The following is a 288,358-nucleotide window of genomic DNA, read 5'->3' as shown; positions in this document are numbered from 1 at the left end:
GAGAACAGATTTTCTCAGCACATTTCTAAACATAATAGTTTTAATAACTCATCTCTAATAACTGATTTATTTTATCTTTGTCATGATGACTGTAAATAATATTTTACTAGATATTCTTCAAGACACTTCTATACAGCTTAAAGTGACATTTAAAGGCTTAACTAGGGTAATTAGGTTAACTAGACAGGTTAGGGTAATTAGGCTAGTTATTGTATAATGATGGTTTGTTCTGTAGACAGTCTGAAAAACAATTAGCTTAAGAGGCTAATAAATTTTACCTTAAAATGGTTAAAAAAATGTTTTTATTCTAGCCAAAATAAAACAAATAAGATTTTGTTCAGAGGAAAAAATATTATCAGACAAAATATCAACATTTCTTTGCTTTGTTAAACATTATTTAGGAAATATTTTAAAAAGAAAAAACAAAAAACAAAAGGGGGCTAATAAATCTGTATATATATTTACGGTAATTTTTAAAATGTTTAAGGAAAACTATTCAGTTCATCAAGGCTATATTTATAAATGTAAAAAAGGTGTAATTGTTAAATATTTATTAAAATTTTAAATAACTGCTTTGTTATTGTATTTAGTTTCAAATAAAATAATTACTCCAGACATTATTGATTTTATAACTATTACCATTAATAAATATAATAATAATTAATATTAGTGATTTCTGAAGGATCATGTGACTGGAGTAATGAAGCTGAAATCTCATCTTTAAAATCACTGGAATAAATGAATAAATTAAATGATAAACTACTTTTGAACAGTTATTTTATAGTGCAACATTTCACAATTTGTATTTATGATGAAATAATTGCAGCCCTGGTGAGCAGAAGAAGCTTGTTTTAACATATTTAATCACACTGACCCCAAACTTTTGTGCATTGTGTATAGAATATTTTTTAAGTGAAAATGTGCACTTTAATTTTAACAACCCACATACATCGTCACCGAATACAAATCGAGGTCAGACTTTCTCATATATACAGAGCCTCGTTTCAATTGTCAGGTTTTGTAGAAATCGATCAATTGAATTAATCAATCTATTAAAGAAACGTTGACTATAATTCTGTATTTTAGGCTTAAATTATAGAGAGACATAGCAGATGAACCGAGACTGCATCAGATCAATGTAAATCTTTCTTTCGAGCTGTCAGTGCGGAAATGAACAAAACAACAGGCCTAATACAACATAGGCCTATTATACGATTAAAATATGGAAAAATTAACAGATAGTAATTTCGGTCAATTTTCCTGACGGATAAACCGAGATCAGGCTGGATAAACAGCTCTCGGTAATATTTCAGCATGCTTTCACTTTCGCATTGACCGGTAAGAATGACATCTCGCCCTGCTCAGCATTCTCTCTTCATATAGCCGTATATATGGCTATTACACGATCATGATACACTGTGATATAGCCTGGGTCGTTAGTTCGTTGCATTGGTTTGTTTTCTCGCTACAATCGATACGCTCAATAGGACAGAGACCGCGTCTCATTCAGGCGATCTTGGACTGATTGATTTGTCGCGGAAGCGAGCGCAACTGCTGGATATATGCTAAAAAAAAACTCGCTAACGGGTGAAACGAGACAGATTCCAAAACAAACGTCTATGTGTGAAAGCACCGTAAGATTGTATTTGCACACAATTGACAGACAGTCGCAGCACGCAGCTCTGGCTCGATCTGTCAGGCAAAAAGGCAGCAGCTGGCCCGATCGAGCCAGAAACATTTTGTACACTGGCCCGAGTGTCTCGCACGCTGGCCCCGGGCCATCGGGCAGTCCTTATTGTCGAGCCCTGGCTCATAATATCGAGTGGAAAAAAAGAAAAAGACCGCTGGGAAGCATAACCTGCTTTGTTTTTTTATTTTTTTTTATAAGAAACACAGTTTAGATCTGTTTAGGATAAGAGGAGTGTGAGTTATTGCCACCTATCATTGAATGTGAATATAGAAAACAAAACCAACTTAGCTTAACTCCTTTACCGCCCCTCACACAGCTTGATCCCCGCTGGCATTTCTCCTCTTGGGCTTTGGTTTTGAAAAGGGAAAAAATCCCACCACCCAGTCCAAACTTTTAGGATAGCGGGTGTCAGATTTTCAGAATCCAATTGCGCAACGATTTGGCTTGTTTCCCTCGCTCGAAAGCTTGACAGAGCCTCTGCCCGTAGCTACGATTGGTAAGCCGCGATTGGTGGGTGGAGGTTTTTGGGCGTGGCTTAGCGAAGGGTCAGTTTAACAGGAGGATCCCGTGAGAGCAAAAGCACTAAAGGTATGAGACGCCATCGTAAACAAAAGTCAAGCGAACGCAAAGAGACTGAATGCACGAGAGAGAGAGAGAGAGAGAGAGAGAGAGAGAGAGAGCGAGTATTGGCACGCGAGTATTGGCTCGATCTCAAGTTCAAATTCAAATTCTCTCTGCGTTCGCTTGACTTTTGTCCACTCCGGCGCCTCATAGTAGTCACGTTGGATACTGTCGAATCAAAACAACCTACCGTGCTTCGATTGGACGTCATGCCGAAAGCGCGCATGCTCACACACACGTGCGCGCATGCTGTCACGCGCGCATGCTGTCACACACACGCACACATAAACGGGGAGAGAGAGAGAGCGGTCCATGTCAACATACTTTTTTATCGTTGGGCTTTCCATGGGAAGCAGCAAGTCTTTACAAGTCAATAGGGGCAAGTCCTAGTCAAAGTCCAAGTCATTTATGTTCAAGTCCAAGTCGAGTTGCAAGTCTTTTTATATTTTGTCAAGTCGAGTCTAAAGTCATTAAATTCATGACTCGAGTCTGACTCGAGTCCAAGTCACATGACTCGAGTCCACACCTCTGCTCTTGACACATGAAAGTGTAAAGCCTGCACCTTACAACAAATGTGGAAAGTTATTGTGTATCATATTTAACAAACAATTAACTACTAATTTGATGTAATTTTGCTCACATGAATAATTGAATATTAATCAGATGATGTCAAAACGCTGCTGTGCCGTTAGCCAATTGTTGCATTGCTTATCATGATTTTGAGGATCGATAGATCTGTCCTTCACAACACACACAGCAATCTCAGATCAGTTTAGCCAGACCTTTTAATCTGATTCACGAACTTGTTTAAAGAATCAAATTAGCCAGAAATCGGTTATCAAGATTAAAAGATACAGGATTTGCCAAATCATCTTAGATCATTTAAGCAAGGTATGAAGAACAGACCCCTGGTGTGTCCTCTTCATTTTGTCTCTTCTGTCTGATTCAAGAGGCTCAAACTGCTATGGTTATGGTGACTGACAGTTTTTACACAGCAGAGCCAAAGATAGTAGAAGAGTTTCACTTCCTGGTGATTTATAGCTAATCCAAGAATCACAGCACATTATGTTAGCTGACCAATCAGAGCGGACTTTCAGAGCACCTAGTAAATATGATAGTTTTCATGTTAGCTTAGTAGCATTATATAATTAAAGTAAGATATTCACCTTATTCTTTGCCGACAAGCGAGCGCAGCCATTTAATTCTTTTTGTCTCGAGACTTCCGGTCTCATTCACTTCCATTCATTTTTAGACATTAAAAACTGCTCGTTACGCTGCTTGATGTTGCACACTGATATTTTCCTATAATATTTATCTATTTGGTCTGTATAGTAATGCAAATATTTGTTTGTAGAGCAAATAGTATGACCGTTTTCTGTCGTTTATTATTTCTAGTCATTTCTCCCATAGGCGACTGAATCGGAAGTTCTAAAACAATCGCGAAAACAAGTCAATATGAAAAAAATGAAGCAATTTGTACAAAGCATGAGCACACATTGCCACATACACCATAAACACCATAAACACAGCCAACCCTTAAACCTTTACACTCTGGACCACACCTTTAATGATATTAGATGTAAATACTTGTACAATAATGTTTTGTGCTCTAGAATGATGATTCATTTGAACAATCTGTGTCTTTGCAATATAATGCATAGGCGATGATAAAAGCATTAGGTGAAATATGCCTCATGAAACACTGTCAAGCCTCTGAGACCCTTATTTGTTCAGACATGGATTTCCTACAGGGATAAAAAAATCCCTGCAATCACAGATCTTAGGTCTAAAATTGCGGTTTAGCCATCATGACTTTTTGAATTGTCTGCCTTCCACCTCATCAACGCCAGTCAAGAGTTTAAAATGGAGTCTGACTATTCCTGGCATCCACCCAGTGTTTATCACTGTCCATCTTCCCAGCTAAGAGAGCGTTTAGCAAAAAAGAATAGGGGAAAAAAGAAAGAGACCAGATGGGGTCCTATCACGCTCTTGTGTGTCCGTAAGTGGACACTGCAAAAATAGATTCTGGATAAAAATTGCAGTCCTTTCTGAGGTATGTCCATTTCACACAATTTCAAAGTGAATGAAATAAAAGGCATCTATTTGAAATAGGTCTCTGTGCTTCTGAAGAGATGATCTTACCCCCTTCTGGTGGTGCATTAAATTCAGGCTCTGCATGTCCTGAAATGTGATTGCTTCAGGATAGATGTCTTTATACAGCACCACTCTCAGCTGCACTGGAGTAGAAGCGTAGCTGTCAATCAAACCATCCTGTCCACGATGACGGATGGGAGAGGCAGGAAGTACTAATGATGCTCCCCTAAGCACAGCAGAGCAGAGCACACAAAACTATACATCACCAGCCTCCATCTGCTTCTGTACACGACATATGAGACCCGCATTTCAACTCTCACAATGGGAGGAAGATTTCCACAGTGACTGGTGGACACTAAACTGTTTATTTTTGTTATATGTGTAAAACATTTTTTATTGTCCATCCACATATCTGGATTTTTCTTCATTCGAGTTTGTAACTCAAAATATAATTTAAATGGAGGTGTGTGGTTTGTTTGCACAAATAGGAAGAGTTGTGCATGTGGCATGCCACATTTGCATTTTTTAACTGAAAACATTGCAACTTTTAAAGATAATAATAATAACTTGTGATCATAATTTTTAATTTTTATGTGTTTTTAGATTTGCACTACATATGTATTCACAAATAATGTCGATAGCATGTTCCCCCAGTGTTGTTGGTGTGTGCTTTCTGTTTTTATTTTATATATAATTACTTTTACTCCTCTTGTTTTTTTTTTTTTTGTTTTTTTTTGTTTTTTATCTGAATCATAGCACATATAAACTTGTTTTATACATATGGTTCACATTATCTTTCCAATAAGATTCAATTTTTTTTTTTCTGACATTAGGGCATACCGTTTGATAAATGTAATACCATCTGCTTTGGTTCTGTTGTTCCAACAGTTATGATTGCTACTATGGCTTTACTGGAGTACTAAGGGTCTACAAACAGTATGTACAATTGCCTTGATCTAGGCCAAAGCACGCTTGTCCCCCCTCCTGTCTCCTCCGACGGCTCGCACTCACATTACATTCGGGCCTGGGCACGCTAACGTTATCGATGATGTGCTGTTCAGTAAGCACTTTCGCTCAGCACAATGGAGATTTCTTTAGTTCTATCGGTTTAGATATCGTTTGATATGACAAGCAGTCAAATATTTGGTCGAACATATCAGCCACTTTTGACACTCATAAACAATCATAAAGTCCTGGTGCTGCAGGAATTAGGAGGTTTGTTGAAGGTGCAGCTGTCGTGCAGTGAGGGGTTTGCATGTTTAATAATCTATGACAGCTTGTGTTCATTGAACAGTAAGAATTATTAATAAATCCATATGAAACGGTTCTGTAAAATTCAGGTCTCGTCTTCAGTTTCGGGCTCATGCACGCTTTGCACTCACACTACAAGTGTACCGCGCCAAAGCCCAAGTTAATCGAGCTCTGGCACACCTCTTCCAACCAGGCCAGAGCCGGCCAAGTGAACCGTGCCTGAGCCTGATTCAGAGCACTCACATTTCTCAAACAATCCGGGAAACGGGCCTGGGCACGGTTCGGATAGCATTGTGTGAGCAGGCCTTAATACAACAATATTACTATAGTAAAACCATAGAACAAAAAACATGGCTTGCAAAAAAATTGTTACCACATAGTATTAGTACAACATTACTATAGTAAACCATAAGGTTCTATTTTAACAATCTAGGCGCAACATTTAAAATACATGGCGGAAAAGCACAAAGGGTGTGCCTGAATCTACTTTTACTATTTTAAGGACAGAAAAATACACTCTGCACCCCAGCTCATGGTCTAACAGGGTTGTGCTTATTCTTTTAATGAGTTATGGGTGTGTTTTGAGCATAATGTGGCTCAAATATTTGCTATTTACATGGTGGACTTTGTAAGAGGAAAAACTGAATGCTTCACTAGCAAAAAAAAAACAGTTAAACTGACTATATGCAGCACGAAGATAAAAGAACAAGCCTCCTCCATTCGGCCTCTTTTTCTTTATTTTACTTCTTTTTACATTTACTTTCATGGATAAGGAAATAGTGTTGTAAGCTGCACTCCAGCTCCACTGAAGACATTATTTAGCCTACAAATGTAATTTTGTTTGTTAAGCGCAAATATTTGTTTCGAAACTATTTCTAAATTTAGTTCTAATTTCCAGCAAACTAATAAATTAACAATAATAATGAAGTGTAGTCAAAAAAACGTATGTCTAAACACATCTTCAAAACCCGACAGGTGTTTAAACTTGTTTTTATAAAAAATTATAAATATGCATATAATAAATAATACTGCTAATATTAGGAACATTATACAAATGCAAATTGTCATAAATTAACTGAAAAAACCCCTCAACATGAAGAAGGCATAGTGGTTTTTATAATTATTTATTAATTCAATCATTTTCTTTTTGGCTTAGTTCCTTTATTAATCTGGGATCAACACAGGGGAATGAACCGCCAACTTATCCAGCATATGTTTTACGCAGCGGATCCCCTTCCAGCTGCAACACATCACTGGAAAACACATATACACTCATTTACACACATACGGTCAATTTTAGCATACCATATTCACTTGTACCACATGTCTTTGGACTATAATCATTTTATAATTATTTAATAAAATAGTTATTTAACTTAATTTGCTAAGAAAGCTTTATATGTGTGTCAGGATCAATGATGATAATTATTTCAAGTCTGTAAGACTTATTTGAGTTAATATTAAGGTTATTAATTTAAATATATCATTTAAATCTTCCATGAAGCTGAATGTCGTAAATAGTCTGTATAAAATAAAAAAGGTTGAAGATAAACTTGTACAAACAATCTAGCTTTTATAACCAGATTATAAAAAAATATATATCATTGCAATAAAATATTTGTAGTTTTTTTCTTTTTTTTTAATAAGCGTGATATGTACAGGATAAAGAGGGTATGAAAGTTAATTGTTTGTTTTGAAATTTGTGAATCCGAATTTGTTCATTAATAAACCCAAAAACCTCGCGGATGTTGTCATGCGGTGAACTCGGCCAATTGTGTAATATCTGTGTCGTCATCGCAGCTCCAGCAGTTGCTCTTCAGATGCTGCACCGGCTGAATCAATCGTCTGATCTCTGAGAGCACTGTCGCGGTACTTTGATGCCACATGTGACAGTCATCTGGCATCGATGCAGCATCAATCCGGACAAAATTTCGAACCATGAAGGCCAACGCACCTATTAACAAATGATAAAGTTTCACACTGTTATGATTATACTTTGCAACAACTTCACAAATATCATGTAATCCAATTGTTGATCAACTATAGTCCCAACTCAGCATTGCATATTCTGAGATGTGACAATTGTTTGCGTACACGCACATTGCAATATCAATGCTGAAACAATATATTCTTTCTGCAGCCCCAGAATGAACTCATGATTTTTTAGCAGAAACCTTTTCAAATAAAATTAAACAATAATAATAATAATAATAATAATAATAATAATAATGTTGGAATATTAAAAAAAGTCATTAAAAATAATATAACAAAAATGAAAATGAACAAATAAATAAAAAACTTATATGAAGATCAAGCACAAAGCCAACCAGAACTTACTTACTTCCATTGCTGTTTACATGTATCACATTTAGAAAATGTTAATATTTTTGGTAATTCATCTTGTATTACTGTAATAATTTGTTTCATTATAACCTTGCTACCTCTTTCAACAGCTTCCTTGAAGGCAAATGTTTATTAAATTTGCACTTAAGAGGGCCCTGTATCCCCTGCCAATATTTTAAAGTTAGATCGACTAGATTTGACAAGTGCATATGACAGCTACAAGTTTGGAGGCATTACAGAGAGAGAGGAGAGACAGACCTGCAGAATGAGAAAAGGGATGTTTTAGCTATGAACTGAGTCCCCAGTGTGGTATTTTGATCAGTCTCTGCCTCATCTGCCCTCCATCTCATCTCGCTCCTCATCTTAGCGCTGTATTTGCTCAGCCTGATGAGGAATGAAGCTTTTGAGAGCCTCGAGCCTATGAGCCACAGGAAAGACAGGCAGCTGATTTCAGATTTTGAAGAAAAAAAAAAAAAAATGGTTTGCAAGCAATAGAATCAAGAGAAGGCTATATTAAGATGTTTTGAATATTTAAATTTTGTTGCACCACGCAGGACCAAACTTCTGAAAATATATTTAAAATTAATTATTTTCTCTGAGTCGTACGGTATGGTATGGTACAGTTCAGTACGCTTTTATGGTCATTTCCACGGTCAAAAGGTACAAAAAAGCGAACCATACAAAACCACCTTTTGGGTACCCTTTCTAGAGAGCTCGCGTGCACTCGCTGCACTTCTGTATTTGAAATGTCACTTGAGCTTATGATAATAACGTGCGTGTGAAGGAAAGCGACAGAAACTAGGCGTGAGGAGGAACAAGTCTATCAAATGCCTGCAAGTTCCATCATCATGGACACAGAGCAACATTCAATATTCCTTTTATGTCACGAAGTACAGCGAAAAGCAGCCTATACAGTCACATCTGCTATACATTTTATGGAGGAGTGTAAATACTGCAGTTAAATGTGTTCAGATGAAGAAAAATCGACGAGAAATCACTTGATCAAGTTAAAATGACAGTTAATATGCATGTATTTTTACACATTTATTCACACGTTTGCATTACTGAGAGCAGGAAAGAAACAGGCTGCACTGGTAAGCAGTTTCTTCATAATATATCGTTTAATTAAAATAATGATCAACAAATTATAGTCTGTCTCGACAGCCTTTTCATGTGAAGGAATTATCTGCACACAATCTGAATTCTCAATTAGAATAATACAAAAAAACTATAAAATACTATTCATGAAAATACTTAAATCACAGACAAATCCAAACGCCCAACACAAGCGAGCTGCGCTCCAGACCAGATCAGCTCGATGACGTATATTGTCCCCGATGCCGCCTGTAGTCTCATTTAGCAACTATAACTATAATCGATTGAAAAGTTGAAGAGTGTGCTGTAACTGATGTGTTTTATGTCGTAGAACAAAACGTGAAAGTATATTGAGTTGGTGTTTGCCACGGACCTTATTTAAGCGATTTTACTGAAACCCCATTCAAAAAACCCATTGACTTTGGGACGAGGGAACCGGAAGTGCTAAACTGCTAACCCGCTTCCGGGTTTTTGCATACAAATTGACGTCATAGTTCCTCCACTCTATTAGACAGTTTGACTTATTTACACTGGGCTTTTGTCACAAGACCATGATGATGTGTTTATGGTCATAAACATCGTAATTTCTTGAAGATTTATATATTTTTAAAGACTTTTATTTATAAAGTTATGGTTTGTATTATATCATCTTTGCATTATACTATACAACACACTAATTACTGCTTATGCAAGGTGTTTCTTTTTTTAATATTTTATTTAAAGTTTTTCACATTTTAAAGAACAAACCCCAAATCCCTCCCATGCCAGCAAATAATAATAAAGAAACATATTTAAAATGAAGATACATATGCACATGTACATCCACAACTGTACAGATACCTAATCATATTCCTCCATGAGAAATCTATACCTGCACATATCTACAAGTCCTGTCAAATATCTGCATATGTACATGACATATAGAGCATATATACATACAAGTACAAATCAATACAGATAACAAGAGGAGAGAAAAGACAAAATTATAAAATAAGAAAAAGAGATAAATTAAAAAAAAATTATAAATAAATAATAATAAAGTTGGATAATTGAAAACCTATACATACCTAGTTATTCAGAATTAGTATTTTGTTCACATTGCTATGATTTAGAATCTTCCATATCAATCAGTTTTCATTGGTCAGTCTAATTGTAGACATTCAAAAAAGGGCTTCCAAATTTTTTAAAATTTCTTTGGTTTGCCTGCAATCTCATATCTAATCTTTTCCATGTGTAGGACATTACAAAACTCTGTGAGCCATGTCTCAAATTTAGGTGTACACTCTTTGTTCCACGACAATAATGTTACCTTTTTTGCCATTGTCATTCCATATTGAACTGTCTGGATTTGATCCAAGCTACAGTTTTCAAAGGGAGGAGCCCAGCCTAATATTGCAATAAGAGGGTCAGGAGGAAAATCAATCCTTAGTACTTCAGAGTAAAAAGAGAACACCTCTGTCCAAAATTTTGATATTTCTGGGCAGAACCAAAATATGTGTGTCAGTGTACCTTCATTGGACTTGCACCTAATACAAAGAGACGATACAGAGGGGTATATTGAGTGTTATTTAGTGCGGGAATAGTGTAGTCTATAGACTAATGCAAGGTGTTCCTAATGCAGTATCTATGGACAAGAAAGAAAATTTGACATTTTTCTCTTTTCTGGCTGCCGTGATCAGTCTTTTTTTTTTTTTTGAAAGGCATGAAAAAAGTGATTTTTATTTTATTATTTGAGCAAATAAGAAAACAAAGGGGCCTATCATACTCGGTGCAATAGGGCACAAGATGTGTTTGGTGTGATTTGGTCCTATTTTCAGACCAGCGCAACTCTAATTATCACGTTTTACGCCATGTTATTTAAATAGCAAATCCATCTGCGCCACTTTGTGGACTCATGGGTGTTTCGGTCTAAAAAGGAAGTGTGTTAAGGTGAATTGTTGACGTGTTTCTATTTTAAGGAACTGAAACAGATCACGCTATTGACCAACAGAAAGGAGGCTCACTCTTTATTTTTGCCCTGCAGATGGTCTGTTTAACTGTTTTCTCGCTAGTGAAGCATTCAGTTTTTCCACTTAAAAAGTCAACCATGTAAATAGTAAATGCACCATGGTGCAACGCAACTGACTCTTTAAGGGAATGAGAGAGAAGACTTAAAACATTATGCTCGAAAAACAAAGCATAATTTTTTATCCTTCAAATGGCAAAAGTAGATTTGGACACGTCCTTAATGCTTTTGTTCCCTGAGCTTTAGACTTTGCTCCTAGATCGTTAAAATACAGCCTAAAGAGATTTGCTGCTGTGAAACCCAGAAATGTGAAAGGATCCATTAGACAGGAAGGCCCAATCTCAATTCTACCCCTTATCCCTTCCCCTTACCCAATTCTCTTTAGCTTGGAGGTGTATAAGGGCAAGGGGTATACACCCCTTTAAACTAAGATTTTTTAGGACCACACTCAAAACCAAGGGGTAAAGAAAAATTCCCAGGATACACTAGCCAGAGCTGCACCCGGAAGTTAGGAGATCCACAAATTAGTATTTTTTGTCATTATTACGAGTTTTTACAACAAGAAAATGTTTTAATATATTCATAACCCCTTTTGTGTATTAACGTCATGCTTAAAAAAAAAAAAAAAAAAAAGCTAAATTTTGTGATCTATAATCCCTAATAATAACTCCTGTACAGCAGTTCCACAACATTCTGACACTTGATGACACTCAAATACCCTGTCAGAAAAGTCTAGTGGCTGGGAATGACCTTTTTAAAGTGTCTGCTATAATGTTATTGTTTTTGTGTATATACATGATAAATATGGCCACTGTGTAAATGCACAGTATATTTATGGTCTTATTGTCACATTAGATCATTATGATAACATAATATGTGCCTTAAATGATTTCATGAAGATGAATACCAAAAACATAACACAACTGGAATAACTACAGCAGTCATGATTGTCTGATCTCTTATAAAGCATGAGATCGCGATAACAGGATGACGTGTGCAGGTGCTGTAGTGCTGTTCCAATTCTAAGGGGTAAATTTTGAAGTCCTTACCCTTAACATTCGGTTTTAAGGGCCAAGGGGAAAGGGAAGGGGTAGGGGTACAAAAATATAATTGGTATTGGGCCTAAGACGTCTTTCATATGTAACTTAACAATCAAATTAATTTGTATTATTATTTTTGTTGTTGTCGTTGTTGTTTATGCATGATTGCTCTTGGTATGATTTCCCTTCATTAACATGCTCTTCTGTTATTCTACATATGTGTACATTCATAACCATTCGGTTCCAAAACAAGAATATAATTTATAAAGTCTTCTAATTATGAAAAAAAAAAAACATACATGTATCTCCAAAACCTTACTCTTTTCAAGGGTGAGAGTTTACACCCTTTTTTATGTTTGATGTAATTGATCTCAAGTCAGCATTTGTAAGATGTCTTATTTTAGGTCTGCAAGAATGGTGTTAATTAATGCTAACAGCCCAGTCTGACATATGGTTTTGAAAAGGTCAGTTACTAATAAAAAATACCCACTTTTTGAAAAAAACTTAAGATTATTCATGAGGTATGTGTCATTTGCAGTTCTTCATGGGAGCAGGTTTTTTTCTGGCATGATTTGCTTGACACTTTTATTAGTGCAGTTTGTGTAATGTAATGACTCAAGACCTTGTAGCTCACGTCAGTTTCCATATAGGAAACCCCCACCAACAACCATAAAAGTTCTATAATGTGTTGAAAATGTAAAAAACAAAGACACTAAATGAAGCAAAACAGTGCAGGTAACAATCAGTTTTATTTGTGATGAAAATGAATTTGAATCGTTGATAACTAAACACTGTCAAATCATGTTATTTCATCTTCAAAAGGGTTCATTACAATTATTTCATCAAAGGAGCTTCATCTTCTTAAGGCTGAGATTATACTGAACTGCAAAAGACAATTAACACAGACAGATGAATAATTTGCACATTTTTAAAGTAATTAGTCAAATAAATGTGTGTTTTATTAATTTATTTTTACTTCAGTGCATTCCAAAACATATATTTTTAGTCCACTACAAATTGTCTTGTTATTTATTGTTTGAACTGGGGACATTGTCACCTTCTCTGAGACTAGGAGCATTTATCTTTGTAAAAGATACATCTCTTTGCACTAGCATACACATTATTTCTCCAAAAAAGTACAGGTCATCCTGGCTGAGTTTGTTTCTCTCATCCTTCAACAGCTACACTTGTATTAAACTAAACTGAATTCTAAAAGTGACTTAAATAATTAACTTGAACTGCTTAATTTAATTGAAATAACTTTAAAGATCCCAACAAATAAAAACTAACAATAGGATTTTTTTTTAGCTCACATTAGTTTTGTGGTAAAAAATTTGCATAATGTGCATATCAATAAGAAAAAAATGTCCTTTTAATCTTTTATTGAAATCTGAAAATGCACTTCCTGTTTTTTATTTTATTTTTTCAGTTAAAATGTCAGATAATGTATATCTTACAAACCCTTTTCGCAATCTTTTGAACGAAATCCCTTCTTTACTATATCCATTCAACTCGCAGTCAAAAAACAAGCCACACCCACTGTTTTGTCTTTTAATATTCCATTTCTCTAGGAACAATACAAAAATAAATAAATAAATAAAGTAAGGGTCACCGCTTCCAGTTCATGGGGAGTGTAAATGTAACTTGAACTACACCAGTAATTTACTACAACTCTCCTGCCTGGTTGATATGCTTGCATGCTTAACCTCCAGGGGTCTAAGGGTGTTTTGGAGCCCTGGAGAAGTTTTTACATGCACTGGCATTTGTGTTATTTATAGTATCTTAAAAACATATTAATGGCTAAAGTGTAATAACATTGCAAACAGCACAAGCTGGTCTTCAATAAGCAGCATGTATGTATGTGTTTGTGTTTTTGAGAAAGAAACGTTTATGTGTGGTTAGTGAAAAACTACAATTTTGAAGTCACTAAAACAAGGCCGTGAAACACATAGAGAACATTTGTTCACAGGACTTTTGAGAACTGGATCTTGTAGCCTAGTGTTTTTGCTTCAAGATGATGTGGAAACCCTCTTGTTTACTTGCTCACAGAAAATAATTTATTGAATTAAAGTTGTTTCTAAGTCACTTTCTGAGTGAAAATGGTCTATGCGAGAAGGTGTGAACTGTCATTACTATCAGACAGGTGTGTGACTAAGAGGGAAGAATCTGAGGAAAAAAAAAAGTTTATAGATAGTTTATTTAAAATATATTTAACTATCACACAAAATATCTCGAAATACACACACTGTCAGCACACTGTATAAAACTCTGTAAACTATGTAATCTTACATATAATATAATATAATATAATATAATATAATATAATATAATATAATATAATATAATATAATATAATAATATTTCCTTAAATTTATATAGCGCTTTTCTGAGCACTTAAAGTGCTTTCCACATAGGGGGAATCTCCTCATCCACCACCAGTTTGCAGCTTCCACCTGGATGACGTGATGGCAGCCATATTGCGCCAGACCGTACACGACACACCATCTGATTGGTGGAGAGGAGACAGGGTGATGAAGACAATTATGTTAGGGGGAGGATTAGGAGGCCATGATGGACAGAAGCCAGTGGGCAAATTTAACCAGGATGCTGGGGTAAAACACACTCTTTTTCTAAGGACATCCTGAGATTTTTAACGACCACAGAGAGTCGGGACCTCGGATTAACGTCTCATCTTAAAGACGCCACTCACTGAGCATTATAGAGTCCCCATCACTATACTGGGGCTTCAGGACAAACACAGAATGCAGGTTGGGCGCCCCCTGCTGGCCTCACTAACACCACTTCCGACAGTAACCTAGCTTTTTTTTTCGAGGGATCAAAATGGCCTATTTTTGTAACCAGGGGAGTGACACTGACAACAGAGGTGCGGATCCACATGCAGGTTTATTATCGAGGTCAGACTAGCAATGATCAACAAAGGAGCAAACAGATGTATACAGGCAATCCAGAATCGTGGTTAGATTGCTGGTGATCGAGACAGCTGTAGGCTATTTATGTTTATTTCATATAACAGAACATTTCATTATATAGGCCTATGTTTTTCATTATAGGCTATATGCGCAATAGGATACACTTTGTACAGCAATAAAACTATAAGGACATATTTCATATAAATCATGTGAGTAAAAATAAAAGACTTAATCAACGGGAATTCTATCCTCCACTGGGTCTAGACATTTTTTTTTTATTTTATTTCTTTTTAATTGTATGCAATCATCATCAGAGCCATGCTCTTTCTCTGAGTGAAGTTTATTCATAAACAAATTTCGAGAGGATCACGTGCTTATGATTGTTCACAGCTGTTCCAACTTTAGCTAATGACTGATTATCCTATCAGACGATCCTTAACTCACTATAAATAACCAGACTTTTCTCATCTCAATATCTTCGTCTTGAAGAAACGAACCCTGCAAACTAGCAGCATACCAACTTCACTAAAATGGAAAACAACAACAACAACGGCAATAATCCTATCGACAATCCAGCCAATAACTACAACCCCTCAGATGAAATCGCTATCTCTGGATCACCAACAGCGGCAGCTCAACAAACCCCAGCTCCTCATGGGCCTCAAGCCGTGCCCGCGGCTCAGACAAGAGGCCGCCGCCTGACTCGCTCAACAGTTAGAAGACGCCTCCAAGGATCACCAACTCCATCTACAGCTAGAATCCAAAACATCTCACCCACCTCTTCATACGTCTCAGCCTCTTCATCCGTCCGACCAGCCAAAACAATCACCGTTACCGAACTCCGAAAGCTACTGTCCGATCTTGGCATCCACGCTCCACGTCATCTGAACAAACCGGAACTCCTCAAACTTTACTCCAACGCCACCTCGGACTCGCATCACTCTCTCACTCCACCAGCAAGTCAAACCACCCAGAAAACCAGCTCCCGTTTCACTCCGTATCCTCACGCCTCTCAACCTGGAAAGAAGAAAAACAAACAGAAACACACAGCAAGCCACACGCCTCCAAGACAACACCCCCAGGACACGTCTCCACAAGCCACGCCTCTCACCGTCTATCACCAGGAAAACCAGCCAGAACATTAACTTTTCCCTTCCTTTCTACCCTGCTATTTCTTGGCTTTCAGCTCTGTTTTCTAACTCTCTGCCTAGCCCTCATATCCCTTCTACCTCTGTATCCCATTTCCCCCCTAATATTCCTACTACTCCAGCTCCTCCTCAAACCCTATCCTTTTCCCTCCCTCCTCAACCCTCAGCTTCTCGCTCTATGCCTCAAAACCAACCCCCCTCCTTTCAAGTCCCACCCTCTTCTTTGCCTCCGTCACTCCCCCCCGCACACTCTAGCACCATTCCCATTCATAATTCCACCTTTCCTACACAAGCTTCCGCACCACGCCCCCCATTCACTCTTTCCACAGCCACGCTCCTTCACATGCCTTCTAACGCTCTAGCAATGGAATCTCCGCCCATCTCTACTTCAGCAAGAAACCAGATTCTCTCAGAAGTTCTGGCGATTGGCTCCAGAGGCGGATCCCCATCCAACACCATTCCCTCACTATTCAGAAAGGATATTGCAATAAATCCCGCTTAATCACCTGCATGCAACCTCCATATCCCTTATTCTCCAGGCGATAGCGTCTAGAACCATCCAGTCTTATCTTACTGCATGGAGTTCATTTAAGCACTTCCATTCACTTTACAAATGATCTTTTCCAGATTTGTCCCTTATCTCCATCACCTCATTTATCTCCTACCTACACATAGCAAAAAACATTCAAGCCAGCTCAATTCGAAGCTACCTCAGCGGGATCCAGGTTTTTCACAAACTGATCCATGGCTCCCCCTCAGACACTATCACTAATTCCCAAACCACCCTCCTTATTAAAGGTATCCAGAAAAACCACCCCTCCCCCTCGACCCCAGACAGCCCATTACCCTCCACATACTGTCCAAATGCATACAAACACTACGCAAATGATACCTTTCCACACACACAGCCCGCACACTCGATGCCATGTTCACCCTGGCTTTCTTCGGCTTCCTAAGATGTTCCGAATTAACAATAACATCTAACTTTGACCCCTCCATTCACCCCACTGTGTCCGATCTGACTTTGCAGAATAAAGAAACTCTTTCCTTTTTTATTAAGCAAAGTAAAACAGACCAGACCCAGAGGGGGCACTACATTTAAATTTTTGACATCCCCTCGCCCACTCTCCCTTTCCAAACACTCTTAGCTTTTTTACACTTTAGAAAAGCACAAGAACCCAACCCTCTCGCCCCCCTGTTTACTGATGACGCTAACCGTCCAGTAACACGTTTTTGGTTCCAAAAACACCTAAAAGAAATACTCCGCCTCTCAGGCTTCCCGCCGGAACCTTTCTTCAGCCACTCATTCAGAATAGTGGCAGCCACCACAGCAGCTCACCATGGGCTCTCCCAACAACAGATCCAGACCCTCGGACGATGGTCATCAGATGCCTTCAAATCATACATCTGCCTCAGCCACTACCATCTCAAGAAAGCCCAGCTGATCCTCTCCAGCCGACACCCAACCACCGGAGTTCAAGGGCACGAGCACGACTCTGCCATTTCCTCCTATTTTACCTCTAAGTAGCCTCTTAGCTACATTTCTTACTATCTTCTCTCAAGCGCGAGCTATACTCTGCTTCCCCCTCATTCCCTGCCCTCCACCGCTCCAACTCTCTGGGGTTACTCTTAACCTCTACCCCCGCAGGGGTCCTGCCAAGCCCATCCCCAGCCCAACCCTTAGCAGCCACCCGCTACCAAGAGCCCTCACAGCCCCCTCCTTCCTCTCATCTCTTGCTAGACCCTGCCCCCCCCACGGCTCTGATCCCCGCAGGGATCACCCCGAGCTTCGACCCCCGCAGGGGTCTCACTGCCCCCCCCAGCCACTAGTCCCCCCCCCCTTTACCCTTTTTTTCCGGCTTCAAGATCATCAGCCCCTCTTTCTATCTCACTTTCGGCATTTTATAGCCACTTCTTTTCTACTTTCAGCGTTGAGTAATTCCGCTCTCCGTCCCCCCTTTTTCTGATCCCCTTTTCCGTCTCCCATCTCTCCCCCTCCCCCCCGCTTATCTTTTCAGCGTGAGTTACTCCGCTTCCTTTCTCTTTAGCGACCAGTTCAGTCGCAATACTATCTTTCTTCTAGCGTTGAGTTCCTCGGCTACTCTCTCTTTTCCTTAGGCCATAATTCCCCAGCTCTAACTCCCGCGGGAGTGACTAAAACGAGCTTCGATTCCCGCAGGAATCACGGCCACCTCTCGCTAGAGTCTTCACCAGCCCCCCCCCTTCTCCCAGACTCCAGCAAGAGTATCGCCCCCGCAGCTCTAACTCCCGCAGGAGTTGCCCTGAGCTTCCACTCCCGCAGGGGTCAATCACTTCCCCTCCCCGGCCACTAAAGGAAAAAAAAAATAATAAAATCTCTCCTAACTTTTCTTCTTTCTGACGTTGAGTTCCTCCGTCCCTCTTTCTATCTCCCTTCCTGCATCTATGCGCCCCTTCTTTTCTTTATTAAAGCGCAGAGCGCTTCTGCTACCCCCCCAAACCTTTACTCCCACTTCTCCCCCCTCTCCCCCTCCTTTCACAACGTTGAGTTCCTCCGCTAATTTTCTTCCTTCAGCATAAGTTTAATGCTATCTTTCTTTCTTCTAGTGTTGAGTCATCCACTATTCTTTTCTTCTTTCCGCATAGGCCATCACTCCCTTAGTTCAGACTCCCACGGAGTCCCCCTAGCTTCTACTCCACAGGAGTTCCTACCCCCTCCCCTCTAACTCACACCCCTTTTCCGCCGGTGTCAACACTACCCAAAAACCCTTCCTGACTCCCATGGAATCCCCGCCCACCCCGGCTCTGGCTCCCGCAGGAGCCCCCCAGAGTCTCGACTCCCGCAGGAGTCACTCCCAGCCCCGCCCACGCCACTGCCTAGACTCCCCGGAGTCGCTTTCTAAACTCTGCTCTAGCAGACCATCTCTCCTCTATCTCCTTCCACAAAGTTATATCCAGCAGCCAGATATAGCATTGTCTTATGCCTCTTGGGGGTTTTCTTCGATACGCGGCTGCTGTCCCGTGCGTAAAAGGCTTCTTTTGGGAGTCATCGAGATCTACCTGAGCTCAAACTCTCCTCTCGCCTTGCAACGGGAGGGAGCCCAGGGCTGTCTCCCGGGACAGCACGCCAAACTAGCTTTACTATCAATCATCAGCTAAGTGTGAACTCTTGAAGTGAAGTTTATTCATAAACAAATTTCGAGAGGATCACGTGCTTATGATTGTTCACAGCTGTTCCAACTTTAGCTAATGACTGATTATCCTATCAGACGATCCTTAACTCACTATAAATAACCAGACTTTTCTCATCTCAATATCTTCGTCTCGAAGAAACCCCCCCCCCCCCCCCCCCCCAACCCTATTTTCCCTCCTTTCAAACGGGCGTCACGGTGGCCAGTGATTAGCGATGTTGCCTCACAGCAAGATTGCCCCTGGTTTAATTCATTTCCAAACCAGACGCCATTTCTGTGCGGAGTTTGCTCGTTCTCCCCGTGGTCGCGTGGGTTTTCTCCTGGTCCTCCGGTTTCCTCTCACAGTTCAAAAACAAGCCCTCTAAACAATTAATCAAAATACATTAGCAAACCTCTGAGTACACCTTTCAGTTTACATATCTGACACTTAGCTACAACAAGCAAGAAGGGGAGTCATCGAGATTTACCTGAGCTCAAACTGCTCTCTCGCCTTGCAACGGGAGGGATTCCAGGGCTCTCTCCTGGGACAGCACGCCAAACTAGCTTTACTATCAATCATCAGCTAAGTGTGAATTCTTGAAGGAGAAAGTAAATTCTTTGTCGCTGTTCAGTACTATCCGAAGTGCTTCACTCATGTAGCATGCCATCATTCAGTGAGCAGATAAATTAGGTTTCTATGATAAAGCTTGTCATTTTATGCCATGTCTCGGGCGTGTACATTATTACCTGGCTTACCTCAGTTAATTTCCATATGAACAGCGCGCTCACTGACAACAGTCTACATGTTGCACCCGTCTTATGCAGACGATTGTAATAACAAAGCTTTGTGGTAGCATTAACACTAATGAGTTCAAACTGAGAAACTAGACATAGTGTTGGTTTCATACTGATTACTTTATCAAACAATATATGTTTTTTAAAAATGCACTCACACATTTAAAAGTAGACACTTTAAGCTTTCTATAGATACATATTTCATGACTGTGTGTTTTGTTTTCGCTAAGATTTATGGCATTTAACTGTCGTGTTTCTAAAAACAGTTTGCAGAGAATGAAAAGGAAAAGTGCCTACTGTTTCCTTTTTTTGCAAAAGCACATGTTTGCTGTCATTGTGAGTGTACACAACAAAAAATAGAAACCTAACAGATTTGATTTATGTATTGTTTTTTCTGTACAATCTAAACTAAAAGTGTATTTTAAGTTATTTTCGGCGTTATCAGGAGAAGATGCCTCAAAAGATGCCTCAAATTGCGTATACGCGGTCTTCGATCCCTGGGGGTAACAATGAAAAATGTGCCCATTCTGAAGGGTAACGATGTTGAGGAGGGCACCTGCTACACAAATGTAGGGGACATTGGAACAATATGTAATATGTACAAGGGGCTTACCATTTTCAGAAGAAGCACTACATATGATAAAGATGGTGAGTTGTTAGGGAGGACACAGGTGACCACTTGAGAAAAGGAAACTTCACTGTGGCTGACTGACACATATGGAATCACCAGGCGGGGATCATGCGAAGCTACCTGATCTTCAAAATGTGAATTGACCAAGCAGACATACCAGACAACTTAATGGGCTTATAGGATATCAAGGAGGGACCATCGTGAAAAGGGTTGGGATATGGAGGCGCATCATGCAAGACCTGCTCCTTGTTTTCCCTGACCTTGCACAAGGTCTGTGGAAACAGGCTTACTGGGCAAAATGCACATTGCATATTGCAAGTCCTCGGGACAACTGAGAGCCAGCGCATCCCTGGAGAAGGGGCCTCAGGCAGTGATAAAACAACAATGTCAATGGGTGGTTTTGAGAGAAGCCAACAGGATGACCTGGGTTTCTCTGAATCGTTCCCATATGAGCTGGACTGCACCAGGGTGGAGTCTCAGTTCTCCTGGAAATATAAGCTGCCATGAGAGCACCAGGTTCCTGTGCATAATCAACTAATCCTGATATCGTGCTAAAATAAACCAATCACCAAAATAGCCGAGAATGCAAAGAGTGCCAACGAATAGGTCCACCTGGCATATGGGTGCACTAGGAAAGTGAGCTTTTTAGGTTTAGTGTGTATCCACCAGGATAAGCCAGCGATTGCACTTAGTACTGGCTTGCGGCTTGGTATCATTATGCAGCTTGGCCCGCCGTGATGTTGTGGGCTCCGGCTTTGAGAAATGCAGATAACCACACCTTGAATGGGGGTCTTGGCTTACCCCTTCATGTGGCTGCGCCCAGTACCTGGGCAATATTGAGGGAGGTGAGGGCAGAAGTGCACACAGATCAGGCTGAAAAAAGCACCCTCAATGCCCCGTGAACCCACTGTACAGACAGCGGACTTGAATCTGAGTGGAGTTCAGTATTGGCAATTGTTAAGTCAGAAGAACAATAGAAAAGTGTTCAATCTACATCAAAATTAACAGCTTAAACATCGAGTTCTCACCTTGTGGTATGTGTGCCTCATTACACACGAGACACACTAGTGTTTAGTTTACATTTAATTGACAGAATTTGGCTGAGAACATGTTTTTTTTTAATAAATTTTAACAAAGAACAAAGTTCAATATAATAGGAGGTGTACTACAATTAAGTACTACATTTACAAAAAAGTTAGCTAATTTCTGAAAACAGCCAAGATTGTTGTGATTTCAGAATCAACAGTACTCAAAATGAAAATTGATTACAACGAGGAAATTCAACACAGCAGCATTCAATTTTCCTTGGCAAAGCACGTGACTTGATGTGTTATTAATAACAAGAACTGATAGCACAGAATGTATCAAGGTCTACGGGGTTTAACTTCTTAGTAAACACATCTAATTAAATTAACAACAGCTAAAGTGTAATTGGAATCAGAAAAGCTATTAGATCAAAAGAAGAAAGTAACTAAAGTGGGGCAATCAGATTGTTCTGCTGCTATTGTTCTATTGCAAGTAAATCCATTTAAGCCACTTAAGAAATTAGACAAGCTCTTGAGCCCTCTAATGTTGTTTTCCTGACACTGTTGACACTTGGATGCAGTTGGACATTCGTGATGAATTGGCATAGTGTTTGAGAAAAGTTGTCTTTGTATTAGCCTCCTACAAATGGATTTGAAAGTTTAAAAATGCATTTATTTAAAATTTTTCCTATGAAATTAAACTAAGTTTAAATGAAAACATAATAGAAAAAAGAATGAAAATAATACATAAAAAAGCTATTTACCTGAGCTTATGTGCTGTGACCTCTAATGTTGACAAATTATTTAATTTAATGTGGGACACAAAAATAATATCCTCTCTGGTTAATTCAAAAATGGCTGATTCAATTTCAAGATGGAGGATATTGGTTCTCGTTTTCTCTGCTACATATTGTGACTTGCTCTGTGCGTACGTGTGTACATGTACGAATGTGTGTGAGAGTGAATGAGAAAGGCACAACATCATGGGGTGGATTGAGGTTACAGTTACAATAACAATATCACTTCTCTTTTATATTCTGTCCTACACATAGTCATTTGGACTACATTTTTGGCCATAATTATGAGGTAAAAGGGATCTAAATGGTTGATTGGTTAATGCATTTATAGCACATAAAACGCTTCATGATAAGTGGTTTAGGTAAGAAAAAAAATTTCAAATAGGAAAGATGTTCAAGGATCAACAGATGTTAATCGCAAGACTGATGTGGCTCACGTGACAATCGTTAAAGGGCCATGAAACCCTCATTTTCAGCAGGGTGTTTTCACACCTATAGTTTGGAAAAAGTGAGGAAAGTGGGTGTGTCTCGCTCTGTTTGGGTGGGAGTGTCGGTGGTGGGAAAATGGGCAGGGTTTGAATAAAAATGGGAGTTGCCATTTGTGCATGCACTTCTTTTTTTTTTTTTTTTTTTTTTTTTTTTTTTATTAATGTTTTATTTATACATTATGAAACATTACAAAAATTTACAAAGACATAATCATGTAACAATATGCAAATATACTGAAGAGTATTTTGAGCAAATAGTAATAATAAAAATAAATAAACAGTAATAAATAAAAATATGATAATAAAAATAAATAGATAAATAAAATAAAAAACAACAACACTAGTGCAATCTTATATACATAAAAAACAAGTCTACAATGTGTTGACCAGAAGTAGTTTCCCATAAAAGCTGGGCATTAGGGGGTGGGGACTCAATCAGAAGGAGCAGGGTCAAGCTGAAGAGTTTGGACATATTTGCGAAGGGGTTCCCATAAATTAATAAAAATAGTGCTAGTTCGGTGAAGAGAGTACCTAATTTTTTCTAATTTCATAAAATAAAGAACATTTCTTATCCAACAAGAGTGAGAAGGAGGGTGTGGGCTCTTCCAGTTCAGAAGAATTAATCGCCTAGCCAGAAGAGTTAAGAAAGCTACAAAGTCTACAAAATGAGAGGGTAAAGTGTGGTCGGGCGGAAGAACCCCAAATAAACCAATAATTGGACATGGTGGGATATCAACAGTGGTAATAGCTGATAGCGAGATAAATATTTGTCTCCAAAAGGAAAGCAGGGAAGGACAGGACCAAAACATATGAAATAAAGTAGCTGTACCAGAATGACACCTGTCGCACTCAGGGTCTATAGACGGATTGATGCGAGCTAGCCTGCTTTTGGACCAATGAGCTCTATGCACTACCTTGCATTGTATAAGCCTGTGACGTGCACAGATTGAGGAGGAGTTAACCCTGTTCAAGACCGCTTTCCATGTCTCCTCTGTAATCTCAATTCCCATGTCTTGAGACCAGGTGGTCCGTAAGTTATCAGAAGAAAATTGAAGATTAACAATTATATTAAATAATTTAGAAATTGAACCTTTAGCACAGGGATCTATGCCCAGTATTGTGTCTAGATCTGAAGTTGGCGGTGCATTTGGAAAGTTAACAAATTTTTTGCGCACAAAATCTCGAGTTTGTAAGTATCTGAAAAAATTGGATTTAGGGACATTAAATTGAGAGGCCAACTGACCAAAAGAGGCAAAAACACCGTCAATGTAAAGATCACCAAAAGAAGCCAATCCAAGATCTCTCCATGAGGCATAAGCACTGTCCAAGATAGAAGGGTAAAACAGAGGATTGGAGTGTATTGGGGATAATAAAGAGATATTATGAAAACCAAAATGGCGCAAAAATTGGGTCCAAATTTTGAGACTGTTTTTTACAATTATATTATTTGAATATTTAATTGGGGTCATTGTATGTGGGAGGCATAAAAGAGCAGCCAAAGAGGACGACTTATTGCACGAGACAGACTCAATGTGCAGCCAAGAGGGGGGATTCGCTAATTTGCCTGAATGTAGCCAATATAGAGTAGAGCGTATATTTGCTGCCCAGTAATATATTTGGAAATTTGGAAGAGCTAGACCACCCAATTGTTTTGTTCTTTGAAGAATACTTTTACGAATCTTTGGGGTTTTTCTGTTCCAAAGAAAACTAGAAATAGAGCAATCAAGTGAAACAAAAAAAGATTTTGGAATAAAAATAGGAATACATTGAAATAAGTAAAGAAATCTAGGAAGTACATTCATCTTAATACAGTTAACCCTACCGATCAAAGATAAGGGGAGGAGAGACCATCGATTAAAATCCTGTGTAAGATTATTCACTAATGGGACAAAGTTGAGGTCAAATAAGTCCGAAAAGCTCTTTGTGACATTTATGCCCAAATATTTGAAACTTTGTAAGGAGGATTGTGCATGCACTTCTGACCGAGGAAAAAACAAAGCAGCATTTACAGCGGATCTTTCAATATTGTAGTGATATCAACGTACTGTAAACTAAGTAACTTAGAAATCATTTTGACTAAAGTTTGTCTTTAAACACTGAAAGAGTACTGCTGACCATACAAACTATAACTTTGCCATCTGAATGAACAAAGAAAGGGATACTGATTGCACAAACTTACCGAATCTGTAGACAGGATAATCAACACACACTGGAGCTGCGTCTTTTTTTTAAAGGAGACGAGCAGCAAATCCGGATCTCACCATTGATGAGAAATGCTCTCGAGTAATAAATGTTCTAAACAAACGCATTTCAGCTGCGCGTGAGTCCAGCAGCACTCTCATAGAGAGAAAATGAAACAAAATCTTCATATTATAAAGCAACACTGACGACCCGTATCGCCAAACAATTTTTATTCTTTTCCCACAACTTTTGTTGTCTCTCTCCCGTCTGAGCTCTGTTTCAGGTACAGCCTAAGAAAGCTAGCATGCATATTAATGAAGTTGCAGCACATACATAAGGGCGTGCGCTGATTGGTTTAAACCAATCCTTACTCATGAATGAATGCAACACACCCAGAGATGTAATACAGGGTGCCCCTGTACAGACGTCCAGTCTACACGCTAGAGTACACGCTAAGATCTCATGGTCGTGACGCAGCTTAAAAAAATAATTTCAAACCGGAAGTACGAATTTGCTCAAAATAATGCAAAAACAACCAATTTTCACTTTTTAGTGTAATATATGTGTCCTATTAGTGTTTATAGCAGTGTGGGACACATGTACGACTGTCAACAGCTCAAAAAATGTGTTTTGGTGTTTCGTGACCCTTTAACAGTCATGCCACCAGCCTAATGCCGTGGTTACACTGGAGTTTGATGCAAAATTCTGTCTTAGGTGCTACGTAAAGGGGCAGGAATAAAAAAAAAGATTATACATTTTTAAAAGTGACCAAATGGTCAACATTTTAAATTTCTGTACACTGAGATGTTTTGATCTAATGTGATGAGATTTCCCAGGTCAGAAGGGTCACCAAGCTTGATATTTACAACTTGAGTTTACCAAGCTTAAACTGCTAAACTTGTCATTCAAGCTTGTGTTTCCAGTCACTGGTATTTGTTTGCATATGAATAGAAGTCTATGGGGTAAAAAGTGCAGTGTGACTTCCACTCTCAGTGATGGCCACTCTTGTAAAAGTGAGATTGTTTCTCAATTCCAACAATGCAAGGAACAGGCTTGCATTCTTTTGGAGCCTAGTCTTACCAACGGACCTTGAAAGAACAAACTTAAAAACTCTTGATATAAATAAGTTAAATCTCTGAACTTTCCACCTCCTTTATTTAGCTGCATTGACTTCTGGGATTCTAGAGTGAGTACAGTACTCAAGTCTGCATTTGATGCATCCTTGATATCGAGAACACATCTGGGTTGTTTTATGCATCCTCATTTCTTACGGCCTTGAGTTTTGGAACTAACCCTTAGCGGCTAATGATGAAGTTACACTGAGATTATACGTTGTTCAAACTATATTTAAAATTAAATTAAAGTTTTTTGGGACAACTTATTTGTTTTTTTGTTCAATCAACTTAAATTTGTAAAAAACTAATAAGTTAACATAATTTCTTTATGTTGTCTCAACACAAAACAATTGTGTGGAACCCAGCATAAGCCCCTATATTATGAGTTTTTAAAAAATACCTTTCAGCGAAGGTAAGCGAATGAAAACATTCTGCTGAGGTTTAAATCTGAAAGTGCACCATTTTAAAACTATTGACTCTTAAACAAAATAGTCTACTCAGACTTGAATGAATGAATCAAGTTGGGTTGGAATATTTTAACTGAATGCATCAACGTCGATACGCTACATCACCAAATATAAAGTGCTGGTTCTGGTGAAACTTGAACACGTCTTTCCCTTTAGACACTAGCGGTGCACAGGGAATGACAGGACTGATCATGACACAAAGATGATGATCACTTACAGATAGAGATTCGGTTGTGGGGAATAAACGGTTAAAGTTAATTTTCACAACAATACCACAGTATAGCCAACCTAGTGCTGTGTTTGTTCCTGTCATTTTTCTGATGATTGATACAATAACCTATGCTGGAACGCAGGACTCGTCAGCTGTTTACTATTAAAGAAAGGAGCAGCAGAGACTATTATGTATAGGACTTATTAAGACTTTGACAAATGACTTTGTCAGTAACTGTTACAGTTCATATGTACCAGCTTCTTCTTCCTCCAGATCATGTAAGTATGATTAAAATGTTTGCCTTGTTTTCTGTAATTTGCAAAATATTTAATTGTGTTTTGTAATTTGTAATCGCTCCGTGCGGCTTGTAATCACATATCTTTTAAATATAAGTGCTTTCACTGTATTTCCTAGGTGAATCTTTATGGGTCTATTCACGCATTGCATCAAAAACCACATTGAAAACGCATACGTCTTCCTTTACCAATTTAAATGCATTTCTGAACTTGCGATCCTCTGCCATTTGTCTTTGCTACAGCCACCATCAGCTGTTCATACTCATGCACAGCATGGTCAATTTTCTAAATCGTTTTACTTTTACCACTGTGTGCATTAATACTAAATTTCTGTCGTTGTTATTACACTGTAGTCGGCGTTTCTCTCTGTCCCGCGCTGAACACAATTGACCAATCACAATAGACTGGGTCATTGAGCCAATCAGTGCAGATTAGCCTCACGCAAAGAAGGGGCTTGGGAACTAATGAATCGCTGAACAAATCATGTGGGAGTCATTGGAATAATTAGTAAAAATAAATGCATATTATAAGACAATTAAAAAGTGTTTTTTGACCTTGCATGAATATCAGCCTGTTAGAGACTCCTAATACCAAAGTTTGACCTTTTATGATGCCTAATAGGGGCTCTTTAAGAACGCTTATTGAGAAAAAGCCTATGTTTCTATCTCATGCAACGTATGTATTGTAGCTATAATTATTATGTAGCCTACTAATATGCAATTAACCAATGTATAAATGAAGAGACAAGGCTGGTAAAACATAAATCCTGTTGAAGGTTTGTTTAGGACAAATTCAAAGACATAATGTCCTACCTAAAGATATAGCTGTTTGTGCAGACAATGACAAATCTTCCTGATATGATTGTACACGGAATTGCGTAGTTTGATTTTTTTATTTATTTATTTATTTATTTATTTATTTATTTATTTATATATTTTTCAATTGATTAGCAAACAAAATGGTGAGTTCCTTTTGATATAACTATGCTTGTGGCTCATATACTGCACTCTGATGCTTTAACAGAACTTTAGATTAACAAACACTTATTTTATGTCAACTAATGTAGTGATTAACCTGATTGTAAAGTGTTTATAATGTTCTTCACTAAATTAGCATTGAATGGGATAAAAGAGGGAGAATATATATATATATATATATATATATATATATATATATATATATATATATATATATATATATATATATATATATATTTTTTTTTTTTTTATTTTTTTTTTTTATTGTATTTATTTTTTTTTTTATTTATTACTTCAAACTGTTCAAAATTCATTGTACTGGATATAAATTTGTGAAATTATTTTAAATTAAAAGCTGTTTTAAAAGCAGGTTTGATAAATAGTAATTAAAAAAACTGTACTTTTATTTTCATGATTGATCATTGTTGTCATGTCTAAGAACTGTACCTGTGTCCAGTATGTATGTATGTATATATTTATGTGTGTGTGTGTGTGTGTGTGTGTGTGTGTGTGTGTGTGTGTGTGTGTGATTTGTTCAGGGATAAAGGAAAATGACAAGCTGCTTATCTGAAAAGTGACTAACATTTAGGCCATGCTTGCTTTTAATGAATATTAATTTGAAATATAAAATGCTCCAGTTTTATGATAAAGTGTGAAAACCCTTGAAAAAAAAAAAGCTGTTGCACCTATTTTAGGCTTTTGGAGCAAATGGTGTGAGTTTGCAATAAAGGAGAGGGAGAACTCTCATTAAACAAACACGCAGAATTAAAGATTAAACTCAGTTGCGTGTATCTCTCCTCAAAGTGTTATTCCCCTGTTTCTCTATCGCTCTTTAATTACTGAGAAGAAGCGATTACAAACCTCCCCTTCCTCTCTGCTGCAGAACACCACAGGGCATCTACGGACATGCCTGATTTCCCAGCGTGCTTCACTTTCTTCTCCCACATCACCTCACCTCATGTACGGTCCAGTCTGATGAGATATACAGCAGTGAACCACAGCAACCTTATTCCTCAAAGTGCTGCATTAAGACCCATCAATCAAAGCCTTGGAGGAGGTCAGCGACCTCATTATTTGGTCCAAGGGGAATATAGAAATTATGTTTTAAATCAAATGATCAGGTCTCGTTCCTTAAGGCACCATTTTGAATATATATATATATATATATATATATATATATATATATATATATATATATATATATATATATATATATATATATATATAGTTGAGGTCAGAATTATTAGTCCTCCTGAATCATTAGCCAGTTAAATAACACAGCTTTAGACATAATAGTTTTAATAACTAATTTATAAGTTATTTCTGTTAACTTGGTTTATTAGCTAATTAAGCAAGTTAGGGTTATTAGGCAAGTCATTGTATAATGATGGTTTGTTCTATAGACAATCAAAAATAAATATTGGTTAAAGAGCCCCTTATATGAATTTCAAAAAAGAAGAGGTTATATTTTGGTTTTGGGGGTCTCCAACAACAGGCTGATATGCATGTCAAAAGCTTATAATATGCTTTTATTTTTACCTATATAATTAGAATTATCCCAACGACTTCCACATCATTTGTTCCCGAACCCATTCTTTGCGTGGGGCTAATCTGATGTCAATGGTCCGATGACACAGTCTATAGTGATTGGTTGACTGAATTCAGCTTGAGACAGAGAGAAACGCCCAGCCTGGTTATGAAGTACATGAGTTTATGTGTGAACCCAGTGCAGAAATGCATTAAAGCAATGATGTTAAACACTAGCATTCTGCTCTACTCTTAAACCTGACCCCAAGTATTAACAATGACACACATTCAGTATTAATCCACACAGTGGCAAAACTTGAACTACTTACAAAATTGACGGTGTGCTTTAAAAAGTGCTACACTCACAAAGTTGGTTTTATATACTTTAAATTATTGCAATCTAGTTTATTTTATTTGTTTTATACCAAAAAAAAAAAAATTAATTTGCTTTCTCTTTACTTAAAATATATCAGTTTTTATGTAACAGTTTGTTTTGAATAAAACTAATGCAACTTATTTGAGTGGTTTTTTGTATGTGGTTATTGTGTAGAATAAATGTTATAAAAGTGAGTTGACACAGACAATTCATTTGAGTTGATTTTTGGTTGTGGTTATTGTACACAAGAAATGTTATGAAAGTGAGTTGACACTGACAATTTATTAGAGCAGCTGTCGATATACGGCAGGTCTGTTCATCAAACGTGATTTTAATAATTCGACGTGACCCCTCTTTCACTGCCCGGGACTGCAGGCAGACGCAGCCAGCATCTTCAATGGTCGAAATTAACTGCTCGCAGCAGCGGATCTGATTAATACAGTAATTTGCAAATTTAGCCGAATGATAATGGTAAAGTCATGCTAAACTGCTGACTTCGCTAGGTTTTAACTTTGAGAATTGTACTGAAGCGTCTGTAGACTGCTCTCACATGGAAAGCTAAGTTGGCTAACGCTAACCAACGCTAGTTTATGCTAAAGATTAAAAGTGATAGTATTGGGACAAATAGTGAAAGTAGTTTTAAAACACTTATGTAATAATGTTCGTTTCGTGGGAAGAAGAAGGCAGGGTCGGCGATATCAGGTAAGCACAATTTTTATTTATAATTTTCTGTGTGTGTGTGTGCGTGTCGAGTCTGAAGGTCGACAGGCTCTCCTCTCTCTCGGCTTCTCCTTCTCCTCCCCTTATGAAGGTGTCTCTCCGGCCCAATCACTAGAAAACACAGGTGTTAATAATTATTTATGATTAGACCACTGACCAGCCGCCGGTGTCTCCGCCTGCTCTCCCCCCTTTCTGGGTGTTCGATCACGCCTTCCCCACCACATACCCCCACCGCCCGTCTCAGGCCGGGCAGCCGTCCGCTACAACCATCTGCGCGCCCGGCCTGTGGATCACTTTGAATTTGAAAGGCTGTAAAGCGAGATACCAACGGGTGATCCGTGCGTTGGTATCCTTCATGCGGTGGAGCCACTGGAGGGGGGCATGATCCGAACAGAGGACGAACTCCTTGCCCAAGAGATAATAGCGGAGAGTGAGGACGGCCCACCTGATCGCCAAACACTCTTTTTCTATGGTGCTGTACTTCGCCTCCCTGTTAGATAATTTGCGGCTAATGTACAGCACCGGCCGTTCCTCACCCTCCACCTCCTGGGCGAGCACCGCCCCCAAACCCCGATCGGACGCATCCGTCTGTAAAATAAAGGGGAGAGCAAAATTAGGAGCATGTAATAGCGGCCCCCCGCAAAGTGCAGCTTTAACTTTGGTGAAGGCCTGTTGACACTGCTCCGTCCACTGGACGGTATCTGGTTCCCCCTTTTTAGTGAGATCGGTTAAGGGACTGACGAGGGCCGAATATTCAGGGACAAACCGTCTATAATATCCCGCCAGCCCCAAAAACTGTCTCACCTCCTTTTTGGTCTTGGGCCTCGGGCAGGTTGCAATAGCTGCGGTTTTATCAATTTGTGGCCGCACCTGCCCATGACCCAAATGGACGTCCAGATACCTTACCTCCACTCGCCCAATTGCACACTTCCTCGGGTTGGCCGTGAGTCCTGCCCGTCTCAGCTCTGATAATACTGCCCGCAGGTGCTGCATATGCCGCTGCCAGTCATTACTGAAGATAATGATATCATCCAAATACGCAGCGGCATATGCTGAGTGGCGGGCAAGTATTTTGTCCATCAGGCGCTGAAACGTTGCCGGAGCCCCGAACAGCCCGAATGGAAGTGTCACGAATTGGTGTAATCCAAACGGCGTTGTGAAGGCAGTTTTTTCTCGGGATATTGGAGAAAGGGGAATTTGCCAATACCCTTTCGTTAAATCCAATGTCGAATAAAAGCGAGCAGCGCCTAACCGGTCGAGCAACTCGTCAATCCGCGGCATTGGATACGCATCAAATTTTGATACGGCATTTAATTTACGATGATCTACACAGAACCGGACCGTGCCGTCTGTCTTAGGAACTAAGACGATCGGGCTCGCCCAGTCACTGTGTGATTCTTCTACTACCCCCATCTCTAGCATTTTTCCCAATTCTTCCTGAACCACTTTTTTTTTGTGTTCAGGCAGACGGTACGGGCGGGTTCTAACGACCACGCCTGGCTCGGTCTCGATGTGGTGCTGAATCATATTAGTGCGACCGGGCAGGGGTGAGAACACGTCTTTAAATTCATTTTGTAGGAGCTGGACGTCAGCGAGCTGGGCGAGCGAGAGATGATCACCCCCGGCGACCAGAGCACTCGACCGATTACAGTCTACGCACTCCGGTCCGTAAATTAATATGATAAATTTGACGTGCCCCACTCCTGTCTGTTCGTACCACCTCATAATCGAGAACGTTCACTCGCTGTGTGACCTCAAATGGCCCTTGCCACTTGGCGAGTAATTTAGAGCTAGAAGAAGGCAGCAGTACAAGCACTTTATCTCCCAGTGAAAATGTTCGTAGTTTAGTGCCCTTATCATAACGCCGGCGTTGTTCATTCTGAGCCTTGAGCAAATTCTCCATGGATAGCCGCCCCAGTGCATGGAGTTTTGCTCACAGGTCCAGAATGTACTGAATTTCATTTTTGCTGTTAGAAGGCTCGTCCTCCCAAGCCTCTCTGACGACATCCAACACCCCTCGGGGCTGTCTGCCGTAGAGGAGCTCGAATGGGGAAAACCCAGTAGAGGCTTGGGGAACCTCCCGCACAGCGAACAACAAGGGCTCTAACCATTTATCCCAATTTTTCGCGTCTTCGTGAACGAATTTACGAATCATTGCTTTAAGTGTGCGATTAAACCGTTCCACCAGTCCGTCTGTTTGTGGGTGATAGACGCTAGTCCGAATCGATTTAATGCCCAATAATTCATATAATTCGCGCAAAGTGCGTGACATAAACGCGGTGCCTTGGTCGGTGAGGATCTCCTTGGGAATCCCCACCCGGGAGATGAAGCGGAAGAGAGCCTCCGCAACACTCTTAGCGGAGATGTTGCGGAGAGCTACAGCTTCCGGATACCGGGTTGCATAATCCACTAGGACTAATGCAAAACGGTGTCCGCGTGCGGATCGCTCTAATGGCCCGATGAGATCCATACCAATTCTTTCGAAGGGGATCTCCATTAATGGTAACGGGCGCAATGGCGCTTTTGGGGTGGCCGGCGGATTTACCAGCTGACATTCAGGACACGCAGCGCACCATCTGCTGACGTCTCCGTGAATGCCCGGCCAAAAGAAACGGGCCATGAGGCGATTTAGTGTGGCCGCTTGACCTAAATGTCCGGCCATAGGGTTAGCATGAGCCGCCTGGAAAAGCATTTCCCGATGGCTTTTAGGAACCAATAATTGGGTGGTATCTTCTTTTGATTGAGTGTCTTGGGTCACTCGATACACCCTGTCTTTAATGATCGCAAAATAGGGATAGTTGAGTGGTAGCTCAGGCTGGAGGACATGCCCATCGATCACTTTTACCTGCTCGATGGCATTTCTCAGCGTGTCATCACGCGACTGTTTTTTTGGGATTCCCCCAGCTGAGCGATCCGCCCCCTAGCCGTCGATCCTTTCCTCCAAGAGGCACCCGCTGTCAAAACCCCCAATAGTTTATTAAAATCAGGCCAATTTGTTCCCAAAATCAGCGGATGCTTGAGGTGCGGGTTAACCGCTACCTCTACGCTATGTTTTTGACCCCGAAATTGGATCTCTACGGCCACTAACGGGTAGTGAATTTCATCACCGTGCACACACCTCACCCTAACCGTGCGGCTTTTATCCAATGCCGTGTCTTGCATCAGGCATGGGTGGATAGAGGTTTGGTTACACCCTGAATCCACCAAGGCCTGATATTTATCCCCCTTTATACTCACCGGTATCTGATATAGCCCATTGCGACCGGGGGCGACAGCCGGGGCGTCGGGTACGCGGATCAAAGCCCCCACCTCCATCGCGGAGCAATTCTCGGGGCTATGATCCACGCCCCCGCACCGCCAACACGTCGGCCCAGACCTCACCACTCACCCCCGGGGCCAGTTGGTCCAACCGATTGAGCCGGAGAGAAACCTGTTGTGGCTGGAGAAACCACTAGAGGGCGTGCTTCCCCACCCCTTTCCGGATATCCCCCCCACCGAGGCGTCGAGCGAGAGGTATCCGCCCCAGAGCCCCGGTTCCTCGGCGCTGGCACAGGAGGTCCCTGCTGTCCGGGTCTGGGAGAGGGGAGAGAAAGAGAAGAAGAAAGAGAGAGAGAGGAGAGAGAGGTTGTATCGCCGACCCTGGACCTCGCTACCAGGTGGTCCTCCGCCAACTGGATGGTCGTCTCAAGATCGGTGGGTCGGTGGCACTGGACCCACTCCGATGTTCGGGAGGAGAGGCGGGCGATGAATTGCTCCAGCACCACTGAGTCCACCACCTGGTCGATGTTCTGGCCATCCGGGATCAGCCATCTGCGGCAGGCGTCGCGGAGCTGCTGGGCGAACACGAAGGGCCGGCCGCTCTCACTCAGCTCCAGGGACCGGAACCGCTGCCGTTGTTCTTCCGGGTTGCGACCGGCCCGTTGGAGAATGGCTCGCTTCAGGTGAGCATAGTCCAGGAGATTCTGGGCCGGTAGCTGCTGCGCCGCGATCTGGGCTTCGCCTGACAGCAGCGGGATGACTCTCACCGGCCACTCGGCCCGTGGCCAGCCACACGCCTCCGCCATTTTCTCAAAGAGGTCCAGAAATACCTCCGGGTCGTCCTGAGGCCCCATTTTCTGAAGGGAGATGGGAGGGTGGGCGGCAGATGTCGACGCGGGCCGGATCCCCTGGTCCAGCAGTCTCCGGACGAGCTCGCGGTCCTCGCGCTGGGCCTCCACCAAAGCACGGAACCGCTGGTCCTGGTCCGCCCGGATCTCCACCAGCGCCTCATGTTGTTCGCGATGGAGGACCGCGAGCGCCTGGATCACTTCCGCGAATGGAGTAGCTGACGGAGTGGTCATCTTGGCAGCGAAGTCTCCTCTTCTTCCCGGGTTTCGGCACCACTGTAATAATGTTCGTTTCGTGGGAAGAAGAAGGCAGGGTCGGCGATATCAGGTAAGCACAATTTTTATTTATAATTTACTGTGTGTGTGTGTGCGTGTCGAGTCTGAAGGTCGACAGGCTCTCCTCTCTCTTGGCTTCTTCTTCTCCTCCCCTTATGAAGGTATCTCTCCGGCCCAATCACTAGAAAACACAGGTGTTAATAATTATTTATGATTAGACCACTGACCAGCCGCCGGTGTCTCCGCCTGCTCTCCCCCCTTTCTGGGTGTTCGATCACGCCTTCCCCACCACAACTTAGTAGGCATAACTAACGTTACAGAACTTATTAACAGGGTCTCTGGTGGGCAGTCGGGGTGTGGGTGCAGTTTGCTAACGCTAACTTAGCAAGTTCACCTAAGTTATAGTAGCACATTAAGGATGGATATTAAATTCAGACAGGACAATCAACACAAACTGGAACTGTGTCTTTTTTGAAAGAAGAAGATTTGAAAAGCTCTCAGGTAAAAAATGTTTCTTACAATCATATTTTTTGCCGCACGTTAGCAAACCACTGTAATCCACACATTTGGATCCACACACAACCTGAGCTCTCATTGCAAGGAAATGGAAACAAAACCTTGATGACCCATGTCTCCAAACAATTCTTCTTCTACGTGTTTGAATTATGGTTGGCGAGACAACATGGTGTTTCTATAAACACTGTAATGCTGCATTCACACAATACGTGGATGAAGCTTCGAGCGCAAGTGATTTACATGAAAGTCCATGCAAAGACACGAATAGAGATCTTGCGGCGTGAGTTGAGCATTTGAATGAAGTGCGAATAAAGCAGATGAAGTGAGCAACCTCAAAATGTTCACTGGTCTATTTCTGCGCAATTTATTAGTGTGTTTGGTTTGAACACAGCATAACAGGTAAAAGAAGTCTTCAAAGCTATTTCATTCATGTAGTTGCATGTCATTCACAATAGAGCGCATTGATCGGTTTGAACCATGTCTTTCTTATAAATTAATCAACAGATGTGCTGAAAACTCAATGACTTCACTTTACACTGGCCAATACAGACAGCCAATCACACTGGAATTTAGATCAATTATTTTATCGCATTGACGTTGCTTCAAAATTTATTTTTATTTTGCTCTAAACAATGCAAAAACAACCAATTTTTACTTTTTAGTAATAGTGTCTTTTAGCAACGTGGGACATGTTTAATGGTTATTATTTGAATTCTCCTTAAAATAGCATTAACCAATTAAATGTATCTCATTTCACGTTAATAAACAAAATAATAGTAATAACAATGCATAACATGGTACCACAGAGGGATATAACATTCACACCTTTCAACATACACAAGCATAAATGCTATCCTATATGCACATCTCTCCCTTTGTCTCTAGTGAATGATTTGACCATTCTCACAATTTCATTTCATTGTTTTAGAACCCTAAAGCAGCTTTGAAGAAATCCTCACACTAATTACCCTAACTGAATCCTATTACTGCAAACCTTGGAACTGAGTTATTCTCAACCACAAAAATCACTGCAATCTCAATAAACTGCAAACTAGACAACAGCATACACGCACACACATACCCATACATACACTGTTATGAATATCATTTACAATCATTCATGCACAGTCCAGACAGCACTCTCTTTTAGGCATACTCTTCTCTGCACACAGTTCAATTGCTAATTGAAAAGCTGATAAGTAGCAATGAGGAAGCTGATAAATAGCACTGGGAGTCTGCTTTCAGCCATACGATAATAGGTCATGAACCACAGCACTTCAGCAGCCTCCCTGTACTTTAGCCTATATCAGATTACTTAAGAAGGTAAATGACTTGTGATATGTTATCTGTGAAACGCAGTAAGATAACTCTAATGCCTGTTTGATTACTGAAGCATTAGTTTTAGTTTGATTAAAGTGAAGATTATGAACTTTGTTTTATGAAGCAGATCCATTTGCATTAAAGTGATGGTCATTTATACAGTACAGCGTAAAGAAGATTGCATATTTTGTCATTAAAAATAAGTGGTGTATCTCTAAAAAGCCTATGTGTTACGGATGTAAACAGAGCTGTTTGTTTAATTTTAGGTATTGAATTCATTGATTTATATTAGTTGTGTATAATGTGAAATGATTTTGGGAAGTAAAAAAAGTCCTGACATTTCTGACACAAACTGACTGTAGGCTAATGAGAGAGTTTGATTAGTTTGTTTGACATTTTAATGGTTTCGATTGAAAATTTAATATTAAAAATAATAATAATAATAAATATATTCTAGAAGGCATTCAATATTTCAGAGTTAGAATTTTGAACTGGTCATAAGACTGGTACTGTAAAAATGGCTGCATGGTTTTATATATCAGGATATAAAAGAAGATATTATGATGGAAAAAAAATATACATATATAATATAATAGCCTTAGGCTAACTGTATGAAACATATTAATAAATCAAACTTAATTTAGTTGCAGCTGAGAAGAACATTTGGTACAAATCCATGTCATGGCTATTTCTTTATTAGAAAACAAAATGTGAAAGAACATGGATGACATCTACTGGCAATTGAAGCAAATGTATGAGAAGGAGAGAGAGAGAGAGAGAGAGAGAGAGAGAGAGAGAGAGAGAGAGAGAGAGAGAGAATCATTGTGAATATACTGATCATTATTATTAATAGTTACTGTTTTATACCAAATGTTGTTTTTTAAATGTTAAACGAGAGAGAGAGAGAGAATCATTGTGAATATACTGATTATTATTTTTAATAGTTACTGTTTTATACCAAATGTTGTTTTTTTAAATGTTTAACGAGAGAGAGAGAGAGAGAGAGAGAGAGAGAGAGAGAGAGAGAGAGCACTCCTTATAGTAATTTAATTATCATTTAGTTGTTGGGTAATTGAAATAAACTTCTTTCTTCAGGTTAAAATGTACACTATCTTACAAAAGTCTTGACGTCAACCCCAGTTGTAAGAGTAACAAATAATAGCTTGACTTCTATTTGATCATTTGGAAAATTGGAAGAAGGCAGATTTTTCTGATGAATCATCTGTTGAACTGCATCCCAAGCATCACAAATACTGCAGAAGACCTATTAGAACCTGCATGGACCCAGGATTCTCATAGAAATCAGTCAAGTTTGGTGAAGTAAAATTCATGATTTGGGGTTACATTCAGTATAAGGGGGTATGAGAGAGGCAGATTGGATGGCAACATTAACAGCTTGAGGTATCAAGACATTTGTTCTGCCAATTACATTGCAAATCACAGGAGAGGGCAAATTCTTTAGCATGATAGCACTCCTTCTCATACCCCAGCCTCCACATCAAAGTTCCTGAAAGTAAAGAAAGTCAAGGTGCTTAAGGGGATATTTCTCACAGGATAATTCTTACCATGTGTAGCATTGTAATGGTTCAAACCACAATAGTTAATAGAGTTTTGTAGTCATAAAATATTTCACACAAGAAAGAGTGTAGATAGAAAAAGTCACAATTTTAAGTAAATTAATATGAGATATAGTACAGAAAGATAGAAGGCTTGGGCTGAAATTTAATTTAAGTAAAAAAAAAGTTTTTAAAAATTCATACACAAAGCATTTAGATTTATGTAAGTTAATATTATGCTTGCATTTGATTGTGGTCTATCTTGGCACTTGTTGCATCACAGAGACAAAGATGGAAACAAAAACAAAGTTTATCAAATGTGTCAGTTTATTGGTTGCATTAGGTATACTTTTACAACCCCAAATCAGTAAATGTTGGAACAATATGGCAAACACAAATAAAAATAAAAAAATAGTCATTTCCAAATTTACTTTTGCTTGTTCGGTCAGCAGCACCGAAGTGCCGTATCGAAATTAAGTTTTCCCACTGGATTGTGGATGCCATTCTCTCGTTTATTAGAGCCGAGGTAAGCCGCGTCCCCTGAGAGTGCGTGCGCACTCCACTCTGAGTTTCGCATCTTCTCGGGCGCGCGTACGCGGCGCCTCTCTAACAGACATCTGTAGAGTTCTGGGCTGGGCGACACTCAACACAATTGCAAGGTTTTACAATCTGCGAGTGGAGCCGGTTTCCTCAAGGGTATTAGGTAACCCTTTGGTGATTGAGGAAACAACTTGGTAGGGTGTTGAAACACGCTTGCTGCGCCATTCTCCCTAACATGGAGATAAGTGCACCTGTTTATCTGTCAGTAAAGTTCCTCTTCAGGTGAGCCCTGCAGATTCCTCCGTGGCCCCCAGCACTGACTCAGCGGAGGAGTCACCTGCTGGCCCACTACGTTGTAGGTCTGCCTGCTGGTCAGCCCGCGTTTTGGGTATAGGTGCCCGCTATGCGTGATCCCCACTAGGCGATCCCATATGCTTATTCTGCCACGGCTCAGTCCCCCCTCTCAGGCGGACCCGTGTCTTCCCTCTTTGCTAAACACTTTTTTTCTATGCGTACTCCCCCTTCTTAGGGCTAGTTCATATGTAAATTCTGCCATCTATTCCCCTCTTGGGTAACGGATGGCCTCCGCAGCGTCCTCCCTATTGGGATTACACGCTTCCCAACGTACTGTCGTATTTTCCTAGAATTATCTAGACGCTCACGACTTCCCAAAAAATATATCTAAGTCCGTTAAACTTCTGTTGTAGTAGGATAAATTAGGGCCAGGGACTTGTTGGAGGACCGCGCCTCCCATGATGTGGGTGCGTCACGCTTGCTTGACTATCCCCTCATCGTGGGCGTTGGTAAGGTGCAGTCATTATGGCGCTTTTCATAGTTCTCCCATATGTGAATGTTCAAAATCAAATCCACTGTATAGCACTGAAGTTCCCCAACCGAAGGGGAACGTTCGAGGTTACAGAAGTAACCCTTCGTTCCCCGAGGAGGGGAACGGAAGTTCCATACTCCGTCGCCATAATGACTGTCCCTTAGCTGTTTGAAAGTCTCTTCAGCTTAAAAGGATGGCGTTTGCTCGCTCCAGGTGTGCTTATTTGCTGGGATAATTGACAATGAAGCACACCTGTGCAAGCTTACGCTGCCAATTCATTGCATTTATTGGCCCGTTTACTCTTTCAGACAAGCGGCTTCTAAACCGAAACCGCCCATACGTGGATTTTCAAAATCAAATCCACTGTATAGCACTTCCGTTCCCCTCCTCGGGAAACGAACGGTTACTTCTGTAACCTCGAACGTTACTTTAGTAACCAGAGCGGTGTATGAAGTGTCCATCATTCCACACTTATTTTAACAGTTAAATAGGTGGATCATTCGGGTATTTAAAATGCACTTATATTTATTTTTTTTTAATTTCAGTATGCATGCACTTCTTACATTATTTATACTACAAAAGGACGTAGAATAATGCATTAGTATGCAATTTCGGATGCACATTTGGAGTGGATGAAATCCATAATATGATGCAGAGCTATAGAACTATTCAAAATGTTCATTACTATTATAACTCTAAAAGGTTTAAAGCTGCACAAAACAAAATCTAAAAAAGAAAATACAAATCATGTACAGTACATTCAGTTCTTTTATTGCAAAATCTCTCAAACACACTTTGATAGTGCTTTACTAGACGTGGTACCAAATCAGAATTACATTGGGATATTTGTAACAGAATAATTAAATAAATGTTAAACATGATTTATCCACCAGCTGTCTCTTTGACTGCAATGCTTTTAGTTTAAAGAATGTTTGCATGTTCAAGAAAATAAGTAAACTGTATGTTAAGAGACTTGTTCAAGCTGCCTCCGAGCAAATATTTACTTAAACCTTAAAATAACCTTAAAACATTCAAATTGATATTTTAAAAGTACCCCCATTTTTGTCATGACATTACAGTGTGTTTAAATTGTCGTACATAACAAAAAAGGACCACATTTTATACAATTAATCTTGCATGAGAAGATTAGTGTTGGAGAGAATTTCAGGATTATAGGTTAACAAACATAGTTATTAGGATGTAAGTAATGCAAGTATAATGCATGGTCAGGGCAAACTCTTTATACACACTATAAAAATCAATTTACATACAATGAAAGCACAAAAACAGTCAACACTCTTGTTTTCATTAGCCACTTCAGGGTACACACAGCATGCTCAAGCTAATCAATAGGTAATTGCTTATAGTTTCATTTGGGAAGATACATGGTCTAATTTAGACCCATATTGGCAACAGAAATACTGGACCATTCTTGAGACGTACAGTGTTAATGATCAAACCTTGAGTTATTTTTTTTAAGATGTATGTGGGTAAATTGTGTTTAAAGTGCATGGTCAGAGTTGTGTATGTGGCATTCAGATCTATGCACATTTGCATAACCGATAAAAATGCTATTGACCATATGAATGGAAGGTTCTTAAGCCAGTCATTTGTATTGGCATAAAAGACAGATGTGCATACTTTAATGTAGTGAATGTTACAATAAAGAAAGCCCTTATGTTAAAAAAGACAATGAGTTTTTTAAGGTCCTCATGTGATTATTAAAAAGCTCATATTGTATTTTACTCCAACGAAATGATGCTGCACACCTAAATTAGCACCTTCTACAGGGTACAGGGTATTTTCTTTTTTTCAGGTGATTTAGGTATAACATTTTTCATTTGATGAGGAAGAATATCCAGAAAATATTGCTGTCATAAGCATTTTTTAAGGGTAGATGACATTAAAGGCATGTTTCACCCAGAAATGAACATATGGTCACTTATTTTTCATTTTTCAGAATTATTGTTTATTTTTCATGAATTTCTTTTTAACGGAAAGAAGATTTTTTTCAACATATTTGTAAAACATAATAGTTTTAAAATCTCATTTCTAATAACTGATGTATTTTCTCTTTGTCATGATGACAATAAATAATATTTTACTAGATATTTTTTCAAGACACTTCTATACAGCTTAAAGTAACATTTAAAGGTTTAACTAGGTTAATTAGGTTAACTAGGCAGGTTAGGGTAATTAGGCAAGTTATCATATAATAATGTTTTTTTCTGTAGACTATCGAGAAAATATAGCTTAAAGGATAATATAACTTAAAGAAAAAAAAAATCAAGGGGGGGCTAATAATCCTGTCAACCACTGACATTTGTAGTGGAAAAAAGATAGGAGATACAGATACTCATTTCCAGCATGTGGCCAAAATATGTGTTGAACATTGGAGAGAAACTCAAACAGCTTTGTGGCAAGTGAAAGGGTAATAAATGAATACAAAATTTTTAGTTTTGGGTGGCCTATCTCTTTAATTTGATAACTAAAAATAATTATATGATGTCAGGGGTTTCCATGTGTGTTTCTGGGGCCTCAATTATAAAATACTCTGCATAAACTGATATATAAATGTACATATAAATTAATGTAGGCCTACAGCCAAACAACAACAACAAAAAGATCTTCCAGGTTTGAAATCTATCAATAGCAAAAGATTTTGAAATTATGCACGGTTTCAGATTTCTGCTTCTTAATTAATCTCTTTGCATATAAAACTACACAAGTCAACACGTAAACCACTTGATAATGGGGAGCAGCAAGATTTGCTTTAAAAATGCACAGACTCTCTGCACACCACAGACTGTTATATGATTTGTAGCAAGCTGACTAATAAATCTGTATGCACTTTTTTAAATGAAGCCCCTGACCAGACACTCTGTTAGATCAGACATACAAACCGGTATGTGCATAGAATTTTATATAGACTGTGTATTTTTGTCTCATGTTTACCTCATAGTAATAGGTCACCCAAAATGAAAATTCTGTCATTATTTACTCACCCTTAACTTTTTTTTCCAAACCAGTTTGAACACAAACGCAAAAGAAGATATACTGAAAACTGTTGGAAACCTGTAACTACTGACTTTTATTTTGAAATGGAAAGGAAAGAACTGATTCACTTTTCCTATTATGAATGCCATGGTTTATATGTTTCCAACATTCCTCAAAATATATATATATATTTTTTAAATAAAGATAAACTAAACAAATTCTGTCATAAAGAAATAATGACAGATTTTAAATTTTTGGTTTCCCTTTAAGCATGGGCTCTATTTTGAATACAGTCCCCACATGGGCTCCATCCAGAATTCAGTCCCCTCAATACTGTCTACATTAAAAATGTGTCCAATGCAATTTTTGATGGCACATTGTTGGATTCTGTCTCTTTCTGGAATTTATTATCAGTATACTCTCAGAAATAAAGTTACAAAAGCTGTGACTGTGGTTGTATTTTACAAAAGCATCAAATTTGCACCTAAATAGTCTATATTAGTTCTGTAAAGAGATAACCCAAAACTGAAAATTATGTTATCATTTTCTCACCCTGTACTTGTCACAAACCTGTTTGATTTATTTATTTATTTATTTGTTTGTTCATTTATTTTTTATTTTTTGTTAAAATAGGAGTTATTTTAAAAAATGTTAGACTTCCATTTATTCATTTTCCTTTAGCTTAGTCCTTTGTTTATCAGGGGTTGAACAGCCAACTCCGGCAGATGTTTTATGCAGCGGATGCCCTTCCAGCCACAACCCAGTACTGGGAAACAACTATACACTCTCATATTCACACACACACACACACACACACACGCACGCACGCACGCACACACACACACACACACACACACACACACACACACTCATACACTACTGCCAATTTAGTTCATCCAATTCACCTGTAGTGCATATCTTTTGACTGTGGGGTAAATGGAAGCACTTGAGGGTGGAATATAGTAAATAGTGAGTAAAATTAAATTTTTTGGTTAACTATCTCTTTTAAGGTAGTCATTATTACCTAAAGTTTTTTATAAGAGTACTTTAAAGTACATATTAGTACTTAAAGTTTAAAAATTGGCTAAACAGGCACAAATTTGTTCATTTGAAAATTTTGAAAATTAACACTTCCACGTGATAGCTTTTGTTTCTTTATTTTTGAAAGTGCACTATTATTTTAGTTTTTCAAATATCTGATGTAAAACTTTAAGTTGGAATCACAATTTATTTAAATCACATTAAATTTTTGTTGTTGTTATTATTATTATTATTACTTAGAAATCATAATGTTTGTATATATATATATATATATACATGACATGCAGATTCAACACTTGAGTGTAAACAAACTCAAGACATTAATCTGCCCATTGCACACCATTAGTGTAAAAAAGTGGAGTTTAGGTCTTGACCCATGAAAATAATTGTTATTTTAATATGTATTTTGTTTTTCATACATACTGTGCTATAAAATTGATATAGTCCATCCAAAAATGAAAATTCTGTCATAATTTACCTCACTTTGTTCCAAACCGATAAGATTTCTGTTATTGATTGTAATATGTCAGCATATTGATAATATCTCATTTATATTTCAGCTATACATGCTTAATGCATGAGAAACTGTGCTCTCAAATGTGACCAATAATCTTAATGTGTGCAACAAAGAACAAAACTTGGTGTTTTACTGCCTCCAAATGGTCATTTTACCGCAGTGAACTAAATTTTTTTTACAGAAACACAGAGAAGACAACACCTCAAAATTATTTTTGCTGTTTGTTCAAATTACTGACTTAAAATTAGCTTAACACATTTCTTGATTTTTTTTAGTACAACCTAATTTATGATTTATGTTCAATTCACTTTGCTGAATCAAATAAGTTAACAACAAAGTATTTTGAAGTTGGACAGTTTTGACACACACACACATATATATATATATATATATATATATATATATATATATATATATATATATATATATATATATATATATATATATATATATATATATAAACAACATTCAATGTATTGTTACACTTTATCTTGATAAACTACTTTAGAAAGTTGCTTTGCAATTAAATAGCAATCACTAAAATATTAGCAAAGTATTAGTAGTTTTAATATGCTAACACTTTCTGAACATATATTTATTTTACTGATCTCAAGGTAACACCTAGCAGAATATTACTAGAATATTGACTGTTTATTAGTTCATTATTATTGGCTTATTTTTCATGACCATATTTCATAGTAGACCAAGTATACCAATTTGATTCAGCAAATGTTTTAGATAATAGTTAGTTTATAGGTCCCCAAACTAAAGAGTGACCATCTATACGTAACTACATACCAGCTCTGTCTATAAACCTACAGTAATATTTAGTTAGTTGATACATCATAGTCAAAAACATCAACAAATACAGTGTTCATCCTGTCCTGAAACAGTGGTGCCAGCCTACTCCAAATGAAACAAACTTTAATTATGCAAAACATTGGCAAATCAAAACTCTTAAAAAGTTTTGGTGCACTAGTTTGTGCTTTGGACAGTTTTTGTTTACAATTTTTATTTATTGCAGTTTTTACGTGTTAAGCAAAGAGGCCAATCCTATCATTTCCTGAGTACAATGGACACTTTTTTGTCTGGTATCTGAATTCTGTAGTATATAATTACATGAAACAGAGGCAGACTGGCCATAGGGAGCACCGGTGGCCAGACGGTCAGTCTAGTCTTCGACCATGCTCGTCCTGCTGTCCCATGAGTCACCGCATGTTTCAGTGATGTGAAAACATAATGGTAATTTTAACATTGGATAAGACAAAAATAATTCCAGAAGCACCGTCAGTAGGTATAGTATGTTCCCATCAAGTTTACCCTAAACAAAGCTAAAAGGAAATGACAAGATGAGCATTATTTTTAAAAGTAGCATTTTGACAGCTGAGTAAGATACAATAATTAGCATAAACTACAATGGAAACACATTTACCAAATAATTTCCAGAATGCACATAAAAAAAGTTATGTGATTTTATTTTAAGGGATTACGTGGCAACAACATTTGTTTTGATGGGATGTCATTAATGGACAAACCAGCAGACCGACTACATTGTAAAACATCTGAAATGTTGTTTTGGGTGTTCTAAAATGCTTCATCTACCACAGCAAATTTTGTTTTTCCTTTTGATATTTCCTTGCAGTGACAATTTGTTCTCTTTGATTCATTGAATGGAAACGGTGCTTTATTCACAAAAGTTTTATGCAATATTCCAATTTTGTACATAAGCTTAAATTACATCTTTGTAAGGAAACATAGCTAGTGACTGATTTTGTAACCAGGCCTGGGATCATCAAAGTGCAAACACAATATTCTAATTCATACTCTGAAAATCAGCAGAACTTTTATTGGTTTGGAACATCATGAGGGTCAGTAAATAATAATTTAGATGACCTATACTTTTAATCACCACACTAAGTTTCATTTTTAAAATACAATAGTGATGATGGGGAGATGGTGTGGATTTTCATATCGTAGACTGAAATTGAAACTCTATATACTATATTAAGTCTATACTACAACAAATAAAATGCTAAACTACATGTTAATGTTACTCTACAATGCCAAAGAGAACCACACAAACCTGTATTAAAAGCAGACAGACATTTCAATGAAAAAAAATAAAGAAAGTATCCAGTAAAATCAGAAGTCTGATAAACGGATCAGACTGTGAGTTCAGTTTCAGTGCAGCTGGTCCGGGATTGCACTAGAAACTTCTACACCTGGAACTCAAACATGTCTGCTTGCTTCTTGGCCAGTTTGGCCACCTCGTCGCGGATGGCTTTGACAAGAGCTGAAGTGGAAAGGCTGCTGAGGGGGATTTCAGGGCTAATAGGATCTCCAGACTCTGTTAAACTCTGCTGAGATGCTGCAGTGGAGGAAAAGGGCAGCTGGTCTGGACCACCTTGGGTGATCTGGCGGTGGTGCCACAGGAGGGGGCTACCCTGAGGATAGTGAGGGTGAGGAAAGGCCTCTGCGTAGCCTGGCAAGGGCATCTGAAACACAAAGTGGTTGACATTCAACTATGACCTGGGCTAAAACCAGTCAGCTAGGGTTTATTAATATTTTTATTGAGTCTTGATCTGTGCTGCATTTGACCATTCTCTACTTTTATAAAAAGGGAAACAATAGACAAATGCACAAGGACGACACTCACGATAAGGAAAACCAAAAGGATCTACTTTAAAGGAATATTAGTGACACTCCATTCAAAGAAGTTTGAATTGTGTGATTTGGTAATTTTTATAAAACGAATTATGAGTTATAAAATCATAATAACTCTAAACAAGGGTCACTTTGTCACCAGGGTTGGGCATAATTCAGAATTGACTATTTTTCAAATCAAGTGTAAATTTAAATTAAAATGGGATACTTAAAAATATATATGAAAATGTTTTTTTTTTTATTTATTTGAAAAGAAAACTTTATGAATTATGATAAATTATACAATTTAGGAATACATACTGTTTTCACAATAATCTGTTTTATCACAATAATTATTGAATCCAAAAAACATACAAATTTGACATTTAACAAATATGGAAATTTAATTTCTAACAAAATCAATTTATTAAATATTACATTCATTTAACAGTTAGTTTCTTTTGTCTGGTAAGCATTCATATATCTTGTTGTTTTATGTACAACAGTTTACTGTAAAATTTCTGTCAACCTTGTATACATATATTTATAATTATTATTTGGTAGTTAATAAAGTACACTTTTGTAATGATATTAGTATTATTATTGTATGTAGCTTACAATTTGTAGTTTGTTTTAATGTAGATTTTGTTTTTAAAAGAAATCTATTTTTTAGTTTTAAAAGTTATTTACTCTTAGTTATTCAAGGTATTGATGTATAAAATGCACACAGTTATTGTTACACTTCTTTTACGGCAGTGTATTAATGTAATTGTACCTTTAAAACAACTGATGCAATTATACAACCTATAGTTATAGATAAAGAATTGTTAAGGTTTACAGTTTGACATTCTTTTTAATACTTTAAATTAATGTTACAATGTAAGGAAGGTTGCCCTACAGAAAAAATAATAATAAGGAAATTACAGCTATTAACTATTATCATACTATGATTTTTTTACTTTTTATTTTGAAGAATGTTATATGAATCAAGACCCTGCTGTAAAAAAGCTCTAATTAGGATATATATATATATATATATATTAGTGGTGGGCCGTTATCTGCGTTAAACAAATAAATAAAAATATCGCCGTTAATCTATTTTCACAGTTAGATTGGGAGCTGGGTCTATTCTGTGCAAGCTATGATGACTTTCACCTTGATATTTTAGTGCAGATGTATTCCATGACTGGTGCGCCGTCTGACAAAAAAAGTGCCCTTCTAAATCAAATCAATTGCAGTTCAACAGTTTCACTTTAACTCATAAACACTTCATTCATGCCCTCGTGACAAACTGGGGTATTAGATGCAAGTAAGGAGTAAGGACTGGTGAGAGTGTTATGGAATTTAATAACGCACACCAAATGGAAAGAAAAAAAGTTCAGCATTTCACGGTGTGTGTGTGTGTGTGTGTGTGTGTGTGTGTGTGTGTGTGTGTGTGTGTGTGTGTGTGTGTGTGTGGTGCTGTACTGACAGCCGTGTGTGTGGATCTTGTCGAAAAATATTGCGTCCTACATGATGGTAATAGATTGATCATGGTGTTCTTTAATAATGCCACTAATATATGCATACTCCGCGTCTTAATTCCATTTCTGTTTAGTTCAGTTATGACTTTAGTCGGATTTAGCCCCCCTGTTTATTTTTTCCCCAATGTCTGTTTAACTGAGAGCAGATTTTTTTACAGCACATTTCTGAACATAATAGTTTTAATATCTCATTTCTAATAACTGATTTATTTCATCTTTGCCATGATGACAGTAAATAATATTTTACTAGACATTTTTCAAGCCACTTTTATATAGCATAGAGTGACATTTAAAGGCTTAACTTAACAAGTTATTGTATAACAATAGTTTGTTCTGTAGACTATAGGAAAAATATATGTATAGCTTTAAGGGGCTAATAATTTTTCAACTATGCAGTTTATTTATAAGGATAGTGCCTATTTAAAAAATATTTATAATTTCAAAGATTCAGCACATCGGCTGTCATCAGCTTGTCATACCGAGCAGGGCAAAGATGGTGACAGAGACTGCATATTACAGTAAGTTCTTATAGAAGGAGAAAAACTCAGTGTTTTCTCAATGTATGTTTCAAACTACAGCTGAACAAATCATTATAAAACAGGTAAGTGACATTCTAATTCGATCTCTCTCTCTTCTGTAGTGCTGTAATTATACCATAGAAAATGGTGTTTGCTTTGCTTCGGCTTTTTCGGCTTAATTATTAGTGTTGGGGTACTCGACCTTGGACTCGGACTCGAGTCCGGACTCGAGTCCAGTTATGATTGGACTCGGACTTGTCACGGACTTGGGGAAACTGTTACTCGGACTTGACTCGGACTTGAACATTTTGAACTCGGAAAATATCACGAGTCCAGTCGAGTCCACATCATTTCCAACACAAATAAAGATATTAAAAATTAATAAATAACAGCATGAAACTATAACAAGAATTAAGCAATCTCTTTGGCTGCATGCCAGCTTTTATTCATGCCACCGCACCGTACCAGCAGGCAGCAGCAGCACGTCATCACCTTAAACGTGTAAACAGAAATATCCATATCACACAATGCGTGGCAGGTCTAGGACAATAATGTCTTCAAAATCAGCAATAATTTGTCTTCTACCGACATGTTGAAAGAAAACAAAAAAAGATAGGAGCTTATTTACTTGAATTGTATATTCATATCGTAGGGATGATGTTAAAACATACTGGCGATATTGTTTTGTTGTTTATATTGGTGTCAATATATCCACAAATAACTGCCAGATTCAAAGTTTTGTGCTTTTGGCTCGGAGCCAGAGAAAGATGCGTTCAGCGCTTGATTTAGGGCTTCTCAAATACGGACTCTGTAATATTCAAAGTTTTCCTGTCTGACTCTTGTAAAGACATCCCGCTATCATCCCGATTGATTTTCCAATATTTCCACCTTATGTTTAATCTTTCTATGAAAAGTGAAAGCACCGTCAACACAGCTGATCTCAAATGCGATAGAACTGGAAGAGCTGTTCAAGAGAATTGTGCTTTTGCTTTATTTTGGCTTGAAAGCACGTTAAAATGAATATAAAAATGTCTGCATTCACTTTCTTTATATTAAAGATGTGCGTCGACCATCACATTTCTGAATCAGTGTAGCTTATGCATGCTGACTGACGAACGCGTTCCGTATAATAAACTCATCCCAGATCCCAGATCAGCTTCTGCTTTTGAGGGTAGGGTTAGGAGAGTATAAAGAGTGTGTAAAATTACAGTAATTAAATTATGGAATAGCAAAAATGTTGTAATAATTTTGCTTGGAGTTGCATATATTAAGTCAATATAAGCACAAATGGATTTAATGTAGAGTTATATTCAAATCCAGTCAACATTCAGAATGGATAGTCACTGGACTAAGTCCACAAATTCAAGCAATAATTTAATCTTTTTAAAGATAGAATGACTTTGTGTAAAAATTAATATTCAGGTAATATTTTGATGAGAGACATTGTAGAGATTAGGAGTGCCTGTGTCCACAATGTGAGTCTTCTGTGTGAGAATAAACATTACTGATTGTGAGCAGCAGTATATATCTGCCCTAAATGTTGAATATGCAAGAGAGAATCTGATAATGACAAATTTCTGAATCTATTTATATGTAGTCAATGACAGAGTGCAAGAATATGTGTATTGCACAATTAATCATCTCAAATGTTTCATTTTAAAATGATTCTCAGAATTATGCATAGTTGTATGCTGATGTCATCATCACTGTCTTTTGAACTGAGGACCAGGACCTATCCTCAAAAGCCCCCCCACCCTGCATTCATATATATATATGAAAATTATTTTTATTATTATTATACAATCAATATTCTAAATAAATAACAGAAATTTGTCCTTAATGTAACTGGAACACAAAGACAACTGGAGTGATGTATTAAGATCATTTAAGAAGTCTTTTGCAAGAATATTAATTTAATTTGACAATTCCATAAGATACAAAAAGATATGTTTTACAGAATTATCTGTGGGCTGCACGGTAGCGCAGTGGGTAGCACTGTCGCCTTACAGCAAGAAGGTCGCTGGTTCGAGCTACGGCTGGGTCAGTTGATGTTTCTGTGTGGAGTTTGCATGTTCTCACCGTGTTGGCGTGGGTTTCCTCCGGGAGCTCTGGTTTCCCCCACAGTCCAAAAACTATAGGTGAATTGATTACTTAAATTGGCCATAGCATATGAAGGGAAGGGCATCCGCTGTGTAAAACATGCTTGTTGGCGGTTCATTCCGCTGTGGCGACCCCTGAATAATAAAGGGACTAAGTCAAAAATAAATGAATGAATGAATGAATGAGAATTATCTTTTGTCATTTTAGACCTGAATTGTGAACTATTTTAGGCCTAATCTTACCTGCCTGACTCTTCATCCTTCTTTTCTGCTTCATAGCATGTTTAGATAAAATAAGATCATCATCATGTTGTTTTAATTTTGGTTTTGTCCACTTGCAAAACTTACACAGGTTTCACAATGCATAATTGCTGCGTATTTTTTCGAGGTATCCCAGAGTTGCAAAAATTTCTAAGTATTTAGAATATATACTTGCTTTATTAAAATGAAAGAATGTCCAAGACAAAGCTAATAAGTGTCTTTTGAGTATATGTACACTAGCAGTGGAATTTACTGGAATTGACCTGAAATCTTGCTTAGGGCTCCAAATTGGTTAGGGCCGGGCCTAATCATGATCATGCTGGATAATCGTGCGCGCACGCCTGTTTTAACACACTGCAGCAAAGAGATCATTTGAATGGAAGAAGATGTCGGCCTCACTGAAAAGAATTAATGAAGAGAATTGACAGTTCAAAGTTGAATGAACATGTGTTTATTTTGCCCTAAGCCAGCTCGAATCTTGCTGTGAGGCCATTGTGCTACCCACTGTGCCACCGTGCTGCATCTTATGGATGTTTATTAAAAACAAGTTATGTAATATCAATTGTTTCATACCTTTAACCTTAATAAAAAAATCAGATTTGGAACTTTTAATGTAGACATTGAGAACCCTTGTTTCAGGCTATCATTAACAGATAGACCCAGATCATGAGCTTAGAAATCTGCACTGGACCATTTTTTCAGTGTGATTCCCACTGGGTTTTATTTTGCACCCAATTGCCCCCACTATTTATTCACTCTTTGTTTATTTAAAACAAAATTTTTCTGACTGTTAATTCCCTGTTAAGACAGTGGTGAAGCCGAATGCTCTCCCTTTGCTGAACCTTTATGTTCTGTGCAGATCTGGGTCAGTCGGCATGAATATGGTTTCATTTTCCACACTGGGGCTGATAACAGAGTTCTCTGGAATTAATGTAAAAAAAAATGCATTGTTGCCTTGGTAATGTAAGTGTAATTTAAACAAGAAATGTGAAAAAGTGGGATGAGAATAATGTCAAACGTGTGAGTCTTGTAAAATAATAAAAATTCTACATATATCCTCCAATTTTCATTTTAATTTGAAATATTAATATTAATTTAACAGTTTAATTTTTAATAGAAAAATATATTTGATTTATTATTATTTTACATTATTTTTACATAGGTGGCACCATGGCTCAATGCTTAGCACTGTTGCCGCACAACAAGAAGGTCACTGATTCGAGTCTCGACTGGGCCAGGAGTGTTTCTGTGTGGAGTTTGCATGTTCTCCGTGTGTTGGTGTGGGTTTTCTCCGTATGCTCCGGTTTCCCTCACAGTCCAAACACATGCACTATAGGGGAATTTAATTTACTAAAATGGCTGTGTTGTGTGAGTGTGAATGAGAGTGAATGGGTTGCGGCTGGAAGGGCATCCGCTGCGTAAAACATATGCTGGACTAGTTGGCAGTTCGTTCCGCTGTGGCGACCCCTGATAAATAAGGGACTAAGCCAAAAGAAAAATTAATAAATGAGTTTTAAGACTGTCTGGACTCAGCCGGACTCGACTCGGACTCGGATGTTAAGGACTCGGACTTAAGTCCGACTCGACCCCTTTTGGACTCGGACTTGTACTCGACTGGTTAAGGACTTGGACTCGACTTGGACTCGACAAAGGTGGACTCGACCCCAACTCTATTAATTAATGTAATCTCCCAATTGCAACAGAGAAATACAGAAAAATCTCTGACTGATAGCATGGTATGTCGTTCAGCCTTATAATCTTAAAATGTCAGCAAAATCCCCTGTTTTGTCATCACTTAAAGGGGTGGTCCAGAATGTTATTTTTAAGGCTTGGTTGTGTTAATAAGATGCAAAGCAATGTGTGCTCATGTTTAACTTGAAGGAAATCGTGTTATTTTTTCATAAATCTCACTTTGATTATACACAGCTACTCAGCTAACATGAAAACGACTGTCATATTTCCTAGTTCCTCTAAAAGGCCCGCCCTCAAGTGACTCTGATTGGTCATCATCATAATATGCTGTGATACGCCGATCGGCTTCACATCACGCCCTGACAAGCACGCGCGTTTTGTGTAAACAGTCAGTCAGTCAGTCAACACGTGTCTGTAACGAGTGAAAATGGGATGCGGCTCCTTTAACTGTTTCTGTGCCTTTTAGTGTGTTTATGCGTGTATACGATGAAGTATTTGTAACACGAGAAGCGCATGTGCGCGGGAGAGATTTTTATTGTTCTTTTTCTCTCATGCTCGGATTAAGTTATTTTCTGTGGTGACAGAATAAAGCACAAGATGTGAGATGAGACCTTTGTGAGCCTGGATTGATTTGTTTTTGATGTTACACTCCAGTTGGGAAATCATTGCTGTATTTTTTTTAAATCAATGCGTTACAGGACGTCTTTCATGCATATGCGGAATATGCCTGTGTAAGTAACATGAATCGTTCACATATCTTTTGCGACTTTATTGTCCGAGTTGTAAAACGCATAGCATAGCTGCCTATAGAGAGACATTCTGCCGTCTCACACAGAGAGACGCAGGTGCTGGCCAAGAGTGCGTGTATGTGTATGTGTGTGTGTGCGTTTACAGCCGTTTGATAAATATGGATTTGTAACGTTAGCTAAGTCGTTAGCGGTTACCATAATTTCCCGTTGTTTACATCTTTGCTACAACACACCGTTAAAGTTAGACACTGTACATGTCATGATCAATTTTAACAAATAAAAACACTTACAGGTCATGACTCAGAGTTCACAGCGTCTCCTTGCTCCATCTTTGAGGAGATTTTAACTGAATCCAGCACTGAACTGGGAGAGATTCTGGAAGCTGTGTTTTGTCAAATCATGCTTGCTATGTATTTTATAGTTCTCTGGAACATAATTAATATTGAACTGTAAGCACTTCTGTGTTTGGGTCGTGTCATTTGGAAGCCCAACAACAGAAACAGAACAGCTCTGTGGAAACAGCAGGATGGCATTTCTCTCTCTGCAGTAACGTTACAGCGCCTCTGGCCACGGCCTTTACCTGCGCAGTGTGGGATGCGCAATAACGAACTTTTGTGATCTCACAGGGGGCGGAAGTATTTTTTGTAGTCCCCAAAATTCGTTAATTGTAGGCGTTGCTAAGCTAACTCTGTACAAATCAAGGTCTCCCTTTGCATTAAACTTTGAATATTTTACATTCAGAGATGCTGTTTATGTTCACACAGCTACATTACACATCAACTGAAGTTTAAAATATAATATCGTAGTGGACCACCCCTTTAAACTAGAGAATCATTTAAATGTGGCAATGGTTTCTGCTGTTCTGACATCAGCTGCAGATGTGAATGAGTGGTGGATGAAAGTAGTTCCTTGTACAAAAGGGTTTTTTGAGACTCTGTGTTTGATTTATTATATATATATATATATATATATATATATATATATATATATATATATATATATATATATATATATATATATATAATTTTTTAAATTATATTTTAGTTTAAAATCAGGAATGTTAAAGGTATTGACAGCTCGATTCTGAATGGCACACAACCCTGCTTGTGACAGAGGAAAGAAAGAAAGAAAAGAAGAGAAGTGTTCATTTGAAGAAATGTGGTCAACTACCCCATGAATTTGTTGTTTCCACTCAACGTCAGCGATAAATTCAGTTCAGCAAATGGTTTCTAAATGACTCTGGTTCTGCAAAAAGACACTGTGTGAATGCAGGCACACAAACAGGGATAAAAAGGACAATCCAAAAAGACGAGTCTTACGCCCAAGGGCAGGTCACATGATCTGACAGTACATCGCACAAAATCAGAACAAGGTATCCACCTTTTTCCTAAATCTCATGATGCTTTGTGTGACTTATGGGTTGTAACTTCCATTCAACTGTTTTAAAAACTAAGAACCATGAGGTGTCATTCTTTACCTGACAGTTCATCTGTCCAAAATTAATAGGTAACCTATTAGGATGAACAAATTACTTTCAACAGACCATGAATAACCCTCAAAAAGTTTCTATTGATTAAATTCTATTGGTTGTAATCTTCTTTTTTTGAACCATTTTACAAACTGTTTTAACTCAGTGTTGTTCATTTACTTCATTTGGCTTAGACTATTTTAAATGGGAGTAAGCTTACATGTCCATTACATGGAGCAACATAGGGGCATGGGACATAAAAGATGCCCTATATGTTGCCCATTCAGTAAGATGTATAGCAACACAGTTCACGAAGAAGGGACACAAATAGCTATCGAATCGCAAATGATTATTCGATTTCAGGTTCAGAATTATTACTATTATTATTATTATAAATATTATTATTATTATTATTATTATTATTATTATTATTATTGTTATTGTTATTATTCACATAGCTTGTCTGTAAACTATGGCTGTGTGTAATGCTGCTCTATCTGAAAGCTGGTGCTGGGTATTTACTGTTGAATATAGAGCCTATTTACTGCCAAAATGCACATGAAAATCACCTTTAATTAATCGTACAGCCCTACTACAGTGCTCAGCATAAATGAATACACCTCTTATCAATCTCTCTTTTAAATTATCATGTTTTATATTATGTGATTCTATACAATACAATATGATACAATAATATATTTCTGTATATAAGGGGTGCCTGAAATCCTGCACCTGGAGATCTACCTTCCTGCATAGTTCAGCTCCAACCCTTATCAAACACAACTAAACAAACTAGCTCAGGCCTGAAGGTGCACATGCTAATTAAATATAGGTGTGTTTTATCAAGGTTGCAGCTGAACTCTGCAGGAAGGTAGATGATTGTACACCCCTGCTGAATATACAGGTCTTAATTTGTGCCGGAACACACACCTCTCCATCCTCGGGTAACATGCTTGTAATGTAATGTAATGTAATGTAATGTAATGCAATGAAATGTAATGTGTATTTATATAGCGCAGGGGTGGCCAACCCTGTTCCTGGAGAGCCAATTTCCTGCAGATTTTACTTGCAACCCATATCAAACACACCTGCCTGTAATTATCACGGGGTGTTCAGGTCCTAATTAATTTGTTTCAGGTGTGTTTGATATGGGTCGCAACTAAAATCTGCAGGAAGGTGGCTCTCCAGGAACAGGGTTGGCCACCCCTGATATAGCGCATTTATTGTGTATGGCCATACACCCAAAGCTCTTTACAATCATGAGGGGGGTCTCTCCACAACATGCCGGTGTTACGGTGTAACTGGTGACAGTGGTAACTGGTGTCCCTTTCCAGATGTAAGGTATTTACGTTTCCAGATTGGCAGATTCATCACTTTTTCACAGCAACAAAACATGCCCATATCAAATAAAGATTCTTATTACTTGGTGTCAGTCTCATTGTGAGCATTATTGATTTAATATCTGTGTAGAAAAACAGTATATAAACAAAATTCATCTAAAAAAATAATTATAATTTACATGTCATCAACGTGATTCAAACTTGTGTAGTCAAAATGTTCAGCACACGCAGCAATCAACTTATCTAACTGAGCTATTCAGAACTATATAGAACAAATATATAGCAGAGCTATTCTATCAGCGGGAGAGTTTGTAGAAATTTGTTAACGCGAGTACATGTAATTAACATGTAAACATGTTAACATGAGTCGATGGAAACAGGTTAACACGAGTCCACAACCACAGCAAAGCATATTTGACTCATAAAGATATTAAAACAGATGATTTCACATGTAGTCCTGAACAGCTCAGTTAGATAGCTCAACTGATACATGTGCTGAACTTTTTAACTACACGAGTTTGAATCCCGTTGATGACATGTAAATTATAATTATTATTTTTTTATTAATTTTGTTTATATACTGTTCTGCTACACAGATATTAAAATCAATAATATGTACAATGACACTGACACCAAGTAATAAGAATCTTGACTTGGTATGGGCATGTTTTGTTGCTGTGAAAAAGTGTTGAATCTGCCAATCTGCAAAGGTAAATAGCTTAAATCTGGAAAGGGACACCAGTTAACACGGTCACCAGTTAAACCGTAACACCGGATCTGTAACCCTGATCTGTTCCAGGACCTCGCAATTCTCAAATTATAAAAATTAAGCACTGTATATATATATATATATATATTAGGGATGTAACGGTATTGTAAATACCGTCATACCGCAATATTAATTTTTTTCGATATTACCGAAGTCGCATGACTCGGTAAAACTATAGGTCTTCTGAGAAAATTTGCTCAGGCGAATGGAGCGAACGGGACGTAGCTGAAACTACATTTCCCATCAGCCCAGGCGTGGCCATAATCCTTTGCGGTCTGTTGTCGCTACAGATCCAGTAATGCGGAAATGGAGTGTGCTGCTAGTAGCGGAGATGAAAAAAAGATGGAAATGATCGAACCTAAAGCGGGTGTTGTCGCCGCGCGCGTTCTGATCAGCTGTGTTGTGGCGCGCGTATTGTAAAGCGCCGAGGGGGGGTTGAGCGCGCATATTCAAGAGAGGTGTTGTCGCGCGCCTACTGAAGGGCTGGATTGGACGGAGGTTGTGTCGCGTCGCGGGGGCACTTTTGATCGTTTTGGAAGGGCATTTTCTATCCAAGACTAAAAAGGGCATGCGCACTGCACAGGTTGAGCCCTATGTGTGCACGTGCCTGCAAGTTGGGGAATACGACTAATAACAGTCATGGGGACTGCAGAAACACAGCACACTGTTCAGATTGATGCAGACATTGACTTGTACCGCAAAGAGACCTCTATCTCACTCATGGTTTGTCTTCTCAAGTGGGGGAAAGACAATGCACAACGTTACCCCACTGCTGTCAACCTGGGCCAAGTCATATCTCTCTTGTCCCAGAAACCTCAGTCCCAAATGAGAGGGTTTTTTTCTGTTGCAGGGGACATTGTAAATACCCAGAGATACCAGCTTTTACCAGATTATAATTATATGATAATTTTCCTTTAAACCCATCTCTATCTAAGTGAGTGAGTGATTAAATGTTGAATGTGGTGAGTTTTCAACAATACTACATTGAAACTTTATTTTTTTACATGGTTTAATAATTTTTTGTTATTAAAATTGAAGTTAGTGTTTCAAAGCTTACAGATAGATGGTTAATTTGTATGTCATTGACACTTTTGGCACTTTTTTGGAGTATTTTCAAAAGTTTTTTTTTCCTGTAAATGATTCAATAAATACCGTACCGTGACATTCATACCGAGGTATTACCGAACCGTGAAATTCTGATACCGTTACATCCCTAAATATATATATATATATATATATATATATATATATATATATATATATATATATATATATATATATATTAGATTAGTCAAAACCAAAGCCAAAATAGGGACCAAACCTAAAATAAAAAAAATAAACTTAAGATCACAGTTCAAAAATAAATACACCCAAATGAATATGATGGGGGATACTTAAAACAGCATTTTAATAAACAGGAAAAATAAAGGGAAACGTGCAATTATATATATATATTTTTTTCCAATAACTCATTCGAATTTCAATGTATTATGTATCTGTTCATAAAGATGTCAATTAATCAAACTCTATTTAATTATATTTCCCAGAGATGGGTTGCGGCTGGAAGGGCATCTGCCGCGTAAAAACTTGCTGGATAAGTTGTCGGTTCATTCCATTGTGGCACGCCAGATTAATAAAGGGACTAAGCCAACAAGAAAATGAATGAATGATTGTACTTAATTATAATAAAGATTATTAAATAATATTACAGTTTATTAAAACTGTTTTGTTTAAATATTCACAGAGAAATGGATAAAAAAAAATTATTTTCAAAAGGGTCAATCGTTTACGCTGAGAACTGTATGTATATAGAATAGTTCTAACACAGCCTTCTTATTTGAAGTCATTTGTTTCAGTTCATTTGAATTGAAGTTCTCTAAGCCCATAATTTGAAACGTAATCATCACTTGTGGGAAAAAAAGGTGGATAGAGACACATGTGACAGACCAGTTCTGCTTCCTTTGGTTGCAGTCCATGAGGTTTACACTGCATTCAATTCTTTTAATGATACATGCATTGTAACTTTGCGGTGTTGGGATGCAACCCAGTTTGTGAAGCAGAATTGGATAGAATGATAGAAGACTGTGTGATTTATGCATTCTTACTGATTCTGCCCACTGAGGAGGCACATCCTCAGGTTCAGGTGGGTAAGACATCCAGGAAGGGCTGTGATAGGAGGAGGGTGGTGTGGAAATGAAATATCCTGTGTATCCTGGACGGGTGGCTGGGATGGCGTACACCGCTGTCATGGGATTTCCTGTCGAACAAAACAAGGTTAAAAGCTTAGGGTATATTTAAAATTTTACTTTTTTTATTGCATAACAGCTTTAACAACACTTTTCCCAGGACTTCCCAGACTTCCATAGTCGTATAAGTAGGGCACACAAATCTGCAGCTACAAAAATCTACAGGAAAGTGTTTTTATTCAGTATATTCATTTCAGCCATAATACTAAACAAATGCAAGTGTGTAGATGATGTGTGTACAATACAGTTTGTAGAGTAACACTTTCTGTCTTTTAGTAGATATTTTAGTGTATATATATATATATATATATATATATATATATATATGGCCATAAATATTTGGACATCGACACAATTCTTACATTTTTGGCTCTATACACCAACGCAATGGAATTGAAATGAAGCAACCAAGATGTGCTTTAACTGTCAGTATTATACATTCACATCAGGTGAACAGTGTATTTACAACAGTTTGCATATGCGCCTCCCACTTGTTAAGGGCCCAAAAGTAATTGTACAGAATAATACTCAGAAATCAAACTTTCAATTTTTAATACTTGGTTACAAATCCTTTGGAGTCAATTACAGCCAGAAGTCTGGAACGCATAGACATCACCAGACACTGGATTTCATTCCTGGTGATGCTTTGCCGGGCCTCTACAGCAACTGTCTTCAGTTCCTGCTTGTCCGTGGGGCATTTTCCATTCAGTTTTATCTTCAGCAAGTGAAATGCATGCTCAATTGGATTCAGTTCTGAAGTATTTGGCTTAACATGAGCAAAAAATATTGCCTGAAACACTTCAGAATTCCTCGTGCTGTTTTTACATTATGAATAAATGCAAGAGAACCAGTTCTATTAACAGCCATACTTGTCCACACCATGTCACTACTACCACCATGCTTCACTGCTTAGGATCATGAGCAGTTCCTTTTATTCTCCATACTCTTCTCTTCCTCTCACTCCGGTACAAGTTGATCATGATCTCATCTGTCCAATGGATGTTGTTCCAGCACTGTGAATAAGTTTTTAGAACTCTAATCTGACCTTCCTGTTTTATAGGCTCACCAATGGTTTACATCTTGTGGTGAACGCTTTGTATTCATTCTGGTGAGATCTTCTCTTGATTGTTGACTCTGACACAGATACACCTACTTCCTGGAGAGTGTTCTTGATCTGGACAACTGTTGTAAAGGGTGTTTTCTTTACCAGGGAAAAACACCCTTTTTGCTATCTCTACCTTTTTGCTATCTCTCTGACTGCTTCGTTTTATTTTTTTAGCCTAATGATGGCTTCCTTGACTGGTCATGACAGCTATTTGGATCTCATCTTGAGAGTTGACAGTAACAGATTCCAAATGCAACCCTTGGACCCTTAACAAGGGTCAGGGACATATGCAAACTGTTGTAATTCTGACACCGTTCACCTGATTTGGATGTAAATTTCCTCAAATTAAAGCTGACAGTCTGCAGTTAAAGCAAATCTTGGTTGTTTCATTTCTATTATGCTGGTGTATTGACCAAAAAAATGTTTGAATGAATGTCCAAATATTTATGGACCTAACTGTATATAATTAGGGGTTCTAATTGAATCTGCATTGCAAGCATTAAATAAAAAAATATATACATATTCATGTTTTCAGCTTAGCAAAAAAAAATAAAAAAAAAATAAAAAAATAAAAAGTAAAATAAAATAAAAAATAAAAATAAAACCACAACTATGTAAAACTATATATATATATATATATATATATATATATATATATATATATATATATATATATATATATATATATATATATATATAAACATGCATATCACTATATTGTTGCACTGGTACTTTTTTATTTTTTATTATTTTTTATTTTATTACTTTGCTTTGAGTTAGATTGAGTTAGATTCAAGGTATTATTATACAGTATTAGATATCATACTGAGTGGTAACTACATAGTTTAATGCTGAACAAAAAGTAGCCCACCTTAATATGTATTTTAGATTCTAGTCTTTAGATACTGGTTTGTTCCATACTTCAGCGTAGATTTCTGAGATGTTTTCAATCAATGTAATGGGCTATAGGCACAGCTAGTGCTTTTCAGCTAATGATAAACTTCCGGTGAAAGGTTAATGTGAATATTTAAAAAAATAATTTTCAAAATTACATTACTGAAATAGAGTTAAAAACATTACTGTTTTTGCACTTTGTTGGACTGATTGCTTTTTCAATTAAATTACATTTTATTTATAAAGCACTTTAAAACAACACAGTTGACCAAAGTGCTGACATTAGAGAGTAAAGCAAAGCGTAGCACATACTTTCAAAGAAATAAATAAACATTAAATGTCAACATCTCATGCTGTGCTAAAAGCCACCATATTAATAATAAAAACACAAGAATTTCTCACACATTTTAAAAGAGGGTTTGAAACGGAGCCTGAGGGGCATTAAGAATGGAATCAATTGACTTAAGTAACACACAAGGTTTATGACAAATGGACATGATAGTGTTTGCAAAGTAGCTCCATTTTGTTTCCTTTACAGTGGACTGATATAGATCAAATTGCTCAATTTTGCTCATTTGTAAGTCACTTTGGAAGAAAGAGTCTGCTAAATAAAAATGCAAATTCCATTACGTTTCTTCTTTGAGGTAAATATACCTTTAGTGTTTGTTGCAACAACAAATTTCTAGGCATTGCGGATCATTGATTTATTTAAATGATGCACTTTTTTGTGGGTTTCATAAATACGAAGTCAAACAATAATCAGTGCTTTTCTTTAAATGCATTAGATCTAAGTTTGTTTGTTATTTCATCGGGTGAAATTTAAAAATGTCTTAATAAAAAAAAAAAAAGTTCTCATAGAAATTTCAGGATATACTGCTTTAATAAAACCTAGAAATAGGTTATCTGTAGGGATACATGTTCCTTTCCAATGAAAAGCCTTTCATTGAAACATTTCTAAAATAAAATGTGTAAATTACATTTTGAGGAAGCAAAAATCTGGGTATCACTTTATTCTGATCGTCCCTTTAACGCATTTTGTTGAATTTAAGTTACATTGCATCCACATGCCAACTAATTCTCAATAGACTGAATAAATATTCTTATGAAAAAATTATATGTCTAAATAATTCTCATTAATAATTCTGCAAGTAAATATCACAAACTTAATGAACAAGCAAGATCATTAAAATAAACACAACATTCTGAAATAGAAAAACATAAACAGAAAAAAAAATCCTTTAATATAAATTTTACATGACTGCATTGTTTCAATCACTGATTTGTTTGAATAGTTTGAATCACTGACTTATATGACTTTTTTTAATAATAAAAAAAAGTTGCAATACTTGTATTATAAAAAGTCTATAAAAGTCAGTTATTCAAACGAGTAGCATTACTTTGGTCTACTTTTGGCTGCTTGCCATATAATGTTTTTCATATGGAAAAGAATGGCAACAGAATCAGGTAAATTGGTAGTTACGTCATCTTTAGCCATATTTTGTCGCACTATTATGTTTTTCTCTTCTTCTTCATTCTTTTATCACATTTTACCTGTTTTTGTGTTTTTTTTTTTACTCATTTTTATTATTTGTTTTTATTTTTATTTTACTTGTTTCTTTTATTCTTGTTTTTGTAAAACACTTTGAATTGCCACTGTGTATGAAATGTGCTATATAAATAAACATGCCTTGCCTTGCCTTTGGTAAGGGAAAAAAGGTTACTATCTTAGATACTACACACACAGATTGGACCCTAGAATGTGCAGTCAATCAATTGATCAATCATTCAATCAATCAATCAATCAATCAATCAATCAGTCAGTCAGTCAGTCAGTAAGTCAGTCAATCAATCAAATTGTGACTGACTGACTGACTGACTGTGCAAAACCAGAAATAAAGAATAGACATTCTTTACAGAAATAAATGGTGCACACAGACATGTACAAACACTAACCTGAGTGGTTGGGAACAGGCTCAGTGATGGCAGGTGGGAGTGGCACTCTGCTGTTTGGTATGTAGGGGGCGCTGTCATGCTGACTAGACACTGATGACTCAGAGCAAAGAGCCTTTGGACCAAGATCAGAGGATGACCTAACGACATGGCAACAAAGTCACGCATGCATTGACATAATTTTACCACCAGGTGACAGTATTGATCCACTAACAAGTCAGCTTGAGTCTTCAGAAAATGAACATGACAGTTACAGAGCTTTTTTTTTTTTTTTTTTTTTTTTCATTTCTATTTGCCTCACTATTTATGAGCTTTGGATTTGTTATAATTTTGTTACATCAAAAATGAATACACTATTTACTTATGTTATTTCAATTGAGTTGATGAGTTGTTATTAATATTAAGCTCCAAAAAAGGAAAATGTGCACAATTAAAGTATGAATGAATGTATAAATTAAACCTTCTGATTCCATAGAGTCATCTCTGTTTATGAGTAACAAAGCAATATTTAACTTTTAATTCATATTTGATACAATCCAAATGGTTATAAAGGGCACAAACTTAGCATTATGGGATGCTATATGCTTCAATTACACAATTAAAAAGTCAAATATATACCAAACACATTAATACGATATAACATTTTGTGCAAATTGACTCCTTTATTGGTGCTTTTAATGCATAATGGAGATTTTTTTAGAGCTTGCCAACTTCTCCACTTTACCATTTTTGTATGTGGAATCAGCGTTCATTTAAAGATAAATAAGTAATTTGAATTTATAATGTCATGCAGTTAATGAGAGTAAATAAATTATTAGGAAAAAGCTTTTAAAACAAGATGTAAGTAAATTTCTGACCGTCGCAGTGAGGATTCAGGTGGAGGACCTGTTCTTGGTGGGACAGGGGGTGGAGGAGACCCAAGAGCCATTTCAGGAAGCTGAGTAAACCTGAATGCCTATTCCAGAAATTAGTTCCATATTAGTATTCACAAATACTATATGCTTAAAATGATTAGCCCTCCTGTGATACTGTCAATTATTTTATTCTTTTAGTCAGTGGGGGTTCTGGTGGTTCAAAAGACCCCCGCCCCCACCAACTGACAAAGGTCCAGTATTTGTGCCACACATGAGCTCACTTGTCCTATTTTGACTGTAATGCCATCATAAGTTATCAAAACAACTTATTGAAAAAGGCTTTAAGACCAAGCGGAATCTGATGCAAGTACAGTCAACTTTCACTGTATTGTTGTTACAGAGAAAACATTTAATAAGTAACTTTTATTCTAAATCTTATTATTATTATTGAAATAAAAAAATACCAAAAAAAAGTTGTGAAACACCAAAAGCAGACTATATGAATAAGTATTAAGCTATTGTTTTTATCCATGAATTTTCAAATGTACTTTTTTTTTTTTTACAAGAGAAGCTACAAAAATTGTAAAGCTCTACATTATTATCATATTGTTTACTTATTTTTATTATTCAAATTGCCAAATTCTGAAACCAAGTATTGTTTTTTTTTGTTTTTTGTTTTTTTGCCTTATAAATGACAATAGTGAAATAACTGCAAAAAGGTCCACTTTTTAAAAAAGAAAAAATAAGAACCACCCCATTCACTAGGTTGGCTACGGGTCTGATATAATAGTCATAATTGCACAACAGTTTTTTTTTTTTTTTTTTTTTCAATTTCACAGGATGGCAAATAATTGTGTATAACTGTCTATTCACTGGAATATTGAACAATTGACATATAAGCAAGCAAGGTAGCAGTTTCTATTTGTAGACATCTGTACAATTTAGATTTCTAACACACACAGTTGCCACAATAATTCAGACCTTTTAGACTGATCACTCAGCATCAATTAAAATAAATTGACAAAAATAGACAAAAGCAAACAATTTATAGTTCAATTGATATATTTACATGAATTTATACACGTGATGTTTGGAATAATCCTTTTTTATGTTTTTTAAATAATTTATTTATACTCGCCGCAGGCATTATTTAGAAGCACACTGAATACAGTAATACTGTAAAATGTAACGTTTCTATTTTACTGTTTTAAAATGCAATTTATTCCTGTAATGGATATTACTGTCGTATTGAGTGTTACATTATGTCGATTTGGTACTCAAGCAACAATTCTTATTATTATCAATGTTGGAAATGCTGATAAATAGGTCATAATAATATTATCGCTGTCAAAATTAGTGCGTTAACGCATGCGAATAATTTAAAATAATTAACACGTTAAAAAAATTAATGCAATTAACGCAGTTGCAGGTTTTTTTTTACTTCCTGTTGTGGTGGACGTGCGTTTAACATGCAAGAAATGTGGATAAGGCCAATGAAGCACTTTTTGAAGGCAAGTTTCAGTATAAAACAATTAGTCGCATCATTCAGAGTTTCATGCAATTTCGGGTGTTTCATTTTTAACTTTCGACATCTGTTGTAAGTTGATACCGCATGGCGAACAGAAAGAAAATCCTCCGCATTTCGTGACTCGGTGTTCCTTTAAGGTAATAAAATTACTGCTTAGCTACACGGTAGAATTGTAATAAGAGTATTATCTTAATCATATTAAAATCGGAGTATTGGTGTCTTATGTATGTGAATGTACTCAGAAAGTCTTGGGTGAAGTCGCGAGCTGTCAAAGACAGGGCATTACTCTGCCTTTCAGCATGAGCCCCCCAAGTTTAGCGTGTTTCCTCATTAAACGCAACGAAAGCGTGTGCTTCGCGTTGTTGTGTCAGAATCCTTGTGAAATACAGTAATACTTTAGGATGCTTAGTTTAAGCAAATTTGATAAACGTGATCATGCGTGTTGAATCTAAAGGGCAGTCGCTCCAGTATGGAAGGCCGTTGGGGCAAAAACGTCTGCAGCACATTGTGTGTGTGTCTGTGTGTGTGTCTGTGTCAGGCCCATTGAGGGGTGTCAGGGGTGGAGTGAGCGACATATCTGAGTAGGGGCGTGTGCGCGCGAGATGTACCTGAAGGACGGTGGGGTTGAGTTGCGCGCGACATAGGCTACCTAAAGAGCTAGGAGGGATGCGGGGGAGAGGGGTGTGCAATGTATTTAACGACCGGTTTGCGAGAAAGTATCATTCATTTGCGGGCATTTGGGAGTCTCTGTGCACTTGCGGGATACTCCTAGTCTTAGCAACTGGATAATTGTAAAGGAAGATTAAGCTAAATTGTTTCTACTCTATAACTAATATTCTCAACTCACAGCAATAAAACTTTACAATGAGTGCAAAAGTTTGTATAAAATAGTTTATTATTATAATTTTCAATTTTCCATATCTGTAATGCCTTTATTTTGGCATTTTTTTGCAGTCCACATAGAATCCAACATGGAAATCAATGTTTTCTTTATTGGCATTGATTGTTTTGAAATTTAAATGTCATTAACATGCCTGTGTTTTAATTTCTTTAATAAATATGGCTGTCAAGCCAGGATCTTGATGGTTTATTGTGGGTATGCTGTTCACATGAAGAAAACTGTTTTACAAGTTAAACAAAAATTCTATTAAACAATTTTATTTAGAATTTTAATTCTAATAAACATCTATATTTTGAAGTTAAATAGCTTTTGTCTTGCGTTTACATTAATTTTACATTTGAATAGCCAAAATTAATTGCGATTATTTTTTTTAAAAGGTGCAATTAATTAGTTAATTGTTTTAAATCAATTGACAGCACTAATATATATATATATATATATATATATATATATATATATATATATATATATATATATATATATATATATATATATATAAAGGAGGGTGACGCAGTGGTGCAGTAGGTAGTGCTGTCGCCTCACAGCAAGAAGGTCGTTGGTTCAAGTCTTGGCTGGGTCAGTTGGTATTTCTGTGTGTTGTTTGCATGTTCTTCCCGCATTTGTGTGGGTTTCCTCCGGGTCCTCCGGTTTCCCCCCACAAGTCTAAAGACATGCGGTAAGCTTAAATTGTCCGTAGTGTATGTGTGAATGAGTGTATGGGTGTTTCCCAGTGATGGACTGCAGCTGGAAGGGCATCCGCTGCGTAAAACATGTGCTGGATAAGTCGGCGGTTCATTCAGCTGTGGTGACCCCAGATTAATAAAGGGACTAAGCCAAAAAGAAAATGAATGAATATATAAAGCAGCAAAAACCTAATAATAAAAGCAATGCTATATTGCAATGTTGCTGTAAGTTTTTCTTATAGACCTGTTGAACATAAAATACTAAATGTTTGAATTTAACATTATTCATTCTATTTGTTTTAACATTATTTTGACTTCCACTATTATTTACTTTATTTCTTAGCTACACTTGATATCTGTCCGCCCTACTCACTTCTTACATTTGTGAATTCTTAACTCTTGAATTAAATTTATTTAAATACATTATTTAAAGCAATTACTTATCAAATACACAAGATTCTTTTAATAAGACATTGGAACTGTTTTGCTTCTGTAACTGTACCTGTTTGCCCAGACTGCACTGGTAAGGGTCTGGTCTATAGGCTGGCACCCACTGCAGTCCTCCCTGTCCTTGACTTGTGGTGCCCGGTGCACTAGTCACCACCTCTGAGTATGGGATGACTGGACCCAAACCATAGGGTCCCAGCGGGGGATGCTGAAGGTGCGAGTGATGGTGATGGTGTCTGCTGGAGGTGGAGTGTCCTGCTGAAGCCAAACTAAAGGCTTCTTCAAGCAGGAGATGCATCTGCTGACGAACTTCATCTATTGAAGGCTGAGAGCTCAGCGTGGACGTCTCAGACTGACCTTTGATTTGTCGACCACAGCCAAAATAATGGCGGCCCCCTAGTCGGTCCACATCAGTCTCTTCAATAATCTCTGGTTCAGTCTAAAGCACACAAAAACAGATGCACAGATTACTCTGATGCTCACATTAGAATGAAAGGAATTGTTGACCTAAAAAGTTGCTCATGTTGAAGTAAAGATCTTCCATCAAGACATTTTGTGAATTTTCTACAGTAAATTAAATCAAAACCAAATTTTGGGGAAATTAGAAATATCTAAGAACATTATATGGACAACTTTAAAGGCTATTTCATCAGTATTTAGTAGGGATGTAACGGTATCAGAATTTCACGGTTCGGTAATACCTCGGTATGAATGTCACGGTACGGTATTTATTGAACCATTTACAGGAAAAAACAAAACTTATGAAAATACTCCAAAAAAGTGCCAAAAGTGTCAATGACATACAAATTAGCCATCTATCTGTAAGCTTTGAAACAGGAACTTCAATTTTAATAACAAAAAAAATATTAAACCATGTAAAAAAATAAAGTTTCAATGTAGTATTGTTGAAAACTCATCACATTCAACATTTAATCACTCACTCACTTAGATAGAGATGGGTTTAAAGGAAAATTATCATATAAATATAATCTGGTAAAAGCTGGTATCTCTGGGTATTTACAATGTCCCCTGCAACAGAAAAAACCCTCTCATTTGGGACTGAGGTTTCTGGGACAAGAGAGATATGACTTGGCCCAGGTTGACAGCAGTGGGTAACGTTGTGCATTGTCTTTCCCCCACTTGAGAGGACAAACCATGAGTGAGATAGAGGTCTCATGTCTGCATCAATCTGAACAGTGTGCTGACAACACCGCTATTCAGTACGCGCGCGACAACACAGCTGATAAGAACTCGCGCGACAACACCGCTATTCAGTACGCGCGCGACAACACAGCTGATAAGAACTTGCGCGACAGGACCGCTATTCAGTACGTGCGCGACAACACAGCTGATAAGAACTCGCGCAACAACACCGCTATTCAGTACGCACGCGGCGTCAACACCCGCTTTAGAGTTTTCCAGCTCTTTTTCATCCCCGCTTCTAGCAGCACACTCCATTTCCGCATTACTGGATCTGTAGCGACAACAGACCGCAAGGGATGATGGTCAAGCATGGGCTGATGGGAATTGTAGTTTTCGCTACCTCCCGTTCGCTTCATTCACCTGAGCAAATTTTCTCAGAAGACCTATAGTTTTACCGAGTCATGCGACTATGGTAATATCGAAAAAAATTAATATTGCGGTATGACGGTATTTACAATACCGTTACATCCCTAGTATTTAGATTTTTTGAGCCCTCAAATTCCAGATTTTCAAATAGACCTAACAAACCATACATCAATAGAAATTTTATTTAGTTTTGATTAATATATAATATGTTTATAAGATATGGTTTTGTGGTCCATAATGGCAAGAATGTTTTAGAATCTTATGTTTTACTGTTTTAAATTCAAACTTGAGTAATAACTTCTCTAAATGCCATTGTTTGGTTTTTTGTTTTTTTTGTGAGTCTTATAAGTGATTGTAATAGTGTTATTAAATATTAAGGCTTGCCCAAAAAATCAAAACATGTTTGCTGAAGATGAACGAAGTTCTCAGGATTGGAATGACATGAAGGCATGTAATTATTAACTTAAATAGGTATCATAACCATCTAGTATTTTTTTTTTTCATTGGTTATCAATAAAACAAAACGAATGCAAATGCTTACTTAAAGTGATGTCATGAACAAAACTTAACCAAATAAATGGGTTATTTATTTTCTTTGAGCAGAATTTAAAGGGTTAACTAATGTTAACCAGGCATCACGGTAGCGCAGTGGGTAGCACGATTGCCTCACAGCAAGAAGGCTGGTGGTTTGAGCCTGTTCAAATGAGTTTGCATGTTCCCCCTTGAGTGAAAGAAAGAGTGTGTATGAATGTTTCCCAGTGATAGTTTGCAGCTGGAAGGGCATCTGCTGGAAGGGCATCTGCTGATAAAAACATATGCTGGATAAGCTGGTGGTTCATTCCACTGTGGCGACCCCAGATTAATCAAGGGACCAAGCTGAAAAAAAAAATAATGAATGAACTAAAGTTAAACAATAAATTAGTGTATAACTCATAAAGAACTAAACCACTCTTAAATGAATAATGCATTAAAAACTAATAAAGAGCTTTAGTGATCATTAGATTAAAGTACAGCTCTGCCAAAAATGAACATTTGATGTTAATTTAGCCATCCCTTAATTTCCTCACCCTCAGATCATCCAAGATATAAGACTTTTTCTTTAATACAACATTAAAGAAGATTTTTTAGCTGAAACTGTAGTTCCCCTTCGGTTGGGGAACTTCAGTGCCATGAATGGGAGGATTCGGATCAGAAGCCGCTTATCTGGAGAGTATTGAACGGGCCAATGAATGAAATTAATTGGCAGCGTAAGCTTGCGCAGGTGTGCGACATCTGCAATTATCTCAGCATATAAGCACACCTGAAGCCAGCAGACGCCATCCTTTTCGCTTCAGATCCTTTCTGAGTGAGTCGATGAGGGTTCCTCTTGCTGATCAGCACTTCAGAGCGAACGAGTGTGTCTCCCGGTCCAGAGTGGGTCTTCGCGGTGGCAGACGGTCGAGCTGGGTTACTCCCTTGCCTGCGGTTCTTTGGGTCCGGTCCTCCAGAGCGGTGCGTATAGTTGCAACTTTCCTAAAAGAGCAACACAGTCGTGCAGCACGTCCTTTTCAGGATGGCGCTCCGACTGTGCGTTTCTGGATGCGGGGGTTTCCTGGCTCCGGATGATGGACACGATCACTGCATTGCATGTTTGGGGGTCCAGCATGTTAATGCGGTGCTCGCGGGCGGTTCATGTCATCATTGCGATGCCATGACCGTTGCACAGCTAAGATCGCGGCTAACTTTCGCAAGAGAGCGAGCCACCCCAGTTGCCTCCTGTTCTAAAAAAGCAGCGGGCGCTCGGGCAGATCTGAGGGTTTCAGCGGGAGCTAATCCGCCGCCCACGGGCTCGCGGACCTCTCGCTCCTCACGGCGCTCCATCCAAGCTTCGGGTGGTGAGAGTGATCCGTCTAACCAGATGGTAGCTCTCACACTCGCTGACACCGGAGTTCAGATGTCCTCCGCGGCATCGGAGGGTGGGCTTTCACTGTCCGACGAAGATCCGGACCCGCTCGACCCCTCCGGGCAGGTGAGCGCTGTCAAATCGGATCCTGAAGCGGACATGTTAGCCGTGCTTTCCCGGGCTGCTTCGGCCGTGGGGTTGGAGATGGTTTATCCCCCAGCTCCGCGGCCGGACCGACTAGATGGGTGCTACGTAGAGGACCAGAAGGCGAAGCCTTCGAAGCCTCTCGTCCCCTTCTTCCCGGAAGTGCACAGTAGGCTCACGCAGTCCTGGAGGGCACCTTTCTCTGCCCGTGCTGCGAGTGCCTCCGCCCTCACCGCCCTTGACGGCGGAGCTGCCAGGGGGTATGAGGCGATCCCGTCAGTGGAGCGCGCTATCGCGGTCAATCTTTGTCCGCGCGGCGCCTCTACGTGGCGGGGTTTGCCCCACCTCCCGTCCAAAGCCTGTAGGTTGTCTGCCTCCCTCGGAGCCAGAGCTTATAAGGCTGCGGGCCAGGCTGCTTCTGCTTTGCACGCGATGGCCACCTACCAGCGCTACCAAGCGCAGGCGCTGGCCGAGCTGCACGAGGGCGGGTCCAACCCAAGCTTATTACATGAGCTGCGCACCGCGACCGACTATGCTCTTCGGACTACTAAGTCCGCCGCGTGTGCGCTGGGGAGGACGATGTCCACACTTGTGGTTCAGGAACGCCACCTCTGGCTAAACCTGGCCGATATGCGCGACGTTGACAAAGTTCGCTTTCTTGACTCGCCCATATCCCAGGCTGGCCTGTTCGGCGACACCGTCGGTGAATTCACCCAGGAATTCAAGGCGGTGAAAGAGCAGTCGGATGCGATGGGCAATGTCATCTATCGGCGTGGCCGTAAGCCCGCTCCGCCCGCCGAGCCATCCACCTCCCCTGTTCCTCGCCGAGGGCGCCCGCCAACGAGTGCTGCCCCGCCCCCGCCTGCGCCTCCGGCCAAGCGGGCGCGGCGTTCACTTCGAAAGCAGGCAGCCCCTCCTGCCCAGGGCGCCGTTAAGTCCGGTAAACGGACCGCGAAGCGTCCCGGAGACAGGCCATCCGGAGAAGAGGAAACTTGCTCTTTCCCCGCTGGAGGGCGGGGCCCCGATAACAACGGTACTTTTCAGTGCCACCAAAACATCAGTAAAAGAGCACTTTTTCCCTTCCCCGGATGTGACTGCACGAGTTCTGCCAGTCCGGGACGCGCTGCCTTCCGGCTCGCAGACTCTACGTGCTTCGCCAGTGGCTCACGAGCGCTGGGGGGACGGTCTCCCTTCCCTCAGCCCTCCAGCCCCCTCTCCGGAGTCAGGGTGCGGAGCCAGAGCGAATCGCTCTCCTCCAGCTTTTCCGCGGGACCCTCGTGCTTCCCGGATCAGCACACCCACTCCGCGCTGCCCCACCGCTGGTACGTCAGCGATTGTAGCGATGACTCCATTAGCGAGGGCTCTGCCTGCCTGGTTAGCGCGGGCCAGCCCCTCGCGGTGGCTCATACGCACAATCAGACTCGGTTACGCGATTCAGTTCGCGAAACGGCCCCCCAAGTTTACGGGCGTGTATTTCTCCAGGGTCAACCCCCTGTCCGCCCCTGTCTTGCGAGAGGAGATTGCTGCCCTCCTGGCGAAGGGTGCAATCGAGCCGGTTCCTCCAGCCGAGATGGAGAGTGGGTTTTACAGCCCATACTTCATCGTACCCAAAAAGAGCGGTGGGTCACGGCCAATCCTAGATCTGCGCGTTTTGAACCGCTGTCTGCACAAGCTGCCGTTCAGAATGCTCACGCAGAGGCGCATTCTCCAATGCGTTCGTCCTCGGGATTGGTTTGCAGCCATAGACCTGAAGGACGCGTATTTCCATGTCTCCATTCTTCCACGCCACCGCCAATTTCTGCGGTTTGCATTCGAGGGTCGAGCGTGGCAGTACAAGGTCCTCCCCTTCGGGCTCTCTCTGTCTCCGCGGGTCTTCACCAAACTCGCGGAGGGTGCCCTAGCGCCCCTTCGGCTCGCGGGCATTCGCATACTCGGTTATCTCGACGACTGGCTGATTTTAGCCCACTCGCGGGAGCAATTGATTATGCACAGGGACGAGGTGCTTCGGCATCTCCGCCTACTGGGGCTTCAGGTCAACCGAGAAAAGAGCAAACTCGCCCCCGTGCAGAGGATTTCTTTTCTCGGGATGGAGCTGGACTCGATCACCATGGTAGCGCACCTCTCCGAGGAACGCGCTCGCCTGTTGCTGAACTGTCTGAGGGAGCTCGACAGCAAACTAGTGGTCCCACTGAAGTTCTTTCAGAGGCTCCTGGGGCATATGGCATCCGCAGCCGCCGTCACGCCGCTCGGGTTGCTCCATATGAGACCACTTCAGCACTGGCTTCACGATCGGGTCCCCAGACGCGCATGGCACGCGGGCACACACCGGGTCTCGGTTACTGCGCTGTGTCGCCGCGCCCTCAGCCCTTGGAACGACCCCTCGTTCCTACAGGCCGGTGTGCCTCTAGGACAGGCGTCCAGCCATGTTGTTGTTTCAACAGACGCTTCCAACACGGGTTGGGGGGCCGCGTGTCGCGGGCATGCGGCTGCGGGCCTCTGGAAGGGTGCCCAGCTGCATTGGCATATCAATCGCCTAGAGCTGTTGGCAGTGTTCCTCGCTCTCCACCGCTTTTTACCGGTGCTGGAGCGGCAACACGTGCTGGTCAGGACGGACAGTACGGCGGCGGCGGCGTATATCAACCGCATGGGGGGTATGCGCTCTCGCCGCATGTCTCAGCTCGCCCGCCGTCTGCTCCTCTGGAGTCACCCGCGGCTGAAATTGCTGCGCGCCATTCACGTCCCAGGCACGCTCAATCGTGCAGCCGATGCGCTCTCACGACAGCTGTTACGCCCTGGAGAATGGAGACTCCACCCCGGGTCTGTTCAGCTGATATGGGCGCGATTCGGGGAGGCCCAGATCGATCTGTTTGCTTCCCCCGAGAACGCTCACTGCCAGTTGTTTTTTTTTCCTTGACCGAGGGCTCTCTCGGCACGGATGCACTGGCCCACAGCTGGCCTCGGGGCATGCGCAAGTATGCGTTTCCCCCAGTGAGCCTGCTCGCGCAGTTTCTGTGCAAGGTCAGGGAGGACGAGGAACAGGTTCTGCTAGTTGCGCCCCTTTGGCCCAACCGGACCTGGATATCAGAGCTCTCACTCCTTGCGACGGCCCTCCCCTGGCGGATCCCTTTGAGAGAGGACCTACTCTCTCAGGGACAGGGCACCATCTGGCACCCTCGCCCCGATCTTTGGAACCTCCACGTGTGGTCCCTAGACGCGAGGAAGACTTAGGTAACCTACCGACTGCGGTGGTTAATACCATCACTCAGGCTAGAGCCCCCTCCACGAGGCGCGCCTACGCCCTGAAGTGGAGTCTATTCACTGAATGGTGCGTCTCTCGCAGAGAAGACCCCCGAAATTGCCAGATTAGTGTTGTGCTCTCTTTCCTTCAAGAGAAGTTGGACAGCAGGCTGTCGCCCTCCACTCTCAAGGTTTACGTGGCCGCCATCTCCGCTTATCATAGCGCGGTAGCTGGCGGCACCGTGGGAAAGCATAACCTGGTCATCCAGTTCCTTAGGGGTGCTAGGCGAATTAATCCATCTCGCCCCCCTCTCATGCCCTTTTGGGATCTCGCCCTCGTTCTCACGAGTCTGCGATCCGATCCCTTTGAGCCACTCGAATCAGTATCTCTAAGATTTCTGTCCCTGAAGACAGCTCTGCTGGTTGCGTTGGCCTCCATCAAGAGGGTCGGGGACCTGGAGGCATTTTCGGTCAGTGACTCGTGCCTGGAATTCGGGCCGGATTACTCTCACATTATCCTGAGACCCCGCCCCGGCTATGTGCCCAAGGTTCCTACCACCCCCTTTAGAGATCAGGTAGTGAACCTGCAAGCGCTGCCCCCGGAGGAGGCAGACCCAGCCCTTTCTTTACTTTGTCCAGTTCGCGCTCTGCGCATTTATGTGGACCGTACTCAGAATTTAGATCATCTGAGCAGCTCTTTGTCTGTTATGGCGGTCGGCAGCAGGGAAGTGCCGTATCGAAACAAAGATTATCCCACTGGATTGTGGATGCCATTTCACTCGCTTATTCGAGTCGAGGTCAGCCGTGTCCCCCGGGAGTACGTGCACACTCAACTCGGAGCGTTGCATCCTCTTGGGCGCGTGCACGTGGCGCCTCTCTAACAGACATCTGTAGAGCTGCGGGCTGGGCGACACCCAACACATTTGCAAGGTTTTACAATCTGCGAGTGGAGCCGGTTTCCTCAAGGGTATTAGGTAACCCTTTGGTGATTGAGGAGACAACTCGGTAGGGTGTTGAAACACGCTTGCTGCGCCATTCTCCCTAACACGGAGGTACGTGCGCCTTTTTTATCTGTCAGTAAAGTTCCCCGTCAGGTGAGCCCTGCAGATTCCTCCGTGGCCCCCAGCACTGACTCAGCGGAGGAGTCACTTGCTGGCCCACTACGTTGTAGGTCTGCCCGCTGGTCAGTCCGCGTTTTGGGTATAGGTGCCTGCTATGCGTGATCCCCACTAGGCGATCCCATATGCTTATTCCGCCACGGTTAAGTCCCCCCCCTGGGCGGACCCGTGTCTTCCCTCTCCGCTAACCACTCTTTGCTATGCGTACTCCCCCTTTTTAGGGCTAGTCCATAGGTAAATTCTGCCATCTATCCCCCCCTTGGGTAACGGATGGCCTCCGCAGCGTCCTCCCTATCGGGATTGCACGCTTCCCAACGTACTGTCATATTTCCTAGAATTATCTAGATGCTCACGACTTCCCAAAAAATATATCTAAATCCGTAAAACTTCTGTTGAAGTAGGATAAATTAGGGCCAGGGACACGTTGGAGGACCGCGCCCCCCATGATGTGGGTGCGTCACGCTTGCTTGACTATCTCCTCATCGGGGGTGTTGGTAAGGTGCAGTCATTATGGCGCTTTCCATATTCTCCCATACATGGCACTGAAGTTCCCCAACCGAAGGGGAACGTTCGAGGTTACAGAAGTAACCCTTCGTTCCCCGAGGAGGGGAACGGAAGTGCCATATTCCGTCGCCATAATGACTGTCCCTTAGCTGTTTGAAAGTCTCTTCAGCTTAAAAGGATGGCGTCTGCTGGCTTCAGGTGTGCTTATATGCTGAGATAATTGCAGATGTCGCACACCTGCGCAAGCTTACGCTGCCAATTAATTTCATTCATTGGCCCGTTCAATACTCTCCAGATAAGCGGCTTCTGATCCGAATCCTCCCATTCATGGCACTTCCGTTCCCCTCCTCGGGGAACGAAGGGTTACTTCTGTAACCTCGAACGTTCTCCTTAAATTAAAATGTCAGTGAGTACTAACATGATAAGAGTCAAACAGAAACTGAGATACAACTTAAGTATTAATGTCAAAACCAAAAGCACATATTACTAAACAATTAGTTAAGTCATTTACCTCAACAAGTTAACTGCAAACCATTAGCCACTATACTGTAGTTTGGGGACCAGTAAACAGTCCCTATTGGTATAGCAATAATCTCTTTAAAAAATCAAATAGTTAATAATGAGAATTGGACCCGGCACAGCAGTGCTCATCAGTGGTTCCGCTATTTTCCTGGTTGTTCACATCATTTTACAGCTGCTTTTGCTGCTAACAGTATTCATACAGCTCCACGCTACAATACAGTAGTATGCTAAAAACAGTGTGTGAGCCGAGTAGTATGTCTGTATTCATAGAATTCGAAAAACAGTATACAAGAGGTACCCGGATGACCTTCTACTTCTGGCAAGATTGGGAATTGCACATCCGATGGATGCCATGTTATCCCATAATGCACCGCAACAGAACTCATAAATGGGAGTAAAGCGACACAACTGACGCTGGTAGGTCACGTGATGACAAAATGAGGGATGTAACTACTCACATTCATTCTATATAGAATAATTTTCTAACAGTTGAGTAGTAAATTTAAATTTAGTACCTACTAAGTAGTAGGCAATTTTGGACACAACCAATGAAACTAAGGAGTATATATAGTATAAACAAGATATAATTAACTAAAATACAGAATGAATGAATGTTGTGCATAAATGTGTATCACGTATTGAGGTCTTTGCATTCAGTTGGATATTTAATTTGTATCAGTATGTTTTTATATTCTAAAAAGGAATCTGATGTACTTAAATGTGCTTAGGTAATGTAGACATTTATAAGATATATTACTTATTCTATTAATCCTAAAAACTCTATGAGTTCCTGATGCAGTAATCATATATTAATGGTGTAGTTCCTCTGAGTATTACTGTCTTGGTGTCACAACCTGTCTTCCTTGTGTGTTTGTTTTCCTCATGTGATATTCACCATGTGCTCCTTTGTTCTTGTTCCGGCCATCATTATGTTCATCACTTCCACCTGTGTCTCACCCCTGTGTTTAAACATTGTCATCATCCTTCTTTATATTTAAATCCTTGTATTTTGTTAGTCCCTCGTCCAGTATTCTCATCTCCTGTGATCCTGTGCCTTCCTGTTGTGAACCCAGGCGCTACACACGGTCACCAGTGGTCCAGTCTGCGCAGATCACTGGTATACAAACTCGCATCGCTAACGAACTACAAATCCACCATTAAAATAACTACATATCCAGTCATGACCACTCACACACATGGCCTAGATCCTCATGATTGCAAACAGAAACAACTGAAGTAGTTCAGGACTTATTACACAGACTATTTATACACCTCTTAAACACACACACACACACACACACACATTTTGCTGAGTCTTGTTAAATTGTTACGAGATGTTTTCCTTGCCTTCTGTATTTGATCATAGCCTTGTTTTGTTTGTTTATGTTCTGCACAAGACGTTTGGCCATAGGAGAAATAGTCATGCCCAATTGTTGAGTTTTTTTAATTCCTAACCTTTGCCAATTAGTGAAGTTTTTTTCCTGGCCACTGGCTTGCATGGTTCAGGACCTGTAGAGCTGTGCATCGATGGATTTGCTCTTCAGTGTTTAGACTCTCAGTAGTAATTAATAAACCACACTGAACTGAGCTAAACTGAACTGAACTTAAACACTGAAAACTGGACTGAAACTGTTTAAATGTAATATGATTTTCTATGTGAAGCTGCTTTGACACAATCTACATTGTACAAGCACTATATAAATAAAGTTGAATTGAATTGAATGTTGTATGCTGCCTGCCTTCAGACCACTCGCCAGTTATCTGACTATGACTCTTGATTGCCTTTATACATCTGTTTGCTCCTGAGTTGACTGTTGCTTGCCTGACCATTCTTACCAAGCCTGCATTTGGATTCGCACTTCCGTTGTCAGTGTCTCCCTTGTGACAAATACTGTACATTGCCACATGAATACGTGTTTATTAGTCACGTGTGTATTAATGCATATTTGTGCTCTTTAATTGTATCTAAAACATTTTTTAATTAAGTGTAGAAAAACATGGGTCAACAAATGAAGGAATTCTAGCTTTAGACTCCTTTTAAAACATCTAAAGATCTAAAATGCTGAAACACAATAAAAAGAACAGAATATCAGGTTTAGAGGACAAAGAAAACAAACTAGACAGAAATCTTAGTGCCTATTTTGAGCTCATCTTTGATACCAAGATCCTGCCAATATGATGAAAGATTAGTCAATTCTGGCAAAGCTTAGTGTATCCAAATACACACTGGGGAAAAAAAGAACATTATTAATATATTTAAAACATTTGGCTCCAATGCCTTATTTTAAACAGCATTGCAATGTAGAACAATGCAAGAAGACAAAATAAGATACTTATGGTAACAAATCCCATGGCCAACACAAGAATGTATGAATGAATTAATGCATCAATGAATCAGTGAATAAGTATCAATTGTATAATTATGTACATATTTAACATACATAAATCTTATTTTTCATAAACAAGGTCTTTCACTTAATTTTGTGTCTAAATGCTAAACAATACATGTATAAACATAACTATCTCTTGGATACATGCCAATGATTAAAAAAAATGCAAATGTTCAACATAGCTTTGTCATGGTTGTGAAGTGCTAAGGAGTGAGGAGCAGATGATGGAGATAATTTCTAACATTTATTGAACAGAACTCACACAAAGACTATAGAGAAAACACACAATTACTTCAAAAGAAATACAATATGAATAACATATAAGAAAAGACATGCTATGTCTGAAGTCACATAATTCCATACTACAGTATTTACAGTAGTACGCTAAAAACAGTATGCAAGCTAAATAGTATGTCAGAATTCATAGAATTCGAAAAACAGTAAGAAGTACCTCGATGACCTACTACTTTACCGAACAAAAGTATTATCGCCCATCCAAGTTTTAGGTAAAACAAATACACTACCTACAAAAGTATTGTTGGTTATCCAAATTTTAGTAACAACAAATAATAACTTGATTTCTAGTTGACAATTTTGTATCAGAAGTGGCTTTTATGAAAGGCAAAGGCATCTAGATTACTCTTACCAAAATAAAATATTATCATGTCTTGATTTTTAATTATTTCATTAGAACATTAAGGTCTGACTTTGCTTAGACAAAAGTTTTGTCATTTAAAATAAATAATGTACATTATCGAATATAAACCCATGGTGCGGTGGAAAAAAGAATTAGTTATGAATTGTGTATGACTCCCATGAGCTTGGAGGACTGCATCCATACATCGATGCAATAACTCAAATAGCTTATTAATAAAGTCATCTGGAATGACAAAAAAGCCTTATTGCAGGGCTTCCAGAGTCTTTGGATCTGTCTTCAATGCCTCTTCCTTTATCTTACCCCATACATGCTCAATAATGTTTATGTCAGGTGACATTCTGGAGCAATTTAACCTTCTTTGCTTTCAGACACTTTGATTTGGAGGCTGAAGTATGAGAGTGAGTGCTATCCTGCTTAAAAAAATTGCCCTCTCCTGTGGTTTGTAATGTAATGGGCAGCACTTGATACCTCTGGCTGTTGATGTTGCCATCCAGTCTGTAGATCTCTGCATACTGTATGTAACCCCAAACCATGATTTTTCTTTCCCCAAACTTGACTAATTATGCATGAGATTGACTAATCCGATGAGATTCAGAAGTGTGCATCCAATGAATGCTGTATTACCCCATAATGCACAGGGAGATAATGCATGAATAGGAGTGAAGCGATGCAACTGATGCCAGTAGGTAACTTGATAATGGAAAATGAAAAAGTTCCATTCATACTACTCACATTCATCCTATCCAGATCAAGCTTCCTAGTGAATTTCAAAATCAAATGTAGTATCAACTTGGAAGTGGGCAATTTTGAATGAAGCCAATGACTGACTGAAACTAACCCAGTCGATAGGTGGGATTGGAAAGACGGTGGCGGTTGGCGGTATCAGTGTACCTTCAAACTGGTCTCTGCAAATGGATGTAAGCTGAGTCTCACACCCTCTCGATCTACCGGAACCAATAGGCTACCGCGGGCACTTCAAAGGTCTCGCCGGACCACAGGAACAGGGATGATTGGTGTCCTGGGACACATTGAAAGGGTGTTAGACTGGTGGAAGATTGTCTGAGTGAGTTCTGTGCATACTCTACTCATGGTAGATAATGGCTCCAGGTGTCTTGATGTTTTGAGCAGTACGTCAGGAGATAACAGGAAATTTCCTAAATTTTACGATTGGTCTGTGTGTGGTAGTCGGAAAACAAACTGATGGCTCTGCCCAGGAGTCAGAAGAACACTCTCCAGACCCTGGAGATGAATTAAGGACCCCGGTCAGATACAGTGTCCTCAGGGAGTACGTAAATTCAGAAGACGAGGTGAAAGAGCTTCAGCTGTTTTCAAAGCTGTGGGGAGACCTTTCAGGGGGATTAGCTTGCATGATTTAGGAAAGCGATCAACAACAAGAAGAATGGTGGTATACCCTTGTCATGGAGGCAAGTCGGTTGCAAGTCCACTCCCAAGTAAGTCCAGGGTTGGCGGGGAATGGGCAGTTGCTCCAGTTTTCCTTTTGTCAGACAACAGAGAGTGGTGGTAATCAGAGCAACCCTTGACGTACTGGGTCACGTCCCTGGTCATATTGGGGCACCAATATCTCTGACGGAGGAGCAAGAGGCCTGCTGCCTGAATGTCCTGAGCCGAGGGAGGTATGTGCACTACCCAGGAGCAGAACATGGCATTCAGATGGTACGTACAACTGACTAGGTGGTAGTTGAGAGGGTGCTAGTTCTTCAGTGGTGGCAGTTCGGATCTCCTCATCGAACAGCCACAGGATGGGAGCAAGAAAGACAGTGGGTGGTATGACTGGTTCTGGGGTGTAGGCAGAGGGTTCTGGTGAGTACATGCGGGACAGGAAATTGGTCTCTACATTCTTATGGACCAGTTGGTATGTGATAATGTAGTGAAACTGGGCAAAGAATGTGGATCAGTAAGCTTAGCGAGCGTTCAGGAGTGTGGCATCATGGAGATACTGGAGGTTTTTATGATCAGTAATGACCGTGAATGGGAATTGTGCTCCTTCCAACTAGTGATGGCATTCTTCTAAGGACAGCAGCTCGTGGTCCCCAATGCCATAATTTTGTTCCTTTAGGTGACAGTTTCCTGGAGTAGTATGCACATGGATAGAGGGTTCGGGGTTCACCAGACCACTGGGAGAGGATGGCACTAACTCCGGCGTCAGCTGCGTCAACTTTCACGATGAAGGGGAGTGTTGGGTCCGGAGAACAGAGGACAGGTGCAGTGGTGAACATTTTCTTTAGATGACAAAATGCTTGACATGCTTCTGGGGTCTAGGTGAGTAAACGCTGTCTGCCTTTAAGGAGTGACATTAAGGGGGCAGAAAGGATACTATAATTCTTAATGAACTTTTGGACATGGATCTGAGGTTCGGCCAGATTGAGGAAACAAATCAGGATGTCATCTATGTAAACAATAGCAAAGTGATGGACGAAGTCTCTGAAAATCTTGTTCGTAAAACCCTGTAATATGGAAGGACTGTTAGCTAGGCCATAGGGTATCACCTCGTATTCATTGTGCCCGGAGGGAGTGATGAACGTTGTCTTCCATTCATCCCCTTTCCGGATATGGATGACGTTATATGCAATCCGGAGGTCCAGCTTGGGGAAGATGCGGGCCTTACAAAGTTCTGCTAAAGTCACAGGGCAATGGGTAGGTGAATTTACCTTGGCTTCATTCAGGACACAGTAATCGATGCATGGCCGGAGTCCTCTGTCCTTTGCCACAAAGAAAAAACTGGACTGGGGATGTGGTAGTCTGATGAACCCTTGACTGAGAGCTTTGTCCATGTATGCCTCCATCGTCTTATGCTCAGGACGGGACAAGAGATAAATCCTAACATGGGGGAGGTTGGATGTGAAGATGACAAGAATGGATGAATGGGAAGTGGGTGATTCCACTGAACTGCAGTGAATAGGCAGGGGGGTGCAAGGCGCCAGAACTCCATCCTCTAATCTCACCGGTACTCCAGTTGACATAAGGCTGGTGTTTTGCGAGCCACGGCCAGCCCAGGTGAGTGTTTTTCGCCACAATAAAGACAGAGGCAGTTCTGTATTTGCCGTGGTCTTTCTGTGGACTCAAGACAGTGGGTGCCAGTAATCACGGGTTCTTCCGGATCTGGTTGTAGTGATGGAGCTCTAGTGGGTAAAACAGGGGAAATAGACAAAGAGGATGGGCAGGCAGAGAGATGCTGTGACACACTAATGGCCTTTTTAACAAAAGTCTCTAGGTTGGCACTGTCATCATAAATTAATATTTGCTTACAATTTTGAGGCTTTAAATCTCTCCAGTGAGCTGCAAGGAGGCCTACTTGATTCCAGTGGTTATTAGCGGTGAGTGTTCGGAACTACAGTGTGAACTCGTGAATGCTTGAGTTACCTTGTTTCAGGTTTAGCAATTTGTCATTCACAGATAATGGGGTGATTAGTACAACAAACACCTTTGAAATGATTTTAAAAACTTTAATGGGTAGCCAACACAGGACTGCTTGTATTCCAGAGCGCGTTTGCCCACTGTAGAGCTATTCCTTTAAGAAGGGAGAAAATGAAAGCAACTTTGGAAATCTCATTGGGAAACTGGTTAGCATTAGCCTCAATGTAGAGGTTGCACTGCAGCAGAAAGACATTGCAGGTACTGGAATTGCCCACGTAGCTCATGGGGCGAGCTAATAGCATGCTGGTGATAACAATAGGAGTAGTAGCAGCGTTTATGGGAACGGAAGGCAGTGTTTGTCGTATGGAATGTACCATCCCGGCAAACGGGTCAGATGAGGTTCCCGTTAGCACTACCTTTCAAAGCTGTGTTTGTTATCTTCGGGGCTGGAATCCTATCACGGTCACACAATGAAGACAAGGAGAGTTATCTCTTTAAATTAATTCATTCAAACAAGTAGTGCATTAATAAACAGGAAAAGCAGGTAAGTGATAGTCTTTGCTGTAGAGCAGATGTATTGTTGTTTAGATTGTAAACAGACAAGGCGCCGCACAAATTTTATTTGCTAGTTTCAGCTTGAGGCAAGTGTCGTTTTGCTGTTTTGCACCACGTTGTTTAAATAGTAAATGCATTTGCGCTCATATGTGTGCCCATAGGCATTCTGGTCTAAAAAGGAAGGCGTTCTGAGGCGCACTGCTTGCGCGTTGCTATTTTGAGAAACTATAATAGATTTTTTATTAGACCAAAACAAACGACCAAAACAAACCCGGTCTAAACTCCAGCGCAGAGTTGCGCCTCGCTTACAAACTGCTTAATAGCATACACACAAGATGTAGAGCAATACGCAAATATCTTCACATATGAAAAAAAATTAAATATTAAGGATATATGTAGGATATAATAAGAATATACATAGGATATAAATATAAAGGATTAAAATATTACAAAACATATTATTTTCTAGCCTACATAAATATGAAAAACTACTGCTTTTACACCTTCTTCATCTCGGGAGGCTTTTTCAGTTCATTCATAACAATTTGCTTTTGTATAAGGTTATTATTATTAGCAGTATTATTTATTATATCCATATTTATATTTGTTTTATTAAAAACAAGCTTAGATTTGCCCACCTGCAGGTTTTAGACCAACAGCATGTGTTTTAGGATATAACTCAGGTTTTTGATCACACTTCGTTATTATTGTTCATTTATTCGTTTGCTGGAAATTAGAACTGAATTTAGAAATAGTTTTGAAACAAATATTTGCGCTTAACAAACAAAATTAATTATTTATAGGCTAATTGATGTCTGTGCCTAAAAGTTTCTCTATCCACGAGAGCGAAAGTGAAATTTTTCTTTCCTTAAATTAGCAAAAATCATTCTGACATGCCCTGAAAGCGTTTAAGCCCTGCACTTGAGCCCATAAGCCCATAAGCCCGTTTGAGCCCATAGAGTGTAAAGTCACTTCCCCTAAAGATAGTTCTCATCCCCAGGTTTGAAAGGAACATCCACGGGTTACATGATCATAAGAGAAGGGAATCATCCACGGAAGAAGGCAAGTCAGGGAGAAGGTAAGGTGAACCGTCAGACTTGGATTCCAGCCACTGAAGGACTGGAATCAAGGAGGTTTTATAGGGAGTCTTGATTATGAGTGCAGGTTTGTCAAATCAGAACTCAGGTGAATGTGCTAGGGCATGATGAGAGGTGGCAGGAGATGGGGAGCGATGATTGGTGCTGAGGGAACGTGATAGTGGGAGAGAATGGTAAATGGAGCAGCAGGAACGAGCCAGGGATATGACAATCTCTTTGGACTGTGGAAGAAACCGGAGCACCCGGAACAAACCCATGTGAATGCAGGGAGAACATGCAAACTCCACACAGAAATGCCAACTGACCCAGCCGAGTCACGAACCAACGACCTTTTTGCTGTGAGGTGACAGCACCATCTATTACGCCACCGTGTCGCACCTATATATACTGATATGTGTATATATATATATATATATATATATATATATATATATATATATATATATATATATATATATATATATATATATATATATATATATACATTTCTGTGTGTTCTGTGAAGCACTTAAATAAAGAAGTTAAAGTTGAATAAGTAATGTAATTTTTTGCTTTAGCCCAAAATTCTGGAAATCATTGTCAATAATATGCATGTCTCATCAAGACTCATTTTGAAAATAAACTACACCTTGCACACAAGTCAATCCCAAAACAGCTCTACTGTTATATGCTCCATAATTTAGATACTTTCCCTTTCATCTCAAATGACAAATTTAATTTGAAGTCTTTTCATAAAATTCCCCATGAGCTTCCACAGAAACACAGGAATTGAAAGAGTGCTTGTAAAATGAAGTTATACAATGAGCGCTGATTATCTTTAGGATTAGATATAAAACTAATTATGTAAATCTCATTTTCTTTCTGAGTCTCTTCCATGTCCCAAGCTATTTTAAACACAGAAATACTAATAAAATGCACATATAAGAAGAGGTATAGTAAACAGTGCACAGTTTTCCTCATTTAGTCCCGGCTGGTTTAGCCATGGGGGAGTTGTGTGTATTCACTACATGTCAGAGCTGGACAGGCCCATTAAAAAAAGGCCATTGATTAAAGACTGCAGCAATCCACCAAAATGATCTGTCTGTATTTGGTCTTTCACTACCTGTTTTTTTCTTCCACAGATACAGATGATACAGTAAAGTGCAATGGGTAAAGATATAGTATAGCGGTGGTCAGGAAATGTTCTTTATACAGTATATCTTTAATTTTAAAAGATGTTGTGCAGTTTTATGAGTACTGCCCTATGGTATGTCAAGTGCAACTGTGAAACAGCATAAATTATTTAATCAAATATTAAATTAGACAATTACCATCTTGCTCAAAAAGGTAAAATAATAATAAATATATATATTTTTTTTTTTATTAAAAAATTTTACTAAATGCATAATTTTCTATTGGTTACATGATGTAACGATAAAAGAGTCAAGCTTTTACTATGAAAATTATCAAAAGCACTTTAAAAATCTTTTTGTAGTGAGCAAGGAAGACATTAAATTTAAAACGTGAGATTAATTTGACATTAATTTAAGATTAATTTAACATCTTCTTTGGCTCTCGCTAAAATGGGCATATTATTTCCCTCTCCCTCCCCTTTTCTCTCCTGGCTGGCTCCTCTGGTCTCCTCTTATTCTATCTCTGAGGCTCTCCAAACAAACAAGGAATTATGAATTTGATCAACTGGTCTCTAAATGCAGTTGACACCATCTTTTCAATGAGAAGTCTGGGTTCTGGGGAACCCGACTGTCCTGCAGGGACGTTTGCAGCTGGGTACATGATGGACAGGTGGGAGAAGTGACGAGTCATTTGCCTGGCCGCTTTGTCCCTGAAGAATACTGAAGATATCTATCTATATATTTGGAATTTTGACAACAGGGTTTTTGCTGATGGGCTTAGGTGAAGCCCTGGGGTATCAATGATTGATAAGAAGTGGTCAGTGTGGCTCAAAACCCCACCAAGTTGGCCAATTGGATTGAAACGGTGGTGAGGAGAGTTGTTATAAACCTGACTATGGTTATAGACTGCAATTGGGAAACCATCAGGAAGAAACTAGCAACTTTGCAACGAGATTTGGACAGTCTTGGAGACTAGTGATGGACATTAGATATCAACAAAATTGGCAGATACTGACTTACCCCCACATCCCACGTCTTTGTGTGCTTTTACCCACCGGTGTGGGTAGGTGGGTCTGTGACCAGTGCCCCCTCGCTACTGGAACAGATGGCTGCCGCCTTCATCGAACAATATCCACATATAGTCTATATCCTCTGTTCTTATTCCCCATGTTATGTCTATGTATATGTGTTTATGTGCTTGTTGCTGGGGCTTTTTTTTCCCCTGACCTCACACTGCCCTACTTCAAGGACAGTCTGAGAGGGGATTTTTTTGGCTCCCTCTTCCCAAATGTATCTTATATGCTCTTTCTAAAACCTACCTCTCAAAATTTACCTCTGTAAAAGTGTATGTGACAAATAAAGGCTTCGTCATCATCATCACATCGGAACACAGTACATTATTATATGGACCTATAATAAGCTGACTGAAAGCTGGTTGATGTTTTTACATGCAGAGTGAAATCTCTGGGACAAAAATCTACCGTTAATGTACTGGAATGTATAGCTAATATTTTGTGGTAGGCCTGTGGAATTTAGTCTTATAGTCTTGGTCCACTGGTCTATCTAGATCCAACTATAGAAAATAAATACTTATTTTTAGAAACTATTATTATTTTTGTTGCTTTCATGGGTTCTGCCTACCTGCATTTTTTTCCCAAACTTTAACTTAACTTGGCCTTTATACTGTATAGCATGGTACTGTACCAATACCTTATGTCATGTTTGAACCACCAGTCTCACATATACATTAAAATGTATAGTGCATATGTCTCCTGGCCTTTTTTAATCATCATTTACAAAATTTTACTAAAGAATGCTGACACACGGAAACTGTTCCCCACTGTAATCAATAGAACTAAAGCTATTTGTCAAACAAAACCGGACTGCACATTAAGTACAGGGATAATACTGTAGGTGACAAATCTACAAGAGTAGAGCTCATAGCATATGGACAGAGATAAGGGCTATCTGGCTTTTTTTCCAAATGCTTAAAGAGATCAATGGTCCACTTATTCTTTAAATAATTACTTTTTATGCTGAAAATGGGGAAGCTCTATTTCAAATAAAAGGTGTCAGCATGTTTACAATCGCTGAGAGGTGCACACAGTCAGCATGCAGTGAATTTCAGTTAATGAGATCTAGGAGACAACTGCATGTTTAATGCTGAGTCTGTTTTGATAGTGTTACACGGAAGCTTCATACTTACTTTATAAAGTATTTTTTTGTTTTTAATAAAATATGAGCGTGGATCACAGAACATGTCATATGTGTCATTTTTTTTATTATTAATTAGGTTTTTTTCGTTTTTTTTTTTAGTTGAGACTTATGTATTATTTGCAAGCCGAATAAATAATAGTTTCATGTTGGTACTGATAGCCTATATAAGAATTCCCAAACTTTTCAGACCACGGCCCCCAAAATAACAATTCCAGTGATTCGTGACCCCCATAATCCCCTGAGGTGGTAAAGACATAAAACCATATTGACAACACAAATAGTGCAAGTGTCTAACAACAAATACACAAATATACCACGTCAACATTTTTTAACAGAAAATATATTTCTAAAGGTGTTATTGACTTGAATTTTTTTTACCAGATGTTGTTAACAACCAAATAAATGAATATATGCAAAAAAAACAAATCTAATTAGTTTACAAATTAAGTTATGCATGATAAAATGACAAATGTATTGAATACACAAAGAAAGGGAGGTGTAGAAAGGCAGTGAAAGCCCAGACAGCAGCTCAAATCTCACAGCAGTTTTTCAACAATTATCTACCCTTTTGCATTGTTAATTAATATTAGCTGCTTCAGTCCAACTTCTACATTAACAGGATGATGAAGATAAACCAAGGTGGACATTTCAGCAAGATAAAACCCAGCCAAAGAAACTCCTAAATGCTTTCAGAGAAAGAAAATCAATCTGATACAAGGGACCCACCAAACCATCAAGATTTTTAATATATATATATATATATATATATATATATATATATATATATATATATATATATATATATATATATATGGCCGAGCGGTGGCGCAGTAGTTCAAGCTTTGGCTGGGTCAGTTGGAATTTCTGTGTGAAGTTTGTAAGTTCTCCCTGTGTTCATGTGGGTTTTCTCTGGGTGCTCCTGTTTTACCTAAAAGTCCAAAGACATGCGCTATAAGTGAATTGGGTGATCTGAATTGTCCGTAGTGTGTGTGAGTGAATGAGAGTGTATGGGTATTTCCCAGTGATGGGTTGCAGATGGAAAGGCATCTGCTGTGTATAATATATGGTGCTTAAGTTGGCAGTTCATTCTGCTGTGGTGACCTCTGATTAATAAAGGGACTATGTCAAAAAGAAAATGAATGAATGAATACTACTATTCTTTGTTTAATTTTGAAGACTGCCACTTGTAGATGATCCTCTATGTTTAGTTATGTATGATTTTTTTAAAAATATTTATAAAATAAAATTTGATTTTTTAATGTATGCGAGTGGCATAAAGGTATCAATGTTTACCATGGTGCTGTAAAATCAGTCTGCTGCAACTGAAGCTATTGCTGTGTCAGTAATATAACATAAACATCCCAGGGGACGCATAGGGTTATTTGCATGTTGTAGTTTTTTTATGAAACAATTAAAAACTATTTTTATCTTCCGTAGGTTATGGATAAAATATTTGGTCATTTGAATAATTTGATAATATTTATTTGTTTTTTGGAAATCACCATATCCCTGAATGGAGTGGAAATCCCCCTGTCTCTCAACCCCAACTTTGGGATCCTCTGGCTTAGTGGTCGGTTTGCCGACATTTAGCGCAACTTTCATAACCCAATCCCATCCTCTCTTTCTAAAACTTCATCCTTTCATTCACTTTCTGTCAGTATCTACTTTCCTATCATAATGACTCATATCAAGGTAAAAATGACTAAATATAACATTAAATAAAAGTGAAAAAATATATATTTTCATTAACACATAGTTTGTTAGGATGGGGCAAAATTTACCACATATACAACTACTGCTTGTGAAAAATGTGAAAACTAAAGGTTCAACCTAATAAAAATACTTAGAAAATCACCTTTAAAGTTGTCCAAATCAAGTTCTTCAAAATACACAATCAAACTGAAATGTTTGTATTTACAATCTAATTATTTTGGTTTATTTATTGTAGGAAATGTACACAATAAATTTATGAAAAATTATCTTTACTTGGTATTCTGATGATTTTTAAGATTAAAAAGATAATGTTTACCCATTCTTGTTCATATTCTTGTTCAACATAAGACTTTTAGGTTATTAAGGGCCTTTGAGGTCAAGGGTCACAAATAAGTAACGGACAACTAGTCAGTTATATTCTTCACTCCTATCAGCAATTGAAAACGTTCGAGGTTACAGAAGTAACCCTTCGTTCCCCGAGGAGGGGAACGGAAGTGCCATGAATGGGAGGATTCGGATCAGAAGCCGCTTATCTGGAGAGTATTGAACGGGCCAATGAATGAAATTAATTGGCAGCGTAAGCTTGCGCAGGTGTGCGACATCTGCAATTATCTCAGCATATAAGCACACCCGAAGCCAGCAGACGCCATCCTTTTAAGCTGAAGAGACTTTCAAACAGCTAAGGGACAGTCATTATGGCGACGGAATATGGCACTTCCGTTCCCCTCCTCGGGGAACGAAGGGTTACTTCTGTAACCTCGAACGTTCCCCTTCGGTTGGGGAACTTCAGTGCCATGAATGGGAGAATATGGAAAGCGCCACAATGACTGCACCTTACCAACACCCCCGATGAGGAGATAGTCAAGCAAGCGTGACGCACCCACATCATGGGGGGCACGGTCCTCCAACGTGTCCCTGGCCCTAATTTATCCTACTTCAACAGAAGTTTTACGGATTTAGATATATTTTTTGGGAAGTCGTGAGCATCTAGATAATTCTAGGAAATACGACAGTACGTTGGGAAGCGTGCAATCCCGATAGGGAGGACGCTGCGGAGGCCATCCGTTACCCAAGGGGGGGATAGATGGCAGAATTTACCTATGGACTAGCCCTAAAAAGGGGGAGTACGCATAGCAAAAGAGTGGTTAGCGGAGAGGGAAGACACGGGTCCACCCAGGGGGGGGACTTAACCGTGGCGGAATAAGCATATGGGATCGCCTAGTGGGGATCACGCATAGCAGGCACCTATACCCAAAACGCGTGCTGACCAGCGGGCAGACCTACAACGTAGTGGGCCAGCAAGTGACTCCTCCGCTGAGTCAGTGCTGGGGGCCACGGAGGAATCTGCAGGGCTCACCTGACGGGGAACTTTACTGACAGATAAAAAAGGCGCACGTACCTCCGTGTTAGGGAGAATGGCGCAGCAAGCGTGTTTCAACACCCTACCGAGTTGTCTCCTCAATCACCAAAGGGTTATTCTAATACCCTTGAGGAAACCGGCTCCACTCGCAGATTGTAAAACCTTGCAAATGTGTTGGGTGTCGCCCAGCCCGCAGCTCTACAGATGTCTGTTAGAGAGGCGCCGCGTGCACGCGCCCAAGAGGATGCAACGCTCCGAGTGGAGTGTGCACGTACTCCCGGGGGACACGGCTGACCTAGACTCGAATAAGCGAGTGAAATGGCATCCACAATCCAGTGGGATAATCTTTGTTTCGATACGGCACTTCCCTGCTGCCGACCGCCATAACAGACAAAGAGCTGCTCAGATGATCTAAAATTCTGAGTACGGTCCACATAAATGCGCAGAGCGCGAACTGGACAAAGTAAAGAAAGGGCTGGGTCTGCCTCCTCCGGGGGCAGCGCTTGCAGGTTCACTACCTGATCTCTAAAGGGGGTGGTAGGAACCTTGGGCACATAACCGGGGCGGGGTCTCAGGATAACGTGAGAGTAATCCGGCCCGAATTCCAGGCACGAGTCACTGACCGAAAATGCCTCCAGGTCCCCGACCCTCTTGATGGAGGCCAACGCAACCAGCAGAGCTGTCTTCAGGGACAGAAATCTTAGAGATACTGATTCGAGTGGCTCAAAGGGATCGGATCGCAGACTCGTGAGAACGAGGGCGAGATCCCAAGAGGGCATGAGAGGGGGGCGAGATGGATTAATTCGCCTAGCACCCCTAAGGAACTGGATGACCAGGTTATGCTTTCCCACGGTGCCGCCAGCTACCGCGCTATGATAAGCGGAGATGGCGGCCACGTAAACCTTGAGAGTGGAGGGCGACAGCCTGCTGTCCAACTTCTCTTGAAGGAAAGAGAGCACAACACTAATCTGGCAATTTCGGGGGTCTTCTCTGCGAGAGACGCACCATTCAGTGAATAGACTCCACTTCAGGGCGTAGGCGCGCCTCGTGGAGGGGGCTCTAGCCTGAGTGATGGTATTAACCACCGCAGTCGGTAGGTTACCTAAGTCTTCCTCGCGTCTAGGGACCACACGTGGAGGTTCCAAAGATCGGGGCGAGGGTGCCAGATGGTGCCCTGTCCCTGAGAGAGTAGGTCCTCTCTCAAAGGGATCCGCCAGGGGAGGGCCGTCGCGAGGAGTGAGAGCTCTGATATCCAGGTCCGGTTGGGCCAAAGGGGCGCAACTAGCAGAACCTGTTCCTCGTCCTCCCTGACCTTGCACAGAAACTGCGCGAGCAGGCTCACTGGGGGAAACGCATACTTGCGCATGCCCCGAGGCCAGCTGTGGGCCAGTGCATCCGTGCCGAGAGAGCCCTCGGTCAGGGAAAAAAACAACTGGCAGTGAGCGTTCTCGGGGGAAGCAAACAGATCGATCTGGGCCTCCCCGAATCGCGCCCATATCAGCTGAACAGACTCGGGGTGGAGTCTCCATTCTCCAGGGCGTAACAGCTGTCGTGAGAGCGCATCGGCTGCACGATTGAGCGTGCCTGGGACGTGAATGGCGCGCAGCGATTTCAGCCGCGGGTGACTCCAGAGGAGCAGACGGCGGGCGAGCTGAGACATGCGGCGAGAGCGCATACCCCCCATGCGGTTGATATACGCCGCCGCCGCCGTACTGTCCGTCCTGACCAGCACGTGTTGCCGCTCCAGCACCGGTAAAAAGCGGTGGAGAGCGAGGAACACTGCCAACAGCTCTAGGCGATTGATATGCCAATGCAGCTGGGCACCCTTCCAGAGGCCCGCAGCCGCATGCCCGCGACACACGGCCCCCCAACCCGTGTTGGAAGCGTCTGTTGAAACAACAACATGGCTGGACGCCTGTCCTAGAGGCACACCGGCCTGTAGGAACGAGGGGTCGTTCCAAGGGCTGAGGGCGCGGCGACACAGCGCAGTAACCGAGACCCGGTGTGTGCCCGCGTGCCATGCGCGTCTGGGGACCCGATCGTGAAGCCAGTGCTGAAGTGGTCTCATATGGAGCAACCCGAGCAGCGTGACGGCGGCTGCGGATGCCATATGCCCCAGGAGCCTCTGAAAGAACTTCAGTGGGACCACTAGTTTGCTGTCGAGCTCCCTCAGACAGTTCAGCAACAGGCGAGCGCGTTCCTCGGAGAGGTGCGCTACCATGGTGATCGAGTCCAGCTCCATCCCGAGAAAAGAAATCCTCTGCACGGGGGCGAGTTTGCTCTTTTCTCGGTTGACCTGAAGCCCCAGTAGGCGGAGATGCCGAAGCACCTCGTCCCTGTGCATAATCAATTGCTCCCGCGAGTGGGCTAAAATCAGCCAGTCGTCGAGATAACTGAGTATGCGAATGCCCGCGAGCCGAAGGGGCGCTAGGGCACCCTCCGCGAGTTTGGTGAAGACCCGCGGAGACAGAGAGAGCCCGAAGGGGAGGACCTTGTACTGCCACGCTCGACCCTCGAACGCAAACCGCAGAAATTGGCGGTGGCGTGGAAGAATGGAGACATGGAAATACGCGTCCTTCAGGTCTATGGCTGCAAACCAATCCCGAGGACGAACGCATTGGAGAATGCGCCTCTGCGTGAGCATTCTGAACGGCAGCTTGTGCAGACAGCGGTTCAAAACGCGCAGATCTAGGATTGGCCGTGACCCACCGCTCTTTTTGGGTACGATGAAGTATGGGCTGTAAAACCCACTCTCCATCTCGGCTGGAGGAACCGGCTCGATTGCACCCTTCGCCAGGAGGGCAGCAATCTCCTCTCGCAAGACAGGGGCGGACAGGGGGTTGACCCTGGAGAAATACACGCCCGTAAACTTGGGGGGCCGTTTCGCGAACTGAATCGCGTAACCGAGTCTGATTGTGCGTATGAGCCACGCGAGGGGCTGGCCCGCGCTAACCAGGCAGGCAGAGCCCTCGCTAATGGAGTCATCGCTACAATCGCTGACGTACCAGCGGTGGGGCAGCGCGGAGTGGGTGTGCTGATCCGGGAAGCACGAGGGTCCCGCGGAAAAGCTGGAGGAGAGCGATTCGCTCTGGCTCCGCACCCTGACTCCGGAGAGGGGGCTGGAGGGCTGAGGGAAGGGAGACCGTCCCCCCAGCGCTCGTGAGCCACTGGCGAAGCACGTAGAGTCTGCGAGCCGGAAGGCAGCGCGTCCCGGACTGGCAGAACTCGTGCAGTCACATCCGGGGAAGGGAAAAAGTGCTCTTTTACTGATGTTTTGGTGGCACTGAAAAGTACCGTTGTTATCGGGGCCCCGCCCTCCAGCGGGGAAAGAGCAAGTTTCCTCTTCTCCGGATGGCCTGTCTCAGGGACGCTTCGCGGTCCGTTTACCGGACTTAACGGCGCCCTGGGCAGGAGGGGCTGCCTGCTTTCGAGGTGAACGCCGCGCCCGCTTGGCCGGAGGCGCAGGCGGGGGCGGGGCAGCACTCGTTGGCGGGCGCCCTCGGCGAGGAACAGCGGAGGTGGATGGCTCGGCGGGCGGAGCGGGCTTACGGCCACGCCGATAGATGACATTGCCCATCGCATCCGACTGCTCTTTCACCGCCTTGAATTCCTGGGTGAATTCACCGACGGTGTCGCCGAACAGGCCAGCCTGGGATATGGGCGAGTCAAGAAAGCGAACTTTGTCAACGTCGCGCATATCGGCCAGGTTTAGCCAGAGGTGGCGTTCCTGAACCACAAGTGTGGACATCGTCCTCCCCAGCGCACACGCGGCGGACTTAGTAGTCCGAAGAGCATAGTCGGTCGCGGTGCGCAGCTCATGTAATAAGCTTGGGTTGGACCCGCCCTCGTGCAGCTCGGCCAGCGCCTGCGCTTGGTAGCGCTGGTAGGTGGCCATCGCGTGCAAAGCAGAAGCAGCCTGGCCCGCAGCCTTATAAGCTCTGGCTCCGAGGGAGGCAGACAACCTACAGGCTTTGGACGGGAGGCGGGGCAAACCCCGCCACGTAGAGGCGCCGCGCGGACAAAGATTGACCGCGATAGCGCGCTCCACTGACGGGATCGCCTCATACCCCCTGGCAGCTCCGCCGTCAAGGGCGGTGAGGGCGGAGGCACTCGCAGCACGGGCAGAGAAAGGTGCCCTCCAGGACTGCGTGAGCCTACTGTGCACTTCCGGGAAGAAGGGGACGAGAGGCTTCGAAGGCTTCGCCTTCTGGTCCTCTACGTAGCACCCATCTAGTCGGTCCGGCCGCGGAGCTGGGGGATAAACCATCTCCAACCCCACGGCCGAAGCAGCCCGGGAAAGCACGGCTAACATGTCCGCTTCAGGATCCGATTTGACAGCGCTCACCTGCCCGGAGGGGGCGAGCGGGTCCGGATCTTCGTCGGACAGTGAAAGCCCACCCTCCGATGCCGCGGAGGACATCTGATCTCCGGTGTCAGCGAGTGTGAGAGCTACCATCTGGTTAGATGGATCACTCTCACCACCCGAAGCTTGGATGGAGCGCCGTGAGGAGCGAGAGGTCCGCGAGCCCGTGGGCGGCGGATTAGCTCCCGCTGAAACCCTCAGATCTGCCCGAGCGCCCGCTGCTTTTTTAGAACAGGAGGCAACTGGGGTGGCTCGCTCTCTTGCGAAAGTTAGCCGCGATCTTAGCTGTGCAACGGTCATGGCATCGCAATGACGACATGAACCGCCCGCGAGCACCGCATTAACATGCTGGACCCCCAAACATGCAATGCAGTGATCGTGTCCATCATCCGGAGACAGGAAACCCCCGCATCCAGAAACGCACAGTCGGAGCGCCATCCTGAAAAGGACGTGCTGCACGACTGTGTTGCTCTTTTAGGAAAGTTGCAACTATACGCACCGCTCTGGAGGACCGGACCCAAAGAACCGCAGGCAAGGGAGTAACCCAGCTCGACCGTCTGCCACCGCGAAGACCCACTCTGGACCGGGAGACACACTCGTTCGCTCTGAAGTGCTGATCAGCAAGAGGAACCCTCATCGACTCACTCAGAAAGGATCTGAAGCGAAAAGGATGGCGTCTGCTGGCTTCGGGTGTGCTTATATGCTGAGATAATTGCAGATGTCGCACACCTGCGCAAGCTTACGCTGCCAATTAATTTCATTCATTGGCCCGTTCAATACTCTCCAGATAAGCGGCTTCTGATCCGAATCCTCCCATTCATGGCACTGAAGTTCCCCAACCGAAGGGGAACCTGTGTTTTTGCTTCCATAGTGACAAAATTGGAACATATATTTATTTAATTATTGCATAAGACCAGTGATTGTTTAATTTGAAAAATAAAACAAAAAGATTTCTGGCACACCAACAAATCCAGTAAAGCAGCAAACGGTAACAATGAATTCAATAAAAAACACCAAGCATATAACAACTCATTCTCAACTTCACCCAATAGCAATAAAACAATATTATTTTCAGTTTTACATAACCTGGTGAGTGCTTTTATCCAAATCTACAACTGCTGCTGGCATCTTTTTGCTACTAATGGTATTTTAATGAAGAACACTTACATCATAGCCACTGTTACGGATCCCCTTTCTGGGTCTTTCTCTCATGACCAGAAGATCCATCTCTGTTCCTCCTGGACTGGGACTGTTTAGAGACTGTCTGCTACGATGTGTGGGGTGACTCACCTGAGAAGGTCTGAAACAATTACAAATAGAGGGGAAAATTTACATTTAAAACACAGTAACCTCAAATGCAACAAATACAGCTGAAATCAGATTAATATCCCCCGTTTGAATTTTTTCTCTTTTTTAAATATTTCCCAAATGATGTTTAACAGAGCAAGGAAATTTTCACAGTATGTCTGATAATATTTTTATTTTCTGGAGAAAGCCGTATTTGTTTTATTTCACCTAGAATAAAAGCAGATTTTTATTTTTTAAACACCATTTTAAGGACAAAATTATTAGCTCCTTTTAAGCTAATTTGTTTATCGATAGTCTACAAAACAAACCATCATTACACAATAACTTGCTTAGTTACCCTAACCTGCCTAGTTAACCTAATTAACTTAGTTACGCCTTTAAATGACACTTTAAGCTGTATAAAAGTGTCTTGAAAAATATGTAGTAAAATATTATTTACTGTCATAATGTCAAAGGTAAAATAAATCAGTTTTTAGAAATGAGTTAAGGGGAAAAAATAAACAGTATGGCTAATAATTCAAGGGGGCTAATAATTCTGACTTCAACTGTACATCTGCATGTGTACAATGACAACTGTCAAATTAAATGTCAAATTACTCTTATTTATTTAACCTTATCCTTATGTAACCTTCATAAACTGCAAAAACATCATGTGAAAGTGAAAACATTGTGACAGAAATAATAACAGAATCAATACAATGCTGCTGTTTAATGTGATTTTATTTCTCATTTAGAACATTTAGCTTCACATTTCATTATATCAGCTCAAACTGTCAACAAAATATGCAGTTCTGGTATGATGGATTACATGCGGTACACTATGAAAGGCAAATTTTCGGAAATACCTACTCGTCTAAAAGAGGGACTTTTACGATTTTCACAGGAAGAAAAAACTCTGCTCTGAGAAAAAATCATCTGGGAGCTGATAAGAAATACTTTAATAAGCACAAAGATTGATTCGCTGTGTAGGCAACTTCATCAGATTTCATCATTCTACGAGTCCCACGTCAGAGCTATTTGACGGTCAGACAGCAGATCACAGTAAGAGAGAGGTTAGCACTTCCATAGAGGAAATCGCCCAAAATAACACACTTAACTTTTAGAAATCACTGAAGATGTAAAAGTTACAATAAGTGTCATCAGCAATTTTTAAAAGTGCATAAAGAATGTTAGAGGGCCATTAGAGATGTTATGAAACAGCCTTAAACCAGGAGTGCTCAAATTAGACAATTCCTTTCAAAGAAGTTTAATTTAAACCAAAAAATAAATAAATAAATAAATAAATAAATAAATAAATAAATAAATAAATAAAATTTAGATATGATCTTTCCCAGTGAGGGTTTGCAGCTGGAAGAGCATTCATTGCGTAAAACATATGGTGGATATGTTGGTGGTTCATTTCACTGTGGCGACCCCAGATTAATAAATGGACTAAAAAAAAGAAAACAAATAAATGAATAATATTATATGATAATCTAACACCCCAACAAAGATGCACTGAGTAGATTTTAGATTATCTATAATATAGGGTACAGACATTTATTTCAGTAGTTTGTCACTGTCTTATCATGTGTTGCTGTTCTTCTTTGCTCATTTGCCATTTTGTTTTATTTATTTTCTTTCTGTGATTACCCATAGCCTTGTATTTAAAAATGCTATATAGATTGATCAAGATCAACATTTATTGCTCTAAAGAATGTGAGCTTGCATCCAGACTTTGAGAAAAGGGCCATATATAGAAAGACTGAAAGACAGCATTTTTTTTATATTAATTCATATGGTGCACTCACACTAGGCTACCTGAACTGTACCCGGGCACGTTTAACCCCCATTTCCTGGTTTATTTGACAAGTGTGAGTGCTCTGAATTGGGTCCAGGAGAGGTAAATTTGGCCGGCCCTGGACCAGTTGTAAGAGATGTGCCAGAGTGTGGTTAATTTGGGCTCTGACGCAGAACATTTGTAGTATGAGTGCAAAGCACACCTGAACACGAAACTGAAGACGTGACGCCACTTTTAAAGGACTGTTTCGTATGGGTTTTTAATCATACCTTTTAATAAATGCAAAGTGTCATACTTAATTAACTTAAAGATTAAAAAAAAAAAAAAAACGCTACATGTCAGCTGCCATCTTCAGCAAACCTCCTAATTCATAAAGGTGTGATGATTTTTGAGGTGGTTAAACTGACTAGTGTTGGCTCATTCATCCTTCATTTTTCATCCATGCTTCATTTTGGTTTTATTCATTTATTTTCACATTTCCTTTACCCTTTTGAATGCATTCATAATTGTTTGTATTTGTTGGTTTAGTCATTGTTTGTCGCTTTAAAAAAAAAAAAAAAAAAATATATATATATATATATATATATATATATATATATATATATATATATATATATATATATATATATATATATATATAGTTACGTTCCCTTCAACTCTGTCTAGGGGGACACGGGTATGCAACAGAATGTTAATGGAGTTTTGTGTATGTATGTGTGTGTGTGTGTGTGTGTGTGTGTGTGTGTGTGTGTGTGTGTGTGTGTGTGTGTGTGTGTGTGTGTGTGTGTGTGTGTGTCAGCATTGAGGTCCTATGAGACACTTCTCAAAGGCCTAAACAAAAGAAATACAACCTGAATGAAGATTAACAAAATTTATTGAAGGATTAAGGGAGGGTTCCAAAAACACTTCAAGAGGATGTTCAAGCCAAAACAACAAACAAAAATTCTCTAACTGAGAGAAAGGGAAGAACTAAATAATCTATAAAAGAAAAGAAAAATACATCAAAAATACTCACTCCCTTACTAACATAAACAGGAGAAAACTGTTACAAAAAGGAAAATGGCACCCCCTCTCTACTAACCCAATCCCTGATTAAGAAAGAGTAAAGAGTGTTTAACAAATTAGTATTGAAAACATAAACTTACAATCAAAAAGAGGTTGAAACAAAGGCTGTATGAGGTGGTCAACAGAATCAACAGAACTTAAACAAATTAAAGCTCCTAATCAACAAATAATGCTTAAAGGATCAAACAAAGCATATTTTTAAAGTCTCAAAAAGAGCCTCCACACACACACACACACACACACACAAAAACACACTGCTCCATTGGAGACAAGCTGCTTAAGCCTAGTTCACACTACAGGATTTTAAACATCAGCAGATCGCTGTGCCGTTCACACTACATGACCTGACTTTGTGTCTTTTAATCTCTGTGGTGTTCACACTACGCAACACTCCGTGAACGATCCACAAGAGGGGGGTCACACACTACATGATCTGATAACAACTCATTCCCCATCAGCTCATTCAAGCTACCAAACCACAGCCAATCAAATGTTGAGGGAGGAGTCGTCAGAAAAAGCTGAACACTATTGGCTGCTTGTGTGCGGATTACATCACTGACAGCGTTTCAAGCTTTGGAGAAAGCATTTAAAAACATCTTCAAATCAGCTGATTTATCAGCGCATTAATCACTCATCTGCAGGTTCCAGTGGATAGATACACAGAGAGCTTTTAATTTTTGTAATTTTATAACTCTTTGAAATAAAACTAACATATTTATAACACCCTGCCGTTTTCTAACTATTAGTGTATTTCTTTCTGACATTGTTATTTTTTTATTACAAAACAGTAAAGAACTGAGCATTTCTGCCTTAAATTACCATATTGGTTAAATGACTGCATGCATGTCTGATACTTTTCACTGTGACTTTAAATATGTGTGCATTTTCTTGCCTAGCAACTTCCAGCTAACATAAACAAAACTTTCTGATGGCAAAAACATCAATTTACTTTAGATATCTTTAAAAACGGCATATTATGTGCTGTGAAATAGCTCCTGTTTGAAAGTGAAAATGAAAGCCAAGACCTTTAAGTGTTTTAGTATCTTAACTACATATTTATAGGCTGTATTACCAAAAAAAATTATATTTTTAGGGTAATGGTGTCATTAAATATGATGCCAGACATTCAAAGCTTAATTTTAATATCTCAATAATAGCTTTGAATGTAAATATGTAGTGACAATATGGCGTTTTATATAAGAACCGTCAGAATGAGCAGTATGGTAATTCTAATAGTTACAGAATTCTAGTTCCACTGTTAATATATCCTCCTCTCATATCTGTGCTAACGCAGAATGAAGCGAGTGCACCGATGCCCATTCTGACCAATCACAGATGTTTCTGCTGAGCTCCTGAACACACAGGCATTCAGCTCATGCTGATCTGCTCTCTCATTGGCTGCAGCTCGTCACTACATCTGACCAGACGTGGGGTTGAGTCGGCCGACTGCTCTGGAATATTTAGCATGCTGAATGTTGGATTTCCATCTGCGAGGTGTCGGCGACGCATCAGCGAGCCTCGTTGATGTGTTGTTCAGTAGTTCACACATAAAGAGCGGCTAGCGCCGAGCACCCGCAGATTTCTTCCCGATCACAGCCCGATCTGTCGGCGAGCTCGTTAACTTCCAAATCGGGCTCAAATCAGGCTTAAAATCCTTTAGTGTGAACTAGGCATTAAATGCCCACGACTTTACTCGTCCTCAAATCTTTGAATGGGTCATTAGTGGCAGCAGGGGGGTATTCCAGAAAGCTGGGTTAACTTACCATCTGCTAAAACCTAAACTCTCGGTTGATTTACCCAAAACCTGCTTACCGCGAGTATGTTGGTTCCAAAACAGGTGACAAGAGTTACGCCTGTTTCACACCGCAAGCGTCAGCGGCGCGTGAGCAGAGCGTGCGCAGCACGTATGTCGAGCAGTAGCAGCACGCAGGCGTTTGACTTTCACACCAGCTGCGTCTGCAGCGCGCAGCTCTTCGGCAGCTGCTGCTGAGATCAACCTATCTCTGTCTATTCTATCTAGTTACCCATGTCTCTCTATTTACAAATACACTTTTTAATCTTTTCATCTGCACCAAGGCCCCTCCTATGCTGTTTCTTTAACCTGCAAATGTTTATTTTACAAATTTTATAGATCAAATAGTACTCTATGCTTCTCAAGCTAACTTATATGAGAAGTGTCTACAGTCAAAAGACAATCGCCTGTGATATCATGTCATTTGTTTTTTGATTATCAGGTTGCTGTAGACCTAGTTATAATACTATTTATACAATATAGTTATAATGATGTTTATACATGATCAAACTAGTGTTACTTTCTCCGCTTCAGTGATGTCCAGCGGCAGAATAACCGCTCGTTAATTCATGCTCGTGCAGAGGAAGAGACGGACAAAAGTAACCAATGCATGCCATTCTTTTACTTATTTTCGTGTTTTGAGATTCACAGTGCAAACAGCTCCCGGTAGGAATAACTCGAGTGAACATAAAACAAAGCCGATTAAAGCTTTCTTCCTCTGCTCAGCTGCACAGAACACAGCGAGCTCACATAATCCAGTATGCGTGTCGAACTACACTACCCACAATACACTTCGCTATGGACTACAAATCCCGTAAATATTCTATTTCCCCTCTTCTACAACACTAGTGTGCAACTTAAGCAAAACTGATACTAAAATTGTTTTACATTTGGTTTTGTAGTTCTGGCCTAAATAAATGTTTTTTGCCGTTTTTAATCGTTTTAAGTTCATTTGAATGACTATATATAGACCATTTGACATTATTAAAGCATTTATTGGGTAAAATTGCTACTTTTTACTGTCATTCAATGTGTTTCGGTCATTATCAATGCACTGTCACTTTAATTGAGCGTCAGCAGCGCGTCAAAAATAGACCCAGCGCCGAAACTATTGCTGCCGTGCTGCTTCGGCGACGCTCACGCCTCGCTCTGACGCGCTGCTGCTGCGTGCGCTATGAAAGCTCTAATCTATTAACATGGACGCCGAAAACACACGCGCTGCTCACGCTCTGCTCACACGCCGTTGACGCTTGCGGTGTGAAACAGGCGTCAACATAGTGATGAGGTGGGGTGTGTGATGAGCTGGTAAGTGGAAGCAGTAATGAGTTTAATAGTTGAAACACCAAAAGATTAAGGATAGAAAATTAAGTTGTACCTGCACACTTATACTTTGGACAAATTTTATATTATCAGTGTCCTTTAGTGACTGATGGAGCTTTAAAATCGGCTGCAATTAATGCACACAATAGCATTTAGAAACCCTGAAAAAAATATTATATTAAAAAATGTAGGTGTGTGTGCATGAATGTATATAAGAACAACGTCCTACATCTTAAATTAAAGATATATTTTCCTACAAAAGACAAAGCTGCCACTTATAATATTATACAGAAAAATCTGTAAGTAAGATTCGAACTCGCTCCGTTGTGCGTAAGTTGTTCTTTATCGACGCACTGTCCACTACGCTATTCCGTGCTCTGAATCATCTGTGTAATGATACGCAGTAATGTATGACCAAGGAACTGTACAAAAGTGTAAAAAACAGTTCAGTGCCAGGCATACTGTACAGGTGGTCCTACTGCCACATGTACAGTTGCCTAAAATGCCCTGACGCAAATACAAAGAGCTGCACTTAATGTTTTTTATGGTAAGCGCAGACCCGCGGTTTGTCACATTTGATTTCAAAAAGGTTTGTTAAATACATTAACATTATGAATTTGGTTATGAAAAAAACTATGCACTTATAACCCTCTCACAACGAAAAAACTTGTATCTGTGTGTCCACATCCATAAATATTCTCATCAAAAGAGCACGCAATGCTCAGTAAACTCTCTGAAACAGACAAACTCTGGAACATAGCAACTTACTCTCTGAACATAACCTGCTCCAGAGCAGGTTATCTTCAGAGAGTAAGTTGCTATGGCTACTTAACATACCCAGAAGTTACCTCCGATTTTGGAACCAAAGTTGAGGTTATCCACCTACTTACTCTCAAACTTACCCGTGTATGTCACATAACCTGCTTTCTGGAACAGCCCCCAGGTGACGTTCATCATCACCTATTAGGGTGTAGCAGAGAAAGAGAGAAAGAAAATACAAAACAGAAACAAATACGTCCTGCTGGGGGCTGTTCCAGAAAGCAGGTTATGTGACATACACGGGTAAGTTTGAGAGTAAGTAGGTGGATAACCTCAACTTTGGTTCCAAAATCGGAGGTAACTTCTGGGTATGTTAAGTAGCCATAGCAACTTACTCTCTGAAGATAACCTGCTCCGGAGCAGGTTATGTTCAGAGAGTAAGTTGCTATGTTTCAGAGTTTGTCTGTTTCAGAGAGTTTACTGAGCATTGCGTGCTCTTTTGAAGGAAATATTTATGGATGTGGACACACAGATACAAGTTTTTTCGTTGTGAGAGGGTTATAAGTGCATAGTTTTTTTCATAACCAAATTCATAATGTTAATGTATTTAACAAACCTTTTTGAAATCAAATGTGACAAACCGCGGGTCTGCGCTTACCATAAAAAACATTCAGTGCAGCTCTTTGTATTTGCGTCAGGGCATTTTAGGCAACTGTACATGTGGCAGTATGACCACCTGTACAGTACGCCTGGCACTGAACTGTTTTTTACACTTTTGTACAGTTCCTTGGTCATACATTACTGCGTATCATTACACAGATGATTCAGAGAACGGGAATAGCGTAGTGGACAGTGCGTCGATAAAGAACAACGGAGCGCACAACGGAGCGAGTTCGAATCTCACTTACAGATCTTGAGTTTTTTCTCTCCTTCTGCACCCTCACATTTTTCTGTATAATATTATAAGTGGCAACTTTGTCTTTTGTAGGAAAATATATCTTTAATTTAAGATGTAGGACGTCGTTCTTATATATACATTCACGCACACACACCTACATTTTTAATATAATATTTTTTTCAGGGTTTCTAAATGCTAGTGTGTGCATTAATTGCAGCTGATTTTAAAGCTCCATCAGTCACTAAAGGACACTGATAATATAAAATTTGTCCAAAGTATAAGTGTGCAGGTACAACTTAATTTTCTATCCTTAATCTTTTGGTGTTTCAACTAATAAACTCCTTACTGCTTCCACTTACCAGCTCATCACACACCCCACCTCATCACTATGTTGAGGCTAAATGGCTGATTTTCAGGAAGTAATGATTCAAGTGTATAACACTAATATAGTAAAAAAAAAAAAAAAACTATAAAGCAAATGTTGCTTAACACAATGTTTATTTTTATCATATTTGTATTATAAAATAGAATCATTACTGGGCATTACATTGTTACTTGCTGGAGGACAAAAGATACCCTTTTCTGCCTTATACGATGACACGTACCTGCAGCCTGACCCAGAGGAAATCTCAGTGACCCAAGCAGACAAAACAGATGGAAGAGTGCTAAAAATATATTATTAGTCAAAAAACTGTTTAATCAAATAGTTTGGTCTGTTCATTTCTTCATTTCCTGAAATAAAATGAATGATTTTTGTACACTGCTTTATACACACACCTTTCAACGTGTAACATATTTTTCATATACATTTCTCACCTTAAGTTGATGCTCATGTGACTTTATCTTTGAAGATGGACCTTATACAGCTACTTTAGAATTTAAATATGTAGATAAAAGATTTTGTGATCCAAGAGTAATATTCAAATATGGAAAAGTGCAGAAAATTCTTACACTGCTTGTTAGTTGAGGCAGAAGGAACTTCGTCTGCATGCAAAATAAAAAGAACCTAAAGCTATCTGACAACAATCACTTACAACAGTGACAAAGTGTGTGGTTTAAGTCAAAAACTCAACCACTGAAAAGCCTTTATTATAGAACACAGCAGTTAGACAGGCCTCTTTCTATTATCTGCATGTCAGAAAGAATATTCTAGAGTGTTAAATAAAGAGCTCCAGTAATTAAATATTACCTTTTATGATAATGTTTCTGTGTTTAATGACTTTGAACAGAGTTCTAGCTCCAGAAAGATTGCAATTTCTATAAGCCTTATTAGTCAATACACATATTGTGGCTTTAAGAAATTAATGGCAAGAAAAATAAATGCATGAATGGTTACACAACATACTCAAAAAGGATGTTAAAGAGTAGTTTAATTTATCATTACAATAAAATGGAGGGTGGCATGTACTTTAATGAACTAATACATTTTCTTTCTTTTTTTTCTTATCTATTTCTTATTCTATATTTCTTTCCTTCGTTGAAGCAGATGTGTAATCTCTGTGTTTAAAAACTCCAGCTTCGCCTCTGTAAAGTGCGTTGCCCTTTTTTTCTCACCGTGACTTTCTATGGTGACTCGTGAATTCGGCGATCTACTGAAAATGCCTTCAGGTGTGTGCCGTGCACGCGCATTAACCCGCGGTTATCTTCAGAAGGTTGATTTAACTAACTCTTGTCACCTGTTTTGGAACCAACATACTCGCGGTAAGCAGGTTTTGGGTAAATCAACCGAGAGTTTAGGTTTTAGCAGATGGTAAGTTAACCCAGCTTTCTGGAATACCCCCCAGGGGGCTGTTCCAGAAAGCAGGTTATGTGACATACCCAGGTAAGTTTGAGAGTAAGTAAGCAGAAAACCTCAGCTTTGGTTCCAAAATCGGAGGTAACTTCTCGGGTATGTTAAGTAGCCATAGCAACTTACTAGATAACCTGCTCCGGAGCAGGTTATCTTTAGAGAGTAAGTTGTTATGTTCCAGAGTTTGTCTGTTTTAGGGAGTTTACTGAGCATTGCGTGCTTTTGATGAGAATATTTATGGACATAGAAACACAGATATACAAGTTTTTTTTTTTTTTTTTTTTTTTGTAAGAGGGTTTTAAATGCATAGTTCTTTTCATAACCAAATGTATATTTGAATGACAGTTGTTGTTTTTTCAAAAGAATCGTTAATGTTTTTAACAAACCTTTAGAAATCAAACGTGACAAATTGCTGGTCTGCGCTTACAATAGAAAACATTCAGTGCGGCTCTTTGTATTCGCGTCAGGGCATTTTAGGCAACTGTACAATATGGCAATAGCGTGTAGGACCATTTGTACAGTATGCCTGGCACTTAACTCTTTTATAAACTTTTGTACAGTTCCTTGGTCGTAAACCACTCTGTATCATTACACAAAAGATTTAGAGTGTGGCATTAGCGTAGTGGACAGTGCGTCATTAATGAATTAAGAGCGTGTAACGGAGTGAGTTCGAATCTCACATAGACATCTGTTGTTTTACTGTCTTTCTCTTTCTACAACCCTTACATTTTTCTGTAGCTTATATAATATTATATGATGCGGCAGCTTTGTCTTTTGTAGGAAAATATATCCATATTTTAAGATGTAGGACATCGTTCATATGTATACATCTATTTATGCACACATACACTTTATACATTTTTAATATAATTTTTTTTTCAAGGTTTCAAATTTATTTTTAATTCATTAATTGCAGCCGTTTTTCAAAGCTACATCAGTCAATAAAGGACAATGATATAATATGAAATCAGTCCATAAAGAGAAGAGTTTAATTTTTCATTACAATAAAATGGAGGGTGGCATGTGTAATTTAATGAACTAACAAACTTTCTTATTATTTAATTTTTTTCTTTTCTTATCTATTTATCATCCTATATTTCTTTCCTTCATTGAAGCAGATGCGTAATCTCTGTGATTAAAAGCTCCAGCCCCGCCTATGTAAAGTGTGTTGCCTTTTTTTCTTACCGTGACTGTCTATGGTGACTCATGAATTTGGTGATCTACTAAAAATGCCTTCAGGTATGTGCCGAGCATGCGCATTAACCCGCGGTTATCTTCAGGAGGTTGATTTAACTAACTCTTACCAGCTGTTTTGGAACTGACATCCTCGCGGTAAGCAGGTTTTGGGTAAATCAACCGAGAGTTCGAGGTTTAGCAGATGGTAAGTTAACCCAGTTTTTTTGGAATTACCCCCCCCCCCCCCCCCCCCCCCAGTTGTGCCTCCAATTAAGTCAAATGTTGTCAATTATCCAATCAGAAACTTCTAAAACCTTGACATAATCAGCTTTTTCAGAGGCATAATAATTGTATTGTATGTAAACTTGACTTTCAAGAAAAGTTATAACAATTTCTCAAAAAATGTCTCTCTCATTATTCTGCTATTAAGCATAACAGAAACAAATTTGATAATCCTAACTTACCTAAAAGAGAAAATGTTTATTCACATTAACATATTTTTAAATGGTTATGTGCCTTTTTATACAGTGTATGTAAACTTATGGTTGTTACATCACCCCCCCCCCCCCATCACCCCCCACCTCAAAGTTATTTTTAACCACAAAAACAGAAAGAATTTTAACACATTTCCAAACATAATAGTTTTAATAACTTACCTCTAATAACTGATTTATTTTATCTTTCTTATGATGACAGTAAATAATATTTGATTTGATATTTTATAAGACACTTCTGTACAGCTTAAAGTGACATTTAAATGTTTACCTAGGTTAATTAGGTTTACTAGGCAGCTTATGGTAATTATGCAAGTTATTGTATAAGGATGGTTTGTTCTGTAGACTATCAAATAAATATATAGCTTAAAGGGGCTAATAATTTTGTCTGTAAAATGGTATTTAAAAAATCATTAACTGCTTTACTCTAGCTGAAATAAAACAAATAAGACTTTCTCCAAAAATAAAAAATATTATCAGACGTACTGTGAAAATGTTCTTGCTCTGTTAAACATAATTTGGGAAATATTTAAAAAAAAAAAAATTAAAAATTTTGGTTGCAAAATTCGATAAACGCCATTTTTTGACATTTAGATTGTATTATTGGAAATCACTGTTCAGATGTAGTCTACCCTAATCTATGTGTGAATTGAAAATATGTGTGTAAGAAACATTTTAGGCCTACTACAAAATGTATTTTTTCACAAAACGCAATATTCGCCAGACCAGTTTCTTTATAAAGTGTGCTATAACCCAGGAATTCCCAAACTTTTTTATTCCGGGACCCACCTAGGCAAGTAGTTTAATCTCAAGACCCACCATAATATTTTAATATGGAAAATGGGTAAAAAAAAAAATGCATCCATTCAAAGCAGTCAAAAATATATGGTGTGCGGCTTTTTGGATTTTGTGATTTGATATGCACAAAATGAGGCTTGAAGTGCTTTTTGTGGGATGCTGGCTGTAACTGTGATCATTTTTTTGTTGAAAAAGATACTCTTCTTTTTTAGAAGAGAATATGATCAACCTTTGATCAAGCCCCTGAATTATAATCAAGCCCCGTCACATTGCAGTAAATTCCACTGCTAGTGTAGTCATAAGAAACTAAATAGCTTTTTGATCGACTACTACAAGCTGGGAAAACGTCAGATAAATATGCCAATGCAATTAACATTATCACTGAATAGATCTAATATTTACACATTTGCTTGAGGAAAGAATGATGGGGTAGTTACGTTACTATTACTCTTTTCCATAACATCTATGCCCTTCCATAACATTAGCTGACGGTAAAACTAACAGTGGCACGATAGCTATTTATTAATTAGCAATGTTATGCCATATCTGTCAACGTTGGAATGTAAAAAATATGGGACAACAAATACCTTCAAATGACAGAATACATAGCAAACATTAGAAAATATTGACAATAAAATAAAAGGTTTAGCCTATTAAAATCAATGGCCCATCCAGAAATTAAATAAAGCTACAAAATCTATTTCACTTTTAATTGTATTTGCATATTGATTAAAGTTACTATAGTTATTTAGTGAAGAGCAGCAAATGAATCTCTCATTGTGTTTTGTTTGATGACAGAGGTGTTAATGTAAGAATGCACAAATCTATAATGAAGCAATTAACTACTTTAGTAACTGTTTGTGCTCATTCAAGAGAAATTAGTAGTGTTTAAAATAAAACATGCAGGACGGAGCATAGCTGCAGCTATGTGACGTTGCGCGACCCAAATTTGTTCATTGTGCGACCCACGAGTGGGTCGCAACCCACAGTTTGAAAACCCCTGATATAACGGATATAGAACGTTCAGGATGTGTGAGCTCAGCATCCTGGGAAGAAAGTCATCGCCGATGAAGTGCTCCGAGTTTGCTCAGTAATGAGAGAGTAATGTTGGTCTGTGTCATGCCGACAAACTATTAGATGAAGATGGGGCCTTCAACTTTGCAACAATGTATAAAAACACTACAAAAGTGGACCAAGATAAAATTATCCTGCGTCTGTCAGCCTCTGCTGATGTCAAGAAGGCCAGGGGTTACAGTGAAATACTGCATTTTTTCCTGTACTCCTCCCCAAAACAAGATACCTGTCTGCAAGGCTACATTTCTAAGTGTCCTTTGTAAGTTTATCCTTTAAATTATTTCTGTTAATACCAAAAGCAAATTTGCGCCAAAAGTGATGCGTGCAACTGTTTAAAACGCGTGCGCGCTCCCTTTTTCTCGCGTAAAATTGTGACTGGACACGCAACTATAGCCACAGTGGCTGATCAGGCCCTGATGATGATGATGATTATTATTAATATTATTATTATTATTATTATTATTATTATTATTATTATTATTATTATTATTACAGTGAAATAATTCAGCCGGTTTTTGATCATACAGATTGGGTTTTCAGCAGCGGTGTGGAAGGAGCCTTTATCTTTCTTATTTTCTTTCTGTAACACACTACAAGTCATTTATCTAACTAACTTAATCTTACTTATTAAACAAACATTCATTCACAAGCTTTTCTTAATTGTATACAGTAGTAGAATATAGTTATAGAATAAGGTAGATATATAGCATTTTGCAAAAAAATTCAAATAAAAAAATAAATAAATTGGGCAGTTTCTGGCCAAAACTAACTCAGAATCGTGTTGTTATTAATCAATCTATATACAATTCCAAATATTTATGATGTATTGTTTTTTGAACCAATATAAGATGTTTGTCAATGTTAAGATAAATTTGTTGCATTTTGGCATGTTTTTTGACTTATTTATAAACTATTTATGGACATAAAGTAAAAAAAAATAGCATGGATTCGACAATATTGTGTTCCTGGCCTTCACTGAGCTCAGGTGATAGTTTAAAGTATAAAAATTGTGAACGAACTTGACTGTTGATGTCTTATATAATAATGTCAAATAACCAACATTTCTCAAAATGAAAATATCTCATTTTGCAACAAAACTCTTTATATATATATATATATATATATATATATATATATATATATATATATATATATATATATATATATATAGATAGATAGATAGATAGATAGATAGATAGATAGATAGATAGATAGATAGATAGATAGATAGATAGATAGACTCTCTCATTATTACTCACCCTCATTCTGTTACCAATCAATAAAACCATTGTTTATTTTTGAAACAGCAAGTGTCCTGAATATTTTGTGGCCAGAATGATATCATCTGTCATCAGTGGCTAAGTGTACTTTTTCTCAATCTTACTAATTCAAACCCGAATATCCAGACATCTCTCAGGAAATTATGCTCCTGAAGAGAGAAAAAAAAAAGTCGAACGACATTATTTGTTGTTTTTGTCAAGTGGATACCTCCCGCTCTTCCTCATTAAACTAATATAGCAGTAACTGAAACTGCAATTCATTAAAAGACCACTAGGGCTGGCCCCAAAATAGAGCACATCTCTATTGACTCCAATGTTAAAATGACAAGTATTTGCAAGTAATTAGTTTTCCTCCTGTAGATAAATGTCATAAGAACAATGCTTACTGCCTTAATGTATTATAACAGTATTTTTAAAAGACAAAACACAGTAAACACTTTATTGATATACTGTAGTTTACAACTGAGCAAATGTGATCAGAAAACAAATAAAAGACTGATCTAAACAAAATGCAAGTAGGCAACTCTAGCTTTGCTCATGCTCTGCCTCTTTGACTATTTTCGGCTACCCTACACTGCAAAAAATGCTTTTCTTGCTTAGATTTTTTGTCTTTATTCTAGTCTAAATATCTAAAATTTCTTATATCAAGAAGCATTTTCTAGACAAGCAAAACATATAATCTTGTTTTGAGAAATAATATGCCAATATTAAGTGAGTTTTTCCTTAAAACATACAAAATAATCTGCCAATGGAGTAAGCAAATTAATCTTGTTTTTTCTTTTGACGTAAGATTATTTTGCTTACCCCGTTGGCAGATTTTTAAACTTGTTTTAATGAAAAACTCACTTCATATTGGCATATTATTTCTGAAAACAAGACGATATGTTTTTTTGGTCTAAAAAATTCTTCTTAATTTATTAATTTTTAGATGTTTGGACTAGAAACAAGACAAAAAATCTAAGCAAGAAAAGCATTTGTTGCAGTGTAGGCCTGGAGTGATGTGCGGTCGGCTTGATGACACATGGACAAGATAGTAATGGTTGCCCCCCCCCCCCCCCCCCCCCCCCCCACTTGTAGCTTCATATGCACTCTTCATAAACGTATGTAGTAGTGTCATAGACTTTTTCAAGTACTTTTTTTTACAGTTTATGGTTTTTGTGCATAAAAGTATTCTTGTAGCTTCATAAAATTACAGTTGAACCACTGATGAAATGTGGGATGTTTTGAGGACTTTGAGGATGTTATATTGCTGGGCTCTGAATGTTTCCCTTTTGTCTAAGGAGGGTCAGATAGCTCTTAGGATTTCATCTACTAAACAGCTTAATTTGTGTTTCAAGGAGAATATATATATATATATATATATATATATATATATATATATATATATATATATATATATATATATATATATATATATATATATATATCATTGGTTTGGATTAACATGAAGTTGAGTAATTAATGAGAGAATAAGCATTTATTTAGGTGAACTATACCTTTAAGTTTTCCAATATATGTCAGTGGTTCTCCTTCATTACACAACGAGCAGCAAATTACACAAGATTTGACAGAGTGCCAATGGACTTAGAAAGGAAATTAAATATTTAAACTGAGACAAAAATCCAAAGCGAGGTCATTTCGGTCAGCAAATAAAACCGAGCAAGGGCAGTGCTGGATAACTGATCCAGCCATGTCTGTGACAGCAGCTTTTGTGTCTACTTCTGAACTCCTGGGGAAAAAACAACAGACATTTCTGAGCACAGTGTTTTCATCATCACAGCTCATGATTGCTAACAGCTAGTCGACAAAGCTCCCTGCATATTGATTACAATATGCTGGTCCTTTGCCAAATGTTCCATCTTTCAGAAGCAGAAAAAAACTCTGCCGAGTAGATTAGCCACAAGTTGTAGGCTGTTAGTTATGTTTTACTCTAAACAGTTCAGCATATAGAACTATTTTCAGGAGGTGAACAAATAGGGGGTGATAAATAAAGGAACGAAAACATATAGCTGGTCAGTTTAAGATAGGCTATTGCATAAAACACCTTATAGGCTGGGGTCTTTTTGCTTATGATCACCGTTATGATTCCCTTTTAAATGTAAGGCTGCTGCATAATTAAATTTTAATTTATAAGTGACTTTTCTTTGATGCCTCCTCCTTGATGTTTCAATTACCTATAATAATCTTTAAATTATATTAAAGACACAGCAGCCAGTAAAGGTTGCTTAGAGTTTTTGTCAAGTTTAAAAGGTGTATTTGTGCGTGAGGTGTGCCATTAGATGCCTGTATGTGTGTGAGACTGGGCAATGAAAGCAGAAAAGAACTTGTATTCTGTCATCCAGACCTGCGCAGCGCCTCTTTACAAATGCATTGGGGAAAACTGCAAATACAATTTGTGTTTTATGTCCTCAAACAAATGTTGATGTTTTTATATGATGTGGTAAAAATTAAAAATGAAATTTGAAATGTGGAGCTTTATTCGTAGATAGATTTTATTATTTACTCTTATGTGATGAAACACAACATTTTTCTTTACTTAAGATCACAGAATAATATGCAATAATATGCAATAATGCATTTCATACCGAGTTATCACCAGGGAATTTCTGTGGTTTTACATTATGGATGGGTGCGCTTACTGCGCTGGGTCCCTCCGTTAGTGGCGAGACCACTTGATACACGATGCCAACGGTCGGTCGGTGAGTAAACAAATATAATGAATGAAAATACATAGGCCTGTGCATATAGACATATAATGTAATGCTGTACAGTAACATGTCGTTTGTTTGTTTTGGTTGTCCTCATTTTACTCGTTTCGTGATGATGCAATGGTGTGCTTTATCTGCCTGAAGTGGACGGGTTGTGTGACGTTTGATTCCGGGGACGTTCTGGGGCCGAGGTTTGCATGACGCGCTGCGAGCTACTAACCCAACAATGGAAATGCGACATGATTTCGGCCTCACTACTCAACCTCCCGGGCGATTGGCCTGGCCCAGTGTTATGTTCTTTTATTACTCTGGCATCTATAAAAGGGTAGAAGAAGAATGTGTTGGGAGAACCGTATGTTTACCATGTGGCATGACGACCTGTTTGCTGTTTAGCTCTGAAGCTAAAAAAAATCTTCTTGAATTTGACATCTTCTTGACTCCTCATGCTTAAGCAACCATAACAAAATTGGCGACAAGGATGCTAGTAAATGTGAACTGAATTGAGCAGAAGATGGCTGCAGTTGCTTCATTTCCTACACCATTCCTGTCATATCCTGGTGAGCCTTTAATACATTTTAATGTTTGGCTGAAGATGTTCAAGAATTACTTACTGGTTGTGAATAAATCTGGAGATGAATGGCCTGCTGAAAGGAAAAGAACTTTATTCCTGCACTGTTTGGACAGAAGGTCAGAGATTATTTTACACTTTACCAAATCAAGGAGAGATTATGGAAGAAGCTTTTGAGGCTATAGAAGTTTCTTTTGTTCCTCGAAGGAATGTAATTGCAGAATGGCATGCTTTTGGAAAACAAACTCAAACATCTGGTGAAACTGTTTTACAGTATGTAATTTCACTCTGATATTTAGCAACTACATGCAAGTTTGGATCTAATCTTGATGAAATGCTACGTGATCAATTAGTGGAAAATGTGGCCAGCAATCGAATTAGAGAGAGACTTTTGTTGGAGACTGAATTGACTCTCAGTAAAGCCATCACAATTGCTACTCAAATTGAAGCTGCTGGTGAGCAAGTTAAATCCAATTCAGACCAAAGTTTAGTGCCTGTTCAAGCAGTTCAAGGGAAGTCTATAGCTGTTGGTCAGTATAAAACTAAATTCTCTGCATCCACAAGGCCTTTTAGGTCTTCAAAAACATTTACAACTTCTAAAACTGCTATGTCTTCATCAGTTTGTGCATGTTATTGCTTTGGATCCACAAAACATCTTGCAAATGATCCTAGATGTCCAGCTACTGCAGAAAAGTGCCATAGTTGTCAAAAGACAAACATGTTCTGTTCAGAAAATTTAGTTGCCTTAAGTTCAGACTTTGTACATACAAAATGTGCTAACTGATAAGATAAAATGTATTGCTACAATTACGACAGCTTCGGCTTCGGTACCTGTGTAGTTGATAGTGGATTCTGGGTCCTCTGTTTCCATCCTGCATGTGTATGAGACACATTTTAAAAAAGACTCTTTGCTGCCTCCCGCTGTTAAATTGGTGATGTATTTCCATGAGCCAATACTAGTGCTTGGTTGTTTACCTGTTACTGTCACCAAGAATGTTAACTGCAAGACATCAATTTTTATAGTTGAATCTGGCACTGCTCTTCTTGGAATAGATTTAATTAATGGCCTGCACCTTCACTTTGGAGGTTCTTCTGTTTTGACAGAATCTGCTCAATCTTTAGCACCAGTGATGGACCTTTCTGCTTCAGCAACTGTGGATAAACTAGGATGTGCAAAAGGGTTCCTGCATAAGGTAAAGATTTATCCTAATGTTGTACCAGTATGCCAAAAGTCAGACGGTTGTCTTCATCTGTCCGAAGTACTGTTTCTGAAGAAATTCAACATCTTCTTCACTTGGGAGTTATTGAGAAAATTTATGTATCGCCCTGGATTTCACCAACTGTAGGGGTGCAGAAGAAATCAGGAGACATTCGCATGTGTGTAGATCTACGAGAAGCAAATAAAGCTGTGATCATTGACAGTTATCCTCTTCCTCATATCGATGAGTTCCTACAGATGCACTTCAGCTTCGGTCTTTTCTTGGACAAATTTCATGGTACAACAACTTTATTCCAAGTTTTGCCATTGTAGTGGAGCCAATGCGTGCTTGTATCAGGAAAGGAGTTGATTTAGTTGGTCAGCAGAAGCACAGAAAAGTTTTGAAGAAAAGATCAGTTGCTGATCATGAATTCATGAAGATAAATTTGAACGCATTGTTGCCTATGCTTCGAGAACACTATCACCTTCTGATTGCAAGTATTCAACAATTGAACAGGAAGCCTTAGCCTGTGTCTGGGCTGTTGAAAAATAAAGAATTTATCTTTGGGGATGGACATTTTTTTACGTACTGATCATCAAACTTTAACAGTGCTTCTTTCTTCTAAAGTTGCAGATTGTGCTGGAATAAGAATTGCATGTTGTGGAGCATGACTCCTGTGCTTTAATTATGAGGTAACGTTCCGTTCTGGTTCTCAAAATCACAATGCTGATTGTTTGTCTCCATTGCCTTTGCCAGCTTCTAAAGAGGATCTGGTTGATGCAGAACCTGAATTTGTTGCAATTTTGTCATCTGAGATGTCTGCTGTGACTCCAGCTGAGTTTGTTGCTGCCTCTGCATCATGTCCAGAATTAACTGTATGATGTGCACAGATTGACCAGGGATGGCCTTCATCAGTGGTTTTGGACAAAGATCTACGTCCCTATTTCCACGCAAGAAATTTGTTCATTGTTGAAATAGTGTTCAAAACAACTATGTTTTCAGAAGATCACGTCTTCTTGTTCCTGTTTCATTAAGGCACATATTGGTGAATCTGGCCCATGATGGTCATCAAGGAATTGTCCGTACAAAACAATGTCTCTGGGAACTCTATTGGTGGCCAGGTATTGATCCTTTGGTCAGTCAGATGATTAAAAACTGTCAAGTTTGTGGTTCCTCCGATAAGACAGCTGTTGTTTCTGCTGCACCTCTATAACCTGTACCTTATCCCTCTGGGCCTTGGGAAAAAGTGGCGATTGATATTGTAGGCCCATTTGAAACTGCTACTTGGGATTGTCGGTATATGATAACTATGATTGACTACGACAGTAAGTGGCCTGAAGTTGCATTTACTTCCTCGATCACATCTCAAAATGTGATAAAGTTCTTAACATCTGTTTTCAGTCGATTTGGAAATCCTCAGTACCTGGTATCTGACAATGGATGTCAATTTCATTGTGTGCTCAAGAGCTGTATTGAGTCTGCTATTGAGTCTGGTAAAGCATGGATTCCAACAGTGACACAATTTCTTCAAGTTTACCGTGCTACGTCACATTCTGCGACTGGACTCTCTCCATTTGAGTTGCTGTGTGGCAAAATATGCGGACTTGTTTGAACATTCTTCCTCCTCCTGCAACTAGTGAAACTGCTGTGAGTCAGAAAGTGTCATTATCACAGAAGAAAATGAAAATGTATGCAGGCTCTAGATTGAAAGCTTGTACTTCTATCTTTATACAGGGAGACTGGGTACATGTAAGGAGTCCAGTTCATGTTCCAAAGGGACACCCAAAGTTCTCAAGACCTTTACAAATACTCGTCAAATTGGTCCATGTACCTACCAGTTGTCTGATGGAAAAAGTATCATGCATCTCATCTGTCTTCTACTCTGGCACCTATAGAATGTTCCACTAAAAATCAACTTGTGGCTTTGCCCCTTCAGACTGCCTTCTCTTCTGCTGCTGGAATGTTGCCTAATAATGAACTGAGCTCACCAATTCATATTCCTCCTCCTACTGATCCTTCATCTGTTCCAGAAAGAGTTTCAGCATGTGTATGTCAGGCTTGGACAAAAAAACAGAGAGGATTCAGTTCAAAATCAGGAATTTATTTAGAAAAGGATGAACAAAGGCAGCTGCCATTCCACGAACGCCTGTGGGAGAATGCATACTGGTGAGATTAACTGGTGAGCCGCCTCGGCTCCCTCGGAGCGGAGCGAGAGCCGTAGCTGGCGAGTGCAGGTGAAGAGCTGGGAATCAACAGTGAGGAGACTGTGCAGATCACAGGTAAGCAAAAGTAATTCAGTTATAAATTATAGTCACTGTACCGGACTAGACAGGAACAAAATGTGTAGAGCGAGATTTTGTCCGCAGGCTTTAATGAACACAATAATCTGACAAAGTGTTACAAGACGGGGCAGGTATATATGGAGAGACAAATAGGATAAAATGGAAACAGGTGAGTAATGCATGCTGATTGAAAGGAGAAACAGCTGAAGTTAACAACACAGAAGATTAGATCAAACCTGACTTGTGACAGTACCCCTCCCCTGAGGAGCACCCCTGGCGCTCCCAGAGAGAGAGACTGCCGAGAGCGTGAGAAGTTTTCTATCAGTGAGCAGTCTAATATGTCCCGGGCCGCCATCCAACTCTGGACTGTGTCCCTTCCAATCGACTACACACTGAAAAGGTGTGTGGCAAGAATCTTCTTAACAGTAAAAATAGGGGCATCATTGACAAGAGCGGGATGGGAGGAGGGGGAAGGTCTGGAGCAAGCGTGAATAATGGGCTTAATGCATGAAACGTGAAAAACGGGATGAACGGGGGTTCATCGAGCGGGATAAACAGAGGCGGACAGCTACTGGGTTGATGATTTTGGAGATGGAAAAGGGGCCTATGAATATTTGAGTGAGTTTATGAGAGGGAGTATGCAGAGAAAGGTTATGAGTTGATAGCCAGACTTTCTGACTGCAGACATAACTGGAAGCTTTCTTTCGATGTTGATTGGCACTGCAATGTGTTCGTTCGTGAGTCTGAAGTAACGGTCAACGCACTCTCTGCCAAGTGCGTCGTCAACATTTAATGAAAGTTTGTACTGAGGCTACCGAAGCCTCAGGTTCTTGCAAGGAGAATAGGGGAGGTTGATAACCCAAGCAACAGTGAAAGGGGGAGAGGCCAGTGGCTGATGTGGGCTGTGAATTATAGGCGTACTCAGTCCAACCCAACTGCTCGCACCAGGAGGCTGAATTGAGGGCGACTAATGTGCGAAGAAGATGGCCAAGGATCTGGTTCACGCCTTTGGCCTGCCCGTTGGTTTGGGGATGAAAATTGGATGACAAACTGATTGTAGCCGCTATCTACTGGCGGAATTCTTTCCAGAATTAAACCGTGGATCTTAAATACGTGATCGAATACGATTTGTGTTGTTTCTTGGCAGACAGCAGTTTGGGGAGAGGGATGAAGTGCCCGGCTTTAGAGAAGCGATCGACTACCGTGAGAATAACGGTATTACCAGCTGAAGGGGGTAACCCAGTGACAAAATCTAACGCGATGTTAGACCATTAGAGGTCGTAAAAGTCCTGCAGGTGGGGAATTGTCAGATACTGGACAGGACAAGACAAACCGACGAATGTCTGAAGCCATGGATGGCCACCAAATATGCTGCAAAGCGGTAGCGAGAGTGCCTTTTAAACCGGGATGGGCAACGAGGACTGCTCGGTGTACGGATTTAGGAACGAACAATATACCCCCCAGGATAACCACGTGAGTATGAGCCCTCTTAACCTGGCACTCTATGTTCAAATTAACCGCGCCTATCACTATCCCTTGAGGAGGAAGAATGGTTTTGGTAAGTTGCACGGATGGACCTGGTCATCCTCAGCCCGTTGCGAGAGAACAGCTCCAATGCCCATGCTAGACGCGTCTACCTCAAGGATAAACTGACGTGACAGATAGGGGTTCACGAGGATGGGAGCTGTGGAGAATAGCTCCTTAAGGCGATCAAAAGTTGTTTGAGCCACCGGGGTCCACGCAAATTGAATCTTAGTGGATGTATGTGTGGTCGGGTGGGAGGCAACTTGACTAAAATTTCGGATGAAACGGCAATAGAAATTGGCGAAGCCAAGAAATCTTTGCAAAGCGGTCTGTGAGTCGGGCACGGGCCAATCGACAACCGCACGGACCTTCGAGGTATCCATACTGATCCCCTCTGCTGAGATAACAGACCCTAAGAAGGTGACTAAATTAGCATGAAATTCACACTTCTCTGCCTTTACAAAAAGGAGATTCTCCAGCAGACGCTGTAGTACGCGGCACACATGCTGGATGTGAATGGAGAGGTTAGAAGAAAAGACTAGGATATCATCTAAGTAAACGAATACGAAGACATTGAGCATGTCCCGAAGCACATCGTTGACCAGAGCTTAGAAAATGGATGGAGCGTTTACTAGACCGAAGGGAAGGACATACTCAAAGTGGCCGAATGGGATATTAAACGCAGTCTCCCACTCGTGACCTTGTTTAATGCATACTAAGTGGTAGGCGTTACGTAAATCCAACTTGGTGAAAACCTTAGCGTCCTGCAGTAGATTGAAGGCTGAAGGCATAAGAGGTAACAGGTAGCAGTTCTTGATGGTAATGCTATTTAACCCTCTATAATCTATGCAGGGGCGTAAGGAACCGTTTCTCTTCTTTACGAGAAGCTGGAGAGGCAGACGGAACTATAGTTCCTGTGGCGAGTGATTCCGAAAGATAACTCTCGAGGGCTTGGCGTTCGGGAGTGGATAAAGAATAAAGCTTACTGAGGGGACGAGTGCTCCCCGGAATGAGATCAATGCTGCAGTCATACGGAGGATACTCCTCTCGAACACCGGATAAATCTCCGGGCTCCTACTGTAACAAAGAAACAGAAGACATAGCAGGTACAGCAGATACGAGGCATTTGACATGACAAGGTACACTCCATAATAATATTGTCCCCTTAGACCAGTCTATGTAAGGATTATGTTGGATGAGCCAGGTATGACCCAATAATAATAGGGAGAAAGGAGAGCGAAATACCTTAAAAGTAATTGTCTCTTTGTGATTGCCAGAGGTGGTGAGACTCACAGGAACAGTGAAAAAGTCGACTCTGGTATGGGGTCGTCCATCGAGAGAGTACATGGTAAAAGGAGGGTCAAGCGTCTGAAAAGGTATCTTATTGTCTTTGGCCCATCTCTCATCCATAAAGTTCCACTCTGCACCAGAATCAACGAAAATGGACGAATCCCTGGTGTGTAAAGTGATGTTCAGCAACGTACAGGACATGAGTGATGGTGAACAAGTGGTTGTTCTCATCAGTACACTTCCATCAGCTGTTCTGCCACTTTTTCTCCACTCGATGTGCCAGTTTAACCAGTGGATTGAAACGCAGAAAGGCAATCAGCTCATCCAATGAACCAAGTTGTGTCGATCCCAAACAAGCTCAACCACAACTTAAGAAATCAGACATTATGTCTGATTTTATGGCAATTAACAGTAAAATCTTAGAAGAGATTATGCAAATTATGAAAACATCAACCTGCAGTCTTGACACGCTCCCCACATCATTCTTTAAAATGGTGTTTACCTGTTTAGAAATGGATCTTCTAAAAGTGGTAAATGCTTCACTTCTCTCAGGGATTTTTCCAAACTCACTTAAAACTGCTGTTGTTAAACCCCTCTTGAAGAAGAGCAACCTGGATAACACCCTTTTGAGCAATTAAAGGCCAATCTCAAATCTCCCTTTCATTGGCAAAATCATTGAAAAAGTTGTCTTCAACCAGGTTAACAAATTCTTAAACTTCAGGGGGTGTTTAGACAATTTTCAATCTGGTTTCAGAGCACATCACAGTACAGGGAGCACCCTAATAAAGATAATCAATGATATACGCCTAAATACAGATTCAGGTAAAATAACAGTGCTGGTATTGCTCGATCTCAGTGCCGCATTTGACACTGTCGATCACAGCATACTTCTGGATAGGCTGGAAAACTGGGTTGGGCTGTCTGGGACAGTCCTTAAATGGTTCAGATCAGATCTTACCTTGAAGGGAGAGGTTACTATGTCAGTATAGGTGACCATAGGTCAAGGTGGACACCCATGACATGTGGAGTCCCACCAGGCTCGATTCTGGCACCTCTTCTGTTCAACCTTTATATGCTCCCCCTGAGCCAAATAATGAGAAAGAACCAAATCTTCTACCACAGCTATGCTGATGACACTCAGATCTACCTAGCCTTACTGCCTAATGACTTCAGCCCCATTGACACCCTCTGCCAATGCATTGATGAAATTAACAATTGGATGTGCCAAAATATTCTTCAGTTAAACAAAGAGAAAACTGAAGTCATTGCATTTGGGAAAAGAGATAAGGTTCTCAAGGTGAATGCGTACCTTGGCTTTAAGGGTCAAACAACAAAAAATAAGGTCAAGAATCTTGGTGTGACTCTGGAGTCAGATCTGAGTTTCAACAGTCATGTCAAAGCAGTTAGTAAATCAGCATACTATCATCTCAAAAACATTGCAAGAATCAGATGCTTTGTTTCCAGTGAAGACTTAGGGAAACTTGTTCATTCTTTTATCAGCAGCAGGGTGGATTACTGTAACGGCTTCCTCACTGGGCTTCCCAAAAAGACAGTTAGACAGTTGCAGCTCATCCAGAATGCTGCGGCCAGGGTTCTGACCAGAAACAGGAAATCAGAGCACATCACTCCTGTCCTCAGGTCTTTACACTGGTTCCCAGTTACATTCAGAATAGATTTTAAAGTATTATTACTAGTCTATAAATCCCTAAATGGCCTAGGACCTCAATACATTACAGATATGCTCACTGAATACAAACTTAACAGATCACTCAGATCTTCAGGATCATATAAACTAGAAATTCCAAGAGTTCAGTCAAAGCAGGGTGAATCTGCCTTCAGCCACTATGCCCCTCACTGCTGGAATCAGCTTCCAGAAATGATCAGATGTGCACCAACATTAGGCATGTTCAAATCAAGACTGAAAACACATCTGTTTAGCTGTGCCTTTACTGTATGAGCACTGTGCTATGTCCAACAGATTGCACTATTATGCTTTTCGTTTTCTTTTTCATTCTTTTATAACCTATTTGAACACATTTTAAATAGTTTTAATCTGTTTTTAATCATTTTTATTGTCTGCATTTTATGTCCTAAACTTGTCTTTTTTATTCCTGTTTATGTAAAGCACTTTGAATTGCCACTGTGTATGAAATGTGCTATATAAATAAACTTGCCTTGCCTTGCCAAGTCATCACAAATGAAACAATGCATGGGAAACGGCTTTAGCATTAGCAGCAAGCTAATGTTAACTAGATAAGTAATTTTAATTGCTAATACAGCTGATTCATGGACAATTACATCGGTAATCAGCAATTTTGCCGCAACTAATTTATGAACGAGTCTGTATTAACTACATTGAGGTGAATCGCGTTATTTAAGGTGAATAAAATCCCCTACTTACTGAAATTCAACATTAACTCGGCTGCAGCCACACACCTGACGTGTGTGTGTGTATGTGTGTGTGTGTGAGTAGGTGAGATGAGGGAAAGCACGCAGTGGACCGAACCACTCTGAGAAAGGGGAGGGGGAACTCAACTGTTTCTAAATGAATTTTAAATGATAAATGCGGTTATCTTTTTACTTATACAAGTATTTTAGCTATATATACATATAGTTTTCACAATTAATAGTTTTTATTTTTAATAATTAATTTTTTTGGGGGGTGGATAAGGGGGGTGGGGAATAATGACAGGGGACATGTCCCCCCGTGATGACAGGGGACATGTCCCCCCCGTACCCTCCGGGATTTACGCACGTGGAGTCGGGTGCCAGGGTGATACCGCAACGAAAGCCCCGTAGCTGGGTTGTGAGCATGGTGAACTGAGCCGTAGATATATCTTAGATCTCACGAGACTAAGGCTACGTTTACACTGCAGGCAAATGTGGCCTGAATCTGATTTTTTTCCCCCTCATGTGACTCAGATGATGACAGTGTGAACAGCTCAAACCGCATGAAATCTGATCTTTTCAGGTCAGATCTGTGCCACTTTTATATGTGGTCTTAAATCAGACACAGGTCTGATGTTATGCAATGCGACCGCAGTGTGAACGGTTATGTCGGATTTCATGTGACTTTTACGTGATCTTTGAGTGACATGCGTCATCATTCTGTGCTGCAGACATCATCTACCCCTCAGCAGCACAGTAGAATGGCACACAGGGCGATTACAGCACCACAGAAAGTTGGTTGTTCATGTTGAAAAAGATTTTGAAGGCATAACTGGTGCTTGTTAGTTAAACTGGTAACGTTTGAGGCACGGGTTGATCGTGAAGCCGAAGAAGGGTTGTGGGTGTTGCGGATAGGGGATCTGTGTGCAAATGATGAAGAACTTTCTCTCCGAGAGAAACCGCCCTTCTGCACATGTCTGCTGTTTATAACGAAGTAAATAACTCCACGAACGGAGATAAACTAACTCCGACTTCACAGTTCAGTGTGCGGCTGCCTATTAACCCTTGATGAGTTCACTACACCGCCGGTGGTCATAAATCACAAATGATCAGTGATTTTTTTTTTATCACAGGAGACTTATTTTAGATCTCAAATGCCGAAATACACAGTAGTTGTGTCATGACTATCAGTGACCACCTGAGGGCGCTGTAGTTCAATGGACACTGAGTGAAACTACAGCGCCCAAAAAGACTACATTTCCATACATTCTTTCGTGCACACACCTGGTCTGTCATCTACACTTATTTCAACCACAGCTGTCTCCAATCTCCGTTGATTACCTGGACTATATATTCAGCCATTCCACCTCTGTTTGTGACTGCGTCGTTTGTCTATCTTGTCAGCTCTGGTATGTTGTTCTTGATCTCGCTCTTGTATCTTGCTTAAGTCTAGTTCGTGTTTAATCTGTTTTAGTTTCTTGTTTTGTTGTTTGTATGTTATTTTGTTACTTTGCACTTTGTATTTTGTTCACTGTTACCGCACTATTTAATATTAAATCTGCATTTGTATCCACACCCTTTTTGTTCCTGTTTTTGTTCTGTTTTTATCACGCTTAACGTGATTGAACGACCCAGTCATACAGTGGATCCAGCGGATGATATATTAGTGCGTATTAAGCAGGGTAACCGCTCCATTGAGCGTTTCATTAAGGAGTTTTTGGATTTAGCCCCAAGAAGTACTACAGCGACTTGCTGTTAATGATGTTTTTCCGGGGAGGACTTTTAGAACCAGTCCGCACTCAAATGCCACCTTATGAGGAGGACTGGAGCCTCTATCGTTTCATGGAGCGCTGCTGATTTCTGGCTCTCCTCTCTCTATCACCTTGGTGGAGCAGAGCCCTCAGGAGGGAGGCCTGAGTAATAATCCGCAGCAAGATCTGTTTTCGGGGCCTGCTGATCTATCTGCAGGAGGGAGGAGTAAAGTTGGATTGAAGCTACGGGCTTATCCGTGTCGGGCTATTCAAAGACCACCTTTTTCGGAGCCTCTGGAAAGGCTCCTGGAACTCTGTGAAAACCCAGTGTCGGCTCCAGTCCCTCAGTGCCCACCAGTGACGGTTCCAGCTCCAGAGCAAGCTCCTTCTCCTGACGACACCGCTTTTCCTCTTTCTCAAACCACCAGACTGAGGAGGCGTAGGAAGAGGACTGCTCATGCCCCAGAGCGCCCGCCAGTGTTGGCTCCAGCCCCAGAGTGCCCGCCAGTGTCGGCTCCAGCCCCAGAGCGCCCGCCAGTGTCGGCTCCAGCCCCAGAGCGCCCGCCAGTGTCGGCTCCAGCCCCAGAGCGCCCGCCAGTGTCGGCTCCAGCCCCAGAGCGCCCGCCAGTGTCGGCTCCAGCCCCAGAGCGCCCGCCAGTGTCGGCTCCAGCCCCAGAGCGCAGTTCAATGCCGGTTCCAGTCTGGCTCCTGGCTTTACCGGCGCCACCCAGGCTCCTTGCCCTGCCGGCCCCAGCCCGACTCCTGGCATTACCAACGGCATCCAGACGTCTTGCCCTGCTGGCACCTCCCAGACGTCTTGCCCTGCTGGCCCCAGTCCAGCTCCATGCCCTGCCGGTTCCACTCCGGCTCTTTGATCTACCGATCTCGCTCTGGCTCCTTGCTCTGCCGGCTCCAGTCCAGCTGCCTCCAGCCCCGCCGGCTACAGTCCAGCTGCCTCCAGTCCCGTCGGCTCCAGTCCAGCTAACTCCTGTTCCGCCGGCTCCTGTCAAGTTGCCTCTCCCCTACGGGATCATCCATGGGTCATCCCTCCCGACCCTCCCTGGTGGTCCTTCCCACTACTTGGGACGGATTCCCCGGCTGCGCCCTGGCTTCCTGCTGGGGCGCCTGACCCACAGACCTACCCTGGTCTGACCCTCCCATCCCTCACCTTGTTCCTTCTCCGCTCCCCCCACCCCTCCTGGACTGTTCTGGGAGCGTCTGGTAGCCGCTCTTTAAAGAGGGGGTACTGTCATGACTGTCAGTGACCACCTGAGGGCGCTGTAGTTCAATGGACACTGAGTGAAACTACAGCGCCCAAAAAGACTACATTTCCATACATTCTTTCGTGCACACACCCGGTCTGTCATCTACACTGATTTCAACCACAGCTGTCTCCAATCTCTGTTGATTACCTGGACTATATATTCAGCCATTCCACCTCTGTTTGTGACTGTGTCGTTTGTCTATCTTGTCAGCTCTGGTATGTTGTTCTTGATCTCGCTCTTGTATCTTGCTTAAGTCTAGTTCGTGTTTAATCTGTTTTAGTTTCTCGTTTTGTTGTTTGTATTTTATTTTGTTACTTTGCACTTTGGATTTTGTTCACTGTTACCGCACTATTTAATATTAAATCTGCATTTGGATCCACACCCTTTTTGTTCCTGTTTTTGTTCTGTTTTTATCACGCTTAACGTGACAAGTTGTAGCAGAACAATCAATTACAGTTCATGAATTACACCACAGTTGTCTGTGAAAAGGGTATTAATAATATAAGCATGATCTGACAATGTGCTTACTCATGTAGCACACACTTGTGTGGATAATTAGACATTTTGTGCTCTCTGTAATGCACTTTTGCGCATGCAGGTCAGTTTAAGACCATGATCTGTTCACACTGCAAATCTGATATTGGCCACATTTATAAGAGCACTGTGAACAGCCATACAAAAAAATCAGATCTGAGAAAAAATTAGATTTGAGCGCTAAGCCTTGCAGTGTGAACGTAGCCTAAATCCCAACCCGGCTGCCTCTGGGTTGTGCATCACTCATTTGCTTGGTTGGGAGTGATGTGACCACTTTTTTCACAGTTTTTCAGGGGGGAAAGACATCAAAAAGCATAAAAGAAGAGCACTTTAGATGCTTAAAGTCTTAATCGTCATGAACACAAAACAAATTAAGATGTGACAAATTCCTATTTTAGTCGCATTATTGAAGTGCTGTACAGACATGTAAGCTCCATAATCAAACTATGAGGTAGGTGTCGTGAGTGAGATAATAAGAGTCACCTGGATGCATTACATTGCCTCGAGTTTCACGGAGGACGCCTGGAAGCTAAAAGGAGAGATGCCAGTGCTAGACAAGAGAGGACCAGGCTCAGACATATTATGTGACTGTTACTTTCAATTTGACGGCAGCCTCCTTGTGGAGCCATACACACAATTCACACATAGACTTGTGAATACACATGGTTAGTGACTGAGACCCATTCTTTTTATTTAGATGAAGCCTGACCATTTGCTTTTTTGTTGTAGTGGCAGTTCATCTCTGTTGATGTCAGTTTGACAAATTTAAAACATTTTTTTTTTTAAATCAACTACAATTTGATATGATATTGCAAAGTCTTGAAATACTTATTGTAGATGTATGGGGTGCAATAGCAATGGTTAACTATAATGAAGGTTTTATGCAAGTTATTTATGTAATTAAAAAAATGAGACCAGGCTGGTTTTGTACAGGGTTGAGTGCAGTGTTAATTTCCTTGCCAAAAGTTGTAATCATAATTTTTGTGATGAACAAGTTTCTACCAACAAAACTAAATAATAATAAAAAAAATAATAATAATAATTCCTTACATTTATATAGCGCTTTCTGGGCACTCAAAGGCGCTTTACACATGAATCTCCTCATACACCACCAGTGTGCAGCATCCCCCTGGATGACACGACGGCAGCCATTTTGGGCCAGACCACACACCACACTCCAGCTGATAGGTGGAGAGGAGACAGCGTGATGAAGGATTTTTAACCACCTAAGCTAGCAACCTAGCTTTCCCATGTGGTCTCCCATCCAGGTGCTGATTGATTAATTAATTAAGAAAGATTAAGTGATGATGACGACAACTATAATGAAAATATATTGACATTTTCTGAGATGAGAATGTAATTGTGGGATGTTTTTTTTATTTTTTTTATATCCAATCAGAATTAATCTTGGTACAGTATGTGATGCATGACCCACATGCACAACTGAAAAGAAACATTAACTGATCCACAGTAGATGTGGGATGTGATTACATCATCATCCATAGGCGTGTCTGTCTGTCACCACCGTTGTGTCATCAGCAAATTTAACAAAGACATTGGAGCTGTGTTTGGCTGTACAGTCATGTGTGTACAGGGAGTACAGGAGTAGGCTGAGAACACAGCCCTGTGGAGCACCAGTGTTGAGGGTCAGTGTGGATGAGGTAATGTTGTTCATTCTGACCACCTGGCGTCTGCTTGACAGGAAGTCCAGGATGCAGTTGTAGACCCAGAGCCAGAAGCTTCACCACCAGTGTGTGCACGCTATCCACACAGCAAATTCATCAGAGTTAAATTCTCGGTGTTGAAGCATTTCAGAGTAAAGTGTTGACGTTAAAGAGTTAGATTTTGATAAATTAATATAATAAGAGTTAGAATTGATTTTATTCAGTGCGAAATCAAGGAGTTATCTTTTCAACACTTGGTGGTGTTATTTCCAACATCCGGGAATTCATGCAGCCCCAGTCACTGAAGAATTTTCCAGACGCCATTTTCCATCTGAGGTTTAGAACAGCAACTGGTGAGTCAAACTACCTAAATTTAGGTATTTTACTGACTTTCTTTAAGGAAATACAGTTGTAAACATATTGTTAAGTTAATAACTTTAGAATGGAGTGACAATTTTAATCTTCTGCTGTTCATTCATGGTCGTTTGTGTATCTAGCTTAACTGCATTACTCACTTCTTTTCAAGAATGTTTTTATATATGCTCACGCATACATAGTGCATAAAAACATCAAATGTACATGTTCAACACATTTCTGTCACGCTTAATGCCATTTTGTGCGTTGTTACCCATCTGTAAAATAAAATCGACACTTCTCCTTTAATTCGAAGCAAACTAGCGAGGGAATCCCGGAGCAGCCTAGCCTACTCTGCCCGGATGCTAACGACAACACAGGACGGTTTCTATAAGCTCTGGAGAGTTTCTAAAACATATCTGGTGAGTAAATGAACATATGCTTACTTGTAAAAGGCTTCCTGACTAAAACATATGATTGTTTTTTATTCGTGTACGTTAATTTGGTTATTTTAAACACCGCGGCCCTTTTAAACTGGTTCATTCGTGGCCGTCCATATACCGTTAGTTCATAGACTCGCGTGATAACGTACGCTTGAAATATATTAAGCGTTGACAACCATTAAAGTCGGAATGTTAACATTAATGTCTTTAAATGACCGCGTTTGCACTTTCTCAGACATTTAAGGTTACCGAAGTCTCCCGGAAGTTGCGGGACTAACGTTAACGTTATCCCGCAAATGCACAGAGACTCCCAGATGCCCAAGTAACTTAGATGCCCGCAAATGAATGATAATCTCCCGGAAATCGCGCGTCTCCCGCCCGGTCATTAAACACTTTGCACAGCCCTCTCCACCGCATCCCTCCCAGCTCTTCAGGTACGTCGCGCGCAAGTCACCCCCACCGCTCTTTAGGTACGTCGCGCGCAACTCATCCCATTGCTCTTCAGGTTCTCATCAATCCCGCTACCTCACGCAAATCAACTCTGTATCCCCCGAAAATTACTTTTTCCAACTCGGGATGTCTGACGTTAGTAAGTTAGGCTATTTATGTAGTCAGGAACATCTTAGTCAAGCTTTTTCTCCCGCATGATATTGTGCTTAAAACTATAGGCTAAACTTAGCATGTACTGTACACAACATTTCCGTTTTATTAAAGACAATTTAGTGCGTTGTAAACAGCCACCTGTCTGTAAAATTAATCAACTGATTCATATTTGAGCAGCCTAATGATGATACAGGTTTGATTTGTAGATTTATTATCAATAATCAACATCTGAATCAAAAGATATCTGAAAAAGTGTGAGGCATACTTTGTGATGTTCATCTCTCCTTTTTATCTGAAGGTTATGCATATGTGTTAGATACTAATTTTTTGTTGTTTTTTTTTCAAGCACACCTTCTTGGTCATATGTGGTGATAATAATGAAGGTATGTTTGATAAAGTTCTGTATTTGTTCAACATAAGCTGAGAGGGTATTAGAGCATTAGAGAATAACAAATGACATGAAGGTGATAAGTTTTGTATTGTGGGTGAACTGTTACTTAAATAATCTTTTGCTCTTTGCTTTGCACTTTTCCTCTTCTGCTTATCCTAATATTTTAGATTATACTTGGACCTGAAACATCTGCTAGACTCCAGTAAAGGTGGCGTCAATACTGGACCTGAAAGGGTCTAACAAGTTGAATCAGGTAAAGAAACATGCACGCACGCACACGCTTACAGAAAAGTGTTGTTTATGAAGTTTATGAATATTTTTTACACTGGCCAATATTTTGGGGAAGTCAGCATCACTAAATGATATAAAAGATTTTAAGATCCTCTAAATTTTGCTCCAAGTGTTGTGTTAAATTCAGGATTCTGGACAGACAGCTGCCTGTTTTTCCAGTTTTAGTCATAGTGGTTAACCTAATTGTTTTTGGAGATCCAACAGTGATATATGTGTTTTTTCTACTTTTCCATATCCTGTCACCTCAACCAGCTGGGAGAGTCAAGTTGTGGATCATCATGTAGATTTTCAAAAGGTGAGTTTAGATTTCTTGAATGTTTTATTTACTTTAAATGTTCTTTTAAATATATCATAGAATTTGATTGCAATTTGTTTTTTAAACATTTTTCTTAGTCATGCTGGAGTCTTGAAGAGTTCTTAGATGAGCATCACCCTTTATCCGTGCATCAGGAACCACCAGACGAGCAATCAGCAGCTACTACATCGTCATGGATAAAAAGGTCATCCTGTGGCTGGGAAGCACTTCATTCACAGGACATGCTTGATGAGATTTCCTAGCTCCAGTTTGTTTTCACACAAGTTTACAGCATTTATACCTTCATTTAAACTGCTGTGTTTGATATGGAGGACCAAGGAAACACCCGAAGTGAAAGATTTGCACGCCAAGTTGTTTAAAATGTAATTTCACAAGAAAACTATGCGTTCAGAAGTAAACTATGAGTGACGCTATATTGAACTTTCAAATTGCTCTGATACCACATCAAGTTTGGACCAAAGGACTGAAACAGCCTTTTTGAGCACTGGTCATACATATTTTGTTGATACTGTCTGTACTAATAAAACATTTAAAGAATATTTGACATTGTTGCATTTTAAAAACTGAATGAATTGTTGAAGTGGTGAATGTTTTCAAATAAAATGTTTTTTCTTTTGTAATTTACAGTCTTATTTGACCTTTTTACCATATTTACACTCAAGAGAGTTGAATAAAATAACAATATATTACACCAGGCGGTGTTAAATATAGTTACATTTTTTAACTCTGCCCAGAGTTAAAATTAACCCTTACTTCGGTGTCAATGTGCCAACCCTTTTGAAAGTGTTGATTTAACAATGTTTTGAGTGGACCCCATGAGACACTTTCAAAGTGTTGAAATTAACACCCATAGAGTTGTTTTGGGTCCCCATATTTTGCTGTGCAGGGCTTCAAGATTGGCGTAGAACGAGTTGAGCTTGTCCGGGAGAGACGCAGCAATGTTTACATTGGCGGGTTTATTACTTTTAAAGTCTAATGTAATTAGGTCCCTACCACATGCTTCTTGCGATATTGGCGTTAAATTGACTCTCTACCTTGTCTCTGTATTGATGTTTTGCTGCTTTGATGGTTTTCCTGAGGTTTTAATTTGCTTGTTTTTGTTCCTCTGCATTTCTGGATTTATAGGCAGAAGCTCAAACTGATAGGGCTGTTTGTATTTTGTTATTGATCCATGGTTTTTGGTAGGGGTAGATACGGACAGTTTTTGTTGGGACCCCATCTTCTATACACTTTCTGATTAAGCAAGTAACTGTGTTTGAGTACACTTCAATGTCGTCATCAGTCCACGTGATCAAAACAGTCTTGAAGTATGGAATGCGATTGGTCCGTCCAGCTCTGAAACGTCCTAAGGGTGGGTGGTTACTGTTTCAGTTTCTGCCTGTAAGCAGGCAAGAGCAGAACAGAAGAATGATCTGATTTGCCAAATGATGGGCGGGGGGGGGGATTTGTAGGCATCCCAAAACGTGGAATAGCAGTGGTCCAAAATACGATCACCACGCGTGCTTGTGGTGATATGTTAATGGTATTTTGGAGCGATTTTCTTAAGATTGGCGTGGTTAAAATCTCCTGTAACAATAAACACTGCCTCCGGGTGTGCGGTTTCCTGCTCGCTTATGCTCCCATACAGTTCCCTGTGCACCTGCTCTGTGTTGGCTTGAGGGTGGATGTACACAGCCATAATGATAACAGCTGTGAACTCCCTTGTATGCCAGTATGGTTCACACCGAAGAGTAAGATATTCCAGATCAGGAGAACAAAATGATCTAACTGGGTGTATGTTTCTCTCATCACACCATGAGTTGTTAATTAAGAAACAAACACCTCCTCCTTTGCTTTACCCTGTGAGTTCTTTTGTTCTATCCGCACGATGTACGGAGAACCCCGAAAGTACAGCAGCTGTGTCTGGTACCTTCGCAGATAGCCAGGTTTCTGTAAGGCAGATAATGCAGCAGTTTCTTGTTGGAAGGAAATCCGCACCCGTAGCTCACAAAGTTTATTGTCCAATGACTGAATGTTAGCCAGCAGAATGATGGGGAGTGGAGGTCAAAATCCAAGGTGTCTTAGTCTGACGAAGACTTTTCTCTTTTTTGGCTGCGTTTCCGTTGTCGCTTCAGTTATGTGACCCAGACAGAGGGCTCTGTTGCTGTGTTTGTAAACAGAGCGTCGCTAAAGTCCTGTCTTCGATGTACAACGAGGGAGCCAATTCCCCAAAGTGTGTGTCTATCGTAGGTAATGACAGTGTGTACATCCAGCATAAATAAAAAACAACAAAAATACAAGTAAAATTCACAAAGTTTGCTGGGAGCTCGCAACATGGCGGCCATCCTCGTCATTCATTTAAGAGAGCCCGGTGCTTCCGTTTAAGATATCATACTCGCACCCTCTTTGCATTTCAAAGAATGTTATGGCAAAATTCAGTCATCTTACTGAAAATAGCTGCAAAATCATACATATACATATACATGCCACAGTTCAGCCTCCACCAGGAAAGTAGGTACATTTGTGACAAGATGGCTGAGTGGTTAAGGTGGTGGACTGCTAATCTATTGTGCGCTGCGTGTGTGTTCGACTCCTATCCTCATTGCTCATTTCCTCTAGTGCTTGAGAGAGTCCGGTGCTTCAGCGGATTTTTTTTTATTTTTATTTGCACCCTCTTCGCGCTTTGAAGGATGTTGTTGCAAACTTTAAAGCCATTTTTACCGAAAATAGCAGCAAAAATACATACATATATGCCACAGTCCAGAACCCATCTGGGGAACAGATCCGAGCTACTGAAAAGCTTATTATCACAACCTTTACCTTCATCTTTTCTGTAAGAACCCCCAGGAAACAACAAAGTCCAACTTCCCGCACAGCAAGCAGGTAACCTGAGACAACTGGCTGAGTGGTTAAGGCGAAGGACTGCTAATTCTTTGAGCTCTGCATGTATGGGTTTGAGTCCCATCCTTGTTCATCTAACTAAAAGTTAATCTTTCCTCTAGAACAAAGCTGCACTCTTACATGATGAGGTGACTAAGTGTGGTTTATTTATAAACTAATTTTGAGAGGATCATGTGCTTATGATTGAACACAGCTGGTAATGCACCAGCCGCATATTGCACCAATCAGATGAACACTGACACACTGGAGCTTTTTGCTCCAGTCAACTTCGTTTTGAAGAATCCCCCTTTCCACCCCTACTCCTCCCCTTCTCTGATAGGGTGGCACAGTGGCCTGCACTGTTGCCTCACAGTAAGAATGCCACTGGTTTGGCCCTTTGCAGACCGGTCTGCGTATCTGTGTGGAGTTTGCATGTCCTCCTCGAGTTTCGCGTGGGTTTTCCCCAGGTTCTCTGGTTTTCTCCCACCGTTCAAAGGCATGCCAAACACGCTTTCTTATCAATCATCAGCTAAGTGTGAACTCTTGAAAGTTATGTTGTACTCTGCAAGTGCTGGTTTAAATCCCATTCTTAGAGTTTCACTGTTTTGAGAGAGGCCAGTGCTTCTGTCTACGGTTTCTTGCACCTCTCAGCGTCTTAAAGGATGTTATGTGAAAATTTTATGTAATCTTTAGTGAAATTAGCTGCAAAAACATACATATACACCACAGTCCAGTCTCCATGAGGAATACATTTACATGCGAGAGGAGGTGGCTGAGTGGTTAAGGTCATGGACTGCTAATTAATTCTGTTCTGCACGTGTGGGTTTGAATCCCTTCCTTGTTGTAAATTGCTTTAGTGTTGTGAGAGAGCCCGGTGCTGCTATTGAAGGTTTTTCACTTACACCTATCTTAACAATTTGAAGGGTGTTATGGTAAAGTTAATCCAGCCTCCAGCAGGGATGGACTATTTATCCACTGTGCTCTGCACATATGGGTTCGAATCCCATCCACGTCATTCAAATGCTTTAGGGTTTTAAAGAGCCTGGTGCTTCCATGGAAGGTTTCTTACACGCACTCTGTTAGTATTCTGAAGAATGTTATGGTACAGGTTAATCCAGCCTGCTGCATGTTTAGTAGCCTTCTGTCTACTTTTTCTCCTACAAAACCAGAAAAAAACGTTGAAGTTAGTGTTGAACATTAACTTTGGGGCACTGATCAGAGCTACTGAAAAGCTCCTTATGACAACCTTGAACTTTATATTTTCTGTAAGAGCTCTCAGGAAAAAACAAAGTCCAGCTTCGCGCAGCCATCAGATAATCTGAGACGAGGTGGCTGAGTGGTTAAGGCAATGGACATTGTGCTCTTTTTTGCGTGGGTTTGAGTCCCATCCTTGTTGTTCATCTAATTAAATTTTAATCCTTTCTCTAGCACAAAGCTGCGCTTACACATGATGAGGTGGCTGAGTGCATAAGTCAGTACGTTGTACTCTGTAAGTTCTTGTTTAAATCCCATCCTCATAGTTTTAAGTTATAATATTTTGTAGAAATAAATGTATACAATGTTTTAATTAAATCACACTTAAATTAAACCAAATATATTTTAGTCAACTAACCTCGAGTAGATTTAGTCGACTAAAACTAGACTAAAACTTGTAACAGAAATTAGCTCATTTTATGAATATTAATAATCAACAATAACGGTTTATTCTTAATTATCAATATTCCGGCTTAAGCTTCAGTCAATTTGGTCAAACAAACATATGATTGTATATGATCATGCTCGCGCGACCGAGCGGATTCCCAGATTATGAATATTAATTATCAACAATAACGAATTATTATTAATCATTAATATTCCAGATCAATTTATTGTTAATTTGACCAAACAAACACAAGCAGAGCCGCCGCTCTTTTTAGCGGACACGGTAATCTATTCATTTAGAAAAAGGGAATTTAATTGCTACTTCTTGTGAAGTAGATTAATCATTCAAAAGTATTAAACAACTTATAATAGCTAGGCAGGGAAATCTGTATTTCAGTGACATTTTCTCGTGAGACAAACAATACAATTCATTTGATTACAATGGAATTTATTGACTAGACAGACGTAACGAACAAACAAACGCACAAACATACATTAAACACGGAACAAAGGTAAACCACGTGGAGATATCGGGTCTATCCGGGACTATAAAACTTGTACGAACAGAGAGAGATAGCAAAGCGCGGAAATATAGATTTCAGATAAAAGAGTGACAAAACTTTCAGTTCCACACGCACCATTAAGGACCACCAAGATTATAAAAACACCTTTTTGATAAAAGGGGCACAGCTTAATCGCATAACTAAAAGTACCTGGACTCTATGACTGGGGTCTCTCTCTTTATGCTTCCGTCCTGATGAAACTCCTTTGATGTCCTTCTTGATGCGTTGAGTTTGTAATACAGTTCTGAGGAATGCGATCACAAACTTTAAACTGAGTTTACTTTGCCGGAAAATAAAGAAAGCGTTACGGGAAAAAGTCCATGCGGCGTAGAAAAGCCGCGTAGCCCTAAAAGGGCCACGTTTTGATGGGTTCTTTGTTTGGACCTTCTCTGAGGATGTTTGGGGGGGAAGTCTGGTTATACCTGTGGGTCACGTGACAACCCGTTCAGCATTCTGACCAATGATTTCAGGGGAAATTTGAGCGGGAACCCTTCCTTTGAGGCTGCTCGTATGCAAATTTGAGTGTCCGTCTAAAGCATGCGGACAGGCATTTAATACAGGGCTTTAAAGAATAAAGCAATGCGAGTTATGGTCTCAATCTATGCATCATGTGTTGTAAAATGTCAGCAGAAACCCATCGGTACCAAACATGGGGGGTTTAAAAGTACATCAACATAATTTTTCATATCCTTACAATATTTATGCTTCAAAAAGACCTAAAAGGAACAGGCATACAGGTTATAAGAGAGGTTACACAGGTAAGAAAAGTCAGAAATGAGATACAAAGTTTACAAAACATAACACTTTAGTTTTGTGCTGTTTTTAGGATTTCTGAGTGCATTTTCTTTCTGTCAGAACAGCCCCGTGGTTGTGTGTGTGTGTTTGGGCAGGAATGTATTTGAAGCTCTAGGCTTAGGCCCCGTTTACACTAGTGCGTTTTAGTTTGAAAACGCATAAGTTTTGCTACGGTTACGCCATTCGTCCACACTACACCGGAGTTCTCGAGCTCTGAAAACGGAGCTTTTTGAAAACGCTGGAGAGGCCGTTTTCATTCTAAAACGCTGCTGCTCCGTCTCAGTGTGGAAGGGGAAAGACGGAGACATCTGAAAACGGAGGCGGGGCTGCAAACTTTCGCCTATCTGATTGGGGCTTTTCCTCAATATTAAGTAGCCCACACACAGTTCAGTCTTGCATCCTCTTCTTGTAAGTTAAGACTTCGCAAGTTTGATCAAGGCTGCAGTCTCCCCCTTCTCAGTTTGATATGGAAAACATACCGAGTACACGGGTAAATCTTCAAAGGGAACAGTGTACTTTATAACTTCATTCACATCACCTTGGCTACGTTGTTTCCCTTTCTCAACAATAAAATGTAAACATGATTGAAGGAACTGCCTATTTTCTTTTTAATATTAGCAACTTAACAGACAGCAGAAATGTTGAGGCGTCGTACTGCATATATGAGCATCATCTTCACTGTGTGGATATTTATAACAAAACGGAGCCGATAACAACTGCCTCCTTTCAATTTCAGTGAAAATACGAAACACACCCTCTCTTTTGCTGAATATCAGTTTTAATAATCGATTATTATAAAAGTATAACATACAATAAGTTTATAGATTGTAGGAAATAAAGGCAAGCGATCAGTCAATGTACCTGAATTAATCATTAACTTATCTTTGCGCTTAACCAAAACATGTTACCCGTGAACAAGTAACTTAATAGATTCCAATGACCAAAGTCAGGGAATTGGCCTATGTCGTTAGATAAAGACAACAACATGAATGAAATATCACGTTTAGCAAATATAGTGAGATTAGATCCAGCAGGAGATGCTTGATGAGCAGTCTGACAAGCAGAGCTCTCATCTGGGTAGAAATACTGGAGCGCTTGCCCGATAGTGTGTGTGTGTGTGATCACGTGATGTGCGTTTTCAGTGTTTTGGTGTGGACGGAGAGCTGTTCAGAAACGCTGGGTAAAACGCGAGTGTAGACGCGGATCGTTTTCATTCTACAACGCCGTTTTAAAACTAAAACGCACTAGTGTAAACGGGGCCTTAGTAATCCAGGGACACTGGAGAGATAAAGTCTGTCGGGGGTACCCAGACTTTTTGGAGCCAGGAGTCGTAAAACCGTCTTGTCGACTGAACCCAGATCGTGATAAAATCAATAAGTAATTTTATCTGTGGACTGTACGCTACAAACTAAAAGGATTCAGAAGACTAAAATATGACCAAAACTAAATTGGAATTTTAGTCAAAGACTAAATCAAAGTATGCTGTCAAAATTAACACTGGTCGAGTGTTTGTATATATGCTTTTTGTTTTAGTTTACTCAAACACATGCATGCACACACACACAAATATACATATACTAAAACATGGAATAGTTTATATCATCCTGTTTTTGCATTTTTTAAGACCACATAGCAGTAGTTGATTTCCAATGAGTGATATGGTTCAAGAAAGTAAAGTATGGTGCACATGTATTTTCATTTCTACTGTTTTGGGCCATTTTTGTAAAGGCACATCACATCTAAAATATGTGGAATGCCTGATGTGAAAAAATAAACTTGAGATCACAAAATATGCAATATCTGAACAGCCCATATGACTTTCTTTTTCAAGTGAGAATGACATTGATTACAACTTTCTGGCACATACCACGATTACCAAATAAACGGTACTACTGACAGTAAAAATGCTAGTCTGATCTTTTTTTTTTTCTTTTTTTTTCTAGACCATATAGTATATGTCTACCATTTACTTAGATAAGAATACACAAATAAAAATCACTCACCTCCTGCGGTGTTTCACATATGTGGAGCCCCTGTCGTCCTCCTGTTCCTGAGCTCTGCTGTGAGGGTGTGGAGGTCTGTTGTGCCTCTGACTCAGGTCTTTAGTGCTGCTTTTCTCCTCAGCAGAAGGAAAGTCATAGTAACCCTTCCTCTTGGCCTTCAGTCTAAGCTTGTTCCTGTAGTGCTCAATGTCTGACTTCTGTTTCAGAGCCAAATTCACCTGTATACACACAGAGGGATAGAGAGATAGAACACTGGCCAATCATATACTAAAACATTTTTTGAATGTAGATCTAATTAATTTCTCATGGGTAAAGCGATTTTCTTAAAGAAATCTGTGCCAGGTCTCTTTGAAGCCCAAATGTGACTAAATTAAGCAACAGTCTGCATTGAGATTTAGTAAGAATAAGCTTTTGTTGACTTTATAGACTAAGATTTCTGTGATGTTAAATTAAATCTTTGTAGAGTCTTGCAGAGATAAAAACATTGTGTTTCATGCCCTATATCAGTTTTATCTACTCGTTTATTTTACATCCAGCCTATTTTAAACCTGTGTACTCCAACTAGCAAATATGAGGTTGTGTAACAAATAGCCTATTTTAACTATTTGTCCAGTTGGCTAGTAATTTGGCATGTAGTCGCCAAACTACTTGTTTAAAGAGCCCCTATTGTGAGTTTTTGAAAAATTACTTTCCATGCAATGTGTAGCACAGCACTAATATACGGTTCTTCACCAAATATGTAGTGCCGGATCCGGAATAACTTGAACGTGCCTTTCCCTTCAGACACTAGCAGAGTGCAGGGGATCACAGAACTGATTATAAGGTGAAGATGCCGATCACTGGCAGTTAGAGATTTGGCTTCATTTTTACAACAATACCAAAGTATAGCCAACCTAGTGCTGTGCTTGGTCCTATAATTTTTCAAAATTTTGATACAATAATCTATGCTGCAACGCAGGGGGGGGTCTCCACATCACCACTAGTGTGCAGTATCCACTTGGATGATGTGACAGCAGCCACAGGACAACGGCACCAGTGCGCTCACCACACACCAGCTATAGGTGGAGTGGAGAGACAGTGACAGAGCCAATTTAGTGGATGATTGGGAGGGCCGATTGAGGGACTCCTGGTCCCCTGCTCTTTACAGTGCCATGTGACTTTTAATGACCATAGAGAGTCAGGACCTCGGTTTAACGTCTCACCTGAAAAACAGCGCCCACTTACAGTGTAATGTAACCTTCACTTTCACTGGGGCATTATTGGCTCGTTTCCACTGACAGGTACAGTACGGTACGGTTCGGGTCGGTACGGGTCACCTTTATCAGGCTTGCGTTTCCACTACCAAGGGTACCCTTTTGGTGGGCGTGGTGTATGACAAAGTTTCAGTCGACGTCATTTTCGCTCGAGAAAATGTTTACGATAAAGCTGCAGAGGTCGTTCACATATCATATGAAAAGCACTTCTCACAAAATAGATGCTTTACAAACATAAATGCTTGTGTATAAATGTTTATTACTAACTTTTCTATAAACAGGAGTTTTTTATAACTGCAGATCAATGACGGTGCGAAATAGCCTACTGTAAAGTCTGTAATTATATTAAATAAATAAATAAATGAACATATATGAACACATACAGACCCTTACAGTATCCGGTATGTTACCAACTACAGAAGAACTACACAAAGCAGACATTTCGTCAATAATTAGGTTCAAAACAATACAAAGTATAGTCTACAGTCAGAGTAAACCTCTCATCTGTGTCTGTAATCTTCAGCAGCACATGAAGCCTCTGTTAGAGAGTCATTCCATCATTCCCAGTTCATATTAGTCCAAAAGGTGATAATAAAGATTAAAACAAGGCAGTTTGTTCACGTTTGCTGAAGAAATAACATGATCCTTGGCTTCGCCTTTTTTTCCTCGCCCCACTCTCACGTTTGTCCTTTTCTTTCTGAATGTGTCACTCTCGTTTGTCAGCTTCTCACAGGATCGGGTTTCCAAAAGCTTGTCAATAATCAAGTGCATGTTATTATCATCAGCTCAAGAAGTTTGTTATTTTAGATAGAGACACGCGGCGAAATCAAGGAAGAAAGCGAAACCACTCGGGCTTCAGACTGGCTCGTAAAAACTACGCGGCACAGGGTAAAAAATAAATAAATCCGCTCTTCTCCATGGCTTTGTGGCTGTTTATCATGACGATGACCGGGTTTGTTTGCAGGATAGACCATGGCTGCATATGTATATATAATTTCGCTGTAATTTCTCGCTGTGTATTTCAAACATGGCGGGTCCTTTGTTTACATTCTGGCTTGTTGCGTCTACGAATTACATATCTCTGTAAACCAATAGCGTTCAGCTGCGCGTGTAGCTCCACCTTTTGGGACCCTTTCTGCAGTTTGGGACCCTTTCGAAAGGGTCCCGAAAAAGTGGTACGGTACGGTTTGGTTCGGTACGCCTTTTGACAGTGGAAACGGCCATAAAAGCGTACCAAACCGAACCGTACCGTACCACTCAGTGGAAACGGGCCATATGACCCAGACAGACTGCAGGTTGAGCACCCCCTGCTGGCCTCACTAACACCACTTACAACAGCAACCTAGTTTTCCCATGTGGTCTCCCGTCCAGGTACTGACCAGGCTCTCAGCCCTGCTTAGCTTCAGTGAGAAACCGGTCTTGGGCTCCAGGGTGATATGGCTGTGGCTATTTCAATATAATCCTTATATAATGAAGAGGGCCAAGTTCATTCATTCATTCATTTTCTTTTCAGCTTAGTCCCTTTATTAATCCGGGGTCACCACAGCAGAAAAGACCGCCAACTTATCCAGCACGTTTTTACACAGCGGATGCCCTTCCAGCTGCAACCCATCTCTGGGAAAGGCCGAGTTTTCTACTGAACTAAAATATATTTGCCCGTCATCGAGGCGAGAGATATTGTGTATTGTATAAGCTATTTCGTTCCATGAAAAAAATACTATACTAAATACTATAGCGTTTGAAAGCATACTGTAGATAATTACTTGAATTAAATTGTCATAGTAATTATTCTGTTACTGTTGTACAACACAACTGTAGGAATAAACAAACTACCCAACAGGCTTTAGTTTTCTATGCTATAGCACTATCACAATACAGCAGAATTTACACTAACTTTCCAGTGTTTATTACAGTTTATCAGTTTACTTTAATACAATGTTCTGTAGCATCCATTAACAAAGAGTTGTACACATTATACACTTTACTATGTGGCTTAAAAACATGTTTATTCTAAATTACTATTGTTTTTCCTCCATGCAGATGTCTTTCAGACAACACGAAATAACAAATAAAAGCATAAAAAAGCGCTGTGGACACATATCTACATTACTATTTATTCATTTTTTTTAGAGGGTAAAGTGCTCACACAACAAGAACATGTTATGGTTGTTTATTCTGCCCAAACCCCAGTAAAGACATGGATTATTGCAGAAAAGATGAAGATTTTATTGCAGTGATAACAAGGCACATTTAAGTGTGTATAAGTGTGGTGGTGTTTTTATCTGATTTTTATATAAAATATTTATACACATAGCTAAGCAGGTATATAGTCTTTATTGGTGCTGTCAAATAAATTATCGCATTCAAAAAAGCTTGTACATATATATTTATTAAACAAAAGGTTTATTACACGCCGCCTTTTTCTGTTTTTCAGACCGTTTTTTTTTTAAACTTCCCTCCTTTATGAACAAAAACTTATTGAAGTCTTCAAAAGCTGTTCAGGATTTAAACAAACAATTAGAAGTAACATAAAACAAAAACATTTTGATGTTTCAATAGCAATTCCTATGTAGAAGAATCACATGCAAACTCAACACAGAAATGCCAACTGGCCTAGCCGAGATTCGAATTAGCAACCTTCTTGCTGTGAGGTCAGAGTGCTAACCATTGAGCCACCATGCCGCCGGACTCAATACTGCTCAGTGAGCGCCATCTTCCGAATGAGATGTTAAACTGAGGTCCTCTGGGTTGTGAAAAATCCCAAGATGTCTTTAGAAAAAGAGTAGGGAGTTGACCCTGGCATCCTGGCCAAATTTGTCCACTGGCCTCTGTCCATCATGGCCTCCTAGCCATCCCCATATCATTACTGGCTTCATTACTCTGTTTCCTCTCCACTAATTAGCTAGTGTGTGGTGTGCGATCTGGCGCAAGGTCCAGGTGGATGCTGCACACTAGTGGTGGATAAGGTACAGATTTGAGCATATACATTAAAATGTAAACATGATATAGTCCTTTCCATATGACCAGTATTAAATACTTGAATAGATTATAATTATATATGGTTATCGGGATATGAGATGACAAAAATCTCATATGACTGGATAAGTGTCAGTAGACAGTCACAATCAGCCTCCTGTGCCTAAACTGAATTCCCATCCATCAAAACCTTTTTGAAGCAAGTCAGTGGTTGCTCTTTGAGGTTTACTCTAATAAAATCAAATCTTACCTCTCCATTAAATACAGCAGAGTCCTGGCTGCGGTCGGAGGACATGGGGTGAGAGTAAGTGGGTGGAGCTGCCATTGGTTTTATGGAAATAAGATGAAGTGATCCTGATGAACTGTCATAATGATCTGCCAAAAGTAAACACACACATACAAACACTTCTTACTGTGTTTCCACATCAGACTGCAGAAATGATACAAGATTTTACACACAGCATTTACACAGATTCACTCCCTGATGATGTGGCAGTGGCTCTGTACAAGATTATCCCTTGTGCAGAAGATGAATACATTTTTTAGCTCTCAGTTATTTCAAATGAAAAAGATCTGAGCCTAAGATCTCAGCATATCTTTTGATTTTAATTAACTGGGCAAATGTATCAAGAAGATAAGCTTCTAGCTGGTCCACTTTTGAGAGAATATATCTAAATATATTCTTATGTCAGTGGGAAAAAATTATAGAAGGATAAGCAAAACTGTCCATCTTGTCCTAAATATAAATAAATAACCCTGTGGTACAGCTGGCATGGATCTAAGAGAAACGCTCACTATCCTTCAGCTAAGTCCCTGATTTATCAGGGGTTGCCACAGTGGAATGAACTGCCAATTACTCTGGCATATGTTTTATGCAGCGGATGCCCTTCCAGCTACAACCCAGCATTGGGAAACATCCACACACTCTTATTCCCACATTATGCCCAATTTGGTTTACTCAGTTCATCTGTACCACATGTATTCAGAAACCCACAAACATGCAAACTCCACAAAGAAATGCCACCTGGCCTAGCCAGGACTCAAACCATCCTAAAACCAGCCTTACCAGTCTAAAATTGATCAGGGAGAACTGAATGAATTTGCATGGTGTTCTTTTACATATGACAGAATTTTATACCTGATCACCTGTTATGCTCCAAAAAGCAATATTTTAATGAACGTAGCTTTAAATTGTGTGTTTTTTTATTCTACAGAATCAGTGAGAATTCTCAAACTCTACAAAAAGAAATTGTCTGACTTTGTTATTTGTAATTTTAACAGGAGACTGAATACAGTACATGAGAAGCTCAAGTGTTATTAATGGTTTTTAATATTACCTAGTGACACTGTTACATACATCTATTTAATTTCTCTTAACATTTTAGCGTGTATGTGTCTTAAAGAATTGGATGGTTGGCAAGCACAAACAGCATAAAAAGAGCAGCATGCACAGTTGCTACTCTGTAAACCCTGCTGTTGTCATTACTAAACATTTTAAGTTAATCTAACTTGACATTACTTAAAATACCAAGTTTTGGCATCAAGACTTAAACAGTTGTGTTTAACTTACTCTCTAGTCAGCAAAAAGCTGAACTTAACATTTTAATTTCTATAAACGATTCACCATGTCTCTGTTTAAAATAATTGGTTGTGCTTGAAATTCTGCCTTGACAACTGCGCTGATTAGTCGATATATGTTAAAAGACACAAGGTGGTCATTTTGCTTGTGATGGTAAATTTTGCTGAAGCACAGCAGTACACTACCTTAACCCATCTGACAAATTTAAATTAGTAAGTACATAATGAAATGCTTGTATATATTTTTCTTAATTTATATACATGCAGCGGTGACAGAGTGGCACAATGGGTAGCACTGTCACCTCACAGCAAGAAGTTTGATGGTTCAAGTCCCGGCTGAGTCATTTGGAATTTCTGTGTGGAGTTTGCATGTTCTCCCCGTGTTGGTGTGGGTTTCCTCCAGGCACTCTGGTTTTCCACATAGAGCAAAGACATGCGCTATAGATCAATCAGGAAAGCTAAACTGTCCGTAGTATGTGTGTCCTTAATTAGATGTTACGGAACACCAACATGGTGTGGCTAAATATCAACTTCGATATAAACGGCCATGGGAGTAGGCAAGTTAGTAAAGAATAAAAGCTGAAAAAATTGGAAGTTTAGTCTATTAAAGATTTTAAGTTTTCTGCAATTAAACATTTAAGTTGATTCAATGAAGAGACCACATTTGTACAACTCAATTAATTGAGTTGTTGATTTCCCATTACTCAAACGAATTAGGGGAATCACTATCCTCAAATTATTTGAGAAGTCTCAACCTATTAGGGTTTACAGATAAGTCCACTTGTAATAATTATATGCGTATAATATAATAAAATAAAATTGGGCTTTCTCTATAAATCTTTGCACTATTTACATTAACATTCTAAATCACAAACTGAATGGAAGATAATATTTAATAAGAGAGAGAAAAAAAAAGGTTTACAGATACTGCATCAAATTGTCTCTTGAAGACACAATGGGGGGGGGGAGTATGTGTATTAAGAGAAAATGGATGGATTTAAACTTGTAGGAGACCTCCAAGACAAATTTAGAAGCTTTTAACTTAGCATAATAGGGCACTTTACATGATTTTTACGACCAAATCTGAATGACTGAAATTCTGTTCTGGCACAATTCACCTCCCCACGGATTAAAGTTCCATCTGACTAAGGTCACATGCAGCATGTGCCAACAGGACCTGAACATATGGCACCTTATGTTGTTAGGGATATGTTTACAGTATGTCCTCATGTGGTGTTTGTAAGTGTTTACCAGGTCAGTTCAAATTCAGTTATATGTGTTTATAGTTTTTTTTGTTTAAAGATTTATAAAAATTATGACTTATCGTACGGAAAAAGTATAACCATATTGCAGTTCACCTTCAATGGCTATGCCTTTCTTTGTGTTTTTGCGTGTCTGCTAAAATGTGCGTGTGACCCCCTGTTGCTCCCCAGTGATGCTGGTAGCCACAATGACAGAAGGGATCATGTCAAACAATAATGTTATATTAATATTTTTAGAGCTCCATCCCTCACAGGATGATCATTTGGTTGTCATTTGCCAAATTAGTGAAAGAATTGTCATACCTGCCATGATAACAACATTCACCCTCGGGAGACGCTATAATTACTCTCGTAGGAGAACTTTGCTTTCACAATCCAAATTAAATAAACTAATCCAACATCAATGTCGTTCCCGCTACATGAGCAAAGCAGCATCCGTTGAGTGTGTGAAGTGTCCATCATTCCACACTTCATTTTAAAGGTTGGATAATTGCATCATCCGGTTGTTTAAACTGCACTTATTCTCTTTAGCGTTTTCAGTGTGAATGCACTACTTACACTATTTATTATACCAAATGGTGTAGAATAGTGTATAAGTATGCGATTTGGAATGCACACATTATCGTTTTAGCTAATAGTTCCAGGCTTGTCATCCTCCAAGGCTACAACTACTATCATGCATTGTGCTAATCAACATTGTGCTAATCAACTCCGCTACAGCTGAACACTATCTGTACACTGACATTCACACAGCTGTAGATCATTTGCACTGATTACTTGGACTGTCAATACACCACTCGCACACACCGATGCTGCGTCCAAAACCGCATACTTCCATACTATATAGTACGCTAAAATCAGTATGCGAGCCGAGTAGTATTTCCGAATTCATAGAATTCGAAAATCAGTAAGCGAGAACTATGCGGATGTTGTACGTCCGAATTCCATTCATACTTTTCACATTCATACTGTATAGAACGTACTTTTCTAACGACTGATTAGTATGTTTAAATTCAAATGCAGTACCTACTGAGTAGAAGGTGGTTTCAGACACAGCCCGAGTCTTATTTACCATCTTGCAACAAATTACAATCACAAGTGTTTCTTTGTGTTTTTGCCTGTCTTGGTTTTTCTTTCTTTTTTTTTTTTTTTCTTGGTTTGTTTTTTTCTTTGCTTCCTGTCTTGACCCTATGCCTGTTATTCTGATTACACTTTGGATTATCTTTGTTTGGATTATCTACAGTGACACCTAGTGGTATTTTTTATGAATTACTCTAGAATCTTCACCAAAAGAAACAGTTAAGCAAATTGAGGTATTAAACCCCACGTTGTTGAGTTGAGGGTTCAAGTGATTAAGTGAAGTGGTGAGAGCTCTAGACTAACATGCTGAAATAATTGGTTTGAATCCAGGGTGATGCAGTAAAAGACGATAGTTTTTGAATGCTCTGTTCTTGTAATCTGTTTTGTTTTAACGTTGGTCTCATATCCAAATAAACACTTTGTGTATAAATAGGTCTTGTTTTGGTCATAAAAAAGTAACATTATTAAAATGCATCAAGTCATAACTTCAGTCGGGAGTTGGGAGCCACTGGCAGCACAATCACTAGGCTACATGAGATAAAAGTTTTTTTCAACTCGGTCAATCAAACACAGATTTGGCAGGTCTTGAAATGCTTCTGAAATGGCCACTGCTTTGAATCAATTTAGTCGCGTGACCTGGTGTTTCGAAACACTTTAGTCATATGACCTGGGTGTTTCAAATCACCTTAGTCATGTGACCTAGGTGTTTTGGAGTATGCTTTGGTGTAGTGCTATAAAACTCTTGCGTTTCGGGATCTCGACAGTTTCATATCAGCCATCCCTACTTTGTTGTTGATGCTAGTATGCGACCCCTGCCCATCTGACCATTCTTGCTAAACTGTATTTGGATCCAACTGGTGTCATCACATCTCCTGTTTGCAACATCTACATTCTGGTCAACTCTGTTAAATTTGTTGTAAAAAAGGCATCACAATCTGTATTTGGCATCCACAATCAAGAAATGTGGATGAGACCAAGGAAGCCCTTTTTGAAGGCAAGTTTCAGTATAAAACAATTAGTCGCATCACCAGGCTCTCCAGAGTTTCATGCAATTTTGGGTGTTTTATTTTTAACTTTCGACTTCTGTTGTAAGTTGATACCGCATGGCAAACAGAAAGAAAATCCTCTGCATTTCGTGACTCTGTGTTCCTTTAAGGTAATAAAATCACTGCTTAGGTTACACGGTAGACTTTTAATAAGAGTATAATCTTAATCATATTAAAATCGGAGTATTGGTGTCTTATGTATGTGAATGTACTCAGAAAGTCTCTGGTGAAGTCGCGAGCTGTCAAAGACAGGGCATTACTCTGCCTTTCAGCATGAGCCCTCCAAGTTTAGCATGTTTCATCCTTAAACGCAACTAAAGTGTATGCTTCAAGTTGTTGTGTCAGAATCATTATGAAATACAGTAATACTTTAGGACGCTTAGTTTAAGCAAATTTGATGAACGTGATCATGCGTGTTGAATCTGAGGGGAGTCGCTCCAGTATGGAAGGCCGTTGGGGCCTAAAAGTCTGACGTCTTGTATTCTATAGTTTATTATTATAATTTTTCATTTTCCATATCTGCAATTCCTGTATTTTGGCTTTTTTTTTTTGCAGTCCACTTAGAATCCAACATGGAAATCAATGTTTTCTTTATTGGCATTGACTGTTTTGAAATTTAAATGTCATTAAATTGCCTGTGTTTTAAATTCTTTAATAAATATGGCTGTCAAGCCAGGATCTTGATGGTTTATTGTGGGTATGTTGTATGCATGAAGAAATCTGTGTTACAAGTAAAAAAAAAAAAATCTATTAAACAATTATATTTTGAATTTTAATAGTTTTTGTCTTGCGCTTAGATTAATTTTACATTTGAATAGCCAAAATTACAAGTTTCAGTATTTTAAATGTGATTAATCGCGATTAATCGTGATTAATTTTTTTAAAAAGGTGCGATTAATTAGTTATTTTTTTTAATCGATTGACAGCACTAATATATATATATATATATATATATATATATATATATATATATATATATATATATATATATATATATTAGTGCTGTCAATCGATTAAAAAAAATAACTAATTAACCACAATACTGGAATGAGTCACCTATTAAAAGGATTTTAGAGATCATTTAAGCTTAGATAACTCATGAATTCAGTGTATTTCTAAACCAACAACATGAAGCACATAAAACATCTATTAATATCTATTCATAAAATGACCCTGTCTATGGTGGCAGCTCAGCTCACCAAGTTGGAACCAAGTTTTATTTTCCTCATGAGATCAGAACATTCACTGATGTTTTGTGGCCTGACAGCACAAGTGCGAAAAGTGCTGAAACAGTGGAGGCATTTCTCACCATTACTCTTCCTCGTCTCCTCCTTGGTGAGTTTCTGCTGCGCTGTGGCTTTTTGCACACTCGAGCCCTTTCCTGAGACCTCCTTCACTGATTCGCTGCTGATGACGGAACCATCCTCACTCGGCAACCTACTGCAAGTAACCATAGCAACAAGGAGCAGCGGTGAGTCGGTGCATGTGTGAAATGAGAGGATGGTTATGTCATTTTCTTTGTCTGCATTCTCATCGCACACACATAAATGCAAGGAGACACAACATGACTTTCATCAAAACCACTGTGGTGTCACAGTTAAAACAATAAATGGTAGTGTTGTTTTGATGGTGTAAATCTTACAGTTCATTCATGATATCTAACATCTTTAGTTTTGATATTGAATAATTGTCATATTACATACACTCAAATGTTGTTTCTTTAAACTACTTATTTTTAAATAAGCTAAAACAATAATTTAATAAATTTTTATAAATAATATAAATTATTTTCATGGTTAATCAGCTATACTAATAGAGAAGACTCCCGATTCAGATCCGTTTTTACATTACTGTGACGGTTGGGTTTAGGATTGGGGTAGACGGTAATAAAATATAAGTAATATGAAACTTAATAAATAATATAAACAATTCTCATTACATTTCGTTTGCAGCGTATGTGATCTATAGCAGATTAACCATGTGGATGGATAATAACAGCCTTCGGAGCCTTCTGTTAGGCCTCTACAAGTGGCCTCTACTAGCCATTATTTATCAGCTGAAAACCACTTAATGGCCATTCAATTGAGTAATAACATTTGATTCGGCTGACAAATTGATCATGAGGAACCCAACATGTTTTACATAATTTGTTGTATGCAATATTTTAAAGAAACAAAACGAAAACAGATGAAAAAAACATGCATGCATCTACTTCAACAAAAAATAAAGTAAAATACAGCAATAATGTTTTGTGATCACTAAAACATTAAAATACTCTACATCAGCGGTTTCCAACAGGGAGGTCTGTAGGGGTTTGCGTCCATTTTTTATTTTTTTTTAGCAGTGGTCAATTAGGGGAAAGATCATGTTGACTTGTCCTCCACGAAAGGTCACTCAGTGCATGCTCGAGTGACGTCACTAACGTCACTGTCTCCGTTCCATCGCCTACTGCGTGTGCTTGGAGATTGGACTCGCTATTTACTCGCAATTTAAATCTTAATCATAAAATTCTTCCTCATTCGCTAAGTATTTGTCTCTCCTACTTAGGGTGAACAAACCCTTAATACATTTATACAAACAAAACTGCTTTAAAACGGTCTGTCCCTCGAGCATCCGCCTGTTGTTTGTAGTTTTAGCCTGCAAGCGCCGCTGGTCAGCTAAAGCTACCGACCTCTTTTACCATACACTTTTGACTTACTGGCTTTGCTCTTTACCCCGTAAAATGTCGCTTGCGTCTCTGTTCTTGTCTGCAGGAGAAGCATCGATGGAGGCGTTGGAGCTGGAGCTAGAAGAAGTGGAGTCCCAGATCCGGGCACTTTTGATGAGGCGGACGCGGCTGCAGGAACAACGGGCGTCGCTTGTTGTGCCTAACGCTAAGGCCGCCTCATCATCTAAGGTACGTGGAAATTACAACCACATCATTCCCTCTACCTCAACCCCGCGTCCTTCTCTGTCCAGGCCCAGCACACCCAGGGCGCGGCTCGGCCAGGCATCGTTCACGCTGACACCCGTCTACCACGGCGCCTGGGTGCAGCCGCGTAAGGTGCTTGCCAGATCCCGGGGCAGAACATCTCCTCCTCCCGTGTTCGAGATCTCCACGGAGAACCGCTTCTCCCCTCTCCGCGAGTCGGGTCCCGATGTGGCCATCATCGGTGACTTGATCGTTCGTCACGTCCGTGCCGCCTCCTCAAAAGGTAATAAAGTACGTACTTTCTGCTTTCCTGGTGCCCGTGTGAGAAATATTTCTACACAGATTCCAACCATCCTGGGCGCTGCCGAGAGCCCTGGTGCCGTTGTCCTCCATGTGGGGACAAACGACAACGGGCTCCGGCAGTCGGAGATCCTGAAGAAGGACTTCAGGAGCCTGATCGAGACGGTTCGACGCACCTCGCCCGCCACGCAGATCATCGTTTCTGGGCCGCTTCCTACCTACCGCCGAGGAAATTAAAGGTTCAGTAGACTTTTTGCTCTGAATGAATGGCTATTAACATGGTGTAAAGAACAGAAATTGCTCTTTGCTAATAACTGGAATCTTTTCTGGGAGCGTCCTAGGCTCTTCCGTCCTGACGGCCTGCACCCCAGTCGAGCCGGAGCTGAACTCCTGTCGGACAACATCTCCAGATTACTTCGCACTATCTGACTAGGACATAAAAATTCACAAAATTCACATTATAGCCACCTAGACTCTTGTTCGTCCCACTTAAACATCAGTAACGCATATTTAGCGAATCCTATAGAGACTGTGTCTGTTCCTCGTATTATTTGATTAAGAAATAAACGTACTGTGTGCTCCAGAAAAAAATCTATTAAGTATCAAACCAGAAAAACCAGTAGAAAGTGAAAATACAAATTTCGTAAAGCTTGGTCTCCTAAACATCAGGTCACTTGCACCTAAAGCACTTATCATTAATGAAATAATAACAGAAAACAATCTTAATGCATTGTCTCACTGAAACCTGGCTGAAACAAAATGACTATATTAGCTTAAATGAAGCAACTCCTCCAGGATTCTTATATAAACATGAGGCTTGTCAAACTGGTCGTGGTGGAGGAGTTGCATCAATCTTTAGTGATTTCCTTAATATTAATCAGAGAAAAGGACTTATGTTTAGCTCCTTTAAAGTATTAGCGCTTAATGTTCAGCTTCCAGATACTATGCAAAAACCTATGTTATCTTTAACTTTAATCACCATATATAGACCCCCAGGACCCTATGTCAATTTTCTAAAAGAATTTTCAGATTTTATTTCTGACTTACTAGTCAAAACTGATAAAATGCTAATTGTAGGTGACTTTAACATCCACATAGATGACGCTTACGATACATTAGGGCTTGCGTTTATGGATTTAATACACTCACTTGGGATAAAGCAAAACGTTGTGGGTCCAACCCATCGCTTAAAGCATACATTAGATCTAATTCTGTCTTATAGAATCGAGGTTATTGACGAAAACATTATACCACAAAGTGATGATATTACAGATCACTACCTCTTACTATATAAGCTGTGTTTACCTGAAATCAGCAAACCCGCTCCAATACTCCGCCCTAGTAGAACTATTGTTCAGTCAACCAAAGATGAATTTATAAATAACTTACCTGATCTCTCTCTATTTCATAATGCACCCGCAAACTCAAATGATCTTGATGTAGTAACCAGCAGTATGGATGCCATCTTTACTAGCACACTAAATACTGTGGCACCCATCAAATTAAAAAAGGCTAGAGAGATTAAAACTATACCATGGTATAATAGTCATACTCGTGCGCTCAAAACAGCAACCCGCGCCCTGGAACGTAAATGGAAAAAAACTAATTTAGAGGTCTTTAGAATTGCGTACAAAGACAGTATGTCCAGCTATAGGAGGGCTCTAAAATCTGCCAGGACCGAGCACCTGCGCAAACTGATAGAAAATAATCATAACAATCCTAGATTTTTAATTAACACCATCTCTAAATTAGCAAATAATCGGTCATCCTTGGAACAAACTGTTCCACCGCAAATTAGTAGTGATGACTTCATGAATTTTTTCAGTAATAAAATAGAAGGCTTTAGACAGAAAATAGGAGATGCCAAACTTTCTGCACCGGCTTATACTCCAAATCCTGTAAATATTTCATTGAATCATAATAATAACCTACACTGCTTCAAAATCATAGAACAGGAAGAGCTAGATAAAATTATAAATAGCTCTAAACCAGCTACGTGTATGCTGGATTCAATTCCAACAAAATTACTGAAAGAGCTGCTACCTGCTATAGGAGAACCTCTTCTTAACATTATTAACTCTTCTTTATCTATAGGCCATGTTCCAAACTCTTACAAGCTAGCTGTTATTAAGCCTATTATTAAGAAACCACAACTAGACCCCAACAACTTAGCTAACTATAGGCCTATTTCAAATCTTCCATTAATGTCTAAAATACTAGAAAAAGTTGTTTCCATTCAATTATGCTCTTTTCTGCAGATGAACAATATTTTTGAAGTGTTTCATGCATGAGGCCATCCAAATTAATAAGACGTTTGCAAATGCCTCATCGCCAATACCGCGACAAGCCCTTTTATGAGCGCAAGGCAAAAGAATTGACACACACCCAAAATGAGATGAGACGTCACACCTACTGACAAGAAACTTTAAAAAAAAATAGTTATTAATATAGGGCCAATTTAAAGGCCAAGGCTTGCGTTTTTTTATTTACAAATGGTCTACTGATGTTTTGCTTTTAAATTAGGCTATTATTTGTGCATAAAAATATCTAAATATAGTATTGTTTGTTTAAAAACAACATTTTTTTTCTGCATTCTCATTGCAAACTTATATGAAAGATAATATAATTACATGTTAAGGGGAGGCCTTACTACAAAGACCCAGAAGGGACATAGTGGAGGAGAAAAAAATTGGCTGGGTGAAAAAAAAATGGGTAGGAAGGAAAAAAAATGGGTTAAAGAAAAAAAATGGATGGGAGGAAAATATATATTTCTAAGTTTTTGCGTTCACTCGTAAAGTTTTGCGTTCCCTCGCAAAGATGTTTTGCGTTCTCTCGCAAAACTGTTTCTCCACAAACACTTCCTGTTCACTTCACTCATGTAAACCCTCCTGTTTTTGCCGAAATTCTTCCATATTTTACCATTCTATCCCACTTTCTTTACATTAAAGATATGCGTCGATCGTCGCCTGTCATATGCAACCTCTAAACCAGTGAATGCATAAGCGCTGACTGACAGAAGCGCTCCGTACAATAAACTGATCCCAGATCAGCTTCTGTACATGCCATTTAAAGTGACACCTCTGTTATCAAACAAGTGAGCAGCAAATGAATCTGATGTTTTGTTTTGTTTGATAACAGAGGTGTCACTGTAAGAATGCACAGATCAATAATGAAAGCATTCCATTACTTACTGTTTGTGCTCATTTAAGAGAATATTAGATGCAGGATGGAGATGTTTACATATTTTTCAGTGTATTTGTCTGTTTAAACATACATCAGAATCCAAAAGTGTCCAGCACGTTTGCTCCTCTGTAAATTGCGTGTACAGAAGCTGATCTGGGATCAGTTTATTGTACGAAGCGCGTCTATCAGTCACCGCTTACATGCATTCACAGGTTCAGAGGTAGCATATGAAAGATGACGGTCTACGCACAGCCTTAATGTAAAGAAAGTAAATGCAGACATTTTAATATTAATTTTAGCGTGCTTTCAAGATTAAAAATACATCAGAAATATGGGAAAATACTTAATGATAGGATGATAGTGGGATAGAATGGTAAAATATGGGAGAATTTCGAGGGTTTACATAAATGAGAACAGGAAGTGTTTGTGAAAAAACAGTTTTGCGGGATAACGCAAAAACATCTTTGTGAGGGAACGTAAAAAAAAACTTAAAATATGTTTGTCTCCCACAGTTTTTTTTCCTCCACCAATTTTTTTCTTCCTACACCTATTTTTTTCCCCACCATCACGTCTCTTCCGGGTCTCCGTACCTTACAATATTTTCCAAAAAAAAAAAAAAGTTTAGAACCACTTCTCTACATCCTGTAATTAAAAAAAAAAAATCTTTATTACTAGTTCTAAATTGATGTTTTTAATTAACAATGGATGTTTTTGGTCAGCAGTTTAAACTAACAACCTGAGAATCAAATCAATGACAGAAAGAAAAGTAATTTGCAAATAAGGGTTTAAAACACTCCTTACTTATTTATGCTTATGTCATTGGAATGTTGTATAAACACACTTATGTCATTGAAATGCAAAATCACTTATATATCATCATGAATGCAAAATCACACTTCAATTGTACTGTGATATGGGGGCATATCGGCACATCTGTGATTACCTACAGCCGAATCACATACAGTGTGAACATCATAAAAAAAGCAGTGTGATAAAACTGAATATCAGAACTGCTACTCATGTGACATTGTTCATATACACTCACCGGACACTTTATTACCTGTTTATTAATGCAAATTTCTTATTAGCCAATCATAGTAGCAACTCAATGCATTTAGGCATGTAGACATGGTCAAGACGATCTGCTGCAGTTCAAATTGAGCATCAGAATGGGGAAGAAAGGTGATTTTAGTAACTTTGAACGTGGCATGGTTGTTGGTGCAAGATGGGCTGGTCTAAGTATTTCAGAAACTGCTGATCTACTGGGATTTTCATGCACAAAGTCAGAGGAGAATGACAAGACTGGTTTGAGCTGATAAAAAGGCAACATTAACTTAAATAACCCCTCCTTACAACTCAGGTGTGCAGAAGAGCATCTCTGAAAGCACAACACGTCGAACCTTGAGGTGGATGAGCTATAGCAGCAGAAGACCACACCGGGTGCTATTCCTGTCAGCAAAGAACAGAAAACTGAGGCTTCAATTTGCACAGGTTCACCAAAATTGGACAATAGAAGATTGGAAAAGTGTTGACTGGTCTGAAGAATCTTAACTTCTGCTGCGACATTCAGATGGCAGGGTCAGAAATTGGCTTCAACAACATGAAAGCATGGATCCATCCTGCCTTGTATCAACCATATTGTTTCTGACCATGTCCATCCCCTTTTGACTACAGTGCACCCATCTTCTGATCGATACTTCTAGCAGGATAACACACCATGTCATAAAAAGCAAATCATCTCAGACTGATTTCTTAAAAATGGCAATGAGTTCACTGTACTCAAATGGCCTCCACAGTCACCAGACCTCAATCTAGTTAAGCACCTTTGAGATGTGGAAAGGAAGATTTGCATTATGGATGTGCAGCCAACAAATCTGCAGCAACTGTGTGATGCTATCATGTCAATATGGACTAATATCGCTAAAGGATATTTCCAGTACCTTGTTGAATCTATGCTATGAAGGATTAGGGCAGTTCTGAAGGCAAACGCGGGTACATCCTGGCACTGGTAAGGTGTACCTAATAAAGTGGCTGGTGAGTGCATTATTACAGCTGTATTACAAATATATTAAAAGCCCAATTATTTTGTGAGCATCCCTTGATTTCATGTGAATTACTTTTTAAATTATATTCAAAGAGAAATAGTTACCTTTACAATAATAGTCATTGTTCATTAAATAAAGGCATCCTTTGTAAGCATAAGAGACATTTTCAAACACACTAAAAGTATTTCAAACTTTTAATTTGACCAGTAGATCATGATTTACATGCTAATCAGTTAAACCTCAGTGAACGGAGGAGGGAAAATAAAAATTGCATCTCGTCAGGAATTATATATCTGCTTGTCCAGAGATAAATGGTCCAGATCACGAAAATATCCACTTATTAACTAAAACTTTTTCTGCTATGAGAACTATTTCCCAAAAGCAAAACTCATTTATCACACATTTGCATTAAACAAAAAGATATGGTATGATTCTTAATGATCAGACAACATTTCAACGTGGGAATGTCCTTATTAACGTTCGAGGTTACTAAAGTAACCCTTCGTTCCCCGATGAGGGGAACGGAAGCACTATAATTGGATTGATGTACTAATCCACGTATGGGAGGATTCGGTTCAGAAGCCGCTCGTCTGAAAGAGTATTGAACGGGCCAATTAAGAATGAATTGGCAGCGCAAGCCTGCGCAGGTGTGCTGCATAGCCAATTAACTGAGCATATAAGCACACCTGGCGCCAGCAGACGCTATCCTTTTTAAGCTGAAGAGACAGCTAAGGGACAGTCATTATGGCGATGGAGTATAGTGCTTCCGCTCCCCTCCTCGGGGAACGAAGGGTTACTTTAGTAACCTCGAACGTTCCCCTTCGGGGGTAACTCCAGAACTATAAGTGGATTGATGTATTAATCCAAGTATGGGAGCCCATTGAAAGCGCCATAATGACCGCACCTTACCAACACCCATCATGAGAGGGCATTTAGGCAAGCGTGACGCACCCAGATCATGAGAGGCGTGGTCCTCCAACGTGCCCTTGGCCCTAACTTATCCCACTTCAAAAGAAGCTTTACGGAATAGGTATTTTTTTTGGGAGTCGCTAGCGTCTAGATAATTCTAGGAATATACGACAGTACGTTGGGAAGCGTGCCATCCCAGTAGGGAGGACGCTGCGGAGACTATCCGCACCCAATAGGGGAAACAAATGGAATTACATATGGACTAACCCTGAGAAGGGGGAGTGCGCATAAGAAGGTGGTTAGCGGATAGGGAAAGCACGGGTCCACCCAGGGGGGGGGGAACTTAACCGTGGCGGAAAGCATATGGGGATCACCAGCGGGGATCGGCCATAGCAGGCACCTATACCCAAAACGCGGGCTGACCAGCGGGCAGACCTACAACGTAATGGGCCAGCAAGTGACTCCTCCGCTGAGTCAGTGCTGGGGGCCTCGGAGGAATCTGCAGGGCTCACCGAATGGGGAACTTTACTGACAGACACGAGGGTGCACATCTCTTCATGTAAGGGGAAAAAAGGCACCGCAAGTGTGTTACAACAACTACCGAGTTGTTTCCTCAATCACCAAAGGTCCCTAACACCCTTGAGGAAACCAGCTCCACTCACAGATTATAAAACCTTGCAAATGTGTTGGGTGTCGCCCAGCCCGCAGCTCTACAAATGTCTGTTAAAGAAGCGCCGCGCGCACACGCCAGAGAGGATGCAACGCTCCGAGTGGAGTGCGCACGCACTCCCGGGGGGCGCGGCTGACCTCTGCTCAAATAAGCACATGAAATGGCCTCCACAATCCAGTGGGATAAACGTTGTTTAGACACGGCACTTCCCTGCTGCCGTCCGACAAAGAGCTGCTCAGAAGATCTAAAGTTCTGAGTACGGTCCACATAAATGCGCAGGGCGCGAACTGGACAAAGTAAGGACAGGGCTGGGTCTGCCTCTTCCGGGGGCAGCGCTTGCAGGGTTACTACCTGATCTCTAAAGGGAGTGGTAGGAACTTTGGGCACATAACCCGGGCGGGGTCTCAGGATAATGTGAGAAAATTCCGGCCCGAATTCCAGGCACGAGTCACTGACCGAAAATGCCTCCAGGTCCCCGACCCTCTTAATGGAGGCCAACGCAACCAGCAGAGTTGTCTTCAGGGACAGAAATCTTAAAGATACTGTATCAAGTGGCTCGAAGGGATCAAATCGCAGGCTCGTGAGAACGAGGGCGAGATCCCAAGAGGGCGTGAGAGGGGGGCGAGTTGGATTAATTCGCCTAGCGCCTCTGAGGAACCAGATGATGAGGTTATGCTTTCCCACGGTGCCGCCAGTCACCGCGTCATGGTGAGCGGAGATGGTGGCAACGTATACCTTGAGAGTGGAGGGCGACAGCCTGCTGTCCAGCTTCTCTTGAAGGAAAGAGAGCACAACACTGATCTGGCAAGATCGGGGGTCTTCTCTGCGAGAGACACACCATTCAGTGAATAGACTCCACTTCAGGGCGTAGGCGCGCCTCGTGGAGGGGGCTCTAGCCTGAGTGATGGTATCAACCACCGCGGGCGGCAGGTTACCTAAGTCTTCCTCGCGTCTATGGACCACACGTGGAGGTTCCAGAGATAGGGCCGAGGGTGCCAGACGGTGCCTTGTCCCTGAGAAAGTAGGTCCTCTCTCAAAGGGATCTGCCATGGGAGGGCTGTCGCGAGGAGGGAGAGCTCTGATATCCAGGTCCGGTTGGGCCAGAGGGGCGCAACTAGCAGAACCTGCTCCTCGTCCTCCCTGACCTTGCACAGTAACTGCGCGATCAGGCTCACTGGGGGAAACGCATACTTGCATATGCCCCGAGGCCAGCTGTGGGCCAGTGCATCCGTGCCGAGAGAGCCCTCGGTCAGGAAATAAAACAACTGGCAATGAGCGTACTCGGGGGTAGCAACAGATCGATCTGGGTCTCCCCGAACCGCGCCCATATCAGCTGGACAGACTCGGGGTGGAGTCTCCATTCTCCAGAGTGAATCTGCTGCCGTGAGAGCACATCGGCTGCCATGCTCGACCTTCGAACGCAAACCGCAGAAACTGACGGTGGTGTGGAAGAATGGAGACATGAAAATACGCGTCCTTCAGGTCTATGGCTGCAAACCAATCCTGAGGACGAACGCTGAGGATGCGCCTCTGCGTAAGCATTCTGAACGACAGCTTGTGAAGGCAGTGATTCAAAATGCGCAGATCTAGGATTGGCCGTGACCCACCGCTCTTTTTGGGTACGATGAAGTACGGGCTGTAAACCCGCTCTTCATCTCGGCTGGAGGTACCGGCTCGATTGCACCCTTCGGCAAGAGGGCAGCAATCTCCTCTCGCAAGACAGGGGCGGACAGGGGCTATTGACCTTGGTGAAATACCCGCCCGTGAACTTGGGAGGCCGTTTTGAGAACTGAAGTTCGTAGCCGAGTTTGATCGTGCGTATGAGCCACCGCGTGGGGCTGGGCCGCGCTAACCAGGCAGGCAGAGCCCTCGCTAATGACGTCATCGCAGCAATCGCCGACATACCCGCGGAGGGGCAGCGCGGAGCGGCTGTGCTGATCCGGGGAGCGCGAGGGTCCCACAGAAGAGCTGGAGGAGAGCGATTCGCTCTGGCTCCGCACCCTGACTCCGGAAAAGGGGCTTGGGGGCTGGGAGAAGGGAGACCGTCCCCCCAGCACCCGTGAGCCGCTGGCGGAGCATGTAGACCCTGCGAGCTGAGAGGCGGCGCGCCCCAGACTGGCAGGGCTTGCAGTGCTCGTGAGCCACTGGCAGAGCGCACCGAACCTGCGAGCTAGAGAGCAGATTTCAGGCTGTCACATGCGGGGAATGGAAAAAGTGCCCTTTCATTTCATGGCAGTAAAAGGTGCCATTGGAAATGGCGCCCCGCCCTCCAGCGGAGAAGAGCAAGTTCCCTCTTCTCCAGATGACCTGTCCCAGGGACGCTTCGCGGTCCGTTGCCGGACTTAGCGGCGTTCTGGGCAGGGGGAGCTGCCTGCTTCTGAGGTGCTCGACACGCTCGCTTCGCCAGAGGCGTGTGCGGGGGCGGTGCAGCTCTCGTAGGCGGGCGTCTTCGGCGAGGAGCAGGTATGGATGGCACAGCGGGCGGAGCGGGCTACGGATCCGCCGATAAGACATCACCAATCAGACTGCTCTCTCACTGCCTCGAATTCCTGGGTGAATTCGCAGACAGTGTCGCTGACCAGCTTGGGATATGGTCGAGTCAAGAAAGCGGACTTTGTCGACTTCGCGCATACCAGCCAAGTTTTAGTCAGGGGTGGCGCTCCTGGATCACTAGTGTGGACATCGTCCTCCCCAAAACACACGCAGCGGACTCAGTAGTCCGAAGAGCTTAGTCGGCTGCAGTGCGAAGCTCATAAGCCTGGGTTGGACCCACCCTAGTGCAGCTCGGCCAGCGCCTGCGCTTGGATAACGCTGGTAGGTGGCTATCGCTTGTAAGGCGGAAGCAGCCTGGTCCGTAGCTTTGCAAGCTCTGACTCCGGGGAGCAGAAACTTACAGGCTTTGGATGGGAGACGAGGCGGACCCCACCAAGAAGAGGCGCCGCGTGGACTAACCGCCATAGCGCAATCAACCTGAATAATTGCCACATACCCCCTGGCTGCTCCACCACCAAGAGTGGTGAGGGTGCAGGGACACGCAGCACGAGCAGAAAAAAGTGCTCTTTAAGGCCGCGTGAGCCTACTGTGCGTCACCGGGAAGAAGGGAACGCCCCTCTAGTTAGTCCGGCCGCGGAGCTGGGGGATAAACCCTCTCCAACCCACGGCCGAAGCAGCCCGGGAAAGCACGGCTAACACGTCCGTTTCAGTATCCGTTTTGACAGCGCTCACCTGCCCGAAGGGGGCGAGCGGGTCTGGATCATCGTCGGACAATGAAAGCCCACCCTCTGATGCCGCGGGGGACTTCTGATCTCCGGTGTCAGCGAGCGTGAGAGCTACCATCTGATTAGACGGATCACTCCCAGTACCCGAAGCTTGGATGGAGCGCTTGGAGGAACGAGAGGTCCGCGAGCCATTAGGCTGCGGATTATCTCTCGCTGGAACCCTCAGATCTGCCTGAGCGCCCGCTGCAGAGCAGGAGGCGACTAGGGTGGCTCGCTCTCTTACGAAAGCTAGCCGCAATCTCACCGCACGAAGGTCATGGCATCGTAGTGACGACATGAACCACCCCCGAGCACCACATTAACATGCTGGACCCCCAAACATGTAATGCAGTGAACGTGCCCATCATCCGGAGCCAGGAAACCCCCGCAACCAGAAACGCACAGTCGGAGCGCCGTCCTGAAAAGGACGTGCTGCTCTTTTAGCTGCAACAATACGCACCGCTCTGGAGGACCGGACCCAAAGGGATGCCAGGCAAGGGAGAAATCCAGCTCGACCATCTGCCGCTGCGTGGACTCGCTCTGGACCGGGAGACACTCGTTCGCTCGAAGTGGCTGTAGATCAGCAGGAGGAACCCTCATGAACTCGATCAGAAAAGTCTTTGAAGCGAAAAGGATAGCGTCTGCTGGCGCCAGGTGTGCTTATATGCTCAGTTAATTGGCTATGCAGCACACCTGCGCAGGCTTGCGCTGCCAATTCATTCTTAATTGGCCCGTTCAATACTCTTTCAGACGAGCGGCTTCTGAACCGAATCCTCCCATACGTGGATTAGTACATCAATCCACTTATAGTGCTGGAGTTCCCCCCGAAGGGGAACACAGTGTTAAGATCATCTTGCCATGTATAGATGTAATTTTCATAGCAATTAGCAAACAAGTCTTTGTCATTATATCCATTATACCCCTACTCCCGAGCAGCACTGAACACTGGCTGTTTAGGTTATGTCTTCCATGAAAAATACACTGTTAAATATGATTATTTGATTTTAATTACAGTTTTCTCAGTGGCTTTGGTGCATTTCTCACAACACAATTTACATTTGCACATTTAATGTATCTCTCAAAACAGTTAATCATTTGTGCACATCATAGTAGCAATTTCTCATTCCTTCCAACAAATTGCAAATGCTTTTGGACATGCATCAATCGCTTTTATACTCTCTGCTGTTTTATAACATTATAATTTGCTTATGTCACTACAGTCAAAACTACACTTGTGAATGCTGACTAGTCATTACAAATCAAACTAATAGTCCTCATTTCCGAGACATTACATACACAAATGATGAATTATTTGTCAAAATCTGTCAAGCTAATTTTATAAAAAAAATATATATATATATTTTTTTTTTTCCTAAAAATGTCTTCTAAAATTTAACAATTTCATGAATAATTTAAAGACATATGTGTGTTGTAAGTTCAATTCCAATAAGTACTGCAATATTGTTTACAGTTGTGGACAGCTCTACCCAATGGAAGCTTATGTTTGTTGTAAATAAGGGTGTATTTATTCTTTTGCACAATGCTGTGAATAAATTATAATTGCAAAGACCATATGCAAAAATGTGAAACATACATATTCAGTGTATTGTACTCAGACATCTCACTAAATGCAGTGATGTCTAACTTTACCATAGTTTTAAAACAGCTGTGCAAATAGTATATAGTGCTGTCTTTACAGAGTAAACTGCCATAATGAAAACATGACATGATGTCTTGTTCATGAACAATGGTTTCAGGACTTTTCATCTTAATGAAACTGACACTTTCTTTGACATCAATACTTGCTTTTGAGAAATGAGCTATCCAATTTGAGCAAGTGACACTTTTGCAGGTTATAAACTAGGTTTTGCAGTCTGTACTAATTGTTTTTAGAAATGCATTGACTGTTGTGCAGATGTAAATAATGTGAGAAATGCACCAAAGCGACTGAGAAAAACTATTCTTTTGCACAATGCTGTAAATAAATTGTAATTGCAAAGAGCATCTGCAGTAAAAATGTGAAACATACATGTTCAGTGACTTGTACTCAGATATCTCACTAAATGCAGTGATGTCTAACTTTACTGTAGTTTTCTAACAGATGTGCAAATAGCATATGCTGTCTTGAGCATTTTCAGGAAGTGTCAGTTGAACTGACACACATTTGCAGGTTATCAACTAGGGTTTGCAGTTTGTACTAATTGTTTTGAGAGATGCATTAACTGTTGTGCAAATGTAAATAGTGGTGTGAGAAATGCACCAAAGCAGCTGAGAAAAACTGTAACATAAATGAGTAAACCTGTTGCTTTTAAAATGATTAACTGACTGTACTTAGATTAGTCAAAAGTGAGTAAAAATGTTGCCTTTACTTTGCCAAGTAAATTAACCATGTGTATGTTTATAAAAGTAAAGTTAAATCAACTTAACAGTTTAAAGTTACAACAGTTTTTTTTTTCAATGTAAAGTCAACTTGTCACTTTTAAGGGATGAGTATACTCACTTTCAAATAATCGCTTTTTACAATGTAGTTTTATGAGCATGTGCCAAATTACAGCAAGTACCATGATCACATATAAACCATTTCAATGTGGTGATATCATTGGCCCATGAACATTTCTTGCTTGTTATCAAACTATTTCATAACTGTAACAAGAGGCAATTCAATTATAACGTAATGTTAAAACAGCTACCATAACATTATTTTTCAACATGTGTCTCTTTTTAAATTCTTGGAAGCTATAGCATTAAAAATGTTAAACTAGAAATATGTTGGAATCATTGCTTTTGTGTACATCCCTCAAAATGGTGTATGGTGATGTAACATGAATGCTGAGTAATGTAGGTTTTATCTCACGTACCTTTTCCTTATCTCACTGTTCAGGCTCTTCTTGGAAGTGGATCCGTCTTGGCGTGCAGGTTTATCTAAGGACAGGGGAGCATCTCGAATGGGATGGGGCAGGATCATAGTTTCCTGGGTAACCGGAAGGGTCTCCTCGTCACCACCCTGCTGACCCAGATGTTGCTTGGCATAGTCAAACCCCTGGACAGGCTAAGTAACCGGCAAACATTCACAAAGTTTTAGATTACAAGCATTACAAGGCATAGACACAACTTAAACATTGAACATAAATAAACACAAATAAATAAATAAATAAATAAATAATAATAATAATTATTATTATTATTATTATTATTATTATTATTATTATTAACATTAATGTATCAGCTTAATTGGAATAAATTACATATTTTTCCACTGTTACCACTGTGCAAGTTAAAAATAATGATAAAATAAACAATTGCATTAATAAAATTAAAACATTGGTGCTCATCAAACTGGGTTAATGTGGTTTGACAATTCGAATTTACTATTTTATACTATATATATATATATATATATATATATATATATATATATATATATATATATATATATATATATATATATATATATATATATATATTATTATATTATTATATTATTATTATTTTTTTTATTTTTTAACAATGTAGAGCCCCATAACTGGAATTGCTTAGGGTTCTCAAATCACTAAGTCCACCCTTGCACATAGTAATATATCACTTGTACTGTATCCACTGAATGGAAAATTGATTTGAAAATGAAGGGGCTAGACAATGATACTTAACTCAAAATCCAATTAATTGGGTAGTCTTTGGGTAATTCAGTGAAAGTTAATGTATTCATAACAAATTAAGTTGCTGTCACATGAATGTGATAAACTGCTACTTATTTCCATATATAATGCATTTGATTAGCATGCTCAGCTTAAACTTTAATTTAGACTTTTTTTTGTATTATGCCATGCATAGATGTGTGTTAATAATAATACATCTTGACTGCCATTTCTAAACAGTTATTTTACAAAATATCAACATTATTCAATTGCATTGCAAAACTAGTTTGAAATGCAGTTCTGTGCACTGTAAAATATACTGAATGCCTTGATTTTTTTAAGCTGGATCAAATTAACCTTATGAGTCATCTGAACTAACATTACATAAAACTGACTTAAAACAGCTTGCGCATCTTATAAAATTAAGTTGAAACATGATTAACTTAGTTTAATATGTTACAAAGAACTAAAAACATATGTTGTCCTGACTAAGTGATCATATAGTTTTTTTTTTACAGTGTGGATATACAGTATCTAAAGCAGTGTATCTGTAAGATGTCCTCATGAGACATTATGAAGCAACAGTTACTGCTGTATCACAGCAGTTTCCAGACAGCATTGCCAGATCAGCAATCTGAAGATGCAAATGTACAACAGAAGTTATGTGTTTAGTTAAACTTAAATGTTGTTAACCAGGTTGTTTAATGTTATGTTGAAATTATTGAAGCAAAAATTATGAAAAAATTATGTGACGATTTCTAAACACAATTTTAAAAATAATTTTACAAACATGTAATAATTTTAGATTAATAATTTTAAAAACATATAATCACTGATATACAATGATTTTAAAAAGAGAAACTGTGTATAATGCACACTAAGAAGTAAATTGGCTATATATATATATATATATATATATATATATATATATATATATATATATATATATATATATATATATATATAAAAACAATGTTTTAGGGAAATAATTGAAAAAGAAAATTCACAAGAGGGACAATAATTTTGACTTTAACTGTACATATTAAGTGCTGTACTGTAAGTTTTTTCCTGAAGGCAGCCTCAGCAACTGCTAAATCTCTACAGTTTGTTAATAATCAGAAAATTTTAGATTGCTTTCATTTTATAATGACAGTACCTATGATTGCACTAAAGACTTTTACACCCACATAACCATTTATCATGGAAAAAGTGTCATCGGTGGTGGACGTAAATACTGTGTAAATATACTAAGAAATGTGACTGTGAGCACTGACAAATGAATCTCTACATATATTTCATAATTTGTGTTTAGTAATGCTGTTTAGGAAACTGTTTTGAAGAATGATTGTATGTCTCTGCAGATATATTCTAATATTATGAACATAATTCAAATGATTTTGCAAATAATAAACACTCGAGGAGGTACTATTCTGTAATGGCCAAGCATAATTCAGGCAATAGTTTGTCAGTTGCAGTAAATGGATAAACTAGGCCACAGGGTGTATATGGGTAAAAAAAAAAAAGCAGGTCAGATCATTATACCTAATAAATAAGGCTTATTGGACATGTTTAAAAGAGAGCTGCTCTCTGCATTTCTTTTAAAGAGGAGCATCCATGTTTTATAGTTTTCCTGAATTGATCTATTAAACACAATGTTATAACAAAGCCATTTTCGTCCCTTTCATAGTCCCGCTAACCTACTTCCAACAAAATCATCTGAGAATTTTTGACCTTATTTCTAAAATATTCAGCTTGTTTAGACGTATAAGCACGCAAAGAAACACACACACAAATACATACAAATACATTCTGATTCAAATCTAGAAAAATACTGCTGTATTGACATTTAAAACCATGTGAAATTTTCAAGTAATAGTTGCTAAAACGTGTCAATAATGTTCCTTATTTTGACAAGAACTAACAATGTAAAATAATCATACTCTGAAAAAAAAAAAAAAACTTTACCTGAATTTATCTACATTCACCTGTAAATTACTAGTTTCTCATAGTTTGCTATTTACTGGAATTTTACATTAATGATTAGAATTGCATTATAGGACATTGATTACTATTCTTAACTTATTTTTTTTTTAACAATTGTACTATAGAGTATTGGCTTTAAATACTTTTTTTGTACATTTATATGAAGAACTAACTCACATATATTCTTTAAAATGACAAAACATATAAGTAAAATTGACACTGCACAAAAATGTAATCCAAATGCTTAAATAAATGGAAAATTCCCATGAAAAACAAATATCAGGAAACTTAATTAACAGATACTTTTACACTATACAGGTTTTAAGATTTGTTTGTACTCAGTAAAAGTGGTTTATAAGGATAAGCAAATTAATAATAAATTAATTGATTTGACTTTTTCAGGTTAACTAATATTTTAATTGTGCAGCTTAATTAGCTTTTTTTTTTCCCTAAGGCCTACACTTCACATCATCCTTAACATTAGCTATGTTTCCATCCAGAGTTTATTGGAATATCACATATATGTTGAATGGAAATGCCAAGATGTGCGTGCATTTTGAAAATGCACATGGAAAAAAAATGTATGCGCATGGATAAACTTTTTATCCAAAAAGATGAGTAAACTACAATGGAAACAAATTTACTTAAAAAATTCCAGCATGCACTTTAAAAAAGTAAAAAAAAAATTATAACAATAATAATAATAATTATATATATATATATATATATATATGACATCAAACCATAAACCATTTATGACAGACTTTGACTAAGATATTTTAGACTGATCAAATCTGCATTACAGATGTTGTGCAATATATATATATATATATATGTAGCGTACAGTCCACAGATAAAATTTCTTATTGATTTTATCACGGCCCGACAGAACGGTTTTACGACTCCTGGCTCCAAGAAGTCTGGATTTTCGTGACAGCTTAAGTTGTTCAGGGGGCCTGGATAGATAAGCAGGAAAACTTCAAAGACATTCCTGCCCAAATACACTCACACACACACATACACCCCCACGAGGCTGTTCCGACAGAAAGAAAATAAACTCATCAAATCCAGAACCAGCACAAAACCAATGTGTTATGTTTTGTAAACTTTGTATCTCATTTCTGACTTTTCTTACCTGTGTAACCTCTCTTATAACCTGTATGCATGTTCCATTTAGGCCTTTGTAAAGCATAAATATTGTAAGGATATAAAAAATTATGTTGATGTACTTTGAACCCCCCCATGTTTGGTACCGATGGGTTTCTGCTGACATTTTACAACACATGATGCATAGATTGAGACCATAACTCGCATTGCTTTATTCTTTAAAGCCCTGTATTAAATGCCTGTCCGCATGCTTTAGGCGGACGCTCAAATTTGCATACGAGCAGCCCAGAGACAAAGGAAGGTTCGCGCGCAAACTTTCCCCTGAAATCATTGGTCAGAATGCTGTACGGGTTGTCACGTGACCCGCAGGTATAAGCAGACTTTCCCCCAAACATCTGGGCAGAAAGAGAACGTCCTAAAAAAGGAACATCATTGACGGTGGCCCTCGGGCCACACGTGGCTTTCTAAGCCGCATGGACTTTTTCCCGCCACGCTTTCTTTATTTTCCGGCAAAGTAAATTCAGTTTAAAGTTTGCGATCGTGTTCGTCCGAACTGCATTACAAACTCCACGCATCAAAGGACATCAAGAGTAGTTTTCATCACGACGGAAGAGAGACGCATAAAAGAGACCTCCAGACATGAAAAACCAGGTGATTTTAGTTATGCGATTAAGCTGTGCCCCTTTTATCAAAAAAGTGTTTTTTATAACCTTGGTGGTCCGTAATGGTGCGTGTGGAACTGAAAGTTTTGTCACTCTTTTACCTGAAATCTATATTTCCTAGCTTTACTATGTCTCTTTGCTGTTACACGTTCTATAGACCCGATATCTCCACGTGGTTTACCTTTGTTTTGTGTTTAATGTATGTTTGTGCGTTTGTTTGTTCGTTACGACTGACTAGTCAATAAATTCCATTATAATCAAATGAATTGTATTGTTTGCCTCATGAAAAAATGTCACTGAAATACAGATTCCCCTGCCTAGCTATTATAAGTTGTTTAAAACTTTTGAATGATTAATCTACTTCACAAGAAGTAGCAATTAAATTCCCTTTTTCTTAATGAATAGATTACCGTGTCCGCTTGGAAGAGCGGCGGCTCTGCTTGTGTTTGTTTGGTCAAATTAACAATAAATTGATCCGGAATATTAATGATTAATTATAATTCGTTATTGTTGATAATTAATATTCATAATCTGGGAATCCGCTCGGTCGCGCAAGCATGATCATTTACAATCATATGTTTGTTTGACCAAACTGACTCAAGCTTAAGCCGGAATATTAATAATTAAGAATAAACCGTTATTGTTGATTTATTAATATTCATAAAATGAGCTAATTTCATGCTACATATATATATATATATATATATATATATATATATATATATATATATATATATATATATATATATATTGCACAACATCTGTAATGCAGATTTGATCAGTCTAAAATATCTTAGTCAAAGTCTGTCATAAATGGTTTATGGTTTGATGTCATTACAGTACCTTCCAGAACTTGAGACTTGAGTGGCTGCGCTCCCAAAGAGCTAACCCAGGCTTACTATTGATACGTACCCCTTTATACATTTCTGCAGAGCGTGAAATACGTCCCAGGAGCAACGTTTTTTGCAGTTTTTGTGTCTGCAAATCCACCAGAAGCTGATGTGTATAATTTTTCAGATCTCAAATTTCTAAAAGGCCACTGTTGACTGACTGACTGACTGACTGACGGACGGACCAACTGATACTCCTACCCACCCCTTTCCTTAACTCAACCAATAGTGTTTTCAAAAGCAATCCATGAATTATAGCTCTTGCAGCTGCCTGATTTTTATCACGCTTTCAGATCTTACTACGTTCTCACCCTGTTATTCATTCATTCATTCATTTGCTTGTCGTCTTAGTCCCTTTATTAATCCGGGGTCGCCACAGCGGAATGAACCACTAACTTATCCAGCAGTTTTTACGCAGCAGATGCCCTTCCAGCTGCAACCCATCTCTGGGAAACATCCGCACACACATTCACACACTACGGACAATTTAGCCTACCCGATTTACCTGTACCGCATGTCTTTGGACTGTGGGGGAAACCGGAGCACCTGGAGGAAACCCACGCGAAGGCAGGGAGAACATGCAAACTCCACACGGAAACGTCAACTGAGCCGAGGTTCGAACCAGTGACCCAGCGACCTTCTTGCTGTGAGGTGACACCACTACCTACTCTGCCACTGCCTAGCCCCTCACCCTGTTATTTACTTGTTTATTTTATTTTTTTGGCTTTTGTTTTTGTTTTATCTGCTTTCTGGAACCATTCTTCATCAAACTCAAATGCCGTCATTACCACCCGCATCAAATGATATCACTCGATTGAATGGTCGTTATCAGTGGTTATCAACTGATAGACATGGGCCAGCAGGGGTCTTCTGCACCTACTAGTAGGCTGAGAAGGCTTTTGTCATGCATCCACATGGTTAATGAGCTAGAGAAGACTCAAGATATAGATCTGTTTTTACATCACTGTAGTGGTTGGGTTTATGGTTGGGCTAAGGGTAGTTAATAGATTTAATGGGGAATTTAATAAATAATTCTCATTAATTGCCAGCTGCAGCCGGATAATAACAGCCTTTTGAGCCTACTAGCTACTGGCCCATATTTAGCAGCTGATTACCACTGACAGTGAACATTCGATCGAGTGATAACATCCAAACTCTCTGTTTCTCAAGTCCGTCAACATACATGGCGAGCTACTTTGCATACTGGTCATGGCGAAAAAGCCATCCACACAGAGGTAAGTGGTCAGCTGATAGCGTGAAAAGAAACAGAAGCTCTCGATGGCGTCATACCGCCCCTTAGTGTTCGTTAAGACAAAAAGCAGCCATACATAGCTCTGGCTACATAATTTTGTGCTCTCCAGAAATGTATATGGGTTACATTTTCACAATGAGCCTGCAATGAGCTCTCCCCTGCCTCCAAAAGCCACTGCACATTCACTGTGTTAATTAGGTTAATTCATTTATTTAAGAAATTACAATATTCTTCTCTCTTCACTGGATGGAAACAGTGCTTTATTTGCAAATATTTTATGCGATATTCCTATTTTGCACATACTTTTAATTGGCATTTTTGGATGGAAACATAGCTACCGTGTGCACATTAAAAGTCCAGAGAAGCAGGTGAAATGATTGAAAAAGCTGAATAACTACCTGAGGGTAATAACCCACGTCTCTCCAGTAAGTCGTCTAAATGAGAGAAAACAGCATGAAGAGTCATCAATCATTTCTCTCTTTCTCACACACAGTCTTTCGGGATGAGCTCCCAGAAGCAAAGCAAGCAAAGCATGTAGCTGGAGGAAACTGTAAAACATGCTGAGTGTACAAAACACCATAACGAGTTATAATGAGAGTTAAAGAGCAAAGCGGACTCTTATGAAAAGTGGTCAAGCAGGGTGTTTATCCAGTCAATAGCATACCTTCACTCGAGGGTTGTAGTTGCTGATAGGATCACTTTTAAAATCGTTCTTGTTTTTATGACACAGGACCGTGGTGATGATGATGATGATGAGGGTCACCACACCGATGGGTGCAAGCACTGCAGCAATGATCCACAGGTTGTTGGGTGGATTCTTCACCACGGCTGCAAGGTGGAAAACACAGTTAGGCTCAATCCCAGTTCTACCCATTAGCACGTCCCCTTACCCCTACCCCTCATTTTGCACATTCATGTTAAGGTGTTGGGGTGTCCCAATGCTCTTTAGCATGAAGGTGTAGGGCTAAGGGAAAGGGCTAGATAGCCCTTGACACAGATTTTTCAGGAGCACACACGATACCAAAAGTTACAAACATTTTAAGTATACACCATCTACAACGGCAGCATGGCAGCACACGGAAGTCAGGACATGCACAAATTAGTATTTTTGTCATTCTTACGAAGTTTTATATTAAGCAAGTATTTTTATTATATTCATAATGGCGTTTGTGTTGTACCACCATGCTTAAGAAAAAAACAATAAACAAGTGTTGCTATCTATAATCCATAATTATAGTTTGTGTATAGTAGTCCTACAACATACTTTCACATCTGTCACTCAATGAAACTCGAATACCCTGTCAGAAATGTCTAGTGGCTGGGGATGAGCTTTTTACAGTGTCTGGTATCATGTTAATGTAGTTTTCGTATAGATGTTACTCAATAGTATATGTTTTTCTTGAACTAATTTCTTAAATGAATCATCTTTAAGATCAGTATTTGTGCAGATGAACTTCATCACCTATAATGCTGTGAACACAAGCCGCAAGCCAGCACGTGGAAAACTCCCATACACTCTCTCATTCACACACACTCATTAACTACAGCAAAATTAGTTTACCATATACTACTATACTATTTAGTTTACCTACATGTGTAGTACTACCACTATACCACAAGTCTTTGGACTTTGAGTCACCTTTTTTCCACATTTACTTAAGCCACTAAACTTATATTAATATATCAGATAACTATATAACATTTTGTTTGAAAAAAATAAAGCAAAGATTAAAAAAAAAAACTAATTTTGATGTTTGAGTCGCTTTTAGCAGCGATTGCAGAAAGTAATCATATTCTATGACATTATCTTTCTCTAAGATATAGAGAATTAACAAAAATATAAAATCATTATGTTAATCAATAATTAAATATGTACAAAACAATAAAGACACCAGACAACAGGAGGAAAAACAATTGCATTCTGACACTTTAAGTAACTGCATACAGTGCATATCCATAATTTGTAGTGAACCAGAAACGCTCTGGTTACTAAAGTAACCCTCGTTCCCCGAGGAGGGAAACGGAAATGCTATTGGTGGATTTTAACTAGAATTCACGAATGGGAGATTTCGTTTCAGAAAGCCAATTGTCTGAAAGAGTATGGAACGGGCCAATGAAATGCCAGTGAATTCGCAGTGTAAGCTTGCGCACCTGGAACTTATTGCCAATTATCTCCGCATATAAGCACAGGTGGAGCAAGCACACGCTATCCTTTTAAGCTGAAGTGACTGAACTAACAGCTAACAGTCATTATGGCGATGGTAAATAGCATTTCCGTTCCCAGAGGATTTCTTTAGTAACCAGAGCGTTCCCCTTCGGATGGGGAACGGAAATGCTATTGGTGGATTTTAACTAGAATCCACTAATGGGAGAAGCTATGGAAAACGCCCTAATGACTGCACCTTACCAACGCCTCCGATGAGAGGATAGTCAAGCAAGCATGAACGCTCCTACATGATGAGAGGCGCGGTCCTCCAACATGGTCCCTGGCCCTTACTTATCCCACTTCAACAGAAGTTTTACAGATTTAGATATATTTTTTGGGAATTCGTAAGCGTCTAGATAATTCTAGGAATAATACGACAGTATGTTGGGAAGCGTGCAGTCCCGATAGGGAGGACGCTGCGGAAGCCAACTGCACCCAGTGGGGGAGATATGTTGGCAAAAAATACATATGGACTAGCCCTGAAAGGGGGAGTATGCATTTAATAGGATGGTTAGCGGAGAGGGAAGATACGAGTCCGCCCGTGAGGGGGGACTGCACTGTGGCTGAATAAGCAAATGGGATTGCCTAATGGGGATCACGCATAGCGGGAACCTATACCCAAAACGCGGGCTGACCTACAACGTAGTGGGCCAGCAAGTGACTCCTCCGCTGAGTCAGTGCTGGGGGCCTTGGAGGAATCTGCAGGGCTCACCTGACGGGGAACTTTACTGACAGATAAAAAGGCGTACATATCTCTGTGTTAGGGAGAATGGCGCAGCAAGCGTGTTTCAACACCTAACCGAATTGTTTCCTCAATCACCAAGGTTTACCTAATACCCTTGAGGAAACCGGCTCCACTCGCAGATTGTAAAACCTTGCAAATGTATTAGGTGTCACCCAGCCCGCAGCTCTACAGATGTCTGTTAGAAAGGCGCCGCATGCACGCGCCCAAGAGGATGCGAAGCTCCGAGTGGAGTGCGCACGCACTCTCGGGCGACACGGCTCGCCTTGGCTTTGATAAGCGAGAGAGATGGCATGCACTAACCAGTGGGCCAACTCTGTTTCGATACTGCACTTTCCTGATGCCGACCGCATAACAGACGAAGAGCTGCTCAGATTAGCTAAAGCTCTGAGTGCGGTCCAGATAAATACGCAAAGCACGAACTGGATAAGTAAGGCTGGGTCTGCCTCCTCTGGCCCGCAGCTGCATGCCCGCAACGCACAGCCCCCCAGCCCGTGCTGGAAGCATCTGTTGAAACAACAACATGACTGGACGCCTGTCCTAGAGGCACTCCAGCCTGTAGGAACGAGGGGTCGTTCTAAGGGCTAAGTGCGCGGCAACACAGCACATTACAGAGACTCGGTGTGCGCATGCGGGCCATGCGCGTCTGGGTACTCGATCGTAAGCCAGTGCTGGAGTGGTCTCATATGGAGTAATCCGAGCAGCGTGAAGCGGCTGCGGATGCCATATGCCCCAGGAGCCTCTGAAATAATTTCAGTGGGACCACTATTTTGCTGTCGAGCTCTCTCAGACAGTTCAGCATCAGCTGAGCGCGCTCTCCGGAAAGGTGCGCTGCCATGGTGACCGAGTCCAGCTCCAGCCCGAGAAAAGAGATTCTCTGCACGGGGGCGAGTTTGCTCTTTTCTCGGTTGACCTGAAACCCCAACAGGTGGAGGTGCCGGAGCACCTTGTCTCTGTGCATAATCAATTGCTCCGAGAGTGGGCTAAAATCAGCCAGTGGTCGAGATAATTGAGTATGCGGATGCCCGCGAGCCGAAGGGGCGCTAAGGCACCTTCCGCAAGTTTGGTGAGAACCCGCGGAGACAGAGAGAGCCCGAAGGGGCGGACTTTGTATTGCCAAGCTCGACCTTCAAGCGCAAACCGCAGAACTGACGGTGGCGGAGAAGAGTGGAGACATGGAAATACGCGTCCTTCAGGTCTATTGCTGCAAACCAATCCAGAGGACGAACGCACCGGAGAATGCGCTTCTGCGTGAGCATTCTGAATGGCAGCTTGTACAGACATCAGTTTAAAACGCGCAGGATTGGATCTAGGATTGGCCGTGACCCACTGCTCTTTTTGGGCACGATGAAGTAAAACCTGTAAAACCTGCTCTCCATCTCGGCTGGAGGGACTGGCTGGATTGCATCCTTCGCCAGGAGGACAGCACTCTCCTCTCACAAGACAGGGGCTGACCCTGGTGAATACACACCCATGAACTTGGGAGGCCGTTTCGAGAACTGAATCGCATAGCCGAGTCTGATTGTGCGTATGAACCACTGGAAGGGCTGGCCCACGCTAACCAGGCAGGCAGAGCTCTCGCTAATGGACTCATCGCTATAATCGTTGACGTACCAGCAGGGGGGCAGCGCAGAGTGGGTGTGCTGATCCGGGAAGCGCAAGGGTCCCGCGGAAAAGCTGGAGGCGAGAGATTGCTCTCACTCCGCACCCAACTCTGGAGGGGAGGCTCGAGGGGAGGGAGAAAGGAGACCATCCTCCCAGCGCTCGTGAGCCACTGGCGAAATGCACCGAACCTGCGAGCTAGAAAGCATAGCATTTCAGACTGGCAGATTTTGGGCTGTCACATCCGGGGAAGTGGAAAAGTGCTTTTTCATTGATGTTTTCATAGCAGTAAAAAGTGCTGTTGGAAATGGGCCCCGCCCTCCAGCAGGGAAAGAGCAAGTTCCCTCATCTCCAGATGACCTGTCCAAATAGCGCTTTGCGGTCCGTTACCGGACTTAGCGGCGCTCTGGGCAGTGGGGCTGCCTGCTTCCGAGATGCTCGACGCGCTCGCTTCGCCAGAGGCGTGTGCGGGGAGTTGCAGCTCTCGTAGGCAGGCGCCTTTGGCGAGGAGCAGGAGATATGGATGGTACGGCGAGCGGAGCGGGCTTACGTCCCGCCGATAGGTGACATTACCCATCGCCTCAGACTGCTCTCTCACCGCCTTGAATTCCTGGGTGAATTCACAGACGGTGTCGCCGAACAGGCCAGCTTGGGATATGGGGGAGTCAAGAAAGCGGACTTTGTCGACTTCGCGCATATCAGCCAAGTTTAGCCAGAGGTGGCGCTCCTGGACCACTATTTTGGACATCTTCCTCCCCAACGCACACGCAGCGGACTTAGTGGACCAAAGAGCATAGTCGGATGCGGTGAGAAGCTCACAAGCCTGGGTTGGACCCACCCTCGCGCAGCTCGGCCAGCGCCTGTGCTTGGTAGCGCTGGTAGGTGGCCATCGTGTGCAAGGCGGAAGCAACCTGGCCCGTAGCCATGTAACCTCTAGCTCCGAGGGAGGCAGATAACATACAGGCTTTGGACGGGAGACGAGGCGGACCCCGCCAAGAAGAGGCGCCACACAGACAAAGATTGACCGCAATAGCGCCCTCAACTCGAGGAATCGCCACATACCCCCTGGCCGCTCCACCATCATGAGTGGTGAGGGCGGAGGGACACGCAGCACGGGCAGAAAAAAGTGCCCTCCAAGACTGCGTGAGCCTACTGTGCACCTCCGGGAAGAATGGGATGAGACGCTTCAAAGGCTTTGCCCTCTGGTCCTCTACGTAGCACCCATCTAGTCGGTCCGGCCACGGAGCTGGAGGATAAACCATCTCCAACCCACGGCCGAAGCAGCCCGGGAAAGCACAGCTAACATGTCCATTTCAGGATCCGTTTTGACAGCGCTCACCTGTCCGAGGGGGTGAGCGGGTCTGGATCATCAACAGACAATGAAAGCCCACCCTCCGATGCAGCAGTGGACGTCTGATCTCCAGTGTCATCAAGTGTAAGGGCTACCATCTGGTTAGATGGATCACTTCCCCCGCCCGAAGCTTGGATGGAACGCTTGGAGGAGAGGGAGGTCCACAAGCCTGTGGGCAGCGGATTATCTCCCGCTGAAACCCTCAGATCTCCCCGAGTGCCCGCTGCAGAGCAGGGGATAGCTGGGGTGGTTCACCCCTTTGCAAGGGCTAGCCGCGATCTTAATTGCGCAACAGTCATGGCATCGCAATGACGACTGCCCGCAAACACCGCATTAACATGTTGGACCCCCAAACATACAACGCAGTGATCGTGCCCATCATCTGGAGACAGGAAACCACTGCATCCAGAAGCGCACAGTCGGAGCGCCATCCTGAAAAGGGCGTGCTGCACGACTGTGTTGCTCTTTTAGAAAATAAGCAACTTACACGAACCGCTCTGGAGGACCGGACCCAAAGAACGCCAGGCAAGGGAGAATCCCAGCTCGACCGTCTGCCGCCGCTTGTACCCACTCTGGACCGGGAGAATTCTCGTTCGCTCCAATTGCTGTAGAAAGCAGGAGGAACCCTCATCGACTCAATTAGAAGGCTGTGAAGTCTCTGAAGCGAAAAGGATAGCGTGTGCTTGCTCCACCTGTGCTTATATGCGGAGATAATTGGCAATAAGTTCCAGGTGCGCAAGCTTGCGCTGCCAATTCATTGGCATTTCATTGGCCCGTTCCATACTTTCAGACAATTGGCTTTCTGAAATTAAATCTCCTATTCGTGGATTCTAGTTAAAATCCACCAATAGCATTGAAGTTCCCCATCCGAAAGGGAACATATTGTTTCTATAGAAGCAACCATACATTTTATATAGTTTTATATTTTACCAGCAATTTTCTCAACTCAGTTGTGTCAATTGAGGTATTTCATGAGATTGTAGTTCTTTCCCTTAGTTTAGCTGTTAAGAACAAAGTCTTAAACTTCTGTCTTTTTGTCTGATTTTGAAATTTATTTGTTTCAAATCCATGATTGTAATGCTATGATTCACCTCAAAACTGGTTGCTTTAGGTTTATTGGATTGTAGTGATTTACCAATTAAATAAAAAATTAACCCTTGTGCACTGTTCAAATTTACTACCCTTTTGTTATGTTAGAGATGAAAACATCCACTAAATTAAACTGCTGTAAAAATGCATCAGATACATATTTGTTTATTTATTTATTTATTAGTTCGTTCGTTCGTTCGTTCATTTATTTATTTATTTATTTATTTATTTATTTATTTATTTATTTATTTATTTATTTATTTATTTATTTATTTATTTATTTATTTATTTATTTATTTATTTATTTATTTATTTATTTATTTATTTATTTATTTATTTATTTATTTATTTATTGCATAAATCTGTTGATCAACCTCAGTCCTGATCAAAACTACTAAATGTTTTTTTTTTTTTTTTTAATTACGGCATTTCAACTCTTGCCAAAAAAGAAAATAAATTGGTAAATCCACAAATTATTTTACTGATTTGGTGAAAAAAACACACAAAATTACGTATTTTTTAATATAAAAGTAATTGTGGAGTGGATTTTTTTAACCTTTTATCACAGTCTTGGACATGTGAACGATTTATAACAACATTGGCTTTGATGCATTGTTAAATTTTCATTGATAGACTAATTTACTGTTGGTGGCTGTTTTTGCCCCATTGACTTCCATTTTAAACACATTTGAGGGTGTATAAATATACAGTCTTTGTTTTTGTTTACTCCATGTAGTTCTGAGAGCTGAGATGCATATTTTAATTTTCTCAGGCACATCAAGGTAAGTGCGCAAAGGTCATTTTCACATTCTCACACACTCAAAGACACAAATACACACACTTTAATTTGCTTTTATACTCCATATAAAATCCAGAAACTAAGCTTAGCTTTTTCGTTTTTTTTTTTTTTGCACAGACCTAAGGGTTTAATGGTGCCAAGTGAAGGCTAATTTTACCTCTTCCCAACAGGGAAAACCACTAACAATCAAAAATGCATAAATATATGGTGTCATGATTTTGCAATCAATAAAATGCAGTTATAATGGAAGTCAATATAGGTTTCCCAATTGACTTTCATTAAAACCACATTTTATTGACAACCACCAAATGAAAATTATGGAGAAAAAATTAAAATCAATCAAAAACAATGCAACAAAGTCGATGTTGTTTCACATATCCAAGCCTTTGATGAAATGTAAAAAACCATCCAGTCCGCAATTACTTCTTATATTGAAAATAGGTCATTTTGTAAGTTTTTTTTTTTTTTTTTCACCAAATCAGTGACAGACCTATAAATTTAGCAATTAAAAAGTTAAATATCCTGTAATTTTCTTAGAAAATTTAGTAGTTTTGATCAGGACTGAGATTGATTAACAGATTTATCTAAATAATAAACATTTGCCCCGAGTGTATCATTGATTTTTTAATAATTTATTTTTTTATTCAAAGCATTTTTTTTCAAAATATGTCAAATACGATGTCACTAAAAATCATTCTGCTAGCTGAAACACAAAAAAAAAGTTAGGGCCAAATTAAGACTCAAAATCACCACAGTGTAGTTGAAAACATCCTCAACCGTACTTAAGGGTTAACAGGAAAAATACTTCCAGAACCAGCGAGGTTGATAGAAGGGGTTGGGGACTAATGCACTTGAATAAACTGGTATTTAAAGCTTAAACTGTGATATTATGCCATAGTTCATACTGTTGTACAATTGACTTAATTATCATTGCTGTAATCTGCTAATAAATAAATAGTAATAATGAGTAATTCTGACCTTCAGCCTGCAATTGGACAAAGTATCCCAGTGTAAGCGCCATGGTCTGTGAGTCCACTGTGTTCAGAAGCTTGGCTGCAGATGTACCAAGCATTGGGGTCCCATTTTGCTGGACATAGTAGGTCATCTCAGCTGGGTTTTTTGTCCCATGAACACGCCTGATACTAACCATCTGAATGCAATGAAACACCTTGATTACTTCCAATAGATTTTTTTCATTACATAATCTACAGTAGTTCACAAATTTGCTTAATACTATGCAACTCCATTGTGTAATACCTGCACAGTGTAACTGCCCACTGTTGTTGCCCGTTTGAAGCGAACGCCTTGCTGGTGGGCCACCATGAAGAGCTCAGCCAGCCGCTCCTCCATTAGACTGGCAAAGCTCTGGTATTGCACTTCCAGAGATGAGTTTGACACATCCTGAATCACTGCAAGAACACGGAGAAAAAGGACTTTAATGGGCATGGACAGAAGACTTTAAATAAAAGTCTTGGTTACTAATCTCACATCTCATCCCTAATCTCAGAATCCACTGTGCTGCATAGTGTAGCTCCAGCCATAATCAAACACATCTAATCAAGCTGACTCAGTCAAGAGTACTAAGAAAAAGGTACAGTTTAATCAGAGTTAGAAATAAACTCTGTAGGATGATGCATGTGCAGTTCAACCACTGCTGTGGACAATGATTCTAAATTCTGGACCTCATGATCCATTTTCCTGCAGAGTTTACACAAAAAGTAAATCTTAAGAGTGTTGATGACTCCTCTTTTGCTCATAAACCTTGTGAGATTCATTTCCATGTCATTCCCAGGGGTGATTATCAAAATGCTCAATGTTTATAAAAATGTCAAATACATACTGAATGTTTTAAATACATTAGAAAAGACAATTAATCCCTCTCTAAAGGGATTATATATAGGCAAGGCATGTCAAGTTTATTTATATAGCACATTTCATACAATTTCATACATTATAGTCTATAAAGACATATTATCACTCTATTAGTATAATGAAGTATTATACTTTGTAGCAGCTTCTATAGTTCAATCATTTTCAACATTTTAAACATTTGATTCAGTTTATAATAACAACCATGATGCTATTCTGATGCTATTCTTAACAAATCTGTAAGTTTAAAACATTTTGATTTTGTTTTCTATTTTGTTTTTGGCTCTGCAGATGAAAACAGTTCTGATCAATGCCAAAGCAAGAACTTTCATTTCTGATAATTTCCTCAATGATGAGCAGCAGTACAAGTCTTGATCAACTAAATAATTATAATTATACAGTATATGATATTAGCTATGTTTCTATTCAAAGATGCAGATTCAGTTGCGCAAAACAGGAATATTACATAAAAGACATGCGAATAAAGAAGCATTTCCATCCAATGAGTCAAAGAGAACTTCCTGAGAAACTGGCGCCAAATATCAAAAGTAAAACCTTGCTGAGGTAGAAGAAGCTGCATGAAAATTTTCTTTATTCAATAAATGACTTGCAAATGCAATGAACATGTGGTGGCGTTTAAAGGTGTAAGACATGCCACACAGTTCTGGAGGTAATTAAAACTATAACCACACTAATACTAAAATAGTCACCAAGTTTTAGAATGACCAAAACAACATTTCAGATGTTTTACAATGTGGTCAGCCTGCAGCAAATTCGAATGTTATCACTTGAATGAATCAGTGGGTATCCGCTGATATGGGCAGTAGGGGCCTTCTGAGCCTCCTGGTAGGCTCAGAAGGCTGCTATCATCCATCCACATGATTAATCATCTATAGATCACATATGACTGTTGCCAGAAGTTAATGATAATTATTTATTTTATTTATTAAAATACCCATTAATTGTATTTTATTAACGTCTACCCTAACCCGAAACCCAATCGTCACAGTAATATAAAAACAAATCTAGATCTGGAGTATTCTCTGTTAGTATAGCTGATTAACCATGTGAATGGATGATAACAGCCTTCTGAGCCTACCAGTAGGCACTGAAAGCCCCTTTTGGCCCATATCTATCAGCTGATACTGATAACGGCCATTTAATTGAGTGATAACATTCGAAGCGGGTGCAGAATGCTATATTGTCCGTTCATTCACATTTTTTTCATCAAATAATCTCTTATAACAAAATCACATCACTTTTTTAATGCGCATAATAGAATTTGTTCGGTAAAAATCTTTCCTTCATGGTTTATGCACATCTGTGCTTATTGAGTAAAAAGTTTTTCCTACTAGTTATGCGCATGCGTTTTTATGCGCATTTTCAAAATGTATGTGCATCATGGTGTATCCATCAACCATTTTTTGTGTGCATATTCAAAATGTCCATAAAACTAGGTAGATGAAAACTTCTGTTGCATGAATATAGTTAGGAAAAGATCAATAAAAACCTTAAATTATTACACAAACTCTCTAGGGCAAATCGGTCAAATATATGCATATATAATGTTGAATGAAAATGTGCCTAATATAAAAGGAATCATCACGAGCTCTTGCCACCTGGTGTCATACATCACCAGAAGTGAACTTTCTTGAAGTGATTATTCCATTTCCATTCAATTTACCAACTTTCCCTAAAGGCCTAGAGGCCCTTTTTTAAGGTATTCATTTAGATTCAAAACATCCAGTGTGTTTTGATGTGTTTGAATTCAAATGAATTCAGTGAGCAAGCATGTACAGTACTAGAATTTTTAATGTCTTATAGTAAATAGGCAAAGTAAAAACTTTTTTTTTTTTTTTTTGAAATCTGGAAATCTCAGTTATCCAGATCCAGAACACTTGAGGTGAACAATTGTTAAAGGGGTGGTCCAGAGAGTACAGTTTGTGCATCATTTGTAAGAAAAAATCTGATAATTTTTCTACATATCGAATGAAAAATTATCATATGCAATTGTTTAACATGTCTTTTTCATGTTAAATGTTTCATGTTTAAGGTCCATATTGAGTCCTAAGGCAGATACTGATAAGATCAGGGCCTGGTGTGTAGATTTTGGTGGCTTTACAATGTGGTCACATGTTAATTGGTCAGTTTGATTGTCTCAGTATTTGCGCTTTGGTGACATGGTCAAAAAATATACATAATAATTGTGAAACTCTGCTCTGTTTATTTATTTATTTTTTTTCCTGCTCTATAATTTTTCTGCTCCACTCCTCTCCTCTCCTGCTCTGGAGGCTATCTTCTCTGACTCTACTGCTATCAGGGTCTTTTTGAGGCCTACTTACTGCTCTTTCTCTCTCTCTCTCTCTCTCTCTCTCTCTCTCTCTCTCTCTCTCTCTCTCTCTCTCTCTCTCTCTCTCTCTCTGAGGTAATTTTTTTTTTACATTAAAGCTGGGTTATTACTATATGTTTTTTTATCATTTCATGTTTTATCATTTTATACTATTTATAAATTTTATATTTTATATTTAGTAACTTATTCAGTTGTAACCATAGATAATTATTGTCAATAAATCAGTTAATTTCCAAGTATTTGTAAATTACTTTTGATTTAACATCAACACTTAATTGCTCCATATTGCAATACAATACAATCACAATATAGCAATGCTCTCCCACATTTTTAGCTATTAAAACAGCTCTTATTTCAGTTTTTGGTATAAGATTGCAGTAGGATGGTTTGACTAGAAATGTAGTTTTCCATCATCAATACTAACAACTTTTTAGTAATTCAGTAAAACTACAGTTCGAACCACTGTAGTAAAAAAAAAAAAAAAAAAAAAAAACATTCTTATACAGCTACTCTTCTAACATGAAAATGACTGTCATATGTCCTACTTCCTCCAAATGACCCACCCTCGAGAGGCTCTGATTGGTAAGCCAACATAATGTGCTGTGATTCGCGGATCAGTTCCAGGTCACCATGAAAAGTGGCATACCTCTAATAGCAGATGACTGTGCTGTATAAATTCTGTTAGTTAGTTTAGCTGTTAGCCGTATCAGTTTTAGCCTGAATTAGATTGAAAATGAAAAAGCTCACAATCTACAGCTTCATCTACTATGATTTGAGCCTTAAGGAGTTTTTAGCCAAATCCAGCACTGAACTGGGAGAGGTTATGTAAGCTGTCCTTTGTCAAATGCTAGGTATATGTTGTTTTTGTTGTTTTTTTGTTTTTTTCAATTCTCTGGAACAAAATTCTATGTGCATAATTGAAAGTGCATAACTTGAAGTGTTTGTGATCTCACTAAACCGGATGTATTTTTTGTAGTCCCCAAACTTCGTTAACTGTAGTCTTTGCCAAACTAACTCTGTAAAAGCCAATGTCTATCTTAGCATTAAACTTTGAGCGTATTACATTCACAGATGTTCGCACAGCTACATTACACATCAACTAAAGTATAAAATATGATATCGTAGTGGACCACCCCTTTAAAAAACATATTCCCACAACTATTTCACTTATGACTAGTAATGAACAGCATCAGTAAGACAATTACCTGTGATAATCCAAAACGGTCTGGTTTCTACAGATGTGTTGATGTTGTGGTATTCCAGAGCTGCAGAGGAAAGATAATGAGAGCGGAGAGAAAGAAAGCAAGAAAAAGGGTTGTAGAGAGGGAGAGTAGATAAGAAAGCTTGTTTCCGAAGACATCGCTTTGATCCTGGGTCCAGAGGCTTAGCTGAGCACATCTACTCTCCAACAGACAGTACAGAGAGTCTAGTCACATTCCCCAAATGAAACCTTTACTCAATTGCATACTGGCAGTGTGATTAAAGGCTCTGGCTGACATTCTGTCTTCTAGGCAGAATCGCTAAGCAGCCTGTAAATTTCCTGCATCAGTTGAATTACTTCAGTAATGTCTACTAAGGTCTAATCTAGAAGCAGCTTGACCGGTTTTGACCACTTTTACATTTTTACTCACATTTAATTGTAATATATAACTGTGTATATATAACATTTGCAGTCAGTTTTTCACTAATATTTAAATTGGTGGATCTGAAATATTAAAGTGTGACAAACATGCAAAAAAAAAAAAAAAAAAGAAATCAGTAGGATGCAGGGGGACACCACTGTTTGTGTAAATTTATGTTTGTATCTTTGTACATTGTTACATACAGTAGTACTCTCTGTATTATTAATAATAGTAGCTGTGTAAATAAAAGTAATCACTTTGATTTGTTTAATCAGGTAATTTGTACATATAATTTAGTTTTAGCAAATAATAAATAAACAAAGCAAATAATGCTATATATATATATATATATATATATATATATATATATATATATATATATATATATATATATATATATATATATATATATATATATATATATATATTTACATACATACATACACACACCGGCCACTTTATGATGTTCACCTTGCTAATGCCGGGTTGGATCCCCTTTTGCCTTCAGAACTGTCTTAACCCTTTGTGGCATAGATTCAACAACGTACTGGAAATATTCCTCTGAGATTTTGGTCCATATTGACATGATAGCATCCTTCAGTTGCTGCAGATTTGTCAGCTGCACATCCATGATGCAAATCTCCCCTTCTGCCACATTCCAAAGGTGCTCTATTTGTACCGTGAACTCATTTTCATATTCAAGAAACCAGTCTGGGATGATTCATGCTGTATGAGATGGGGCGTTATTCTGCTGGAAGTAACTATCAGAAGATGGGTATATTGTGGTCATAAAGAGATGGACATGGTCAGCAACAATACTTGGGTAGGCTGTGGCATTAACTAGATGCTCAATTGGTACTGATGGGTCCAAAGTATGCCAAGAAAATATTCCCCATACTCTTACACCACCAGCACAAGCCTGATCCATTGAAACAAGGCAGGATGGATTCAAACTTTAATGTTGTTGATGCCAAATGTTGATCCTACCTCCCAAATGTTGCAGCAGAAATCAAGACTCATCAGACCAGGCAATGTTTTTCCAATCATCTATTGTCCAATTTTAGTGAGCCTGTGCGAATTGTGGCCTCAGTTCGGAGTTTTTAGCTGACAGAAGTGACACAGTGTGGTCTTCTGCTGCTGTAGCCCATCCGCCTCAAGGTTCAATATGTTGTGCGTTCAGAGATTCTCTTCTGCATACCTCAGTTGTAACGAGGGGTTATTTGAGTTACTGTTGCCTTTCCATCAGCTTAAACCAGTCTGGCCATTCTCCTCTGACCCCTGGCATAAACAAGGCATTTGTGGCCACAGAACTGCTGCTCATTGGATATTTTCTTTTTTTTGACCATTCTCTCTAAACCCTAGAGATGGTTGTGCGTAAAAATCCCCGTAGATCAACAGTTTTTGAAGTACCAGACCAGCAGTCTGGCACCAACACCCATACTACGTTCAACGTCACTTAAATTGGCTTTCTTCCCCATTCTAATGCTCAGTTTAAACTGCAGCAGATCGTCTTGACCATGATTGTCTTGACCATATCTATCTGGTAAATGCCTAAATGCATTAAGTTGCTGCCATGTGATTGGCTGATTAGAAACTTGCATTAACAAGCAGTTGCATCTAATAAAATAGCCAGTGAGTGTATATTAACAAAGCAAAAAAGAAAGCTAAAAGGCTAGACTGCGAGGAGAAAGCAAATGACCTTACAGTCAGCACTGAGCAAAAGTGTGACAGTGAGGTGTGTGATATTCTCACCACAGCATTACAGTTGCTTGTGGAGCTGTGTACCTTCCACACACAGACAAACACATAAGTGTATACAAGACTCCCAACTGTTAATTATTTTCTCTGTAATTGGCTTTGATGTGCATGCTGTGCCCTGGCCCACGTATGCATGAACCTGTTTCCACCTCCTGTGAACACTACCAACTACACTGAAAATGTTGTATCTATCTGTTACATAGTATCATTACTATTCATTCAATTATTCATTCATTCATTCATTTTCTTTTCGGCTTAGTCCTTTTATTAATCTGGGGTCACCACAGCGGAATGAACCACCAACTTATCCAGCATTAAGCAGCGAATGCCCTTCCAGCTGCAACCCATCACTGGGAAACACCCACACACTCTTATTCAAACACATACACTACGGAAAATTTTACTTACCCAATTCACCTATACTGCATGTCTTTGGACTTGTTGGGGAAACCGGAGCACCCGGAGGAAACCCACGTGAACACGGGGAAAACATGCAAACTCCACACAGAAATGTCAACTGATCCAGCCGAGGCTTGAACCAGTGACCTTCTTGCTGTGGGGTGAGAGCACTACCCACTGTGCCGCCGCATCACATCAGTATAATCAGAAATAAAAAATTATATTCTGATATATATATATATATATATATATATATATATATATATAWTTTTTTTTTTTTTTTTTTTTTTTTGCAATAAGTTCTATTAAACAAACGTTATGTGAATTTATGTGAAGATAATAAACTACTACAGTAGTTAATAGTGAAAATTGGGAAGTGTGAGAAAACTAAAATGCTGCCCCTGATTGTGTTCATATCATATTAAAGTGTAAAGGTACTACATAGTCAAATTTGTTCTCCCCCTTGCATATACATTATTTGAACATACATCCCTAGGCATAAATCTTTTTCCACCTCTTGTAAACACTACCAACCACAGTGAAAATGTTCTATCTATGACGGCAATTCTATGTCAAATTAATCGAGTGCACCGGTGATATTTATGCGCAAGAAGTGAACCGCGAGGAGATTACAGACCTACACGTGAAGAAATTAGTGCTCGTTTACTACATTAATTAATAGTTTTGCAGTACTGTGATGGTTGGGTTTAGGGTTGGGGTGGAGGTAGTTTTTATAAAATACAATTTATTGGGTAATTTAATAGATAGCATAAATAACACTCTGTTTTTTATTTACTGTTTTTACGTTACTGTGCGCGCGAGCACTAGTTTGTGTGTAGGTCTGTAATCTTCTCATGGTTTACGTCTCTTCATGCTTAAACATGCTCGATTATCTGGTATATAATATCATCAGAGTTATTATGAATAAAAACCATGTTCTGATTTTTGCTTTGCAATGACTATGCTAAATTATCATAACAAATCACTAGGTTTCTTTTGAAATTTCATCATCCATCAAATCATACATGAAATAGATATAAGGACTGTCAAAACTGCAATGCTTCCCAGCAGGCACACAACGTCAATATTAAGTTATATTTGAGTCACCAGTGTCTAAGGACAATCTTATTTTGACGTCCAATAACTGAGAAACTGTGAAATGAGGTTGATATTTTGTTGATTTAAGGTTGTATTGGAAAGTGACCAAAATCCAACATCATGTTGACGTCAAATACTGACATTTATATGTCAGGTATGGCAACCAAAATCCAACGTCTGATCATATTGTCATATTGTTAATTTCCACACAACATCAAGCTGTAATATCCTTGATATTTTGTTGTTTTAGGTTGTGTTGAAAAGTAACCAAAGTACAACATCTGTCCGACATTGATGTCAGACTGACGTTGGGTTTTGATATCAACACAATTTTCATCTGCAAACAAAATGCAACATTCCATGATGTTGGGGTAAAACGTCAATTCGATGTCATGTTGACGTCCTGTGCCTGCTGGGTCAGGAATGCCAGGAAGCACTTACGCTCAGCGGTGATTAGTGGAGGGTAAAACAGGAAGTAGCCAACAAGTTCGGCGGTCAGGTGACTGAGAAGGTTACTGGCTGTTGTGCCATTAAGTGTGACACTTCCATTACGCACCATATATATAAGAGATACAGCAGGAGAACCCAAAGACTGAGATGTGCTCAATATCTGAGAAAAAAGAAGACAGAGAAACAACACTTTAATATGAGGACCACTTATTTGAACTACAGTAGATGCTTATTAGTTTTCATATTGACTATCTGTACTTAAAGCACACACTAATCCCTCATTCTGCATGATCATATTCTACATCTATTAAATCTACAAACAAACTGATTCAATGACCATCATACTATTTGTAAACAGTACATTGGGTTTTTACTGAGACAAAAGTTGTACAAAATAGTCAATATGTGTTTTCCATACAAATATATTATCAGAAGCAAAACATATGACATTTGTATTTCAATTAACAAATTTGTACCGCACACACATCAAGAGAATGACATCATAATAACCCCCACCCCAATATAAAGAGTACTTTATTTGATATGGTAAAGTTCTAGATCAGATGAAGGTGATGAAAGGTAAGGCCTTCCAACCTGTACAGCGAGAGTGCTGTGTGAGTTCATCACTATGGCCTCAGCCTCAGCAAATGCATTCTCCAGTCTCTGCTCCATCATCTGAGTAAATCTGCAGGACCTGATGTCATCTCCTGGCCCTACAAACCGCAGTACTACACATACAGACATAAAAACATCCACACTGAAGAAACTGTGTCATATATTGTTGCAAAAAAAAAAAAAAAAAAAACGTTTAATGCGTGATTTACAGTGAGCTATTTGTTTTTTAAATAAAACTGACAAAAATAGTCAAGCTATTCTTTTTATCAGTAGCTATAAATATATATTTCTTTGCACTCTTAAAAAATGAAGGTCCCCCTGCATCTATGAGTTCCATAACAAACCATATAAAACATATAGTCCCAGTCCTTGGTTCTTATTGGCTGAATTGCTGCAATAAATTACTCTAGAAACATTGATGCACCTGTGACTGTTGTTTTGTGTTTAACATTTTACTAGTGTATATATAATCCACATTGGTCAGAGTTAACAATTTATCACTCAAGATTTAAATATTTAATTCTTGTTTTATCTGTAAGTATTCACATACTTTAGAAATGCAATACATACTGTAGTAATGTAGTCATGAATTATAAATCATTAAGACTTATTTATTGTTGGTTCAGAGCTAATTAATTGCATAATAAACCAATACAAAACAACATACTACACATTTCATGTTTAATGAAACACTGAATGCCAGGTTGATGTGGGGAAAGTAAAGTGTTAACCTTTGTAGACATACAGAAATATTTTGTTTTTAAAAAGTAATTAAAACACTACCTAAAATAGTAGAAAGGCATAAAAACATGAGCCATAGAAAACTTTTTAACTAAAATTAACTTTTATTAATCTTGATTAGTTTATGAAACCGTTTTTTTTAAAGCAAAAAAAATTTTTTTAAGCAGTAAGCCCAGTAAAACCATGGTTTACATTTGTCATAATTTTTGTGACGGACAAGTTTCTACAGACGAAAACTAGTTGAAAACGAAATAAAAATTAAGTGATGATGACGATAACTGTAATAAAAATATACTGACATATACTGTGGGCATTTTTCGCAAAGTATTATGGTATATTAATTTGTATATTCATTGTTACAAAAATTTACTGTATATCATGTTCTTATATTTACCCTTGTTTTATGACAAACCCTTATTATAAAAACTTACACGGGAATAAATAACTGACTTCATATGCATTTCAGATACTAGAGAGCATTTGATTAGTCAAAATATTTCATGAGAAGCCTAAGTATGAGGTGATGTCAAAAACATACAAATAACATTACATACAAATAGAAGTTACACAATTCAAGCTTATATCTTCTAAATGTGAATTTTTATGTCTTAGCCTTAAAGAGTCTCTATATCTTTTTGAAAAGGAGCTTCCATGCAGTGTTTAACACAGCAATAAGTAAATGAAAACATCCAGCTGAGCTTTAAATCTGAAAGGGCACTGTGTTTAAAAGTATTGATTTTTTTAAGAAAATATGTGACTCAGAGTCTAATAAATTAATCATGTTGGGATCTTTTGCATGAACATGTCAATGTTGATGTGTTACATCACCAAATATGAAGTGCCGGTTCCAGTAAAATGTGAACGTTCCTTTCCCTTCAGACACTGGGGAAATGCGGATCACGGGACTGATCATGACACAAAGAAGATGATTACTATCAGATGGAGATTCGGCTGCGATGAATAAACAGTTCATTTTCACAATAATACCACAATATAGACAACCTAGTGCTGTGTTTGTTCCTGTCATTTTTTTGATTTTTGATTCAATAACCTTTGCTGCAACGCGGGATTTATCCATGTACTATTAATGGAAGGAGCAGCAAAGGCTATCATATTTGGGGCTTTGTCAGACTTTGACAGGGACTTTCTGAGTAACTGTTGCAGTTTCTTGTTCTTCTGGATCATAACTTGTAAGTATAATTAGTATTGCTGCTTCGTTTTGTGTAGTTTGCAATATATGTACGTAATTGTGTGTTGTAACTTGCAATTGCCCGCACGGCTTGTAATCACTTATCTATTATAGATCAATGATTGCAATGTATATCTCAGGTTAGATCTATATGGGCTATTCACATACTGCATCCAAAACCATGTTGAAAATGTGACGCATGTTTCTTCCTTAACCAATTTGAATGAATTTTTGAATTCACAATCCTCTGCCATTTGCCTTTGCTATGGCCACCATCAGCTATTCATATACAAGTGAGGCATGGTCAATATTGAAAATAGTTCAACTTTTGCCACTGTGTAGATTAATACTGAACCTGTGCCTTTGTTATTAGTTGGAGTTAAGCTGCGTTCACATTACAGTTTGAGCATGCAATATTTTGTGGTGCGGCGCTGCGAAAAGGGGCGGGATTAAACAAGCTTATTAGACATTTAAAAAAGCGAGCGATTGCTCCATGTTTTCAATTTCTGTCCAGAGAGGATGTTTTGATCCTCGATTGGTCTCTCGCAGTCAGGTGATGCGATTTCGCAGGTCAGAGTTCATCAAGCTTGAACTTGCAAAATTTGACCCTGCGTTTCCGATCTGATGCATTCACATGCGTATGAATGGAAATCTATAGGAGAAAAAGTCCAGTGTGACCGCAGCTTTAGTTTTAAGAGTAGAGTAATATGCTGCTGTTTAACTGCATTGCTTTATTGCCCTCCTGCATTGCGCATACTCTTTGTTACTTCATAGCCATGGTGGGCATCTCTCTCTGGTCGACTGAACCTATTTGACCAATCACAAGAGACTGGGTCATCAGACCAATTACAGCAGATTAGCCTAAAGGGGTTTGTAACAAATGAATCACCATACAAATCATATGGCAGTCGTTAGGATATATAGGTAGAAATAAATAAGACAGTGAAAGTGTTTTTTGACCTTACATGCATATCAGCCTGTTGTTGGAGACCCCAAAACCAAAATATGACCTTTTATAATGCAAAGTAGGTGCTCTTTAAGGCTATCTATAAGTAAGTGCGCCCCAAAACAGTGACAGAATTCGCATTTATAAACATCCAAAGCTTGCACTTCGTCACAACTGCTTAAATATATAAATGGTTTCAGTGACATCAACTCATTCTTCAGTTTCTTATCAAATCTTCTGTCCAGTCAAATGCTTTTTAGAATCTGACATGTCCCGCCCATTTCAAGACACTTCTTATTTGCTTTTCATTTCATGAAATTGATCTTAAGCACTATCACTAGTAGAATTGTCATACAAATGAAATTCTATTGATTGTTTTTTAAAGGAAGGAGCTAGATGTTTGTTTCAGTTGGCATTGTCAAACATTGTATGAAAAAATACACATTTCAAAGCTCTTCACAGAACCATTAAAACTAATGTAGTAATACTAACACTTCCCCAAAAAAGACACTTTTATTTCACAGTGTCTTTAAAGGATAGGAAAAAATTATGTTTGTCAGCACTGACACATAGTGGTGGCAGAGATTGAGTTTGGAGTCTGACCTGTCTTCAGCATCAGTGAGATGGCAGGGCTGGGTCTCCAGGGGACTGCTGGGATGGGAACGGCCTGCACCAGTGGCACAAACTGCCGGATGTCTGCCATCAATCTCTCAATACCATAGACACTAAGAGCCTCCACAACTACAGAGGCACTGTATACCATCTCTCCATTGGTCACATAGTAACCGACCGTCACATTAGGCACACTGGAAATTCTCTCAAGCTGAGGAAGGTGGAGAAAAGAGATACTTATTTTAATGGAGCATTCAGTTTTTGGTGCCAATTTTAAAGTGGTTAAATATCAAGAGCTACATAAAAAAGTTATAACCTTAAAATACACACAGTTTACAATTATCTGTGCTATAGGTGATGTAATCTACTAGGATTTATGTTGACTTGCATTATTTGGCATTGAACACTTAATAAATAGATGAATTGATAATAGTTTTATAAATTGTTGTATCAACTTCAGATGAAATACTCTTTTGAGGCTTGCTGATTTACGGGACTTGCGGGATTTACTATTGAGGCACGCTGTGTGCAAAATTACTGCTACAGATTGTTTATGTTTGCCATGAGATGTTCCAACACAATCCCAGGTAAATCGTAACTTTTTCTAATTCGTATGAATTCTTACGCTACTCTAGTCTTACTCTAATTCATATCTCATTCGTCTAATTTAGTACGATTTGCTCATCACCTAATTACAGTTGGATTTACAGGCAGGGTTGTTTGCCACACCTACTTTAAAATCGTAAATTTTTATATGAACTTGTACGACTTCGGTCAAATTAGCTACTAAGTAACTAGTGAGACCAGGCTGGGTGCTCATGTCAGAATGTGGGATAGTAAAAGTGTCAAGTATGGATGATGTCAAACTCTGGTTGTTTCTTGCATGTCCGTCTTTGGCATGTCTTTATTGTCATTCAGTCTGACGTTATAAAAACTTAGATCCTACATTGTGACAAGGGATCTAAATTTGTGCAGTCTGACATGCTACAACCATTTAGGATTTTAAAAGAAATAATAATGTAAAAAAAATAAATTGCAATGTTAACCAAACTTTAGGTATGGATGAAACACTCATTTGAATAAATAAATACACAGGTATGAGAAATAAAAGATTCCACTCAATAGACACTCATAAAGGTGGCTGTTGAAGGGAAAACTAGACTGACACTGTTTCAATTTATTAGAACTTTAATGTTAAGCTGCTTTGACACAATCTACATTGAAAAAGCACTATAGAAATAAACATTAATTAAACTGAATAGAATATAAATTCTACAGGATGGTACAAAACAAGATATCAAACACCCCCCCAAAGTAGAATGTGTAAATTAGTGTTTGTCGTGCACATCTGATGCTAAAACAAACTGTAGTGCATATCTGATGCTAAACAAACTGTAAATGATGCCTATGTTATGAATTCATGAAGTGCACACCTTAGCTTGAACCATGCTGTCATTCAAGGCCTTCTTCAGAGCTTGAGTAAACCCTCGAGGGAGGTTCTGCTTCAAAATACTGTCTAGACGACTCCTTCGTAACTGTATGGACAACACTTTCATAAACAGAAAAAAAAAAGTTATTGCGATTGCTTTGAAGAAATGTATGCTGTTTTATGTTTCCAATATAATTAACAACTGCCAGTGGTATGATTTCAATTAAATTAACAGAAACAATCACCAGAGGTCCAGACTTACAGATCGCTGGTAAACATGCACCATCACCCGGACTACAATTCTGTCACTTAATGAACTACATATCCCGTCATGCACCTTATGCACCTGTTCCAGTTCCCTGATTATTGCATTACTAGGAGCTGATCAAAGACTAATTTCAAAGACTAAATACATTGCTCACATTCACACACACTTTGTGAAGTTTTGTTTTGCCCAGCCAACATTACAAAGTGGCTTCCTGTTTGCCTTGCCATGTTTTGTTGCTTGTCTTTTTTCCGTTTGGATTCTTTGCTGCCTAGCCTGACATTTGCCTGCATTTTGACTATGCTTTTTGGATTATCTTTATGCTACAGTTTGCCCCTGTTTTTGACCATTACCTGCACAACATTTCTTTAAATTATTTGCACATGGATCCTCATTTCTATTGTCAGTGTCTGTATGTTACAATATTAGAACACACTCTAACCAAGATTTTCCAATTTTGTTTGATTTTAGATTTAAGGATGGCTACATTTAACTGTTTTATTTTGGAATAAAAATGGTTACACTTTTTATTTTACACTTTTGTAGGGAACTTTAGTAAGGCACTTGACTAAAACAATTTTCAATGATAACTGATGTTTAGAGTTGTATTGTAGTTGATCCCAGATTAGGGATGCTCATTTCGGTTAATTTTGCTAACCGACAACCGCAGCTCATTAATCGGTTATTAACGGTTAACTGGTCAGATTACTATTAATTTTATATTAAACAAACTGACATGTCTACTTTGTGTCTGACACATTAAATATTGCATTTTAAAATACTGATTTATTTTTATATGCTAGCATATTAATAATAGAACATAACAACAGAGCATTTTCACGCACCTGCAGTGTTTAGCACAGAAGAGCAGAATAAACTAAATAAAATGAATAAAATAAATAGGACTGCCCTAAATTATTTTCCACTTAAATAATAAATTTATATTACAAATCGAAAACACTGACTGATTATTTTTAATCAATTTTTTATTTTCCCAATCATATTTTTGTCTTACGTCAAATAAAAACAGCTGACTTCCTCAAATCGCTCTCTCCACGGAAAATATGCATTTATTTAACGCCCCGCTGTTATTATTATAATCACAAAATCTTTTTACATTTTTAATAGAAATCATTATTTTAAAGATTATGTCTTGCTATATGGTTTCCTCTCTCTCCCTCGCGGTTCAAGTGTGCGCGCTACGTGATAAAAAGACAACAATAACGCGCGCATATGTTGACTTTTTGTAAACAGTTTTGTTGTTTAAATACGATATTGCATTAATGTGCATACATATTTTATAAGCTGTAAAATAAAAGGTAAAGCCTATTTGTTGTGTTTATGACGCAGATCCAGGTCAACATAAGTGCTTTTTTGGCATCAACACGTCTGTTTCAAACAATATTCTAGTTCCATTTTGCTTCTTTGGCAAATGTGTCTGTAGCCACGGGTTATACGCTATCGTCCCGCTAGTTAAGTATTTCTTGCAGTTGAACAAGTGGCCAACACAGCTAGCGTGCTTTTTTCATTCCAAAAACCTGAGGCGCACCTCACTGCCTTTATGTTGACAAGGAAAAAAGAAGAGAAGAAGCGCGGTCCTCTTATGAAACGACTGAATCAGCTGGGTATCGATTGTGCAAAAGTGTTGCTGTCTGTGTTGTTACAATTGTAATATTTAATACTATTGTGATATTCAAGATTTGTACATTCATACAGCTCTGGATAACTTAAAACAGCGATTAGACCTTCAGAGCGGTGTTAATGCGTCCTGAAGTAAAGCGAAACGGCTATAAACTCCAGCAAGATAGAGTGATTATATACAGAGTCATACTTTATCTATAAATAAATTATAACTATAGAAACTGTGTTCATCTTAACTAAAAGCTTCTGCATGTTTGCTGGCCTCACACATCGCGCACCTGTCAGTCAGTCAGTCAGCATGTATAACCCCAAAGGGTTAAACAGATAGCGCACAGCACTATACGGTTACAGAAAAGTTTGCGCTGTTATAATCCACTTACCTTTTATTACGTTTTGATTCGATTATAATCCGCAAATAAAAAACAACAACAACAATAACTGAATGTTTTGAATGGGTAATGTAGCCCGTGGCGGGATGCATTTTGGTCCCGCCATGGAAGAATGAATGTAGCGGAAACCAAGCTCTTTAAAAGTTGTCTGTGGTTGTCTTGACAACACAAACTGCTGCTCTGGGATGAGCCGCGTGCAAAAGATGCCCCTCTTAACACAAAGGCGCATTCAATCGGCCCCTTATGCAGCCAAACTAAAAATATATAAAATAATATTTTTAATCGTTTAACTGATAGCATTAATCGGTTACAAACGCATCCTTTCGGTTAACGGTTAATCGATTATTTTGAGCATCCCTATCCCAGATTATCCAAATTAAAGTCAAAAGATGGTAATATCAAAGTTAAAACAGAAACAACTTGCCCCTGAATCCATCACTAGACTAAGACCATCAAAATATGTTGTTTTATTCAAAATCACAACAACTTTAGACAAACCGCTGTATAATATTGACAATTGACTGTTCATACATATATAGGCAATTTATGCAAAGTCCTGTTAAAGTTTGAACTGGAAGTTGACTTTTATTTTTTTTGTGATTTTTTCCCCAAAGCCATCAAACTGACAATAACAGAGAAAGACCACCACTTCAAACGCAGAAGCAATTGGTTAATCAACTTTGATTAGAGAATACCAAAACATTTTTTTCAGTGCACTAACGTGCACAGATTAATTGTTCACCAAAAGAACAACAATGTGCACCAGCAAAATAAACATTGCTTTGTTTATTGTACTTTTAAGGTGCAGCATGTAAGTTTGACACCCAGTGATTGAACTAGGTATTGCACTCCTGGTTCAAAACACATGCAAGAGCAGGTTTGATGACACAAACAAATGAAGGCTGATTTAAATAATGTTTTAAATAAAAGCAACAGCATGCAGTGGCATTTGTATTAATATTAATTGAGTATTTGTCCTAACCAACACTTGAAATTTAGATTTTAGAAACAGCTTCTACTTCTTGCAGCTGAACAACAGAAAATTATGACGATGATCACCTCAGGTACACCTCCTGTGCTTTATTCAGTGTTAACTTCTAATAAAGTGAGTTTAAATGTCATTCTGGACATTGTCTTTCTACTAAAAGCAGTAGCAGATAGTTTACCTCAAATCTTGAAAAAAATTATAAACCGTCTGAAATTAAATCTTAAAACTGTGACTTAAATCAAATATCAGTGATTCAGCATGTGGATTTAATAATGATAAGAAGTTTAATATGCATTAATTAGATTGTAAACCTTACCATTTTGTTGGAGAGCAGTAAATGCACCATTCTATGCTTCTGAATGGCTGTGTTTTAATTTCTATCGGGTTGTGTCTGGTGCAAACAGCCCAATTGCTTATCACTGCAATTCTTGTGACAGGGTTACAATGTAACTTGCTCACTTAATGTTTACATTTGTGATTTTTATGTTATTTGCTAATCGATAACCGCCTCATGTGGAACTCTGAATCTGCAACTCATTTCGGAGGCTGTTACTGTTCCCTGGAGGTCACATTTTGGTTGCGGATGCATGCTTTGAGAGCTGAAAATAACTAAAATGACATTTGACAGGTTAAACGGACTAAAACAAAGACAGACGCTTCGACACGTAATGCGCATTTTCAAAGCAGAATATCTGATTTCTGCATTGCTTTTTAAACAAACAAGAATGTTCACTTAGCATATTTCTTAAATATCTCCAAACATATTATGGTATTTTAATGTTATAGAAGAGTCAAAAACTTACATAGAGCAGCTTTAAGCACTAATGATGAAATCAAACAAGTTGGCTTTCACTACAAAACTGATAAACTCTACAGAGATTTTCCTGTGACCGTTTATTTAAGACAAAGATACTATTTGACATAAACTATCTAACCTGTTTTTATCCACATCTTGTCTGTGATGTTACACCTCATCAGTGTGGCCTCAGTAGCAGCAACTTTTGGTGGACCTGCAGTGCTTCTTGAAGAATCCAGCTTGGTGCTTTGTGAGGTGGAGGCAAACCAGATTCTAGGTGTTGTCTTTGGAAATCCCAGAAGTGTAGTTGTAGTTGTAGTTCTGATAGTTGCACTGTGTGTTTTGGAGTGTCGTTTAGCAGCAGACGATTGGGTAGTGCTAATCTGCTTTGTGGTTGTGGTAAAGGGGGTGCTGGTTGTGGTAACAGTATTGCTGGTAAATCCTGTAGGTTGAGATACAGTAGTGGCTGCAATGGCTGGCTGTTCTTGTTGGGAGTCCACAGCTGTGTCTGAAGATCTGTTAGACGGAGCTGTGTTTCTCTGCTCAGAATCATTGGCTTGATGGAGAGTTTCTACAACTCTGGATGTGGCCGCAGGCACCACCAGCTCAGATATCCACTCAGACTCTGAAACAACAAAACACTTGTGAGAAAGTGACTAATCTGAGGACAATGAAAACATGGTCATGTGAAGGGATTTTGTTGATTGTAAAACTTGTAATGAGATGGCACTGATAATGGGGATAATGATTAGGTGGTGAATATTTCTTGTCAACTAATGTTGAACATAATAGAGTAGTATAGCTTATGTAGTACCGTTTAAATTAAAGCCCAGTCATGTTGTTTCTGGTGTTCCACAGGGATCGGTTTTGGGACCTCTTTTATTTCTTTTTTATATCTTACCTACAGGTACTGTTTTTTTTTTTTAGAAAATATTATAAACAGGGATGGTCTAAAATACATCAAAATGTATTTAAAAATAAAATAACATACCTCAATTTAAGGTGTATCAAAATTAAGTACAAAATACAGCAGTCACAACAAGTATCTAAATAAAACACTGTATTTTGAAAATACTACAAAATACTTTTACAAGGGAGCATGATTGCATTTTTTTTCCGCAAACCTTCTATCAATAGACCTATCGGATCAATGCCCTCACCATTAAACTGATTTAGTAAAGTAAACAATGATTGATAACAGCTTTGCTCTGAGCAAGTTTAAATCAGCTTCTCTCCAGTTTATTCACATCTACTCTACATAAAGTATTTATAAAAAATGTAACTTATGTAAAATTTTTTCATAAAACTTACATTATTTATAAGTAAAAATGTAAGTTTTATTTATTTCTCTTTGATTTTAGTAAAAATGTTGTACAAATTTCATACAAAAAGTACTGTCTTGAAGGCTATCTCTTTAATTCAGATAATGAGTTGGAATCCAGTACTATATCTTTTGATTGTGAAAATTGGCAACATTTTTTAACATTTTCAATACTCACTGTAAAAATAACCAATTTGCACATTTTTTTTTATTTTATTTTTTTGCAATTGTACTCTTCAAAACACAATGTAAAACATGATATCTCAAAACAATTGGGAGTTTTTGACTAGTAGACTGGAATATCATTTAAGTTTTTGTCTCATACTGATTAATTATGTCAAAGTTTGTAATAAACGATAAAGAGCACCTGCAGATAAGCTACTGGCATTTGAAACAGCCATTTTTTTTTCTGTAGGTATCACCACTGGAGGACTTTATGTTGTTTTGGTTATTTTCCTGTCCGATTTTGACCCGCTTCTGAATTTACCCCTGCTATTTGTATGTTACTTTCTTTATACATTATGTGATGCATAAATCCCATCCGTACACTGAAAAAAAATGATTTTTGCAAAACTATTGCAAACAATCTATTTGTGTTAAATTAAAACAAACAAATTAAATGTAAGAAAATTTTACTCAATTTGTTTGTTTAAATTCAACCCAAATAAATTGTTTACAACCACTTAACATAAAAAAACGAGTAAATCCAAGGAATCATCTTTGAATTTTTTTTTTTTTTTTTTCAGTGTACCGCAAACAATAATCAACTTCTTCTGTTATGTTCTGATATCAAGCCTAGGCAAATAACTGAGAAAGCATTAATCAAAGGTTACATTTCATGATGTCATCATGTAGACTTCTTACAAAGTATTTTACAGTATTTTAAAAATTCAAAAATACAAGACACTAAAATATTTTGATACAAAATACTAAGCCATTTTCCTAAACCTTATCAAATACAAATTATAAAATATTATTTTGTGTTTAAAATACGTATTTGAAATACTTGTATCATAAATTCTGCCCATCCCTGATTATAAAGTTGATTTTCAGTTAACTTTCCTAAACCCAAAAGTAATAAAACAGAAATTCTTCTCACTGACACAAAAAACACAATACAAAAGTCAAAAATTTTCTCAGGGACATTAGACAATGGCTCTCCTCCTTTGCTGAATTAGATTGACAGTTTGAGTGTCATCTTTAATCAAACCTTGTTCTTTAAAGATCATATCAATAGCCTTACTCAATCAGCATTCGTCCATATTAGGCATATTAATTACCTTCATTAATCCTGTCATTTCGTTGAAGAGCACTGCTACTCTTGTACATGATCTCTTAACATAACAAACTTTTGTTCCAAATTATTACATTAAATTTATCTTTATTTCTATAGTGCTTTTACAATATAGATTGTGTCAAAGCAGCTTAACTTAGAAGTTCTTGTAAATTGAAACTGTGTCAGTCCAGTTTTCAGAGTTGAAGTTCAGTTCAGTGTGTTTTAATTTTCACTGCTGAAAGTCCAAACACTGAAGAGCAAATCCATCGATGCACAGCTCCACAAGTCCCAAACCAAGCAAGAGCAGTAACAACAGTGGCAAGGAAAAAACTTCACCAGTTGACAAAAGTGAAGGAAAAACCCCTCGAGAGAAACTAGGTTCAGTTGAGCACTGCCATTTTTCCTCTGGCCAAATTTCTTGTGCAGAGCTGCAGTCTAGGCGCCGGAGGCTGGAAAACACTTGACGGCCTTTGTGGAGAACTGCAGTTATGAGTAGGTCACAGGTGGGGCTGGCCCACGGGATCAATGCAAACACTCATCATTTTACAGTAAGTACAAAATGCTACTGCCTGAAAGTTATTACAAAAAAATTCAATTTTGCATCATATCTTTTGCTACTGACACACTTTCCCTAGCTTTGACATGTTATTCAGATAAGGTTTGGTCACTTTTATGCAGGCCAGCCCACACTGATGTGCATCCTTCTAAACTCAAAATGAAATGAAATCAAAATGAAAAATACATATACATCTGATTGACTTTAGGTTGTATCAGTCCCTTCTCACATTGCTAATGCCTCCACAGCTAAAATAATATGCTTGCATAACAAAATTAATTCTTATATATTTCCCCTCTCTCCTTTGCCCTTCTCTTATCTTTTAGAGTGTTTTCACATCTGTGGTTCTGTTTATTTGGTCAAAACCAAGAGCAACCAATGGTACATTGTAACATTTTTCTGCTGTTTTTGGGTGCTTTTCACACCATGCTGATTGCTTTGGTTCGAAATCTGCATCATTCATTGGCCAGATGTTATTAAACATGTTTTCCAAACTTCTTTTCGATTTGCCAAAATTAATGTGGGAGCAAGTGCCAATTGAATCCCTGCAAGTAAACAAACAGGCAGACACAAAAAGTCACTGCACTGCAGTAAGACGACTGGACTGGCTGATTGGATCCCAGGTCATAGTATACTATGTACATATTTTGTATGCATCACTTTAGACAAACTATACATTTCAAGAATAAAGCACGACTGCAGCTGGAAAACAATGTTTTAATGCATTGAAACGGTGAAGGTGCATCGCAAGTCCCTTCAGGAGGAGGCATGAATTAATTTAGCTAAACTGGGAAATGGTCATCTTTCAGAAGTATTACCAATGATCCAACAGGTAATGTTTATCCCACTCTCTCTCACTCTCTCTCTCTGTTTAAAATTGTTGGTAAAGCACTGTCAACAAATACTTTCCTCCACTCCCCATAAGATGGGACAGCGCATTGGACTACAGCAGCTGGAATAATCCAAAAAGGTGCAGTACTTTTTGAGGTTGAGTCTTTATTAGTTCAGATCATGTTCTCACCACAAACAAACCACCACAGGGTTCATTTGAAGGTATACTGAGACCACCTCTTTAAGGAGGTCTAGGTATGCTTTTTTGGTCCGCTTTTGGTGCGCATTCAAGTGCCATTGCTACATTTACACCTGCCAAAATGAACCGCACCAAGAAGGAAAACAAACTTTAGTGGGATTCAACCAATCTAAGGCCCCATTTACACTAGTGCGTTTTAATTTTAAAACTAGCGTTCCACTCAGCGTTTTTGAACAGCTCTCTTTTTACACCAAAATGCTGAAAACGCACATCACGTGACCACACACTCTGGCAAGTTCTGCAGCCTATCTACACAGATGAGAGCTGTGCTAGTCGGAGTGTTCATCAAGGATGTCTTCCTGGATCTAATATCACTATATTTGTTAAACGAGATATTTAATTCATCTTATTGTCTATATCTAACAACATATTCCCCGACTTTGGTCTTTTGAATCTATTACTTGTTCTCGGGTAATGTGTTTTGGCTGATCGCAGAGATAAATGAATAATTAATCTAACCACGTACAGTCCGTATATTGAGTTATTGCTTGCCTTTATTTCCTATAATGTATAAACTTATTGTACGTTATACTTTTATAATGTCTATTATTGATTATTAAAACTGATATTCAGGAAAAGAGAGGGTATGTTTCATATTTTCAATGAAAATTAAAGGAGGCAGTAATGCTATAGTCTCTGTTTTGTTATAAATATCCACACAGTGAAGATGAAGATCATATAAGCAGCACAACGCCTCAACATTTCTGCTGTCTGTTAAGTTGTTAATATCAAAATGAAAATAGCAGTTCCTTTATGTTTTCATTTTATTGTTAAGAAAGTGAAACAATGTAGCCAGGATGATGTGAATAAGGTTATACAGTACACTGTTCCCTTTGAAAATGTACCTGTGTTTTCCAAATTAAACTTTCAGAGTCTGAACTTAAAAGGAGAGGATGCAGAACGTTCGAGGTTACTAAAGTAACCCTTCGTTCCCCGAGGAGGGGAACGGAAGCACTATAAGTGGATTTGATTTGTAAAATCCACGCATTGGGAGGATTCGGATCAGAAGCCGCTTGTCTGCAGAGTATTGAACGGGCCAATGAATGAAATTAATTGGCAGCGTAAGCTTGCGCAGGTGTGCGACATCTGCAATTATCTCAGCATATAAGCACACCTGAAGCCAGCAGACGCCATCCTTTTAAGCTGAAGAGACTTTCAAACAGCTAAGGGACAGTCATTATGGCGACGGAGTATAGTGCTTCCGTTCCCCTCCTCGGGGAACGAAGGGTTACTTTAGTAACCTCGAACGTTCCCCTTCGGGGGGAACTTCAGCACTATAAGTGGATTTGATTTGTAAAATCCACGCATTGGGAGCCCATTGAAAGCGCCATAATGACTGCACCTTACCAACACCCCCGATGAGGAGATAGTCAAGCAAGCGTGACGCACCCACATCATGGGGGGCGCGGTCCTCCAACGTGTCCCTGGCCCTAATTTATCCTACTTCAACAGAAGTTTTACGGATTTAGATATATTTTTTGGGAAGTCGTGAGCATCTAGATAATTCTAGGAAATACGACAGTACGTTGGGAAGCGTGCAATCCCGATAGGGAGGACGCTGCGGAGGCCATCCGTTACCCAAGGGGGGGATAGATGGCAGAATTTACATATGGACTAGCCCTAAAAAGGGGGAGTACGCATAGCAAAAGAGTGGTTAGCGGAGAGGGAAGACACGGGTCCGCCCAGGGGGGGGACTTAACCGTGGCGGAATAAGCATATGGGATCGCCTAGTGGGGATCACGCATAGCAGGCACCTATACCCAAAACGCGGGCTGACCAGCGGGCAGACCTACAACGTAGTGGGCCAGCAAGTGACTCCTCCGCTGAGTCAGTGCTGGGGGCCACGGAGGAATCTGCAGGGCTCACCTGACGGGGAACTTTACTGACAGATAAAAAAGGCGCACGTACCTCCGTGTTAGGGAGAATGGCGCAGCAAGCGTGTTTCAACACCCTACCGAGTTGTCTCCTCAATCACCAAAGGGTTACCTAATACCCTTGAGGAAACCGGCTCCACTCGCAGATTGTAAAACCTTGCAAATGTGTTGGGTGTCGCCCAGCCCGCAGCTCTACAGATGTCTGTTAGAGAGGCGCCGCGTGCACGCGCCCAAGAGGATGCAACGCTCCGAGTGGAGTGTGCACGAACTCCCGGGGGACACGGCTGACCTCGACTCGAATAAGCGAGTGAAATGGCATCCACAATCCAGTGGGATAATCTTTGTTTCGATACGGCACTTCCCTGCTGCCGACCGCCATAACAGACAAAGAGCTGCTCAGATGATCTAAAATTCTGAGTACGGTCCACATAAATGCGCAGAGCGCGAACTGGACAAAGTAAAGAAAGGGCTGGGTCTGCCTGCTCCGGGGGCAGCGCTTGCAGGTTCACTACCTGATCTCTAAAGGGGGTGGTAGGAACCTTGGGCACATAACCGGGGCGGGGTCTCAGGATGACGTGAGAGTAATCCGGCCCGAATTCCAGGCACGAGTCACTGACCGAAAATGCCTCCAGGTCCCCGACCCTCTTGATGGAGGCCAACGCAACCAGCAGAGCTGTCTTCAGGGACAGAAATCTTAGAGATACTGATTCGAGTGGCTCAAAGGGATCGGATCGCAGACTCGTGAGAACGAGGGCGAGATCCCAAGAGGGCATGAGAGGGGGGCGAGATGGATTAATTCGCCTAGCACCCCTAAGGAACTGGATGACCAGGTTATGCTTTCCCACGGTGCCGCCAGCTACCGCGCTATGATAAGCGGAGATGGCGGCCACGTAAACCTTGAGAGTGGAGGGCGACAGCCTGCTGTCCAACTTCTCTTGAAGGAAAGAGAGCACAACACTAATCTGGCAATTTCGGGGGTCTTCTCTGCGAGAGACGCACCATTCAGTGAATAGACTCCACTTCAGGGCGTAGGCGCGCCTCGTGGAGGGGGCTCTAGCCTGAGTGATGGTATTAACCACCGCAGTCGGTAGGTTACCTAAGTCTTCCTCGCGTCTAGGGACCACACGTGGAGGTTCCAAAGATCGGGGCGAGGGTGCCAGATGGTGCCCTGTCCCTGAGAGAGTAGGTCCTCTCTCAAAGGGATCCACCAGGGGAGGACCGTCGCGAGGAGTGAGAGCTCTGATATCCAGGTCCGGTTGGGCCAAAGGGGCGCAACTAGCAGAACCTGTTCCTCGTCCTCCCTGACCTTGCACAGAAACTGCGCGAGCAGGCTCACTGGGGGAAACGCATACTTGCGCATGCCCCGAGGCCAGCTGTGGGCCTGTGCATCCGTGCCGAGAGAGCCCTCGGTCAGGGAAAAAAACAACTGGCAGTGAGCGTTCTCGGGGGAAGCAAACAGATCGATCTGGGCCTCCCCGAATCGCGCCCATATCAGCTGAACAGACTCGGGGTGGAGTCTCCATTCTCCAGGGCGTAACAGCTGTCGTGAGAGCGCATCGGCTGCACGATTGAGCGTGCCTGGGACGTGAATGGCGCGCAGCGATTTCAGCCGCGGGTGACTCCAGAGGAGCAGACGGCGGGCGAGCTGAGACATGCGGCGAGAGCGCATACCCCCCATGCGGGTGATATACGCCGCCGCCGCCATGCTGTCCGTCCTGACCAGCACGTGTTGCCGCTCCAGCACCGGTAAAAAGCGGTGGAGAGCGAGGAACACTGCCAACAGCTCTTGGCGATTGATATGCCAATGCAGCTGGGCACCCTTCCAGAGGCCCGCAGCCGCATGCCCGCGACACACGGCCTCCCAACCCGTGTTGGAAGCGTCTGTTGAAACAACAACATGGCTGGACGCCTGTCCTAGAGGCACACCGGCCTGTAGGAACGAGGGGTCGTTCCAAGGGCTGAGGGCGCGGCGACACAGCGCAGTAACCGAGACCCGGTGTGTGCCCGCGTGCCATGCGCGTCTGGGGACCCGATCGTGAAGCCAGTGCTGAAGTGGTCTCATATGGAGCAACCCGAGCGGCATGACGGCGGCTGCGGATGCCATATGCCCCAGGAGCCTCTGAAAGAACTTCAGTGGGACCACTAGTTTGCTGTCGAGCTCCCTCAGACAGTTCAGCAACAGGCGAGCGCGTTCCTCGGAGAGGTGCGCTACCATGGTGATCGAGTCCAGCTCCATCCCGAGAAAAGAAATCCTCTGCACGGGGGCGAGTTTGCTCTTTTCTCGGTTGACCTGAAGCCCCAGTAGGCGGAGATGCCGAAGCACCTTGTCCCTGTGCATAATCAATTGCTCCCGCGAGTGGGCTAAAATCAGCCAGTTCTCGAGATAATTGAGTATGTGAATGCCCGCGAGCCGAAGGGGCGCTAGGGCACCCTCCGCGAGTTTGGTGAAGACCCGCGGAGACAGAGAGAGCCCGAAGGGGAGGACCTTGTACTGCCACGCTCGACCCTCGAACGCAAACCGCAGAAATTGGCGGTGGCGTGGAAGAATGGAGACATGGAAATACGCGTCCTTCAGGTCTATGGCTGCAAACCAATCCCGAGGACGAACGCATTGGAGAATGCGCCTCTGCGTGAGCATTCTGAACGGCAGCCTGTGCAGACAGCGGTTCAAAACGCGCAGATCTAGGATTGGCCGTGACCCACCGCTCTTTTCGGGTACGATGAAGTATGGGCTGTAAAACCCACTCTCCATCTCGGCTGGAGGAACCGGCTCGATTGCACCCTTCGCCAGGAGGGCAGCAATCTCCTCTCGCAAGACAGGGGCGGACAGGGGGTTGACCCTGGAGAAATACACGCCCGTAAACTTGGGGGGCCGTTTCGCGAACTGAATCGCGTAACCGAGTCTGATTGTGCGTATGAGCCACCGCGAGGGGCTGGCCCGCGCTAACCAGGCAGGCAGAGCCCTCGCTAATGGAGTCATCGCTACAATCGCTGACGTACCAGCGGTGGGGCAGCGCGGAGTGGGTGTGCTGATCCGGGAAGCACGAGGGTCCCGCGGAAGAGCTGGAGGAGAGCGATTCGCTCTGGCTCCGCACCCTGACTCCGGAGAGGGGGCTGGAGGGCTGAGGGAAGGGAGACCGTCCCCCCAGCGCTCGTGAGCCACTGGCGAAGCACGTAGAGTCTGCGAGCCGGAAGGCAGCGCGTCCCGGACTGGCAGAACTCGTGCAGTCACATCCGGGGAAGGGAAAAAGTGCTCTTTTACTGATGTTTTGGTGGCACTGAAAAGTACCGTTGTTATCGGGGCCCCGCCCTCCAGCGGGGAAAGAGCAAGTTTCCTCTTCTCCGGATGGCCTGTCTCAGGGACGCTTCGCGGTCCGTTTACCGGACTTAACGGCGCCCTGGGCAGGAGGGGCTGCCTGCTTTCGAGGTGAACGCCGCGCCCGCTTGGCCGGAGGCGCAGGCGGGGGCGGGGCAGCACTCGTTGGCGGGCGCCCTCGGCGAGGAACAGCGGAGGTGGATGGCTCGGCGGGCGGAGGGGGCTTACGGCCACGCCGATAGATGACATTGCCCATCGCATCCGACTGCTCTTTCACCGCCTTGAATTCCTGGGTGAATTCACCGACGGTGTCGCCGAACAGGCCAGCCTGGGATATGGGCGAGTCAAGAAAGCGAACTTTGTCAACGTCGCGCATATCGGCCAGGTTTAGCCAGAGGTGGCGCTCCTGAACCACAAGTGTGGACATCGTCCTCCCCAGTGCACACGCGGCGGACTTAGTAGTCCGAAGAGCATAGTCGGTCGCGGTGCGCAGCTCATGTAATAAGCTTGGGTTGGACCCGCCCTCGTGCAGCTCGGCCAGCGCCTGCGCTTGGTAGCGCTGGTAGGTGGCCATCGCGTGCAAAGCAGAAGCAGCCTGGCCCGCAGCCTTATAAGCTCTGGCTCCGAGGGAGGCAGACAACCTACAGGCTTTGGACGGGAGGCGGGGCAAACCCCGCCACGTAGAGGCGCCGCGCGGACAAAGATTGACCGCGATAGCGCGCTCCACTGACGGGATCGCCTCATACCCCCTGGCAGCTCCGCCGTCAAGGGCGGTGAGGGCGGAGGCACTCGCAGCACGGGCAGAGAAAGGTGCCCTCCAGGACTGCGTGAGCCTACTGTGCACTTCCGGGAAGAAGGGGACGAGAGGCTTCGAAGGCTTCGCCTTCTGGTCCTCTACGTAGCACCCATCTAGTCGGTCCGGCCGCGGAGCTGGGGGATAAACCATCTCCAACCCCACGGCCGAAGCAGCCCGGGAAAGCACGGCTAACATGTCCGCTTCAGGATCCGATTTGACAGCGCTCACCTGCCCGGAGGGGGCGAGCGGGTCCGGATCTTCGTCGGACAGTGAAAGCCCACCCTCCGATGCCGCGGAGGACATCTGATCTCCGGTGTCAGCGAGTGTGAGAGCTACCATCTGGTTAGACGGATCACTCTCACCACCCGAAGCTTGGATGGAGTGCCGTGAGGAGCGAGAGGTCCGCGAGCCCGTGGGCGGCGGATTAGCTCCCGCTGAAACCCTCAGATCTGCCCGAGCGCCCGCTGCTTTTTTAGAACAGGAGGCAACTGGGGTGGCTCGCTCTCTTGCGAAAGTTAGCCGCGATCTTAGCTGTGCAACGGTCATGGCATCGCAATGACGACATGAACCGCCCGCGAGCACCGCATTAACATGCTGGACCCCCAAACATGCAATGCAGTGATCGTGTCCATCATCCGGAGACAGGAAACCCCCGCATCCAGAAACGCACAGTCAGAGCGCCATCCTGAAAAGGACGTGCTGCACGACTGTGTTGCTCTTTTAGGAAAGTTGCAACTATACGCACCGCTCTGGAGGACCGGACCCAAAGAACCGCAGGCAAGGGAGTAACCCAGCTCGACCGTCTGCCATCGCGAAGACCCACTCTGGACCGGGAGACACACTCGTTCGCTCTGAAGTGCTGATCAGCAAGAGGAACCCTCATCGACTCACTCAGAAAGGATCTGAAGCGAAAAGGATGGCGTCTGCTGGCTTCAGGTGTGCTTATATTCTGAGATAATTGCAGATGTCGCACACCTGCGCAAGCTTACGCTGCCAATTAATTTCATTCATTGGCCCGTTCAATACTCTCCAGACAAGCGGCTTCTGATCCGAATCCTCCCAATGCGTGGATTTTACAAATCAAATCCACTTATAGTGCTGAAGTTCCCCCCGAAGGGGAACTTAAACTGTGTGTAGTCTACTTAATATTGAGGAAAAGCCCAAATCATAGAGGCGAATGTTGGCAGCCCCGCCTCCATTTTCAGATGTCTTCGTTTTCCTCCATCCACACTGAGACGGAGCAGCAGCGTTTTAGGATGAACATGGCCTCTTCAGCATTTTCAAAACGCTCCGTTTATGGTGCTCAAAAACTCCGGAATAGTGTGGACGGATGGCGTAACCGTAGCAAAACTTATGCGTTTTCAAACTAAAACGCATTAGTGTAAACGGGGCCTAAGGCAGGTGTGAAAACACCCTTATCCTCTCAAACTATTGATTATTTTCTACATTCAGTGTTTTTTTAATTCTCCACACTACAAAAGGGAAAAGCGTCTTTCCGTCCTCTCTCCAATTAGCAGTCAGACGTTTTCAATTAACTTAATGTCTACCATTTGATTACATCTAATTTTATCTTCATTAATCCATTTGCCCTCGATTTATACCTGCATTCACTTTATATCAACACATCTCTTTTTGGTTCCTTTCCTACAGTATTTAAGTAGGCTCAGATAACCACTTTGCTTAAGAGACTTGCTCTAATCCAGATCTATAAAAAAAAAACTACCTACTGGTGTCCCTTCATCCATGCATTGAAAAAAAATTAATTACTCAAACAGAACATCCCCCTGGAAGACATCTTGCAGAGACATTTGCAAAAAGGCTAAACTCCAACAAGCAGACATTTACTTCAAGGTACCTTCATTGCATTTTTTTTCCGCATTGTTCTGCACCTTATGCACCAAATTCAGGGCCTTATCTGCTTGTCCCAGATTTTAGAACCCTTTGGTGCACAGAAGACATGCATCCCGTAGCGCTTTGTATTTAAGGTTGTTGTTTTCCGCCCTTTCCCAACTGCATGTAGAGAAATGGTAAACTTTTTTTTATTATTAATAAACTAAGCCTCCTGAGTCAATTCTTAATTGTCATTATGCTTGTTCTTTACTGCCCAGATAAAAGTCCTCATTCTGACTGTTGGCATAATACTTTACTGAACTTAAATTCATCAATTCATACCTACATTTGAATGTCAGTTGTCATAATTTATGAAGCCATTACCTTATTTTATTTTATTGTTATTTTTTTATTTGTTTTGTAATATAGCCTGTACTTGTGTACTAGTTACTGAACCAGACCATTTGTGAATACGTTCTGGTGAAGGAACGTAGGATTTGTGAACGTCTGTATACCGGTGTGTATAAAGGTGTGTATACCTCATTTTGTCTGGTGAAGGAACGCCCTGGCTTATTGCAGGATCAAAACCAGTCCGAATATGAAATCTCGGTCAAGCGCCACATTGTCTCACCAATACTTTGTCCGCAGAGGTTCTGGGGACCCTTTACCAAATTGTGTGAATGATTTATTGACCTAACAATGGTGCTTTACAAGCCTTTCAACAGAAAACCTAACTAACTGCTTCACTAGAGTCTTTTTCATGACTTCCGGGTCATGTGCCTACCATGTGGGACATCCAGTTTAACGCACACTTTCTTAGAGACAAAAGATCTCTGGGTTTAATGCATATGAATGAAAGACAAACACTTGAAGTGACTCTGCCCCCTCTCGCTTGCTCGGATACTGCACCGCCACGCAATTGGGTCACCACAAACTTTCCATGTAACCTCTTAAATTCTCAGGACAGCCAAAACCACAAGAACTTCCACAAACCAACACTCAGCAGAGGCCGTTACACTGGTAACCCAGGACAACCTTCACTCAAGAACGAGTGAATTGCAAAGACATCACTGAAGATGAATCACCAACCAATCAGGATTGCTGTGTTTCCCCATGGCCAGCCGGCAAGGGAAACTAAAATCTTCCAGGAAAGCGCAAGTAACACAAACAAATGTTGCTGATCTGATTGATCTTAAGCAGTTAAAGATAAGCCAAATCTCTGCTTTTGTGGTTTCTTAGGTGTGATTCTAAGATTTAGTAATAAGTAGTAGAATTCATTTAGGACGGTTGTCAACACATTTTTCTTCCTCTCAACTGCCTCTGTGTGTATGTGTGAATGGGTGTTTGTGTTTGTTTGTTTATTATATAGTTAATAGTTAGTTTCATGTAGTGTATTTCAATAATTCTTTGTTTTCATTTATAAGAACTGTGTTCATGTTTACATGCTTCTAAGTCATTGCCTTGAGCTGTAGATTCTGTTACCTTAGTTAACCCAATACTGTGTTGGAAATAATGGAAACAGTATAAAAAGCTGGAAATAATATAAACAAGATTGGTAAATACAATGTCTTCTATTTGCCGGACAAATGGTAGAGAAAGTGTGAAGCTTTTAATCCGATTCAGTGAAATCAAGTGATTTGAATCTTCAAAATTCGATTATTGAAATGAGCTAATACCAGCAAGTGGAAAAGCAATAAAATGTTTTGAAAATGTAAAAGATATTATTTGAAGTATGTTTTTGCTATCAGAAAATAGTGGCTGCATCTAAAATTGCATATTTCTATATTATATAGTACATTAAAAAAATGTATGCAAGCAGAGTTGCATGTCCGAATTCATAGAATTCGAAAAACAGTATGCGAGAAGTACCTGGATGACCTACTACTTCTAGCTAGATTCTGAAGTATGCATCCAATGGATGATATGCCATCCCAAGATGCCACGCTAGAGAATTCATGAATGGGAGAGAAACTGATGCGGATCATAATGCAGGTCAAGTTATAATGACAAATGGCTGATGAACTACATCTGAATTCCATTCATAATCACATTCATACTTTAGGAATGTACTTCTCTAACAGTTGTGAAGTAAATTCAAATTCAAATGTACTCAAGTAGTAGGACATTTCAGATGCTCTTTGGGTGTTTTAGTTAGTAGAAAGTTGCTAGGCAACAGATATATGCATATTCAAAGACACAGAAAAAAATGAGTGGATTCTAAACTGCATGCTGTCAACTTGATTATTACAACCATTAAAGATATTCAGAAATCTTTTGTTTTGTAAATTTTAATAAAATAACAATGTTAGTCTGAAATATACACATTTATGAAAAGTCATGGTAGTATCAATAAACAACTTTGAAAAACAAAGCTATTCAATTATAAAGTATAAAAACAGCTATATATCCTGCATTTATAGTTCTAGTCTTAATATTAACAGCAATCTCGTTAAAAAAATAATCTAACATTATGCTGTTCATACATTTTCAGTTTACTAATTTACAGTGCATTAATAGTTTTACAACATTCATCATCAAAGACATTGCTCGCCTCAATAAATATGGCAACAAGCTCATTTTCAACTTTAACTGAACAGTTTTCATATTTATGCATCAATGCTATCCATGAAGCCCAACTCTCGGTCACCTACTGAAGCGGTAGACCTTATGTAACTCTCTTCTGTGAGGTATTCTGAAGAGAATGACTCAGTCTGATCAAAGTGCCTAGTCACCGCATTGTCGCTGGCACAGTGCCTAGTCACTAGAAAAAAGGGAGCAATCTCTGATCTGGGATTTGATATAAAATGCAGTATAAATGTCTCGAGTGTTCAGAGACCTCACTTTCCCTCTGTTTTCTTGACAGACTGTCCATTCTGGATCTTTGAGCCAGGAGTCAGCTCTACTGGGAATATGTGATATTTCTTCAGCAAACTGATCAGTTTCACCATCAGTCTCTTATCTAAGTGCATTTCCAGGTAGCTTTGTTTTGGTCACTAAATAAAAAATTCTCAGCAAATACATCATTGATGTTCTTCAGGTTGAATACCTGCAGAAATAGCGATTATTTAAGAACACCAGTTAAATGCAGAAATAAATATATTTGTTATATTAAAGCCTACTGTGTTATCATGTATATTATTAGCTCCCCTGAATTATTAGACCGCTTGTTTATGTTTTCCCCAATTTCTTTTTAACGGAGAGAAGATTTTTTTAACACATTTTTAAACATAACAGTTTTAATAACTCATCTCTAATAACTGATTTATTTTATCTTTGCTATAATGACAATAAATAAAATTTTACTAGACATTTATCAAGACACTTCTATACAGCTTAAAGTGACATTTAAAGGCTTAACTAGGTTAATTAAGTTAACTAGTCAGGTTAGGGTAATTAGACAAGTCATTGTGTAATGATGGTTCTGTAGACTATCGAGAAAAAATATAGATTAAAGGGGCTAGTAATTTTATCCCTAAAATGGTGTTTAAAAAAATTAAAACTGCTTTTATTCTAGCCAAAATAAAACAAATAAGACTTTCTTCAGAAGAAAAAAAAAATATTATCAGACATACTGCGAAAATTTCCTTTCTCTGTTAAACGTCATTTGGAAAATTTTGAAAAAGAAGAAAAAATTTCGAAGGTGGCTAATAATTCTGACTTTAACTGTGTGTGTGTGTGTGTGTGTATGTGTGTGTGTGTGTATATATATATATATATATATATATATATATATATATATATATATATATATATACATATAAATCACCCGTGCTTCATCTGCATCTGCTTACTGCACAAGCTGCAAAACAATTTACCCCTCCATGTAATGTAATGACTGTGAGGGCGCAGGTGAGATGTCATTTTTTGAGAGACACTCAAATACATCACGTGCGCTGCATATAAATCACGTAAAACAAAACTGAATAAAATATAATTTGATTATATGGTTTGGAATTGGATGTTTTAAGAGATTATTTCCATTTATTTGCGATTTTATTGCATTCGATTAAGAATTTTGCAGGATTGCAAAAATTTGAGACTTTTTGTTGATTTCTCGTTGGATTCAGTGATTGCGGAATTGCGCAAAACTACGGGGTCTAGTATATATACACACAACCTGACATAAGTTTTGTCGTCAATCCCAATTGTAAGAGCAACGAATAATAACTTCTAGTTGATCATGTGGTAAAAGTGGCACATCATCTGTTGAATCATCAAGACCCACTCGGACCCAAGATTCTTCAGTCAAGTTTGTTGAAGCAAAAGTCATAGTTCCCCTTCGGTTGGGGAACTTCAGTGCCATAGAGTGGATTGATTGAATCCACGAATGGGAGGATTCAAGTCAGAAGCCGCTTGTCTGGAGAGTATTGAACGGGCCAATGAATGAAATGAGTCGGCAGCGCAAGCTTGCTCGCGGGCGGTTCATGTCGTCATTGCGATGCCATGACCGTTGCACAGCTAAGATAGCGGCTAACTTTCGCAAGAGAGCGAGCCACCCCAGTTGCCTCCTGTTCTAAAAAAGCAGCGGGCGCTCGGGCTGATCTGAGGGTTCCAGTGGGAGATAATCCGCCGCCCACGGGCTCGCAGACCTCTCGCTCCTCACGGCGCTCCATCCAAGCTTCGGGTAGTGTGAGTGATCCGTCTAACCAGATGGTAGCTCTCACACTCGCTGACACCGGAGATCAAATGTCCTCCGCGGCATCGAAGGGTGGGCTTTCACTGTCCGACAAAGATCCGGACCCGCTCGCCCCCTCCGGGCAGGTGAGCGCCGTCAAATCGGATCCTGAAGCGGACATGTTAGCCGTACTTTCCCGGGCTGGGTGGGATTGGTCGTGGGTCACGACCAATCCTAGATCTGCGCGTTTTGAACCGCTGTCTGCACAAGCTGCCATTCAGAATGCTCATGCAGAGGCGCATTCTCCAATGCGTTCGTCCTCGGGATTGGTTTGCAGCCATAGACCTGAAGGACGCATATTTCCATGTCTCCATTCTTCCACGCCACCGCCAATTTCTGCGGTTTGCGTTCGAGGGTCGAGCGTGGCAGTACAAGGTCCTCCCCTTCGGGCTCTCTCTGTCTCCGCGGGTCTTCACCAAACTCGGAGGGTGCCTTAGCGCCCCTTCGGCTCGTGGGCATCCGCATACTCAGTTATCTCGACGACTGGCTGATTTTAGCCCACTCGCGGGAGCAATTGATTGTGAACAGGGACAAGGTGCTTCGGCATCTCCGCCTACTGGGGCTTCAGGTCAACCGAGAAAAGAGCAAATTTGCCCCCGTGCAGAGGATCTCTTTTCTCGGGATGGAGCTGGACTCGATCACCATGGTAGCGCACCTCTCCCAGGAACGCGCTCGCCTGTTGCTGAACTGTCTGAGGGAGCTCGACAGCAAACTAGTGGTCCCACTAAAGTTCTGTCAGAGGCTCCTGGGGCATATGGCATCCGCAGCCGCCGTCACGCCGCTCGGATTGCTCCATATGAGACCACTCCAGCACTGGCTTCACGATCAGGTCCCAAGACGCGCATGGCACGCGGTGGTCTCTGTTACTGCGCTGTGTCGCCGCGCCCTCAGCCCTTGGAACGACCCCTCGTCTGCTCCTCTGGAGTCACCCGCGGCTAAAATCGCTGCGCGCCATTCACGTTCCAAGCACGCTCAATCGTGCAGCCGATGCACTCTCACAACAGCTGTTACGCCCTGGAGAATGGAGACTCCACCCCGAGTCTGTTCAGCTGATATGGGCGCGATTCGGGGAGGCCCAGATCGATCTGTTTGCTTCCCCCGAGAACGCTCATTGCCAGTTGTTTTTTTCCCTGACCGAGGGCTCTCTCGGCACGGATGCACTGGCCCACAGCTGGCCTCGGGGCATGCGCAAGTATGCGTTTCCCCCAGTGAGCTTGCTCGCGCAGTTACTGTGCAAGGTCAGGGAGGACGAGGAACAGGTTCTGCTAGTTGCGCCCCTTTGGCCCAACCGGACCTGGATATCAGAGCTCTCACTCCTCACGACGGCCCTCCCCTGGCGGATCCCTTTGAGAGAGGACCTACTCTCTCAGGGACAGGGCACCATCTGGCACCCTCACCCCGATCTTTGGAACCTCCACGTGTGGTCCTTAGACGCGAGGAAGACTTAGGTAACCTACCGACTGTGGTGGTTAATACCATCACTCAGGCTAGAGCCCCCTCCACGAGGCGCGCCTACGCCCTGAAGTGGAGTCTATTCACTGAATGGTGCGTCTCTCACTAGAAGACCCCCGAAACTGCCAGATTAGTGTTGTGCTCTCTTTCCTTCAAGAGAAGTTGGACAGCAGGCTGTCGCCCTCCACTCTCAAGGTTTACGTGGCCGCCATCTCCGCTTATCATAACGCGGTAGCTGGCGGCACCGTGGGAAAGCATAACCTCATCATCCGGTTCCTTAGGGGTGCTAGTCGAATCAATCCATCTCGCCCCCCTCTCATGCCCTCTTGGGATCTCGCCCTCGTTCTCAAATCAGTATCGCCCTCGTTCTCGAATCAGTATCTCTAAGATTTCTGTCCCTGAAGACAGCTCTGATGGTTGCGTTGGCCTCCATCAAGAGGGTCGGGGACCTGGAGGCATTTTCGGTCAGTGAATCGTGCCTGGAATTCGGGCCGGATTACTCTCACTTCATCCTGAGACCCCGCCCGGGTTATGTGCCCAAGGTTCCTACCACCCCCTTTAGAGATCAGGTAGTGAACCTGCAAGTGCTGCCCCCGGAGGAGGCAGACCCAGCCCTTTCTTTACTTTGTCCAGTTCGCGCTCTGCGCATTTATGTGGACCGTACTCAGAATTTTAGATCATCTGAGCAGCTCTTTGTCTGTTATGGCAGTCGGCAGCAGGGAAGTGCCGTATCGAAACAAAGATTATCCCACTGGATTGTGGATGCCATTTCACTCGCTTATTCGAGTCGAGGTCAGCCGTGTCCCCCGGGAGTGCGTGCACACTCCACTCGGAGCGTTGCATCCTCCTGGGCGCGTGCACGCGGCGCCTCTCTAACAGACATCTGTAGAGCTGCGGGCTGGGCGACACCCAACACATTTGCAAGGTTTTACAATCTGCGAGTGGAACCGGTTTCCTCAAGGGTATTAGGTAACCCTTTGGTGATTGAGGAGACAACTCGGTAGAGTGTTGAGACACGCTTGCTGCGCCATTTTCCCTAACACGGAGATACGTGCGCCCTTTTATCTGTCAGTAAAGTTCCCCGTCAGGTGAGCCCTGCAGATTCCTCCGTGGCCCCCAGCACTGACTCAGCGGAGGAGTCACTTGCTGGCCCACTACGTTGTAGGTCTGCCCGCTGGTCAGCCCGCGTTTTGGGTATAGGTGCCTGCTATGCGAGATCCCTACTAAGTGATCCCATATGCTTATTCCGCCACGGTTAAGTCCCCCCCCTGGGCGGACCCGTGTCTTCCCTCTCCGCTAACCACTCTTTTGCTATGCGTACTCCCCTTTTTAGGGCTAGTCCATATGTAAATCCTGCCATCTATCCCCCCTTGGGTAACGGATGGCCTCCGCAGCGTCCTCCCTATTGGGATTGCCCGCTTCCCAACGTACTGTCGTATTTTCCTAGAATTATCTAGATGCTCACGACTTCCCAAAAAATATATCTAAATCCGTAAGACTTCTGTTGAAGTAGGATAAATTAGGGCCAGGGACACGTTGGAGGACCGCGCCTCCCATGATGTGGGTGCGTCACGCTTGCTTGACTATCCCCTCATCGGGGGCGTTGGTAAGGTGCAGTCATTATGGCGCTTTCCATACTTCTCCCATTCGTGGATTCAATCAATCCACTCTATGGCACTGAAGTTCCCCAACCGAAGGGGAACGTTCGAGGTTACAGAAGTAACCCTTCGTTCCCCGAGGAGGGGAACGGAAGTGCCATACTCCGTCGCCATAATGACTGTCCCTTAGCTGTTTGAAAGTCTCTTCAGCTTAAAAGGATGGCGTTTGCTCGCTTCAGGTGTGCTTATATGCTGGGATAATTGGCGATGCAGCACACCTGCGCAAGCTTGCGCTGCCAACTCATTTCATTCATTGGCCCGTTCAATACTCTCCAGACAAGCGGCTTCTGATCCGAATCTTCCCATTCGTGGATTCAATCAATCCACTCTATGGCACTTCCGTTCCCCTCCTCGGGGAACAAAGGGTTACTTCTATAACCTCGAACGTTTGGGGTTACATTCAGTAGGGGAGCATGTGCAAGATCTGCAGATTGGATGTCAACCTCAACAGCCTGAGCTATCAAAACATTTGTGCTGCCCATTACATTACAAACCACAGGAGAGGGCAAATTCTTCAACAGGATAGTTCTCCTTCTCATACTTCAGTTCCCCTTCGGGGGGAACTTCAGCACTATAAGTGGATTTGATTGTAAAATCCACGCATTGGGAGGTTCGGTTCAGAAGCTACTCGTCTGAAAGAGTATTGAACGGGCCAATTAAGAATGAATTGGCAGCGCAAGCCTGCGCAGGTGAGCGGCATAAGCAATCAACTGAGTATATAAGCTCACCTGGCGCCAGCAGACGCTATCCTTTTCGCTTCAGAGACTTTCTGATCGAGTCGATGAGGGTTCCTCCTACTGTGAACAGCGATTCTGAGCGAACGAGAGCATTCTCCCGGTCCAGAGTGTGTACACGCAGTGGCAGACGGTCGAGCTGGGTTTCTCCCTTGCCTGGCGTTCTTTGGGTCCGGTCCTCTAGAGCGGTGCGTATAAAGTTGCAAACTTCACAGAAAGAGCAACACAGTCGTGCAGCACGTCCTTATCAGGACGGCGCTCCGACTGTGCGTTTCTGGATGCGGTGGTTTCCTGTCCTCGGATGATGGGCGCGGGCACTGCGTTGCATGTCTGGGGGTCCAGCATGTTAATGCGCTGCTCGCGGGCAGTTCATGTCGTCATTGCGATGCCATGACTGTTGCGCAAGATCGCGGTTAGCCTTTGCAAAAGGGCGAACCACCCCAGTTGTCCCCTGCTCTGCAGCGGGCACTCGGGCAGATCTGAGGGTTTCAGCGAGAGATAATCCATCGCCCACGGGCCCGCGGACCTCCCGCTCCTCTAAGCGCTCCATCCAAGCTTCGGGCGGGGGAAGCGATCCGTCTAACAGATGGTAGCCCTTACGCCCGATGACACCGGAGACCAGATGTCCACCGCGGCATCGGAGGGTGGGCTTTCATTGTCCGATGATGATCCAGACCCGCTCGCCCCCTTCGGGCTGGTGAGCGCTGTCACTACAGATCCTGAAACGGACATGTTAGCCGTGCTTTCCCGGGCTGCTTCGGCCGTGGGTTGGAGATGGTTTATCCCCCAGCTCCGCGGCCGGACCGACTAGAGGGGCGTTCCCTTCTTCCCGGAGGTGCACAGTAGGCTCACGCGGTCTTGTAAAGCACTTTTTTTCTGCTCGTGCTGCGTGTTCCTCCACCCTAACCACTCTTGACGGTGAAACAGCCAGGGGGTATGTGGCGATTCCTCAGGTTGAGTGCGCGATGGCGGTAAATCCGCGCGGCGCCTCTTCTTGGCGGGGTCCGCCTCGTCTCCCATCCAAAGCCTGTAAGTTATCTACCTCCCTCGGAGCTAGAGCTTACATAGCTGCGGGCCAGGCTGCTTCCGCCTTGCATGCGATAGCCACCTACCAGCGCTACCAAGCGCAGGCGCTGGCCGAGCTGCACGAGGGTGGGTCCAACCCAGGCTTACGAGCTTCGCACCGCCGCCGACTTAGCTCTTCGGACTACTGAGTCCGCTGCGTGTGCGTTGGGGAGGACGATGTCCACATTAGTGGTCCAGGAGCGCCACCCCTGGCTGATATGCGCAAAGTCGACAAAGTCCGCTTTCTTGACTTCCCCATATCCCCAGCCAGGTTCGGCGACACTGTCTGTGAATTCACCCAGGAATTCAAGGCGGTGAGAGAGCAGTTGGTGGGTGATGTCTTATCGGCGGTCCGTAGCCCGCCCCGCCCGCCGTGCCATTCATACCTGCTCCTCGCCGAAGGCGCCCGCCTACGAGAGCTGCTCCGCCCCCGCACACGCCTCTGGCGAAGCGAGCGCGTCGGGCACCTCGGAAGCAGGCAGCCCCCCTGCCCAGAACACCGCTAAGTCCGGCAACGGACCGCGAAGCGCCCCTGGGACAGGCCATCTGGAGAAGAGGGAACTTGCTCTTTCCCCGCTGGAGGGCGGGGCCCCATTTCCAACGGCACTTTTTACTGCCATGAAAACATTATGAAAGGGCACTTTTCACTTCCCCAGATGTGACAGCCCGAAATCTGCCAGTCTGGGACGCTATGCTTTCTAGCTTGCAGATTCGGTGCGTTTCGCCAGTGGCTCACGAGCGCTGGGAGGACGGTCTCCTTTCTCCCACCCCTCGAGCCTCCCCTCCGGAGCTCGGGTTTGGAGTGAGAGCAAATATCTCACCTCCAGCTTTTCCGTGGGACCCGCGAGCTTCCCGGATCAGCACACCCACTCCGCGCTGCCCCACTGCTGGTACGTCAGCGATTGTAGCGATGAGTCCATTAGCGAGAGCTCTGCCTGCCTGGTTAGTGCGGGCCAGCTCTTCGCGGTGGCTCATACACACAATCAGACTCGGCTATGCGATTCAGTTCGCGAAACGGCCCCCCAAGTCACGGGTGTGTATTCACCAGGGTCAGCCCTCTGTCCGCCCCTGTCTTGCGAGAGGAGATTGCTGTCCTCCTGGCGAAGGATGCAATCGAGCCGCTCCCTCCAGCCGAGATGGAGAGCGGGTTTTACAGCCCACGCTTCATCGTGCCCAAAAAGAGCGGTGGGTCACGGCCAATCCTAGATCTGCGCGTTTTGAACCGCTGCCTGCACAAGCTGCCGTTCAGAATGCTCACGCAGAAGCGCATCCTCCGGTGCGTTCGTCCTCTGGGTTGGTCTGCAGCATTAGACCTGATGGACGCGTATTTCCATGTCTCCACTCTTCCTCGCCACCGACAGTTCTGCGGTTTGCGTTTGAAGGTCGAGCTTGGCAATACAAAGCCCTCCCCTTCGGGCTCTCTCTGTCTCCGCGGGTCCTCACCAAGCCCGCGGAGGGTGCCTCAGCGCCCCTTCGGCTCGCGGGCATCTGCATACTCAATTTCTTTACGACTGGCTGAATTTTGCCCTCTCTTGATTATGCACAGAGTTGATTATGCACAGAGACAAAGTGCTCTGGCACTTCCACCTGTGGGGGTTTCAGGTCAACCGAGAAAAGAGCAAACTCGCCCCCGTGCAGAGGATCTCTTCTCTCGGGCTGGAGCTGGACTCGGTCACCATGGCAGCGCGCCTCTCCGGAGAGCGCGCTCAGCTGATGCTGTACTGTCTGAGAGAGCTCGACAGTAAAATAGTGGTCCCACTGAAACTATTTCAGAGGCTCCTGGGGCATATGGCATCCGCAGCCGCTTCATGCCGCTCGGATTATTCTATATGAGACCACTTCAGCACTGGCTTCACGATCGAGTCCCCAGACGCGCATGGCACGCGCGCGCACACCGAGTCTCTGTTACTGCGCTGTGTCGCCGCGCCCTCAGCCCTTGGAGCGACCCCTCGTTCCTACAGGCCTGGGTGTCTCTAGAACAGGCGTCCAGTCTTGTTGTCGTTTCAGCAGACGCTTCCAACACGGGCTGGGGGGCTGTGCGTTGCGGGCATGCGGCTGCGGACCTGTGGAAAGGTACCCAGTTGCATTGGCATATCGCCTGGAGCTGTTGGCAGTGTTCCTCGCTCTCCACCGTTTTTTTCCGGTGTTGGAGCGGCAACACGTGCTGGTCAGGACGGACAGTACGGCGGCGGTGGCGTATATCAGCCGTATAGGGGGTATGCGCTCTCGCCGCATGTCTCAGCTCGCCCGCCGTCTGCTCCTCTGGAGTCATCCGCGGCTGAAATCGCTGCACGCCATTCATATTCAGGCAAGCTCAACCGTGCAGCCGATGCGCTCTCACGGCAGCCTTGCGTCCTGGAGAATGGAGACTCCACCCCGAGTCTGTTCAGCTGATATGGGCGCGATTCGGGGAGGCCCAGATTGATCTGTTGCTTCCCCCGAGATCGCTCATTGCCAGTTGTTCTTTCCCTGACCGAGTGCTCTCGGCACGGATGCACTGGCTTACAGCTGGCCTCGGGGCACGCGCAATACGCGTTTCCCCCAGTGAGCCTGCTCGCGCAGTTACTGTGCAAGGTCAGGGAGGACGAGGAACAGTTTGCTGGTTGCGCCCCTCTGGCTCAACCGGACCTGGATGTCAGAGCTCTCCCTCGCGATAGCCCTCCCCTGGCAGTCCCTTCGAGAGAGCACCTACTCTCTCAGGGACAGGGCACCACCTGGCACCTTTGCCGATCTTTGAAGAGATTTTTAGACGCGAGGAAGACTTAGGTAACCTCCGATTGCGGTGGCTAATACCGTCACTCGGGCAAGAGCCCCCTCCCCGAGCGCGCCTATGCCCTGACGTGAAGTCTATTCACTGAATGGTGTGTCTCTCGCTAAGAAGACCCCCGTAATTTGCCAGATCAGCGTTGTGCTTTCTTTACGCCGAGAGAAGTTGGAGAGCAGGCTGTCGCCCTCCACACTCAAGGTTACGTGGCTGCCATCTCCGCTCTTATAACGCGGTGGCTGGCAGCACCGTGGGAACGCATAACCTCATCATCCGGTTCCTCAGGGGCGTTAAGCGAATTAATCCACCCCGCCCCCTCTCATGCCCTCTTAGGATCTCGCCCTCGCTACACAAGCCGCGTCAGATCCCTTCGATCCTCGACTCAGTATTTTTCTGTCCCTGAAGACAGCTCTGCTGGTCGCGTTGATATCGATTAGAGGGTCGGGGACCCGGAGGCATTTTTCGGTCAGTGACTCGTGCCTGTAATTGGGCTGGCTTCTCTCACGTCCTGAGACCCCGCCCGCGATATGTGCCCAAGGTTCCTACCACTCCGTTTTAATACGAGGTAGTGAGCCTGCAAGCGCTGCCCTCGGAGGAGGCAGACCCAGCCCTTCTTATTGTCCAGTTCGCGTTTTGCGTATTATCCGGACCGCACTCAGAGTTTAGATCATCTGAGCAGCTCTTCGTCTGTTATAGCGGTCGGCAGCAGGGAAGTGCCGTACCGAAATAAGTTCCCACTAGATTGTGGATGCCTTTCTTTCACTATCAGAGCCGAGATGAGCCGCGTCCCCCGAGAGCGCGTGCGCACTCCACTCGGAGCTTCGCATCCTCTCGAGCGCGCGCACGCGGCGCCCCTCTAACAGACATCTGTAGAGCTGCGGGCTGGGTAACACCCAACACATTTGCAAGGTTTTACAATCTGCGAGTGGAGCCGGTTTCCTCAAGGGTATTAGGTAACCCTTGGTGATTGAGGAAACAATTCGGTAGGGTGTTGAAACACGCTTGCTGCGCCATTTTCCCTAACACGGAGATACGTGCGCCTTTTTATCTGTCAGTAAAGTTCCCCATCAGGTGAGCCCTGCAGATTCCTCCGTGGCCCCCAGCACTGACTCAGCGGAGGAGTCACTTGCTGGCCCACTACGTTGTAGGTCTGCCCGCTGGTCAGCCCGCGTTTTGGGTAAAGGTGCCTGCTATGCGTGGTCCCCACTAGGCGATCCCATATGCTTTCAGCCACGGTTAAGTCCCCCCCCCCTGGGCGGACCCGTGTCTTCCCTCCCCGCTAACCACTCTTTTGCTATGCGTACTCCCCCTTTTTAGGGCTAGTCCATATGTAAATTCTGCCATCTATCCCCCCTTGGGTAACGGATGGCCTCCGCAGCGTCCTCCCTATCGGGATTGCACGCTTCCCAACGTACTGTCGTATTTTCCTAGAATTATCTAGATGCCCACGACTTCCCAAAAAATATATATAAATCCGTAAAACTTCTGTTGAAGTAGGATAAATTAGGGCCAGGGACACGTTGGAGGACCGCGCCCCCCATGATGTGGGTGCGTCACGCTTGCTTGACTATCTCCTCATCGGGGGTGTTGGTAAGGTGCAGTCATTATGGCGCTTTCAATGGGCTCCCAATGCGTGGATTTTACAATCAAATCCACTTATAGTGCTGAAGTTCCCCCCGAAGGGGAACGTTCGAGGTTACTAAAGTAACCCTTCGTTCCCCGAGGAGGGGAACGGAAGCACTATACTCCGTCGCCATAATGACTGTCCCTTAGCTGTTGAAAGTCTCTTCAGCTTAAAAAGGATAGCGTCTGCTGGCGCCAGGTGAGCTTATATACTCAGTTGATTGCTTATGCCGCTCACCTGCGCAGGCTTGCGCTGCCAATTCATTCTTAATTGGCCCGTTCAATACTCTTTCAGACGAGTAGCTTCTGAACCGAACCTCCCAATGCGTGGATTTTACAATCAAATCCACTTATAGTGCTTCCGTTCCCCTCCTCGGGGAACGAAGGGTTACTTTAGTAACCTCGAACGTTTCCACATCAAAGTTCCTGAAAGCAAAGAAAGTCAAGGTGCTCTAGGATTGGCAAGCCCAGTCACCAGACATGAAGATTATTGAGCATGTCTGGGGTAAGATAAAGGAGGAGGCATTAAAGACGAATCCAAAGAATCTTGATGGACTCTGGGAGTTCTGCAAGAACACTTTCTTTGCCATTCCAGATGACTTTATTATGGGACTTATGGGAGTCAAACACGATATTAATTATTTTTCCACTGCACCAAGACTTTATATTCTTTACTAGACATTATTTCTATTAAGTGACAAGACCTTTGTCTCAAAGCAAAGTCAGACCTTACTGTCCTAATTAAATAATTAAAATTCAGGGCATGATCATATTTTATTTTGGTACAATAAGCATATCTAGAGCAGTGGTTGTCAAACTTTTTTTCAACAAGTACCAACTCAGAAAAAAATTGTCTCTCCAAGTACCACCATAATGACCAAATCATAATGATGATACAGTGGAGGAGCAGGCCTAATTAAGCAATGAAATGAAATAATGAAATCTAAATATTAACTTGTATATTAAATACATGAGTTTAATCATATATTTTAATTAGATAGGTCTGCTTACTGTGCATTAGAGTAGGCTTTGTGTGTCGGAAAAGCCTTTAATTAAACTATAATTAAACCATACCTGGGATGTAAAAATACGGGATACACCCCCAACAATCATTACAAATATAAGGAAGAGATGGCTTCAAATGATAGATTACATAACAAACATTAGACAATTTAAAATAAAATAAAAGGTTTACCCTGTTAAAATCAACTTACTGATCACATTGGTGTTATGCTTCAAAGGGTTGAAAGTGTGTTCTTTTTTTACTTTATTTATCGATTCTTCAGCGTGTTCACTAGAAGGAAGCCTGTGTACCACTAGTGGTACACGTACCACAGTTTGAGAACCACTGATCTAGAGGCTTTTGTCTTTCATATAAACCACTTCTGATACCAAATCAATTAGAAGTCAAGTTTCATTATTTGTTGTTCCTAAAACTTGGATTGGCAACAAGACTTTAGTCAAGTAGTGTGTTTGTGTGTGTGTGTGTGTGTGTTTTTTTGTTTTTTTTTTGTTTGTTTGTTTGTTTGTTTGTGTGTGTGTGTGCGCACGTGTGCGTGTGTGTGTGTGTGTGTGTGTGTGTGTGTGTGTGTGTGTGTGTGTGTGTGTATACATATATTTAAATTCTGTAGGACATTATTCCAAAACCCATTTTGCCATTTGTTATTACCCACAAATAATTATTTTCAGTGCTCCTTATTCACTGCTCTTGGTACAGTAGATTGTGTTGATCATTAAGGAACTGCTGCCTCTGTGCTTTTTAATTTGCGCACTGACAGTTTAGATTACTCACAGAACTCTCCTCTCCCTTCTGTGCTTTTATGGGATTGCAGACTAACACTAATTTGCCCTTTCAGCAAATTGGCCCCTAATGTAGTTGAATATTCTTCTTGAAGCTATTTTGTTAACCAGAATTTCAACTTGACTCTGAAAATGTACTTATGAAATCTCATTATAGGAAGTCAAGAGTCGTTTAGAGGAACTTTATTTCAAAACCCTTGACAGGACTGATGGTCTGTTTTTAAATATTTAATTCCATGTCTTCTCTGATCCAAGGGGATTAAATGATACACTGACTTTAACACAAGCTGATTTGAGCCCTGACCTTGACATAATGTTTTTTAATAAATTGCTTCTGAGCTGTTCTAGGATTTGAGTGGTCTGTTTAAATCAATAACTGTTTGCGCTGTTGTAACTGGAATGTCAGCTTTAGAGACTTGAAAGTTACTGCTTTTATAGAAAGATTGCACTTTTACTTTTACGTGGAAAAATGGTACAAATGTTATATTCTCTTTCTTCCTTTGCAAAACAACACTGCTTGACATTTAGATACCAGAGTCTGATTCACCAATGGCTGTTGACTGACCTGAGGGCTTCATTACACAGAACAAATACCAGAATAAATCAAACACGTTCAGATATCAAATTTCCAGACTGGATTTATAGTTTACACACAGAGTCACTATGAAATTGATTGCTATTTTTTTTTTTTATTTAAAAGCCTGGTTTCGTTGTGAATGATTCATGTATACGTAAAAACAATGTCACTTTGTATATTGGAAAAAATATAAGTTTTAGACTTCTAATTTGTAATTTGTACTGTAAATGCTTTTATAGGTGAAAAATGTAATCAAATAGTCACCAGGAATTAAATGAAAGTTCATAACTTTAGCAAACTCAAACTCATGTTTGCAAGAACAGCTGTTTCAATTCATCATCCAGTAAGTGCTTAACATTTAAATCTCATGCTGTACAAATCTCAAGAGGGTTTTGATTGATTTATTTTATGCCTTATGTATGACATGGAGTCCAAACTAATGTGTTTTATCATGATCTGCACCTACCCCTTACAGTAATTCATTGTATTGTATTAGCTAATCCAAACCACAAACCTACACCCTACTGTGCTTTATTAATGTCTACACCAACCCTAACCCTATCCCTTACAGTAAACGATTGTGTTTTATCAATGCCCACACCAACCCCAACACTACCTACCATGTGTTTTACTAATGTCTACACCTACCCAAAACATAAATCAACCCCTCACCTTAACATATTGTTTTATTAACGTCTACACATATCCCAACCCTAAACCTACCCCTTTGAGTAACCTATTGTGTTGCATAAGTGTCCATATCAACCCAAACCACAAACCTACACCCTTTTGTGCCTAATTGTTAACACCAACCCTAACCCTAAAACTAGCCCTTCCTGAAAACTATTGTGTTTTATTAACATCTGTACACATACCCCAACACTAAACCTATCCTCTGTTTTATTGAAGTCCACACCTACCCCAAACATAAACCAACAATTAACTTAGTTTGTTGTATTAACGTCTACACAAACCCTAACCCTAAACCTTGCCTTTACAGTAACCTATTGTTTTATACTCACCTTTAGACTTACCTATTGTGTTTTATTAGCGTCTATACCGACCCAATCTGCAAACCTACAGTAGCCCTATTGTGCTTTATTAATGTCTACACTAACCCTAACCCTAAAACTATCCCTTAACAGAAAAATATTGTTTTAATAATGTCTACATCTACCCCAACACTAAACCTATCTCCTGTTTTATTAAAGTCTACACCTACCCCAAACATAAACCCACCCCTCACACTAACATATTGTTGTATTAAAATCTACACCTACCCCAACCCTAAACATATCCTTTGCAATGACCTATTGTTTTAAACCCACAATTACAGTAACCAATTGGGCTCTATTTTAACAATCTCGCCACAAAGTGTAAAGCGCATGGCGCAAAAGCATTAATGGCTTGTCTGAATCTACTTTTGCTATTTTAAGGATGGAAAAATTTGGTGGGCCGCATATGGTTTAACAAGGCTGTGCTTATTCTCTTGATGAGCTATGGGTGTGTTTTGAGAAAAAAACAAATATCATGCCATGGCACATTTGCTTTTTATATGGTGGACTTTGTAAGTGGAAAAACTGAATACTTTACTAGTGAATAAAATAGTTAAACTGTTATACTGCGCAAGGATAAAAAACAAACATCCTCCATTCGGCCTGTTTACTTTCTCTTTCTCTCTTTCGTGGATAAGGAAGTGGTGTTGTACACACTCCGCTGTAGACATCAATTAGCCTACATAATTATTTTCTTTTGTTAAGTGCAAAGATTTGTTTCAAAATTATTTCTAAATTCAGTTCTAATTTCCAGCAAACGAATAAATGATAAATAATAGCAAAGTATGGTCAAACAACTTGTCATGTTCACCAGCGAACAACCACCAGATGTCGCTGGTAAACATTCACACACAAACATTCACACTCATTGAACTATATCTGCCATGTTATGGACTACAACACCCAGTCATGCCACACACACACAACCGGTTCCAGATCCACACTGATTGCACTCTCACAGCTGAAGCCAATCACACAATGATTATTTGGACTATTTAAACCCCTCTTTTCCGACACATGTTGCCGAGTCTTGTTAGCTGTATCAGTGACATTACAACACGTTTTCCTTTGTCTGCCTTTGCTGTGTTTTGATCCTTGCCTTGTTAATTTATTTAATTCTGTTTGCTGCCTGCCTCTGACCATCTTCCTGTTATTTTGACTTCGACTCTGGATTGCCCTCATACATCTGTTTACACCTGAATTGACCATCGCTTGCCTGACTTCGAATAAACCTGCATTTGGATCCTACCCTCTGTTGTCAGTGTCACTCCCCATCGTTACATCCAAACACACGTCCTACGCCCTATTTAGTCCAAAACCTGACAGGTGGACAAATCTAAGCTTGTTTTTTAATAAAACAAATATAAATATGCATATAATAAATACTACTACTAATAATAATAACATTAATAATAAAGCATAGAGGCAGTGGTTTTTATATTTATGTAGAAAATAATAATAATTGTAATATTTTAATCAATCACTACTTTTTCATTTGTAAAGATATTTGCATATTGCTGTACATCTTGTGTGTATTAAGCAATGTATAAGTGTTTAAGGCACACAACTAGCACGCCCTGCGCATAGTCCGTAGTCCAAAATAACAATGCTTTAACATTCAACCACAACAAAAAAGTGGAAACCGGATGTACCCCAGAGTAGGTATGCAATTCTTCTTGATTTTTAATGGACATATTGAAAGGGTAGTTTAAACTGCTCTGAAAGTACTACAAATTTAATAATAGGCATAATAGTACTATTAATTATTATTAGTAGTATTATTTTGTTCCAATCAATTGTTGCTTAACCAAGAGTTTAACAGATAGCGCAAGAACAGCAGAAAGCAGATTGGATAACTTTACTGACTTTACTGGCAATTGCTTTCCTCAATATCTTTTTTTCTTTTTTTTTTTTGTAAAACTACATATATATATATATATATATATATATTTTTTTTTTTTTTTTTTTTCACTTTTACTTTAACATGTTTAATTCAGCCAGCAGTCAAATTTCTAATGCACATTTTATACAAATCTTTTATAGAAATATTTTATAGAAATTTTAATCAAATATTATCAAAATGATCATATTTACACCACCATTATAACATGTAAGCCATGGAGATGTGTTTGTACAACTGATTATAATCAATTATTTTGTAAATATTTACAAAAAATAGAGCACTTATGGACATAATTTTCAACGTTTAAATCGGCCCGAGAAATAGTCAGCATGTTCGTTACTCTCGACCGCAAGCTAAGAGAAACCGAAAGCAATCCGAACATATGGTACACTACTTTAAATGTCCAGTAGGTGGGGGGTAAAACCACAAGTGGCTATAGGCGACTGCACAACAATGATAATGATTTAAAAATATGTTTTTGTGGAGCGAATCTCACTATATTTTTGACATCAGTTGCGGGCCGAAGGGAGGAGGAAGGGCCGCCAATGGCCTGCAGGCCGGCAGTTTGAGACCCCTGCTTTACAGTAACTTACTGTTTTTTATTAATGTCTACACCTACCCCACAACAGTATACATACCCTTTACAGTAACCTATGTATTGCAATAATGTCTAGACATGGTTAACATCTTCCCCCAACCTAAATCTTCTATATCAGATAAGGTTGTGCACTTACTTTATGGGTAATAAGGCACTTGTGTGTTGCGCTAATGATCATAATAACAATAACTCACATTGCTCATAGCAAACACACACAAAGTATGTATGTTTGGATGAGGAAGAACAGATTACATAAACAAGTAAAATGAATAGTATTTTATTTTATTATTTATTTTATAAATTTTTTTTGGTGCACAAAAGTGTTCATGGAGCTTCATATGACTACAGCTGAACTGACATGGGATGTTTTGAAAAAGCTTTTGGTTACTTTTTTGGACTTTGAATGTCTTGCTGTCTATGAAAGATTTTATCTCCAATAACTTGTGTTGCAAAGATAAACAAATGTTTGGAATGACATGAGGTTGAGTAATCAATAACAGAATAAAAATTATATAAAATAATCCTAAATCCTGAAATTAATAAACTAAGATTTAAGTATTACAGGGTGAGAAAAACAGTCTCAAAATGCATGCTGGAAAACAAACCTGAGTGAGAGTGGTTGCTGACCAGCCGAGATGGCGGATGGGAGAATGATGACTCCACTCTCTCCAAAGATCCATTTAAAGGCCATTGATGGGTTTCGTTGTCACGCACAGCAACTTTTGTAGGGGGTTCAGGAGCTTTTTGGGCTGTGCTGGCAAGTAGTGTGAGAAAAGAGGAAAAGGCAGGTTGTTCCCTTCTGCTCTTTGATGAGCCTTTAGGATCTGATTGGACTACTGATGCTGGATTCCTGTCTGTCATAAAAAAGCCGCCCAGTAAATGAATAGAGGAGGGTGATGAGGCCACTTCCAGAAATGATCCAGAGGCTTCATGACTGAACTCATCTAAAAGAGAAAGAGAGAAAATTATAAATCCAAGAGCAGTCCAACATGCCTATTATAATCAAAGTTAATTTTGAGAAAAAAAAAATCCATGATGTAATATCTCCTCTAAAGGTATATTTATTTACAAGTTCGGTCTGGTTTGCAAATCTGATTGGCTGATAGCTGTGTGATATTCCGCAATAACAGCACTCGTACAGCCTCTTTACCTTTGTGTATTACTCCACCCACATTGAGTGACGGCAGATCAATTAACGGTTTGAAAAATATTGCAGCGGTTGGACAACATAATGTGCTTTTGAGGCTTTTTTATTCAAGTATGTAGTTGTTTGAATTGCAACTATGCAGTTTATTTATAAGGATAGTGCTTATTTTATTTTGGAGATTTAGCAAGTCAGTGGCTTTTAACCTGTCATTGAGCAGAGCAAAGAGGCTTGACGTTCGGCCACAGGGTGGCATTAATGACCGCATAATAAGTGATCAGGGGAGAAAAACTCAGCGTAAATTTAAAATTACAGTTGATCAAATCATTATTAAACTGATAAGTGATACTTTAAGTTGATGCTGTAGTGCTGTATTTATACCACAGTAATCTGGTAGTGTTTGCTTTTGCTTTGGCTGGTTAACTATTGTGATATCCCGATTGCAACAGAGAAATAGGCCTACTGGGAAATCTCTGTAGACTGATGGCATTTCATGTGAGCTAGATCACTTTGCTCTAAAGTGACATTGGTGAATTGGCAAAATTTTCTGCATATGTGAATGAATGGTTCCTCAATTAAAAGGATTTGATATATATATATATATATATATATATATATATATATATATATATATATATATATATATATATATATATATACAAAATACAAAAAATATTAATTTAAAATACAAAAATGTAATGTAAACCTTAATGTAATATGTAAAATGGCAATGTATTTATTTAATTTGAATTATGACATGTGCGAAGTTTGGTGCAAAATGAAGATGACAATTAGATTATAGAATTTATATTCCCCATTTTCAAACTGTTTGAATATGTAAATTACATACACATTTTTATGCTTTATAAGTTGCAAAAATAAACTGATAATGTAGTACTTAAATTTAAATAATTTTATTGATTGACAGGCATTCAGTTACACTGAATAAAATGACAGTTTTCTTTAGAATTTGATCATTAAAAACACCTGGAATAAAGTACACAATGACCTACTGTATATAACCTTTTTTTAATACAGGAATTTTACTTAGGTAAATTTAACAGATAAGCCAAGGTGTTTCATCCATGTAGCATTCTCACTGGGATGAGTCGAAGATTGCTAATAAAACTGTATTTGTGTGTACAAGTGTACGATGCAAAGACACTACTGTTCTGCACGAACAGACTCGAAATTAGATGTGTACGCATTCAGGTTCCTGGGCCACACCATCTCTCAGGACCTGAAGTGGGACACTCACAATGACTCCATTGTCAAAAAAAGCTCAACAGAGGCTGTACTTTTTTCGTCAGCTGAGGAAGTTCAACCTCAACAGTTCTACACCTCCTTCACTGAATCAGTCATCTGCTTGTCAATAACTGTCAGGTTTAGCTCAGCTACCAAATCCGACCTCCAAAGACTTTGTCGAATAGTTCGGACTGCTGAGCGAATCACTGGTACAACCCTCCCTACTCCCCAAGAACTGTACTTATCCAGAGCGAGCAGAAGGGCTGCCAAAATCACTCTGGACCGCTCACACCCAACACACTGCCTTTTTGAACTTTACCTTCTGGTCGACGCTTCAGAGCACTGCGCACCAGAACAGCCCGACACAGAAACTATTTCTTCAATCAGGCAATCTATCTCATGAACACTTGATGATGATAATACAGTAATTGTAAACCAACATCACTACTTGCCATACACTTTTATACACATATACAGTAATTTGACAACAAACATGGCAATTTGCACATAACAGCTGCACATATAACATTGTATATAGTAATATAGCGCTACCTACACTTGTCTATTTGTATATTTGCATTCACTACTTACTGATTTTTTTATATATTTATTATCAGCTCTTTTGTCCTGTCTCTGTAATTCTGTTACACTGTAGAAGCTCTGTCACAAAAACAAATTCCTCGTATTTGCGAATATACCTGGCAATAAAGCTCTTTCTGATTCTGATTCTGAAACGCACCAGGAGGGGAAACAAACTCTAGTGCGATTCAACCAAATTAAACAAGGCAGGTGTGAAAGCACCCTAAAAGACAGTCTAAACAAATGTTTTACCATAAAAAAAGACATTTTAGCCCACCATATAACTTTGTTATTGCTCAAAAATACAGAACAAGAAATCCTCAAAGTACAGTCTTCTATTCAGTATTGATGTTTAAAAAAATTGATATAGAAAATAAAAACTTTAATTTTGGACAGAACATGAATCAGAACAGCATGTGTATCACCATGGATTGATAGGTTAAACATGTCCAGTATGACAGACTTAAAAGGACATTGATATTGTAGCTGAAGAGAAACTCTTCAAAGGATTTTGCACCCATCCAGTCACTTCTTTAATGCATCCTGACATTGCTCTAATATGCTCAATGTCTTGCGGCCATAAGGATTCATTTACAGGAATATGCAAGCCCTACATATTCTACAGACTGTTTAAATTAGTTCTTTATGAATTCCTGACTCCTGTAAAATGAATTGTTTCACATGCTGTGTGCTGAATTGACAAGTTCGGTTACAGCTTGTAATAAGGGCAGAGATGAGTGACGGTAGTTTTATTAAAATCAAGAATTGATTGATTCATATACACAATAGCACTGAAATCTAATGAAAGTTAAGGAATCTAGTAAATGTTGAGATGCACTGCAATCTCGTTCTAGTCCAAATATTTAAATATGGTTTTAATCAAGTAGCATTTTCTAGACAATAGGTAATTATTGCCTTGATTTCAGAATAAAAAAGTAAACATTAAGCGATTTGGTACAGTGCAATAAAGAATGAATACCGTTTTTGGCCCCACAATGATTATGAGCTTGGTCAGCAGGCAGAGAAAAAGTGATATTGTATTTGATGGCTGTTTGAAAGCATTTAACCACATGGGTGTTTACAGTATGAATGCAACATAATTGAACGCAACTTCAACTGCTTCTGGAATCAGCTAAAAGTGTCCAAACTCAAAGCATTTCAGATCATATTTACCTGTACACAGTATAGCTTAGCTTTAGATTCATCCATGTTAAATCAGGCTGGTGTAAATGCATGTTAAATTTGTAAATAGGGCAGATGTAAGAAGATAGAGATGTAAAGAGAACAGAATTACAGACTTATACTGTTAACATTTTTTTTTTTTTGTAAATTACACAGTATTTAACTGTACAGTAGTTATTGTATTTTAAAGTGGCATTGTGAAAATGACTGTATATTTTACAGTAAAGATGTACAACAGCACTCGTACAGCCTCTTCACCTGTAACATATAGTCTGGAGGTGAAATTCCCTTGTTACCCCTAAAAGGGTAAGACTTTCCATGAGTTTACACCTAGTTTCAGCGAATCTTCCAGTGAAAGTCACTCGGTGACATATTATCTACTAAGATGCTGGCCAGACCCAGCCTGTCCCATCTATAAAGTCATTACAAAGAGAAAAAAAAAAACATCTTTGATCCCACAAACACCCAAAAGACACGCACTATTGAAATTGACTCATAGAAATCTCATATTCAGCCTAAAGTACATGTAATGTGTTTGTAACCTTTGTATTCTCTTCCTTAATTCTCTCTTAATTCTTACACTTGTATATGCCATTTTTAAGACATCAGACAAACTAAGAATGCATGAATTATGTTTTATGTATTTCTAAAAATGCCATGTTTGGTGTCATTCTTCTCAAACATAATTCTACAGCTCATGATCTAGGACAGAGCATGATAACTTGTATGCTTTGTGCATTTCAAACCATTAGTTAAAGTTTTGTCTGTCTGTCTGTCTTGGTACGTTACAGACAAGCAAGGAAACACAAAGAAAGTTTCCCACGTGACATTTCCTCTTACGTTATTGGTCAGTCAGGAGAGACCAGAAGTGATTTGACTGTAACCTTTAAATAACTGGTACACTCCCAAATCATCGCAGTTGGTCCAAGACACAAAGGAAGGCTCGTGTCTGTATCGCGTGGCTCCACGTTTCTGATTTTCCAGCAAATTATAACTTTTATGTTTTTGTCTCACATATCCTCCGATCTGCGTCACAAACTCCACACAAACGACAAAGGACTTCTTAAAATACTTAATCTTCCAAGCATCAGAGAGAGAGAGATCACAGTAAAAGTGAGAAAGACCCAGAAGTACAGGTATTTAGTCATGCGTTTGCACTGTGCCCTTGTAAGGTGTTTACATACTTGGTGGTTCTTAATAGTTTTGTGGGACTGAGTTGGATTTGCCATTCTTTTATCTAAACTCTTTTACTTCCTTTCTTCTTTTATGTTTTTGTCGTTATGTGTTAGACTAGTCAATAAATCATGCTATTGGATGTGGATTGTCTGTTGTCACTTTAACGGTATAGATCCTTGCTACCAGCTTGCTAAGTTTAATAAAATTCTAAACTATTCATCTACTTCACAAGAAGTAGCTATACCTCCTGTGTGTATTACTCCACCCTAGAGTGACAGCATATCCATCAGCATGTAGTTTATTTATAAGGATAGTCCCTATTTTTTAATATTTATAATTTTATAATTCAGCCATTAAGTCATTGAGCACAGCAAAGAGGCTTGATGTTTCACCACAAGATGGCATCATAGACTGCAAAATCAGTGCTTAGGGGAGAAAAACTCAGCGTAAATTTCAAATTCCAGCTAATTAAATCATAATGGAACAATAATCATAATTAAGTTTCATTTTAAGTTGATCTCTCTTTCTGCAACTTTAAGTCAATCTCTGCAAATATAAAATACACTAATATACTCCATAACTCCCCTACAGTATAATACAGTCCATATTCAGTGGTGTAAAGTAACAAATTACAAATACTCAAACTACTGTAATTGAGTAGTTTTTCTCAGCAATTGTAAGTAAATTGTAAATAGTTTCAAAATGTGTATTTTTACTTTTGCTTGAGTATTTTCCCTTGAGTACAGTTTACTGCATTATTGGTACTTTTGCTCCACTACTTTCCTTCAACCTGCAGTCACTACTTTATTTTTATTTATTTATTTATTTTTTGTCTATAAAAATCTGAAAAATCAGCCCTGTGATTCCTGTTTAATCAAATCGTACATAGAAGGTAAATCGCATAATAATGAACTTCCTCAGGACAGGGGTGATTTATAACTGCAGCAAACTGTTTGGAAAAATTAAAAGTATCCAAGAAGATGTCCGAAATCTTTTACATGTATTGACCCAGAGACTGTTTAGATGCACTGATGAGGAGATGATAGATGTTTACTGTATGATGACTGGAATGGCCCTAAACACAGAACATCAACATCATGTCAGATTGACATTGTACCTCAACGTCGTGGGAATGTTGCAATTTGCTTGAAAATGAAAATGGGGTTGACGTCAGAACTCAACGTCAACCAAATATCAACATCTAATGATGCTACTGCTTGATGTTGTGTGGACATTACCACTATGACATCTATCAGATGTTGGATTTTAGTTGCCATACCTGATAAATAAATGTCAGTATTTCACATCAATATGACGCTGGATTTTGGTCACTTTCCATTACATCCCAAATGTAACATTATTAACCTATAATCAAACAAATATCAACATCATTTGATGTCATTGTCAAAATAACGTTGCTAGCCATTGAATTTTGGTCGCCTGACATCACAACCTAAATTTAACCTAATATTAACATTAATATTAATAATAATTAATAATATTTATATTATTGATGTTGTATGCCTGCTGGTCAATAACTAAATTAAATTGCATGACAGAATTTTGTGTTTACTTACATCCCCAAATTACATTTAAATGCATTAGCGTTTTACTACATAATACACACTGAGTATTTTTAAAAGGGCTACTTTTTACTCACACTTTGAGTAATATTTACAACAGATACTTTTACTCTACTTGCACTAAGCTTTTAGTGCAAAGTACTTTTACTTAAGTATGATTTTTCAGTAGTCTTTCCACCACTGTTCATATTACAGTTAATTACTGTGTAATTTACAAAAACACAGTTTAAGTCTGTATTTCTGTCCTCTTTACATCTCTGTAATTGTAAAAATTACTATATATTTACAGTAAAGAAGTACAACACTGTAAATACACATACAGCAAGATGAATGGCATTGTAAATGTAACTACAGTATTTTTGATGAAACTGATTTGTTAGCAAGTTAATGTGGATTCTATAAAGGAAATTGTTATCAGTGCATGAGTTAAGGCCAAAGTAAACATTGAATTTTTACCCAGTTTTTGAATGATCTGCCAAGTACAGTGAACACCAAGGACAATAGGGTTAAAGAACGGTCTCCATAATGAAAATGAAGTCTTTTGTGACTCAAAGGGAAAGCAAAGGCAAGAGAAAAGACAGCATGATTATTGGGATGAACAACTCTTGACACCATGATTGCTACCACTGTGCTTAAATTACCATTCAGCAGAACAAAGCTTCTTTTATAATCCTACCACAGTATATGTTTCATATGCATAGGTTTAAAAAAAAATAAATAATAATAATAATAATAGTAGGCGATGGAGAGGGGGTTGTCTGAGGCTAATAATTCTGACTTCAACTATATACACACACACACACATATATATATATATATATATATATATATATATATATATATATATTGTATGTATATATATATATATATATATATATATATATATATATATATATATATATATATATATATATATATATATATATATATATTCTATTTCATTTATAAACTATTTGATATATATGCTATTTGATTTCACTTTAATGAATTACTACTGAGATAAAACATGCAACTTGGCATATGAAAATGGTTTCAATAAATAATAGATTTAAAGGGAAATAATGAATAAATATATAAGAAAATAAATAAAGAATATCTACATTGTAAAAAAAAAGTTATTGAACAATTAATTGAACAGTTAATTTATTGTTGCACATAGCTCAGGATTTATAGATTTTCAAATTAGTTAACCTTTCAAGAGATTTATGTACACTTTGAGAAAAAAAAAAAAAATTTCTGGGGAAATTAATTTAAATGTTGATTTGAGACAAGAAACGTTTTCACTTTAAAGCACTTATATTTTAACGGAAACAATTCTTCTGTAGTTTGCATCACTGGCTTTTCCATTTGTCTTTTGTCCACTGATGCTCATGAAGCTCTAATATAGTACATTGATACAGATGATTATATGAACTTTAAATCAACATAACAAACATCCTACTCATTTTATCTAAGGTAACTTTTAAACCTTTTGGCTGTTCTGAAAACAAGCATAATAGATCACCGTATAGCACAGCAGCGTTGACATTAGTGTGTAAATTTTTTTTTTTCTATTTATTATGCATTTTTCAATGTTTATGCTGGTTACAACACTGGCAAATACTTTTCGAGAGCTTCGCCTACTTGTGTTACATGTGTGTAATGTATTTATCCTAAGGGCGTAACAAGTTCAGTTCATGCATCTTGATGACAAATACAGTCATATGAAAACCTGAGATGCTGCTATCAGAAATGGATCAGCCACATTGCTGTTTTCATGCCAACAAGCTACTGTAAAAAAATAAGCACAAAACTCTTGTCCCACTCCAAGTTCTTTTGATTGGTCCACTGCCTTGGAAGTGACATAATGAGTGCTGCTCTGTGTAAAAGTGAAAAATAGTTTTAACTTGAATCATTTTTCATCGTTCTATTTATTTTGCACAAAATGTATAGTTTTGCAGCAGTCTGTCTGATGTAGGCACTCTAGTGAGGAGGCTAAAAACCACACCATTTAGCATTTGTCACCATTTGTAATCAGAGGAGTAAGGATTTACCCACACAGCACTATCCAGCTGGCTTCTATGCAGTTTCCCCATAAAGCTCACTCCCATTTAGGTCATGGCATTAATGTAACCACTCTGGTCTGACACCCACTAAAATGTGATTACGACATAAAGATGGTGGATCCCCTAATGAATAGGCTAGAGACCACAACCCCACGTTACACAAACAACATTGTTTAATGGAAATGTTCAAAAGTGTTAAGTTTAGATAGCATGCCTTATATTCTGTCCTATTAATACATTAATCCTAATTAGGGTTTAACCTGTGCACGCATTAGTTTATTTATCAGTCATTCACTATGAATGAATGAAGAAACTGTAAGGATGGCTAAATCTCTCCATAATATTAGACCCCAAGAACTGTTATGAAATTCCATGAGGCAAACCACAAGTATTGCCATGCAATAAAACAATACATTTTCTACTCTGAGGAGTAGATCTACAAGAAAGCAAGTTCTTCAACTGCCTCAGTTACTCATCATATGCCCCCCTCCCTACCGTCCCCTTCTCTTTTTCATTTAGAGCTCAGGTCACTGACATTCCACACCAAATCTTCGTAAAGTTTAATTTTAAACTAATTTCGAGGAGCATGTGCTCATGATTGACCCAGCTGGTCCACATTAGCTAATTATGATCCTCCAATCAAAGGATCCCAAATCACTTTATATATCCTAATTTCCTTTCTACAACTATCTTCGTCTGGAAGAAACCCCCCTCCTCCCCTTCTTCCTCCTTTATCCAGAATGGGCGGCACGGTGGCCCAGTGACTAGCACTGTTGCCTCACAGCAAGAATACCAATGGTGTTGGGTCCTCGCTGAGCCATCTGGTATTTCTGTGTGGAGTTTGCATGTTCTCCCTGTGTCCGCGTGGGTTTCCCCCGGGTTCCCTGGTTTCCTCCCACCATCCAAATGTACTCTATATAATGGATAAAATAAGCCTAAACCTTTCTTATAATGTCTCACTCTCAGGAAGTTCGCCTTTGCCTCAGCAGCGGGGGAGTTTGAGATAGACCTGAGCTCAATCTCCACTCGCCCTGCAAAAGGGGGGTAGCCCTGGGCTCGAGGATCCCTTGAGCTCAGGGCTCTCTCCCGGGACAGCATGCCAAACAAGCTATGTATAAATCATGAACTAAGTGCGAACTCTTGAAATCATCTTCATATGGTGAATCTTGTGACTCTATAACTTTAACTTGTTGTGTTTGGTATCATTTTAAATGTCTTTTTGTAATTTGTAAATGGTCTCACTTTTGCAGTAGTCACTTATAATATAATTATTGTCTGAGTTTAGGAAAAGTCTGTCCCACTGAAGTGTGAAATTTTCTGTCAGTTTTGAACTTTTTACCCCAGGTGGTGATTAGTTTTCAGGTTAAAGGTGCAGTAAGGGATCTGCCAGAATGCTAGCATTAGCATACTAGCGTAGAAATTTTACAACCTTTCCCTGCCGTGCAAAGCTACGCATCCTTAAGACATAAACACGCACTGATTAGGTATAACACTGGATCATGTCATTCACTGGTTACAAAACTTTATGGAGACATGCACTTTATCAAGCGCTGTTGTTGACAGGTCAGCGGGTGCAGGATTATATTTCCCCAATACTATATCACAGGCTGACACTGTTCAAATTAAACAAATGTGCGAATATAAAACCTTCCCCTCAGTAAAGCTGGTTTGGCAGAAGAGCACATTTACTTATGTTTGTTATTAAACTAAATAAAAATTAGATCAGGGGCCTGTTTCAGTAAGGAGGTTCAAACAACTCAGAGTTTAAACTTGAACTCTGAGTTGATTTACAGAGAGATTAAAAACTCAGTTAGGTCAATCAACTTTGAGTAGACCAACTCAGAGTTAAGCGCGCGCACTGTGACTATAAAAAAGCATTATCAATGGAGCGCAGATATTACGAGTGACCATGGCAACATCTTAAAAAAAGAGATGACCATTTCTTTCTCCAGCTGAACTTGATGTGATCATGCAACGTTATAGCAAATATGAGTGTATATATTTTTAAAAAGAAGCAGCCATCAGTGAAACAGAGCCTGGGAAATTAGCTGCTCAAGTTAATGCGTAATTTTACATTTAAAATATTTAAATATTTAAGTATAATAAAATAAGTAATGTAATGTGTGATGTTTATAAACTTTTATCCATGTTTATCAGTTTTAATAGATTTAACAGTGCACTTGTGTGTCTGCCTTTTTTCTTGATCAAGTGATAGAGGTTGATATAACATTTAGAAGGTAAGCAGTACTAAAAATAGTTTTTAGAAAGAATAATAATCCCATTAATCTAGTTACAGTACATGTCGAAGGTCAATGAATTTAAGCTAATTTTTATTGTTCTGTGTGTGACTAAAAGGTAGGCAATATTTATTTTTCCATCCAAATAGCCTGTATTACATACATTTATGTGCAAAACTGGAATATTGTATAAAAGATGCGAATACAGCAGCGTTGCCATCCAACGAGTCAAAGAGAACAAAATCGTCACTTCCTGATTAACTGGCGCCAAATATCAACAGTAAAAACAGAATTTACTGTGGTAGAAAAAGCTGATAAATGTACTTGCGCCTCAGAAGACAATGAACACGTGGGGGCATTTGAAGCCATGAGACACGGAGACTCTTGACACGCTCCAGATGCTCGGAGGTAGTCTAATTGTATACACTAATACTGAAACAGTTAAGGCATTTTAAAATGACTTAAACAACATTTCAGATGTTACAATGTGCTCAGTCTGCTGGTTTGTCCATTCATACACATTTTCATCATCATACGAAGACCTTTTTTTAATGTACATACTGTAATTTGTTCAGTAAAAGTGTTTCCATCGTAGTTTATGCACATATTTTCTATCGAATAAAAGTTTATCCTGCTCAATTAAGCATGTGTTTTTTATGCATATTTTCAGAAGTTAAGTGCATCATGACTTTTCCATCAATCGTTTTTATGCACATATCCAAAATGAGCATTAAAATAGGTGGGTGGAAACGCAAGGCTAAGGCGAGAAATACCTCTTCATCTTTAAAAAAGGCGGAGGAGACCGACAGAAACTCTGAGTTTAGAGAATAAAATCTGCTCCTGACCAGGTTAGGTTACCACAGTAACTAACTCTGAGTTAAAGTTACCTCTCTTTCAGAAACAGGCTTGACTTACCCTGCTTTCTCGAGTTTAACAAACCTGCCATTTTGAAACGGAAAAACCAGAGTTTCTCTCATTTCAGGGTTAAAATACTCTGAGTTTTCACTTAACCTCCATTCTGAAACAGGCCCCAGGAGTGCTAAAAACAGAAATATCCTGCCATCTTTTTACATTAGACTTATGTTTACGTTACCAAGACAACGAGTGACTTTTCATTTTCAATTGTCTCGCTGATCCTCGTACATCGCTTGTTTTTAGCTCCTTTTTACTTGAACAACTTAACGAATGCTCAGGTCTATTTAACCGACCATATTATTGATGCTGTGAAAGGTACTCCATGAATTTGAAAATGGCCAATCTTCTTCCGAATGTTTTCAGTGGCTGTACAACACTCACGTGCATATAAACCCATTCATAAAAAACACAATCTATATAAGCTTTGTGTGGCTAAAATAGTTTTAAAACATACCTGTCTAAAAAAAATACTTCAGCCGTGGTGTCACCCTTCAGAACATTGTTTTGAACTGAAAAATGTCATTTCCCTCCAGCATGCAAAAGTAATTCTAACATTGATTCAGGGTTTAGAAAAGTTTCGATTCTACATTTTTGGCAGAAGCCCTTTCAGAAACAATCCTTCTTTTCATGCATACAAGGCTACGTTTGTCTTTCAGAAAGAAGTTCAGGTTGAAGCAGAGTTTGCCTGACTTCTCTGTCAGCGGAAGATGCATGCTTTGCTTGTGAGCATGAGTGACGTATCTGTCTGCTTACTGAGGCTGCACAGAAATTCAAATTTAAATATGTTGACAGACAGTTTGAGAGACCTGTCGTAATTGAGTTATTTGTCAGTTCTACAATATTTAATTGGATGAATATTTTTTTTGTTTTATGCCTTATCCAGAATATAAAAATACATATAAATATATTTAGACCATTTACTTTAAATATTACTTTTGGAATGTGAAGAGACTTTCAACCAGCACAACAAAAAATGTTTCTGAAGACAATACTGCACCTTTAACATATGACCTTGACAGAGGTCTTGGTGAAACTTTTATTATCTTTAATTTATAATTTTTTGTTCTGAGTTCAGTATTTAAGGGTAAAGTGCAAACATTCAGCATTAATTCATGAGAAAGACCTGGATCGAACCAATCAAAACAATAAGTTTTGTTTTCATTTCTCCACAATGAGAGCACGACTGGCGTGAGGACCCAAGCAGTAGGATTACAGTGGTGTTGACAGTGACAAAAATATGTAAGGAACATTTTTTTTACCCGAGAGCTTTTTGAATCTGTAAATGGTAAAATCCGGATTTGCCACTGGTATCCTTTTTAAAAAAGAAGCGGTTCCAGTTTGTGTTGATTGTTCTGTCTCTACGGATTTGGTAAGTGTGCAATCAATGTTTGTTGTTTATGTTTCTCCAGATGGCAGTTAATTTGCTTTGTCAACAGTACTCTTTCGGTTTTTGAAGACGTAAGAGACATATTGAAAACGAATAAAACTAAAGCAAATCCGGATTTCACCATTTCAAGATGCAAAAAGCTCTCGGGTAAAAAATGTTCCTTACAAACAAATTTTGTCGTGTGTTAGCAGACCACTATAATCCACGCTCCCATAGAGGGGAAATGGAAACAAAACCTTCATTGCAGAACATTTATAAATGCAACACTGAAGACCCGTGTTTCCAAACAATTCTTCTTACACTTGTTTTAATTACGATTGACAATACAATGCGGCATCTCTCGGCCACCTGAACACTATAACAGGTAAAAACAGTCTTCGAAGCTATCATGCATATTAATAAAGTTGCACCTCATACACAATAGAGTGTGCTGATTGGCAGTCTGGAAAAAGAAGTCTTTCTCATGAAATTATGTTGAAAGCTCAAAGACGTCACATTGTACCCACAGAAACAGATATCCAATCTACACGCTGGAATTTACACAAGGATCTCATCACCGGGACATAGCTTAAAAATTTATTTTCAAACCAAAAGAACAAATTTGCTCGAAACAACAAAAAAAACAACCAATTTTCACTTTTATTGTAAAATATATGTGTCCTAATATTGTTTTTAGCAGTGTGGGACACATATATGGATGTCAACAAAAATGTGTTTTGGTGTTTTGTTTTTGGCCTTTAATAGTTAAGGGAGGTTCTTTCCAGGCTTCTATCTACGTCCCATTCCCTGTACTATATGTCTCTAGAGGACACCTGTAGGTGCTAATAGACCAGGGCTAGAGAGCTTGGGTTGGCGGTTATGCAATCAGCCCAGAAGGGTCCTTTGTTCAGACTTTTGTTACATACGGTGAGGAAAAGTGAAGGTCATGGTGTCCTTTTGTCCCATACTTCCCACATCATTAGCTGACATACTTCTCTATTTCCCTGTAGGCTCTATGGGTTTTTCCCTACAGTTTATAACACACTGCATTTGCTAATGAAACACACATTGCTAAGTTTCAGCAAAGGACAAAACCCACAGGAGAAAAATGACAAATGAGACCCTATTTAAATAGCACAGCTTCTCCTAGACAGCACTGAACTCGAGATCAGCTGTACTCTGTATTAATGCAGCAAAATACTAGTTGGCTCTGCAAGCATATCCAACTCATGACTATGCTCAAAAATGCTTTTTGATATGTTATTTTAACTTAAACGACATCTATCATGCACAATCAACCTTTGAAAGATGTTTGGACAGACATGTTTGCTATAGAGTGTGTACACAGCTTATTATGGTGGTTTAAACACATCCAGTCTTTTATAATATATACATATGTTTATACAGTTTAAGTCAAAATTATTAATTATTAAATTAAATTTCCCCAATTTCTGTTTAATGAAAAGAATATTTTTCAACACATTTCTAAACAAAATTGGTTTTATTCACTCTATTCTAACTGATCTATTTTATCTTTGCCATGATGACAGTACATAATATTTGACTAGATATTTTTCAAGACACTTCTATGCAGCTTAAAGTGACATTTAAAGGCATAACTTGATTAATTAGGCTATGAGGCAGGATAGGGTAATTAGGCAAGTTATTGTATATCGATGGTTTGTCCTGTGAACTATCAAAAAAAATATAGCTTAAAGGGGCTAATAATATGGACCTTAAAATAGTTTTTTAAAAAATTTAAAACTGCTTTTATTCTAGCCGAAATTTCTTCATAGAAAAAAAATATATATTATCAGACATACTGTGAAAATTTCCTGAATCTGCTGTTTGTTCAGGAATTTCCTGAACATATAGTATTAGTAATAGTAATTAATAATAGTAATGTTAATAGTCGTTTGGTCTACGTCGACCTTATTCGGTATCTCTCGCAACCAAACTTGGCCTCTCTCACATGCACCCGGTCTCTCTACATTCACTTTACTTTTGTCCTGTCTGGTGCCTCATACACAATGCCTCTTCTCTAAAAGGGTTGATTGGCATCCACCAATCTCACAATGCGTCACCGCTGAGGAAGATGTAGGCTACTGCAGCCAAAATGAATTAATTTAGTAAGTAACAGACAATTGCATCCTATTGTAATGGCAATGGATTTATTATATTTAAAAAGTTAACACGTGACAGTTTTAGTTACTGTCAAATGTAATGCTGTTACAGTAATGCATTACCAGTAGTGTTATTGCACAGCACTGATTCTAGTGTCAAATCAGGATCCAAATCCTAGCTATTTTGAGGTACAGTAGCAAAATGTTTATAAAGCAGTGCAAATTTAATTGTATCCTGTCACTTTCGCCAGAAGTAGACCTGCAAAAACATTGCAAAGTTAAATGTGTGTGAGTATGTATGTGTGAGCACAGCAAACATTTTAACAACATTTTTGTGTGGCTCATTCATTGTTGCAGAAAGGCTGAATAAACTTCATAACAAATACATCAAAAAGCCATTCCAAACCTTCATGGTGTAACAAATATGGCCGACCAGACACATAATTATTTTGCTTTTATTCCACAACCGAGCCAACTTTTGCCCAGGGAAGACTTGAAACCTGATTCCAAGGTATTTACGACCCAAAAGGAATGTGCCATGCAGCATTGAACAAAGATTGATTCAGGATTTTTTAAGCTCCTTGCTTAAGAGTGATATTTTAATGTAAATTTTACTCTCTTTGTGTAATCATGTGTTTTGCAATGTTTCCCTTGCTCTTTTATTAACATTTTAATTTTAATACTTCTGTATATAATGTTTAACTGTACCGAAGCTAAACAAGCTCTTATACTGTTCGTGTTTAGACTCTCGTAAAGCTTAATCGCTGTACTAATTGATCGTTCACATTTTATTTCAATACGAGTGGAACATATTAACATTTTAAGAGACTTTAACATTTCTGTCCCGATTTGCATAAAATTTGCCTATGCAAATTCTGCTGCCTCGGGCTAAGCCCCATAAATCCATGTTTCAAGGAAGTTAGCTTCTAAGTGGTCAACTTTCTATGGAGGGTGGATCCGAACCCACCCTAAATAAGCTTGGGACCAAGCTACGCCTCTCTCTCCCGGCTCCAAAGCTCTCTTTTCCAAACCGCAACTCTCTGCCCTGAAGCTCTCTTGAACCCCTCTCGGCTCTTCAACCAACCTGCTCTCTGCAGCTCTCTGCCCTGAAACTCTCTGCAACTTCTTCAGAAACTAAGAACGAGACCTAAGCATAGAAACCTCCAAGAAACCAGGCAGAGACCCAGACGGAAAGGGTTAATCACACAGCTCAGTCATTTCACATCCCCGACACCTTCTTTTCTTTATTTTTCTATCGAGAGTATAGTTAAGTTTAATGTGTCGCAAATCAATAGTCCTCACGACTAGCCCCTTTTGCCGCTTCAAACTTGAAACTACGGACTCCCCCCACTTCAAGCCTTGTGAGAACAAAAGAACAACCAGCCGAACCACGTGCTCAACAACGGGAGCTCTGGAATCACTGACAGACCGCAAGTATCCACTTTCTTCCAACATCTAAACTGGTGTGAACTAAATTCAACCCTAAAGAGACAATAGAAGGGTGAATTTGATTATGTTTGGTTCGCTTGATTTGCTCTTACAAACTCCGAGGTTTTCCCATCATTACATCCTCTCAACCTTTTACTTCACGTTCTTTACTCTTCTCTTCTCTTATGCTTGTATGAATGTGTGTTTGTGTTAGGTGTTAGTTTCTGTTAAATTAGTCAATAAAGTTTAATTTTGTATAAAGAAAGGTGCCTGTGTATATTTATGAATCTAATGTCTTAAACTTCGATCTTGTTAACCTGCTCAAACTTTATGGGTTTTTATTTTGATAGCATTGCTGAACGATTCGTTTGTTCGGATCTAAAGAGTCGATTCATTTGAAGCCCCGTTCAAATGAATCTTCTTCCCGTTGTGCTAATCTGTTATATATATAATGGTCCAGAAGGTACGCGAGCACTGTAATCTAAATCATAACTCGCAACATTAAAATGGCGGTAAAGGCGTGGGAAGAATAACCTTGAGCTAATTTACTACAGTAATAATGGTGTAGATATGTGAGCACTTTAATCTACATTATAATTTGTTACAGTTTATTAATGTAAATATGCGTGCAAAGTTAATCTACATTATTATTAATTTGCTACATTGTTTATTGGTGGAGAATAAACGAAGCATTAAATATTTACAATGGTTCAGTTTTACTTTGGTATTTTTGACTCAGAAACTGGATCTCCAACATGATCCACAGCAATTTGTAACTTTTTGATTAAGTGGCTAATTCATATAAATTTCTTCAATGTCATTTGTACAATTAAGTACGATTCGCTTATCCCCCAACGACAGTTGGGTTTAGGGGTGGAGTCTGGTGCCACGCCTCTTTTTTAAATCATGCATTTTCGTACAACTGAACACGTACAAATTCACATGAATTAGCTACTAAACTTACAAAAGGTAAAATAGTTACACTTCTCAAGAGATCAGGCTGCTATATCTGTGTCTGAGCTGCTGTCTTTGTCTGTTGTTGTGTTTATGACGTGAAGCAGGAGAAACATACATACATACATACATGTCTGAAAATTGGCAGGGTAAACTAGCTGTTTTCAATTTAAAGATGCAGACTACAAAACAATTTCCTCTCACCCCAAATTACATTTTCAATGTATGAGTGTAACAAATTAATCTATAAAGTAGCAAATTAAAAATACTCAAACTACTGTAATTGAGTATGTTTTTTCTCAGGAATTGTAGTTTCCTAAGTTGCTTTAAAATGTGTAATTTTACTTTTACTTGAGTACATTGTTGTATTGATACTTTTACTCCACTATTTTCCCCTAAACTGTAGGCACTACTATTTGTACGATTGAAGAAGTAGAAGTAGAGTAATAGAAGTAGAATAATCAGGATTGTGGTTGCCATCTAGTCGAATCGCTTAAAGAAGATCACAATATACAGAACAACCTCATGACAAAACCGTTACACGGAATGACTGAGAGAGTTCTAAATTTAGAACTCATGTCACTGATGTGAAGATGGCTGATGTCAACTATATGATGACTGAAATCCCTAATTGACCTTAAACAATCACTAAATGTAATAGAGAGTGCTACGTTTTCACACACACACACACACACACACACACACACACACACACACACACACACACACACACACACACACACACACATATGCATAAATTGACAAAAGGGCTACTTTACTCATACTTTGAGTAATATTAACAACAGATACTTACAAAAGATACTCTACTTGCACAACATTTTTGGTACTTTTACATGAGTATGATTTTCATAAGACTCTTTCAACAATTGCTGATAGGTATTTCTGCTGATTGAAACTTCACAGACACATTCTGGATACACCAAAAACATAGTTTTAAATAGGTTAAACATAAGTTAAATAGGAACCCTTTAAAATCAGAGGCCCAAAAACAGTATTCAATGCATTATAAATTTAGGCTGGTTAATATATTTTGGTAACTCTTTAAAAAACAGGTGAACTAACATCTTAAGCTTTGACATTTTTACACAATTACATGTTATCAAATAATTTAACAGAAATAAATCCAAAATCCATATCACTAGGATTGCGACAGATGTGTGATTTTCCCCTTCAGTTTATTTTGGCAAGGCAGTTAATATAAATCCGCCCACTTTGAGATTTCTGGCCTCATCACTGATTGAAATATATCTGAGAGCTCTATTAAGAAATAAAACGGCAACCTCTGTGCAATAAAACCTCTTGCAATAAATCTTGTTTCCACCTCCAAGGCTTTCTTTCTAACACAAAATCCCCTCCGTAATACTTCGGGGAGCACCAGCTTGCTGACTTGAAAATGAAAGAGAAGGATTTCTCCCACATATCATCATCTTCATTTAGCCAGAAACCGCTCCAGCACTGGGACCCAGGAGTTTAGTTTCTCCAGAACAGTTTACAGACACTCATAAATTCATCAAATTTAAATCGCTACAACAGTAAAACAGCAGCAGTAGATCGATAGCCTGCTGAGCCTGCTGAGAGGTAAGATCTATACTCAACTATTTATTAAAAATTTAGCTGTAAGAAACTAAACTGCATGTACAAGTCTCCATTTTCAGAATCACATTTTCACAAGTTAAAGCTGGCAGGAGTGGACTCGCTGAAGCATGAAGGTCTCCTGAAACCCGTTAAATGTGCATTTTTGTTCAATGTTTCATGTAATTTCGACTGAAACTTTAAGATGGGGCGGGACATATTGATTAGCTCCTCCCCCTTCAAAAAAGTTAATAATGCTTTGTTTATATCACAGCTCCGCCAGCAATAGTGGTTCAGTTAATGTACATGAGGCTCACAACAGCCACAGGCTATGATAGCAAGGCTAATGGTGTGTTTCCACTGGCACATAGTGAGCACAGTTTAGTAAGCATTTTAAATGTATTCTTATGCATGTTAAGCTTCAACGCTCACGCAGTGCATTATGGAATTGAAAGCAGCCAGAAAAAGTGTAAAGAGCAGCCAAGAGCATTAGAAAGGTTGGGCATTTCTCAACTTTATGCAAATATCAAACAAAAAAAAAACTGGTGTCAATTAATAATTGAAAATTAGACAAGACAATGCAAGGCAAGGGAAGGCAAGACAAGTTTATTTATATAGCACATTTCATACACAGTGGCAATTCAAAGTGCTTTGCATAAACAAGAATAAAAGAGACAAGTATAAGAAAATAAAAACAAATAATAAAAAATATTTTAAAAATTAAAAATAAAACAGATAAAAATGTGTTAAAATGGGTTATAACGAATAATAACTAAAAAGAAAAGAAAAACATAATAGTGCGATCTGTCGGACGCAGCACAGTGCTCATTCAGTAAAGGCACAGCTAAACAGATGTGTTTTCAGTCTTGATTTTAATGTGCTTAATGTTGGAGCAGATCTGATCATTTCTGGAAGCTGATTCCAGCAGCGAGGGGCGTAATTGCTGAAAACTGATTCACCCTGCTTTGATTGAACTCTTGGAACTTCTAGTTTATTTGATCCTAAAGATCTGAGTGATCTGTTAGGTTTGTATTCAGTGAGCATATCTGTAATGTATTGAGGTCCTAGGCCATTTAGGGATTTCTGGACAAGTAATAATACTTTAAAATCAATTCTGAATGTAACTGGGTGCCAGTGTAAAGAACTGAGGACAGGTGTGATGTGCTCTAATTTACTGGTTCTGGTCAGAATCCCGGCCGCAGCATTCAGGTTGAGCTGTAACTGTCTGACTGTCTTTTTTGGAAGGCCTGTGAGGAGGCCAATACAGTAATCCACCCTGCTGCTGATAAAAGCATGAACAAATTTCTCTAAGTTCTCACTGGAAACAAAGCAACTAGTTCTTGCTATGTTTTAAAGATGATAGTATGCCGATTTGCTAACTGCTTTGACATGACTATTAAAACTCAGATCTGACTTCAGAGTCACACCAAGATTCTTGACCTTATTTTTTGTTGTTTGACCCTTAGAGCCAAGGTACGCATTCACCTTAAGAACCTCATCTCTGTGGGGCTGTAGTCATTAGGCAATAAGGCTAAGTAGATCTGAGTGTCATCAGCATAGCTGTGGTAGGAAATTTGGTTCTTTCTCATTATTTGGCTCAGAGTAAGCATATAAAGGTTGAACAGGAGAGGTGCCAGAATTTATCCTTGTGGGACTCCACATGTCATGGGTGTCCACCTTGACCTATGGTTACCTATACTGACAAAGTAACTTCTCCCTTCAAGGTAAGATCTGAACCATTTGAGGACCATCCCAGACAGCCAAACCCAGTTTTCCAGCCTATCCAGAAGTGTGTTGTGATCGATAGTGTCAAATGCAGCACTGAGATCGAGCAGTACCAGCACAGTTAGTTTACTTGAATCTGAATATAGGCAAATAAGGGAAAAATTTGATGTGTGTTTCTGAGTGTTGATGAGCTGAAATTACTTACATAAGGTATTATAAAAATGTGTTCCTTCACACTTTCAGTTTCCGAAAACATAGGCTCCGTTTACACTATTACGCTTTAGTTTTAAAATGCATACGTTTTGCTATGGTTACACCTTTCAAGCCCTGAAAACAGAGCTTTATTTTGAAAATGCTGAAGAGGCTGTTTTCCTTTTAAGTTGCTGATACTCCGTTTCGGTGTGGATGGGGGAAAACAGAAAAAACAGAGGCATGGCTGCAGACATTCCCTATCTGATTGGGGCTTTTTCTCAATTAAGTACACAAAGTTCAGACTTGCATCTTTTCCTTGTTCAGAAGTTTAAAATAGGGAAAACAAACTACAGTCAGGTAAGTCTTTGAAGGGTGTGCTTTATAACCTCATTCATATCACCCTGGCTGCACTGTTTCACTATATCAACAATAAAATGAAAACATGATGTAAGGAACTGCCCATTTTCATTTTGATATTAACTTAACAGTCACCAAAAATGTTAAGACATTATGTAGCTACATATTTATATAACTGTCACTGTATGCATTTTTATAACAAAACGGAGCCTATATAACATAACTGCCTCCTTTAATTTTCACTGGAAAATATGAAACATACCCTGCCTCTAAAATCAGTTTTAATAATTAATAATGGGCCTTGTAAAAGTATATTGTACAATGAGCTTATACAACATAGGAAATAAAAACAAGCAATTGCTCAATATGCAGAAACAGTTTACGTGGTTACATAAATTATTATATTAACTTATATTTGGGCTCATGCAAAACACGTTACCTGAGGACAAGTAATAGATTCAAAAGACCAAAGAGTTGTAAGATAGAGACAAGATGATTTAAATATCAAGTTTTACAACTATAGTGAGATAAGGATCCAGCGGTAGATACTTAATGAGAGCACCCGCTTGACTGGAGCTCAGACGTGAGCATACTCTGCAGCCCAAGCCAGAATGTGTGTGTGGTCACGTGATGTGAATTTTTAGCTGTATAGTGTGGACAGTGATCTTTTCCAGAAATTATGAAACACCAGTGTGGACGTGGATCGTTTTAGTTCTAAATGCTGTTTTAAAACTAAAACGTATTAGTGTAAACGGGGCCATAATGATAAGTGAAGTTTTATAGACTAATTTCGAGAGGATCACGTGCTATGATTGACCACGACTGGTCTCACATCAACAATCATACAATAAACAAATCAGACGAATTTAAAATTCTTGGTTTTGAGGAATCCCCCCCACCCAAACCCCACATTTTTCACTTCCATACAAGGGAAGCTCTCGAGACCCATCTTTCTACGGGGACAACATGCCAATCCTGCAATTATTATTAAGCATTAGCTAAGTAAACAAATCATTAAACAATGCAGATTTAATAAGTGTGAAACCATTATGGCTGTTTTTCAATTCAAGAAAGCAGAGTACGAACTTGTGTTCTTGTAAAGACTAGCCACTGTCTTGCCAGGTGACCTCGGAAGAACAAACTTGGGAGACCGGAGACCGCGAGAACACAGAAGGCGTCCTCTGAGAAATGAGAGGCTGTGTTCTTGCTGATGGTCACATGACTTTCACAAATTATTAACAGAAAATAGTTTGAACATTACAGCATTCAAACAATGATTTGTTTTTTTTCCCCATTTTATATATATATATATATATATATATATATATATATATATATATATATATATATATATATATATATATATATATATATATATACACCTCTTAATGTGTTTATGCTTTTATTAAGATTTTTATGTTAACCTTTACTTTCACCATAAGTGTTATCTCTGAATAATTAATCCATATAAAATGTTGTGACTTCCACCTTCTTTATTCAGCAGAAATGACTTCTGGGACTTCTAGAGCAAGAACGCATCCTGAAACTTTAACGCACCCTCCCATTTTTCGGTCTTGAGTTTTGGAACTGAACTTTGGCGGTTGATGATGACGTTACACGAGAACAAAAGAATGCAAGATCACTGAAGAACACATATTGAGAAACAGCCTATGTCTTCCACTTGGTTAATTTGTAGCAGCACAATGAAAAGCAGGTGTGCTCTGCCCTAGATTTGACATGTCCCAGGGCAGTGGCATTATAGCAATTGCCAGTTGTAGTGGAAAAGCACCGTAAGGTGCCGATCACGCCAACTGCACTTTTCAGATTTAGCACACTGCAGTGCCTTTTTGTTGACTTTAGAAAAGAGCAGTGTCCTCAAGTTTTTATATTGCTAGACAACCAATGTATCAACTGTCTTGGTGCTGGACTGCATGATATCAGGCGCTTTTTCTGCACAAAGTTTACTTTTTTCAACTGCAGGCATACAAGGCACTAAATACAAGGCAGCAAGAATTCAAAGCAACTAGGATTCATATACAATGCACAGAATACTGACTCCCAATAGTTAACCATGTTTTAAAGGTACCTCTCACCACAAATATATATATATATATATATATATATATATATATATAATATATATAATATAATATATATATATATATATATATATATATATATATATATATATATATATATATATATATATATATATATATATATATATATTCAGTGCGATTTAATTTCAATGGAAACCTTTAAATACCAGTAGTATAGCAAGATGCTGAGCATGCATTTAATGCTCATCTCTGAGGGTTTAGCATTTTTTTAAAGCTCTGGCAAAGTAAACTTTATTTACCCCAAAGGAAATCATATTTCAACTTACATAAACTGCAACTGTGTGGAACAGATTTAATTTTGAATCTCCTAATTCCTGAATACTGACTGTCTATGTGTGCATGCAGTGTATTACCCCCATCAGGAACAGATCACAAGACTTGAAGTGGTCAAAAACTTCTACTTGATTGGTCAGAATATTTGATAAGAAGCTGTATTTATCAGGAGACATATGATGTTCCAGTTTGGTGAATGAGACACAGTGCAGGCGTTGAAATCGCATATCTTCAAAATTTGAATCGTGTCATTGTTTTGGAGCACACTGGCTTATAGATAACCTTAAGACTGACATATAGATTTTTTTAACAGAACTTTAACTTTAAAAACAAATTGACCCTTTGTCCCACTTTCAACCTAGTAATATAAAACAAAAAATACAAGTGTAAATAGATCTAAAACATTTTAAGCTAGTCTACTACCAATTCCTTAGGTAGTCAAAAATGCTTACAATCAGGTTGCTATCATAGTGTAAATGCTATGGTTGTATGCTCAAAGAGCCTTCGGATCTAACAAGTGAATATTATGTGATGTGTTGTGAGAAATCTCTTCAAAAAATGTATTCATACTCCACTTTTTATAGCCTACCAAAACACAAAGATTATCATCAAAATGATTTCCATTCATGTATTCATTCATTTTCCTTAGGCTTGTTCCAGATTTATCAGAGGTTGCCACAGCAGAATGAACTGCCAACTATTCCAGCATATGTTTTACACAGTGGATGCCCTTCCAGATGCATACCATTTTAGTTTATTCAATTCACTTATAATTTCACTTATGTCTTTTTACTGTGGGGGATATCGGCGCACCCGGAGCAAACCCCGGTGAACACAGGAAGAACCTGCAAACTCCACGCAGAAATGCCAACTGGTCCAGCTAGAACTCGAACCAGCAACCTTCTTGCTGTAAGACGAGAGTCCTAAACAAAGAGCCACAATACCATCCTATAATTTCCACCCAAATCTTTTTCATTTGTGTGCTTGCAAAAGGGATGTTCAGTATGCCAAAATAAGAGGAAATGATGTGAATAAAAATAATTTTAGTGTTCAACGCTACATTTGTTTTTGAAAACTGAAACCAATCAAGGCAAAATAGTTTTTATTAAGGTGCTGTTTAAAACAGGGTTGTGATAACTACACATAAGGCACTGGCATGGTTTCTGCAGTATTTGGTATGCTTGAATAAGAATCCATGTTTAGACATCTACACAAAAAAAAAATAATAATAAATAAATAAATAAATTCTGGGTTGATCACCACAGTGATCAGTGTAAGGACAAGTAATATTCAGTGAAAGTAACTTGTTTTAAAAAAATGCCAATGGCATGAGACAACACAATAACATGAGCACAAATAAGTGTCACTTCCCAAACTTACACCATGAAGAATGGTACTTATGCACATGTTAGAGGTTCACATATGACAGGCGTTCTTAAACTTGGTTCTGGAGGTCCGATGTCCTGCAGATTTAAGCTCCAACTTGTCTCAACACACCTGCAAGGATATTTCTAGAAGGCTAAAAGAACCCTTGACCAAAATTATGTCCAAATTCATAAATTACTTGAGTAGGTGCTACATTTGAATTGAATAGTACTATTTGACTTTTTAAAAAGTTTTTTCTACACAAATGGTCCCAAACTCAATTCCTGGAGGGCCGCAGCTCTGCATAGTTTACCTCACACCTGCTTAATAATCTCTAGTAGGCTTGAACACCTTGATTGGTTGGATCAACTGTGTTTGATGAAGCAAAACTGTAGAGTTGCAGCCCTCCAGGAATACAGTTTGAGACCTATGTTCTGCAAAGTAAGAACATGGGTAGAATGAATGGAATATGAATCACATCTGCCGAGTTAATGTTGTCACACCATTCACAGCTTCTTTCCACCATTTTTAGAATATGATGCCTCCATAATTAGACTTACTACTATAGAGTTCAGCTGAAAGCAGTACTGTTTGTAGAATATTATGAATTCTGATTTGCTACTTGCCTCACATACTGTTCTTTGCATAATATATGATAGGAAATAATGGACTGGGTCTATCAAATCCAAAATCACTGAAATATGTGCATATTTACAACAGCCCAAAATTGTTTGAAGATACAAAATTACCTTATAATGTATTAGTTATCATTTTAAAGGCATCTACTAATTTTAAATATCAAATGCAGCTCACTCCAAAAGTTGATGTGTAATGCTAAACATTGCTGAAGATTAGCAGAGAGGCTGTCAGTTCATTAAGTGATCAGCTGTTTCCTCACAGTACTAGATGTATGAACACCACTGCATTAAGCCTCATCTGTTTTGACATCCGTTCAAAATGTCAACTTGTTCTCATTCCAGACATGTCCGATAATACTAATGAAAATCATCTTTGATTTGCTAATGTTTGAGGCTCCCTTTGGATGAGGGTTCTGATAGCAATTACATGCAAAGTGATAAAACATAATTTATGAATCATAACATGCCAAATTTGCTAGTGTGCTGATTTGTGTTGCCTGCCCGGTCTGTTTTCACCTGCTTTTGGCAGGTTGTTGGATGCTCATTCAACCAACATCGTATGAAGCTATATATCAGGGATATCAAACTCAGCTCATGGAGGGCCAAAACTCTGCTAAGTTTAGCTTCAACCCTATTTAAATGCACTTGATCAAACAAATTGAGTCCTTCAGTCTTGTTTGAAACGTACAGATAGGAGGTCCACAGCTCTGCGTTTAACATTAACCCTGCTTCAACACATTTATTTGCAGGTTTCAAACAAGACTGAAGGACTTAATTGGATTGCTCTACAGAAAGTGTTCATTTTAAGAAGTATACTTGCCAACTGTATATATTAAGTATAATTCACATAGTAAGCATCCTAACATATTGATATACATGCAAGTGCACTACTTAAAAGCGCTTGGGACAAAATTTTTGTATGTATACTTGTATATGTTAAGTGCTACAGTTTAGTAAACTTAAAGTGCAAAAGCAGTCCACAATTCTTTTTTATTAGTAATTAACTCTTGTAATATTTGAAAGCAGGGAAGCACAATGGCTCAGTGGTTAAGACTGTCGCCTCACAGCAAGAAGGTCACTGATTCGAGTCCCGGTTGGTTCAGTTGGCGTTTCTGTTTGGAGTTTGCATGTCTTCCCATCTTTGCATGGGTTTCCTCCGGGTGCTCCAATTTCCCCCACAATCCAAAGACATGCGGTAGGTAAATTGAATAAACTAAATTGGCCGTAGTGTATGTGTGTGTATGTGAGAGTGCATGGGTGATTCCCAGTACTGGGTTGCAGCTGGAAGGGCATCCACTGTGTAAAATATATACTGGATAAATTGTCGGTTCATTTCACTGTGGCAACTTCTAATGAATAAAGGGACTAACCCAAAGGAAAACGAATGAAGTAGGTATTTAACCCCTCTGTATAGGTACACACACACACTTGTACAGCTGTCTTTATGGGCACGTCTCATAGACGTAATAATTTATATACTGTGCAGACAGTCTGTATCCCCCTACCCTAGTGACGCAAACACATACAACCACAAGTTGTACAACCTTTAAGCCAGGAATAACAGCAGCACCTAAATCTCCCTCAGATGTCATAGGATTCAATTCAGATGTTAAAGAGCCCATATTACGGATTTTTGAAAATTCCCCTCCATGTAGTGTGTAACACAGCTCTAAGTGAAGTGAAGTATCCAGCTAAGGCTTAAATCTGTAAGAATACAGTGTTTAAAACGGTTGATTCATCTAAAAAAGAGTCGACTCATAGTGCTTAAAACGAGTCGCCTTGATACCGAGTCATTAGGTGTTTCGCCATGACGTACGAACGAAACCATTCACATGCACGCGCAAACCCGGGAGATTTCCAACCTGAGGCCCCGCCCTCTGACGCAGAAACCCAGACACACACACACACCTACAAACACACACACACAAACATGCCGGTCGATTGAAGTCACACTGCAGATGGATATTATATCGAGTCTCTACCCAAAGATAAAACCTCAGCATTATAACCAAGCAGTTGGAAACTACTGGAAACTTCTGCAAACTACATGCTACAAAGAATACTTCATCGGTGTTTGTTAAAGGAAGGATCAGTAAAGAGTAACTTACTGCTGGACGTCAGGATGGGTTTCTTCCTCCATTTCTCAAGTGTAAGTACGTGCGATTAAAGTTGTTGCCTCGTTGACTCTAGCTTGCAAATGTATTTAGTTGTGATTTGTTACTTGTAACCGCGTGTACTGTATCAGGTTAACTGGCTATATTCTCTTATCGCGTGCAAAGTCACGTTAAAAACGCGACGCGTGCTGCTTTGTTTACGGAGCTCCGTGGAAAAGGGTAGTGTGTGTGTGTGCGCGCGCGTTGTCGTCCGAAGGTGTGTGTGTGTGTGTGTGTGTTTGTGTGTGTGTGTGTCTGTGTCTGTGTCTGTGAAATGAGCAGAGTGAAACAAGCTATGTGATCTCCTCGACAGTTTTTGGAGTTTTTGCTCAATAAAATAGTCGTCTGAATTTTCAAGTCCATCGACTGTATTTACATTGACCCACTGGCAGCTAAAATCCACGCCTACACTATCGAGCGTGTATGAACTGTGATTACTTTTATATTGCTGATTAGCTGTTTGGGTTTTCACTCTGACTGAAGGCAGTCGACCAATCGCAACAGGCTGTCATCGGTCCAATCAGCGCAGATTAGCTTCGCGCTAAGGAGGGATTTGGGAACAAATGAATCACTGGACGATTCATACAGGAGTCGCTGGGATAATTAGGTAAAAATAAATGCAGATTATAAAACCATGAAAGTGTTTTTTGACCTTGCATGCATATTAGACTGTTGTTGGAGACCCTTACAACCAAGATATGACCCTATTTCATGTATAATATGGGCTCTTTAAACTCTGCAGTGGTCATCATGGATATATCTAACATTCTCTCAGAATATCTCACAGCTTCAGGTCTGCTTCAGGTCTGTTCTCTCACTCAAACTCAGCAAGGTAGCAAAGTAGGATAAAGTTCTGATAGATTTTTTTTTTAAATATATTATTTAGGTCAGTGTACTGTGGCACAGATTTCACTTGTGCTGATGTGCAGTACCTTCATGAGAGAGTCTCCAGATAGCAATAACATTTGGGCCAAATGTGGGTGATAGGTGATACATGTGGCTTAGGTATGGCATGGCTGAACGGATATGGACCAGATTATTATCAAATATGTTTTGCCATACATTCAGAACAGGTGGGAATGATCTTCTGGTTCACAGCTCCTTTTGCAGTTTATGGGCCAGTTAAAAACACAAAAAATGCTTAAGATCCTGGTAAGGTTTAGTTTTGACTGACAACGGTAAACATCGACTTCTGCCTGACTTTGGGATTGCATTGGGAAAACAAGCAAAACTGAACACAGGTGTAACGTTAGCAGACATCTCTCTGCTTGGCTCAAGGTTGAGCTAGCTTCTGTCACTAATCTGTACTTTGCTTTCTGGTCCCATTTTCCATCATCCATATTTTTTTTTTATTTATGTCTGCTAATCTATTGCTGCTGCCCATATTGATGTATAGCTATTGCTCATATTACAGACTGTGATTATTCCTTTAAATCCAGATACTTCTAAAAGTCCAAAGCTGAAGTATTGTGATTTTATATGTAGCTTTTAAAAAGCAAATGAAGAGTTCAGATGAGTCTGAGTCTGGTTCTCTCAAGGTTTTTTTTTCTTCACTCCCATCAGGTGAAGTTTTTTTTTCCCTCTCCGCTGTCGCCACTGCCTCGCATGGTTCAGGATTGGTAGAGCTACGCATCGATGAATTTGCTCTTCAGTGTTTGAACTCTCAGTAATGATTAAATCACACTGAACTGAGCTAAACTGAACTGAATTGAACTAAAACCTGAACCACACTGTTCCAGTTACTGAACCACACTGTTCCAGTTACTATGACCATTCATGTGAAGCTGCTTTGACACAATCTACATTGTAAAAGCGCTATACAAATAAAGCTGAATTGAATTGAATTGAATTGAATAGATGCAAAAGCCTGTAAATGCCATCGGAATTTATCTTTTAAAAGATTTTTTTTCAGCTACCTATGTTTTTGTTCAGTTATTTCACTTTAGAGACAATGAAAATAACCTATTCATCACCATAATAGTGAAATAACAGATCATAAACACAGGATTCTTAAAAAAATGCTCATTTTAAAGGAAATTTTCAGGTGGCACTTACAGGCTTTTGCATATAAACTCTTCAAATTTTAAAGCAGACTCTTCACTCAATACCCCAATCTATGTCACAGAGTAAATTTGCATTTATTAACCTAGATCAGTGCTGATTTCTAAATATACTAATTAGGCCCCCAGACTGCAACTTAATGGTAGCAATTTGATTTTTTTTTTTTTTGCAAGCATGAATAAATTTTAATAGATGTCATGCGTGTGCAGCTACCATATTCCTTAACTCAAAGCAATACAGTTCGCTTCTGTATAAAGACAAATGTGGCAAAAGCAGAATGAAACTACTTATAGCGTATTATTTCAGTTATAACAGTAATTACCTCAGACAAATGCAAAACAGTCGTGCAAAGCAATGCCTTCTTCTTTTATCCATAAATTTAAGAGCTGTGGAATAGTGAAATGCTTTTGGCTGTTTTTTTTTCTATGTCCCACCTTCTCTTCTTGTTTCAGTTAATATTACGTCACACATTGAACAAAGTACTTTTAAGCTGCAGTCACACTGGGCTTTTCTTCCCGTAGACTTCCATTCATATGCACACAAATGCGTCAGACCGGAAACGCGACATCATGTGTCAAGTTTCGCAGGTTGCTGCGGTGCAAAGTTCAAGCTTGGTGAACTCTGACTGTGTGAAAACAATCGAGGATCAAAACATGACATCTCTGGACAGAAAATTAAAACATGGAACAATCACTCGCTTTTAAAAATGTCTAATAAGCTTGTTGAATCCCGCCCCTTTTCGCAGCGCCCCACGACAGAATATCGTATGCTCAAACTTTAATGTGACCGCAGCTTTAAGGTAAGTCATTTCACTCGGTGGTCATCTTTGAAATGCCTCTCGGGCAGTATGCCTGCGTATTCTGTCTGAATAGTAACATCAAAATCTCCAAAACTGTTTGTCAAGCTTATGGTTACATTTGAAATCACCAATAAAATTAAACAACTGTCTCATAAGTTTTGATCCTAAACGTTCGAATCAAACAAAATCTGCATTTTATTTCAGGTTGTCCGAGCTAATGTGCATCCGCACTCAAAAGCAACAAGATCACGACACCAACCTCATTTATGGCCATTCTACACATTATCATCCTCTGAATAATGATCGTCTGATCTTGCTGATCTACAAAAGTAATTCACAACTTGGTCTTGATGGTGAATCTCCTCCAGAAATGACAGTGACGCTTTGTTTACAAGTTTGTGGGCGTTTGAGTAGTTGTAGTAGTCATGTGATGTGCGTTTGACAGGATGGACTGTACCTTACGTTCATTTCATGCAGATTACAAAACCAAAAAAACATTGTTTTCAAATGTAGTTGGTTCATTTAAAAGTAGAGATTTCAAGCTTTATGTATGACTGTGAAGCAAGTATTTACTGAGAAAAGCCCAGGTCTGGTACAAGCTTCTCCCCTGGAGAATCAATGATTGGCTCCTGTAGTAGTAGGCGGGGTTTCATTCACCATATTGACCTTTACACTTTTAGCTATTCAAAACTATACGAGTGACGTCTTGTGTATTCTAGTTTTTGAATTGAATAAAAAAATGCACATTTTAAAGCAATTCACAGAACCTTTAAACAGTGGGGCCAAAGTTCCTTCAAAGTCCTGCTCACACTGTGACAGACATGTGTGTATATATAGTGTATAGACCGTCATATTGGGGTGATATAAACACACCCAGTTTTTTTTCAATTTAACAACATAAAAATGGTGGACCAATTGGAGAGGCTTTCAGACCGACTGCAACTTGACATAGGAGTGCAGTCCCCCCGCCCACTGAAGTGATTGACAGCTGTTGCATCAACATGTCCCGGTAGTCACGTGTATAATCATGTCAACAAGACCAGACGTGCGCCAATCATCCGGGAATAAAAGCTCTGTTCAGTTCGCTAGGATCATCAATCGTCATCAGATGTGATCAAGAGTAAGTTTCACATGTTTAAAATATTTTAAAACAGTCCGCGTGTGTAATGAAGTACAGCAATTTACTTCAGCTTTACTTCATCAGCACAGCCACGTGTCAGAACAATTATAAAGGAAGACGCTTCAATCCCTGTTTGTGGACGTTAAATCAGGTTTATTTTGTATATTAACATAACAGATATCCATGCAGCAGCGGAGATTAAGCTGCATCCTGTCACATATGCGTGCAAAAAGAGTGGGTAAAGAGTGAGAAGCTAAAGGCGCTCTGTCTGTCAGTGTGTGTGTGTGTGTGTGTGTGTGTGTGTGTGTGTGTGTGTGTGTCTGCTGCGGTTTGTGTATGCGTGTGACTCTGTGTGTGTGTGTGTGTGTGCGTGCGTGAACTGTAACAATATTGTGTGTGACTAATCAATGCAACTGCAAAACAAATACTCATTGGTAAAGTTCTTACTGTATATTTCTCACAAAAGCTACGTGAGATCTTCTACGTTTTAGTGTCTGTTATCTGACACACCGGAGGGAGGAGATTAAGGCACGCAGAAGGGCACGTAGAAATGGTGGGTGGGGAGGACTAGCCTTAAAGGCACAGTACAACAACACAACCCCCTGGTGGAAAGATATATAAAACAGGATCTTGTAAAAGGTATAATGAAAAATCAGATTGGTGTTTTGTGCTGAAATTTTACATACACATTCTGAGAACGCAGAACACTTATATTAAATCTGAAAAAAGGGGAACCTATGTGCCCTTTAAAATAAGTTTTAAAATCACTTTGGAAAAAAAAGTATTACAAATTGTATTACTGCCTAAAAACGGCAGCTGTTACGGTTGCTGAAGAGATCTGTCCTCTGTAGGCTAGATTGTCTCATTTCAAAATGCTCGGTTCGGCCTTTGTGGACTTTTGAAGGACTCTTTACCTTCACTCTTCTACTTCGGAAAATGCAGCCTCTGAAATGAGACACAGCTAAAGTCTTTGGTGGGGCTGATGCTTGCTTAGCAACAGTAGATGCCATGGGCGCACAACAAACTACAGGATCCTGATAACTCAAAAGATGCAGGGCTATCTGTGAACAAATTTCTCTCAACAAATTAAAACAGTTTAAGCAAATTTAAGTTGACAGAAAACATTGAAGTTGTCCACCAAAAAACCTTAAGACAAGCAGCAAAGATCTATTTCTGAGTGTTTGTGCATGACATAATGGATACAGTATTTGTTTTATTTCTCTGCTGGTCAAACGTTTTGAATAGTTACTTTTTTTAAAGGGATCTCTTATGCTCACCCAATCTGCAACTATTAAAAATATTCCTACATACAAAGCATTTGACTATTTTAAAACAAAATTGATTTCAGTAAATTCATTACGCTAATATTAGTGATAAATAATCTGTCATTGTGTTAGTATTTGTATAACATGCTCAGTTATTATATACGCTCAATTGCTATTGAGGAATACCAGTGTTGTGCTGGTCTGCTACATTTTCAAGTATGTTTTGAAATAAAGGATGGTACAGTATCTATTATTATCAGAGACTCTTTGCTTGAAAATGGAGCTCTTGAGGTGCAGTGTGTGGGAAGAGAACAGTGGAGAATTACAGAATGTTATATAAAACCAAGACAGAGCATTTGTATATTGAGTGCAAGTCTATTACGTAATACATGAACCTTTTCTGACCCCATATAGTTTAAAACATTGCACATTCTAACCCACACCTTTTAACCCAACTGTCATTCAGAAATTGACAAACTCAATGTTGGGTTCATATTTCAATTACTCTTTTCAACCTAAGTTGTTCGTTTGTCTAATCCAGAATTGCATTCTTGAATATATTTACCGATCAGATAAACAAAAAGTATGCATTACCTATATTGATGTAATATGTAAGGAATAATTGATGAAAGACCATTGGATTAAAACAACTATAAAGGGCTTTACACCTCAGATGTGCATTGTTTTTTAATAACTCCACAGACCAGAGTCTCACGCCTGTATGCTTCTCACTGTTTTTGAGGAGTGTCATTCATGTCTTTTCAGGTGCACTCGGTTAGAAGACATGCCTCTGATATCATTTCATTTTGTTTTTGATTATCAGGATGACATAGGCTTATGATATAAGGAGTTTATAAATAGTTAAAATAGTATTCATACAATATAGTTATAATGATATTTATACATGATCAAACTAGTGTGCAACTTAAGCAAAACTAGTTCTAAAATTATTTTACTTTTAATTTTGTAGTTTAGGTCAAAATAAATATTTGTTGCGGTTTTTAACCGTTTAAGTTTATTTGATTGACTATATATAAGTCAGTGGATAGTATTGATGCATTTATTGGGTAAAAATGCTATTGAATGTGTTTTGGTCATTATCAATTTACTGTCACCTTAACTGAGCGTCACGCCTCACGCTGACACGGTGCTTCTGCATGCGGTATGAAGGCTCTTATCTGTTAACATGTACGCCAAAAAAACATGTGCCGCTGATGCTCTGCTCATGTGCTGCTTGCACTTGTGGTGTGAAGCAGGCTTTACACTACAGCTACCACACCTGTTCAGGTGTATTTCAAGATATTTGTCAAACTTTTTTTGTCTTGATTTTTGAATTTCAGTGCATCAAGGACAAGGGCGCAAGCATAAGCTGAACTATCGAGATCTCTGATCCCTCAGGCAGCACTGCATCAAGAATCGTCATTCATCTATAAGTGATATCACCACATGGGCTCAGGTCTACTTAGACAAACCTTTGTCAAGTACCACAATGACTAGTTACATCCACAAATGCCTGTGTAAATTGTACTGTGCCAAAAGGAAGCCCTATGTTAACAGTGTTCAGAAGTGCAGTCAACTTCTCTGGGCTCAAAGGCATCTGGGATGGATCATCACACAGTGGAAACGTGTACTGTGGACAGATGAATCAGTATTACAGATATATTTTTGAGAGAAATGGATGTTGTGTGCTCCGGACCAAAGAAAAAAAGATCATCCAGACTCTTACCAGCACTCCAAAAGCTAGGGTCTGTCCTGGTATGGGGTTGTGTCAATGCCCTTGGCAAAGCTAACTTAAACCATTAATGATGAAAAGGACAGTACATAGAGATTTTACAGCACAATGGTGCCTTCTTTTCTAGGAACGTCCATGCATATTTCAACAAGACAATGCAAAACCACATTCTGCACACATTACAAAGTCCTGACTGCAGAGAAAAGGGATACAGGTACTTCACTTACCTTTTACATAGTTATATACAGTAATGGTCAAAAGTATATATAAAAAATCATGGCATTTTTAATAGGTAATATTTACACCAGAAGTTATCACTATTCTCAGTAACCCATAGTCTTCTCATCATAATGATATTGAAAGGAAATCCTTTGGCTTCAGTTGCAGAAGATATGGCAGAATATTAGTGTTGAAAATGTATGACTTCATTTGATGTTTGCTTTATTCGAAGAAACTAATTGCATGTTTTATGAACATAATAAAACAAAGTCATGATTTGTGGTGAAAAAAAAACGATAATATAATCAGAACTGTCAGCTGATTTAATAAGCGTGGTCAACTCTGTGCTTTTACTGGCCAATCCTATTTAAGACAAAAGTTAGCATTAACAAGGAATAGCATCTACATTGAAAGCAAACTCCAAACAAAACTGTTCTCTATTCCAGCACATTAGGTTCACTCCTCATTACAAGGAGGAGAGTTCCAACAAGACAGAAAGACATTTCCTGCAATCCGATGAAGCTTTTTCTGGTTGCCTATAAAAAGCAATTAAACTCACAATTTCTGTAAGGACTTCATAAAGGACCAAATGACATTTTCCAAACTGCTAAACCGTGAGCTGCTGAAAAAAAGCATATATCCCACAATATATCCTGCAGAGTAAAATCAAGCATGCCAAACACTGTAATCTTTTTAAATTGCCACAGATAATCCCATTTCAGAGCAACATTCTCTGCCTAAACTGAACGTTTGAGCAGAGGATGGTCATAGTCCAGAGACAATCTGCCTTCAATCTGTGTAGGTACTTGAGAAAAGAGATTTTAAACACCAAATACCCATAGTGCTTTCATTCAGCCTTACAGTACTTTATTTCAAATTTAACTGTGGCCTCTATTCCATATTACACCATTTTGTAAAGAGTTTATATGGATGGTACCTTTCAGCAAGTAACTTTGCAACTATGTCATCCTTCTGACACCTAGCACTTCTGTAATCCTTGGACTACCCTAGCTGCGAAGGCAAAACCCATACATTTCCTGGAGGATGGGACGAATTGTTAAATTAAAAGATTCTTGTTTTCCTGAATGTATCACTCCCATCTCACCTCTGTCCGTTCAATCTGTCACTGTCTCTGATGAAGGTAATTCTGACCACCTGAATATAGTGACATGTCTCTGACCTTTAGCAAAATCAAAGCCATGTACTTCCTCCTCACCAAAGCTATGATTGTGCCATTGATCTGCTACCCGTGACAACGCCCCCTAGAGGACAGATATTTTCCCTATCCAAATATGAAACTGAGACCATGGAAAATTATGTCAATGGGGAGTAAAAGAAGAGCTTCATATGACCTTCAACCTTGTCCGCCTCTGCAGGCTTTTTCTTTGTGCAGAAGAAAGATGGAGGACTTTGTCTATGCATTGACTACCGAGGTCTCAATGAGATAACTATCAAGTTCTGGTATCCACTGCCTCTGGTGCCTGCCACCTTGGAACAACTTAGAACCGCTAAATACTACACCAAACTTGACCTGCAAAGTGCCTACAACCTCATCCGCATTTGTAAGGGGGATAAACGGAAGACTGGTTTCTCAACAAGCACTAGGCATTACAAATACCTGGTTATGCCTTTCGGCCTGGTAAACAGTCCATCTGCCTTCCAGTCATTCGTTAACAGTTTCAGAGATCTCCTAAATCGCAAAGGCAAAGTATATGTAGACAAAATTATAGTATACTATGATACCCTTGAAGAACTATTCCATCATGTACGAACTACACTGTATACCTAGTTTAGGCCATCCTGGTATTAATATCAGAATCCTGCAACTGAAAAACCGTTTCTGGTGGCCATCATTGTCCAAGGACACCACCAATTTTATTCAACACTGCCTAACTTGCAATACTCAAAAACCATCACGACAATTGCCGCTTTGCTCCATCCAACCCATCCCAATACCACAATGTCCTTGGTCACACATTGCCATTGTTTTCATTCTGGAAATACCAAGGTCCAACAATTGTAACACCATCCTCACAGCCATCGATAGATTTTCTAAAACCTGTCTGCCTAAACTCCCCACCAATCTGCAGGCCACAGAACACTTATGCATCTTAGTATTTTGATTCTATGGGTTACCTGAGGATATTGTTTTGAATAGATGGCCTTAATTTACATCTCGAGTCTGGTCAGCTTTCTTCAAAATGCTCAATGTCAACGTCAGTCTAGTGCCAAACGCCAAAACGAAAGACCTAAATAGAAAATTACCCGTTTACTTTATTTCTACTGCTGTCAACATTAGAATGATTGGAGTCACTACCTGATATGGGCAGATTATGCCAAAAACTCAATTCAAAAACCCTCAATTGATCTAACCCCATTTCAGTGCATTCTGGGATTCCTACTCTCCCTGTTTCCCTGGTCTGGAGAACCCTCTAATGTCCCAGAGGTAGAGGATTGGCTACTCAGAAGTGAAGAAACTTGGAATCTGGCTTATACCCATCTACAACATACCATTCGCAGACAGAAAGACCAAAGTGATCGCCATCATTGTCCCAATCCAGAATACACCCCTGGTCAATAGTTGTGATCATCTATAAGAGATCTGCGCTTTTGATTACCCTGCAAAAAACTCAATCCCAGGTATGTGGGTTCTTTCCAAATTGATAGACAATTTACAGCTGTTTTCTTACACCTTGTTCTATCTAAGCATTATTGTATCTCTCCTACCTTCCATGTTTTTCTGCTCAAGCCCACTGCTGGACCCACCAATGAGGGGAAGAAGGAGTCTGCTGACAAGGGTCCACTGCCCCTTTTGGTGGATGGCGAGGAGGCTTACCAGGATCAAGGATTACTTGACTCCAGGTGTCGGGGAAGAATTCTACAATACTTGGTCGACTGGGAGAGGTACGGTCCAGAGGAGCGTTCTTGGGTAAATGCAGACGACATTCTCAACCCAAGACTTGTGGAATCCTTCCACCTCAATTATCTAGATCAGCGGTGCTCAATCCTGTTCCTGGAGATCTACCTTCCTGTATTAATTATCAAGTGCTGTTCAGGTCCTAATTAATTGGTTCAGGTGTGTTTGATCAGGGTGAGAGCTGTGTTTTGCAGGAAGGTAGATCTCCAGGAACAGGATTGAGCAGCCCTGATCTAGATAAATCGGCCCCTCGACCATGTGGGAAACGCCGTCGCCATCTGCCTCCTCGCGCCAAGAGTCGCTCACAGGAGAGGGGCTCTGTCACAGAGACAAACTCCGTGATTTCCTCCTCTGACCAGCAGAGGGCATCCTGACCTTATTATTAACTGTTTCATCGCACATGCTTCACTAAATTTTCCATCTACCTCGTACCTGTACTGATTACTGGTCCAGCTGAGATCATTCCACTATCTATTTAAGCTTTTTACTTGCTCTTAGCGAAGTCTTGTTTTTCTCTTGTTGACAATTCTAAGTGTTTATACCCTGTTTTTGCTTTTCTGTTGTGACCCTGCCTTCCTACCATTTGTGATTATTTGTTGCCTGTCTTTTGTACTGCTTATTCGGATCTCCAACTCTGATTGTTTGCCGCCAGCCCTGACCATTAGCCTGCTCTTTGACCATGATTCTGTTTACCCTGCTTTATTGTGTACACCTGCCCCTTACCAATGCCCTTTTGACTATAATCTTAATTAAACACTGCAAGATGGATCCCAATCCTTCTGACGAATCATTACAAAGACAGACAGATAAAGGAACAACAAATTTACCATTCCATTCATAGACCCTGCTTTAAAAACTCCTTGCATAATAATAATAATAATAATAATAATAATAATTATTATTAATATTATTATTATTATTATTATTATTATTATTATTATTTGTTTGTAATTTGATTTAAAGATGATATAATACAAAGTAACTTTATAAATGTACATTCATGTAAAAAAAATCAAGATATTAAAAACTTTTAAAGAGTTAAAATGCTTATGACCATGAAACGCGTCTTTGCCATCTTGTACTGTGAAAGAATTCAAAAAGAAATGGTCTGATGTAAAGGCGCAGGTTAAGAGGAAAACAATTTATTAGCTGGAGTAGTGTTTAAGACACAGATGTTTTAGAGGAAAACTTTGTTAGGGTGGTATAGCAGCACCCCGTCGCTCTTATCAAGGCAGCGCCACCGGCATTTCAGCTGCCTTATCGCCTGCTCTACAACTAACTGAGTGCGAGAATGGGCATCATTGTAGCTGTGTTCTTGGTCAGTTTGTGGCTTGTTGAGGGGGGTTAACTGACACGTTTTTAATGGATAACCACAATCTCCTGATATGCAGTTAAACAATTATGCTCAAAGAAAAAAATAAATAAATAAAAACTTTTGGAAGTTGAAACAATATCTTTAAATACATTACTCAGCAAGAAGCCACCCATCGCGCACCCTGCCACTTTGGAGCCTCCTTGCTGTCTCTCATTCCAAATTTTGACCCAACTCAGCATAGAGCTCTAGAGGATAGCTCTTGGAAATCTGAAATGGCTAATAAACAGTCATCATTGTGCGCCAGAAAATCACCATGATCCCCAAAATGTGTTCCCTTCCGATCCACCAACTATTCCATTGCCATAGACTAAGGATTGTATAAAATTGCAAATACTTTTTTAAGTTCTAAATCACATAATTGGTTAATATATATATATATATATATATATATATATATATATATATATATATATATATATATATATATATATATATATATATATATATATATATATATATATATATATATATATATATATTGTGTCATTTAACCCATTTTATCAATTATAAATTAATAGCAATGTTTTTCACATGTGTTGGTGCAATACTTTGTAGTGTGCAATTTAACATAATTGCCTCTAGGGGTCACCAATGGAAATAAAACAAACACACAAGAAATACACGTACGCCAAACATGAAGTCGGCACGGACCAATGCACATTCTCAAGTTAATTTCATTGTTAGTAAATCCAAACGTGAGCGTGAAACCTGTCGTGTCAAAGTTTTTGTGTGTATGAAGCGTTGATACATGAGGCCCCTGGTAACTTTGTGTGTGTTTTTCTGATGAAATAGCTATCAATCATGAAAAGAATATGCGTAAAGGGCCTCTATGATGGATATTAATCTGACTGTTCAAACCACTTCTGGATGTGGTCTGGGACACATTCCAAATGAAATTGGACAGGTCTAAGTTCATCGAATTGTTGAAACCATATGTAACATTCACTCCTTCCAAAATGTCAAAAAATAAAATATATAAAACATAATAAAGTAAATAAACATGTAATGGTGTGTCATGGGCTATATCACAGTCAAATGTTGCATTGCTGCAACCTGCAATCCAGTGCCATGTGACATGTTTTTTTTTCATGCTATTTTTGAGTCATTCATTGATAAAACTAGAACATTAAATGCAGCATTAAAAATAGAGATGTCACTCAACCTATAGTAGTCTATCTGTGTGAATGGAAACCCTGCAAAAAAAAACTGCGCCACAATAGGCTCACACAGTTTAGCCGTGGTCACACTTCCATTCATAAGCATGTGAGTGTGGCAGAAGGGAAACGCAAGCTCATGCGACAAGTTTCACATTTTGCTGCGTTCGAAAGTTTATGCTTGGTGAACTCTGAGCTGCAAAATTGAATCTTGTCATTGCACTAAACCAATATAAAATCAAAACATGACCTCTCTGTACAGAAATTTAAAATATGGAGCTATCGCCTACTTTTATCAATGTCTTATCATACTGTATTATTCCTCCACTTTTCTTCGAGCTGTACGACTTTAGTGTGACCACGGTTTTATTCTGCTTATTAATAGCAGGTGTTTACCATAAGTTCTCAGTAAAACTTATTAATGACTTAATTGTTTCATTAACATTTATCACTGCTTCTGTGTTCTTAAATCTATTCAAAATGGGTTAAAAAAATAGTGATGGTTTAACCAGTGTATATATAATGCAAAAATATGGGCCAAAATATAGTCAAGCCAAAAATTATTCAGACACCAGATATTATTTTACATTGTGCACAACATATTTCATAAATGTACTTTATAGTCCATGTATGGTCTATTATAATGACAATTGCAAAACTTAGGCTATGTTCACACTGCCAGGCTTAGTGCTCAAGTCAGATTTTTTTGCATGGCTGTTCACACTGCTCTTATAAATGTGGCCAATATCAGATTGCATTATGAACAGATCATGATCCTAAATTGACCCGTATGGCCAAAAGTACAGATACGGACAGCAAAAAATTTCCAATTGTACACACGTGATACTGTATGAAGTAAGCACGTTGTTAGATCTTGCTTTAGACCACTCTAAAACAATCATAAAGGAAAAAAGGTCAATAGAAAAAAACCTTAGCTAAAGGTAGGAGCCAGGGCTGGATTGGATAATCGGGAGGACCGGAAGAATTCCTGATGGGTTGGTCCATTTTTTTTTTGGCTGCGAGGGCCAGTTTACCTAGCTGCCAGCACTCTCAGCAGTCGCACTTTAAAATATATATATATATATATATATATATATATTTTACCATAGCTTAAATTTTTTATTCATTATTTTACTGCAGCTCTTTTTATATATTTTCTTGCAGCCCCATGAGCAGAATACAGCCTGCAGGTTAATGATGACGTAATTATTATCCGACTCCCTAACAGCAGCACCTTGCTCATCAGCTAAATCATTTGTTAAGAGATACGCGCAAAGGTGGCACTGAAAAGGCCAGAATTATAAAGCTGAGTATATTTTTCGTTAAAACAAGCAGCAGCGAGAGTAAAACAGCACATGTAGATGATGTAACGGCTGGTAAGTCAACGTTAAGCTAGTTATAAGTAGTGCAAAACAACGATGTCTGCAAGCCACCGTTTATGTCCTGAACATTTACTTGAAGCCTACTTCATCAGACTCTTTTCCAGTTTGCCGATTACAGTCAAGAACCAGGCCTCGCACCAGTCATGAGCCCAACACACTAGAATGGGCTGGTAGGATTGTCATTGAGTGAATATAAGAATTAGAATTATTATTAATATGAATGAATATTACACCTGCTCAATGAAAAATGCCCTAACTGAGACAATTAACGAAATCAGATGATTCGCTACATCAATAAATCTGACATAACTTGATTAGAAAACTATATGTCATGCAAATAACAGTGTAACACTTGTTTTAATTTGTGTTTGTGTTTAAGGACTTGATATCTGTAAACAATTTTGCAGAAAATATTTATATATTCAGATATTGCAGAAAAATACATTGTGGTGTTTTAAAGAATAGTGTTGGAGATTTAGCAAAACTTTAATGTTCTCAAATATATATAAAATATTTGAAAGTATAAAGCAGCTGTTTCCTTGAAAAAGACATGATAGTGTCATTAGAAAGTTCAATACATTTAATTTGTATCTTTATTTTATACACATAGCTTAATATATAATTGTATTTATTTGATATTTTTTCATTTCAATGTTTGGATATTTATGAGCACTAATTCTTACAGAAAATAGATTCTGATACTGTTAACCATTACATTGTGTTAACTGTTAAAACAAATCTTCACTGTGAAGTACTGAATTGGAAATGATGTTATTTTAATATAGTGGTGCAAGTTTAAGGCTTGAAACTCCAGGGCTGAAAAGGAATCCCACTGACATTTTTGCATGCCCATTATTAGCTAGTTTTAAAAGCTTTGAGCTCTAATTTTAGAACAAAAATGTATAGGAGTTTAGGTCTGGCATGCTCATTACTTTTAAGATCTTTTTTTCAGAAATTGGCAAGTTGGGAACTACTTTTAGCCTTAAGATGTGTTGTGAATAAAGCCGAAGGTTTGCATGAATTGCTAGCTGTGAAATATTATCATACTAACAGATATCTGACTTATTTTTGATTGATTGTAGTCCATGACATGACAAGTTTTCAAGTCATCAAGATAAATTTGTTCTGACAGTTTAATGAAGAACTAACTCAGTGAAGAATGGAGTTCTTGTCATATTTTATTAGCATTTTGCACAAACTGTTGACAATTAGAGAAAGGTTGAAGATGTCTGAATATGTTTTGGTTTGCCTGTATCAGCGTATGACTAATTGTGATTTACTAGACTTTTAATAACAGTGATATAGATCTCTCATCTATCTAGCCACACCAGTCCCTTCCAACAATAATATAGATTTATCACTTGTGTTGCTGTTCTGTGTTGCTGATTCTGTCGGTTTATCTCCATTAAGCGAAAGGGCAAAGTTAGAATTTTAAGAGGCATTGTACATCAGCACTTTGGGGGCTGCATGAATGTCTCGGGAAAGATAAACGTTTTGAGCCACAGGGCAGGCCATGCGGCATAACCTGATTTAGCCCTGCAGTGGCCCGAGGGATAGTGTGCTGTTTATAACAGTCTGGGGAGAGCTTTGACAGTTCAGAAGGAGACAGGGTCTTATGGGATGAACATCAATACAGAAATGCAGATGTGCTGCTCTGATAGGAGTAAATCTAGGAAGCTCAGCTCACCCGGGCTCAAATGGTAAGTCTTGCTGTCAGTTTCTTGCACACTTGAAGGAATTCAGCTGGCTCTTCATACAGCCACATGCCCCTTTTAATACTGTTTCATGTCCAACCACGATGTGCTCATTGTACATAATAATGAATTATTTCCCTTCATACAGAAACAAACAAAAATGTTAGTGACATGCATTCAAAATCTATTACATTATTTATTGAAGGATATAGAATGTAAATGTGACTTAAAATTAGTTAATGAATATTGAAGTTTAAGGAAAGGGGCTGGAGAATTCATTTGTGGCATGAAATTTCAGTGTCGTTTATTCAGGCTCGTGTGTAAGTTCAGTCATTACACAATTACGCTACCTAACAAAAGTCTTGTCGTCGATCCGAGTTGTAAGAGCAAAAATTAATAACTTGACTTCTAGTTGGTCATTTGGAAAAGCGGCAGAAGGTAGATTTTTCTGATGAATCATCTGTTGAACTGCAGCATATCAAATCATCACTAATACTGCAGAAGATCTATTAGAACCCACATCGACCCATGATTCTTACAGAAATCAGGTTTGGTGAAAGAAAAATCATGGTTTAGGGTTACATTCAGTATGTGGGCGTGCGAGAGATCTGCAGAGTGGAAGGTAAAATCAACAACCTGAAGTATCAAGACATTTGTGCACTCATTACATTACAAACCAGAGGACAGGGCAAATTCTTCAGCAGCAGCAGCTCCTTATCATACTTCAGCCTCCACATCAAAGTTCCTGAAAGCATGAAAGGTCAAGGTGCTCCAGAATTGGCCAGCCCAGTCACAAGAAATGAACATTATTGAGCATGTCTGGGGTAAAATGGGGAGGCATTGAAGATAAATACAAAGAATCTTGATGAACTCTGGGAGTCTTGCAAGAACACTTTCTTTATCATTCAAGATGACTTTATTAATAGTTTAAGTCATTGCAGAGATGTATTGATGCAGTCCTCCAAGCTCATGGGGGTCATATTCAATATTAATTATTTTTCCACTGCACCATGACTTTATATTCTATACTGTATATTATTTCTGTTAAGTGACAAGACTTTTGTCTAAGCAAAGTCAGACCTTACTGTCCTAATCAAATAATTTAAAATCAAGGCATGATCATACTTTATTTTGGTAAAATAAGTTTAATCTTGAGGCCTTTGCCTTTCATATAAGCAACTTCTGATACCAAATGATCCCCTACTACAGTATAAGTCAGGTTATTGTTTGTTGTTTCTAAAACTTAGATATGCGACTTTTGTCAGGTAGTGGATGGTAATGCAAAGGTTCTTTTCATTGTCTTTATAGTAAAATAATGAAGATAACTAAAGTCAGAAAGGAAAAAAATGCTTATTTTAGAACAATATTTCAGATTTAGAGGCTTCTGCATCTGAACTCTTAATTTATTGTTGACAATGATTTATTCTTTGAGTTTATCCTTTGTAAGCATTCATTATTGGTGTCACATATGGGCACACTGCCAGTAGTCACATACCACATTAGTCAATAAACAAATACATTAACGCACCATCACAAGTGAGTATCATTATAAGCGATCATCATAATATTTAATTCACTTTGCCCAGCTCATCAAGGGGAGAGACATGAATGAATGAAACCATCTCCTAATAAAAAAAAATGTGAAATATTGTCTGAGTTGGGGTTGTATATTATGATACAAAACCCTTAAAATAAACTGCCAGCACTTTGTTTCTGTTATTTTACAGACTCATTTCTCTATACATTATTTCTTACTAAGCATTAAAATGTCAATAGAAAATCACTTTGTTAAACTATAAATAACAATTATATATAATTGAGCTCACTGCTTTAACAATTATTCAGCATTTTTAATTCTGTAACACAAAGCATAAAGGTTATCCCATTTCTTTGCACAGCTAAGAACAGTCTATGTTATTGAGTGTCATGTTAAATGAGTCTGCTGTGTAATGGAGTTCCAACCTCAAACACCCAGATGGATGATGATTGTACATCATTTATTTAGAAAATTGTCAATACTGGGGAATAACTGGCCTTGAAATTTTGCACCTGACCAATAAGGATCCAGCATTTCAGACTGTAGTGTAAAGTAGCTTATATGCTGCAAAGGAGCCTTGCAAGTGTGAATCTATACTGTAAAATATCTGTAAATTAAAGTATTTTGTGATTCACAAGTGTTTTTTTTTTTTTTTTTTTTTTTTTGCAGTTGTGAATCGCATTATGAGACCTTGATCAATCCTCTGTGAACTTTTGAAGTTAAAAATTTAAGTCTACAGTTTAAGGTGGCTCTTATTTACATTTTAGTAGTTTAAAATTAAGACTGGATCGGTATCTGTATTTATTGACAGAACACTATTATCTAGAACGATTAAAAAAAGGTTTGGTTTGAAGTTTTGATATGATGGCTATAGTTTTATTAAAATGTGGCTGCTGAGCATGTGCCTTGGAAGCAATGCCAGTAAACTTATGGTGTATGTCTGGCATTTCCAATGGAGATGCACGACTTCCATGACACTCACATGGGAGCAACACTCTAGGAGCAACGCGCACATGGTGATGCATGCCCAGTTTCCAGGTATACCTAGTTGAAAAACATTTTCCAAATGCCACAAATGAAACCGCAATTTATGTAAGTAGAACTAACACATCCAAACACAGCACATCCAAACACTGTAGTGCTTTTTACTTTTCTTCATAAGCTTGCATCGGAGCTGCAGCAATGTTTTGTCTATTTGTCATTATTTGAGAAACGGTTGATAGTCGCCTAGTTATGAGCAATGCCTTAGAAAATGGTGAAGAAAACCATGCACTCACGCTTGTCACTTCTGGTAAAAATAATCAAACGTGAAAATGAGTGCGGAGGCTAGTAGCAGTGAGGAGATGTAGGGATGTCGCCAGAATGGCTTTTTGGTTTCTTTTCTTGTGCATCCCAGCCACTAGCACCCCATCTGAAAGATTTTTTAGCACTGAGGGGTAATATAGTCATTCAACTTTACAATTTGTGATGTTGCAATATGTATTGGAATAATGATAATTGGTTCCTCTACTTGAAAGCTCAGATTTGATTATCATAATTTCTTTTGTTTACAGATTTTGAGGTTACACCTTACAGATGTTAATTTACCTTTACACTTGCACACACTTAGTAACATTTTATTTATCAAGTCTAATAAGTCTATTTAACACTTATGTTTATTTTATTATAAAGAGATGAGATATTTTGTTTAAATGGTTTTGTTTTTGACTATAAATCTGCCTTAGTAATGTTGGTAAATTGAAATAAAGTAAAAATTAAACAAAAAATAATATTTCTAAATGTATTGTTAAAATATTCAATAAGTATCAATATTGAATGATATGAAACAATATTGTGATTTTTTTTCAATATCGTCCATCCCTATTGGAAATTATATAATAATGGTTTTTATCTTAAAAAGTTCAGACTTTTAATGCCTTGGATGAACATGACAACCCAAAAACCCTCTATGCAAAAACCAAGATCACTTTCTCCTATGCTATAAATGTTTGGGAGAAATATATTGAAACAGGTCAAACACTGATCTATCTCACTCACAGCACAGTGACCCAGTTAAAGCAGATTCTCAACTGGACACACACACACACACACACACACACACACACACACACACACACACATACTGTACTGAATTTTTCTTTGATAATTATATTTCGTCAGCTCAAAATAATGTAAAAAAACTGAATTACTTCTAAATAATTTGAAAAAATATGAATACATTCACTTGTATTTGTCTAATATGTTGTAAACACAAAACATTGCTTTTGTTTTCACATTTAAATTACATTACATGCATACATACACTGAAGATTTGTATTAGCCTCCTTCAGAAATACTACAAACGGATTGCATATATTAAAAAAACTTTTCAGGTTTTCTCTTAACTATGTATAATAATTTTTCTATTGTTCAAAAAGAGGGCTTTAGTTTTTTTTCCAATGATGAGCTATAAGTTTTGCCAACACAATCTCACGCCACTTCGTAACGTTTTCATTTAGTGGCTAATTCGTACAAATTCGTACAATCTAATTCGTACATTTTAGTACGATTTGCTCATCCCCCAATGATGGTTTTGTTTAGGGGTGGGGTTAGGTGCCACGCCTCCTTTTTAAAATTGTACAATTTCATACGACTGAACTTGTACGTATGCGTACAAATTAACCACTAAACTGTCAAAATGTAAAATACTTACATTTTCTCGTGAGATCAGGCTGGTTTTGCATTTAATCAACGATTTCTTATCTAAGCTAGAAAAGAAGTTTTAGACATTTGGGAATATTCTGTTTTACTAAAATGGATAAAAGTTTAGAACTTTTTCCCAAAATTGTTTAACTAAAGAAAATTTCCATAAACACTAATATAGAGTTCATATCTCTTCATTACATTTCATGCATTGATCTGGAATGTTGAATTTGTAAAGCAGTCCTGGAGTTACAGTCTCATATTTACTTTGCAATTCTATTGTAAAACGGTTGTCATTTATTAAATGTTCCACTGCAGTCTTACTAAAATTAAACTGATTTTGAAAGATGCATTCTACAATGTAAAAAATGTAGATAATCACGATTAATTCCAACATAAAGGAATTCATTTAGTTTGTTAGTTTTTACAAGTTTAAGTAGATTGAACATAAAACAATTAAGTTGTCCTAAAAATAAACGGAATTGTGTTGTTGCAGCTCATTTTAAACAAGTAGTTTGAACAAACAGTGAATGCTATTTTTGAGTGTATACCTCTGTGATCTGTAAACCCTGCCTGCTTCAATTTGACAGGAGATCTCAAATAAATCATCAGTAGATGGCTGAGGCAGAGCAGCCTAAAGATTTTACTTAATTTAACCTTTTGTCATCTTTACAACAGAGTGCTGTGTAATGGAGTGCAGCAGAGCAGTGCATGAACAATTGGGCCAAGTTTCTGTACTGTCTGTGTGTGCGTTTGTATGGGACCTTTAAAAGCAGCCCAGGCTCAGTGGAAATATGTGCCTCGGCCAACATCATTCATTCATTCATTTTCTTTTCGGCTTAGTCCTTTTATTAATCAGCGGAATGAACTGCCAACTTATCCAGCTTATATTTTATGCAGGGGATGCCGTTCCAGCTGCAACCCATTACTGGGGAACACACATACACTTTCATTTACACACATACACTACAGACAAATTTTGCTTTCCAAATTCACCTATAGAGTATGTTTGGACTGTGGGGGGAAACCGGAGCACCCGGAGAAAACCCACGCAAACACAGGAAGAACATGCAAACTCCACACAGAAATGCCAACTGATCCAGCCGAGGCTTGAACCAGCAACCTTCTTGCTGTGAGGCGACAGCACTACCTGCTAGGCCACCGCGTCGCCCAGCCAACATTAGTAAAACATAAAATATTTTTCTTTGGGTACATTTCATTTCATGTTTAAGATGGAAATTTCATTACATTTACATTTACATACATCTACATTTCCACCAGTGGATCCCCAAAGAACCTGCTTGAGGTCACATGACAGCCAAGTTCACACATTATCTAGAATACTTGCAGAGCGACTTGGCTGGTAAATTCAAAAAAAGTGCAGTAAAGGCCATATTAAACATATTAAAATGGTCAATTCTGTCATTATTAACCAGAAATTAGCGCTAAATGACTGTGCTTGTATTTGTAAACATGAAGGAGGTCAGTCTTTTAGTCGATGGTTTCACTTTTATTTAAAGGCCTCCTATTTTACCTCTTTTACAAGACATAAGATCAATCTTTGGTGTCTCCAGAATGTGTCTGCGAAGATTCAGCTGAAAACATCCATCAGATTATGTATTATACAATGCAGAATATGCTCATTTTGTGATCAGAGCAAAGTGTAGCTGTTTTTTGTAGTATGTGCCTTTAAATGCTAATGAGCTGGTTCTCCCTGCCCACCATTCTCACCTATGTGGGTGTCTGTTCTCATTTGTCAGATAAACAGTAGTCGGTGACAGAGACAGACAAGGATGAAGCAGAAATCCAGCTCATTAGTCTATTATGTATTTATGGTGGAGTTTATCCAAATCTTTTGACGAGGAGTCACACACAAATGCCGTTACAAAGTTTGCAGTATACACACACACAAACACACACACACTCACGTTTACTGACACTATATGGCTGTGGTGATTCTAGCACTTATGAGTTACACAGCAATTTTACTGTCTTTATTACAAACGTGCACTGTAAACCTGTAAACTCATTCTTCAGGTGCAGCTGATCACAGGGAGTTGGAACAGATCTTTTAATCCCAGTTTCTTTACAAATCCTGTTCTGTGGAAATATGCCTAACTACAGAGACATGTTAATACACGGCTGTCAATCAATTCAGGGGGTGGGAAAACCACACTCCTAGGTTACATTGAACTATATAAAAAGAATTACTAGCATCTGCAGGCAGAAGCGTAAACCACAGCTAAAAAACTGTTTTGTTTACATTAAATTACAAAGAACAAATTCTGTGGATGGATAAGTAGGTTGAACAACTTCAATGAAGACATGTGGAAGAACACTTCACATGTAAAGACATCTGAGTGTCTGCAAGCGCTTGTGAGATGCTCTTTGAAACAAAACTACCTGTGTTTTACTGAAATCTGACTCACAGGATAAATTATTCATAAGCTGAATGCAGATAAACTCAGCGGTTTATCATGAGTATTTTATATATATACATTTTTTTTTTTTCTAGTATTGTAAATATTTTAGATTAAAAAGGAAAAGCCTTGGGACCTAGGACAGTACTGAGATGTGCTCCATAACAAGGGCATTTTAAATCGAGTATAAAGTGTAACCCAATAGTTTTCCTGTACTTCACACTAAATTAAAGCTACATTTTCTTGATTTTGGTCGCTGGTTCGAGTCTCGGCTGGATCAGTTGGCATTTCTCTGTGGAGTTTGCATGTTCCCCCAGTGTTCACGTGGGTTTTTTCCAGGTGCTCCGGTTTCCCCCACAAGTCCAAAGACATGTAGTACAGGTGAATTGGGTAGGCTAAAATTGTCCAAAGTGTATGAGTGTGAATGAGTTTCTGTTTTTCCAGTGATATGTTGCAGCTGGAAGGGCATCCGTGTCGTAAAACATATGCTGGATAAGTTGAACCCTGGCAACAAAAGTATGTACACCCCTAAGTGAAAATGTGAAATGTCAATATTTTGTGTGGCCATCATCATTTTCCAGTATGGTTTTAATTCTCTTGGGCATGGAGTTGACCAGAGCTTCACAGGTTGCCACTGAAATTCTCTTCCACTCCTCCATCACAACATCATGGAGGTGGTGGACATTTGACACCTTGTGCTCCTCCACCTTCCTTTTCAGAATGCCCCAGAGGTGTTCTATGGGGCTTATGTCAGGAGACATGCTTGGCCAGTCCATCACCTTTTGGCCATACCATCAGCCTCTTTAGCAAGCCAGTGGTCATCCTGGAGGTGTGTTTGGGGTCATTATCATACAGGAACACTGCTCTGCAGTCCAGTTTCCTGAGAGAACTGCTTCAGTATGTCACAGTCCATGTTAGAATTTATGTTTCCCTCAATGAAATGTAGCTCCCCAATGCCAGCAGCAAGTTTGCAAGTTTTCTTGCATCGTCTTTAGAAGAGGTTTCCTTTTAGGACCACAAATCATGCAGACTAATTTGATGTAGTGTGCAGCGTACGATCTGAGCGCTGACAGGCTGACCTCCCATATTTTCAATCTCTGCAGCAATGCTGGAAGCACTCATCTGTCTGTTTTTTTAAAGACAATCTTTGGATGTGATGCTGAGAACGTGCACTCAGCTTCTTTGGCTGACCATGGCGAGGCCTGTTCTGGGAAGAACCTGTCCTCTTAAAGCACTGAATCGTCTGGGCCACTGTGCTACAGCACAGTTCCAGAGTGTTGGCTATCGTTTTATAGACTAGGCCATCTTTATGTAAGGCAACAATTTGTTTTTCAGGTGTCTGAGTTTTGTTTGCAATGTTGAACTTTCAGTGGCCTGGATGAGAAAGTGGAAGAGCTTTTATACCAAATTTAACTCACCTGCTATCTGTGGATACCTGTGACAGTATAACACTTATGAGTTACATGACACAGGGAAAGTAAAATGACTAATTGTGCTCAATTTTGACATTTTCACTTGTGTACTCAATTTTGTTGCCAGGGGTTCAGCTATTATTGGCTGTATTTACAGTTATTTTGAGAGGACAATAAATTTACACTGCTATAAACACTTTACACTGACTACAATTATTGTGTTAAAGAGTCATTTCTGCAGTGTTGTCCTATAAAAATTTATATATGATATATATTATATATGATAGCAGTAGGATTTTTTTTACTAATTTTAATTTATAAATTAAAAATCTGCTGCTATATTTGCACATGGATATATGAAATTATGGATAGACCCTATAGCAGGGTGATGACGCACACACACAACTCATCTGCAAGCTTAGTGATAGTCCATTTTTAAAAGACACGGGATGGTTATCAGGATGTTTGTGCAGCATGCCTCCTTTTAATGAAATTAATTGTTAATTTTTATTTTAAAATACTATGACTTATTGAAATGTGTGTAACGAATAACTGTATTAATGCCTCCCTCACTTGAAATGATTTGTGGTAAAACTTTAGGAAGTGGAAGTATTATAGATTTAACAATATTAAAACTTTCTTTTCAGAAAAGTGTTTAGTAAAGCAACCTAATGCTTGTATGCCATGTCAAAATAAGGGGTGTTTTATTTAAAACTTAAAAGCATAAGAGTTGTTTAACACAGCAAGAAGGTCGCTGGGTCACTGGTTCGAACCTTGGCTCAGTTGGCGTCTCTGTGTGGAGTTTGCATGTTCTCCCTGCCTTCGCGTGGGTTTCCTCTGGGTGCTCCGGTTTCCCCCACAATCCAAAGACATGCAGTACAGGTGAATTAGGGCTAAATTGTCCCTAATGTATGAGTGTGTGTGTGAATGTGTGTGTGGATGTTTCCCAGAGATGGGTTGCGGCTGGAAGGGCATCCGCTGCGTAAAAACTTGCTGGATTATTTGGCGGTTCATTCCTCTGTAGCGAACCTGGATTAATAAAGGGACTAAGCCGACAAGAAAATGAATGATGAATGTTATTTGAAATAAAAAATGAAAAACAAATCATTATGTAAATTATTTTTTTCTGTTTTTTACCATGAAAAAGAAAACAAGCAGTTTTTCATTTATTTTTAAAATTCAAAAATTGTAAATTAAAAAACGCATTGGATTTCAAATTTCGTTTTTTAATTTTAAAACGAAAATGAAAAATGTCTAATTTTTCATTATCTGTTTAAAATGGAAATCCAATGACCAAAAGATACACTGACCTATCATTGTAGGAAGGAGATCACTTGCATGAGGATAATCATATTCGGGTATGGCATCTAAAAAAACGTTAAAAATCACCTGGTGTGGGTGCTTATTTGGAAACATTTGGTCCCCCAGACAACATACTTTCATTCACAAAGGATACAGGATCTCTGCAGCTGCTCTCCCAGCATTTACTAAACCAGCAAACCTCAGCATCTAAAAAAATCAGCCCGTGCTGCTGTGGACCGTTTTTAATGCTCCTTTGCACCAGTTGATTTATGACGCCCACTGTGCAGTATGAGCACATGATTAGTCCTGATTACACGCTTTGGGACAACAGTGTTATCGCATGCAATAAAACGATGCTTGTAACAGCGTGCAGCCACGTCAGGGACACATATGTGTTTAAGCGTGTTATAAAGACAATAGGGTGCTGCAATCTTGAGTGTAGAGCTGCAGTTTTCATCAGCGCGCGCCTACACACTTCACTGCGTTACTGCTGGACGCTAGCTCACGTGCGCTCCACCAAACACACACACACATACACACACACACACACACTTCACAAAAGTCAAACCAAAGTAATTGCATTGACTATTGGACACATGCTATGAATGTGCATGCTAAACATCTCGAATGACCAATGAGCAATAACAGTAGGCCTATTGGTTATTTAAATATCTCGAGGCCAATACTGCACGCAAATATAGATATATAGCAAACATAAATGAATAAATAAATAAAAAAAATAATGAATGATTGAATAAAAAAATCGGAATCTGATGTGCTTTTGGATGCAAGATAATCACCAGCCTATTTATTTATTTATTTTATATATTTGTTTGTTTGTTTTAATGCCAATCAGCAGGACTGGCTATATTATAAATATATAATAATAATAATAATAATAATAACAATAATAATAATTATCATTATTTATTTTAATACATAATGAATAGCGATGGTGATGATAATAATAATAATAGTAATAATAATAATTATTAATAATAATAATAATAATAAAATTATTATAAAATAAAATAAATATAGTATATAAATCACAAACGTAAGTTTCTTGATAAACATCATACAGATGACAACAATACTACTAAAATATATTTCCTTTATAAATAAATAAATAAATAAATAAATAAATAAATACATAAATAAATAAATAAATAAATAAATAAATAAATAAATAAATAAATAAATAAATAAATAAATAAATAAATGTTAAGAATCTTTACTAGACTTGGGTGGAAACGCAGTATTTTAAAGTGTCGGTTCAACATAAAAATAAAAATAAAACATCGACTTACCGTCAGAAGCCTGCGCGTTGTGTAATAAAAGTAAGAATATTGCTAAAGATGAGAGTTTAGCGCTCCGCATCCCTGTGCACGAGCATCCTCTCCTCCAGTCTCCAGAGCGCAGGACGCTGCTGCTCAGTCTGCGCAAATCTCTCCAGATCCCAGCCACGCGAACAGCCATTTGGGTTTGCAGAGGAGGTGGCCCGGTGTCGGTAGTGGACCAGACATCTGCTCAGATCCGCGAGTCAGTGGGACGTGCGGTGGTCACGCCGCTCCAAGTGCCAGAAGAGAGCCGCATTCGTGGAAATGTCCATATAGTCCACCATCACTGCGACAAGGGGGACGCGAGAGAGCTCTGCAGTTTTTGGGGGAGGCCTGGTTTATCTAAAGCTCGCAGTCCTGCTTAACCCTCATAATGAGAGCGGAGGATAGAAGAGATGCATGTAATTCTTTGTCTGTCTTATAAAAAAAAAGTGTTCCCGCATGCGAGCGAGATGTAGTTTTGTGACATGTGCAAGCTCTAGTGGACAACCGAGAGTATTACCGGGTAATAAATCACTTAAAAAGGTAAGAGAGATAGTTCACCCAAAACCGAAAATTCTGTACAGATCTTTTGTTTATTTCACACCTTTATGAATTTATTTCTTCTGTTGAACACAAAATAAAATATTTTGAAAAATGTTGGAAACCTGGAACCGCTGACTTCCACATAACAATGTAAAATATTATATATTATGGTTTACCTAAAACTGAAAATTCAGTAATTTACTGACCCTTTTCTTGTTTCAAACCAATGAATTTCTTTATTTTGTTGAACAAAAAAACAAGGTATTTTGAAAAATGTTGGAAACCTGAAATTGTTGACTTATAACCAGGGGTGGATTTAACCAATAAGCAAGGCAAGCAGCTGCTTAGGGCCCCAGGAAATCTGAGGGCCTCCAAATAAATACCTAGACGTATAAATGATACCTAAAAAAATTATATATAACATTGTTTTGTATAATATTTAATCAATAAGGGTAAATTTTTTTAACATAATTATATGCCTAATTTAAACCCCCACTTTCAATCATGGACCAGTTCATGTTTTACAAGATGCTTTTCATGTTATTAATATTTTACATCATTATAAAAAGTAGAAAAGAAGATTGAATGATATAGGAAAAAATAAACAGAAAAATAATAATGAAAATGTTAAAGTACGAAAGGTGCATTTTAGAACTTTTGGGCGCCATGGCTGGAATTGCTTAGGGCCCCAAAATCACTAAATCTGCCCCTGCATATAACAATGTAAAATAATATGTATTATAACTGAAAATTCAGTCATCATTTACTGACGCTTTACTTGTTTCAAATCCTTATGAGTTTCTTTTTTTTGTTGAACAAAAAAGATATTTTAAAAAATGTTGGAAAACTGTAACCGTTAACTTTCATAGTTTACTGTAAAAAATGCTGGGTTCCATAACTTATTAGTTCACTGAAGAAAAAAAAAAAAAAAATTTCTATAAAATTGTTGCAAACAATTTATCTGGGTTGATTTTAAACAAACAAATTAAATGTAGTAATTTTCAACTTAATTTGTTTATTTAAATACAACCCAAACACATTGTTTACAACCACTTAACTTAAAAACAAAATAGTAAATCCAAGGAATCATCTTTGAATCATTTTTTTAGTACTCTTACAAACTTAAGTGGATTGAACATATAACCATAAAGTTGTTCCCCTAAAAACTCAAGGATTGTGTTGTTTCAACTCATTTTAAATAAGCAGTTTCAACAAACACCAAACATCATTTTTATTTGTTTTTCCTACTAAACTCAAAAAAGAGAGAGATTTCTGCTGATATTTAAATTACTTTACTGAATCAACAAAATTCTTCAGATTTATTTGAAACAACTTCACTGTTTTTATGTTCAATCTACTTCAATTTGTGTGGAACTGTTAATTTTTATTTATTTTTTTACATTATATAAAGCATTTTGAGAGATGTAAACAAACTATGGTCCCTATATATTTTGTGTTTTGCACTTTTAATTTTTAAACCTTCCGAGAATCCAAAAAGAGTCACATATTGATAATTAATGTTATGATAGCTGTTTTAACATTACGTTTTGATTGAATTGCCTCTTACTGTAATGAAATAGTTTGATAACAAGCAGGAAATGTTCATAGGTCAATGACATGACCATTGAAATGGTCTATAGCAGGGGTTCTTAATATCCGTTCTGTGTCCAGCAGATTTTAACTCCAACCCCAACCAGACAATTTAATTTCTGGGTGAACCAACTCTCATAATGAGTTACTAGTTAAGTTGTTTGTATTACTTTTCTAATTACTATGCCTGAAAATAATCAAATTACTTAATATGGAATTTAATTCAATACTTTATTCAGCTACATAAAATCCCAACACAAAACTTTAAAAATGAATCCATTGATTCTTTAAATGAGTGAATAATGGAATTGTATTTTCTAAAATGTCATACTAGCATTTTAATAACAAACAACTTTAGCGAATACAGAATATTACTGTAATGCTGAAAAAAAAAATTAAATATTGTATGTATGAAATGTTTCAAAGCCGCACCGTGCACCATACATCATATTGTCTTTGACTATTAATTCATAAGTCCATAGGTTTCTTTAGCATGTGCACTTGTTTGAAAATTGAAACCTAATTATCATTATTATTATTATTATTATTATTATTATTATTATTATTATTATTATTATTATTATTATTATTATTATTAGCAGCAGCAGCAGCAGCATTAGTATATTATAGTTATCACGTTATTAATAATCCTTCATACTGTTAGTTCAATCCTTCTTTTTAATATTATTCTTTACTTTGGGTTTGTACAATTCATAATTATTATTATAATAATTTTTTTTTAATTCTCATTGTTTTGTTTGCTGCACTTTATTTTTCGACTCCCTTTTCTTCCTTTCCTTTTCTTCCACTCCTCCCCTTCCTTTTCTGTTTTCCGTTCTTTTCCTCTTTCCTCTCCTACTTACTATAATTATTATAATTTATTATTACTACTATTATTATTATTATTTGTCCTCTACATGATTTCCCAACCTCCCTTCACCTCGTCACTTTTATCATTAATGGTATTACTTTTGTTATTATTATCATTATTATTACTGTTTTGACTTGTCCTCCTGTTATCTCCTCATTATCATTATTATAAGTATTTATACCATTGTCATTATTAAGGTTGCTGTAGTTGTAGTAGTAGTAGAAGTAGTAGTAGTAGTAGTAGTATCAATTGTAGATGTGATTATTGAAGTAGTATTAGATGTCGTTGGTGTAGTGGTATCAGAAGTAGTAAAGATGTAGATGTAGATGTTGTAGTAGCAGTGACTGCTGTAGTAGTTTCAGTAGTAGTAGTTGTTGTAGTAGTATTAGTTGTAGCAGATGTTGTAGAAATAGTCATTGTTGTAGTTGTATCAGTAATACTAGACACTGTGGTTGTAGTAGTAGCAGTAGTAGTAGTTGTAATATTAGTAACTTTCTGTAGTAGTAGTTGGTCTAGTACTTGTTATTTATTACTATGGTTGT

General features: G+C 39.7%; 1 protein-coding gene across 7 annotated transcripts; it reads right to left on the bottom strand.

Annotated features, from left to right (window-relative positions):
* Positions 1 to 46,462: 46,462 nt before the first annotated feature.
* Positions 46,463 to 285,205, bottom strand: kiaa1549lb (KIAA1549-like b). Of its 7 annotated transcripts, XR_012394355.1 has the most exons (24): positions 284,801 to 285,205; positions 230,632 to 230,970; positions 198,203 to 198,688; positions 193,989 to 194,104; positions 192,547 to 192,766; positions 189,047 to 189,180; positions 188,444 to 188,612; positions 184,331 to 184,390; positions 180,164 to 180,315; positions 179,885 to 180,056; positions 171,782 to 171,945; positions 171,516 to 171,551; positions 164,447 to 164,637; positions 149,623 to 149,753; positions 143,598 to 143,722; positions 139,119 to 139,336; positions 97,321 to 97,453; positions 70,577 to 70,782; positions 68,393 to 68,776; positions 64,782 to 64,879; positions 63,928 to 64,064; positions 59,835 to 59,986; positions 55,323 to 55,397; positions 46,463 to 47,162 (listed from the first exon to the last, which is right to left on the bottom strand). XR_012394355.1 is itself a non-coding variant. In XM_009293641.5 (23 exons), the coding sequence occupies exons 1-22, from the start codon at positions 284,967 to 284,969 to the stop codon at positions 55,368 to 55,370; spliced, it is 3,816 nt and encodes a 1,271-aa protein (XP_009291916.1). In that variant the 5' UTR covers positions 284,970 to 285,205; the 3' UTR covers positions 46,463 to 47,162; positions 55,323 to 55,367. The 7 variants fall into 7 exon arrangements, 4 of the variants coding, with proteins under 4 accessions (XP_009291916.1, XP_009291915.1, XP_073786454.1 ...); XR_012394354.1 differs by lacking the exon at positions 55,323 to 55,397; XM_009293641.5 differs by lacking the exon at positions 70,577 to 70,782.
* Positions 285,206 to 288,358: the final 3,153 nt, after the last annotated feature.

This window comes from Danio rerio, chromosome 18 (assembly GCF_049306965.1).
Source record: "Danio rerio strain Tuebingen ecotype United States chromosome 18, GRCz12tu, whole genome shotgun sequence".
NCBI classification, from domain to species: Eukaryota; Metazoa; Chordata; class Actinopteri; order Cypriniformes; family Danionidae; genus Danio; species Danio rerio.
The sequence above is the reverse complement of the archived record's forward strand: the minus strand, read 5'-3'. Positions and strand labels throughout refer to the sequence as shown.

Bases quoted from the DNA above. Each gene is read 5' to 3' on its own strand.
- kiaa1549lb (XM_009293640.5), bottom strand. From the start codon at position 284,969: ATGGCTGTTCGCGTGGCTGGGATCTGGAGAGATTTGCGCAGACTGAGC. The intron at 188,613-189,046 runs GTTGGAAGGCCT...CTTTTTTCTCAG, and splicing joins ACAGCACTCTCGCTGTACAG to ATATTGAGCACATCTCAGTC. The intron at 47,163-59,834 runs GTAAGAATGCAT...TTTGTGTTTCAG, and splicing joins CTCCTCAGTGGGCAGAATCA to ATGCCCTTGCCAGGCTACGC.